A 274,375-nucleotide genomic window follows, 5' to 3' on the forward strand; every position below is an offset into this window, starting at 1 on the left:
ATATATCTAAATCAAAAGTATTTTTCATATCTAAATAAATTAGGTAGCCTGAAGTTGGTTCCGAGTTCCGAGTTCCGTTTAGATAAAACGGAAGAAAAACGGAACTAGGAAAGTTCCTAGTTCCGAGTTCCGTTTAAGTACTGATCTAGGTCTTAGTGCCAAGTTCCGTTTAAGAAAATAGTATATGTATGAACCAGTTCTGAGGTCGGTTTACGAAAACATTGGATGTAGTTCCCTGTTACGTTTAAGCTTTAAGGAATGAGGATCAAGTTCCAAAGTTGACAAGTCTTGAAATAACACGGGTGGTATACACACCAAATAATGAATCATATTACCAATATGTAACTAGATATCATCTTTATAGACACCTTCAGTAGCAGCGATTTTGTAAAATGATCGCCAAAACTCAGAGCTTGATATTCTGTCAGTAGAATTTACAAAATATACACAAAATGAACCATCAACGAAAACTGCGTTGCAATCTTCTCCCTCAGAGGTTACAACACAACAATTTCTCGTAGTTTTACAACACCAGGAAACCAGTCGCGTTGTCATCCTTTGCCCATGAACTAACAACGCATGCAATATTTTTTTCTGAAACGGAACTGGGAACTTATTCCTAGTTCCGTTTATCTTAAACGAAACAGGAAACTGGTTCCTCGTGTATGCATGCTAGTGCCGTTTTATTCGAAACCAGCTTCAGGCTCTTATACGATGTATACAATGATAATAAGACATATTTAAACAGCAGATAGTAAGTGCACATTAACACATGAAGAGCTATTTGTATGGTAAAGTTTTATTCAGTATGCAAACTATGTTGCATATATTAGCCGAACAATGGTAACCCTTTTTTACCATCTTCAAATGTCTAGCTGAGATATGGGTCAAATAAACGTCACAGAAACTCAATGCATTATACACAATATACAAGATCATCTGTAGTTTTGTATTTGGCACGTTCATGCATGACAGCTATTTGACTATAGAGAATGTTGTCGCTGACAATATAGATGAGCAAATATTTCATAAGTTTACAGTTACGATAGATATGTGAAAAATATATGAAAAGCAGACGTTCACCCTTAAACGGCCATATTATTAAAAACGTGTGCAAGATTCTAGAAATTCCATTGTCTTAAATTTCACACAGCATGTACCCCATTCTTGCAAAACTTTCATTTTTAGCATTTCTTTTTAAATTTCTTACGGTAATTGAATATGAAACGTAATCTACACTGGTAAATATTTATTAACAATTTTTTCGATATGCACCTGGTACAATATCATAAAACCAATTCAATTTTATATCATTTGGTGATTTATTGATAAGTCGCATTACAGCTGAGATCAAAGGTCATAATATTCATTAAATCAGTCATGTCACAAACCCAATCGGTAACCGTTTATGGCTAAGCCACATTTGAATTTAGCTCACTATTGCCACTCACGAGAGGTAAAGGTCGAACACTTATTAAATCGCAAAAACATAGGCGGACGGGCAAAACAGAAGGAGTGAAAAGTTCCGTCCGAGGTATGAGTGACTGGGACAAAGTAAACAGGTCATTACTGTTAAAAAAAACTACTGTGTGGTTGAATTGGAGCATATAATGTATGTTTTTGACACTTTACAAACCAATACAAGCTGCAACAAATGCATTGCTACTCGATCAGGTATTTAAATGTCAACCGACCTAGATCTTGCAAGAGGCTGAATTATGATGACGTGAACATTAATTTTAAAAACGAAATGAGTTTACTGCTTACTGATACCTATACGCCACAACAATAAAAACCCATTATGTGTTCTTATCTGTCTCTCCCATCATCCCAAATTATCATGTTTAGCAAAAATTCGTTCACAGTCAGTAAATATATCGTTATTGCATCATTTATGACGTCACGTTATTGTCAATCTTATCGCGTCACAAATAATTTCTGAATGGGGCAGCCAATGAAAAACGCTCCAGGGCATATTACACTAGTGGCCTATGCAGAAATATTACACGGACGAATTCACTAGATAAAGGGGCGACTTTTGATATAAAATGCATTACAACTGCATCAGTCCATCCGTAAATGTTTTTAAAAAGTCTGTTACTTACAATAAAGCCAGTGATAAGACTGACAATACCATACTGAATAAAACAAGCTTTTGTTACAGGTTTACAGGGAAATACCACATACACGTTTACAGGGAAATATCACTTACACGTTTACAAGGGAAATACCATATACTCGTTTACAGGGAAATACCACATACACGTTTACAGGGAAATACCACATACACGTTTACAGGGAAATATCACATACACGTTTACAGGGAAATACCACATACACGTTTACAGGGAAATACCATATACTCGTTTACAGGGAAATACCATATACTCGTTTACAGGGAAATACCACATACAAGTTTACAGGGAAATACCAGAGAAACGTTTACAGGGAAATACCACATACACGTTTACAGGGAAATACCAGAGAAACGTTTACAGGGAAATACCATATACACGTTTACAGGGAAATATCACATACACGTTTACAGGGAAATACCACATACACGTTTACAGGGAAATACCAGAGAAACGTTTACAGGGAAATAGCATATACAGGTTTACAGGTAAATACCACATACACGTTTACAGGGAAATACCACAGACACGTTTACAGGGAAATACCACATACACGTGTACAGGGAAATACCACAGACACGTTTACAGGGAAATACCACAGACACGTTTACAGGGAAATACCACATACAAGTTTACAGGGAAATACCACATACACGTTTACAGGGAAATACCACATACACGTTTACAGGGAAATAACACATATACGATTGCCTTTCTCCCTTATCGTATCAATAATGTCAGTAAGCTCAAACAAAAGAACAGCCGAGTTTTCCAGAAGAAAAAAAATAGTTCCCCTTGTCATCATAAATGACTCGCTCATAGAATGGTTTCAACACAAACTAGCTTTTTTGTGTAGTTCACATACGTGTGTAAATATCGCAAAATAAAGTGTTAACAATTGTATAATTTCCGATTGTTTGAAATTAAGCCTTTTTTCCAGAAATGGTGCGGCGTTGAGCGGGTATTGCACTGTACATGCTAGATTGTTTCCTCGGAAACGCTTATGTTTCGACTGAATTTATGATATTTTCAGAAAAATATTCGCTCTGAACTTTCATATTAGAGTCGCCCTGGAAGTAGGTGACGACGATTTCATGGATTTATCGTTTGAAACCGATTCCATGTCTCATCGGTCAGATCAATGTCTATAGGTAGATAATTTAGCAGGTTTATGATGTTCCAAGGGGCTCCATTTCCTATAAATGTGTACCCTCATAACTTATGCTTCATTTTTGTAGTGCGAAAGTAAATTGTTTACCCAGATCACTGGAGCTGTATTCCTACACTGACCGAATCACTGTAAACTGTGGTATACAGTCTCATAACTACAATTTGGTTTACTAGTGACATATAGGCACATTTAAGACTGAATTAATATATACACACAACGTGATATCACTTAAAATAATTTTATGGATGTGTCGACACCATCAGTAATCTACAGGTGATATTCTAAGTGATATCACTTAAAAGGATTTTCTGAGTAATGTCACTTAGTCGTTTAAATGATATCACAATCCCTGTGTTCTGGTTCTCATATGTAAATGGCAAATCAATGTGAATATCATCACACATATGCTGTGATATTAGATTTGAAATCAAAATATTTATTACATTTTTGCAAGTGAAATATAATATAAATTGATAAAACGTATGCCTGCACTGCAGCGATGAGCAGTGACAATATATGATTTTGTAGTGAAAGTATAAGTTTTTCGTTTTTGACCAATCAGAGTGAACCTTTGTGTTCACCTTATTGAATATTTTCTTAGATATACAGATTAGTTTCTGACAAAATAATTACATGTGTACATGGCGTTAGCTTTCTATGCACAGATTTCCCGATAACAATAGAAAACGCTTAATTTGCGCTGATCAGTCCTTTCAAAATGGCGTCGTCAAGTTAACGTGGAGTAACGTCACAAAGAGACGAAGTTATGAATTATGTTACAGAGCTAACCATCAGTCTTTTCGCTACGCTTCGCCTAGCGTTCACATTGACAGGATGAGGTAAGAATCATGTCGACCTATGTCCATTTTATTTCGTATACACCTTAGTTAACGGGTCATTCTTACAAAACGAAATTATTGCATCATAAAATTAACTTAATCAACTTCAGATTTCAACTATGGGCCTGCCATACGATAGACTTAAACCACTCTTTGTCAGTTTTCTAGTGGCGATAGTAGACCATAACATCGCGATATTATTTGATATACGTTAGTGTCGTGTCGCCACAATTATTTGATATACGTTAGTGTCGTGTCGTGTCGTGTCGTGTCACCACAATAATTTGCTTGAATCAGTGACGCTAAAATCAAATTCAGACACCAACATTTAAAACGAATATTTACAAGACATAATATCCATATCAGTTACTTATGCGACAATTCTCAAGAAGAATGAATCTTGCTATTAACAAATCAGAAGCATGGATGTTTATCAATTTTATCAGTTCTAGCAGACGGTAATTCAATTGGCAATTTTAAAGTCATCAAATTAAAAAAATAAGGAAATAAATTTAAAAAACAAAACAAAGATAAGGTTAATAGCAGACTCGGACAAAAAAGTTTTATGTTGGCACCTCAGAAATTATGCCTGTATATTTTACCACATTCAAGGAACATTAACAAATCTGTTTGTGGGTCCCTGTAAACGTAAAACAGAATACTAGTACATGTTTTTAATGTGAGGACAAAGAACAGCAAAAGGAAATTTCTCCAAACCTCGAAGGAGAGATGATACATGACTGTTTAATCATTGGTAAAGCCAAATTTTGGCATTCTTCCAGCTAGGGTAATACAGTATCATACCAATCGCATATTCCATTTTTGTTTCACTTTGACTAGAGAATCCAGATACAGAATCACAATCAGAGTGGGAAGGAGAACTGACAAGACTATGTTACAACTGAGGTAATCTGGTCTCGATTACCAATATCACGTATAAGTGCCGCTATACAAAATTAGCGCAATATTTTCATTTTTAGTCATTTTTGTGATCTCGATGCTGTCAGTTTATCTATTCTAAGTGGGGAAGTCAGGTCATGGTTGGATACCAACATGGCTTTGTGTCATTTTTTTGTCCTAATAATAGAGACACTGTCGTAACACAGTGTCGTAACCAGTCAATAATACAGACATACTGTCGTAACACAGTGTCGTAACCAGTCAATAATACAGACACATTGTCGTAACCAGTCAATAATACAGACATAGTGTCGTAACCAGTCAATAATACAGACACTGTGTCGTAACCAGTCAATAATACAGACACATTGTCGTAACCAGTCAATAATACAGACACAGTGTCGTAACCAGTCAATAATACAGACATAGTGTCGTAACCAGTCAATAATACAGACACAGTGTCGTAACCAGTCAATAATACAGACACAGTGTCGTAACCTGTCAATAATACAGACACAGTGTCGTAACCAGTCAATAATACAGACACAGTGTCGTAACCAGTCAATAATACAGACACAGTGTCGTAGCCAGTCAATAATACAGACACAGTGTCGTAACCAGTCAATAATACAGACACAGTGTCGTAACCAGTCAATAGTACAGACACAGTGTCGTAGCCAGTCAATAATACAGACACAGTGTCGTAACCAGTCAATAATACAGACACAGTGTCGTAGCCAGTCAATGATACAGACACAGTGTCGTAACCAGTCAATAATACAGACACAGTGTCGTAACCAGTTAATGATACAGACACAGTGTCGTAACCAGTCAATAATACAGACACAGTGTCGTAACACAATGTCGTAACCTGTCAATAATACAGACACAGTGTCGTAACCAGTCAATAATACAGACACTGTGTCGTAACCAGTCAATAATACAGACATAGTGTCGTAACCAGTCAATAATACAGACATAGTGTCGTAACCAGTCAATAATACAGACACTGTGTCGTAACCTGTCAATAATACAGACAAAATGTCGTAACCAGTCAATAATACAGACACAATGTCGTAACCAGTCAATAATACAGACACAGTGTCGTAACCAGTCAATAATACAGACACAGTGTCGTAACCAGTCAATAATACAGACACAGTGTCGTAACCAGTCAATGATACAGACAGTGTCGTAACCTGTCATTAATACAGACACAGTGTCGTAGCCAGTCAATAATACAGACACAGTGTCGTAACCAGTCAATAATACAGACACTGTGTCGTAACCAGTCAATAATACAGACACAGTGTCGTAACCAGTCAATAGTACAGACCAATTGTCGTAACCAGTCAATAATACAGACACAGTGTCGTAACCAGTCAATAATACAGACACAGTGTCGTAACCAGTCAATCATACAGACACTGTGTCGTAACCAGTCAATAATACAGACACTGTGTCGTAACCTGTCAATAATACAGACACAGTGTCGTAGCCAGTCAATATATTACAGACACAGTGTCGTAACCAGTCAATAATACAGACACAGTGTCGTAACCAGTCAATAAAACAGACACAGTGTCGTAACCAGTCAATAATACAGACACAGTGTCGTAACCTGTCAATAATACAGACACTGTGTCGTAACCAGTCAATAATACAGACACTGTGTCGTAACCAGTCAATAATACAGACACTGTGTCGTAACCAGTCAATAATACAGACACTGTGTCGTAACCAGTCAATAATACAGACACAGTGTCGTAACCAGTCAATAATACAGACACAGTGTCGTAACCTGTCAATAATACAGACACTGTGTCGTAACCAGTCAATAATACAGACACTGTGTCGTAACCAGTCAATAATACAGACACAGTGTCGTAACCAGTCAATAATACAGACACAGTGTCGTAACCAGTCAATAATACAGACACAGTGTCGTAACCTGTCAATGATACAGACACTGTGTCGTAACCAGTCAATCATACAGACACTGTGTCGTAACCAGTCAATAATACAGACATATTGTCGTAACCAGTCAATAATACAGACACAGTGTTGTAACCAGTCAATAATACAGACACAGTGTCGTAACCAGTCAATAATACAGACACAGTGTCGTAACCAGTCAATAATACAGACACAGTGTTGTAACCAGTCAATAATACAGACACAGTGTCGTAACCAGTCAATAATACAGACACATTGTCGTAACCAGTCAATCATACAGACACTGTGTCGTAACCAGTCAATAATACAGACACAGTGTCGTAACCAGTCAATAATACAGACACAGTGTCGTAACCAGTCAATAATACAGACACAGTGTCGTAACCAGTCAATAATACAGACACAGTGTCGTAACCAGTCAATAATACAGACACAGTGTCGTAACCTGTCATTAATACAGACACTGTGTCGTAACCAGTCAATAATACAGACACAGTGTCGTAACCAGTCAATAATACAGACACTGTGTCGTAACCAGTCATTAATACAGACACTGTGTCGTAACCAGTCAATAATACAGACACAGTGTCGTAACCTGTCAATAATACAGACACAGTGTCGTAGCCAGTCAATGATACAGACAGTGTCGTAACCGGTCAATAATACAGACACAGTGTCGTAACCTGTCAATCATACAGACACAATGTCGTAACCTGTCATTAATACAGACACTGTGTCGTAACCTGTCATTAATACAGACACTGTGTCGTAACCAGTCAATCATACAGACAGTGTCGTAACCAGTCAATAATACAGACACTGTGTCGTAACCAGTCAATAATACAGACAGTGTCGTAACCAGTCAATAATACAGACACTGTGTCGTAACCAGTCAATAATACAGACACTGTGTCGTAACCAGTCATTAATACAGACACTGTGTCGTAACCAGTCAATAATACAGACACAGTGTCGTAACCGGTCAATAATACAGACACAGTGTCGTAACCTGTCAATAATACAGACACAGTGTCGTAGCCAGTCAATAATACAGACACTGTGTCGTAACCAGTCAATAATACAGACACAGTGTCGTAACCAGTCAATAATACAGACACAGTGTCGTAACCTGTCAATAATACAGACACAGTGTCGTAACCTGTCAATAATACAGACAGTGTCGTAACCTGTCAATAATACAGACACTGTGTCGTAACCAGTCAATCATACAGACAGTGTCGTAACCAGTCAATAATACAGACACTGTGTCGTAACCAGTCAATCATACAGACACTATGTCGTAACCAGTCAATAATACAGACACAGTGTCGTAACCTGTCAATAATACAGACACAGTCTCGTAACCTGTCAATAATACAGACAGTGTCGTAACCTGTCAATAATACAGACACTGTGTCGTAACCAGTCAATCATACAGACAGTGTCGTAACCAGTCAATAATACAGACACAATGTCGTAACCAGTCAATAATACAGACACAGTGTCGTAACCAGTCAATAATACAGACACAGTGTCGTAACCTGTCAATAATACAGACACTGTGTCGTAACCAGTCAATCATACAGACAGTGTCGTAACCAGTCAATAATACAGACACTGTGTCGTAACCAGTCAATCATACAGACAGTGTCGTAACCAGTCAATAATACAGACACTGTGTCGTAACCAGTCAATAATACAGACACTGTGTCGTAACCAGTCATTAATACAGACACTGTGTCGTAACCAGTCAATAATACAGACACAGTGTCGTAACCGGTCAATAATACAGACACAGTGTCGTAACCTGTCAATAATACAGACACAGTGTCGTAGCCAGTCAATAATACAGACACTGTGTCGTAACCTGTCAATAATACAGACACAGTGTCGTAACCTGTCAATAATACAGACACAGTGTCGTAACCAGTCAATAATACAGACACAGTGTCGTAACCAGTCAATAATACAGACACAGTGTCGTAACCAGTCAATAATACAGACATAGTGTCGTAACCAGTCAATAATACAGACACAGTGTCGTAACCTGTCAATAATACAGACACAGTGTCGTAACCTGTCAATAATACAGACACAGTGTCGTAACCAGTCAATAAAACAGACACAGTGTCGTAACACAGTGTCGTAGCCAGTCAATAATACAGACACTGTGTCGTAACCAGTCAATAATACAGACACAGTGTCGTAACCAGTCAATAATACAGACACAGTGTCGTAACCAGTCAATAATACAGACACAGTGTCGTAACCAGTCAATAATACAGACACTGTGTCGTAACCAGTCAATAATACAGACACAGTGTCGTAACCAGTCAATAATACAGACACAGTGTAGTAACCTGTCAATAATACAGACACAGTGTCGTAACCTGTCAATAATACAGACACAGTGTCGTAACCTGTCATTAATACAGACACAGTGTCGTAACCAGTTAATAATACAGACACAGTGTCGTAACCAGTCAATAATACAGACACAGTGTCGTAACCTGTCAATAATACAGACACAGTGTTGTAACCAGTCAATAATACAGACACTGTGTCGTAACCAGTTAATAATACAGACACAGTGTCGTAACCAGTCAATAATACAGACACAGTGTCGTAACCAGTTAATAATACAGACACAGTGTCGTAACCTGTCATTAATACAGACACAGTGTCGTAACCAGTCAATAATACAGACACAGTGTCGTAACCAGTCAATAATACAGACACAGTGTCGTAACCAGTTAATAATACAGACACAGTGTCGTAACCAGTCAATAATACAGACACAGTGTCGTAACCTGTCAATAATACAGACACAGTGTCGTAACCAGTCAATAATACAGACACAGTGTCGTAACCAGTCAATAATACAGACAGTGTCGTAACCAGTCTCGATAGTCTAGCCTAAAGTTCACCAGATTAACGTCAGAAATAGTGTGAATTTCTCGATAGTCTAGCCTAAAATACACCACATTAACATCAGAAATAGTGTGAGGAGAGTTATCGCCCCTGAAACTAAGGTGAAGGGGTTTTTCTCTCGCCTCGAAGCTTTCGGTATTTTTGATGAAATACTGAGATATATGCAAGTTAGATATACGTGTCGATTGTATTATGCACATGATTGTGTAGGACTACAAATCTCCTTGACTTGAGTGGCGAGGATTATCAAAACTTAGAAGAAATGGCAATGTCGCAAGAGACATCAGAGAAAATGGAGGTCAAGATGGCGGGAAGAACTGAAGGCAAACCATCTTTTGCCAACATTATAAATGCTAGTAGCCAATACCATACAGAAATGGATCTAGCAGAAGGATATGGATCGGCCAAACCAATCTTTTTACTTGAAAAAGATATTTTTGGCCTGACTCAACCGCAAAGGAAAGACTGGCTCACCCACCAGGAACTTTACAAGGCTATTGCAGAAAAGATAGAGGCGAACCATGTATGTGGTCTGCAACGAACAGGGAAAATGTGGCGGATATATGTGGACAATATGAATGACCGGACCAAGCTGCTAACTACAGGTACTGTAATACGCAAAAAACTTGTTCATTTATTGTCCACAAATCCCAGGCGTCCAGATAATAATCCGGAATACACAACCAGAATCCGTGTTTCAAATGTACCCCTTTCGGCCGATGACGGGCAAATTAAAAGAGCGCTCACACAATACAAGTGCGTAATAAAGTCTATGTATCGTGAGAAGTTGAGGGTAGACAATAGACTAACAAATTGTGATACGGGAGACCGTATAGTGGTAACGGACAAACTAACCACCCCCCTCCCCAGAAGCATGAAAATTGGTAGATATAATGCAACCGTATTTCATTCGGAGCAACCAAGACCAGATATACAGATTGATACCAGTAATGCGATCTGTAAAAAGTGCTTACAGACAGGGCATGTGATCAAAGACTGAGGAAATGTATGGGTATGCAAACACTGCAACATGCCAGGGCATCGTATGATGGACTGTCCCACCATACTGCAGGACACAACAATTGCAACTATACATGGTCATGATGAACAAGAACTAAATTCAGGTCCCCCGGGGGAACGCAATGTGCAATGTGAACAGCTAACTGACATTGACAGGTCCGATGATGGCACAAGTACATGCACAGATGCAGATCGCGACAGTGACTCATCAGATGATGATGAGATACGAAAAGAGACTCTTTCGCGCGCGAGTTCGAGTAAGTCAACCCCTGTACATGAACAGCGCAGAAAGAAGAATGCGAAAAGATCTAAAGGTAGAAAGATCAATCGTTTTTCTCTCGAAGAGTTCATGAGCACTTCTAGTAACGTGAACGTCACCCCAAAAGACTCAAAAACATTGCTGAAACAATCGAGCAGAACTCCACCTTCTCCTCTAGAGGACTCCTCAAAGAAAAAATCCAAGTTGCAGGTACAAGTGCAGGTGCACAGAGACAGTACATAGCACCCACATCATGTTCAGTAACTGCAAACAAACACTTTAAGTGTTGAATTGGTTAATAAAATGAACAAAACTGAGATATTAAAACGAACATTTATTGCTATAAAAAAAGTAATAAGGATACATGCATGCAGCATAAGGTATGTGATTGTATCCAGATATAAAAAATAAATAAATAATAGAAATGATAAAAAATACATTAAATACATACATAAAAAACACAAAGATGTACATATACTTTTATGAGAAACTATTAATTATATATATATATATATAAATATGTGTATATTATACTGTTTACATAAATGTAGAAAACTGAGAAATGTACATAAATTTACAAAAAAATCCAAAGAAAAATTACATATGTAAAACATAATTTGTGCAAATATGTATGTACATATCCTTGCACATTTCTAATATGCATGTATAGGTGCATGTATGGAGGCATAAGTACAATTGTACATCAAACATGTATGCATATGCAAAATATATACAAATTATTATTATCCATGTATGAGAACATATACATGTATATAAGTTGTGTATACATATTATTATTCACGTATGAGAAAATGTACAGGTATATAAGTTGTTTATACATATTACTATCCATGTATGGGAGCATGTACATATTATTATCCATGTATGGGAGCATGTACATGTATATACGTTGTTTATACATATTATTATTCACGTATGAGAGAATGTACAGGTATGTAAGTTGTTTATACATATTATTATTATCCATGTATGGGAGCATGTACATGTATATAAGTTGTGTATACATATTATTATTCACGTATGAGAGAATGTACATGTATATAAGTTACTTATACATATTATTATTATTATCCATGTATGGGAGCATGTACATGTACATGTATATAAGATGTGTATACATATCATTATTTTCCATGTATGAGAGAATGTACAGGTATATAAGTTGTTTATACATATTATTATTATCATCCATGTATGAGAGAAGGTATATCTATAAAAGTGTTGTTATAAATACATTCAATTTTTTATTTAGTTACTGTTCAACAACATATGGAAATTTCATGAATGAAATGAATGAAGGAGTAAGTGTAAGTCTACACATAATATATGTGTATATATTATTGCTCTTCGTAATATTGTACAAGTACATGGATGTTTGCAAAAATGGCACACATGTACATAATTGTATAGTTGTATCCAACTGTTTTGAAATTGCATGGGAACATGTACAGGTATATAAGTTGTGTATACGTATTATTATTATCCACGTATGAGAGAATGTACATGTATACAAGTGTTAGTATAAATGCATTCAAATTTTTATTTAATTATTTTTTAACATATGCAAATTTCATGAATGAAGGAGTAAGTGTAAGTTTTCACATAATATACGTGTACGAAAATGGCACATATAATAGTATAGATGTATCAAACGGTTTTGAATTTGTTGCAAAATATTTGAAAACAGAAATACACTACGTAAAATGTAGGTGGATACGTGTGAATGCATTTGTATATGTATGTCACAAGCAATTACATATACGTATAGATGCAGGTGTAGTGCATATTAAGATAACATCATCTATATATTCAAAACATAAAAAAAAAGTGCACAAGTATACACAGAATGTATGCATCCGCATATGTATGCTTATGCATGTATGATATCAACCTAATATTCAAGTGTAAAGTACTTTATTACAAGTCATTGAAGTCAACTATGTATAATGTATTAGAAAGTAAAAGTGTAAAATGTTGGGGAAAAAAAAAAAAAGAAAAAAAGTTGATGTACAGTATATGTATGGATGTGTATACAATTATCATTACAAAGTATGCAACTTACATGTGCTACATTATGAATACCTGTATATTAGGTATACAGATACCTGACTACTTTATACCTAAAAGCAAGTATAGAATGGGTAGTATATGTTTAGTGTATAGCTGTAAATATTATATAAAGATGTGTACATGTTCGTTTAAAGTACATGCATGTGTAAGTATCAATCTTTAACATAATAAGTCAAACGCAAAAACAAAAAAAAAACAATTTACAAAAAAAAAAAAAAAAAAAATCATGAATAATAATACCAAGCACCTACATTTCATAACATTGAATACACAGGGATTAAGAGATACATCAAAGAGAAATCGCCTGCTACAATATATAAAGAAACAAAAAGGACACCTTATTTTCTTGCAAGAAACACATTATACACCAGAATTATTTCCACTCCTAGAAAAAGAATTTAGTGGGAATATCTATCACAGTATTGGAAAAAGTGATAGCAGAGGGGTAGCAATTTACATTAGTAAAACTGTACAGTACACATTAATTGATCAATACAAGTCAGAGGATGGAAGAATTTTAATCCTAGTTTTAAAAATAAATAACAATATATATACAATTACAAACATCTATGCACCAAATGACCCAACCAAACGTAATGCTTTCTTTAAAAAGATAAAAGAAAAGATCTCTGAAGTAAGTGTTGGTATTAATATTATTGGTGGTGATTTTAATGAAACTCTATGACAAATAGATAGGAAATCACGAAAAAAGCAAGCTAAAAATAGAAAGCCTGTTTTTGGTCTGACAGATTTAATTAAGTCCTTTAAATTTATTGATATTTGGCGTATTAAGCATCCAAATATTATGCAGTTTAGCTGGAGGAGAAAAAATGGAAAAGAGGCAAGCAGGTTAGACTACTGGTTGATAACAAAAGATTTCTTAAATAGGGTAAAGTCATGTGACATTAGACCTGCGCAGATTCGCTCAACTGATCATTTAGCCATATCACTGAAATTGATAAATGTAGGTGAAAACAGAGGAAAAGGGAGCTGGAAATTAAATAACAGTATATTAAAAGACAAAAAGTACACTGTAAAAATAGAAGATGTGTTTGGAAAAGCAATAAGAGAATGTCTAAAGGCAAATTTAAATAAAAGACAAACATGGGATTATACCAAAATTCTTATCAGGGAAGCTACAATAAATTTCTCTAGAATAAAAAGTAATGAAAGAAAAGAAAATATTTTGTATCTGGAAGAAAAGCTTGTGCGTCTTTATGCAAAAAATGATAGTGTAGAAGAAGCAATAACTGAAGAACAGATTAAGATATTAGAAAAGGAAATAGAAGAATATTATGATTATAAAGCACAGGGAGAAAAAATTAGAGCAAGATGTCAGTATGTAGCTAATGGGGAGAGAAGCAATAAATATTTTCTAGGATTAGAAAAGCAAAGACAGGCTAAGAAAGTTATACATGAAGTTCTAGATAGAGACAATTTTTTAGTAACTGATGAAAAAAATCTTCTTGATGTGATACGGTTGTTCTATAAAGATTTATATACAAGTGAAAAACTAGATATAGAATCCATGAAGATTTATATAGAAAATACACATATTCAAAAAACTTTAAATGAAACAGAAAAAGAAATATGCGATGGCGTTCTAACAAAAACAGAATGTACACATGCTATCAAAAAAATGAAAAAAATAAGAGCCCTGGCTTAGATGGACTAACTGTAGAATTTTATGAACATTTTTGGAATATGATTGGGGACACTGTTATAGATGCACTAAATGAAGGGTATAGTGAAGGTGAAATGTCAGAATCACAAAAAATAGGTTTATTGTCATTAATTTATAAAAAAGGTGATGAAACTTCCTTACAAAACTGGCGACCTATCACTCTGTTAAATGTAGACTATAAAATTGCAGCATATGTTTTAGCACAAAGATTGAAAAAAATAATGCCAAAAATCATACACACGGACCAAAATGGATACATAAAAAACAGATTTATTGGATTTAATATTAGGCAAATACAGGATATAATAGACTATTCAGAGAACTTTCATATAGATAGTGCAGTCTTATTTTTGGATTTTAAAAAGGCTTTTGATACTGTGGAATGGGATTTTATGCTAGAGGCTTTAAAACATTTTGGATTCGGGGAATCTTTTGTATCTTGGGTAAGAACAATGTATTATGATATATATGGGTGTATATCTAATAATAATTGTATTTCTGATACTTACCAAATGCACTAAGCTATGATCTTTTTAGAGCCAATCTCGTTGATTCACCTGCTTGTCAATGTGGACATCCCTGTGAAGATTCCCATCATTTTTTCCTTAACTGTCCCCTGTACAACAACTTAAGAGGAACTCTTATTGCTGATTTAACCTGGTACGGTCCTGTTAATGTAAATATACTTTGCAATGGTGACACGAATATCTCCTCAACTGACAATATAAAAATCGCCAAAGTTGTGCAAAACTTCTTGAGTAGGTCGGGAAGATTCGACTAATCATCACTTCCTATCCCCCCCCCCCCCCCCCTTCTTTTCATACTATTTTCCTATAATAAAAAAACTTTATCGAAAATGCTCCATTTATCCATATAATATAAAAATGTTTTTTCTTCTAATCGATTAAGTATATTTGAATTCATTCCAAACATTTATATGTCATGATCTTTCCCGATGCAGTCATTTAACTTTAAATGTACCTATCTCCTCCTCCTTCCTGCTCTCTCTCTCTCTCTCTCTCTCTCTCTCATTATATTTTCGTTTCTTTATCGAATTTCTGAATATTTGTATATGCCATCATGTGACTATGTTATTGTTAATTATTTTGTTATTATTATGGGAGAAGTCGTCTATAAGTTGGAAAAACTTGCTGACTAATCCCTTTGTCATTATTATATGTCAATAAAATATGTTTAAACTAAACTTACCAAATATCGCGCGGAATTAGGCAAGGCTGCCCGTTAAGCTGTCTTATCTTTGTAATAGCAGTTGAAATTATGGCAACTAGAATAAGGGAAAACAATAGGATTAAAGGAGTTACAATTAAGGATAAAACGATGAAAATCTCCCAACTGGCCGACGATACAACTTTGTTCTTAAAATCAGATGAAATAAAAGAAGCAATTAAAGAAGTAGATTGTTTTGGTAAACATTCAGGACTTAAATTAAATAAAGACAAATCTGAAGGAATCTGGTTGGGTAAAAATAAAAACAAAAAAGATGGGTTTGGGAGAAAGATGTCGAGAGAAAACATTAAGTCTCTTGGTGTGATATTTGGAGTTAAAAAAAAGGAAGTAGAGCAAATTAACTGGGAAAAAAACATAGACTCTATAAATTATCTAATCAAGAATTGGAAAAAAAGAAAACTCACTTTAATAGGAAAAAGTACAATAATAAACGCACTAATAATACCTAAAATAACATACCTATCATTAGTGCAGCATGTTAGTACTGAACAAATAAAAGTTTTGGAAAAAATAGTATTTAAATATCTATGGGATGATAAACCAGATAAAATTAAACGAAGTGTAATGATAAATGAATATGAAGAAGGGGGGCTAAAAATAAGAGATATTGAAACACATGTAGAAATGCTAAGAGTCACATGGGTAAAGAGACTGTTTGATACAACACAAAAATATTCTAACTGGACCATAATACCTAAACTTTATTTTGATAAATTTGGTAAGGACCTGATGCTTTTTAGGATGAGAATACAATCATTAAGGAAAATAGATAATATAGAAAAAATCCCTTCCTTTTACAGAAATATCCTGGAGTCGTGGATAAAATTTAATGCCCGGGAGAGAAAAAATAAACCCAAACACATTCAAAATGAAATAATATGGGGAAATACTCACATTACCTGTGGTGGTAAATCAATCATATTAGAAAATTGGATAGAAAGTGGTATAATAAAAATGGAAGACTTATGTGATGAAACAGGAAAAATAAATGATGCCTATATTTATGCGAAACTAGTAATTAAAGGAAATTGGATTGCTGAAATAATGAAATTAAAAAAATCAATACCCAAAACATGGATTGAAGAAATGAATAAAACTGAAAGGAAAGAAACAAGTAAGGACGAAATTGAAAGATTAAGTGAGCATACAAATAAATTCATTTATAAAACCTTACTTAAAAGTAAAAAAGAAAAATCCATATTTAGTAGAAAAGTGGAATAACAATATTCAATGCGAGAATAACAATATACAAGATTGTTTTGAATTTATATTCAAGAAATTGCCTGATAATGTCTTAAAAATTTTTAAATGGAAGCTGATACATAATATTATTCCAACTAGGAAAAATCTTAAAAGATGGCGGATTGAAAGTACAGATGTATGTCCATATTGTAATAAAGTTGATGACAACTTGCATTTTTTCATAGAATGCTCACATCTAGATGAGTTTTGGAATATTATAACAATGAATTTACATAAAATGGGAATATTTACAAAAATAAGAACACTAAAATGTATTGTCATTGGGTATCAACCAGGAAAAAAGAAGTTTCAACAGTTGAATTTTCTACTTGTACTAATAGGCTATAATATATATAAATAATTTTATGTCAGTGAAAAAAGAACAAAAACAGTAGATATTTACAATATGTTCATGGCAGACCTAAATTTCTACACGAAGTATTTTCATAAGGTCCTGGACCAATAGTTGTATGGTATGCCGACTTGGAACCTGGGCAGATCTTCGTCTTAATGCTCCAAATCCATTCTAAAAATAGATTAAATGAAAAAATTAACATGAACAAGATAAATTAGTTAAAATAATAACTCGACCTTCTTTTAATATAACGTTAAATCATTGTCATTTTTAAACGAACATTAATGTTCGGTTATTGCCATCAAGAACTGGACTGAGAAATATGACCATATTTGGTAGCCACATTCACCAATACGCCATCTACTGTCTGTTTCAATGAAATATGGCTGCCCCCATTGCCTTACGCTTCAAATAATTTACTTGCAAAAACATCTTCGTTTTATGTAGTAGTTTTACCGAAAATGTGGAAATGTATTCAGTAGATGTTTTCAAGATGCATACGATTTGAGAAATGCATAACGCTAGCGAAATGTGAAGACTAAATGAACCTGAACTTTACGAATAACTCCAGGTCAATATATTTATGTAAACAAATATTGCACAGGCGCATTCGTCTCCGGATGTTTAGAAAGTTTTGCTCTTCCGTGTTCATTCCAAAACGGCTGACATTATAGCATCGGTCTGCAAATATGTCCGCGATTTACTTAAATGTGTATTATATATATTCTAGAATGTTACATCATTATCAACTAGATGAATATTTCTATTATTTAGAGAAAGAAATATATCAATAGCGGCATACGAGACGATACATTGTATCATACTATATGTTACTGTACTGCGTACAGTACATGTTTGCGAGAAAGGTAGATACTAGGTGGCATTTGTGGTCAGGGTGACTGGTCATAGCGTTAACATTGTCATCGATTTCCATATTCCATTTTCCTTTGACGAAAACGACCAATAAATCAAATGCAAATGATAATATCTTGTTTGCCATGTGCACGGGATTGGTTGTTGTAGGCGATACTTGGAACGTATTTACTGTTGTAAGGGAGGTAACTGCAAGATTACGGAAATCAAACGTTAAACCAATTTGATTGGTCGATTCTTCCATGACTTTGGCAGGGGGTTTACAATCGAAGTGACAGATAACTACGGCAATATATTCAGATGATATCAACAATAACACTTTTAGATACGTGTGGTCGGCAGTTGTCATGTTTAAAATGAACAATTATATAGCTTGTTTTTATTTCGGCAAAGTCGAGAATATTTACTGAAACGGACCACAGGTGAAGCAGCTAGACTTGGAAATACCGAAACGAAGAAAAATGGGGCTCAATTATAATATAAATTGGCATTATTTTCAGAGAATTGACCCACATATATGTTTTTCAATGCCTAATTGTAGCATATGTAAAATATTAGAGGTTTACGAATTATAAATTAATTTTTCATTTGCGAACCGCGGCCCGATTGTCGTTAGAGTTGAATTACCGAAATGGCCGATAGTGGACCCAAATCGATATTTTTACGAGAGAATGGACCCAATATAGATATTCTAGGATCTATTAATCTTTGGTGTGTGTATAGAGACCATATGCATTTTTTTCCTTTACCTGGAAGTATTTTGAAAGAATTTGCAAAATACCGAATTCACGATCAAATTTTCGATTGTGACGAACTACTGAGACGGTGTTAAGTTCATGTTAAGTCAATCTGATTGAAATCAGCTGTTACATATGTACACATGGCTACGTTTACTATGCAATACGCCTACGTATTTTTTTTTCAAAGACGGAAAACGGAAATCCGGATTATCTAAAAACAAATGCAAAAAGACTTGTGATATTCACTTAATTTAACATTCAGCCATTAATTGTTATTTACAGTTTTATAACTTCTGAAATAGTGTGATCGATTCTCTATATAATATTGTTGTGGAACTTGTGTTATTTTTCAAACAAATTCATTTTGATAATTTTTTGATTTAGAACGTTCATCAAGTCATGTTCAAGACTTGAAATTCTCGCTACACCATACTTCAAACACAGTAATCAATGAATTGATAAATTGAAAATTGAAGTCAAGTAAATATTTACCTAAATAATTTTTCAATATACAACACATGTTCAGATGACTATTTGTGCCATGCTGTTACAAGATTTCAGTTACAATTCTAAAATTGAATTAGTATGTAAATATATGTTATCCTGTCAATATCCACAAAGCGAGTGTAGTTTACTGTACTCAAAGTCATGCCAGTAGATAGCGGTACATATACTTACTGCTTACATCTAGTGCTTACTTGTGTGAATAAATCAATAACAAAATGGTTCATATATTTCTATATATGACTTCACAAATTATGTGGTGTCTGAAGATCTGAATGAAGTGAATAAACGATGTATTACATTATTTTTATGAAATATTCAAGTCATAGATCATTCTCTTAAAAATATTGATTTCAAGTCCATTTTGGTAATTTTACTATGACGGCAATCAGGCCTAGAATGGCGAATAAGCCCCTAATATTTTACATATGATTAATTTTGACATTGGAGAACATAAAATTGTGTCCGTTCTCTAAGCACTGGTAGAATGTACAGAATAGCGCTTCATAAATATATTCTCAAAATTACTAATTACCCCGGTAAATATAACATTTTACATAAACCTCCCATGACTGATGGTGAACTTAAACTTGCAAATCTCCTGTGTCATTCCAATTTTGATATGTGTAAATATATACACGTACTGTATATATATATATATATATATATATATATATATATAGTTATAGATATGGAATGCTTCACAATTTGCATACAGTTATGGAATCGTATAACACCCCCAAAAATGTTCTCACCACATAAAGGTGTGATTTGTGCAATTACATTGCTGAATTGTGTGGTTCAGTATGATTGGATGATCAACATTGGAAAAGGACAATAAATAGGGAATGTGTCATCCCATCGAATGGACTGTAATCTTTGTGATCAGGTTTGAAGTTGAAAATGAATCTTGAAGTTTTCTTTTCCTGTTTGCTGAATTATTCGATGAAGATAGTCTTTATCTGGTTGTTATTCTTTATCACATTGTTTACCATCCTGTAATTATACCAGAAGTTTATCTTCTCATATACAGATTTATTAACATCAAATGATTCCTGAACAAAAGGAGTCAAGTTTTTTGTTTTGAAGTACCATAAATGCTTGAGTACAGTTTCAATAGGATACATTCCTAATTCGGGCCTTGATTAGCAGCTCTGGTTTTGGTTTTCAGTAATTCTTCATGTGTGTTTCATCATATTAAGTTGAAATACAACTATGTATGCCAAACTAACGATGGAACTAGCCTAAATTTAGTTCATATTAGAAGTTGGCATCAATAAGGTCACAGAGTCCTGGCTGTATTATAACTGATGATGCCTTCCCGAAAGAAAGAAGACATATTTTATTTTCATCGATCCAAGATAGATCAACAAACTTCCAATTTCAATTAGGACCTTACAGAAACATGCATGTGTACAATCAAATCAGAACAGCTGCAAACATTTCAAATTATTTGCAATTAATTCCTAAACCGATATCAGTAAATTTATCAACTTAAAACTAAGAAGATTACTGATTTTGCATTAAACAATAATGTTCGTTTACAGTACTTCCAGTACTTTGATTGCAGTTTGTTATAACTAATTAAAACACCTCATGGATGTTGTACGTTGTAATATTTGTTTCTCGATCTGGACCAAAACTGCGAGTCAGAATCACAGGTAGGCCTAGTAAGAATCAGAAATAACTTAGTCTAAGTCTTTGGTAAAGCAGTATATGATAGAAATTATTCTCAATAATGTAAATTTAAATTCTGAACTGTTTACATAACTACGAATAAGACTTACTCGGTAATACTGTAAAGCGCAGTCTCCAAAAAACCGCAGTCGATGACACGTGTTGTGGACAGACACACGTTATACACTCCTACACGTGGTAAACTCGGCAAGGAGCACTTGATTCGGAGTAAGCTCCCCTTACAAGGCTGCACAATACCATTTTAACATGTACGAATGAATGAATGAAGTATGGCGTATGCTAGCCCTCGTGTGTGAGGACATTTTTGTATTTTGTTGGTGTCTTTGAAAATAAAATTTTTGAAAAAAAAAAAAAAAAAAAAAAATGTTATATAACAGTTGTCACAATTAATAAAATGTTATATAACAGTTGTAACGATTAATAAAATGTTATATAACAGTTGTCACAATTAATAAAATGTTATATAACAGTTGTCACAATTGATAAAATGTTATATAACAGTTGTCACAATTAATGAAATGTTATATAACAGTTGTCATAATTAATGAAATGTTATATAACAGTTGTCACAATTAATGAAATGTTATATAACAGTTGTCACAATTAATAAAATGTTATATAACAGTTGTAACGATTAATAAAATGTTATATAACAGTTGTCACAATTAATAAAATGTTATATAACAGTTGTCACAATTGATAAAATGTTATATAACAGTTGTCACAATTAATGAAATGTTATATAACAGTTGTCATAATTAATGAAATGTTATATAACAGTTGTCACAATTAATGAAATGTTATATAACAGTTGTCACAAATAAAATGTTATATAACAGTTGTAAACGATTAATAAAATGTTATATAACAGTTGTCACAATTAATAAAATGTTATATAACAGTTGTCACGATTAATAAAATGCTATATAACAGTTGTCACAATTAATATTTATAATTATCATAACAGTTGTCACAATTAATAAAATGTTATATAACAGTTATCACAATGAACAAAATGTTATATAACAGTTGCCATATTTAATAAAATATTGTATAACAGTTGAAAAAAACAAACAAAAAAAACATCAGAAATAGTGTGAATTTCTCGATAGTCTAGCCTAAAGTTCACCAGATTAACGACATAAATAGTGTGAATTTCTCGATAGTCTAGCCGAAAGTTCACCAGATTAACGACATAAATAGTGTGAATTTCTCGATAGTCTAGCCTAAAGTACAGCACATTAACATCAGAAATAGTGTGAATTTCTCGATAGTCTAGCCTAAAGTTCACCAGATTAACGTCAGAAATAGTGTGAATTTCTCGATAGTCTAGCCGAAAGTTCACCAGATTAACGACATAAATAGTGTAAACGTCTGGATAGTCTAGCCTAAAATACACCATATTAAAGTCAGAAATAGTGTAAACGTCTCGATAGTCTAGCCTAAAGTGCACCAGATTAACGACAGAAATAGTGTAAACGTCTCGATAGTCTAGCCTAAAGTACACCACATTAACGTCAGAAATAGTGTAAACGTCTCGATAGTGTAGCCTTAATTACACCATATTAAAGTCTGAAATAGTGTGAATTTCTCGATAGTCTAGCCTAAAGTACACCAGATTAAAGTCTGAAATAGTGTAAACGTCTCGATAGTCTAGCCTAAAATAAACCATATTAAAGTCAGAAATAGTGTAAACGTCTCGATAGTCTAGCCTAAAGTACACCAGATTAACGACAGAAATAGTTTGAATTTCTCGATAGTCTAGCCTAAAATACACCATATTAATGTAAGAAATAATGTATTCCTCGCGATAGTCTAGCATAAAGTACACCAGATTAACGTCAGAAATAGTGTCTACCTCTCGATAGTCTAGTATTAAGTTCACCAGATTAACGACAGAAATAGTGTGAACTTCTCGATAGTCTAGCCTAAAGTATATTAAATTAACGACAGAAATAGTGTGAATGCCTCGATAGTCTAGCCTACAAGTTCACCAGATTAACGACAGAAATAGTGAGAACTTCTCGATAGTCTAGCCTAAAGTATATTAAATTAACGACAGAAATAGTGTGAATGCCTCGATAGTCTAGCCTAAAATACACCATATTAAAGTTAGAAATAGTGTGAATTTCTCGATAGTCTAGCCTACAAGTTCACCAGATTAACGTCAGAAATAATGTGAACTTCTCGATAGTCTAGCCTAAAGTATATTAAATTAACGACAGAAATAGTGTGAATGCCTCGATAGTCTAGCCTAAAATACACCATAATAAAGTCAGAAATAGTGTGAACTTCTCGATAGTCTAGCCTAAAGTATATTAAATTAACGACAGAAATAGTGTGAATGCCTCGATAGTCTAGCCTAAAATACACCATATTAAAGTCAGAAATAGTGTGAATTTCTCGATAGTCTAGCCTAAAGTTCACCAGAAATAGTGTGTACCCCTCGATAGTGTAGCCTTAATTACACCATATTAAAGTCATAAATAGTGTAAACGTCTCGATAGTCTAGCCTAATGTACACCAGATTAACGTCAAAAATAGTGTAAACGTCTCGTTAGTCTAGCCTAGAATATGGCGGATGCTGGGAAGCAAGCTGAACATTTGATGGAGGCTTTAGCAGCTATGAACCTTAAACCAGATCTAGAATCTAAGGATACTGCAGCTCAGTGGTTAACTGATCTTTTAGCGGGAGGAGCTAAAGCCAAGGTTGTGAAGCGTGAACCGATCCTCGATCTTTCCCAGGTGTTACAAGATCATCGAGATGATACAGTACCATCCAGCACACATAATACTTCATATTATGTGCCGAAGATTTCCATATTTTCAGGATCTCCACAAGTCCCTCATGGAGAGGTACCATTTGAGCAATGGATCTATGAGGTTGAGATGTTACAACGAGATGGAATTTACAAGGATCAGGCTATTTTCCAAGCCGTGAGAAGATCTTTAAGAGGTGAAGCAGCAAATACAGCTAGAAGAATGGGATCTTCAGTTGCATTACAACAGGTGTTGGATAAGATGACTGGAAACTATGGAAACATTGCTGCTGCAGAGGATTTGCTTGCCAAATTTTATTCTGCTAAACAAGAAGATTCAGAGAGTGTGACATCTTGGGCCAGTAGACTTGAAGATATTTTGGATAGAGCTAAAACCCGATGTGAGCTTACCCAATCTCAGGTCACAGAGATGTTACGGACTAAGTTTTGGCGTGGACTTAAGAAGTCGCTACGTGATGTTACTGGTCACAAGTTTGATACTATTCAGGACTATGACAAACTTCGCATTGCTGTTAGGCAGATAGAGCAGGCCGACGCCTCACCAGAGAAGCCTAAACCTGTTAAGGTTGCCATACCACACAACGAGGACATTAAAGAAATGAAGGCTTTGGTAAAGGACCTTACGACTGAGATGTCTAAGCTGAAACAGGATTTAGTATCCTTACAGAAGAATAGGGAGTCAGGCCATGGTTGTCCACCTGCACGTGGATCTTATAAGGTACCTCAGGACTATAGGAGGCAGGACAAACCTTATAGAGGAGATAGTGATAGACCAGTATGCTGGAGATGTGGACAGCCAGGACACATCAAACGAGATTGTCGAGTGAATTTAGATCACAGCAGAAAGTCTTTAAACGCTCGGACGCCTACAGGCCTGGGGCACCAGTAGGCAGGATTGGACAACAGAGCCCTATCATGCAAGATGATCATGATGATACCGGTACAGCACTGGTTGGAGATTGCAGTGAGGAACAGTTAAAGATTTCTGGGGTGAATACTACCGCATTGTTGGATACTGGTTCAGCGGTCAGCACTGTTAGTCGTAACTTCTACGACAGTCATTTGAGCCATTTACCACTTCATTCTTTAAACGATGTTTTAGATATTGAGTGTGCTGGGGGAGAGGCATTGCCATATGATGGTTTTATACAGGCCGAGATAGAGACTACAATTGAGGGCCACAATACACCTTTACCAGGACTTCTATTGGTTGTACCAGACACCAGATATAATTCTAAGGTACCAATTCTAGTGGGGACCAACATATTGATGGATATCATGGACTCCTGTAAGCAAGTTTGTGGTGATAAGTTGATGAAAGGATCCTCACTCTCGACGCCTTGGTATATTACATTCAGATGCATTGCATTGCGTCAACAGAATTTGATTCGGAAAAAATTCTGTCTTGGTGTAGTAAAGAGTGCTGAAGGTACTGCAATTCAAGTTAAGCCCAATAGTCAAGTTACTATTAATGGCTATGTTGATCATCAAGTCGAGCATACACCCACCAGTGCTTACCTTACAACATCGAAGGAGTCGACATTAGTCGATGATTTGGATATATCGCCCAGTCTTATTCAGTACCATTATAGAGGAAATGGCGTTGTTCCTGTGACCATATCTAACATCACTGCCAGGAATGTTACCATACAGCCTCGTGCGGTGCTTTGTGAGATTCAGCCAGTGAAGGTCGAAGGATGTTTGCAAGATGTGGACACATCTGATGATACTGATGATTCTGTAGGCACGGATATGGAAGCCTTGATGCGACAGATGAAGTTTGATGATAGATTGTCTGAAGAGGAGTTTACAATTAGTAAACAGATGATTTCCAGTTTCCCCGATATATTTTCTAAAGGGGATATGGATCTTGGACACTCTAATGCTGTTCATCACCGTATTGAGCTCACAGATGAAGTGCCATTTAAACAACGCCATCGTCGTATTCCTCCTGCTATGCTCAGTGAAGTGCGTGATCACCTACATCAACTTTTGGACATAGGAGTTATTCGTCGCTCTCATTCACCTTGGGCCTCTGCAGTTGTATTGGTACGGAAGAAGGACGGACGACTGCGGATGTGCATCGACTACCGTCAGTTGAATCTTAGGACTGTAAAGGATTCTTATGCTCTTCCTAGGGTGGAGGAGATTTTAGATTCTTTATCAGGATGTGATTATTTTTCTACACTGGATATGAAGAGTGGTTACCATCAGGTCGAACTTCACGAGGAACATAAGTCAAGGACTGCTTTCACCATCGGACCGTTAGGATTCTATGAATTCAATAGGATGCCATTCGGGTTAGTGAATGCACCAGCGACTTACCAAAGATTGATGGAAGAGTGCCTTGGAGAGCTCCATACCACCATTTGCTTTGTCTATATAGACGACGTCATAGTGTTTTCCAAGACATTCGGTGAGCATATAGAGAGGTTAGAGTTAGTATTTGAGAAGATAAGGCACCATGGATTAAAGCTAGCTCCACAGAAATGCTCTTATTTCAAGAAGAAAGTGAAGTTTCTTGGTTTCGTTGTTTCTAAGGATGGTATAGAAGCAGATCCTGATAAGGTACAGAAGATAGTTGACTGGCCTAAGCCCTCTGGTCCGGATGATTTGAGACGTTTCTTGGGATTCTGTGGCTACTATCGTAAGTTTGTGGAAGGTTTTTCTGCCATCGTGAAGCCACTGAACGAGCTATTACCACCTACAAGGAAGAAAGACCATTCTACTAGGAGCAAGACTGCGTCAACTGTATGGAAATGGGAGAAAGAGCAGGAAACAGCGTTCCAGACCATGAAGAGTGTTTTATCCTCACCGCCTGTTCTTGGATATCCATTATATGACATCCCATTTGAAGTACATACAGACGCAAGTGGACATGGTCTTGGGGCGATCCTTTACCAGCAGCAGGATGGAAAACCGCGGGTCATTGCTTATGCAAGCAGAGGATTGACGAAATCTGAGCGGAATTATCCTGCCCATAAATTGGAATTTTTAGCTTTAAAGTGGGCAGTGACTGACAAATTTACGGATTACCTGTACGGAAGTAAGTTTACAGTTACCACCGACAACAATCCACTGACATATGTTTTAACGTCTGCCAAGTTGGATGCGACGGGACATAGATGGTTGGCTGCATTATCCGCGTTTGACTTCAACATCATCTACAAGCCAGGAAAGAACAATACAGATGCTGACATTATGTCTAGACTGCCATCCCACATTGAGGAGTCTACATCTGTTAAGGATATCCCTTTGGATTCTGTCAAGGCTATTTGCGGTGCAGTACAACAGCCAGTAGCCTGGATTGAGACCGTTTCCATGTCTACTTCAGTCATTGATGAGCAATTCATGGACTCTGGTCAGGATATTCAGGAGATGACTTCTAGAGATTGGAGACGAGCTCAGGACAGAGATCCAGTACTCCGGCAGATGTTATTTTATGTTCGGAATAACCAGAGGCCAGATAGAAGACAGTTAGATCCTGATCAGCAAACTTTGTTACGTTCCTTTGACAGATTAAAGATCGATAAGGGGGTGATTTATCGAGAAGTCATAGAAGATGGTACATCCAGAAAACAGCTGATATTACCTCCTGCTTTTCGGAAACAAGCCTTATATGGACTTCACAATTCTGTCGGACACCCCGGACGTGATAGGACATTGTCACTTATTCAGGAACGTTTTTATTGGCCAGGAATGACTCAGGACGTGGAGAGATGGGTGAAAAGGTGTCGACGCTGTATATTTAGGAAGGCAGTTACTCAGAAAGCGCCATTAGTGAATATCCAGACAACCCAGCCACTGGAGCTAGTGTGTATGGATTTCCTTACCTTGGAGTCATCTAAAGGAGGATTTCAGCATATACTGGTTGTGATGGATCACTTCACCAAGTACGCACAGGCCATTCCTACGAAAAATCAAACCGCTAAAACTACAGCTGAGGCATTTTTCTACAACTTTGTTGTACATTACGGAATGCCTAGACGTATACACTCTGATCAAGGTGCCAATTTTGTTGGAAACTTAATTCACCAGTTATGCGCTATAGCCAACATCAAGAAGAGTAGGACTACGCCGTACCACCCAATGGGTAATGGAAGCTGTGAGAGGTTTAACCGGACGTTGCTAGGGATGTTGGGTACTTTGGACCCGAAGGATAAAGGAGACTGGAAAAGGCACGTCGGTCCTCTTGTTCATGCATACAACAGCATACGGCACGATAGCACAGGCTATTCTCCATTCTTTCTGATGTTTGGTAGACAACCTAGGTTACCCATCGACTTGGCATTCGGAATAGACATTGGAGGGAAGCATCAACCATTGTCCAAGTTTGTATCGTCTCTTCGCGAGAACCTGAAGAATGCCTATGACTCTGCAAGACGGTTTATGTCTACAGCTGCAGAACACCAGAAGAGGAATTACGACAGGAAGGCTAGAGCAGTTGCTTTACAGGATGGAGACAGAGTTCTAGTTCGGATTATGGCATTTGAAGGAAAACACAAAATCTCCGACAAATGGGAAGATGATGAATACGTCGTGATTCGTCAGCCTAATCCAGATGTGCCTGTCTATGTCGTCCGCAAGTGTAATGGAGAAGGAAAAGAAAAGACATTGCACCGCAATTTGCTCTTGCCCATCGATTTCCTGCATGACACAGATGAAGTGAGTTTTGATGAGAAACCGGAGTCAACAACAAGAAAGAGGACATTGACCAAGCCAGAGGAGGAGGATATTGTTACTTTGGAGACCGCAGACAGCGACTCCGATGAAGATGTCGACTCATCAGTCGTCATTGATGATCCTGTAGAGGGCCCGCTATCAGAATTGGAGAATGGGATACCTTCACATCCCAAGGAGGATACTCCGGCGTCTGATAGACAAGAGTCTGCCCAGTCTGTTGATGGTGACGACTGTCATCCGACTGTGGTAGTGGACGAAGCTCCGCCTGGTGACGACCAAGTCTCGGGGAATGATGAGACTGGGGGTGTTTCAGTCCAGGATGATCAAGATGTGGTAGCACCAATTGCACCACGGGTACCAACGCCAGCTCCTAGAAGATCTACTAGAGCTAGGCAGCCTCCTTTGTGGCAGCAGTCAGGAGAGTTCGTGATGAACCAATTATGTCAAGGGATTTCATCGGATTGGTTCACGAGAGCAGAGTATTTACAACGTCTGGGTGAGCGTGGAGTACTTGCTCCTGATCGAGTATCAGATGCTCTCGTTAGAATCGTATGTGGAGATGTGATTTGTTAGATATATTGTTTCCAGCTGGACTGTTTTATTCTACATGTTTTAAATAGATATGTGTTTTTCTTAAACTTTCATATTCGCGCTCTTTTCTTTTGATTTTTATTTGAATGTACGTATGATTTGTGACATTGTGATATTTAGTAATGTATTTGATGCATAATGTACATGACTAGATTTTGTATTTATGATAAGTAAGATATTTCCCAACTTGTTTTAAGACGAGGACGTCTTTTTCGAACCAGGGGGAGTATGTAATAGGGTTATTTTTAATAAAGTGTTTGATATTTGTGAAATGTATACATGTATATGTGTGATAATTATTAATAAAATATAATAAATATGTAAGGTATTTATTATTGAGGTATAAGGCCCTCGCGACCTTTTACCTGCGTCCGTGCATATATATATATTCGTTACCGGCGATCCCGTGCGCGTGTTTGTATATTGGTATGTGTATGTCTTTGTACCTGTGAGTATATTTCACTGACGAACGTGACATGTGACTGTAACAAAGTTGTTTGATTGGTTGAAAGTTCTTATCTGTGGTTTTAGTCTTTGTTTCTTTGTGTTTCGGGACATTTGAATTTCGACGTCATTGAAGCCGGAGCTACAAAATGTAGGTCTTCGAATTCATCTGTCACCATATAGAGTCGTATTCCTGTATTGGTAAGTTTGATATCTTTCTTTAGTTGTTTTGCCCTGTTCCTGTTTCTGTAAGAATGATATTTGAAAGTTATAAGTGATAAGATCATGTTTTCCATATTTTTAATACTTTGAATAAATATACGTATATGTACTGTACACGGTTATCGTACAGCAGAGATATTTTTTATAAATGTAATAGTGTTCATATTGAAACCTATTGTACAAGTGTGAAAACTATACTTTATTATTGTAGTTTACATCTGTTGTGCGGTATATGACGGTCATGGAAGTGAGCAGTGTTAAGCCTCACGTTGATGCACTATACGTGTTAACGTGGGTTTTTGAGTAATAATAAAACCTTTGAAATCAAACGAACCCAGCGGCATTGTCATCATTTTAAGACATATTACACCCCGCTACATAATAAATGAGTTTCATTTCAGATGTTATCAAACAAGTCTTAGATGTTTGTTCTTATTAATTTAATTTTGCGAGCAACCGCGAGCAAAAATGGAAAACTTCGTGGCGATTTTCATAAAAGTTCATACGGAATGGCAGTACATTTTAGGTGCAGGAGACAACCAATTTGTTCGAGTTATTGAGACCATGATGGAAAAGCAAACACTTTTTGTCTAGAAATATATGTACCGTGAAACAGGTGTTATATATGTATGAACTATTGCAGTAAAAAGTGTCTTATAACTAAATCATATCTAAATAAATTTTGGTTGTATGTGATATATACAATGATAATATGACATATTTATGCAGTAGATAGGAAGTGCACATTAACACATGAAGAGCTAGTTGTATGGTTAAGTTTTATTCAGTATGCAAACCATGTTGCATATATTAGCCGAACAATGGTAACTCTTTTTTACCATCTTCAAATGTCTAGCTGAGATATGGGTCAAGTAAACGTCACAAAAACTCAATGTATTATACACAATATACAAGATCATCTGTAGCTTTGTATTTGGCACGTTTATGCATGACAGGTCGTATGAATGTGAACAGGAACTCTGTCCGTTCTGGATGGTTGGTAACTTGGACTCTCTGACTATATGATTACCCTGGATTACCCCCTCCTGCTTATATAAAACTTGAAACACTTACCTTGGTAACCAGGGTTTCACAAATTATATATGCTTAACGTGCTTTCCTGTGTATGACCCGTTAAATCATACCGGATAGCATATATTAAAAAAAAACACAATTGGGAAATGTATAAAGGTTGTTATCATATATCGATTGTACAAAATAATCACACACAAGATATTGATACAGTAGTTCTAAAATGAATTAAACTGCAGCGTACAAATGTTAAGTCCTTCTAGGTCTCGTCAGTGATGTTAGGGACACTGTGCAGCTGTTCCATCCTTGTATGACTCGTCATTGATGTTAGGGACTTCATACAGCTGTTTGATCCTTCTAGGACTCGTCAATAATGTTCGGGACTTCATAAAGCTGTTTGGTTCTGCTAGGACTTGTCAGTGATGTTACGGGCATCACAACATCTGTTTTTTCCTTCTAGGACTCGTCATTGATGTTACGGGCATCACAACATCTGTTTGGCCCTTCAAGGACTTGTCAGTGATGTTACGGGCATCACTACATCTGTTTGGTCCTTCAAGGACTTGTTAGTGATGTTACGGGAATCACAACATCTGTTTTGTACCCCATTCTTGCAAAATTTTCAACTACTGTGTGGTTGAATTAGAGCATATCATGCATGTTTACAAACCAATAAAAGCTGCAACAAATGCATTGCTACTCGATCAGGGATTTAAATGTCAATTAACCTAAATTCTCCTTCAAATACCTGTACGTGTTCTTGCAAGAGGCTGAATTATGATGACGTGAACATTAATTTTAAAAACGAAATGAGTTTACTGCTTACTGATGCATGTACCTCACAACAATAAAAATGCATAATGTGTTCTTATCTGTCTCTCCCCTCGTCCCAAATTATCCTGTCTACAGGGGAATACAACATACACGTCTACAGGGAAATACAACAAACATGTTTAATGGGTAGTAACTTAAACACGTTTAAGATTAAGTTTAAACATATGTTATTACAATAAATAGCAAAAGGATTGGACACAAGTTTCACAAACATTACCAACGTCTTCTCATTTAGAGATGTACAATTGCATATATATACATCATAAGATGGCGTTAACAGTAATCTCTATATTATTATAAATATGATGGAAACACGTTTACAAGGAAATACCAAATACACGTTTACAGGAAAATACCACACACACGTTTATAGGGAAATACCACATATACGATAACCTTTCCCGCTTATCGAACATGTATCAATAATGTCAGTAAGCTTAAACCAAAGAATAGCTGAATTTTCCAGAAGAAATAAAATTCCTCTTGTCATCATAAATGACTCGCTCATAGAATGGTTTTAACACAAACTAGCTTTTTTATGTAGTTCACATACGGCTGTAAATATCGCAAAATAAATTGTTAACAATTGTATAATTTCCGATTGTTTGAAATTAAGCCTTGTTTTTCAAGACGTGTTGCGGCGTTGAACAGGTATTGCACTGTATATACGATATTGTTTCCTCGGAGACGCTTATGTTTCTTCCGACTGGATTTACGATATTTTCTGAAAAATATTCGCTCTAAACATTCCGATTAGAGTCGCCCTGAAAGTAGGTGATGACGATGTCAAGGATGTATCGTTTAAAACAAATTCCATATCTCATCACTCAGATCGATGTCAGATTTTGGAGTAAGGTCGGCATTTGACATCAGTGAATAACCACAACCAGTATGTATCCAAAAATATGTCGCCACCCCAACTGTACTTCAAGTGTTACAATTAATTGTTTTTTGTTTTGCATTTCTCAAAATGGGAAAAAGAACCCCAATGACGACGTTGAGAAGTTTGGTAATTTTGTATCTAGAATGGCGCTTATAATAATTTTGGGTCAACAACCGTTCCTAAAAATGTGTAGCCTCATAACTTATACTTCATTTTTGTAGTGCTTATGTGACTAAATGTATCGAAAGCAACATCTCTAAGTGATATCACTTAAAGGTTTTTCTGAGTAATGTCACGTTTAAATGATATCCCAATCCCCGTGTGCTGAATCTCACATGTACACGGCAAATCAATGTGAATATTATCACACATATGCTGTGATATAAGATTTGAAATAAAAATATTTATTGCATTTTTGCCAGTGAAATATAGAAATTGATCAAATTGATATAACTTATATCTGCACTGCAGCGATGAGTAGTGAAAATATAAGATTTTGTAGTGAAAGTATGTTTTTCGTTTTTGACCAATCAGAGTGAACCTTTGTATTACCTTCTTGAAACTTGCCAATTTTTCCAATCGAAGCGAAGAGAGATAGATGGGTTGTTTTGCCGTATTTCTGAAATATTCAGACTAGTTTTTGATACTTATATTGCGTTAGCTTTCAATGCACAGATTTTCCGATAACAGCAGAAATTTGCGCTGATTAGTCCTTTCGAAATGGCGCCGTCAAGTTAACGTGGAATAACATCACAAAGAGATGACGTCATGAATTATGTTACTGATTACCGCATTTTTTGACACTTAATTTTTCGATGTTTTTAATTTTGATTTGAGCATAAAAATGCAATAAAAAAAGTAATCGTTTCCCGTTGGATGTAACATATGTTTCACTCGTATAACAGAATATACCGATTTTTTTTCCCTCGTGCGATTCTGTCATAACTCGTGAAATATATGCTATAGTCAACTGTAAACCATTCAATATCCTCTATATCTACTTGTAGGTGATACGGTATCTTTGATACTTAATGCTCAATATAAACGTAATCTGTACGCTTCGCCTAGCGTTTACATTGACAGGATGAGGTAAGAAGCATGTCTACCTATGTCCATTTTATTTTGTAAACACCTTAGTTAACATGTCGTTCTTACAAAACCATCTTTTTGCATCATAAAATTAACTTAATCAACTTAAGATTTCAACTATGGACCTGTTATACGATAGACTTAAACCACTCTTTGTCAGTTTTCCAGTGGCGATAGTAAACCATAACATCACGAAAGGGTTTGATAAACGTCAATATCGTGTCGCTACAATAATTTGTTTGAATCGAAGACGCTAAAACCAAATTCTGACACCAACATTTAAAACAAATACTTACCAGTCATAATATCCATACAAGTTCCTTAAGAGATCGTATGCGACAATTCTCAAGAAGAAAAAATCTTTCTATTTGAGTAAACTAAGTTGCATATCTTTCTTTGTTCAGGCGCAATCATGTGTAATAAAGTGAGTTATTGGTGTATCATGTAAATTATGTTGACCAGAAGATGAAAACAATGCGATAATCCCAGCAATGTATTGCAGTTTGATAAGCAGTATACGTACTGTTTACCTAATATGGTATTAAACGAATTGTGGGTACATTTTCCCATCTGTATCTGGGCCCTAAGCAACGCTTATAAAAGAGATAGAAATATTGCTTACAATTTAAAAATTACCTTTATAGGTTTTTGCGTTGTAAAAGAGCGGAAACTAGTTGACAAACTTTTTGTTTGAAAAAAAAAAGAAAAGAAAAGAAAAGAAACTTAAAAACTAATGAGATAGTTGATTGAGAGATATTTTACCAGAAATATGGAGTGATATGCGAGGAGAAGACTCGTTCAGTATGTGTGTATGTAGGGTAGTGATTTTCCACCTTCGGCACCACCTCGAGTTTTATCACAATTTGTGGCCCTTCGGCAAACTCCCGTCTTTTCCACCAACACTCCCCTTTTACTCCATGATATACCCTTCTACTCACCTCTCTTCCACCAACTCTCCCCTTTTACTCCATACTATACCCTTACTACGATTTTCCTCTCTTTTCTCGTCAGCTGAAAGACCGCAAGGCCACAATAGCAGAGGTAAACCCCGTTAAATAAATAAATTGTTACTCAATAAATAGCAAATATCGATGCAACTTACCAAAATATTAACTGAGCCGTGCGCGATTTGATGTCTTGTTCAACTCCTGAACCACAACACACAACATATCAGTTTCATATACATATACATAATACAATTTATTGTTAACAGAACTAACAATCACTCATTTCGCTACGCTTCGCCTAGCGTTCACATTGACAGGATGAGGTAAGAAGCATGTCTACATATGTCCATTTTATTTTGTAAACACCTTAGTTAACATGTCGTTCTTACAAAACCAAGACGCTAAAACCAAATTCTGACACCAACATTTAAAACGAATACTTACCAGTCATAATATCCATACAAGTTCCTTAAGAGATCGTATGCGACAATTCTCAAGAAGAATAAATCTTTCTATTAACAAATCAGAAGCATAGATGTAAATGAATTATATCAGTTTTAGCAAACGGTTATTTAATTGACAATTTTCAAGTCATCAAATTAAAATAAAATAAGTAAATAAATAAAAAATGGACTGAAGAATACAAATACAGAATAACAATTAGAGTGGAAGGGAGAAATGACATGTCTATCTTGCAACTTAGGTAATCTGGTCTCGTGTCGTAACCAGTCATGTCATTCCCCCCTCCATACATTCGTTGTGATTCTGTATTCACTTTAAATTCAGAATTATCATTTTCTTTAATATGGTAATTTAGTCAAACATCAATTAACCTAAAATTAATTGAATTATTAACGTACATGTATTTTCATTTTCAAAAAGCATAAGTAATTGTGTATATCTACATATCTATATGTAACATGTTTACAGCATTTTCGCGAATATCATTATTGTATTTGTTTCCGCCGAAAATGCGCCATCTGGAAAAAGGAAGTAAATTTTTGACGATACCTAAATATAAAAATCTTTCATTAATTGCCAACTATGTAAATATGTAGCTTTTTACATTTATACGCTCCACTAGTGTGTACACAATGAATTGGGTTCATAGAAATAGGTTTTTGAAACCAGGATGCCACAGTAAGATTCAGCCCATCTTGCACAAAAGTGCTATGTGAATAATCATTCGATGACAATAAACATTGATAAATGGTGTTTTTAATGTAGAATCCGGATCGTAATGTTATCTAAGTCAGAAAAACATATACTATACTGAATATCAGCGACACTTTACTGAGTGTTGTACATCGAATCATCTCCTTTCCGCAGTTTTGTTTTGCAGTTTTTCAGACATAGTGTGAACCCCTCGATAGTCTAGCCTAATGTACACCAGATTAACGTCAGAAATAGTGTGAACCCCTCGATAGGCTAGCCTAAAGTACACTGGATTAACGTCAGAAATAGTGTGAACCACTCGATAGTCTAGCCTAAAGGACACCAGATTAACTTCAAAATAGCGTGATTTCCACGATAGTCTAGCCTAATGTACACCAGATTAACGTCAAATATAGTGTGAACCACTCGATAGCCTAGCCTAAAGTACACCAGATTAACATCAGAAATAGTGTGAACCACTCGATAGTCTAGCCTAAAGTACACCAGGTTAACATCATAAATAGTGTGAACCACTCGATAGTCTAGCCAAAAGTACACCAGATTAACGTTAGAAATAGTGTGAACCACTCGATAGTCTAGCCTAATGTACACCAGATCAACGTCATAAATAGTGTGAACCCCTCGATAGTCTAGCCTAGTGTACACCAGATTAACGTCAGAAATAGTTTGAACCCCTTGATAGTCTAGCCTAACGTACACCAGATTAACGTCAGAAATAGTGTGGATATGCAGATTGAACGCGCTAGGGAAATCCAAAAAAGGTTAAAAGTTTGGACATCCAGGACGTATTTAGATATTTCCTAGTCAGATCTACAGACCGTCAGTGTTATCGACGAGCATCAGCTGTGTGGAGTTTTATATATCAATACATCATCTATTTCAACTTAGTATGTATCGGTATGTAACATAAGGAGTTTGGATTGCGTTTGTTTGATGCAATTTAACACATGAGTAAGTTAATTTAGTTTGATATGATAAATATTATGAATATATCAGGTTCATGCAGTTTAACAGATAAATGTTTTCCAATGTAGGTCAACATAGCAATGGGATATTAAATGAGTTTCATTCCAGATGTTATGAAACTAGTCTTAGATGTTTGTTCTTATTAATTTTAACTTTGCGAGCACCCGGGACCAAAAATGGAAAACTTCGTTCTTTCATAAAAGTTCATACGGGATGACAGTAAATATAAGGTGCATGAGACAACCAATTTGATTTTTTTTTTTTGCGCGCGTAAACATGGAATATGCTTGTTTCGATATGTATAAAAATATTCTATGAAACTTACAGGATAATAAAGGTACTAGATTACGACGACGACGACGACGACGATGATGATGATGATGATCATATATAAATGAATTTCGGTTGTAAGTGATATATGCAGTGATAATATGACATATTTATGCAGTAGATAGGAAGTACACATTAACACATTAAGAGTTAGTTGTAGAGCAAAGTTTTACTGAGTATGCAAACTATGTTGCATATATAAGCCGAACAATGGTAACCTTTTTTTACCATCTTCAAATGTCTAGCTGAGATATGGGTCACATAAACGTCGCAGAAACTCAATGTATTATGCAAAGCACACAAGATCATCTGTAGCTTTGTATTTGGCACGTTTATGCATGACAGATAGTATGAATGTGAACAGGAACTCTGTCGGTTCTGGATGGTTGGTGACTTGGAAACGCATTTTTACGATGGCCGATGTGAGCCATGTACTTACAACAATAACAATGATAATGTTGTACATGCAAACTTGACAACGTGTCAAAGTGACATGTCGGCACACACGTCCAAGTAGTATATAGTTGTACATTTAAAACTTGACAAAGTGTCAAAGTGACATGTCGGCACACACGTCCAAGTAGTAAATAGTTGTACATTTAAAACTTGACAAAGTGCCAAAGTGACATGTCGGCACACACGTCCAAGTAGTATATAGTTGTACATTTAAAACTTGACAAAGTGTCAAAGTGACATGTCCGCTCATACGTCAAAGTAGTATATAGTTGTACATTTGAAATTTGACAAAGTGGCATGTCAAATTGACACATTTTCAAGGTCTCTGTACCCAACAAGAACTCTGCCTGATTTATTTAGGTACAGTCATACTTAATAACCTATGGACCTTTTTGTATTTGATTAATTCAACAGTCTCAATTACCGCCACTCGTTTTCCGAGTTCATTTTTGATAACAACAAAGATTTATGCCTCGCATGGGGTATGTGTTTGCTGTAGACAACCAGATTCCTATTACTTTCACAAAGGTTCGGAGAAGAATAGGTCCTGGTCTAAGATGTAAGTATTTTGGAATTAGCTTTGTCCAAAAATACTTGTCATACTTGTTAATGCAATTTTTGGGATAATGAAGGACGGGCCAACATTACAATTTAGTTCATGGTATATAATACAGAAAATAATTTATTCAATTAATTTATTTTCCACAGGTCGTCAATAAATTAATTGAATAAATATCTTTCTGTTGAATTATTTTGGTACAAAAAGGTCCATAGGTTATCAAGTATGACTGTACCTTAATAAATCAGACAGAGTTCTTGTTGGGTACTGAGACCTTAAAAAATGTGTCAATTGGACAGGACACTTTGTCAAGTTTTAAATGTACAACTATATACTACTTGGACGTGTGTGCCGACATGTCACTTTGATACTTTGTCAAGTTTGCATGTACAACAGTATCATTGTTGTTGTTGTAAGTACATGGCTCACATCGGCCATCCTACATTTTACCATGACGACTGAGGCTCGATTTCTATATATATACCGAACGTGAAAGTTATGGCCAGCTTCTTGACCACATGGAGGTCCCAACCATCTTCCCTCCGGGCAAAACAAAACAACTTTGGTTACCTATAAAATATTATACAACATGTATATGTGACGTGTCATACCTGTAAGTAAACTGTCCGGCTCTCTGACTATATAATTACCCTTGATTACCCCTCATGCCTATATGAAACTTGAAACACATACCTTATTAACCAGGGTCCACGAATTGAATATGTTTACCGTGCTTTCATGTGTATCACCCGTTAAATCATACCGGATAGCATATATATAAAAACTCAATTAGGAAGTGTATAAAGGTTGCTATCATATGAAAGAGACATCATGCAGCTGTTTTGTCCTTATATGACTCGTTAGTGATGTTAGGGACATCAAACAGCTGTTTCGTCCTTCTAGGACTCGTCAGTGATGTAAAGGACAATATGCAGTGGTTTGGTCATTCTAGGACTCGTCAGTAATGTTCGGGACTTCATAAAGCTGTTTGTTCCTAGAACTTGTCAGTGATGTTATGGGCATCAAACAGCTATTTGGTCCTTCTAGGACTCGTCAGTGATGTTACGGGCATCTTCAGTTGTTTGGTCCTTCTAAGACTCATCAAAGATGTCAGAGACACTATGCTTTCATGAGTATGCCAATAGTCTTTTAAAACATCCTTCATTCATCCAGGTTACTTTCAGTAGAAGTCTCACATCTACCTTTCTCTGTTTCAAGCATGACGTGTTTGTGTTAAAATTCCAGCGGGACTATAGAGAAAGATGTCACTGACAATATAGATGAGCAAGTATTTCATAATTTTACAGTTACGATAGTTATTTAAAAAATATATGAAAAGCAGACGTTTACCCCTAAACGGTTATAACATTAAAAACGTGTGCAAGATTCCAGAAATCCCAGTGTCTTAAATTCCACTTAACATGTACCCCATTCTTGTAAAACTTTCATTTTTAGCATTTCTTTTTAAATGTCTAACGGTGATTAAATATGAAACGTAATCTAAAATATTTATTAACAACTTATTCGATATGCACCTGGTACATTCTCATAAAACCGCATAAGTCGCATTATAGCTGAGATCAAAGTCACAATATTCATTAAATCAGTCATGCCACAATCCCAATCGGTAACCGTTTATGGCTAAGGCATATTTGAATTTAGCTCACTATTACTACACACGAGAGAGGTAAAGTCCGAACATTCATTAAATAGCAAAAACATAGGCGGACGGGAAAGAAGGAGTGAAAAGTTCCGTCCGCGGTATGAGTGACCGGGTACTAAGTAAACACGTCATTAATGTTAATAAACACTACTGTGTGGTTGAATTAGAGCATATCATGCATGTTTACAAACCAATACAAGCTGTAACAAATACATTGCTACTCGATCAGGGATTTAAATGTCAACCGACCTAAATTCTCCTTCAAATACCTGTAAGTGTTCTTGCAAGAGGCTGAGTTATGATGACGTGAACATTAATTTTAAAAACGAAATGAGTTTACTGCTTACTGATACATGTACCTCACAACAATAAAAACGCATACTGTGTTCTTATCTGTCACTCTCATCATCCCAAATTAGCATGCTTATTAAAAATTCGTTGATAGTCAGTAATTATATCGTTATTGCGACATTCATGACGTCAATGTCGTGTCGCTACAATAATTTGTTTGAATCAAAGACGCTAAAACCAAATTCTGACACCAACATTTAAAACGAATACTTACCAGTCAAAATATCCATATAAGTTACTTAAGAGATCGTATGCGACAATTCTCAAGAAGAATAAATCTTGCTATTAACAAATCAGAAGCATGGATATATATGAATTGTATCAGTTTTAGCAAACGGTTATTTAATCGAAAATTTTCAAGTCATCAAATTGGAAAAAATAACTAAATAAATACAAAATGAAAAAGATAAGGTTGCATAGAAGGCGCGGATAAATGATTTCATGTGGTCACCTCAGAAGTTATGCCTGGAAAATAGACCAAATACAAGGAATATTTGCAAATATGTTTGCCGACCCTGAAAATGTGAAACAGAATACTAGCACATGTTTTAATGTGCAAAGAACAGCAAAAGAAAATTCCATAGCACTGACGTTTGGCTGAGAAATCTCCAACCTCGAAGGAGATACGTGACTGTTTAGTCATTGGTAAAAGCCAATTTTTGACATTCTTCCAGCTAGGGTAGTAGAGTACCATACCAATCGCATATTCCGTGTTTGTTTCACTTTGACTGAAGAATCCAGATACAGAATCACAATCAGAGTGGGAAGGAAAAATGACATGACAATTTTGCAACTTAGGTAATTTGGTCTCGTGTCGTAACGAGTCATGTCATTGCCCATTCCTCACATTCGTTGTGATTCTGTATTCACTTTAAATTAAGAATGATCATTTTCTTTAATATGGTAATTTAGTCAAATATCAATTAACCTAAAATTAATTGAATTATCAACGTATTTTCATTTTCAAAAAGCATACGTATTTGTGTATATGTATATATATATATATATATATATGTAACATGTTTACAGCATTTTGGCGAGTATCATGATTGTATTTTTTTCCGCCGAAAATGCCGCCATCTGGAAAAAGGAAGTAAACTTTTGACGATACCTAAATATGAAAATCTTTCATTTATGGCCGACTGAACATACGTTGTAGGTGTCAAATTGTATGGTCTTATGCAAAAGTGCAGCTTTTTACATTTATACGCTCCACTTGTGTGTACACATTGAAATAGGTTTTTAAAACCCGGATGGCACAGTAAGATGGCCTAATCTTGCACAAAAATGCGACGTGCATAATCATTCGATGGCAATCAGAAAACGTAGATAACGGTTGGTTTTTGATAGAAGGTTTATTCTTTTTTTTTTTTTTTTTTTTTTTTAGTTCCAGACAAACATATACATCAATACTCTCTTAATTATGTACATGTAATCAATTTTTATGAATACTCCTACGTTTTTGGTGTATTTTAAATCTATTTTAATCTACTATTACATTCTTAATTATTGGGCAGTATAGTGTATGTAGAATTGAAAACAATCAACCAATGAATATATTGCCTGGAGCTAATTGAAAAATGGGATTGGGGGATAGTTTGGATAAAAAGTAGAAGCTGATTTTGAAAAGGAAATACAAAGATAAGAGAGAAAGGAAACATAAAAGGAAGAAGAGAAGAGGGAACGAGATTTCCGACGAAAGCAAAGGCAATTTCTGAAAGGGTGACAAAAAAATAACTGACTATTGCTAATAAAAACATTTAATGGAAAAGAAACGAGTCCAACAAAAACACAAGCAAATTGAAAAAATATAAAAATTAATTACGTTGGTAAATTGAAATCTATTTCATAATGAAAGACACTACCTTAATGTAATGGTTATATTTATTTTCTAAAAGCTGAATGGTAAGCACTGAAATCCTCAATAAAAGTAGCTTCCTTGTCACATTTTTTTGCTAAGTATCTCTCGATGTTATATGAAGTTTTAAGGTTACTAATTAGAGTGGGTAAGTACAGAGCTTTACCTAAACACTTTTGACAATAAATATAGTGCTTCATATTTAGTATTATAATATTTTCTGCTCTGTTATTTTGGTGTGGGTTTTGTGCTATTTTACCAAAAATGAAATCTTTTTTACTTACATTAAATGTCTCATTACAAGTAGCTTGCAACCAAATTTGGAAAGCCATAATTAAATTTTGGACTTTATTACATTCCCAAAGTACATGCTGTATTGTTTCTTTTTCTATGAAGCAGAAATTACACAAATCAGACTGAACAAAATGAATCTTTTTCAAATAAGTGTTTGTAGCTAAGACATGATGATTAATTCTAAATTGCATCCATTGTAGTTTTGAATTTTTATTTGTGTCAAAAGGCAATCTGTATATTTTTTCCCATTCCTCAATAGGTATATTTCCAAATATGGTGTCCCACTTTGCTTGGCCTGTAGGCAATACATTATTTTTATTCAATACATTATACATATCTCTTGTACCTTTTTTACTTTTAATAACAATATCAATATACAGTGGTATCAATGGTAATGTAAGTTTTTTTTCAAATTCCATCCTAATCGTTTGACTGCCAATATAATACCATTATAATCAAGGAAGTTAGTATTTAAATTAAAAGCTTCATTAAATTCATTCTGTTGAAGAAAGCTGCCATCTTCTTTAAGTAAATCATTTATAAAAATCACACCTTTATCAAACCATTGCTTATAATATACAGTATTATTACCTATTTTTATTAAATCATTATACCAAATTGGTAGAGATAATATTTGTTCTGGCATAAATATTTCAATTTTCCCTCTTAATATATTCCACGCATTAAAAACATCAATCCAAAATTTGTTATGAAGTACATTTTTGATATTATATTCAATATATCTATTTCCTAACGTTAAAAACTTATTTCTATTAATTTTTGTAAAAAGAAGTGTCTGCCAATTTGAACTTTTAAGACAAATATTTCTAATCCATGTTGATTTTAAGGCCATTTCAAAATGTTGGATATTAACCATTTTCAAGCCACCTTCTTCATAACATTTCACAATAATATCTCCTTTGACCTTTGCTATTGGACTTCCCCAAAGGTATTCATTGAACATATTTTGAATCTCTTTCATAGTAGATTGGTTAGGTGATGGTAATCCTATAAATAAGTGTGTAAGTATTGGTATAGTAGCAGTGTTTTTATTACGGTTACTCTACCTATCGGAGTTATATATCGTCTATTCCACTGTTTAATTAGTGCCTTTAATTTAGCAATTTTTTCTTTGAAGTTAGACTGAACTATTTTACTGAGGTCAACATTGAAGTTAATTCCTAAAAGATTAAAATGTGTTAAACCCCATGATAGAGCAAGATTATTGACTAATTTCTCTGAACTGTATTTTTTACTTCCTATCCATATAACTTGTGTTTTTGTGTAGTTTAATTTGAGTCCCGATATTTCCCAGAAGTAATTAAGTTCTTTTAAAGCATACCTAAGTGATGTTTCAGTACCATCTAGAATAAGAGAAGTGTCATCAGCGAATTGTGATATAAGATGTTCTGTTGTGTCAATTTTTATGCCTTTTATGTGTGTATTTGCTCTTAATTTAATTGCTAATATTTCTGCACAGAGAAGAAAAATATAGGGTGATAATGGATCTCCTTGTCTACAGCCTCTTTCTAGTTTAATGGGTTTAGATAAATTTCCACCTTGGTTTACAAAAGAAGAAATATTATTTGTAAAAGTTTTTATCCAATGTTTAATTGAGTCCCCAAAGTTAAAAAATTCTAAAACTTGATTTATAAATGTCCATGAAACAGAATCAAAAGCTTTTTCGAAGTCTATTAAAAGAAGCATGCCTGGTATATGTTGTTCTTCTGTATAATCCATTACATCATAAATTAATCTAGTATTATCAGCTATATATCTGCCCGGAATGAAACCTGTTTGATCACTATGTATAAGTTTATCTAGAACTGATTTAAGTCTTTTTGCGATGCATCCTGAAGCTATTTTATATATAACATTTAAAAGAGAAATGGGTCTCCAATTATTTAAAAACTGACGGGGTTTATCTCCCTTTGGTATACAAATAATGATTCCCTGTTTTTGAGTTACAGATAATTCACCTGTTTCATATCCCCGATTTACTGATCGAATAATAAATGAATTAAGATTTTTCCAAAACAATTTAAAAAAATTCAACAGTGAAACCATCTGACCCAGGACTTTTATCATTTTTCATACTTTTTAATACATCTGTTGCTTCCTTATAATTAATATTACCTTCTAAATTATTTTTTTCATCGACTGTTAATTTAGGGATATCAGTAAGTGAGAGATCATTAATCCATGAGTAATTAGAGGGTTTATCATTATTTCTATAGAGTCTATCATAGTACTTTCTGGTTTCTTCTAAAATTTCCTCCTGCTTTGTAATAATTCCCATCTCTGTTTCTATCCTTGGTATTATTTTTTCTGTGAAATTTCTTTTTTCCAAACTACAAAAATATTTTGATGGTTTTTCCCCTTCTTCTATCCATTTTACCTTTGATCTAAACATATTTCCCTTCAATTTTTTATCTCTAATCTCTTCTAACTCTTTTTTACATTGATAAATATCATCATTATTTGTAATTCCCTCCCTTTCTTCTAAGTTCTGAATTTTGGTAATCAACTCTGTTTCTATTTTCGAAGATTGTTTTTTTTTAAAAGAGGCATAAGAAATTGTTTTCCCCCTGATTTCCATCAATAAAGTTTCCAAAAATAACTGGTCATCAATAATAAATTGTATTTCATTTTCATTTATGTTATCCAAGTTATTTATATCATAGATTGGCACTGCATACTGTTTCTTTACATCTTTTATTACTTTCTTGACTGTTTGTACATACTCAATATCGTTTAATAAAGTATTGTTGAAATTCCATAGACTTTTACCCCTTTTGAATTCTTGAAATTTTATTTTTAATGTAATCATGGAGTGGTCGGACTTATAACTTGATTCAACAGTACAATTTGATATATTTGATAGGACATTCCTTGAGGTTAGAAAAAAATCTAGTCTAGCTTGTTTTGTAGGATTTTTTCGTCTCCATGTAAATCTTTTTGTATCTGGGTGAAATTCTCTATACGAATCAACTAAATCACATTCATTTATAATATCAAGTAATTTATCTCTTGCATTTGGATTATTAATATGTTTGTAATTATAAGTGTCTATTAATGGATTTAAAACCAAATTAAAGTCTCCACAAAGAATATTCTTTTCATTGTTATAATTTAATAATATTTCATCTATTTCTGAATAAAAACTTGGATTATCAGTATTTGGACCATAACAAGTTATTAAAGTAAGTCTGTTCTCTTGTATCGTTAAGTCCAAAACAATAAAATTACCATTTGGATCACATGTAGTATGATGAATAGTGTAAGAAAAATTATTATTAAATAATATTGCTACCCCTCTGGAGTTTGAGTTATTGTTACTAAATTTACATTCATATCCCCATTCAGTTCTAATCCTATTTTCTAGTTTTGATGTAAAGTGTGTATCCTGCAGACAATATATATTATATTTTTTCTCTCTAATATACATAAAAACATCCTTTCTTTTTTTAAAGTCTCCAAGGCCCTGGCAATTAACTGAAGCAATTGTTAAGTGTTCAAACATTTAAAGATTATTCTGTTATTCTTTATATATATTAAGATATCTACCTAAGTATTGTCAAATAATTTCAAGATTTTACCAGGGTAGCTTGTTAATTGTATTAATACCGATCGCGATACTATGTCTGAAGAGAAATCTCGAGAGAAATGACGAAGGAATAGAGTACAGATCAAGGAGAAAGGTAAAAAGAGATAGAAAGAAAAGCAGAGAGAGAAGGAAATGTTTTCCATACTGACTGAAAAAAAAGGGAAAAAAGTGAAAGGAAACTAAACAAAATATGAAATATGCCATTGTTCAGCATTCTATGGGATTTGGCTATTAAACAGTGAACACTGAAACAATTAAATTTATTATGCTTGAAAAAAAAAAAAAAAATTAAAAATTCCTGAATTCTGTTTATGTATAAACCAAAGAATATCTAACAGTATATACTAAGCCTTACAGTAAAGCTATACATGCTACAGTATTTATATTATTTAAGTATATGTGCAATCCTTATACTCTTGTGTTATGCACTGTATGTTAGGCTTAATTCAACTGTATACTCGGAAAAAAATTGATGTAAACAAATTAAAAAATCTGAACTAATAGTCATATCTATATATATACAGAAAAGACAAATGAAAAGTCATAAGGGACTTTTACAAAATAGTATATACAATCCAGTTTTTATAGGTATATCATGTTTGAAAACAAATATCCTTAGCTACGTTTGTTACTTTGAAGTGGAAGTGTCTTCTTTTAGTTTTTATTATCAAAACTGAATTTAAATGTAGAAAATAATAACATAGAGGAAGTACCCTTTTATACCACTATTCAAATTCACATCTTATAAGGTATGTTAAGAATTGGTGATAACAAAGTGTTTTTCCAGAGTTGTGGACCTACGACTGTTTTCTAAATAATGTATAAATTAAAGTAGCATCCACAAATTTATGAAAGGAAGGAAAAAAGGATGAAGAGAGTTAACTCAGTCTTATTTATTTGAACGATATTAATACATGCCATACAAAAAAGTATGGTAAAGAAAAAAAAAGCAATATACCTGCATATATACCAGTAGTTACATGGTATGCAGAGTTGAAGACATACAATAAGTTTAGAGGAGAATTTTTATGCTTTCAATGAAACTACCTTATGCAGTAAGGGATTTGTCTTTATAACAAGCTATACTAGAAGGTTTATTCTTGATAGCGATCGTCTATAAAGATAATTGACACGAGAGGTTTTCAACGTCTTTATACACAGGTGTTTCTTCAATTGCCTTTTTCTGATTGTGCTATATTTATTTGAAGTACCTTGATAAATGATGTTATTATTGTAGAATCACGATTGTAATGTTATATATACTATGCTTATTATCAGCGACACTTCTCTCAGTGTTGTGCGTCTCCTTTCCGCTGTTTTCCCGTTGTAGTATGCGACGTTTAAGGTCGTGTCAAAAGAAAATAATGTAATGCCCTCGATAGTCTAGCCTAATTTACATCACATTAAAGTCAGAATTAGTGTGAACCCCTCGATAGTCTAGCCTAATTTTCATCTCTTTAAGGTCAGAAATAGTTTGAACCCCTCGATAGTCTAGCCTAATTTACATCACATTAAGGTCAGCAATAGTGTGCACTTCTCGATAGTCTAGCCTAATTTACATCACATTAAGGTCAGCAATAGTGTGGACATGCAGAATGGACATCAGGAAAATCTGACAGGGGTCTAATTTGTAGATATCCGGAATGGACGCTAGGAAAATCAGGAAGGGGTCTAATGTTTGGATATCCAGAATGGACGTTAGGAAAATCCGAAAGGGATCAAAGGTGTGGATATCAAGAATGGACGGAAGGAAAATCTTAATTGACTGAAATAATTATTGACATGTAGTTATAATTATAAATGAAAAAAGTTATAATTAGGTACATTTGCATATTGAATCATTTTCAAATAAATACTGGCGTTAAACTTTGAACCGGTGGTCAGCAGAAATTAACAAGAGGCCCATGGGCCTTAACGGTTACCTGACATTTGAAATATTTCAGTTAATTTAAATTACCCCTTTTGGCCCCGCCCATCAGCCCCTAGGGGTCAGTCAGGACCAACATGTGCATACCATTAAGCTGTCATCCCATGCTGATTATGTTAACAAAGTTAGAATTAATTCCAATTGAAATCAAACAAGTTATAGTCAAAAATGTGATTTCCCTATATAAACTATAGTAAAGTTTACCCCCTCCCCAGGGGCAAACTTGTGACCCCAGGGTCATGAAATTCATAGTTTTAGTAAAGCACCACAAGACCCTTCCATCTATGAAAAGTATTCGATTCTACCTTATTTGGGTCTTGAGAATTTTTTTTTTTGAAATTTCAGTCAATTTGACCCTTTTTAGCCCCGCCAATCAGCCCCTGGGGGTCAGTCTGGGCCAACATGTGCATACCATTATTCTGTCAACCCATGCTGATAATGTTAACCAAATTAGATTAAATTCCATTACAAATCCAATAAATAAAAGTCAAAAATGTGATTTCCCAATATAAACTATAGTAAAATTTACCCCCTCCCCAGGGGCAAACTTAAGACCACTGGGTCATGAAATTCACAATTTTGGTTAAGCACCTTAAAACCCTTCCATCTATGACAAGTGTTTGATTCCATCATATCTGAGAGTAGAGAAGAAGATTTTTGAAATTTTAGTCAATTTGACCCTTTTTAGCCCCGCCCATCAGCCCCTGGGGGTCAGTCAGGGCCAACATGTGCATACCATCAAACTGCCATCACAAGCTGATAATGTTAACGAAGTTAGAACTAATTCCAATAGGAATCAATCAAATTATAGTCAAAAATGTGATTTCCATATATAAACTATAGTAAACTTTACCCCCTCCCCAGGGGCAAACGTGAGACCCCTGGGTCATGAAATTCACAATTTTGGTAAAGCACATTAAGACCCTTCCATCTATGAAGAGTGTTTGATTCCACCATATCTGAGAGTAGAGAAGACGATTTTTGAAGTTTTAGTCAATTTGACCCCTTTTAGCCCCGCCTCTCAGGCCTCTGGGGGGTGGGGACAATATAATTCACAATGTTGGTTGACCTTTAGCCATAGAAGCTTCCTGCCAAATTTCCTTGAATTTGGTTAAGGGGTTTTGGAGAAGAAGTCGAAAATGTAAATTGTTTACGGACGGACGACGCACGACGGACGACGGACGACGGACGACGACGGCGGACAAAAGGCGATTAGAATAGGTCACTTGAGACTTTGTCTCAGGTGACCTAAAAATGACTTATAAAGTTTAAGGGGCATCTAGACAGGAATTCAGCTATAGACACAGAACATGTCGAATAATGAATACAGCACCACACCACACACAACGAAAATAACGGTCTAAGTACCGATATGAACCAGTACATTCCATACGACACTCTCGGCTCGCCACCAGACACGTCATGGCTAAGTACATTATCAAAATATCACATGAACGTCAACGTCCTTAAGCTTCCTTTGCAAGAATCTAGGAGCAAATCACACAGGTACCATTACCAGAACAGTCTCCTCAATGTATGTGGTAAAACCAATATTGGAATATGCTACATCGTACTGGGACTTTCACAGCTTGCAATTAAGGGTCAAAAGGTTTATGGCTGAATTTGCTGTCGGCGACTATAAAATCATGTATTTTACCTACGTGTCAATACCTAACACGGGAATTTAAGATCTGCAGAAATCAAGCGTAATCATTCTCTACAACAAAATAGGTCTAACTGTGATGCTCACCTGTTCCACAGCTTATGAAGATTAGAAGAGTAAAAGGCTCAGTGTGACTTGAAATAGATCATTCATGCAGATCCTACACTAATACCGCTTCTTGCAGGAACTTTATTGTTCTTCAACCGAAGATTCTTGAATATTAAGAAGCTGTATTACATATTCAAACTCATTGGAACCCTGTAACCTACAAACATCAGAGCCCCGTGACCTTCAAACATTGGAACCCTGTATGTAACCTTCAAACATTGGAACCCTGTGACCTTCAAACATTGGAACCCTGTGACCTTCAAACATTGGAACCCTGTAACCTTCAAACATTGGAACCCTGTGACCTTCAAACATTGGAACCCTGTGACCTTCAAAACATTGGAACCCTGTAACCTTCAAACATTGGAACCCCGCTTTCTATTGGCTGATATCGTTACATTGGGCATCATAGTAGAATACATTTAGAAAGAAATTCACGCCAGGTGGACGAAGCAGGCTTGATAATTAATGCACTTTGATATATTATTGATGTCACCGAACAAAAAGCATTCACAAACCAGAAGATTACGCTATTTAACACTTTCAGCAAATCCTGACAAAACCTTTCTCCAAAGAGCTTCCGACGCACCGACTAGATTACCGAACAACATTAAAAGGTGTCATTAAGCATTCGAAAATGTCTCGATGTTGTAATCTTTATATATATATACATGTTTACTTGCAACCACTAAATATTTTTCTAATTTGATAATAAAACTATTATGGCATCTTTATTTCGGTCCATACACGGTTTCATTAACCTGAGAAAAGTACCGAGGACATGATGCTTTCTTAGATTAATACAACTTTGTATCGACAGAAACCAAAAGACTACATGTATATACTATACAATTGTTCAATTTGAAAGAGGTAAACAAAAGTATTTAAGAACCCTAGAAAGTTTATTTTAGCGCGGCTGACGGCCACGGTAATTATCAGATGTGTAGGGTTGATCAATCCTGTTGTTAACCGATATCCGATGATGTCAATAGTTTTATCATATGGCTAATAAAGAAATATCAGTGGATATATATGGTATGTGTTTTGTCTTGATTTCCTCTCTATGTGATATAAGAGTTCTAAAAATTGATGCTTTGTTTAATTTGTGGGTAAGGGGCAGCTGAATTAAAAAGTATTTTTTGCGATGAACGCTGCATTTTGTCAACTTCTGTAGAACAGTTCTCGGCCACCGAGAAAACGGCAAAAATCACATCCACATCACAAATGTAATAGCGTAACATATTTTAAAATCAACCATGTTCATGTCATCTTTTGTATGCTGTAGGAATGAAAGAAGTGGGACATTGCCTTAGCAAACAACATAGATTTCCTTCCAAACGCTCGATCAACGAAACTTGCAAAACATCGCCTTCTGATTTACTGATGAAAATTTTAGTTTAAAGAAAACGTTGATGGACTGCGGATGAATGCCAAAAAATGAACGCTGTATAGCAAATTGGATTGAATTATTGCAAAAGAACCACTGTGGAAAATAGGACATAGATCGCGTTTCAACGTGAACGAAACTTGAACGTGGAAAAGGTTCTTTGAAAATAGACTCTAAAAGAGGTTACCGTCCTACATTTGTGCACGTGTAACGCGTCGAGGGGCTGTTTTTGATACATTTATCAGAGCTAAATATTATCCATCTCGTAAAGGCACCGAAGCGTCACAAATAAAATCCAATACTGGTAGTTTTGAACGATTGTCTGTCCACGTACCCTCTAACGCTGACCCCTACCAGCTGTCTTGTTTGATGAGATTAGTATAAGTCTGGCGGGAAGTCAGGTGTCTGGTAAAACAAGCGAGAATAGTGTCAAGCGGAGGTGTACTGTATAGAGTATGAGCAGTTTTATGTTCGTCACTATTTATCATGAAACAGGTACACTGTATGAAATATCCTGAGTTATCAAGTTTACAATAACTGATTCTGAGATGGCTTCGATATAATAAATATGGCAACAGCCAAACCACTGCAACATTTACGTAACGAAAGCGAGACAACTCAAACACAGGACGACATGTCCATATTTCAAAACACAGCCACATACAATAATATATCTATCATACAACAGTTTACATGTCAATACAGCTCTTAAAACTGACAAATACAACAGTTCATCTGCCAAGACATCTCATTTAAATGACACATTAAACAGTTTACATGTCAATACAGCTCTTAAAACTGACAAATACAACAGTTCATCTGCCAAGACATCTCATTTAAATGACACATTAAACAGTTTACATGTCAATACAGCTCTTAAAACTGACACATACAACAGTTTATCTGTCAATACATCTCATTTAAATGACACATACAACAGTTTACATGTCAATACAGCTCTTAAAACTGACACATACAACAGTTTATCTGTCAATACATCTCATTTAAATGACACATACAACAGTTTACATGTCAATACAGCTCTTAAAACTGACAAATACAACAGTTCATCTGCCAAGACATCTCTTTTAAATGACACATACAACAGTTTACCTGTCAAGACATCTCTTTTAAATGACACATACAACAGTTTACCTGTAAAGACATCTCTTTTAAATGACACATACAACAGTTTATATGTAAAGACATCTCTTTATACATAGGAGGTTAAAAATAACAGACAGCTTGAAAGACATATATGAATACTATCAAGACCGAAGGATGTAACACTGGTACAAAGTCTAATGTGCTATTTCTAAATACGTCCATATCATTTTCTCTACAGATACCATCAAAATGTCAATTTAAATCCTACTTTTCTCTAATCCTGAGTTTGAATGTTCTGGATCGTTTTTTGTAAACTCAAGACATATCGTGATATGATCTTAGAATGTCAGAAAATGTATTCCCTATACTGCTATTTCTATTCCCACCACTTGCAGATTAATAAATTGTTTCTTACTGTCCAATATCCCAATTGATTATCAGGATGACCTTCAATAGCATAACGTTCAAGACAAAATGTTTTTCCTTGTAAGATATCCGGGATTTTTTTTTTTTTTTTTTAATCTTTTTTTAAAAAGCAATGCCGTTTTTATTCCTAATTTGTGAAACAAGACTTGATTGTTTTGCAAATGCATTATTTGGTGCCCGTCAAAGAAATATTTTTAGATAATCTATTCCTAAAATGAACATGCTGCGATAAAAATCGATTGCCGATATATGTGTTACGCATTTTGATAAAAAAATACTTCACATGTGTTACACAAGTTATGTGTTTTGTTTGGCTGAGTCAGTGTGAACTATATGCGTACGCGTGGGAACGACCTATTTTTTTTAATATGAAACGTAAACACCCTTGTCCAATAGGTAAATGACCAAAGCATTCCTCCGAACCAGATAATGTAAATCGTCGTTACTTGAGTGTCGACAAAGGCATGTAAACAACACACAGCACGAAAACTCAAACACGAATGTGACAGAACAATCAGCTGACACTTTCGTCGACATACAAGTTAACAAATCGGCTTCAACAAAATATTTGGTGGAAACACCTCTCAACTCTCCTAACTCAAACAACAAATCTAGAGCGGTCAAAAATCCTGCCCGGTGGTCCTGCATGGCAGCGTTAGAGGACGACTGTTGAAGAATGTCATTTCGCGTCAAGTTTAAACCTGTGACGGTCGCTTTTGTTCTGTAGAATTGGCATCCTTGATTTGTTTCTTGAACATAATGAAAATGCAATATTTATTAGGAAGTAATTCTAGAAGTTGTTTTTATCGCACTACATGAAATTCTTTTCTGGCATGTGTGCACTTGACCGACTTTTGGTTAACAGTGATTAGGTCCCAAACGGCACTGATTAACTGATCGATCAGCTGGCTGAACACCCTAAACGGACGAAACGAAAATGTCATATGATAAACATAATCTGTTATTCGTTTGATTTTATATTAGACTGCATTACACATTGTCAAAGCAATTCCATTTACCTATCCAATGATATCTTGGTCTAAAAAATATTGGAATTGATCCCATTATACCTCGTTCCTCTGGCCCAGGGAATAAGGAAAATCATGAAATGTGCTACAATGTCGCGCTGGTATTCATTTGATGATATTGTTTAAAATATACCCATGTACTTAACGTTCTCTCGGCGGATTTTAATATCTCTACATCGCCTCCATTGTATCGGAGCATTAGTCTCTTAACGACACCGGCGAGTTCTGTCATGACAAACATCTATATGATTCAGTTTACTTATATTTTTACTCTGTTGCATCTCATCTCATTTTGAATTCAAAGAGTTTCTACGACATCTTGCATGTCTCTTGCACACGGAATGAATTTCTGAACGTTTCAATCGCACCTTATGACCATTGTGACGGTGTCAAATCTGACAGTTATATATATATGGCCACGGAAGTTTCCCTCAAAATATCTCCTGTAGTCTATGGTCAGCGTTGAAGAACAATGTTAGGTCATATAAAACTTCCGTCTCATGTGGATTAAATAAATACTTTCTCCTAATTTCCTTGGCAGCGGAACTGTTTTTTCTTTGATGTAAACTCTTAGCACCGTCGTCAACGACTGTGAATCGTTTGAACAAGAAACATGTATATCCATCATCTGCTCAGAATGAAAAGTCAGCGGGGGCTCTCAAAGATAAACCTCTTATCAATGAAATAAACCCGTCGAGGGATTCATAAAGTATGCATACCAACTTTTATTGAAATTTGTTTGAAAGATGACACCAAAGTATATGAGGTTTTGACCTCGATGGTGTGAATATCAACTAAATTTGCCCAGAGGTTCAGCAGTAATCTTGCACACAAGCGTTTGGTTAAATTTACATTGATTAACCTTGATCGGTGACCACCGAACTCTAACCATGTGTATCCTTGATGGTGTGACACAGCGGTGAATTTGCCCAGCAATTAACGAGATATAGTGTACACACGGACGGTCGCACTCACAAAGTACTCCGATGATGGCAAAATATGATATTGTATTATGAACACGTGGTTCTTCAAAATATCAAGGCGAAATAGAAACAAATAACAGAACACAGAAAGCGTCTAAGAGCATATATTCTCATTAAAATAAAGTTAACTTAGGTTTATTGCACGTATAACATAATTCCTCCCAACAAATGTCTATCTACAAAATATCACGTAAAATAGTGGAACTTGTAGAACCATGATACCTTGTCATAAAAATACGTACTCAAAAGCATGTGCATATCCTAATGGCTAGTTCTACCTTTCTTAACACCTTAACCCATGTCTACCTAAGTTTTATCGGCAACCTATTCACACAACATGTGGAATTCGTTAGTCGGCAAAATTAATATCTTCCGATTAATTTCTTATTTATATATATTTAATAGAATTGTCATTTCACATTGGCATCTTCACATACATTGTCCCTTGTTAAGTTATCTTGATTTGTCTATGTGAAATCAAGTCCGCATTGTAACAAGAATTCAATCTCACTTGTTTTTATTTGATTGATTGGATAAGTTTTGATGGGAGAAGTACCTATTCGAGATAAAATCAGGCTTTATACGTGCAATTAGTTTCAATTGTACATTAGGTCGCGGTTAGAGTAGTTATCATAATGTGTTTTATTGGAGTGCTTTGCTTTTTAAGAACATGAGATCACTTTTGAACACAAATGATTTAATTGCAAATTTCCAGAAAAATCCACATCCATCTTTGTCTATATTGATTTGAAGGGACGTCACAAGAAACAAAATGCACAGATGATATGCACTGTATAATATATCCAGTATCCAGGCTTTAGACGACAACTCGTAATCATAAAACCATTGCCATACTCCGTGGAAATTCAATAATCAAACTAACTTTTATGAAAACAATACCAAAAGTTAGAGTCAAAGCACAAATACTCTCCAGACAAATATGACCTTATTCAAAAATAAAGGCGATGCACTATAAATTGCACCTCGAAGATATTCTATTGTACTCGGACTCTATATTTGTATGGAACTTACTATAAGTGATTGTTTTTAAGGACGCTACTAGTTTTCATTTGTTGGTGTTAATTAGATATATATTTCTATTCCGTGAGTGTAATTTGTTGGCGCTAATTATATTTCTATACTGTTCGACTGTGTCATCTGTTGGGTGTCAATCACATCTATTTTATATCGTGGGTGTCATCTGTTGGTGTCAATTAGATATATTTCCACATGATGGGAGTTAATTGTTGATTTAATTAGATAAATTTCTATAACATGTGTCATTTGTTTGCGCTAATTAGATGTATGTGCTGATATTAGATATAGTTCTACCATTTTCGTGACATGCATTTTATACTCAGTCGGCGATGTAACATCTTTGCTGAAAACTATATTTTATTTCCAACGTCCGAAATAATCCTGGCACCACAAGGGGACGATTTATAACAGCAAACGAATTGGATAAAAGCACGAAATATATGTATGATAATGGTTTCATTAAAACGATCATTATCGATGACAGCATTACAGTAGTTGGACAGGTAAAATAAAATCTCGTTATCTCGAATTTTAAGTAAATATTCTGTTCCGACGGCGAAACCTCTATATGAAATATACTGTTACCTCGATCGAACACTCTGGATATCTGGATTGTTTTCACAGTCCAATTGACTATTAGATAACGAGGTTCGACAGTGTTATTTAATATTTTAAAATGAAATTACACAGGAACACTCCTAATTATCGTTCCGTTTATCTGCTATTTAGGTTGATCAGCAGAAATAATACCAACTTTTCTTCGACACAGAAAATGTAGACATACAAATTGCATTAAGAGTAAAAAAAAATCAATATTAATGTAATATACACCAACTTTCTTGATGTAAAATTGTAGTACACTTCCTCAACATTTGCCATTCGATTTATATCATACTTCTTGACGCAAACTAAAACCTTTCTAGCTAAAATCACATGAAATCTACGCGTCCTTATCACAGTTTTAATTACAATATCAACATACTTTACGTCCAGGAATAGGGAACTCGGATAACATTTATTAGTTGGTAACAATACAACTTGTAGGTAGATTTCGTAGAGGGGAGATTCCAAAGCTATAATGGGTAACTTGATTTCATAGAGGGAATTCATATACTTGGATTTCATTTCATAAACTACAATGGGTCGCTGGATTTCAAACAGATAAAACATTAATTTAGACTACAAAAAGTTGGATCCCATACATTGTACCCTTTATTCACACTACAACACGTAGCTGGTTAGGGCCCTTCACGGAGAAACACTGAATACTGCTAATGGAACCCCCCCCCCCCCCCCCCGTAAACCTAGATTAATGTGATCAATGTATTCCTACTACATGTATCTAACAATCCACAACAGTTTCACATCTATACCTATGCGTTCTTGTTGAAAAGTAGGTAGAATTCAATTCTATTCATCAAAACCATTATCATGTCAGGCTTATTATGCAAGCATTTGTTTTAGATGTCTTTTATTTTATTGATATTATTGGCAATGTGTTTGGCGTTCTCTAAGCACTTTAAGTGATTCAAGTTAAACAAGTAAATGTTTAATATTTAAACGATATAATAATACAATCACCGTGGATGTAACCCAATTCAAGAATAGTCGGAGATAATATCGGCTGGGCTCCAACAATGTACCTATACGTAGTACTTTCATTGATAAAGGGCATACCGCTGCTAGGGGTCGTAATGATTACTTTTAATATGTCCTTAATCGGGCGTTACTTCATTATCCTTATAGGGGCGATATACGAATACCTTAAACTCATCTAATGTACAGTAATAAATTGATTAAAAAAATTGGATAAGTTTGAGTATATAGAACCATTAAATAATTTTATATATCATGATGTAAAATATTACAAGGTCATTACAAGATGGCGGTATAAGTTGGATTGAAGGCAAGTTAAAAACATCCGTCAATGGCCATTTGTTATTCATCAACCAATTGGAACAAACCTAAACAGATCACAAGGTATTATGTATATACCTGGATACTACAAAACATCAGAACAATTGTAACAACCTTCTATACAAAAATCGACAACGATATAGTTTCTAAACATCGTATTAGGTATTTACAATAATGTAACGGTAGCTAAACAAAGGTAAACAAAGATAAATAAAAATAACAGATCCCGCTTCTCTAAGGTGAGACGTGATTAATGTTCTATCAACAGCGTTGTAACAATGGATACCATAGTCTAGAGGTACAATGCAACAATGTTGGCACTCAAACCAGCTGCAAGTATGTCCAATAACTATTTGTAGCGTACAATCTAGACACGGCGCCCTAGATACACTTGTTTATACATAACCGCTTGAATAGGTACAAGCTAAAATTTATTTCAGCTAAATTTAAACAAAAAAAACCCCATAGAAATACATTTGCTAAACCAGATAACGATGTACTCCACAACAATTTCCTCGATCAGATGAGATTTTTGGTGTTTAGGCAGTTACATAAAGGGTCAAGTGTTTACACGAAAAGATCAGGCAATACCTAAATAGCCCTAGTGACATTTTCATTCATCAAAAAAAAAAACATCAATTCGGGTGAAATCTAAATATGCCATTATCATAGTCGAATGAGTTCAGTGTGAGTACATTATCTTTTAAGTCTTTACTTTCTACTTCGGTGTTTGCTGCACAAAAGACGGCCCTTCAGCTGTACCAGATTGTTGACGGGTGTTCATCAGACATAAGTACAGTGGGTTACAATGCCAACATGTTACAGCCTTATAAGAAAAGTGATAAAGACTAATGAATTCGTGAATATGCACATAGCTTATGCCATAGATATCACGTTATAAGCATGGATACATTACGTGATATAATATCACGTGATCTATTTCACGCATATCACATGACATAAGACATGGCGGCCACCACATGATCTATGATACGGGAATCACGTGACAACGCATGGTTAGGGCTATAACACTGTACAAAGGTGAGTGTACAAACAAATCCTAACGGGAATACATTCAACCTTATCACTTTTGCAACATAACAGCTGTTGAGAGAATGTTAATATAACACAACAGTCTGTTCAATCATCATATGTTTGTGCAGAATAACTAATAATACCATAGTTTTTGCATTGATGTTAAAATACATGATCTTTGTATTGTTGAAATGCCACTAGTAAGCATGTTACGTTGTTCAATTATTTTATATATTGTTTTTCATCTGTTGTCGCAATACAATATGAAATATCATATTTGGAATAGGCATGGCTTCCTTTATACAGCTGTGATCTTTCGATGAAGCAGTTTATGGTCTGTAACACAAGTGCGCCTTCACATGGTAACGTCTGCTTACAGATCCAAGTGTGCCATATCACATAGTATATGGAACAACACAACTATAAGTATGTATATCGCTATGAACTACAGTTCCCTCGTTGAGCATCACTAGTCTACGCACGAAACATTGGCTAGCTCAGCAGTGCTATGACAACCTCAACAACAGGCAAACATCCATCACAACCAATCAAACCAAACTAAAGAGTTGGCAACTTAATATATATATCAGCATTAGGAAAATAAATTTCATTTCGTAGAGATTTAGAAGCAAAATATTCACTTTCTTTGAAATATAAAAATATGTTTTATATATTATATATTTCTTTACAAATTAACTATTTTATTCATAGCACATCAATAAATCGAATATCATCATACAAAATATGAAGCTGCACCATACTGATGTATATTTTTTAACATTCTAAAAGTATGGTAGCTATTTTATACTATTTCTTGGTAAAGATATGACTTCATTCTTATAAAATTTCCATTTTTGGCCTTACAGCAGCAGTATTAATCGTAGTCATATAAAAATCGTGAAATGTAAATTGACCAATAGAATAATTAACGCACTGGATAAGAAAAATATTTCATATGAAGATTTAAACATGCAACGAAATATGAAGACTTTTCTTTGGTACATATTATGATATACATACATATCTAGTAGAATGTTACCCTTTTCACCACCTAAAATTCGTATGATGATATATTTTCGATAAGGACGGGGAAATACGTTCCTCTGTCAATGGAAGGAAATAATTTTCGTGTATGACAAATATCGTTTTCAAACAGTTCGACCACAAAATGGCCTAAATAACGTGAGCAATTGAAATACTGAGTATGGATTAAAGCTTGGGTTTGATTGGTCGATCAGGTCTGTTTTCTCTGTTGTGTAGGCATAGGGAACAACGAGGTTTGTGGTTGTTGTTGTTCCATTCCTGCAGCAACATAGGAAAACACACACAGGACTGCATAGCAGATTTGGTCAGCCTGAAATCGTAACAAAACCGATATTTCAAAACCACAATAAATGCGGTCAACACAAAAACAAACCGTATTTGAAATCATATGGTTAGCGATACATCATTTCAATAGAAATATCAAGCATTTCAAAAACAAATGAATTTGATTATAAAGACAAAACATTAAAATAAAACTATATTATATCAACAAATATATAATTTAATCCTTATTTCAATGACAAAATTAAAATTATATAATTAAACGAACGTAATATATTTATCCTTAATCGACTAATCCTTCATTACAGTGCTATATTGGTGATATATCATTGTTAACATGATTATGAGGCAATAGAAACGAACAAGTAAAAACACTTTCCTGAAATATATTTTATCAAAAATTAGATCATTTAAACATGCGAGACAATTAAGCCAAATTTTGTTATTTTAGTTAGCAAAACCAATCCATTAGTAGAACATTATAAATATTATTACAAGTAGTCATCAGGTCATTAATGGCAACATTACATACCTAAAGTTGGTTAAAACGTTAATAAAAAATGGCAGAAGGCAGAATTGTACAAAGACTCTTATTGTATTAACGACAATTATGTCTACTTAATAATTTAATATCAGATCAAATGAGTATACTATACTAATCAGATCAAATTGGGGACAAGAGACACTCATAAAATAACAAATGACAAACAAAAATATTGATGGCAGTGTATAATTTAAGTTTCCGACTTACAACAGACATTTTGAACAACTCTGCCTAGTGATAAAACGTTTCACCCAAAATAAACAGAATACGGGCTTTATTTTCTAGATCTTGATATCAAGTCTGTATTATATATTGAAAAGCACTAGCTACTAGGCGTTGAACTGGATAAACCCATATTATATACGAAAATTAAACCAAAGCTGAAGCATGCATTTTAAAACAACCTTCACACGGCAGCGAAACTCTGGTTATGATTTTATAATAGCACTTTATTGATAATGTATTAGTATATAAAGGGAAAAGATTTCATTGGAGAATAACGTTAAGCAAAACAGCACTAAAATGCTAAAGGAAATTGAGCAGCAAAATGCCTACTCTCTGCTGCCTCTTGCTCAGTGAGCGACTTCATCTTAGCATGCTGGACGGCAAAGATTCTGTGTATCATCAAAGCTATAGGATTGGCCTGGGAACAGGAAACAAAACAAAATCCATCAATGTCTAAAGCTTGTCCTACAGTCTCACAATCATGGTTAACGGATGATCGTACTTCCTCAAAGCCTCGCATAAGGCTTATAACAGCTGTACCGTCAATAACCACTTGTGCTTGAAACCTTAATTAAAGGCAGGAATTAATAGTGTTTACGATTTTTGCTCATAATGCCGCATCGTATTCCTCTAGAGCATTTTAAATATGGAAATGTCACATTTGGAATAATTATTAACGACGTGTTCTGCATAGTGCATTTGTCCAGCGAATGAAGCAACAGACCAATAAGATACGGAAATAGAAATTCGTTTAATTTGAAAACATGGAATTTCTGAGATAAGTGCTTCTCGTTTTATCGATTTAGAGTTTTAATTTATGTTTTGTTCAATATTTATAACACAATATTCACACCTTGTATCGTAAAAGAACAGAACAAAAATTTTGACGTTTTGACTTTTGGCTCGTAATTTAAAGGGGCACAGTACTTCACATGACTTCTTTCAATACATATGGCCTGATCCAATAGTAAGATCTTAACTTTTTAATTGCACATTTCATTAAGGTGTCCGTTCATAAGTGATAAATAGTCCCCTGATGATCTATACTTCATTCAGATGATTAACATAGACGTATTGGAAACAGATAAAGCACACAGACGACAATTTTAATTGATTCAATACAATGGTGCAAAATAACTAACAAGCCAACACATAATGGCAAACAAACTACTAGTCAAAATCATGGTAACATATATTTACAAGTAAGCAAACTTTATTATAGCACTGATTTATCTTTCCATCAGATTAAATCAATAAGAACACCCTTTTTGTTTAAAGGATTTTAGTTATTAGTATCTAAATCAGTAAATGTCTTTTATGATACAGATATTCTACAGTTTATACATTAACGCATACTTCAACCATACATGTATCAACTTATGTTGCGAAATGGTTATCCAGTGAAGTGTTAGGATACAAACCTTCACATCTTCAGTACCTTAGATTGTGAGACTTGACAACAGAAAATTGAAGCAGCTTCGCACACAGGTAAGAAACGGAGATGCATTTACTACACTACAATAACCTCAATGATAGAAACTGACGACAGATAGACCAGTGTTTGCATGCAAAATTATACAACTGCGAAACACAACATGAGTAACATTTATCAATTACATTATAAACAATATTTCATGCAAACAACAAATCAACAAAAGAAAAAAAAATCACAAAACTACCATTATGAAAACAAACTAATGCTATATACACAATACTCACCATTCTGGACTTGAACTTGTGCAACGTTACTTGCCGATTTTTGGTATCTGTAATTACGTAAATAATACATATGTCATCAACGGTTACATATTGCTTATCAAATCAATTACATGTAATTAACTACATTTAAATTAACAATGCATTTCTGTATAAAGGGTCAATTATCAAATTTGAATTAATGTGCCAAAGGAAATATAGCATAACTATGACAGTCATTACTAATACAATGTTAACCAAATTGAAACATGGAAAGCATAGTGTGTAAGGGGAAATTGTCGGTGGACAAAACTAAACAAGTATCCTGACAAATGGAATAAACGACATGCTTGGAAAACATGTTCCTAGTAACATAATGTAAAATCAGGCAATATTGTACAATTATGGTTTGGAAGTACTTAAGATATCTGGACAATCATTAAAATTTTAATTTTAATTGTAAAGGTGTAAAGTTTTTTAATGAATGTTAAAGAAAGCATGCAGAAGAAAAATTGGGGTGGATGGATCATGCTCAGGGACGCTTTCACATCACAAAATGCCATGAAATGGAGGAAATTTGTATATAAGGGATACAACTTATCTTTTGACCATTATTGATAATTGAAAAATAAACAAAAAAACATAAAAGCTCATATCCAAAACAGACAGAGAGTGTATTCAAAGAATAGCACGGACTTCGTGTAATGAAATATGAATTGTGTCAACAAAATGTATAAGGTATCAAAGGCGAAAATGAAATTTAGATATAAACAATCTCATTTTTTTTTTAAATGCTAAAATAAAAATAAATAAGAAACAATTAAAGCATAACACTTGAAAAAAAAATTATATATATATAAATAAATAAAATTAGAAAATCTTAAAATTCAAAATATTGAAACAAAACAACAAAAATAACAACTAAATTGACGAAGTTGCATTTGGGTCTCATGCAATAATAATTAGCACCGTTTGGTAAAAAGGAATATCATAATTAGCAACGTTTGGTAATGAGGAATATCATAATTAGCACCGTTTGGTAATGAGGAATATCATAATTAGCACCGTTTGGTAATGAGGAATATCATAATTAGCACCGTTTGGTAAAAAGGAATATCATAATTAGCAACGTTTGGTAATGAGGAATATCATAATTAGCACCGTTTGGTAATGAGGAATATCATAATTAGCAACGTTTGGTAATGAGGAATATCATAATTAGCAAAGTTTGGTAATGAAGAATATCATAATTAGCAACGTTTGGTAATGAGGAATATCGTGATTAGCACCGTTTGGTAATGAGGAATATCGTGATTAGCACCGTTTGGTAATGAGGAATATCAAATTAACTCCATCATAAATACTGATGATAGGTTTTCAGAAGCAATAGACTACTGTCTTAAAACTGCAAAACAATTCTTCAGTTTTTCAAAAATCTATATTAAAACATTTTGCCTTTTTTAACACATGTTCACAATTCAAATTTAAGGGCACGAAACCTAAACTATGGAACTATATGGTAAACTATATTTACATAAATCTATCGCATTATGACAGGAATATGGGTAATCTATTTATGAAATGCGATCAGGGTTAAATAAAATCAAATGAAATATATTATACTTTATAGAACCGCAAATGAAGATCTTTTTCCATGCCTGCTATAAACATAATATCCAGCATGAATTCACGAAAACATTAAATAATTTTCCAAATAACACAACTTCATATAATTCTGTTTTTGACTGAAAATTGACCTTTCCTCGAAATTAGAAAGTAGCATCATATATTTCTTTTGTTACAATATAACGTTAGAAAATTTCCTGTAAGAAACACCAGCATGCAAACACTACATGACATCAAGACATGACTGAAGACAGGAAGAACTCTTCAATGAGAGACATGCTACCGAGTCAGATACCGTACACCAATTTGAAAGTAGTGTGTTACAATGCCTTCAGGTTTTTCTTTTTTCAGTTTTTTTTTTTTTTTTAGAATACGCCATACAATTCATAAGAGGATAATTCTTTATTTTGAAATACCGTACTTAAAATACTAGAAAGTGTGAAAAGATCCAATTAATATGAATACTGTTTAACTTCTGCAATTTTAACGCATGGTTGTTAATTATAAAAAAGTAACTACATGGAGGATTGTGTTATTGGATTGGATTTAATTTGATTTAATTTTATTTTTAAAAATATTAGAAAATGAAATTATGATAATCGCTTTTGTCTAATGTGTGGGAGGTCAAAAATCATTAGTCCTCTTTATAAATAAGGAGGGATTGTAGTCATGTCAATATTACGATAATGAAGATCAAAACCTGATGTTGTATTTCATGGATTTAAAGTTACAAACTTATCAATAATCAACAAGACTTTTTTTTTCTAATATTGTTAGCTGATTTAGCTATTGAGAAAATGCAGAAACAAAACCAATAAATATCAATAAGTTAGTTTGACACTCAAAAATACAAATAAAATAAAACTTTTTAAAACTGATTGCTGTTTTATTTCTTGAATTGGTCTTCATTCTTTCGCACAAGTTATACTCTTTACTATGACCCAAATATTATATGTCCTCCGTATCATCTTCTGAAAATATTTGACAATCAATGTTTAGATGGCATGGTGAAATTCACGATGGTTTTTGGTGAAAATGGGGTAAATTGTTATTAAGGGTGAAGGCATTGTTATTGATAGGGTACGTTACAAGGCTACCACATCCAAGGCAAGCAGCATATACTTACTACTACATCAAGGATCAAATAGGATAAAAATCTAAAAGTAAAAAACTTGGTGTGCAACGAGCCATGACCTTACCAAATTCCTCTAGAACAAATATGCCGCCTTTCTGCGTGAAACATTTCTTGATTCGACCTAGCTCAATAAATGACTGAAATAAAAACGTTGAAAGCAACTTAACGATTAAGTGGGTGAACACGTATTTAAACTGACTTTTCTTTTCTGACCTGTACATAAAGTGATTAGGTCAGAAAAAAAATTTACCCAGAAACTCAACGGAAAACACAAACTTTACTGATCTAATCATCTCTGTTCCAGATTTGGTAAGGAGAAGAAAAAACATTTCTAATAAAACAAAATCAAAAACACATGGAAAATAAATGATACAAAATAAAAACAAACTTGGATGCTTATGAATAATAATTCTTAAATCTGAAAAAAAACTAATATGCTCACACATATGAAAGAAACAAAACAGTGCAAACATACTAAGTGCCACAAGACGCTTGTATAGTCAAACAAAATACAAGGCTGACAACAATATTACAGTAACTACGGGTCTACTGGCCACTACAATGGAGGGTCTGACTGCCAACTCGGCAGCCGGAGTGTAATACGATCGTGAGTACAGTTACCTCAAAGTCCTTTTATCACCCCGGGTTGATGAATGGAGCGAGCGCAAGGAAGGAAGAAAGATGAAAAAAAATTTAATGCCATTACCATAAAACATCCAATCACCATGACAACATCACCAATGCAGCAATATATAGATATATGTATACATGAAAAACATATCAAATTGGCAAACACTGCGTCTTTATTAGGGTAGTTATCTTTCTTCAACTGGAAGGTTGCATCTGTAAATGTAGGAACTGCTGAAAGGTCGCATGAAATTCTCTTTTCGTGCCATCAATTTCCAGGGAAGTTACCGCTGTATCAGATAGTAGTTATAATATATAAGCACTAATGTCGTCTATTATAATTACCAGACGTTGTTAAATACGTAATTGTGGTAGGTATAAGAGTGCAACAAACTTGTGCACTTTGATGACAACGTAAGTTAAGGTCAAAGTGCTGATTCTTTTCTTCTATGTAATACAAATATTTGTCAGTGATGAACCTGAAACAAAACTACCCTAATATCAGCCAAATCAAAGCTATACATGCAAACACCAGCCAACCTTGTATTGTACTTTTTTATGTTTAATCCTTTGTCATTATATGGCACTAGCTAACCTAATTCAGGATGCTGGAATCACTTTTGAAATGGCGACATGCAAAGTCAAAGCATATACATTTTTCAAGCAGAATATTTGATCTACCATAAAACCAAAATCCTATCATGTGAACTTATAAAGGAGTGCTCAGATCTTTATTTAGCAAAACACATTTCTCAGAAATAAGACATTTAAGTCCTTTTCATGCATCCCTAATCCAGATAAAGCATGGAATCGATTCTTTTATAAAGACTGGTATAATAGCACACAATGACCTCAAATATAAACTCCTATATATCTAGAGTGAATATACTGGAATCACGTATGCTGATTTTGGTGTCACTTTTGTATGACAGTTTTTCTAATCCAATAATACGACTGCTAATGTGTACTAGAATGTCGGCTCTATCTATGATTATGATTCCTATTTTTCATAATGATTGACAGGATAAAGTAGAATGCATGCAATCCTGTATTCCTTGGTACATTTTGTATATTCTTTTTCACTTCTTCACTCATAAACCAGTGGCAGAGAATTCAGTTAATAAAAAACCAATCTTTTGGATACTGAAAACCTATTCTTATTGGCGCAATCAAATTTCAGAGCATGACTAAATATAAACAGACGAGCTTAGCTTAGTGATGGATTGACACACCCAAAGTGATAACAGTAGAAACAATATATCAAAGAGACTGCAATTAGCGAAATCATGATTTAGTTGAAGGCTTTTAGCTCAAAAAGCTCCAACATAAGATTACCCCTAAAATATGCAAGTTTACAGTATAAACATTATAAATTTCTCATTTCATATATCCTCTTAAAATGACTAAAGTGAAAACTTATATTCCAGAGAAAATGTTTTACATTCAGACAATTCAATATTTTTATATTTCCATTTCGATTTTTTATCAGCCGAGATTTCCTCACCTGTATGATGGATCAGGAATACAGCTACACATATATTTTTATAGAAAGAACATGCAGAAAGATTAGAGGTAGGGAAAGCATTGCTAATGGGTTATGATACATGCTAATCATGCTTGGTTGATTCTAGAAACACAAAACTGGGTTTTAATATACTTCCTCATTACAAACTAACAAACTAACAACGTTATTCTATTTCTACAGCTTTCATACCAATGGACCATAGGAGGTTATTTAAATTGGATTATAAATATATATCAGAGGTGTTACTAACATCAAAAATTGACCCAGGTTTATGTTTAAATTATACAATGAAGGTCACATGCAAAGCAGGTACTTCCTTATAGGGAACCAAGGTACACCGGAACAGGAGTGTTTGTGTGGGGATGTCAGTGAGGACAATGGTCATTCATCAATAATGATGAGAAGTGACTATCTCACTAATATGATATGCTATTCCTATCAGTGGTCATTCTCTCAAGTGAATCAGTGGCTATATCGGCTCCTGAAGTCATTGTCATACTTAAGTGTATTTACTGATCATTGACTGTGTATTTGGTCCTTATTACAGGTTTAGAATAAATAATAATATTTCTGCAGTACTAGGATGTTTCAAAAGTGATGGTCTTCCATATACCCTAGCTGATCAAAGTGAAGCTGTGGCGATCTAAGCCTGTGTTGTTATTTGTCTATCTCTGCTATTGTGCCGAGAGGTTCTGTTGTCACCATACCATTGTTCTTACTTTGAGAACACAATATTACCTGAATTTGATCTAGATTTACACGATAGGTGTGGTCTATGAAGAAAAAGATGTTTATCCTTCAGGAACACCTGTCTTATTATAAATGGTCTTATTATAAATGGGTTCCGTCCGTCCTTCCGGATTCGCTTTCCGCACGTACATGTATATCTGATTGGTCAGATCTTGATTAAACTTGTTTGGTAGACTTATTACATGAACTTCTTGCTCAAGTTCGATTATCGTCATAGTCCATGCATATTTAATGAGGCTGCTGTGATCTGATTGGCCGATTGCTTTCCGCATGATATATCTTTTTAAGGAATGGTCGGATCTTGATGAAACTTGCTTGGTAGACTTATTACCTAAACCCCTCGTTCAACTTCAATTATCGTCATAGTCCATGCATATTTAATGAGGCTGATGTGATCTGATTGGCTGATTGGTTTCCACACGATATCTTTTTAAGGAATGATCAGATTTTGATTAAACTTGCTTAGTAGACTTATTACCTAAACCCCTCGCTCAAAGTCCATTATCGCCATATTCCGTGCATATTAAATGCGGCTGCTGTGATCTGATTGGCTGATTGCTTTGCACAGAATATTGTTTGAAGGAATGATCAGATTTTTATGAAACTTGCTTGCTAGACTTGTTATTAACTATGTTGATTACTTTTACAGGAACCTGATGACTGAACACAAATACATGTAATAATTCTAAATGCTATGTCACATATTTCATGTTTTTATGCATGTCGCCCACTTTAATTTCATGTAATACATGTACAATATTTGCATGGACAGGGGAACTTGACGACTAGGTCCTTGTTCTCTTTTGTTATTTAACAGTCTCCGTGTAAATCCATATTTTCATTTTCTCTTTGTTTTTTTTCAATTTTCAATTTTGATTTGTGTAAAATGCACACAGTAGTCATTAACTGATGCCTTGGGAGTTTTGGAATTAATTTTTTTGAAAAACACTTAATTATCATTACATTGTAATAATTTTTCTTAATAAACAATCAATAAATTTGTTCTAGATAAGTAAAAATTCAATATCTATATATCCCTTCATTTAATACTAGTAATCAATTTTTTGATACATTATTATTTAATTTCCATAATATCACAATCACTGATATAAACATCAGGAATCAAGGTCATTAAGCTTATACAAACTGACGCAACAGATCCTACAATTGCTTTCATTTTTAATAGAGACTTATACAAGTTCTTGTAGCGACCCTCTCTACACTAAAACAGGCTTCTACATGGTACGATACATGTTATAAACATACAATCCTTTCACTCGTTACCATTAGACGAGTGGGAAAGTTTAAAATCATAATACTTAGCTGACTGACTAATAAATCAAATGAGTGTAGTTGTTGAATTAGGAGTGGATAAGGGAGGGGGGAATCTGTATCTGCCAAACAATTACTCTTTTGTCAAAACCAATGTTCCCAACTGAGTTAATATCATAGTTGAAATATATCTTGTTTCTGAATAGATTCCTAGACTATTCAGGAATCAAGATAGACATTTGATTTGTGACAGGTGTTTGGAACCAGTCTTTCTCTGCATCATGTTTAAGTAGTAAAATTTTCCCCAAAATATTATTGTGCTACTTTTGGTAAGATCATATTTTTCATATCAGAAGATCCCACTTCATTTTGAATTCCGCTCCTGCAGCTATTTCAAACATACGAAACAAAATTAAAAGATGACACATGATTAAAAAAATAGATTTTATTCACTGAACTAAATAGTTAGTCAAACGTCCATCAACTCATCGGGATATAAAAACAGGAATAAGTTCATTAGAAAGTAACTTGGCAGTCCGCTCAAGGATAATATACAGTTCTGAACAAACTGACTCCATGATTCCACTGTGTCAATCCCCCTAACCATTCAGTCAGCATTATCACTTTAATAATTATGGATTACATATAAATGTCTTAACCTGAATAGTACAATTTTGATGAAAATTTGATATATCATAATTCAAAATGGTTATCAAACAAATCAGTTTCTGAGTGGTCCCTTGGGATTCGTTATGTCTTATGATAATTACAGAAGTTTGTTTCTTGAAAAATTTCAGGCAAGAGAGAAACATCTCTTTAGTTTACAGATGCAAACATATGATGAACAGTGACATTATATATCATTTGGCAGATACAGACTGTAGTTACATCAGACTGAGATGGGAAGCAGTGAGGAGTATGTTACCCTGTGGTGAGCATCTATCTGGGGCATATCAATCAACAGTCATGTGACTAAACATGTGACATGTGAGGGTAACATTAATCATATCCTCACCTTGCTATTGGCTAAAAGGAGACCAATCCCCTCCATGCACACTTGTAGTAGGCCACCCTGACCAGACTTCAAATCCTGCACAGGAAATTCTCCTCCTAGTTCTGGACCTACAAAAGTATTTATTTACCTAAGTTATAACCATGGGAAAAAAGTTATATACAATGTATATAAATTACCAAACAATAAAATGTTAATTTAGTAAGTCAATGACACTGATCAATCAGCAACCATAGAAATTATCTGACGCTTGTTGTTGATTAACACAATAAACATGACTTGCCTGCAATTTTTCCATTGTTTCTAGCAGCAGCCTTCTCCATCGCTTCTTTGACACAGAAATACAGCTCTCGACACTACAAATCAAACATAATTTTCTAGATATTAGTATTTCATGTATAGAGGTTACACAACAAGTGGTTGTTGTATAAAGCTCCTGTTTTTTGTAACTGTGAAAAAGAAACTAACTCGAGTGGAAGAAATACCATATACGAAAACCACGACATTGTGTGACCACTTCTACCACAATATAAAAGCTAGTATTCTGTGGATGGATGGACCTGTTTCATGTCAATGTGTGTACATATTTTTTTCACAATATCAGGTGGGGGTGTAAGGGATATGTCTATATATATTTTCAAAATTGTCAATTTTGCATATTAATTAGCAGCTTTTTACTTCAGGTCATATCCTTACACTCGATCTGATATTGTGAAAAGTACACATGTTGACTCAAAGTTCTTTCATCCTCACAATAGCTTTTCTGTTGTGACAGAAACAGGTCACACAAACTCATGTTTGTTGTATATGGTATTTCTTTCACTCTCGTTAGTTATTTTTCAAAAGTTACAAAAAACACACTAAAGCTCATGTTTTTTATGACTTTCAAAAAATAACTATGGTAACTCAAGTAAAATATATACCATATACAACCACTTTTCAAAGTGTAACCTCCATTTTCACAGCGATCAGTACGTTAATTGAAAGAAATCTTTAACTTCAAATTTTAAACATAATTAAAGTCTGTTGTTGCAGAATATCACGTGAAATTATAAAATTATCTTACTCTTTATGATATTTACCTAGTGGATGAAATCAAACAATATTAGCTGTACTGTATTTTCACCCTCCTTCATACCTTTTTAGTATAGAACTGGTTGAGCTGGACCTTTTCACCATGTTTGCGCCACAGACACAGGACCTTCGTTTTAGGACAGTATGTCATATTGACCAGTTTCTCGTACCACCACCTGTCACAGATGGCTCCCATCACACTCCGTAGTATGATACAATCATCACACACCTACAACAGGTAATACACAATCATCACACACCTACGACAGGTAATACACAACTATCATTATCACACACCTACGACAGGTAATACACAACTATCACACACCTACAACAGGTAATACACAACTATCATTATCACACACCTACGACAGGTAATACACAACTATCATTATCACACACCTACGACAGGTAATACACAACTATCATTATCACACACCTACGACAGGTAATACACAACTATCATCATCACACACCTACGACAGGTAATACACAACTATCATTATCACACACCTACGACAGGTAATACACAACTATCATTATCACACACCTACGACAGGTAATACACAACTATCATCATCACACACCTACGACAGGTAATACACAACTATCATTATAACACATCTACGACAGGTAATACACAACTATCATTATCACACACCTACGACAGGTAATAAACAACTATCATTATCACACACCTACGACAGGTAATACACAACTATCATTATCACACACCTACGACAGGTATTACACAACTATCATTATCACACACCTACGACAGGTAATACACAACTATCATTATCACACACCTACGACAGGTAATACACAACTATCACACACCTACGACAGGTAATACACAACTATCATTATCACACACCTACGACAGGTAATACACAACTATCATTATCACACACCTACGACAGGTAATACACAACTATCATTACCACACACCTCCCTTATGAATTTGCAGCATGATCACAGCATAGATGCAGTATGAATGCAGCATGGAATTGCAGCATGAATGAAGCATGACTGCAGCATGGTGCCTAATTTACCTCACTATATATTCTTACTAGTTAAAGCATGATTGCAGCATGTTTCAATTATGCAAATTATGCTGGGATCATGCTGCATTTATGCTTTAAGGAAGCATGGCCGCAGCATGATCCCAGCATGGTCTGTGAAGCATGATCCCAGCATGGTCTGCAGCATGATGCCAGCATGGTTTGCAGCATGATGCCAGCATGGTCTGCAGCATGATCCCAGCATGGTCTGCAGCATGATGCCAGCATGGTTTGCAGCATGATCCCAGCATGGTTTGCAGCATGATCCCAGCATGGTCTGCAGCATGATCCCAGCATGGTCTGCAGCATGATCCCAGCATGTTTCAATTATGCAAATTATGCTGGGATCATGCTTCAATCATGCTTCATGGCAGCATGGTTTACAAAATCAATGAAAATCATGCAATAAAAACTTGAAGAATACTTTTGTATTACATTTTATTTGGTAATTAACATGGTATAAAACTTTTCATACAGGCTGTTTTTTCTAGTTCAAACATTTAAAACTTATCAATGAAATGAGAATGTGACAAAACAAATTTTAATTCTAATTTACCCATGGTACTTATTTTATTAGCCTCTTATATTCTTTTTCTCAAAACTTCCATCACATACACAACACAGCTATCTTTTTCTAGTACAATTTTCAAATACAACTAATATCAATTCATCCTAGCTAGAAGTGGTTTGTTTCAACAAAAATAGTCAGCAAGATATACAAGTTCAATGTCAGTACATACTACAGTATGTATTTATAATTCTGTTTTTTTCTTCTAAAATAGTAGGAAAACAGTACAAAATAATATTTTCCAGCAGAGTTATAGTAGGATATGTATACATTTTGTCACCGACGCACAAGACTGATTTCAGACAGTATACGTAGTTTCCTCGAAGTAGCCCAGATGTACTGGAAACTGTTTACATGTGTGTCTGTGAACTTAAAATAAACAAAAACAAGCAACAGTCGAAGACTTCTTCTATCGAATTTAACATTATTTCTAATAAACTGTGAAAAGATTATCATAATTTTGGAATCAATTCTAAATACTGACTAAATGAAATGTTGATTGACAATTTGAACAATGGTGTGTTGTTTGATATGTAGCACATACTGTAGTGATATATCTCTGTCACTGTCCCCGGGGATTTCAATACAACCAAGCTTGAGACGACTATATTATATTTTTTGCTAGTACAACAAATAACTAACAAGGATTTTTAGATTATATACATGATTTTTTTTTTGTATATATATTAATGTTTACACTTTTATTATGAAAGGAAATGTTGTATACCTCGACAGATAACATATCTCAAATAATCTTAATTAATGTGAAACATAAACTTCTTAATTTCTCTTCATTCCTTTCTGCTTTGTGTTAAGTCAATGCCATCAATTTGGACCACAATGCATGCGGTGTTCCTAATTCCAGATGTACTGCATGAAGACTCAGTCTCTGTTGGAAGAAAGAAAGACTTTTAGAATATTCTTTTATTTCAAAATTAGAATAATTGTCAAGTTTTTGAAGATAATGTATGTATTTAACTTATGTACTTTTCATGATCACTTTGCTATCATTTTCATTAAGTTTGCTTTGGAAGCCTTTTTATCAAGAAAATTTAAGCCAGCCACACAAAGCTACAAAATAAAACTTGCCAGGATGACTTAATTACTAATTAAATCAAGCTACTCCCGAATTCTCCATCAGTTCATATCAATGTGAAACTGCAATATACTATACATAAAACAATGTTACTTACTTATAATTCATCTTAATTCACTTATTTCATTTAATCGTTTCAATTTGATGCAATAATCTGCAAACATCGATCCTCAAAAAATGTGGAGGTAAAGATCTTTCACGAAAGGTTTCATTATCCAAAACACACATTTTCCTCACCATTGTTTGTGAATACGTATGTACGTCATAATCATAACAAGGGTTGTGTGAGTGGGGAAAAAATGCAATTTAAGTCGGGCCGAAGATCGTTAATAATAAATAAATAAAATTGAAAACTTACGATTGTAACACATGGATCGGTACTGCGTTTCCTTCGGCCGTGTAATCTGTGATAAATTAATCATCAAAACCCTGAAAAATAAATAATTAGGTATTATTGATATGAATAGATCTATATCAAATTCATCGCCGTATAATGTGAAACGATGTCAGAACGTGAAGAAGATTATATAATTAAAACTTACCCTGTCTCGTAACGATGTTTGTCGGTAAAAATATGCATCGGTCGTCAAAAACAACGAGAAAGCTGATATTCATTCGTCTGTAACTTGAAGTAAGTCGATCTTCTTCAGTAAGACGGGAAACAAACTTCGTTTTTAGGCTATCGTCGTGTTTGTTTATACTTTTCTTCTGGAAATAAACATCCGGTGAATTCAAACATGGCTATCAGACTTCCCGCTAAACTCGTGTGTGTTGCATCATGGGATAAATATTTTACTGCCAGAGATTAACACGATTCATTTTTACTTGTGCGTGTTTTTTATTTTAAATCATAAACTTCTATTGTGTCATACTTTTAAGATAAATATTACAGTATTTAATACTTGTATCGTGCACATTTAGATCGCACGAGCTCGAGGAGCACTCTCGTCACATCTCGGGAGCAAGGTAAACAAACGAGGTCATAGGTGAACCGAACGATAAACATGTAATCTGACCAGAGGTTTTGGCCTCGTCTGTCATACGCCTATTGTTTAATATGGATGTATTTTCAGACGAGGAACCGACCAATGCACGTTTTCTTTTTATGTTCACGATTTCAAATAATTCAGATTAAAGTACGGGAATATCGTCTGTTGTTAGTAAACTCATGTCGACGTCGAGATCATCACAGCGCTTAACTTCAATATACGTTTTACAAGGAAGCGTCCGAGTGACAACATAAGTTCGACACATGTTTATTGGAGTTTATAGCGATGAATGTTGTGTCAAACACGACGTGATTTCATATGCTATTATCAGATGTAATCTTAACACCGCATATATCCAGAAAGTATGCGATACAAAGACAAAGAGCAGGTGATTTTAATCTTATTTGATTGAATTAAAAGCGATATTCCAAGCACATGTGTAACTGTTGGTAGAGTGACCCCGATTTTGTTTTGGCGAACATGTTACATGTATGGCTACCTGGCCATGGTAGTAAGCTGGTGCATGGTAAATGGCAACGTCTTGGTTTATGTCAGAGTTTGGATAAAGTGACTGATTCTATCTCCGATAAAAAGTGTATAATCGAAGCAAAAGTCAAGATACTGGTTCTTCAAAAAACGATCTAAACTCTGAAAATTTGAATGAAATTTTTATAGGGATGAGTTTTAAGTCGTCACACGAATGTACTAACTTGCAACATTCATCAATGTTTAAGTTAATTCCTTCTGAGATAGAACTACAAGTGAAAGCTGACAAAATATCACATTTAAAAGCTGTGAACCGTTATACTAACAAAGAACATACTTATAAACGAAATACTTAATTAAAATAATTGTTATTGAATTTTAAATAAATATGTGTGGTACTGATCAAGTATAAAAAGGAAATTCTGCAACACAAACATGTTTTTAAAAATTATTTTGTTATCACCATTGATACCTGGAAATTTTCTCTATTTTATTTAAAATTTAAAAAAAAAGATACTAAAATATCTAATACCAACTTTTGTTAATTTTCTGTATCTTATTTTATTAATTAATAATTGTTTAGGTTAATCTTGGTACCTGGGAAATTTGGTCCTAGATTTTGGATCCTCGCTTGGACCTACATTTCACCCACAGAAATTTTGTGATGTCCGAACAAAGGAATGCCCTTTTAAGCTAATACAGAATGGCCAAGCATATACACATTTCAACTTAAACAATTCATGTTAATACATGAAAGAATGGTGCAGTTCATTAAATTAACTAAGTTAATACAGCATAATTGCAGCATGGTACAGCTTGTATCTAAAATGGCAAAGTTAATACAGCATGGTTGCAGCATGGTACAGATCCTATCTAAAATGCCAAAGTTATTGCAGCATGGTTGCAGCATGATGCATTTCATATGATAAATTTACTAAGTCCACACAGCATGATTGCAGCATGATATAATTCGATATCCAAACTGGCAAAGTTATTGCAGCATGGTTGCAGCATGGTACATATCCTGTCTAAAATGACAAAGTTATTGCAGCATGGTTGCAGCATGATACAATTTATATGATAAATTTACCAAGTCCACACAGCATGATTGCAGCATGATATGATTTGATATCCAAACTGGCAAAGTTATTGCAGCATGGTTGCAGCATGATACAGTGCATATGATAAATTAACTAAGTCGACAAAGCATGATTGCAGCATGATAGAGTTCAGATATTCAATTACCTCAATTTTTAAAGCATGGTTGCAGTACATGCTGTACAGAAGCATGGTACCATGCTGCTATGCAGCACATGCTGCAATCATGCTGTGAAACTAGCAGCATGATGCCAGCATAAAAGCAGCATGATTGCAGCATATGCTGCATTGCAGTCCATGCTGCAAATTGATAAGGGCTATGACAGGTAATACACAACTATCATTATCACACACCTACGACAGGTATTACACAACTATCATTATCACACACCTACGACAGGTAATACACAACTATCATTATAACACATCTACGACAGGTAATACACAACTATCATTATCACACACCTACGACAGGTAATACACAACTATCATTATCACACACCTACGACAGGTAATACACAACTATCATTATCACACACCTACGACAGGTAATACACAACTATTATTATCACACACCTACGACAGGTAATACACAACTATCATTATCACACACCTACGACAGGTAATACACAACTATCATTATCACACACCTACGACAGGTAATACACAACTATCATTACCACACACCTACGACAGGTTATACACAACTATCATTATCACACGACTACGACAGGTAATACACAACTATCATTATCACACACCTATGACAGGTTATACACAACTATCATTATCACACACCTACGACAGGTAATAAACAACTATCATTATCACACACCTACGACAGGAAATACACAACTATCATTATCACACACCTACGACAGGTAATACAAAACTATCATTATCACACACCTACGACAGGTAATACACAACTATCATTATCACACACCTACGACAGGTAATACACAACTATCATTATCACACACTTACGACAGGTAATACACAACTATCATTATCACACACCTACGACAGGTAATACACAACTATCACACACCTACGACAGGAAATACACAACTATCACACACCTACGACAGGTAATACAAAACTATCACACACCTACGACAGGTAATACACAACTATCACACACCTACGACAGGTAATACAAAACTATCATTATCACACACCTAGGACAGGTAATACACAACTATCATTATCACACACCTACGACAGGTAATACACAACTATCATTATCACACACCTGCGACAGGTAATACACAACTATCATTATCACACACCTGCGACAGGTAATACACAACTATCATTATCACACACCTGCGACAGGTAATACACAACTATCATCATCACACACCTACGACAGGTAATACACAACTATCATTATCACACACCTACGACAGGTAATACACAACTATCATTATCACACACCTACGACAGGTAATACACAACTATCACACACCTACGACAGGTAATACACAACTATCATTATCACACACCTGCGACAGGTAATACACAACTATCATTATCACACACCTACGACAGGTAATACACAACTATCATTATAACACACCTACGACAGGTAATACACAACTATCATTAGTACCAAAGATTCATTTTCCTTAGTACTGGTACCAAGCAGCAGTTTGGAAACAAATCTAATTGATATTTCACATGGTTCACCATATCATTTGGTACAAAACTGACCGAGTTTGAAAACTAACAGTTATTGTTTTAGAAACTTCAAATAATTGAACTAGCCTTAAAATAGCTTCCGTGGCTGCAAACCCAAAGATTTGTTTCAACATATATCTACATCTTACATTTAATTCACAAAAGACTGACTTGTAGCAACGACTCCATGACCCCTAACTTATCCTGCCCCCAACACACACACACACAGTGAAGAGCAATTATAAGCCCAAAACTTACCTCCATGAAGAGCATGTCCCCAGAATTATCACTCCCCCAATGAACAGTGAAAGACTGTTTTTGCATGAAACGGCTTCCCATAGGCTTCAATGGTATTTCATTTCCATGCTGAAGGAAGAAAAATATTCAACACATTTTCAATCAATAATTAATATCACCACATAGAAAAAAAAGACGTCCATTTGACCTAAGATTTGGTTGGGAGAAGAATAGAGATGGACAAATCTATGGACCTGACCTTGTGTTTTCTGTCTATCATTAACTTTCAAGAGAACTGGTACTCTCAAGGCCGAGTACTTACAAACCTCCTCAGCTTGTACAGTACAGAGACCTTCTGGATGTTGGCCAGTCTGGTACTTACCATAGTCATCGCCTGGTCCAATATACTGTTGACATCTGTGCTATACGCTAGACCTATATGAGATTTGCCGAGCAGACGCCGCACCTTTTTCCTCATTTCCTGTTTGTTACAGCGCATCATGACCATAAAGCCAGCTAAGTTATATAACATGGTGGACAGAAGTCGGTCCTCATCTTGTTCCAATCTCTTTTTCTCACTGTCTCCAAGGGAGTTATACCTGCAACACATGATAGTCATTAGTTAATCATAAGTATCAAATTCCTATTTTCCTATTTTCTATTTTGACAAGATTCTTTAAATACTCCGCTTCAGCTTGATTTTGTTTCTCGTTCGTTGTGTTAACATCTCTGCTCCAATCAACATTCTTTAAAAAGATTAATCAGTTAATAACCTCCTCAGATCGAGTAATAATGATAATTTTGTACAGATGGATGGATACAAGCACAAGAGATGTATGTACAAATGGACATCATCCTTTTATGTCAAAAGTGATTTGATTTTGGTGTAGGGGAGACAACTCTTATTTAATCTACACTCCATAGCCCTATACCTCTCCATCATCTCCCCAGGTCCTTGATCCATGCCAATGATGTCACGCTCCTGGGCAACTGCATCTAGGTACACATCCTCCCAGAACTGCATCTGGTCCCACAGCCGTGACCTGTCTTTTGCTGGAGACAGAGGGAAAGAAGGTCAGAAAACTAGGACCATTTAAAGTCAAGGCCAAACACAATAACGTAGATATTTTAATGGATACGACTAATAGACATAGCTTTAGCCCTGTTGATAAAATTGTTTCTCGAAAAAAAGAAAGAAAAAAAACCATCCTTGATAGTTAGTTTTCTGTTAAATTGGTATATCATTCATAACTAGTGTGTGGATGGTCAACAGACAGGAAATAACCTACAGACATTTTTATAAAGTAGCTATAAGCTGTACTTACTGATAAGTCCCTCGTATAGGTACATACGGGAAGTCTCAGGACTCAGGGGCAGTGGAGACGTACTCAACATCTTGCCTTCAGGATAGCGGTGTCCAGTACTCAGACTGCTCTTGTTGCTAAAGGTACTCGGGGATCGGGTTCTCTTGGTGTAGTTCACCATCTGTAGGTACACATCACCACAATTACATCATTATAATAACACCATTTCACCATCACAATTACATCATTACAATAACACCATTTCACCATCATAATAACACCATTTCACCATCACAATAACACCATTTCACCATCACAATTACATCATAACACCATCACAATTACATCATGTGCAACAGATCTGGAGGTTTGTGGGTTTTGGGCCTATATAAGTCCTTGTTATGGGCACAATCTGGCAAGCCTACATATTTGGGATGAAGAATTAACCAAAAATGTCTCGGTCAATTATGAGACTATTAAGATGGATATCTTATATGAGATTTATAAAGCAGTATACAGTTGGCAAGCATTTTCTTGCAGGAGCTTGAAATGAAGTTGGAAAATTTCTAAACTAGTCAGCTTTAAAAGAAAAACCTGACAGCAGACATGGAGGTGGGAATGGTCAAATGTCACATGGGAGTAAGTAAGAACACTGTAATTTGCACATGCAGATAAATAATTTCTTCGACAACCATTCTAACACAGAAACCAGACATATTCATATGGAAACAAGTTTTTCATATGCAAAAAAAATTTCAGAATCATCTTTCAAAGTATTAAATAGTTTATCATTGATTTTGCTCGACAAGAACAATTTTTTTTTTTCTCACTACAAATAGTTCTCACACTACAAACAGTTCTCACACTACAAACAGTTCTCACACTACAAACAGTTCTCACACTACAAACAGTTCTCACACTACAAACAGTTCTCACATTCAAACTCTTGATAAATTACAAAGTTAACAAACATTTCTCACATGCAAAGATTACTACATGCCAAGAAATACTTTTTTCATATAAAAACAAACATTTTTCAGGACAAAGCTTTCTGATACAAAGGACTCTCACAAGTATGCGTAAATAAAAAACACCCCTCACACACAGTAAAGAAGTTTCTCACATGCAAATTAATGGTTTTCCCCATCCCAAATAGAAATTTAGAGGAAAATATCATGCAAATAGACGTAACTTCAAATCACATTCTACGCACCCCTGACATTTCCATCTCGCTATCTGACAAAGTGCTCCTGATGGAGTGATGGTTTATCCGTTTTTTCCTCTGCCCTTCATCCTCCCCCACTGTTTCTGAGCTGCTAGACATCAGGGTACTTGCCTCTGAATTTTCCGAGTCAACACTGAAACGCTTGCCATCTGCGAACAAGTCTTTATTTTTCACCATCTGGTGCATCACATCGGAGTTGGAGGACATGACCGCCTCGGAGCTCACCCCACTTCCTGTTGTGATGATGATGTCACACTTGTTTGGATTGTTGGACTTGGCAGTGTTCCGGTTCTGGTCCAATGGATGTCGCGCTGTTGTGATCACGGTAGCGTGGCCAGCATCAACACTTCCCTGGTGTAAAGACATCGACTGGATCTCGATGTTCTCAAACTCTTCACCATTTACCAGTACAGGAGACCCTGAGGAGGATAATGCCAATCGTCATATTTACTGAACAGTACTAATGGACATACTTACTGAACAGTAATGGACATATTTACTGAACGGTATTAATGGACATTTACTGAACAGTAATGCACAGAGGTGTACCGGGGTAATGTTTTGAATATTTAGTCAATTTTTCATTGATGAGAATCCCAATAACATCCAGGATTAAAAAAACAGTGGTCAACTCATGTTGTTATATGACAGTGATTGTTTGCTGTTTTCTGATTGGTTAAGAGGTCTTGACAAAAAAATTCATAAAAAAGGTATATATATATATATATACATAAATTCTTTTTTTCAAATTTTAGTTCTTTAAATGAAACTTAATTTTGACTCATGCAAACAAACAATATTTCTAAATTGAACAAAACAGCAATACTTATAAAATGAGACAAATGTGATTTTCTGTAAAGAAAAAAAAATGGCAAATGCATACATCTTTCAACAAAAATACAAACCTGACTAACTGCAGACACCAACCCTTGCTTGACTTTTATAATTGCATTGATATTCTTGTAACTACAATCGATGATGTGAGAGAAAAGTACGAAGCTGTACGATTTCTAATTTTGCATTATTTTATCATAATTAACCTATACAGGCAGAACAACGAAGTTGTCAAAGTGTGCTTAAAAACATACAACACACTTCTGAGGCTTCATCAAAATGTCATAAATTTTTTTTGTTAAAGTGATGACAAAGATTGTGATGGAGAATTTATATTCTTATATTCTTAGTTATAGTGACCTTGACATTTAACAGATTATATTCATAATCCAAGTTGTCAAAGGCATGACCAATCAATAATAGGATACCCACAAACTTTCATCAAATCAAGCACTTTATATGATCGAAGACCACTAGCATGATATGATGATAGTATGTTAGCAAAAATCTATTTTTAGTAACACTGACCGTGAACCGTGAAAACATACCTGTTTCATCAGAATTTGCCTATGAATATGACCAATAGAGTGAGGAGTCCAAGCTAGAGTAGGTAATGCTGAAATTCTATTTTTTAGAAGTAGTCACTGTCATATAATGTAATGCTATACTAGTCTTGAGTGTTAAGTATGCAAGAGTTATGTCCCTTGTACTGTACTGTGTTGTCTACGTCACATCATGAATAAAAGAGTTCCAATCCTAATGGCTGCCTGTCATCCTGTAACACCACAGTCACCTTGACCTTTGACTGCATGATCAGTCAGATTTGAAAATATAGCAAAGACTTGACCACAGCATACCAACACCAGTGATGTTTCCTTAAAACAGCTGAATAAAAACATGTCATTAAAATGTCTTTAAAATCTCATGAGCAATAAATCCATCTGATTCAGTCTAATCAAAATACACAAAAAAAATTAGAATGAATTGAAAATATAAACTAAAATGATGTCCTCTCTGATCAAAGAAAATATTTTGAATTGGATCTCCTCACATTAAATCTGTCTGTCACAGACTACTTCTTGTGCTCCCTCACTTTGGGACTTGCTTGACTATCTAAATTTAAAAGCATTCTACAGAGGTTCAGCTTCCGACTACAAGTCAGTAAAATACCTGGGTCACCAATTCAGATTTTATACTAGCATTCTACAGGCATTTCAACATCATATAATAAATACTTTCAGAAATATGAACAATAATAAACATGCAAACCTTAGTTTTATTTTACCAATGTAAATCATGTTGCATGCATTTCACTAAATATTAGAAATAAAATGGAAAAAATCAATTATGATTGATATTTTTACAAAACAAAAAGAAAAAAACCCCAATTATAATAAACATTTTGAATGCTATCCATTAAAATGTATGATCATACATTAAGAGTGTTTTGATGCAGCTGTAGCAATAGTAAGTCTTTTAATATAACCGAGACATTTCATTTAACCAGAACCTAACTAATACAATTACCCAAATTAAGATTATTGTTCTATAGACTGAAATTCGAGAAGAAATATCAAAAGGCTACAATTCAATTTTGTGTTAGTGAAAAACAATAATATGTACAAATAAGAAATCGATGAAAGAACACGCCACCAAAGACACTATTTCCGTAATTTCCTGCGTATTACCCGCATCAGGGTATGTAGATCGTGGGTTGTAAAATTGAGCATTTTAAGAATTTTGTAAAAAAAAAAAAAAAAAAAAAAAAGTTGAATATCCCAAACTGGCAGATTTTTGTATTTTTTAACAAAATTCCTGCAGCTGTCAAAAGTGAGCACAGTACTCAAAGACAAAGGAAGCGAAACAATTTTGAAAAGTTTTGTATTTCAACACCAAGAACAAATAACTTAGAACCCACATTTTTTCACATTCAATTCGACATATCAAAAAGATAGCCCACAAAAGACATATCTACGGTAATGTAAAATAGGGCTATTATAGGCAGGATATTACGGTTTTAAGCAAACAGAATGCAAAACAGTAAGATTATTGAAAGCATACATGCTTAATGCAAGACTGTTACATGAAACAAACACTCACACATAATTAATCTTAAACAATCGTCAGAATAACCAATGAAATCAAAATTTAATCAAATTAATAACTTCATGGAAAATTTAAAATGTAAAACAAATGAAGTTTTCTGCATCATAAAATTGGCTTATTCAAAATCAAGCTTACGCTGGCAAAATTAGAAAATAGAATATATGTTACAAGGTAATGAACATGTCTTTTGCAGGGATGTCTGTCACGTCTATAATGCCATTCGTTTTTAATTTATTTCTCTATCTACTTTTACAAAATGTGAACAGGACTGGTTTTTTTAACTCTGTTGTCTGGAACATCCAGAAATCATATATGTTGTTATGGGAGTAAACAAAATAATAATAATTGTTAAATGATTTAAAATTACAGTATGAGTTATATTACAACAGGAATATTATAACCAACCAACGAAGATATTGACATGGACGAAACCATCATGATACAGAGGTCCCTTTTTAGCTGTTTAACTCAATAATGGGATTTAGTGGTCAGACATCAGACATGAATATTATGTATAACAACATACAGTGGGGCATGCATAATTAGCCAAGCAAGCCTTTAACGGTGGGGAGTAAGCTCTGGGGGCGGGGACAGGCATTGGGAAAAGCAGTGGGTGTGTGCAACAGGAGGATACCAACCTGACTCTGTGCTATTGCTAGAGGTGGAGTGATCAGAATAGTGGGTAGGTACAGGCCGCTCCGCCCGGGTCCAGCCGGGACATGTGTGACCTACAGCGGGCAATAAACCGGCACGGTGAGAGCCTGCCAACCAATCAAATCACTCGGTCCAAATACGCTCAAAGTACAACACAGCAAATGATAAGCTAAGCCAATCAAATAAAAAATAACAAAACAGGATGAAGGGTTACCCAAATCCCCAAAACTGTAGCCACAAAAAAAAGTTAGTATTTAAAGAGTCATCTATTTTTTGAAATACAGGGTTTATACAAAAGTGATGGTATTTGTATTTTTCTATGTGCCATGTACATTATATGAATTGTGATATTAATTCTACAAAATAATTGCACAAGATTGAAGGAAAAAACATATTCCATACAATTCTGTACATAACTAATGATTAGTTTTGCAAATTTTTGAAAAATGAAAATATTTTGACTGCATAACTGGTTTTTTTTTTCAGAATGGCTCCATTATAATCAAGGAGGGAAGAATGGGCATTTTAGCAAATAATGGAGACAAATAAAATGAAATAAAACTGAATGCTCAAAATGAACATGCTGCAATGCAAAAGCTGTTAAATTCACATGACTAGAAGCTGATTACAGAATAAGCAGCATGTATTAAAAACACTGATAGCTATAGGTGTAGGATGGTCAGGTTTATCTTATTTAATATTATCTTTTTTTTGATAACATCAAACCCTTCATTCCTTTCCTTTATCGATAGATAGTGGTTAATGCCATAAACCAACAGTAGCCATTACAATTAACATTTCAACAGAATGTTTAATAAAAATCCAATTGTGATTTTTTTTCTGGTTCTGTTCATTTTCAGACAAACTCTTATATTCCAATTTAATTTTGTTTTCAAGAATTTTCATTTTGATTAATCTTGCTATGTATAACTACTGTTATATCCTGGCATACCTTTGAATTTAACCATTTAAATTTACAATCAAATATTTGGACAATTTATGCCACACATGCAGGAGGCAGAACACTTTTTTATGAGAGCGGACTTAATGTTACAGTAAAAGATAAAAAAATAATTTAAACTTTTAAAATTTCAGCATTACATAATAAGTTTATAAACAAGGTTTAATAAACTAAAAGATTTATTGATTTACATCAAGCTGAAAGAGAGTGAAGGCAGAGATAACAAAATGTGATTAGTTATACTCAGATTATATATGGCTACACATAGCTCCAAACCAAAAGATAAAAAGATATATAGGTAAATAAGGTGCAATTCAAAGAGAGTTCCTACCAAGGGCAGCAACCATATGTTCTTCGTGCAGACTGTGGGACTCAGACTTCTGGGGAGAATCTTCACTTCGTGATGACAAACTCTCGTGACTGCCATACGGAGAGTTGATCTACAATGATTAGTATTGGGTGCCAGGTGGTTAGGTAATTGCAAGATGCTTAAATAAATACAACATCTGTTAGAGTCAAAATCAGAGATATCACTCTTACATATATCAAGTATGTCAGTTTCTTCCTGACAACTACCATTAGGGACAAATTTTAAAAATAATTTCCCCCAAAAAATCTTTATTTCATAACGGGAAATCCACAGCCTAGTTAATCTCTTTCAGAACAATATCAAATGTATAAATGTCATCAGCGAATTACATTTCACTTCATTTTGCCCCTCCAGAAACAGACCCATGAACAACCTTTTATTTCGTCTCTCCCCAAGACCTATAATTAGACTGTTTTTTCTCCAATTTCATAACATCTGACCTTGTACTATCTTGATAATTTTGAATAAATATTATTAAATCAGCTTATTACAAAAACCATATTCACATTAAAATTGACCAACTATCATTAATAACTCTTGCTAACCTTGGTGTTTTAGCTTTGGAGGAACCCGAACTATCAGGAAACTGCGGTCAGACAGCTGAACCAGTTTCACATCGATCAATGGGATCGAGTACACTATCTACTGAGGCAGACAGGTGAACCAGTATCACGTGCGATCGGTGGGATCGAGTACACTCTCTATTGTAGCAATATGGTATTGTTAAGCGTCAACCTCGTCAGTTAAACCACTGTTGTTATTACACCTACATGCTGATCGTTAGTAGTCGTCATACAGAGCTGCATTCAGCTCCTATTCATTTTTATTTTATCTAGCAGGGACCTGATATAAGATGACACCATGCTCAAACACTAATTCATTTGAATCATGCTTCATGCATGTTTGTCTTTTTTTCTTCTTTATGATTACACACATCATGCATGTGTAAATGAACCGAGTTGACCTACCTCTGGAGTGACACTTGTGTCGCTACGGTTACTGCTGCCAGTGCCTGGGATGATCTCCTTGGCCCAATAGTGAGTGTGGGCAATCTCCAGCACCATATAGGCGCTAGCCATGCCCCCTAGACCATGGTTTTGGTAGGTATGTTCCAGGCCATGTACAATGGCCTTCACTAAGGTCATCATCCCCTTGAACACTTGCTTTGTCATTGACTGTAACAGATGTGGCATATCAGATTATACTAGAAACCAACAGATATACAGAATATTACATGAGTAGATATCTCATATGGAATTTATTAAACAATTAAATAATTTTAATCCCTGTGGGGACTAATATAATGTTGTCACTTCATAAAAACAAATGATGTTTGTGTTTCATTTTGAACAATAGAACTCTGATTTGACCCTTTGTGATGGTTAACATTTATTTCTTTACACATTTTTTGTAGGTTAAGAAGAGAACTAAACAACATATTATGCACTATCATGGCAGGCAAATATAAAGTCAGGGCATAAATTTATCGTTAGGATCTTTCCAAAACATAAAAAAAAGTAGTTACTGCATCCTCCAAATGCTGTGTGTCATCGTTCAGTTTCTTGTCCAAGTTTTTGTTCAGACGGCTGACAATGAAGTTTCGATAGTTTTCGTCCTCCATGAGTCTTCGTATGCGTCCAAGTTTGAGCCAGCTGACTCCCTGTCCATCGAGTACATTTGTGACGATGTCTTTCAGGAACTGTTGGTTCTCACTGGCACACAAAGCATAAGTTAATCAATAGTTATATTAGTTAAGATCAGAAATTAATCCAAGTAGTTTTAATCACAACATACCCAAGCGTCACCAGTATAAGTGGGTAGTGTATTTGTCTTGATGAAGACTCGCATACACAGGCAAAACTAGTCGGCCAATAAATTGCCAACTTACTGGTTTTGATTAAGTTAATTACTTAAACTACTTGGATTAATTCTTACATCTTATTACGTCGCCGTGCATGCCTTTCGGTATCCATACCAATGATTGACCAATACACTCAGAACTGACATCTTCTGTACCTCTTTAAGTAAAGATCTGAGGTGTATGTGGAATCTTATAAAGATTTTAAATAGATCACTTTGGATGTATGTAGATATAATAAAGAATTTAATTTAAAAGTCACAATCCTGCAGGCAAATAGCACATCAAATTATTTTTCAGTGTAACATATTCTTATTAATATTATAGGAAAATGAAAAGATCCTTTTAATGTTGTATAGTATTATAAACAAGAAAATAAGCATACACTTCCCAGGAAAGCTAAATATGACATCACAATAGTGTTATAATTATATGTATGACAGGCAAAGTAGAGAAGTTTTGTGATAGTATGAACATGGCGGCGGTTTTCAATAAGAGTTACCTCCCCTGAACCACTTACCTGTTGGATGCACCCCTGGAGTCAGAGCCAGGTTGTTTAGACGTATCCTTCTGTTTGCGGGGAGTGGCATGCTTTACAAGGCCAGATTTTTCAACTAAGGCCTTTCGGTTTCCTGGTTATGAAACATTCAGCTATTTAGCTATGTAAGCATCAAAGATATTTCTAAAATTATATTCTGATTCAAATACTAAAGATTACAACTTTCAAAGAAACCTTATTTTTGAATTGAATAAATAAATCAATATACAGCTGTCACCTGAAAAGGTTGTTTGAACCAATGAATAAAATCATATGCAAAATTTACTGGGTATACTTCATATAAATGTGGAACAGGCAAACTATTGGAAGCAACCCTGAAATATTCAAGGTAATCCAGTCTCCAACCTACCGCTGTATGCTAATCAAATACCTGGCCATGACCTTCAAAATTAATTATGAAAGGTTGTTTTAAAAGGTCACCAAGAGGCAACATAAATCATTTCATTGTATAGTTATATTAAATTTGTATTTTCGATCTATGCAATGTAAAATTTTCTACAATTGATATTTTAGCTTCCAAAAATTGATTTTGAAATTTAAAGAAGTCCATAGCCAATATCAGGATGACTTCATGAATTTTGCTGAGTTGACTGTCGACAGTTCCTTTAGCCTTGATATATATAAGATAGCAACAAAACCATTTGTCTTCCTGACCTGACTTAGTACTTGTACTAAGCCCTTTTCTTTGGCAACATGGACTGAATACTATACAGTGTACAGGTATCTATTTACCTAATGGGGCAAAAGGTTTGGTAGGCTTCTGAGACTGTGGACTTCTGGTGGAGCCTGAAAACACACAACAAAGGTGATATTTGTGTTAGAATTAGTCAAATTTACCAACTTTATAGATATCATAGAAAGTTTTCTGAAAATATTTACAAACATCTCTTTGAACTGATTAAAGCATATATTCATTATATATGCATATTATTTAAACTCCTTGAAGATTCGCTATGAACACACTCTGTTGATTATATAAATGCTCTGAATGCAGATAAATTGAATATTAAATAAACATCAAATGAATACATTAAATACAATAAGAAATTAAGCTGCCATTCCCACATGTACAAAGCTGTACCCATCACCGACAGTAACCCAAGAAAAAGTCACATGCTAATATGTGAACACATGCATAGCTAAAATATTGGACCATTTCAAAAAGTAACAAAACATTCAGTACATACAGAACTAATAGAAAGCAGCATTCAATATAGATTGACTGTATTTATCTAAATAGGATTAAATGAAAGCAAAGTGATTATAGAACAACTGGAACAGAATATGTTCTGTACAACATGTGAATAATAAACCAGGATTAATCATTATCTTTTTAGCGAAAAACCATTGAAATGATCCAAAAACTCAGTCCAGGACTATGGAACTGAATGTGCTTGTACCATATGGTATCAGCATTACTGAAAAGAGTAAATAATTACTCTGAAGTTTAATGCTAAACATAACATCAAGATTTTGTTATTAAATAAGTAAATTTTGCAATTTCATATAGAATTCAAAAGTTTTACAGTCTTACAACAAATTCTTATTTGACTTAATTGTACCCTTTAAAATGGTCACCACCTGATGAAAATCATGCATAACATTTGCAAACAATGATAACATATACCACCAAGTTATTGTTACAGTAGCTGGTCTTGCCCTAACATTACCAGGACATTCATTCAGAAACAAAGTGTGCAGGTTAGTCAACATATGCGGCTACAATTTAAGCATTTAAAATTCTGGGATTGACAAAATTACATACCTGGTAAGTAATGATTTTTAAAAAATAACTATAATTGATACGCTTAGCTCATACCCGAAGGTCACAGTGGTTGGATATGTTGGTAAGCTATTTTTATAGGACGTAGCATTCAAAGGATTGTATTAAAGATTAAAAATAATTATTTTTGTGCCATATATAAAAGTAAACAATATAAGCTAATCAGGTTTGGATGGAACCATTTGCATATAAAAAGCATGACTGTAAAAAGCACACCTAATATATAATAGCAGAAAAACCATTATGGGATGTTTGTGGAGGAATAAATAGTTTGGAAATAAGAAATAATATTCATAATATATAAAACATTTTCCCCAAATGGAAGCCTTGAACCCATGTTGTAACATAATTAAGTACCAGGGTCTGATCTCTGTTCAATCTCACGCTCATCATCAGAATCCCACGCTAGCAACAAGTAAAACATTCTGTTTATCACAGGCTGGTAACAAGTACAAGATTCTGTTTATCACAGGTTGGTAACAAGTACAAGATTCTGTTTATCACAGGTTGGTAACAAGTACAAGATTATGTTTATCACAGGTTGGTAACAAGTATAAGATTATGTTTATCACAGGTTGGTAACAAGTACAAGATTATGTTTATCACAGGTTGGTAACAAGTACAAGATTCTGTTTATCACAGGTTGGTAACAAGTACAAGATTCTGTTTATCACAGGTTGGTAACAAGTACAAGATTCTGTTTATCACAGGTTGGTAACAAGTACAAGATTCTGTTTATCACAGGTTGGTAACAACTACAATATTCTATTTATCACAGGCTGGTAACAAGTACAAGATTCTGTTTATCACAGGTTGGTAACAAGTTTAAGATTCTGTTTATCACAGGCTGCATGGTAGCAAGTACAAGCTTCTGTTTCATAAGCTAGTAACAAGTACAAGATTCTGTTTATCACAGGCTGGTAACAAGTGCACGATTCTGTTTATCACAGGCTGGTAACAAGTACAAGATTTTGTTTATCACAGACTGGTAACAAGAAAAACATTCTGTTTATCACAGGCTGGTAACAAGTGCACGATTCTGTTTGTCACACTTTGGGAACTATTAAAACATTCCATTTTTCAACATTTATAATTTGTTAACGGCAGTGTGACATTTTCCTGATATTATATACTACAAGGTTGTAGTATAGATTAAATGGAGTCTAGTACCTTTATTAGAACAGATCTTGTACAAATTTAAGTTCCCATGTAATTACAGTGTTAATATTTTCATGCTTATACATATAATACAACTAACAATGTAAGTTCCCATGTAATTACAGTGTTAATATTTTCATGCTTATACATATAATACAACTAACAATGTAATGAAAGTCAGACATGCATATCTAGTAACATTCTTAGCACCCTGCCCTAGTCAAGCATTTGTGTTGAATTAGCCTGACAAACTGGTTTTATGTACCAATCAATCATAAATTAATAAATTTATTTCATTATGATTTTAATTAGTCATCTCAGGCAAGTTCCCCATGCAGAACTGTCCAATAACTTAATATCCCAACTACAAATTCTATTCCTTCATGGTGGAAATTCCAAACATTGTGCAATTATACATTTTGATAATTATAACTATTTTGATTTTATCATCATTCTAGAAATGATAGTATTAGGATGGTCTATCAATTACCTTCTTGTTCTGATTCTGCAATCAACAGAAATTAACACAAAACTGGAGTAAAGTTTTATAAAGTAGGTCTGTATCATAAGTCTAAGGTATCTTGATCGGAACTAGAGCAAACTTTTGTAAACAAAGCAATATTAGGTGTTATACCAGGCATTGAGCAGTAACAAAGAAATGTAACAGGATACACATATGATGGCCAAGTATGGATAATAATGAGCTTGTAAGGATGATCTGCTAAAATTCCCAATTACGTAGTGTTAATTAACATCCAGAAAATGCAGACAAAGATGTGAGACAATATCTATAACATATAGCCATAATTGTACACATAACATATCACACAGCTATCAACAGTAAACAAAATAAAGTAAATAAATAAAAATAAACATAAAGCTTACATTATGATAGAAACAAGCCATAATTCAGCAATACAACTCATTTATAAAAAGTCAATCTAAAAGAACATCACATTATTGATATCTATAACATCTAATCACTATTATATAACAATGATTAATTAATTAATTACATCCATATAATTTTACCATGTAGACCCTCACTCATCCTGATGGTCTACACTGATGTCTACGTTAATTGATAGAAGACAACAATGGATAGGAGACAACAATGGATAGGAGACAACAATGTAATAGATATGTGACAACAATGTAATAGATAGGAGACAACAATGTAATAGATAGGAGACAACAATGTAATAGATAGGAGACAACAATGTAATAGATAGGAGACAACAATGTAATAGATATGTGACAACAATGTAATAGATAGGAGACAACAATGTAATAGATAGGAGACAACAATGTAATAGATATGTGACAACAATGCAATAGATAGGAGACAACAATGTAATAGATATGTGACAACAATGTAATAGATATGTGACAACAATGTAATAGATAGGAGACAACAATGTAATATATAGGAGACAACAATGTAATATATAGGAGATGTCAATGTAATAGATAGGAAACAACAATGTAATAGATAGGAGATACCAATTTAATAGATAGGACATAGCAATGTAATAGATAGGAGACAACAATGTAATAGATAGGAGACAACAATGTAATAGATAGGAGACAACACTGTAATAGATAGGAGACAACAATGTAATAGATAGGAGACAACAATGTAATAGATAGGAAACAACAATGTAATAGATAGGAAACAACAATGTAATAGATAGGAGACTGCAAGCAATGTAATAGATAGGAGACAACAATGTAATAGATAGAAGACAGCAATGTAATAGATAGGAGACAACAATGTAATAGATATGAGACAACAATTTAATAGATAGGGGACAACAATGTAATAGATAGGAGACAACAATGTAATAGATAGGAGACTGCAATGTAATAGATAGGAAACAACAATGTAATAGATAGAAGACAGCAATGTAATAGATAGGAGACAACAATGTAATAGATAGAAGACAGCAATGTAATAGATAGGAGACAACAATGTAATAGATAGGATATGGCTATATGCAATATATAGGAGACAACATGTAATAGATAGGATATGGCTATGTAATATATAGGAGATGTCAATGTAATAGATAGGAGATATGGCAATGTAATAGATAAGAGATGACAATGTAATGATAGATGTCAATGTAATAGATAGGATATGACTATGTAATATATAGGAGACAACAATGTAATAGATAAGAGATGACCATGTAATAGGTAAGAGACAACAATGTTATAGATAAGAGATGACCATGTAATAGGTAAGAGACCACAATGTTATAGGTAAGAGATGACCATATATAGATAGAAGACAACAATGTAATAGGTAAGAGATGACCATGTAATAGATAGGAGACAACAATGTAATAGGTAAGAGATGACCATATATATATAGAAGACAACAATGTAATAGGTAAGAGATGACCATGTAATAGGTAAGAGATGACCATGTAATAGGTAAGAGATGACCATGTAATAGATAGGAGACAACAATGTAATAGATAAGAGATGACAATGTAATAGATAGGACACAGCAATGTAATAGATAGGAGACAACAATGTAATAGGTAAGAGATGACCATGTAATAGATAGGAGACAACAATGTAATAGATAAGAGATGACCATGTAATAGGTAAGAGACAACAATGTTATAGGTAAGAGATGACCATATATAGATAGAAGACAACGATGTAATAGGTAAGAGATGACCAAATATAGATAGAAGACAACAATGTAATAGGTAAGAGATGACCATATATAGATAGAAGACAACGATGTAATAGGTAAGAGATGACCATATATAGATAGAAGACAACAATGTAATAGGTAAGAGATGACCATTTAATAGATAGAAGACAACAATGTAATAGGTAAGAGATGATCATATATAGATAGAAGACAACAATGTAATAGGTAAGAGATGACCATATATAGATAGAAGACAACAATGTAATAGGTAAGAGATGACCATATACAGATAGAAGACAACAATGTAATAGGTAAGAGATGACCATTTAATAGATAGGAGACAACAATGTAATAGATAGGAGACAACAATGTAATAGATAGGAGACAACAATGTAATAGATAGGAGACAACAATGAAATAGATAGAAGACAACAATGTAATAGATAGGAGACAACAATGTAATAGATAGGAGACAACAATGTAATAGATAGGAGATACCAATGTAACATTGCCTGCTACTCGGGTTAAACTTTTCACTTACCAAAGAGTTCGGACATAGTGTTGGAGGCAGACTGTGCCATATCGTTGAGCTCATTACTGATAGTTGAGATCAGAGAGGAAGGTGTGGAGGCGCGATCTGATTGGCTGTCCTTGTCTGTCGGTATTGTCTGTGGATGATAGGTTAATTCTATATTGCACTGGGAGAAAAAGTCCCAAACAGAAGATTTAAAATGCTTAATACAGTTGATAAATTAGGATCATCGAGACATGGATATCATTTTGTTGATAAAGGGTGTATACATGTATAAAGTTTTTATTTATGTGTCGATCTCTAAAACATAGTAAACTTGTGTAAGAAGTAGGATCACAAATAACCTAGGTGATACAGTAATTGCCAGTAAATTATATGATGGGCTAGCTAATATTCTTAATACATCAGTCTCATATATATGTCATAATGCATTCATTGTCACATTATGCCAAGTAACCAATTCATGCTGTCATCATTTTAATAGTTAAGTTGAGACTTAAACTTGATAAATAGTATTTACATCAATGATCAAGCAAAGAGTGAATGACTGACGAATGTAATACTCCAAACCCAATTCTATATATAGTGCTATACCTTAAACCCTGGGACACTAGGAAGGCGAGGCCTAGATCCTCCTCCATTAGGAGCACCTTTACTATCCACGCCAGGTAATGGATTGTTTTTGTCCATCGGTCGATAAGATGATGCTTTCTCATAAGCTTCAAATGCAGAATTGATGCTGCGAGAGAGAGGCTGAAGTGGTGGTCGCTTTGGCAACTCTGGTGTGCTGTTGGCTGATCCTGCGCTCTCAGAGCGACTATAAGTACATAGAGAAAAAAGACGGGTGTTAATGCCGAACTCAGGAAAGATGAAAACTCTACAAGGTCAATATGTCATACATTTGTACATGCACAGTGTATTTAACCTAGCCAGGGTCAGGAAAGACAAACTTAAGATAGTCAATAATAGAATCTAACATGCGTCTGTTCCGTGGACAGGGATATCTCAACCCAAGTGTAAGAGCTTGGCCAGTCAACACAAGACTTGTTGAGTGCTGGCCAGCCGAACTCTTCAAAAGGGTTGAGATATCCTTGTTCGTGGAACAGAGTCATTATTTTTCTCACATACATGCCAGCAAATGTAAGCTTTTATGAAAGTTTTTCATTGTGCCATCTACAATGCTCCATGGAATTTACTACATAGTTACTCAAGGTAAAATGATGACGTTACGTTATTGTAGGCAACGTCATATAGAGTTTACCCCCTTTGTACAAGATTGGTTTTTCTCTTACCATGAAGTCATGACAACAGTACAATGACTTCACGTCGACAATTCAATCACGTCACATCAACATTTTCTTGCATTGATGTAACATCAATATTAGATACATAAGAGGGTAAACAGGGTAAGAGAAAATAATCATTCATCCTGTGAAGCAAATGAGAAACATATGAAAAACATTTACATTGTTCTTCACATGCTTAAACAAATCTGGTTTCCTTTATTGCAGGCAACATACGGTCTATTTCTAGAAGTTATCATTAACATCATCACGACCCGGCACTCCATGGTTCTACAGAAGATCATCACGACCCGGCACTCCATGGTTCTACAGAGTAATTCAGGGAGAATATTGCTGAATGACAGAATATAATGTAACTTAGTGCCATGTGAACTAGATCTGATCATCAGGAGGACCTGTCATCCCTGATCACACACATTCCCAGTAATAATAAGGTACTCACCTGTTCAGGTACCTACTGGTAGGGGTGACATTCCCAGAGTCATACTTAAACAGATCTTGAGCAACCTGTAATTAATGCATTACACACAATAGCTTCAACATACATAATATAATCCTCCAGAATGTGTAAGATTAATGACAAATACACACATTCAACGATACATGGGATCAACAACGTTAAATGATAGTCCAAAGCTAGATTATCACATTTAATTTAGTGAACACCAATGTAGCTTGCCAGCACAATTTTTTTATGAAATAACAAAATTACTGTCAACATTTTTTTCCAAAAAAAAAAAAAACCAACAAAAAGGCAGGTACAGATAATTCCTTTGATCAACTAGCATTATTTTTGTCATCTTGACCTTGAATGGCCTTGACTGACCTTGTTATCAACCTGCGTGACCCGTTCTGACCCATGACTGACCCCATTATCGAGCACATGAGGGAACTCTCTCCGACCCTGGGATCTCCCTGCTGTATGTCGGACTGGAGGACTCGGAACTACTCAGATCACTTTCCTGCATTGAGAATGCTGAATCGCTTGTGGTTACCGGCGTATCCGGTAGATGGAGCTTGTTAGGTGGAGTGTAAACCTTAGACTCATCCACAGATAACACCTGATTTTCTGGTACAAAACCTGAAAACAGAGTCATCAAAACAATCATCATAATTTATATAATATATAATAATATATATATAATTTATTTGATAACAGTTCTATTTCAAAAAGTATCATACACGTGAAGTTATAATTTGAAACCATAAAGGCTGATCTATATTTATGAAGAAAGTTCTAACTTAAACAGTTTAAAGTTTTTATAAAAGTCAGGTAAAACAGAAACAATTTACATTTTTCAGTCCATGTGATATGTTTCAGGATGGACATATGATTAACAATGGATTGCAATTAAGGCAACTTAACAAAACTCCCTTTATTTAAAATCATCTGTTGATTTCGTTTGAAATTGGAAAATGGCTCCATACATTCTTTGGACTAGGATTATATTAATTTGATAACATTTTGTTCATAATTTTTGTTGCATAAGTTTTTAGGTGAAAAGTGAACAACAATCTTGAATCATATTATGAATTTAGATAACATTTGATTAAACATTACTGTTAAAGTAATCATTTGTCAAAACATCCTATTTTCGAAAATAGTGCTACATGTATGTTCATTTAAGTAGCTGTACTGGCATATAACACCTGCTGGCACTGCTACTTGAGAAACCTCAATTAGTGGACAACCTGCCGGAAAAAAATAGTCCAGAATTTGAACTGAAGTTTTTTAAGCTTATACAAATGGTTCCTAAACAACCTGAAAAACTGAATATTTATACACACTGAACAATTCATATGTTGTACTTGTTTACAGAGAACCTATACATACATGGAGGTTCTCCATCAATTTCACTGTTGACCATATCTGTGACAAAATCACTGAGTGAAGAATAGGATGAACTGGTACTCTCTGCTCCATCACTGTCACTGCCACTCTCATCTGTTTAAAGCATAAAAACATACTTTGTAAGCTTTTCAATGTCTCTTTAAACACCTATGAAATGTTTCTTAAACATAATACACATACCTGTGGGGCCATCATCATCCAAACATAAACAATACATTTCTTATACCTATAGGGCTATCAACTCTCGAATATACACAAAAGGCCCGGAGGGTCTGTATCCATCATCTGCATATGACAGTGAATAAGGGAAAAAATTCTGTATACATTTCTACAGAAGGAAGATTTTGTAGAATTTGCTTTATTTCCCATATTTAAAGTATATGATGCCTCGATCAGGCCAATGCGGAGTTGGGACCCACCGTTTATACAAAATTGGTATTCATACCTAAGGCCAAACCCACCATTTACATAAGATTGGTTCTACTTCAACCAAGAATGCTTCTGACCAAATATCAATGAAATCCTTTCATTCCTACATAAGAAAGATTTTAATAAAAGTAATTGCAATTTTCCCCCATTGGGCCCAACTCCTCAGGCCCTTAGGGTTTTAGACCCACTGTTTATACAAAATTGGTTCCCCTTTGTCCAAGGATGCTTCAGTCCAAATATGGACTGAACCCTTTTATTCATACAGATCTTGAAGAAGGATTTTGACCAATTTGGCACATATTTTTCCTGTTTGGCACCACCCCTCAGGGGCCAAGTCCAGTGTTTATACAAAACTCGCTCTTCTTCATCCAATGATGCTCCACATCAAATCCTTTGGTTGAAATCTACTTAGTGGTTCATGACTAGGATGACAGACACTGCGCCATGGCATAAGCCCACCAGTCCTTTGGACCAAGTGAGCTAGGAATACACATACCTGTACGGTTATCATCACTGACCCATACCTTGACAATTTGTATACATGTAGGGCTATCATACCTTTAGGGTTATCAATACTCAAACCTAAACAATACACATATCTGTGGATTATCATACCTGTAGGGTTATCATACCTGTAGGATTATCATCACTGACAAGATCCATAGAGGAAACAACGGCTGCTCCGAGTGAGGAGTTGTCATCATACACTTTAAATTCCAAGCTCTGAAGCTGGTGGGCATACCATTTTGGCTTGTCCCCTATCAAAAGTGGGTCAAATACAGAGGTTTGTACCCGAAGGAACACCACATTCTTTGGACACAGTGACCATTCTGCATAGTATTCAACAGCCTGGAAATAAAAAGATCAATATGATGAAAATTAAGATGAAGGATTCATTCAATGATCAATACAAACAGTTATACATTAACAGTCAATTGTGTGGAAATTAACGCAGTATGCATCTACCTTACTTGTACGACAGGTATAGCTATATTGTGAGATCCCAGATGTATGTTAGGGCATGTGGAGATCCCAGATATCTTAAATCAAAGATGAGGCGAGATTGTAATATCTCTCACTGATTAATAGTAAAGAAATTATAATCAAACCTGTTTTAAAATTTCACATTTATTGACACTCATGCAAGATCTAAAATTTAAAGTCCTTTCTTTCTGCCATTATGCAAAGAATACCATTTATACTCACATTACTTAAAATCCAAATTGAAATTGTGTTTGTTAATTGTAAACAATTAATGATTCAAGATTAAATTTTAGAAAAGATTAATTAAAATTAATTTTTTTCACATCCTCTGCTCAAAGTAAAGTACATATTTCTAATGAGTGTAAAAACATAATGCATCAAAATCTATTTCTAAAAGTTCACCAAATGAAAAGTAGTTTTCAAAGTTAGACTTTCCCCTTGCCCAAACAAGATATTCAACATTCTACTTCCGATCAAAAGCCCTTGCGCCCTTCCATTCCGGGCCAACAAGTGATTAATATACATGACATCAATTTTTTCGTGTTATTCAATGTCTACTTTGAGTATGTCTGGTGTTTGGGCGAGTTAATTAAAACAATCACTAATTAGGAATTATGTCCTGATAGGAAATAATATCAGAAAATGTCATTTTTGTATTCATGATCAGGCACAAAATCTTAATCTCTGAAGATTTTTAATTATCTTTTTGAAGTGGAGCGAATAAATGAATATAAAAATTAACACCAACCAATTTTGTGAGCAACCGAAGGTGTATAATTATAGTCACACATAATATGTAGATTTGTATGCGTTACAGCTCTTTAAAAGAAAGTAACCAAATGAAACACATTACAAAAATAAGAATTGTTTACTTGTGCGTCTTTATCTATCAGGCAATGATATTTATCTGTAAAATAAGACTGAACGCAGAATTTGATGTGAAGTTATTAACTTCAATGTGTACATGGATTATACATGTAAATCAGAATATTTTCTTATACAGAAACACAAAGGAACTTGTTGGATAATTTTAACAGTTTAAGTTAATTTGCATATAATTTGCCAGGCTTCTTTTTTTACTTTTTGACAACCGGTATGTGTAGCAGGCAAAACAGATAAGAAATGAAAAGGTTTTGAGTCAAACGGTAAAGAGATATATGCTATTGTCAATGTGCCCTTGTGTTTTTATCAGATGTCCACACGTGCAAATATTATGCTTCTGATTATTGAAACTTGAATATCCTCTGATTATAAAGAAGATTGTGTACTGTGTCTTTGTACTGATAATTACCTATACATAGGAAATCATAAGAAATCTATCAACATGCACCAGTAGCATCTAGAAAATGCATTTCCACTCCTAAAATGGATCAGACATCACCACAATAATTCACTGGAGTTTTTTTTGAAATAGGAAGATATTTCTAAATTTTCAAAAGGAATTGTGCATTCCTGGATGGTAACAGATGATGCTGATATGCTGTACGTTTCACAAACTTTGAAGAAGATTTTTATACATTTCTGGAGTTAGCCTTACAGTAAGTATTAAAGATTTATTTTTTAATTATGTTTTTTCATTAATATCTTTAAGAGCATTACCTAGAAAATTTATGAAATATCACTGCCTGACAGATTTGCAATTTTTCATACACTGGCATGATCAGTGTGCACTCATTCGAGATGGCCGTTCCAATAGTCCTTAACTGACCATGTCTAATGAAGCCACCTAGGCACAATTGTAATACACCGACACGCACCACCACGCTCGCTGGTGAACAACCTCTTTTTCACCAGTCCCCTGACCAGGATAGCTACTGTAGTTATAACAGCCTTGAGGGACTGAGAAAGTTCGATCAGGTTAAACAAGAATTATCTTTAAACAAGAGATCCCAGAGGGATCTTGGCGCCCACCATTGAATGATCTTTATAGGTTCCATGTCAGATTGATCTTTTCTCTACTTTTCCCTTCTTCTAAGTCTTATTAATCTGTGTAAATTCAGAAACAGCCCTCTAGTACTTTTCAAACAAGGGGAACCTATATATAAAATTTAAGATTTAGCGATAATGGCTGTCTGTCGGCCATGTTGTTTTCCGATTGAAATTTCAGAAAGATCCCCATATTAGTTTCTGAGAAATAGCGATAACAAACTTCAATTGTCAAAATCCAAGATGGCTGCCTGTCGGCCATGTTGTTTTCAGATTGGTCTCAAAATGCAATATGCATAACTAGGCACCAAGGGGAACCTACATATGAAATTTCAGAAAGATCTCCTCATTAGTTTCTGAGAAATAGCGATAACAAACTTCAATTGTCAAAATCCAAGATGGCTGCCTGTCGGCCATGTTGTTTTCAGATTGGTCTCAAAATGCAATATGCATAACTAGGCACCAAGGGGAACCTACATATGAAATTTCAGAAAGATCTCCTCATTAGTTTCTGAGAAATAGCGATAACAAACTTCAATTGTCAAAATCCAAGATGGCTGCCTGTCGGCCATGTTGTTTTCAGATTGGTCTCAAAATGCAATATGCATAACTAGGCACCAAGAGGAACCTTTATATGAAATTTGAGAAAGATCCCTTCAGTGCTTTCTCAGAAATAGCGATAACAAACTTCAATTGTCAAAATACAAGATGGCTGCCTGTCGGCCATGTTGTTTTCCGATTAGTCTCAAAATGCAATATGCATAACTAGGCACTGAGGGGGACCTACATATGAAATTTCAGAAAGATCCCCATATTAGTTTCTGAGAAATAGCGATAACAAACTTCAATTGTCAAAATCCAAGATGGCTGCCTGTCGGCCATGTTGTTTTCAGATTGGTCTCAAAATGCAATATGCATAACTAGGCACCAAGGGGAACCTACATATGAAATTTCAGAAAGATCTCCTCATTAGTTTCTGAGAAATAGCGATAACAAACTTCAATTGTCAAAATCCAAGATGGCTGCCTGTCGGCCATGTTGTTTTCAGATTGGTCTCAAAATGCAATATGCATAACTAGGCACCAAGAGGAACCTTTATATGAAATTTGAGAAAGATCCCTTCAGTGCTTTCTCAGAAATAGCGATAACAAACTTCAATTGTCAAAATACAAGATGGCTGCCTGTCGGCCATGTTGTTTTCCGATTAGTCTCAAAATGCAATATGCATAACTAGGCACTGAGGGGGACCTACATATGAAATTTCAGAAAGATCCCCATATTAGTTTCTGAGAAATAGCGATAACAAACTTCAATTGTCAAAATCCAAGATGGCTGCCTGTCGGCCATGTTGTTTTCAGATTGGTCTCAAAATGCAATATGCATAACTAGGCACCAAGGGGAACCTACATATGAAATTTCAGAAAGATCTCCTCTTTAGTTTCTGAGAAATAGCGATAACAAACTTCAATTGTCAAAATCCAAGATGGCTGCCTGTCGGCCATGTTGTTTTCAGATTGGTCTCAAAATGCAATATGCATAACTAGGCACCAAGGGGAACCTTAATATGAAATTTGAGAAAGATCCCTTCAGTACTTTCTGAGAAATAGCGATAACAAGAATTGTTTACGGACGGAGGGACGGAGGGACGGACGGACGGACGGACGACGACGGACCACGGACGCAGGGCGATTTGAATAGCCCACCATCTAATGCTGGTGGTTATAATGAAAAACTGCTGGTGAAATAAATCAACGAACTGATGCGTTTCAGCACAGATAACAAAATTAGATCAGTTTGAATCATTTTTGGTGATAATAAGACTGCATTTGAATCAGGAATATAATTCTATTAATGTTTCATTTGAAAAGATACATCCACTTATTCAGCTTGCATTCTTAACTTTGTTCGTTTTTAACTGCATATCTGCATTTTGCATTTACCGCTACATTGACCAATCACATACTTCATCTTGACCAGTAATGCCACCTGTCGCGTCATATCCGGGGCCAAAAGAATATTATACGGCTATGCTGAAAAATACTTTGTTCTTGATAACCATTTCTATACCTATGACAATTTTTGCCTGCTGTGAAATATACCAATCTACCATGAACTGTTCAAATCAGCGCTTACCTTTCTTGGCGCACCATTATTGTAACATGTTTCAGATCTTTTTTCCAATTATACTGTGTAGTCTTCAGATGGCGTTTCTTTCACACAGGCATCGTGCCTAGTGTGAAGCATATGTGCCTGCCTTACAACTCAAGCTAAATGTTCAAGTTGACCTCTACATTTTCAACTTTAAATGTTTATTCTCTATAGACTTATCATTCAGTTTTTGCTTGTCACCGGGTAGTTTTGGTACCAGCCGACTGTACATAAATTCCTATAAATCACATGCAATGTCTCTACGCTATAACCACTAATCCCTAGTACGGATAAGACTTGAAATGTGGGAATGTCCACACCCTCCGCAGAAGAACCATCTGCAGTTATTTGGTAAAGAGTTGTGATTGCGCTGGCCTAGAGGTTAGAATTAGGTAATAATTAGGTACTTTAATATCAAAAGAATATTTAGAGTGACTTTAATAAAACATAGACAGCCGTTATACATGACAACCAAGCTCAGCTCATTGCCCAGGGGTAGAGTGGTCATTTCGGCAGGAGTGCTCCTTTTAAAACATCTCCTGAATTAGGGTAAAATTCATTCTGGATTTGAGCAGTCGTCCTTCATAACACCTTGGAAAACTCCTACACTCTGATCCTGGCTTGATTATGTAAACAAAAGACCCCCCCCCCCCCCCCCCCCCCCCCCATCACCTCACTCAGGTACAGAGACCGTTGGATTACGTTCATAACACATTCTGTTATAGATTACTGTTTATATATGATGGTTTATCATTGACAATATGTGTCTGCCATGTAATATACCAATCTACCGTGAACTGTTCAAATCAGTGTTTACATTTTTTGGTGCACCGTTGATGATAAATACTACCAATCTTCCTCTCAATTATACCGTGTAGTTTTCAGATGGTGTTTCTTTTACAAATTAAGGCAGCTTGCCCGTGTGAAGGAACTGCATGCCATGTAACTCACAGCACAGTTTGGTACCACCGTGCAGTTTTGGTATAAAAGTTCAGTTTTAAGTATTGTTTGCCTCAGGCTACTCTATCAATCAACACCACCAGCACAGCCCTGCCGTACGCGCTGCCTCCTACTTTACCTGGACAGCAGGTGACGACCTGAGCTTAGCTCAGTGTCCAGGGTAGAGTGGTCATCTCTGAAGGTGTACTCATCTGTGGTGCTGCCTTACCCATAGGTAACATTTACCTGGATTAGGGTTTATAATGACTTACAATAGCTGAAAATCATTGCAGTTTGAAACTGCATTAACTTTATCTAAATCAAATGGATATACTTATATATCTATATATATTGTCATATTCCTTGGACATCAATATGTGAATTTATATATCATATTCATTACACATTGGCAAAATGTAAGTGATTACCTGATATAGAAACTATTGTTTTCAAGCCGGCATGGATTTTGCATTTATTCCCATTGATCTGAAAATGACAATTGTCACTGCATATACCGTAAATTAAAACACCTGTGATTTAAATAGAAAGTATGGAATTCCTTGAGTAACAAATCGGTTACTGGATTTCAACCTGTCTTTTATGAATCAGCTGCACATAAATGAGATTAACAAGAATAAAAAGCATAATATGATACTGCTATTTATGTCTCCGATATGGTATGGTTGCCATATATATATGTAACTGTACCTTTTACGCAGCAGGAGTGCTCCTTAATTCATTTGAAAAACATTGGAAGTATTGTCAACAGAAGTATCGTCAACAGATTTTAATAGTGAAACCCCAATTACTTTAATCTGTATTCTAGACCTCTTAACTTAATCAGAGAGTGACTTTTGTTTTCAACCGCTTCTGATTTCTGTTCTATAGGGCTTTGAGGGGCCGCGGTGGCCAAGTGGTTAAGGTGTCCCAAAAAAAACACTTAAACACTAGCCCTCCACCTCTGGGTTGTGAGTTCGAAACCTACGTGGGGCAGTTGCTAGGTACTGACCGTAGGCCGGTGGTTTTTCGCCGGGTACTCCGGCTTTCCTCCACCTCCAAAACCTGCCACGTCTTTAAATGACCCTGGCTGTTAATAGGACGTTAAACAAACAAGAGATCCCAGAGGGATCTTGGCGCCCACCATTGAATGATCTTTATAGGTTCCATGTCAGATTGATCTTTTCTCTCCTTTCCCTTCCTCTAAGTCTTACTAATCTGTGTAAATTCAGAAACAGCCCTCTAGTCCTTTTCAAACATGGGGAACCTATATATAAAATTTAAGATTTAGCGATAATGGCTGTCTGTTGTTTTCGGATTGGTCCCAAAATGCAACACCAGGGACCAAGGGGAACCTACATATGAAATTTGAGAAAGATCCCTTCAGTACCTTCTGTAAAATAGCGATAACAAACTTCAATTGTCAAAATACAAGATGGCTGCCTGTCGGGCAGGTTGTTTTCTGACTGGTCTCAAAATCTAATATGCATAACTAGGCACAGAGGGCAACCTACAAATGAAATTTCAGAAAGATCCCTTCAGCAATTTCTGATAAATAGCGATAACAAACTTCAATTGTCAAAATCTAAGATGGCTGCCTATCGGCCATGTTGTTTTCCGATAGGTCTCAAAATGCAATATGCATAACTAGGCACCAAGGGGAATTTACATATGAAATTTGACAAAGATCCCTTCAGTACTTTCTCAGAAATAGTGATAACAAACTTCAATTGTCAAAATCCAAGATGGCTGCCTATCGGCCATGTTGTTTTCCGATAGGTCTCAAAATGCAATATGCATAACGAGGCACCAAGGAGATCCTACATATGAAATTTGAGAAAGATCCCTTCAGTACTTTCTCAGAAATAGCGATAACAAACTTCAATTGTCAAAATCCAAGATGGCTGCCTGTCGGCCATGTTGTTTTCCGATAGGTCTCAAAATGCAATATGCATAACAAGGCACCAAGGGGAATTTACATATGAAATTTGAGAAAGATCCCTTCAGTACTTTCTCAGAAATAGCGATAACAAACTTCAATTGTCAAAATCCAAGATGGCTGCCTATCGGCCATGTTGTTTTCCGATAGGTCTCAAAATGCAATATGCATAACGAGGCACCAAGGAGATCCTACATATGAAATTTGAGAAAGATCCCTTCAGTACTTCTCAGAAATAGCGATAACAAACTTCAATCATCAAAATCCAAGATGGCTGCCTGTCGGCCATGTTGTTTTCCGATTGGTCTCAAAATACAATATGCATAACTAGGCACCAAGGGGAACCCACATATGAAATTTGAGAAAGATCCCTTCAGTACTTTCTGAGGATTAGCGATAACAAGAATTGTTTACGGACGGACGGAGGGATGGACGGACGGACGGCCGGACGGACGGACCACGGACCACGGACGCAGGGCGATTTGAATAGCCCACCATCTGATGATGGTGGGCTAAAAAACAAACTATAGGGCTTTCTGCTATATTGATATTGATGAAAATATTGTTTGAAAAAAAGGATCTAAAAAAATCTTGTATCTCACACCTAAAAAATCTTGTATCTCACACCTAAACAAATCTTGTATCTCACACCTAAACAAATCTTGTATCTCACACCTAAACAAATCTTGTATCTCACACCTAAACAAATCTTGTATCTCACACCTAAAAAATCTTGTATCTAACACCTGGTTCGTTTCACAGATTCCGAGCATGAAGTGAGTTACTAATTTTAAAAATAACATTATCAAACAGATCACAGAGTCAATGCCAGTTCAATTTCATTCAATTCATTATTTTCACAATACCATGTAGAGAGAAACATGTACAATGTAAGAAATAGCATACATGTGTTATTTAAGAAATAATTAACGATTATCCATGTATTGTTGCAGGATATACAACTTGGACTCGGATATTTTGCAATTAAATTTATCACGAAGGCCGCAGGCCTGAGTTATTAATTAAAATTGCAAAATATCAGAGTCCGAGTCATATATCATGCAACAATACACGAGTCAAAGTTGATTATTTCTATTCTACCATGTACTATTTAGTTCTGAGATCTACCTCTTCCTAATTGAAAAACGGCAATATATACATTTCTATCATCTGGCATTGATTTTGAAAATCAAAAAAAAAAAGGATGAAAAAAAAAAGAGTGGCATATGTAGGATTCGAACTCGCGTCGTGATAGTACGCCGAGGCGAGAACTAGTATCTAACACATTAGCCCACTCAGCTACAGTAACTGTGTTATCATCTAACCCATTAGCCCACTCAGCTACAGTAACTGTGTTATCATCTAACCCATTAGCCCACTCAGCTACAGTAATTGTGTTATCATCTAACCCATTAGCCCACTCAGCTACAGTAATTGTGTTATCAGTGGGGGAATACTAGATACATAAGTGAAGCTAGTACGACGTACTCACATGCGTGTATTATTGACACGAGAGTGGATTACTGGCAAATCATACACAGTTTTAAACCAATCAAAACTGGCGTTGCATAGCAAATGTGGTAGAATAGTCAGTATTACATTTGTACAGTACCTATGGATTTTCTCTTGTGATGTTTTAAAAACAACGTGTATAATCAGTGTCTGGGGAAAGAGTAAATGTTTGATGAACAAATTAAAATTAAATGACATGAACTTTAATCAGAAATTTGGGAATACAATAAAACAATGTGAACCTGTTTAGAATTACTAATTATGAAAGATATCATTTTCTTCTTCTTTTTTTCTTTTACGACATGCTGTACGTTACGTCGGTGTAATCTAAACATGAAGGTGCTGTCAAATGTTGTTGGTGGATCTTTACTTGAATGACTTTATCTATGGTAATGTGTTTGTAATTTAATTATCATAACACATGTAAGTAATGGGACACATCAACTTGCAATAGAAAATACAGTAAAATTGTTTTGAGATATTGTCCCGAAATTAAACCAGTTTTGTGGGTGTTTGTAACATATGATAACACAAGAAAGAAGAAGTCAGGGATACATTAGCTTGAATAGAAAAGATATTGAACCTGTTTTATTTGTCAGTAACCATGTGAAGACACTGTTTCACAGTAGGCTTGAAAAGGTACGGGAGCACCGGCAATCTGGCTATATATCTAAAAAAACATTTTCCCACCAAAATATAAAATAATTGTCAGGGGGTCAGCCTGGGCCAACTTGTGCATACTATCAAGCTGTCGATCATCCCATTCTGATGATGTTAACAAAGTTAAAAATAATTCCGATAGTAATCAAACAAATGATAGTAAAAATGGTGATTTCCCTAATAAACTAGAGTAAACTATACCCCCTCCCCAGGGTCATGAAATTCACAAATTTGGTTGACCTTTGGCCATGGAAGATTCCTGACAAATTTCCTTTCATATCTATGTTCAGTCACTAAACATTTCATTCCTCACATAATGATAGGTAATGTTTCAGTTGAAAATGATTACACAATAGGAGGTAATTTCACTTAAATATAAACTATATTAAATATAAATATTGCTTTGAATATTTCAAATAACTACCCAGGTGTATGGAAATTTCACCTGCTCAAAGCTTTTAATCTAATGTTTTGATTTATTTACAAATTGTATTGATGTACATTGTGTTTTCCCTGAAAATTAGTCAAGGGAGATAACTCTTTCTTGAAATAACTTGTCCATTTTTGTGTGGCCTATTTCTCGGAAATGACGAACCAATCAGAAGTATTCTTCTTTCATTTTAAGTATCAAATGTAAAAACAATCGCAGATTTCAATTATCTATTTTCAATTGGAAAATCTGAGACTAAAAACAGTATTCGACGGCCGAGGACCATTTTTATCAACCCAATTAAGAGCTTGATGCGACTTTCCAATGTCACATCAACTAGAGTGTATATGAGTTACCTCCCTTCACACAAACCAGGAAGCAAGCATAATAATTTGCACAGAAAAAAGTTTGGAATACTCAGCAATAAAACAGGTCATTGTGTACGATTGAAGCTGTTTTCTATAATTTATTTAAATTCAACAAATGTTTTGAAACATAAACAAGAGATCCCAGAGGGATCTTGGCGCCCACCATGGAATGATCTTCATAGGTTCCATGTCAGATTGATCTTTTCTCTTTTTTTCCCTTCCTCTTACTAATCTGTATAAATTGAGAAACATCCCTCCAGTGCTTTTTAAACAAGGGAAAATTATATATGAAATTTGAGATTTAGCGATAATGGTTGTCTGTCGACAATGTTTTCAGATTGGTCCAAAAATGCAATACAACGGACCAAGGAGAACCTACATATGAAAATTGAGAAAGATCCCTTCAGTTCTTTCTGAGAAATATCGATAACAAACTTCAATTGTCAAAATCCAAGATGGCTGCCTGTTGGCCATGTTGTTATCTGATTGGTCCGAAAATGCAATATACATAAGGGACCAAGGGGAATCTACATATGAAATGTGAGAAGGATCCCTTCAGTACTTTCTCAGAAATAGCGATAACAAACTTCAATTGTCAAAGTCAAAGATGGCTGGCTGTCGGCCATTTTGTTTTCCGATCCGTCCCAAAATGCAATATGCAGAACTACAGACCAAGGGGAACCTAAATATGAAATTTGAGAAAGATCTCTTTCTTACCTTCTCAGAAATAGCGATAACAAACTTCCAATGGTCAAAATCCAAGATGGCTGCCTGTCAGCCATGTTGTTTTCCGATCCGTCCCAAAATGCAATATGCAGAACTACAGACCAAGGGGAACCTAAATATGAAATTTGTGAAAGATCCCTTCAGTACTTTCTCAAAAATAGCGATAACAAACTTCAATGGTCAAAATCCAAGATGGCTGCCTGTCGGCCATGTTGTTTACGATCGGTCCCAAAATGCAATATACATAACAACAGACCAAGGGGAACCTACATATGAAATTTGTGAAAGATCCCTTCAGTACTTTCTCAAAAATAGCAATAACAAACTTCAATGGTCAAAATCCAAGATGGCTGCCTGTCAGCCAGGTTGTTATCCAATTGGTCCCAAAATGCAATATGCATAACTAGGGACCAAGGGCAACCTAAATATGAAATTTGACAAAGATCCCTTCAGTACTTTCTCAGAAATAGCGATAACAAACTTCAATTGTCAAAATCAAAGATGGCTGCCTGTCAGCCATATTGTTATCCAATTAGTCCCAAAATGCAATATGCATAACTAGGGACCAAGGGCAACCTAAATATGAAATTTGACAAAGATCCCTTCAGTACTTTCTCAGAAATAGCCATAACAAACTTCCAATGGTCAAAATCCAAGATGGCTGCCTGTCAGCCATGTTGTTTTCCGATCGGTCCCAAAATGCAATATGCATAACTACAGACCAAGGAGAACCTACATATGAAATTTGAGAAGGATCCCTTCAGTACTTTCTTAGAAATAGCGATAACAAACTTCAATTGTCAAAATCCAAGATGGCTGGCTGTCGGCCATGTTGTTTCCGATCGGTCCCAAAATGCAATATGCATAACTACAGACCAAGGAGAACCTACATATAAAATTTGAGAAGGATCCGTTCAGCACTTTCTCAGAAATAGCGATAACAAACTTCAATTGTCAAAATCCAAGATGGCTGCCTGTCGGCCATGTTGTTTTCCGATCGGTCCCAAAATACAATATGCATAACTAGGCACCAAGGGCAACCTAAGTATGAAATTTGAGAAGGATCCCTTCAGTACTTTCTTAGAAATAGCGATAACAAACTTCAATTGTCAAAATCCAAGATGGCTGGCTGTTGGCCATGTTGTTTTCCAATCGGTGCCAAAATGCGATATGCATAACTAGGCACCAAGGGGAACCTACATATGAAATTTGAGAAAGATCCCTTCAGTACTTTCTCAGAATTAGCGATAACAAGAATTGTTTACGGACGGACGGAGGGACGGACGGAAGGACGGAGGGAGGGAGGGACGGACCGCCCGACCACGGACCACGGACCACGGACGCAAGGCGATTTGAATAGCCCACCATCTGATGATGGTGGGCTAAAAACCGTGAATCATATTACTTTATCACAAACAAATACTTTGCGGAAGGAGACAAAGATTGTCTAGTGTGTTGTTAGCGTTTTTTGGGGAAAATTTTTTTTCCGGTCCCATCTTAAACTCGTCGGAATTTATCATTGAAACAAGCAATATTTTGATTCCCCCGAGAGTTCCGAATGAATTTCTTCTAGTGAAATTTGGCGATGACCGCTTAAGGTTGCTGTTTCACAGCTCCTAAAAATCAGAACAGAGGACATAAAATTATTTTTTTGTTTTCATTATTGTTACGGTAAACCTCCAAATTAATTCGAACACGCGGATAGTTCGAACACACATTTTTTTCTAGAAAAACAATAATTTTATGGCTAGTAATAGTTCGAACTCTGACTGTTTATAACTGACACCATTTCGGATAGTTCGAACTTGTCAAATGAAGAACGTAAAGTAAGATTTTTTTCGGCAAACTCCATTGAAAGCTCGCGACGACTCGGCCCCGATGACTGGCCCAGAAAAAATGCCAAGATTTAAATTTGATCAGCGAGCACGGTTAGGTTATTAGATTGTATGCCTGATCATTAGAATGCATCTGTGATTTAATATATGCCACATATTTTAGCGTTAATTCATTTTTTTTTACATTGCAAAACACACCACGCACGAGACAGCTGATTACAAATTTAGGCCCCGACAATGTTTAAATAACATGCGATATTTGTATTTGCGCTGTATGGCAAACTAAGAAATCGTCCGTGTATTTTCACATATAACTAGTGTTAACTTAGCATTATGATTATTTAATTGTGACTGGACATCTCTTAAGTATTGCCAATCAAGGTATTACCTGAAAACCTACGACCTCACGCTAGGTAAGCAGGCCACGCGAGGTGTCGCTTGCGGTAAAGTTGAAAGGATCGGCTGCCCGATCGTACTGAGTGACGTGAAAAGCATTCATATCCAGTCAAAACAATCCACAGGTGTCCCAATTAGTGATGGATAATTTTGCAGGTATCAACTATGTTTGGTAGATTATACGACTGGGCATATTTAAAAGCAGACATGTTGATGTTTTGACCTAATTTTACCAACATATAATATCGCCTATTTTTACAGTAGTGATTTCGTAAACGCAACAGGTTGTGTAGACTGCTTTTGATGTATTAAAGAGACCATTTATTACAATAATATTGCGATAGTTTCTGATTCAGATAAAAATATAACCATGCAAAGATTATACTGCACAAATGTTTAACTTTTGTGTCACAAATGAAACGTACGTGCTCTACTGTACTGTTTTGGGGCCTACTGTAGCTACGCATTAACCGAGCGGCTTCGCGCGATAACCATCATAATTATCGCGAAATGAAGAACGTTTAATGATCATTAACATTGAATTAAATAAAAATTAAAATAAAAACTATCATTTTACTTACTTATAATTGTGCCATTGTTCAGGCCGCCGTTGTTACGTATCAGATTTACTATGGATGTGTTTGTGTCTAATGATTTTAATCTGCCGAGATTTTCGCCAATATTGACTAGAATAGTTCGAACTCACGCTTATTTTCTGAAGCATAATTTCGAATAATTCGAACAGGTTCGTCAATATTTATTTAATTTTGTTCGAACTAACCGGAGGTTTACCGTATTACATATCCAGCTACATGTCTGGAATTGTGGTAATTTGTGTACAACTCTAATGTTTGCTTCTTTTTAATTTGTGATATTCTGAGTTGCATTAAATTTTGCAGGAAGATAAAGAATTGCAGTATCTAAGGATCAGTCTCAATAAAATGCACCTTTCATGGCACATTTAATGGAAGGTTATCTTCAAAGCGGGATTACTTTTTTCCAATATTTAGTGTTTAAATTTATATTGTATGTTTATAATTGCACAGCACCATTCATGCTGAGTACATGTTGTTATTTTTACTGATTTTATGACAAATAAATGCAAACTCTTATGTAAATGTGTTGCATTATTTTTCCGAAATGTTTTACCGTATCATGTGATCTTCGAATTGAAGGAAATAAAGATAATCAAAACAGTAGAAACACTTGGAGTGTATGATGTGATCGTAAATCATACAGAAGTTAATATCTAGACTCCAGAGCCTCATTTCACAAAAGATAACTTATAACAAATGTGTGACCGACTCTGTATCTATAATTATTCTTATATAATCTGCGTAATTTCCAACCAATCAACCCCTGGCAGTAAGGATGTCATCATCACAGGGAGAAATCAGGTACTGTAATTTACCTGTAAGATCACAGCAGTGTGGTGCCAATTCATATGGGGCAGTGCAGGTAAGATAATTTGTAAGTATACATTTGTAGGTGATCGAGGTGACATAGCAATCATAGATTAAAATGTCACTCTTAGTAACCATCTTTATTTTAACCATTTAGCCCCCACTTTAATTTATTTTATCTTAATTTGTAGAGGCATGAAAATGAACCAAAACCACATGAATGATATTGACATACATGAAGTAAGTGTTGTTATGCAATTTATTAGAATAACATGCAAAATTTTCACAAAATTTAAAATGTATACAATCTTGTCATCTTAAAATAGTATAGTGACTTGTAATCACAGTATAAAAACTTTCCATTTCTATATTTTTTCTACAGAATTAATTTAAGAAATTTTCAAAACCAGTAAATTTCTTTTTTAGCATGCCAAACATGTCCACTTCTGATCAATTTCCTCCAGTTAAAAAATTAAAAGTGAAGGACTAATGACATCGTCTTGATGCACACTTTAAGACATCCATTTAGACTTTCATTGGGTGTCAGACTAGGCTATCATTTCTTGCTATACTTAAAAGTGTTGAGTTAGTTATATATATAAAATATCTACTTATGTAATATATCTTCATGTTTTGTCGGAACAATGGGAAAAGACAAAATGATTATCACATATTTATTAGTTTTATTATAATTTTTTATGTATACATGCATATGAACACCATCTCAACTTTCAGTAGTTCATGAGAGGATAAATTACTGTAAAAGTGGATATTTTCGCGCGTGGAAATTTTCGCTTAGTCAGCCTCCAAACTGTTCGCGGTGTGGATATTTTCGCGCTGTCAGTCATGATGAAACTATATTTTTCGCGCTGCGATGTCATTGGCCATGTACATAAAGTAAGATTGAAAGTTCGCGACGATCTGTCCAGTAAAAATACATTTCTTATACCAAACTTTGATCAATAGTCACGCTTAGGTTAATTGGTTGTAAGTGTTATCATTGCATTACGTCTGTGTGACAGAAAAAAACATTAATATATATCAGATATTTAAGCGTTGATTCAGTCTTTTACATTGAAAATACACCACGTACGAGACACCTGATTGCAACTTTAGGCCCCGAAAAATGTATAAATAACATGCATTATCTGTACTCGTACACACGTACTGTATGGTAAATTAAGAAATCAGCCGTGTATTGTTGAATGCAGTGTTAACTAAGTATGTTCATTATTTAATTGCGACTGAACACCTCTTAAATATTTCCAATCAAACGATTATCTGTAAACCTGCTCCCTCAAGCTAGGTAGACAGGCCACGCGAGGCGTCACTGACGCGGTCAAGTTGAAAGGATCGGACGTCCGGTTATTCCGAGTGACGTGATAAGCATTCATGTCTTGTCAAAACAACCTTAGGTGTCCCAATTAGCGATAGTTGCTTTTGCAGGTATCCAATAAGTTTGATAGTAATTAAATATGACCTGGCAATTTAAAAGAAGACATATCTATGTTCTGACCTAATTTTACCAACATATATAGACCTATTTCTACAGTAGCCCTTTCGTATTTTCAATATATTAAACAGACCATTCATTACAGTTAACTATCGATAGTTTCTGATTCAAATAAAACATATTACCATGCAGAGACTCAACACTAACATTTCTAATACAAGAAAATTGATATATTTTGTCACAAGTAAAACGTGTGCTGTTTCGGGGCCTATATTTTCGCGGAGATTTAATGATTGCGAAATAAGCGAAAATTTCCACGCCGCGAACATTTCCACTTTTACAGTATTCTGCAGAAAGCATACTTGTGAGTTATTACTGCTGAATATAACTAAACATCATGTATACGATAAGGCAGTTGTTTTGTAAAAAAAAGTATATAGATATTTGAAAAAACAAATCAATAATAATCAAATCTTCATTATTATTGGAAATTGTGCTTTGGACATGTTTGACATGCTAACAAGTAATTTACCGGTTTTAAAAATTTCCTCGAATTGATTCTGTAGAAAGTATGTATTTATATGGAAAGTTTTTAAAGGAGTATAAAATGTAGACTATGCATGATTACAGCCATACTACTTCAAGTTGACAATGTTAGATACTTTTAAAATTTGTGAAAATTTTGCATGCTATTCTTATTAAATTTATCACAACACTTAATTACCTCATGTATGTTGATATGACATGCTTGGTATCAAAATAACAGTAAATTCATACACCATTATAATTCACTGATTTTTTAAATCTACATTAGCCTGTGAAAATTATTCATTATTCGGTGTGGGTACACCCTTCACTCAACATGGTGTTATGCAAGAAGGTCCATTCTGACTATCGGTTGATATAATGATTAATCATTTATGTGATTATCATTTATTTTATATGGTGAAAAAATATAAGAAATTGGAATGGTGGCCGGTGCTAATGTTAAATCTCCATAGACGTTTACCTTTGTAAATGGTGCACAAACGTGTGTTTTATGTCCGAACGCAATATATGAAGTAGATATAGGAACACAAAGCTTAAACATGTTAGCTACATAATGCATGTTCAAATTTTAATTTTGTTTTGGGGTTTTGGAACTGTTTAAAATTCTTGAAATATATGTTGTTCACTATTATATATAAGCAATGTAAATATCTAACTCCCATTGCAATAGTTTGACCTCTATATATTTGGAAAATTCAGTTTTGGTGATATTATATAGATTTGTGGGAAATTGAACTCAACCCCCAGATAAATGGAAAACTTCAACATGGCTCATTCTGAATCTGTTTGAGGTGCCATTATGATAGCTTCAGGTATTAGAGAGAAACCCATTTATTAATGCTGCCTAATTAATTAAGTAGGTCAAATTTATAGTAAATTTTTGTTAAAGTTCTGAATTTAAGATGTGTGTTGGGATTGACTTAATTCCCTTCACTCCAGGATGCTTCACACTAAATCCTTTCATTAATACAGAAGAAGAAGGATTTAAAGGAATTGCTATATTTTCCATATTTGACCCCATCTTTAAGGCCCCTAAGGAGCCAGACCCACTTTTTTCACAAAATTGGTTCCACTTCACATAAGGATGCTTCAGACAAAATATGGAGCAATCTGTCATTCATAGAAAAGTAGAAAGATTTTAATCAATTTGGTGTATGTTTTCCCTGTTTGGCCCTGCCCCTAAAGCCCCTGGGTTCTTCTTCATCCAAGGATGCTACAAAATTTTTTGTTGAAATCTGCTCAGTGGTTCATGACTAGCAGTGGAAAGTTGATGGCGACGCTGCACCATCGCATAAGCTCATCAGTCCTTCTAAACAAATATGTTGTCTGTGCCGCATAATGTACGTAAACATGGCAGCCATGATTGGCGTTTGTTGCTCGATATCCAATCAATTTGTTTTCCAAATAGCGAGTCACGATTCATATCTAGTGCCTAACTAATGTCCCGATGTTGCAAATAACTATTATTTTAAAACAGTTTGAACAAGTGATAGCCTATATAAAATGTGGACTTTATCTGTATTATCCATAAAGGGAGTGTAGTCTACCGTTGTCCAAGTTGTGCCAATAGACGAGGTACTATGTATTCTATGAAATATTTCTAAGTTCTTAGAGCCTATATCGAATTGTTTGAAAATATGATGACGAGAAAATGATTATAAAAATATTATCTATTTGTCTTAACAAATTATAACAAAACACTTGTTCTAAACTCTGCAACTTAAAACTGTACCTGTCATCTGCAATTCCTTGACAAGATACGAATGGAATTAACGGTGTATTGATTATTTAAAAAAAAATTAAGTCATAGATCATTGATGTAGACTGGGCTATCCCCTTCCATATTAAAATCAAAGATGGCGGCCAAAAAATTTCCCTCTTGCATAGGGTCTTATTCAGGGATAAGCCCACCCCCCTCTTTTGCCCATTTTCACTAACCCCCTGGACATATACCCAGTAAAATATAGTATGTTTTCCGAATGAAGGAGCGCTTCTGTCGCATGAAATTTACCATTATATTATGGCAACCAAACCATATCAGAGACATAAACAAGAGATCCCAGAGGGATCTTGGCGCCCACCATTGAATGATCTTTATAGGTTCTATGTCAGATTGATCTTCTCTCTATTTTTCCCTTCCTTTTACTAATCTGTGCAAATTGAGATATCCCTCCAGTACTTTTCAAACAAGGGAATAGCTATATAAGAAATTTGAGATTTAACGATAATGGCTGTTTGTTTGCCAGGTTGTTTTCAGGACAGACTGGTCCAAAAATGCAATACAAGGGACCAAGGGGAACCTACATATGAAATTTGAGAAAGATCCCTTCAGTACTTTGAGAAATAGAGATAACAAACTTAAATTGTCAAAATCCAAGATGGCGGTCTGTCTGCCATATTGTTTTCTAATTGATCTCAAAATGCAATAAGCATAATGAGGCACCAAGGGGAACCTCCATATGAAATTTGAGAAAGATCCCTTCAGTACTTTCTCAGAAATAGCGATAACAAACTTCAGTTGTCAAAATCCAAGATGGCTGCCTGTCGGCCATGTTGTTTTCAGATTGGTCTCAAAACGCAATATGCATAACTAGGCACCAAGGGAAACTTACATATGAAATTTGAGAAAGATCCCTTAAATACTTTCTCAGAAATAGTGATAACAAACTTCAATTGTCAAATCCAAGATGGCTGCCTGTCGGCCATGTTGTTTTCCGATTGGTCTCAAAACGCAATATGCATAAAGAGGCACCAAGGGGAACCTACATATGAAATTTGAGAAAGATCCCTTCAGTACTTTCTGAGAAATAGCGATAACAAACTTCAATTGTCAAAATCCAAGATGGCTGCCTGTCGGCCATGTTATTTTCAGATTGGTCTCAAAATGCAATATGCATAACCAGGCACCGAGGGGAACCTACATATGAAATTTGAGAAAGATCCCTTCAGTACTTTCTGAGAAATAGCGATAACAAACTTAAATTGTCAAAATCCAAGATGGCTGCCTGTCGGCCATTTTTTTCCCTGATTGGTCTCAAAACGCAATATGCATAACTAGGCACCAAGGGGCCCCTTCATATGAAATTTGAGAAAGATTCCTTCAGTACTTTCTCAGAAATAGCGATAACAAACTTCAATTGTCAAAATCCAAGATGGCTGCCTGTCGGCCATGTTATTTTCAGATTGGTCTCAAAATGCAATATGCATAACTAGGCACCAAGGGGAACCTTCATATGAAATTTGAGAAAGATCCCTTCAGTACTTTCTCAGAAATAGCGATAACAAACTTCAATTGTCAAAATCCAAGATGGCTGCCTGTCGGCCATGTTGTTATCCAATTGGTCTCAAAATGCAATATGCATAACTAGGCACCAAGGGGAACCTTCATATGAAATTTGAGAAAGATCCCTTCAGTACTTTCTCAGAAATAGCGATAACAAACTTCAATTGTCAAAATCCAAGATGGCTGCCTGTCGGCGATGTTGTTTTCCGATTGGTCTCAAAACGCAATATGCATAACTAAGCACCAAGGGGAACCTACATATGAAATTTGAGAGAGATCCCTTCAGTACTTTCTCAGAAATAGCGATAACAAACTTCAATTGTCAAAATCCAAGATGGCTGCCTGTCGGCCATGTTGTTTTCCGATTGGTCTCAAAACGCAATATGCATAACTAGGCACCAAGGGGAACCTTCATATGAAATTTGAGAAAGATCCCTTCAGTACTTTCTGAGAAATAGCGATAACAAGAATTGTTTACGGACGGAGGGACGGACGGAGGGACGGGACGGACGGAGGGACGGGACGGACGGAGGGACGGACGGACGGACGACGGACCACGGACGCAGGGCGATTTGACACTGAGGGCCCTAGACCGTTCAATTACGTTAAAAAAACGTTCTGTTATATACAATCGTTGATTTATGACAATCTAGTGTTGATTCTTCAAATCAGTGTTCACCCCTCCCGCTACACTGTTCATTTAATATTCTAGCGATCATTCTTCAAGTGTCACCGTTCAGTAATCAGAAAGTATCTATTTTTCACGGACAGCGTTCTCGCGTGAAGGAACCGTGTATACCTCGCGGATGCTGTTCTGTTTGCAGGTCTACCGCTGAATTTTGAATTCGAGTGTTCAGTCTTACGAAATCATTCAGTTCTCGCGACCCACCGTTCAGTTTTGGGCATACTGTTCAGTTTTGGCAACACCATAGAGTTTTCATGACCCACCATTCAGTTTTTAAGTCACTGAGCAATTTATAGTTTTGTTAGCCTCGGGCTAATCTATCGACCAGCAACGCCAGCACAGCCAGCCATACGCATTGCCTCCTACTTTACCTGGACAGCAGTCATGCGTGACGACCTATCTCAGATCAGCGGCCAGGGGAAAGGGGTCATCTCGGCATGCGAACCTTTCAGTGACACCTACCTTACCACAGGTAACAAATTATAACTGGATTATGATTAAATTGCTCAAAATCATTGTTGTATACTCTTCACTATACTAATCAAACGACTAAACCTATGCTGTCATATATACATCATATTGATTGCACATTGGCAATGCAAAGTGGTAATAAAAATGAGTCGTTTTTTTCATATTGGTCTTATCAATGCAAACAACAATGCACCCGTGATTGAAATAGAATGCATGGAATTCTATGCGTAACAATTGTTCCGTCTCGCAGTATTCGCGCATGAAATGACTAATACCCGGTAATGAAATAACAATGAAACAGATCACTATGCATCGCAATACTACATACCGTAATACATATCTTTCTATTCCAAAATGTTTCTCCTCTTTGCATTACATTACGTATAAAGAAACATGTGTAATATAAGCAAAGCATGAATTATTAGTTTGACTGATGGGGTTAAACGTCTCTGTTCCGGTTATAACGAGATCATGCGTTTGAGACCCTGTCGGGGCACGACTCATAAAAACTATGTTACATGATCACCCCGCTATTCTGAATATCGACCACTTTGGACAGTCCCAAAGACAACTAATTAACGTTAATTTACCTCATCATTACGACCATTCACAAATGGTCAAATTTATCTGGTGTGCAACGAGCCGTGAGTAGCTTTCCGCGGCATATCAAGCGTTTTATCTAAACATAAGTTCATTTTATTTGGTTATACGATCATGTATCAGAGCGACATAATATAGATACAGTGAAACCTCACCTTACGACCACCTCAAAATTACGACCACCCCGCTATTACGGGCACTTTTTTTTCAGTCCCGATATTTTCTCTATATATCTTTGTATTGGTCGCTTCACTATTACAACTACCCCGCTATTCCGTATTACGACCACCTTGGGAAGTCCCAACGACCACTAATTAACGTTAAGTACCCCCACAATTACGACCAGTTGGTCGTGTCTAAAAATTTACCTGGTGTGTAGCGAGCCGTGAAAAGCTTACGGTAATGCGTGTCAAACTGGCCATTGGCGTGTATATACGTAATTATCGATCTTTTGTTTAACTACTGACCAATGTAGCGACAGGTAAGTAGAATAGCTGTTAATCTCTTCGCACTGAACGGAAGATAAAATAAACATCCAGTCTTTCGTAACAAGCCAGCATGTGCCGGGTTTTCGTTTGTAGTCCTTTGTTTACATGTTGTATACGGCTCGTTATAATAGAAAATTAGTAAGATGCTACATGTATATACAGCTTTTCAGTGACGCTGCCTCACCACAAGTAACAATTATAACTGGGCTATGATTATAGAACTTCTGGAAATTACTCAAAATCATTGTTGTATACTCTTCACTATCTAATCGTATGACTTCACCTATACCGTCATATTTCATGTACATCGATATACAATTATATATATACACATTATTTTGATTGCACATTGGCAATGCGGAAGTGGTAATATAATAAAATGTGTCGTTTTCAAGATAGTACAAACTTTGTAATTATTCATATTGGTCTTCAAATGACAATGTAAATTGCAAACAATGAACGCGTGATAGAAATAGAAAGCATAAAAATTGTTCCGTCTCGCAGTATACGCGCATGAAATGACTGATACCGGGCCTAATGAAATAACAATAAAATCGCTTTATCACAATACTATATAATACATATCTTTCTATTCCTCATTGTTTCTTTTCTTTTACTACAATCAGATAACCAGATTTCTTGGAAAGGACCAGTAAATGTTAAGCAATTTAACTATATCTTTATGTAAGTGTATATACATGTATTACTTGATAATATTTTGTTTTAAATGAAATAAACAGATGACAAAGTCGATGCTCGTTCGATTTTATTCAGTTCATTTTTACAATACATTACGTAAAAAAAAAACATGTGCAATGCATAGCATGTGTTATTAGTTTGATTAACGGACTAAACGTCCTTGTTCCGGTTATAACGAGATCACAAGTTTGAGACCCCGTCGGGGCACGACTCATAAAAATTGCCTGTCCTCGTCATTGGTCTTACTATATAGTACATGATCATCCCGCTGTTTTGTATATCGACCACTTTGGACAGTTGCAAAGACCACTAATTAACGTTAATTTATCCCATCATTACGACCAATCACATGTGGTTTGGCTTTATCCTTATATGATTAGAACGCGCAAAGTAAGAATTTAAGATTGTTATTTCATATGACTTAACCTATACCGTCATTACTATGTACATCAATATGCAAATATATATATACAATGTATCATATTGATTGTACATTGGCAATAATCAGTCAATCACCAATAAATGTATATTAGTTATGTGTTTACCATTTCTTACTCATTACTATTAAAAGGAACTCGACATCATCACTTTATTTATAAAAGAACGTGGCATTTTATTCACATATTAATATTCAAAATAAATATACCAACAGTTCGGAATAATCTGGTTTATGAGACAAGACGATACATACGTACATTAAGCATTACTTATAACACGTACAACACTTTATTTATAAAGAAATGTGCCATTTTATTAACATATTAATATTCAAATAAGCATACCAACAGTTCTGGATAATCTGGTTTATGAGACGAGACGATACACACGTACATTAAACTTATGCATTATATTCTATACGAAACCAGCTTTTAGTCATGAAGGCCACTTAATTTATTAAAAAAAATAATATATAGTTTCATCATAATCGAAAATAGACTAAATCTCTCCCGTATGAAAACCAGTGTTGGAACCTTTCCCTTGTATTTTAACAAGTCATGGTCACATGGATTACAAACGATTAAATGCTTGAGAAAGATATATACAGTGGAACCTCTATAACCGAACATGCACGGGACATGGATATTTGTTCAGTTTACAGAGGGTTCTTTTTGGAGAAGTTTTATCGAAAATGGCCGGTCGAATTGCGGACATAATTGGTTAGGATGGTGTTTTGTTAGAATGTACCCGATTACAAACCGGCACGTACTAAGTAGCCAATTTGGTTTGTCTGAATAATATGAATATTATGAACGTTAATCAATGTATATGTTGCAGATTATACAAGAAAAAGAAATGATTATAACTGCAGTTATAAACAGTATTTTTACATGTACTGCTGCACTTTACGATCGACATGCATTTTGTTACATCCGGTGAATCTTCGTTGTGAGGATTTGAAGAGTTCTTTCATTAACCAAGTGTTACAAGAAAAAAAAACATATAAAAACACCCCTTTTTGGACCTCATTTAAAGTAGATGCGAAACTCGCGATCGGGCTTCTAGCTCTACTTGTTTTGAGAAGATGCAAAAATCGACGCGCTTCAATGAAGCGTGGCATTGTTTCTTAATTGTCGTGTTGATTATATAATTGACCTACCGTCATAATGCCCCCTTGGGGCATTATTGGATACCTGTACAAATCACCTGCATGTGTATACGGAGGTCCCGAGACAATAATGCTTCACACAATACCAGGTGTTGTTTCAAGGTTTACTGGCCTGACCTCGTGTCATAATCGCTCAGGTAAGGCCGGTTTTTCACAAGTAATTTTTGGTATTTTATCAGGTCCCGGACTCAAAATCGGCCCGGTGTTCGGAATTCAGAGGGAAGCACTGCATCAAATATCGGATCTCATGGAGATACGGGCTGGTCATCTTGTTTATCAAAACAGCGTAAGGAAATTTTCAGGATGTATTCCTGACTTCAAAACTTAGAAACACACATGATTTTATATAAAGTACATTCATGATCATCTAGAAGAGGCAATGCGTGGGTAACGCGTGTGAAGAAACTCGCGTGTAACTTTTATATGTTACAATGCTTAACAGTAGCACTACAATTAGAGTAAAAATGCATAACATATATATATACATGTCTCTGACATTAGCAATGCGCTCATCGTGTCTAATGAATATACGTGGTTCAAAAATATATGGAGAAACCGACGAAACCAGGGAAACAAACTTCGGACATACAGATGTTAACGGAGGACCAGCGATTATGTTCATTTTGTATGAACGCTGTTGAAATTGAAATACATTTCCTATGTGAATCAACAATCTAGTACACTATGTAACGATTTTTATTCTTTAAATGCCAGAGACAGGTTTGTATATATTCTGCAAAATATAATCCTCAATATCTTTAATCTAAATCGATATATTTTATGAAGCATAGACGTTCGAATTTTTTACGTATGAAACAAAATTCAACACTTGAAACTTACCCCAGACTGAACAGGGAGTGTTTTTTAATATGTGTACCTGATATTGCTACAGTAAATCACAGTAAATTGGAGTTTTATATCTTGCGATAAATCAGAACGTCGACATACATTGTAGGCTATGGTGTATATAGATAAAAGTCATCTTGTACATTTTTAACAAGCTTTTATCATTATCTTCATTGTACATTTTTAAATGATGTGTGACAATCAAATAAAATATTAATGTATTGGTATTTGGCAGGTTTTTATTACTATAATAAAGAAGGACCAATTCTGTACAATGACAATTCGCTAGGTATTCAGAGGTGTTCAACCTAATTAAAATTGAGATGGTCATTCTCACTACTGAGAATGGCCATCTAAATTTTAATTAGATTGAGAGGTGTTCGGTTTTCGGAAGTTGCACTGTACGATCATTGTCAGTGAAGCTATCCTGTATTTACGATCTTTGTCAGTGAAGCTATGTAGAGGTGCTTCGCAAAAATTATAACATTAGGCCATACCAATTTGATTTGTTCGTGTTTTAAAAAATTGAAATTAAAATAAAATTAAAAATTTACCGCTCCTATTTTCGCGTCGACAAAAAATGACGAATCCGGAAATTTATTCCGCGAAGTTAAAATTTAGAGAGTCCCTTTCCGGATCAATTGAGCGTTTGAAACGAAAGCTTTAAACGTGTTAAGACAGATATTTCAAGCGTTTGTTTGAGATAGACATTTCTGTCAGATCACGAAGAAACCACGAGGTATTTACATCAATTTCAATGTGTCAAAATGGGTATTTTGTCGTATCTGTCATTACAGAGTCATGTCGTCATAATGTATTGGACACTACGGCAATGGAGCTTGAAGGCGATTTATCGTTCCTTGATTTGTATAATAGGGTGAACGAAACAGTACTTGTTATCAGAAATTCGGATCTCGGGGGCAATCGCCACCCTGCGAATAAAATCGTCATTTCGTCCGCAGAAATGTCCATATCGGTATGTCAAGGTTTAGGGATGAGATTTGCTGAATTCTTAGTGAAACCCCAACACGAGAAAGAGACACAATCTACCAGTGACACGGTTAAAATGTCAGCAATTTTCTGTGCTAATGGAATCCCAAAAAAACGCTTTCTCTTCCATCCTAACCTCCGCCAAACTTGCGATCCTCAAAAACTGTATTGGGTTTTCAATGGTAAACTTTAGTTTTCATTTCCTAATGGTTGGGACCATGCTTTTATTCTCATTAATAAATATTGTTAGATTTAATAGTCCATGCTACCATTTTTTTGAGTTTATTAGTTTGAGATAAGGGAGGGGACCATGTTTTTGTTCTCTTTCCAAAATATTGTAGTTTATTGGTTTCAGATTCTAGTCATTTTGAGACCTGTTGTTTGATACTTTTACATGCCAATCAAAGATGCCTTTGTTAATTTTATCTAAGTTCAAATACTATCAATGTTTAAACTTAATATTTAATAAAACACTGTTGATTTTGTTTGAGCAATGTGTTTGTTTTGTAATGGTCATCCCTTGATATTTGGATTTTATTTTTTATAGATGCACTGACTAGCCAAAATATTTCTTTGGGATATTTTTTTTATTGGTATCCATAAAAGAACATGCATTGCATAGTTTTTGAATTCAAGCTTAAGCATTTCATCATTCATGGAGTGACCAATCATTGACTTTGGGTATTTTTGACAACTTTTCTACTACATGTACATTACATTGTTTGTAACTTCTGTTGTTGATGTTCTTCTATTCACCTTTTTCTCCTGAGCAGATCCATATATGTAGTTATTATTCAACAACATCAAATAACTAGTTTGAATGATTTAAACATTTGTTGTTGCTGTATTTAAAGAGGAAAAGACATTGTTCTAATATTGCGTCTGTGAAAATTACGTGCTCGCTCCAAAATGTTAGGATTTCAATTTTTTGTTTAAATAAAAAAAAATTTGCTCGCTCACTCCAATTTTAAAATGTAAAAATCCGAAGAACAATTTATCAAATTGGTATGGCCTTATCGATAGTTTATTGACATAGCATAGGTACTTATTAAAACCATAATTTTAGCTGTTATTTTAATAATGAAAAAAAACAAGTTATGTAGTTCACTGACTAATTTTAATTAATACAAAAACTTATTAAACTTGCAATGATGAAAGTTTTTTTTTTTTTTTGTAATTGTGTTATTTAATTATCTTGCAATGATTGAGATCCTTGTGAATTTTCTGTTCTGCCGTGTACTACGTTGCAAGTCATGTCTTCTCTTGAAGCAAAACTTTAAATAATATAGTAAACTCAACTCTTAGTGGGTTAGTATACGGATAAACAATTACCAGTCCACAGACTCGTCATACATGTCACTGCACCACAGATGTCTGTGATTTCTGGGGTTCTAATCGACACGCGCCAATAAATTGCTTGTGAGTCGACGCGGTTTGTTCACATCCAAAAATGTTCTGAAGATATGCTTTTACAGGTTGTACGTAAATTGAACTTGCATTTTGTAAACAATATGGGGGCGAATGTTTGCGTCTCGATGTCGACACTGCATTAGGTGAAATAAAAGGGTCTGGAACCTGAAATAAAGACATCAATCATATCGAATTTACCATAGGAAGGTTTGAGCTGGACTTTGAGGATAATAATGAAATAAAAATTGCAGGTAATACAGCCTGCGCTCTTGAAAATCGAGGTGGTGGCTATGCTGATGACATCCATGCTGATCGTCGCAGGAGAGGTATCAGAAGTCGATAAATATTGAGACATTGGTTGATGTATTGACGTAATTGGTTCTACTACATCCCTTCACACGGACAACAAAATAAAGACATTTTTTTCTGATGTCTCGGGTCGTACGACATATGATAGCCGAATATAGAACATCATTTAGGCCAAATGTTATACCATTCCTGCCAAGGCTGGTAGCTCGTGTCTGGACTGTGCGCTTGGAGAGATGAAGACGTTTATATAGGCCTAATTAGCATAGGACAGATAATTATTTTGTCTTTGCCGAGATATTGGTTGTCTGGCAGCCTGTTCCAGATAGCTGCCAAAAGTGATGACCTCACAGTGTTAAATTAATTGAGCTATTGAACTTTTTTTGGAATAGTTTCATTTTTGTAAAATTAATATCTACATGCAGGTTTGACTTGTACTCTGGTGTTGACAAACAATTTCCATATTTCTTCATGAACAATGTAGACAAATTGTGTTTTTGTATTTCAGTTATACCAAATGTGTATTTTAACTGTAACAGAGTTTCTTATATTAAATTTATTTCAGTGCATCTTCTTTCTATTTGAAACCTGGGACCTCCCAGGTAAAAATCATAGTTTTGCAGAGGAACAACACATGTAGGCTAAACGCCGGTGGCTAGGTAGCTCAAACAGTTGGAGAGTCCGTCCAGAGTTTGAAGGTCCAGGGTTCGAGCCCGAGTATGGTCCATGTATTTTTCCTCTCCTGCTATTTTAATGCAAAATTGATGGAGCTAAAGCACTTCTCATGGTTACCCAGACACATTGTTTATCAATGTACTGCACTAGACTTTTAATTATTTATTGTAGAAATAATTCTAGGTGAATTTGTGTTTAACAGATACATATCCAGTGTGTACATGTATACTCTCTACAGCTAGTTGGTTAGTTACTGGTCTACCTCCTAACTGACTCCGCCTCTTGCTTGGATTTGTCTCACTGGCTAAAGTAATTGTGTTCTGTCAGGCTGGACCGACAATAATTTCTAATGTGATCAAATAGTGAAAAAAGTCATTTTGCTCTCGAAAAGACAAACAACAATTAACTCTTACCATGTTTAACATACCACACTGCTTGGTACCATCAAGCATATATCATACACTATATCTGCTTCAATGTAAAACTTAGATAACAATATATATTTTATAATCGATTTCAATAATTCATTCAAATCAAAACAAGAGGTCCAGAGGGCCTGTATCACTCACCTGGTTTCATGAGATATGAAACAAGATCTATGCTAAGTATATTAATTGTCACTGGTATTGCTATGTCAATATATCATCAGCATTTATATGGACGTACATGAACATTGGTTTTATTGTAATTCTTAAAATGTCAATTTAGTCAAATTGATCCCTTTTGGCTCAATCATTTGTAAAATTTTGAATCCCCACCACATAGTGATGCTCCCAGGCAAATATGAGCGATATCAATTACTTGGTTTCAGAGAAGAAGTCGTTAATATCAATATAGCCCGATTGACCTCATTTGGCCCCACCGCAGAGGTCCCCAGGGGCCGGCCCCATCATTTGTACAATTTTGAATCCCCACCCCATAGTGATGCTACCTGGCAAATATGAGCCCCATCATTTATACATAGGGATGCTTCTGACCAAATTTGGTGAAATTCTGATCAGCGGTTATCAAGAAGAAGTCAAATAAGTCAATTGTTGACGAACGGACGACGGGCGTACAACGGACCCCACAGGCCCACGGTATCGCATAAGCCCAGCTATGTCCTTCGGACCAGGTGAGCTAAAAATATATATATTTGTATCAACATGCGTATGTTCTGGAGAACAATAAATGTTACCTGAACATTACTTGAAAAACAGTAGAGGGATAAAAATGTGGGTGTTTATTTGTAGTGCAATGTTAAACCCTTTGGTAAGTGCATATCTAAATTACAAGCATGTGACATTACAGTTACTGTTTATAGATTCTGACTTAACTTTATGACAAGTAGCGATTTAAAGGAATTACATTTATTTCCCCTATTGGGCCCCACCCCTTTGGCCCCTTTAGGGCGAGAGTCACCATTTATGCAAAATCTGTTCCTCTTCCCCCTCAGGTATCTCTGACCAAATTGGGTTCAAATCCATTCATAACTTTATGACTAGTAGCGATTTAAAGGAAATACCTCTATTTCCCTTATTGAGCCCCGCCCCTTTGGCCCCTCAGGGGTCAGAGTCACCATTTATGCAAAATCTGTTCCCATTTTGCCAAGGATGTTTCTGGCCAAATTTGGTCAAAATCCAATAAGAACTTTTTAACTAGTAGCGATTTGAAGCAAATGTTGACAGACAGACGACGGACGGACGCCGTGGCATAAGCTCACCGGACCTTCGGTCCAGGTGTGCTAACAAAGATACCAGCAGTAGACAGATGGTACATATGGTTCCTTGATTTTGAAGATGTGTTTTGTGAAAAACTGAATGTTGTTCGAGTAGACTAATCAAGGATGTTGTAGACCTGCATTCGAAATACATGTAAATGGCAGTTATATGCATGTTATTTCCACTTGCACTTCAATTCTTTATTCCGCACGAGTGAGTCTCAACTTTTCTGTACTTTCATGAAAGTTTGTCTTGCAAGTCATATACAGTACTGTACATCAATGTAGGTGTGATTAATATATTTTGAACCTCACCACAAGGATTTAATCCCTATAATATAAGTGAAATAGCCCATAAAGAAAACTAAAAAAAGTCAACAAACTGTAAATATTGGATATTATTGAAAGTCAAGTTATTAAAGTTTACCTTTTTGTATTTGTCATCACACAATCAATACCATAGATTAAATTCTAAAGAAAATGTAAATTTTTTTTCAAACCCTCTGTTAATAAATAATACATTTTTATTACTCAGTATTAAAGTAAATTAAGACTTTAAATGAGTGTAAAAACTATAGACATCAAAAGATATTTCAAGTCCATCAAATGAAAAGTAAAAATATACCCCCCTCCCCCAAGTCCTAGCACCAGATTTTCAGCATTTTAAGTGTCTGATATGAGACCCCTGACATTTGTTCCCTAAAATGTCTTATAGTATGTGTTGCGGTAAGCTGAAACCTTTCCTAATTTTATTTTTTTCTGTTACCCAGGTAGTTACATTGATAAACTTGTTGGATGGTTGGACAACACTGTGGTAATTCCACTGGTAACTCTTTTGACTTTTATGTAGGCGATAAGGTACATTGTATGGGTCACCTGCTCAACTACATGTGTTTTCCCCAGGTAGTCTTGTTTCCCCTTCATTGTAGAAGTCCTCACGCCCTTCTATCTTGGGCCAACAAGTGATTGATAATATACACATAACTTAATTATTCCTTAATTGTTGAAAAAAAAAGTTTACAATTCTCAAAAAAGGAACTCGTCAGGGTGTCATGATCAGCTCAATCAAAAACTGTACTTTCACTTTCTAGTTTGTCAACACAAGATATACATCATTCAATATATAATCTGAATATGTCTGTGTTAAGGCTAGTAAAAACCAGAACTTAAGGAATTATACGATAGGAAATAATATTAGAAAATTTCATTATGGTTATATGTTCAGCCTTAAAATCTTAACATCTGGAGTTTATAATTGTTATCTTTTCCAGGTCGAGTTATGAATAAATGTATAATTTTAAATAAATGCCAAACAATTCTGTAAGCAACCATGGGTGTATCATAAGTCAAATTCACACAGAAGAAACTTAATGACCAATTCACAAAAATCAAAAATAATTTACTTGTGCATCTTTGTCTGCACTTGTCATATACTTCCGATTATCTGTTATGATAACGGGAAATTTGATAAAAAAAAATCAAACTTTAAGAATGATTTAAAACATCACATAATCAGAAGCATCATTATAAACGCATTTTCCGGTCCTAAATTAAAGTCGCTTATTATCGAAGCTGTGGTTTGCAATACTAGTTGTTTAAATATTAAACACAGAACAGGAAATGTATTATATAAATATATATATATATATATAATATATGTATATAAATTACAAACCCCTCTTGTAACCAAAATAATCCCCTATCGGGGCCCGGCACAATAACTGTTACCTGTGTTTTCAAGACAATGTACCGCATCATTTGTTTTGACGAAAATGGGCGAGCCGTCGGTCATAGACAGCTGTCTATCAGTCGCCATGAAGCAAACATGTAGATGGATATGTTCTCTTACTATGATACAAATGATAAATGCATTGGTCTAAGATTACCTGCATTATTTCAGCAGATTTTACACGTCCCTGAAATTCAAATCCGCCATTTTGTTTACATGTGTGGAGATGAGCCTAGTAACGACATCCGGCACGGAGCCCGGACCGGAATTACGGAAACTTGTTATACGACCCGTTATAATAGAAAATTAATAAGATAATACTTGTTTCATTTGACACGTTATAAAAGAATATTAAGTAGATGATGCATGCATACGGCCCGTTATAATTGAAAATCTGTAAGATGGAACCGCCCGTTATATGTTGAAAATTATATGTTCCTGGTTAAACATTTGTACAGTATAATTTTTGCATGGTTATATTTTTTATCTGAATCAGAAACTATAACTATGTTATTGTAATAAATGGTCTATTTAATGCATCAAAAGTAGTCTACATAACCTGTTGCGTTTACGAAAGCACTACTGTAACAATAGGCGATATATGTTGGTAACATTAATATGTCTGCTTTTAAATATGCCCAGTCGTATTATCTACCAAATATAGTTGATACCTGCAAATTTATCCATCACTGATTGAGACACCTGTGGATTGTTTTGACTGGATATTCAAATTCAAATTGGTTTATTTCTCTTTTCAAACATAATGCATAGAGAAAACATATTTACAATATTATATACAATCATTATTCGTGTAGTTTTCGTTTGTAGATATACAGCACTTTCATAATATACATAACTTGTTTTAAGGAGGACAAATAATATTATTGATTATTCTTATAAATGTACACAATTTTTTAAGTGTTTTTATATTTGTAGCATTCATAAGTTCATTAAATTTAATTACATTCGGTCGTAACCAAAAATACTTGTCTATATACAAATTTCTTTCTGTAGCTAACTTTGTACATTCAAGTAAGTAATGAAATTCATCACCAATCTGTTGACTAATGCAATGTGGACATTTTCTATCAGTATATTCAATCTGTTGCCATCTACATGTTTCAACAATAAATTTATGATTAGTTGTTCGAAATTTACAAAGAGTGATCCTGTCTTTATCATCTAAAATATCTAAATAATCTTCAAAATTAAAATTATTTTTAAAAATTCCTTAACATATAGATTTTGATGAGTTATTAATATCACTCTCCCAGTTCTGTAAGTACTGGTCATTTACTCTTAGCTTAATAACATGTCTAATCCATTATTCCATAAATAGCTCATTCCACATTCGTTAAGTATAGATTTAACAAAACTGACATATGTAACAGGTCTATTTTCAATATGATGACAGTAACAAAGGAGTTTGTATAAAGTTATATTATATTTACTATCTTTAGAATGTGTCAACTGTGACCAATATGATATTAATCTTGTTTTAACTGATATTGCAAGTGGGGTAATACCTAACTCCCCATATATCATGTAATTTGGAGTACTGTTTTTTAATCCAAGTAATAATTTACAAAATTTTAAATGTACACGTTCAATTGCTTGGATATGAATGCTCTTCACGTCACTCGGCACGGTCGGGCAGCCGATCCTTTCAACTTTACGGCAAGCGACACCTCGCGTGGCCTGCTTACCTAGCGTGAAGTCGCAGGTTTTCAGGTAATACCTTGATTGGCAATACTTAAGGGATGTCCAAGTCACAATTAAATAATCATCATGAACACTAGTTATATGTGAAAATACATGTACGATTTCTTCGGTGGCCATACCGCACGAATACAAATATTGCATGTTATTTATACATTGCCGGGGTCTAAATTTGCAATCGGCTGTCTCGTGAGTGGTGTATTTTGGAATGTAAAAATAACCTTAATTAACGCTAAAAGATGTGGCATATATTAAATCACGGACGCATTCTAATGATCACGCATACAATCTAATAACCTAAACGTGCTTGTTGATCAAATTTAAATCTTGGCATTTTTTCTGGGCCGGTCATCGTGGTCGAGTCGTCGCGAGCTTTCAATGGAGTTTACTGGAAAAAAAAACTTACTTAACGTTCTTCCAGAGACGTATATACCTGATATACAAATCTCTGGTTCTTCATATGACAAGTTCGAACTATCCGAAATGGTGTCAGTAATAAACAGCCAGAGTTCGAACTATTACTTGCTTAAAAAAAAAAAAAAATTCTTTCTTGTCTTGTACAATGTAGATTATTTTTTCCTCTTAAACTTAACATTTTGTATATGTTTTTGATATCCTTATTGTACATGCACATGGCATTATTTTGTTTTTGCTGTAATACTGTGGGCCGCAAGGCTTAAAGTGAATAAAAAATAAAATACAATCTCTCAAAAGGGGTGACATCGGCAGCTGCTAGAAAGTGATCAATGGGTATCATTCTGACCTGTCAATGCCCTAATTAGTAAACAAAAGATTACTTTTAACAACCTCCTAGTCCAGGCAGTTAATCCCATAATCTGTTTATTTGTCACTGTGTGGCAAGGGTGAAGCCGTTCACGGCTCGCTACACACCAGGTATTTTGAACATATGCGACCGGTTTGATTAGTTATCTGATTGTTGTAAAAAAGAAGAAACAATAATGAATAGAACGATATGTCTTATGTAGTATGGCGATACACAGTGATCTGTTTGATTGTTATTTCATTAGGCCTGGTATCAGTCATTTCATGCGCGAATACTGTAAGACGGACGATTGTTACGCATATAATTCAATTTCATGCATTCTATTTCTATCACGGGTTCATTGTTTGCATTTAACATTATCATTTGAAGACCAATATGAATAATTGCAAAGTTTTTACTATCTTGAAAACGACACATGCATTGCCAATGTGCAATCAAAATAATGTGTGTATATATAATTGTATATCGATGTACATGAAATATGACGGTATAGGTGAAGTCATACGATTAGATAGTGAAGAGTATACAACAATGATTTTGAGTAATTTTCAGTAGTTGTAGAATCATAGCCCAGTTATAATTTTTACCTGTGGTATGGCAGCGTCACTGAAAAGCGGGCGTGCCGAGATGACCCCTTTTCCCTCGGCGCTGATCTGAGATAGGTCGTCACGCATGACTGCTGTCCAGGTAAAGTAGGAGGCAGCGCGTATGGCTGGCTGTGCTGGCGTTGCTGGTCGATAGATTAGCCCGAGGCTAACAAAACTTTAAACTGCTCAGTGACGGAAAAACTGAATGGTGGGTCATGAAAACTTTATGGTGTTGCCAAAACTGAACAGTATGCCGAAAACTGAACGGTGGTTCGCGAGAACTGAATGATTTCGTAAGACTGAACACTCGAATTCAATATTCAGCGGTAGACCTGCAAACAGAACAGCATCCGCGAGGTATACACGGTTCCTTCACGCGAGAACGCTGTCCGTGAAAAATAGATACTTTCTGATTACTGAACGGTGACACTTGAAGAATGATCGCTAGAATATCAAATGAACAGTGTACCGGGAGGGGTGAACACTGATTTGAAGAATCAACACTAGATTGTCATAAATCAACGATTGTATAAAACAGAACGTTTTTTTAACGTAATTGAACGGTCTAGGGCCCTCAGTGTGAATAGCCCACCATCTGATGATGGTGGGCTAAAAACAGTATAATATCATGCTTTTCATTCTTGTTAATCTCATTTATGTACAGGCGATTCATAAAAGACAGGTTGAAGTCTAGTAACTGATTTGTTACTGAAGGAATTCCATACATTCTAGTTAAATCACAGGTGTATCATATGCAGTGACAATTGTCATTCTAAGACCAATAGGTCTAAAAGCAAAGTCCATGCCATCTTGAATACAATACTTTCTATGTATTCATCACTTCCGTATTGCTGACACTTAATCAAAATAAAATATGACAATATAGATATAGATAAATTTATCCATATGATTTAGATAAAGTTAATTTAGAGTTTATAGCAATGATTTTCAGCTATTGTAAGTCATTATAAACCCTAATCCAGGTAAATGTTACCTATGGGTAAGGCAGCTGCACTAATGCTTGCTCCTTCAGAGGTGACCACTTTACCCCTGGACGCTGAGCTGAGCTTATGAAGGGGAATAAAGGTTGTCACTTGCTGTCTGCTGCTGTAAAGTAGGAGGCAGCGCGTACGGCGGGCGTAGCCTGAGGCAAACAATACTTAAAACTGAACTTTTATACCAAAACTGCACGGTGGTACCAAACTGTGCTGTGAGTAACATGGCATGCAGTTCCTTCACACGGCAAGCTGCCTTTCTAAAAGAAACACCATCTGAAAACTACACGATATAACTGAAAGAAAGATCGGTAGTATGTTACATGAACACTATTTGAACAGTTCACGGTAGATTGGTATATTACATGGCAGACACATACTGTCAATGATAAACCATCATATAAAAACAGTAATCTATAATAGAATGAGTTATGAACGTAATCCAACGGTCTCTGTTCCTTAGTGAGGTGATGGGGGTCTTTTGTTTACATAATCAGGCCAGGATCAAAGTGAGTTTTCAAAAGTGTTATGAGGGACGACTGTTCAAATCCAGGATAAATTGAATCCCGATTCAGGAGGTTGTACCAAATCAGGATTTAGGAGAAATTTTAGTGATTTTCCTGGGCTATCCTGCATTATCTGGTGTGATGACAATTATACAGATGTAAACAAAAACTAGACTAAGTATACAAACCGAATCTCTGATATTTGAGATCTTAGATGTGTGTATTTATCAATATTACCTGTGTGCGTGCTAGCCTTGCGGTAAAGTGGGTACGAGATGGTCGAGACTTTAAGAAGCTATACATCTGAAAGGCCACCACTGGTCGAGGATAAAGTCGCAGCGTTCTTGTGTGTTCTGTGAAATTTCCCAGTGTATTTGAAGAGTTGAAAAATCTAATCTAAAAAGATAAAAGTAGAAAATTTGATTAGAGCCTTTATTAAGCATTAATTAAAGTACTGAAAAGCTAAATGTTTTGACCAAAAAGTACACACTATGAAAATGTTAATTTGTTTCAACCTTTAGATAATCAACAAAATGAAGAATGCCATCTCATCACATTATTGGCTCCAAGCTTTAATACTACAGGCTTTATCAGATATGAAAGTATGGTAATTTTCTTTTTTTTAGGTTGAAAATAAAGTACATGTACAGTATGATAATATTGATCAGTGTTCAATCAAGGTTGCGCCATTGCGTCAATGACCCTTTTGTAATTCAAACGGCGCAATTTCAAAACACAGCCGGGTCAAGCCAGCACATTGAAATGACATTTTTTGAGATGGTTTATACTTATTTCTGCACTCTAATATGCTGAACGTGAAAAGATTTATTAGTCTCCGAGTCTTTTTATGATCAACGTCTCTCCGTAGTGTTTACACAGGAAGTGAGGAAGCATGTTCAAAACAAGGCTTATAATCAGTATCATTATTGCGTCCAAAACAAACGTTCAGGTGATTCAGATTCCGAAGCGAAAGTTGTAGCCAATGAAGCAGGATTCATGGCAGCAATATCAAACAAATATCCGATTACTTCCAATAGGAAAACAAAAAAGTGGGAGACTTTCTGAGAGAGAAGGGGTGAAATTCCTTCAGTTAGTTCATGCAGCCACTGCAAGTAGGCCAGACAAAAGGCTGGGCAAAATTCCGGAAAATGAAATGGAACAGAAAAAAGTGTAAGTTACTTCTCACATTAAACAGTAAAAAGTTTTTTCATCTTTGTTGTGTGTTTTAGATATGACACTATTATGTGGACCCATTTCCTATGAATAGGCCCCCTTTTTAACACTGTGAGCCGAACTGGCCCTCTTTGTGCAAATCCTGGATTGAACACTGATTGATCGAGGAGGTAAATCCTGAGAAATGTTTAATTTGTGTTTATACACATGTCCAGTACAGTTAGTCTTGTGCACTGAGACTGTTTATGACACGAAATTCTTTGTCAACGTTGCCGTGTCAAACAATCCCGAAGAACAAAATCATACTTATCATTTAACGACTACATAGAACAGGGTCAATGTCGTGTTTGATCGAGATTTAACATAAATAATACATTCTTTCTGCTGCCACCAAACAACTATGACATACTTATTCAGGACCATTGACCAAAAAACAGAATATATGAACCAAACCGTGATATTTAGATCCGCAGTTGATTGTTATCTCCGTAAACTGTGACATTCCTTATTGACACGTATACAGTGTCACTTGGAGTGATTGTTGTTGGCACAAGTTTGGGTAACTTTTATAAATTAGTATTTGAGCGTTTATTTTGGTTATATACTATTGCTAAACTTTCTGAAAAATAGCGATTACATTGTCTTCAACTGGAGTGAAAAATTCTGCAGATGGGAAATGTTGAAGTTCATTTAACAATGAATATATCTGAAAGAGCTTTTCAATAAGGGTATTTGGGGTGATAAGTTTTTTTTTATATATATATATAAAATCATTTTTTTGTGCACTCATTTTTGTCAAATGAAAACACACCTGATAAAGAATACTTAAAATACATTGATATTAGTTTTCCTAATTTAATTTTTTCTCATTATTTCACCTATTGTTATTCCGTTTAAGCTTGGCTGATTTGTAATGAATGATCTCCAAGAATAGCAGTAAATTTGCCTCAGTAACTTGCTAAAGATAAATGTCTTCATAACAAATGAAATCAACTAAGATTGAACAGGGAATTGATACAGGGTTATAATCCACTTACAATTACTCCGATTATAGACATATCATTTTAGTCTGCTGTGCAGAATGATGGACAGGCCTTCTTAATAGTCCCTGTCATAAGAGGTTATTAATTATCATAGTAGTAAAATACTAATTGTCAATGATTACAGCTAGTACATAAACTAATGTCTTGATATCTACACTGCTGCAATATGATGTGCAGTAATGGTAATTTGCAGTGCTTCATCTTCTATCAATTTCAGCAAAGTAACTATTCTCCTACTACACACACAGTCACCCAATTTGTCCTGTAAATTGAGAGTAGTCGAAACCAGTTGTGAATAGCTTTGGACAACATTAAAAGGTTACAAGATAATAAAGGGAGAAAGGCTTTAAACTGTGTCCAGTATACCCAGTACATCCTGACCTTCAGGGAAAGGAAGGGTGGCTCATGACCATAAATAGTAACTATCAATACCAAAACAGATTTCTAAGCCACTCACCTAACGCATAGATAGTAAATCAAATTACATAATGTCTTCAGCGAAATGTCAGAAAGCAAAAGAAGCAATCAAATGCCTGTAAACACCAATAAACTTCCTGCCAATTCTGAGATGGTGCACTTTGAGTACAGTAGAGTATGAGAGAGTGATGTGTTTAAACCATATAGATCAGCTTTGTGTGGGCCTTAATGAGAGTGTGACAGTATTACGTACTACATGATATTTAAACAACTATGTTTTCAGGTCTAATTGCTCCCAATAGAAATGGCATAGCCCTTTTAAATCTTGACCTGTATATCCTATGCTTGTGATATTTTAAATGTGATTAAAAGAAATGAATTAAAACCATTATGTAACAGAAACACTTTGTGATTAGACATGCATGTGCATGAATATGAGTCTTAGATGTTTTAAATTGTATTTTTTATGCATCAGAACTTTTTTTTGATTGGTCCTTATGTGTTTGTATGTATCAGAAAAGGTTTTTCATTGGTCCAGTATATTGCTTGTATATATCAGAAAAGGTTTTTCATTGCTCCAGTATGTTACTTGTATATATCAGAAAAGGTTTTTTTATTGGTCCAGTACGTATTCTAAGGTCACAAAAGACTTTTCATTGGTCATGCATGTGTGCTTGTGTGTATCATAAAAAAACATTTGCATTGGTCAATTTGTATGTATTCTTTGAACAGAAATGGATTTTCATTGGCCTTACCTTGAGATAGTAAGCACTAGAAAAGGTTTATACTTATCTAATCAATACTTAGATATAGTGAATACCAATTAACCGATATTGACCTCTGTTTTACTGTGTATTGAACAATACCTTGAGCTAACTTTGGTAATATAACAAATTAAACAAAATTCACCAGCAAGTAATTGATTGTATAATAAAACTCAATAACTCAGATATTTGATTATTTCGTTCAGCAAAATACGCTTACTAAAATTGTTCTTTAAACTAAGCATTAAAATTAAACCTTGAACACTTGATATTTAAGGAGCAACCTACCATTGCCACGCGTGTTGCCACATCAACAGAATCAACATCGTTTCCATAAATCAGTGGATTGAACCCTGTTTGTGATGAGAAACTTTCTCGTCTTTTCATGGTGTCTGGGTTCTGAGCGAGGGCATCCAGGTTTTTGATTGGCTGTGGTGTCATACTCATACTAGCCAGAGCCTGAAAAATAAATCTATGATATCAATATTTAATATTTTATTTTATGATGGAACGCAACGCAGTGCGACGCCACGGACATGTGTAACACTAACAAGTTAAATGCAAAACTTTTAACAATAATTCACTCTTGGGAGGTGGTAATAGCATAAAATTCAATAATTCAGTAACATATTAAGTGGTATTTATGTCAATAAAATTAGGAATATCACTTATTCCAGAAGGCAATAATAGAAGTTCTGAATGTCTCAAGTCAGAAGTTTCAGTGACACGTATTGTAGGAGTTGGACCCCATGATCCTACAATTTAAGTTTTTCTTTAATTGAGGGTGAAAATATAGATCAGTGTGAAATAACTACTTTCAATAATGACACAATGCCTGACCTAGGTGAACATATGCTTCAAGTATGACGTTCTAGTTACAAGAGATTTAGGAGATAGAGCCCAGACAAATATTTCTTTTTATATAGGCCACAGGTCAAAATATAGGTCAGACAGCAAAAGACCTTCTTCTGGTTCATGACACACCACCTCATCTAGGTGAACCCATGCCTCAAGTATGAAATTCCAATGAGAAGAGGGGTAGGAGATACTCTGAGCCCAGATAAAACTTTTTTCTCTGATGTAGGCCAAAGTCCGAAATGCTGACCTACATTGGTACATGACATGTCACCTTAACAGGTGAACATACACTATACCCCAAGTTTGAAGTTTTAGTGACAAGTAGTGTAGGAGATAAGAGTGTGGAGAAACATTTTCTTTGATGTAGATCAAAGGTCAAAATGTAGGTCAGAGTGACATACTTTTGGCACGTACTGACAATGCTTCACCTAGGTGCAAGACAGGGTTATAGGGCTGGGACGATACAGTGATGCCCCGATCCGAAATGTATCACGATACTTAAGAGCTACAATCCGATACATATCGCGATACATAAAGAAACCATAGATTTTGATCTGAGAGGCGATTTCAAAGCTACCCAGTTGTTCGCCATGATGTTTGGTTTGTTGTGAACGAGTATTTGTCAAACGCTTTCTGATTGGCCTACTGCAGCCGGCCTCAACCAATCGGTTTCCCGGAAATCGATAACACTTGTTTTTGACAATTGTCGTTTAATTTGAATTTAAGTCTTTTCCGAAGAAAATGCATTTATGTATTAAACAAATAAACAACAAGAGCAAGACACAGGATCGATATAGGTATCGTAAAAAATTACATTTGGATTGATATTGGTATCGTATACATAGAGATCGTGATCCACCGGTGCAGCAGTGTATCGTCCCGGCCCTAGTTATGATTGTGATCTAAATACTGAATAATTGATTTAAGTCTGGTTAACTCTGGAACATGTATCAGTGTATGTAGTTGTATAGACAGGTACCAGCATGCTAGGGAATATATATATGGACCACTAGCTATATAGGACCGACACATCATTGGTTAACCTTCCAAAGTCTGATCCTTACCGATCTTTTTACATGTAACATTTCAAAAGACCATTATGTGTAGGGTATCTCATGTTTAAAATCTCTTTAGAGACCTAACAATAATGTTCTGACAAGGAAAATCAATGATAACTGTAGGAAATGCTTTTGAATCTAAGGTAGGTCACACATTTTAAACTTGCTGTTTCAGGCGAAGTGTTACAGAAAACATTATTGCTGTGCATCATACATATCAACAGCATCTTAGACACAAAATTTATAGGGAAATGAATCATATCTACAGAAATGGGGTTACATAGGAAGGAATCAAATTTTATGTTAATAAAGATCAAATATTCAAAATCCCTTAAATATATAGCATTGAACTGCCTTGCTTAAATTTGTAGAAAACTTATAACACAACAGGCAAAATATTACATTGTATGCTGATTTATAATGACTATAAAACTACCTATAGCAAGGCAGTTCATTAATAAGTGCAATCAATGATTGCGAAAGCTCACTGGCGGCAGTAATCACACTATGCATTCATTTTTTATGTATGTATAAGCATGTCATTTTGAAATTGTATGTCACATAATATCGCTCCTAGACCTCTAATGGATGAATAAACCAAATTAGAAGGGTGTGGATTTACAAGCTTTCCAAAAACTGACCCCAAAATCTTTAAGCGGGTTTTGGTGCCATCAAAATTAAGTCTACAAAATGGTAAAATGCGAAACTTTTTTCTGCACAATTTTGACATAACATCACTCCTAGACCTCTAATGAATGTATAAACAAAATTAGAAATGGGGGTGAGGTGTATACTTTTGGACTTACAAGCTTTCCAAAAACTGATTCCAAAACTTTAAAGTGGGGTGGGACGCCGACGCCGACACCGGAGGTACAGCATTAGCTCACGGTTACTAGTAACCAGTGAGCTAATAATTGTGAGATTCTGGACATGTAGGTATATATCTTTTTGATAGTTTTAGAAAATGTCTTAAAACTGAGATTATAAAGGCTTAACATTGTAACCACTATAATTCACATGTACATGGCTCAGTTCTATGCTTGTAGAAGCCAGCTCCCATACAGTAACTTGGCTGTACATTACCATCCTTGATGAAGTGTGCCCCCATGATGGCCAAATGGTACAGGGCCATCTGCCACTGACACTTCACCAAATATCACACATACACTCAGGCTGTTAAGACACACTGATCTGTCATTCTATGTATATTTCATTAATGATATACTATGGTGATTTTATTGATCAAACAGATGTCATAGCTAGGCATATATTGTTATTTTGGATAAGATACTTTCTCTAGTTTGGTTTGCATGTCTTCACACGTGGTTTGGAACACATTAAAACTTATTTGTTCCTTTAATATGTTCTCCATCACCATAAGGTTAGACTTGACTAGATTTGTGTTCGTTGTATAAATCAAGACAAGATTCTGTGTTCTCTGTATTAAACTCTAAACTACTTCTGTGTTCTCTGTATTAAAGTCTAGACTAGATTCTGTGTTCTCTGTATTAAAGTCTAAACTAGATTCTGTGTTCTCTACGTATTAAAGTCTAAACTAGATTCTGTATTCTCTGTAAAAGTCTAGACTAGATTCTGTGTTCTCTGTACAAGTCTAGACTAGATTCTGTGTTCTCTACGTATTAAAGTCTAAACTAGATTCTGTGTTCTCTGTATTAAAGTCTAGACTAGATTCTGTGTTCTCTGTATTAAAATCTAAACTAGATTCTGTATTATCTGTACAAGTCTAAACTAGATTCTGTGTTCTCTGTATTAAAGTCTAGACTAGATTCTGTGTTCTCTACGTATTAAAGTCTAAACTAGATTCTGTATTCTCTGTAAAAGTCTAGACTAGATTCTGTGTTCTCTGTACAAGTCTAGACTAGATTCTGTGTTCTCTACGTATTAAAGTCTAAACTAGATTCTGTGTTCTCTGTATTAAAGTCTAGACTAGATTCTGTGTTCTCTGTATTAAAATCTAAACTAGATTCTGTATTATCTGTACAAGTCTAAACTAGATTCTGTGTTCTCTGTATTAAAGTCTAAACTAGATTCTGTGTTCTCTGTACAAGTCTAAACTAGATTCTGTGTTCTCTGTATTAAAGTCTAGACTAGATTCTGTGTTCTCTGTACAAGTCTAGACTAGATTCTGTATTCTCTGTACAAGTCTAGACTAGATTCTGTGTTCTCTGTACAAGTCTAAACTAGATTCTGTGTTCTCTGTATTAAAGTCTAGACTAGATTCTGTGTTCTCTGTATTAAAGTCTAGACTAGATTCTGTGTTCTCCGTACAAGTCTAGACTAGATTCTGTGTTCTCTGTATTAAAGTCTAGACTAGATTCTGTGTTCTCTGTACAAGTCTAGACTAGATTCTGTGTTCTCTGTACAAGTCTAGACTAGATTCTGTGTTCTCTGTATTAAAGTCTAGACAAGATTATGTGTTCTCTGTAAAAGTCTAGACTAGATTCTGTGTTCTCTGTAAAAGTCTAGACTAGATTCTGTGTTCTCTGTAAAAGTCTAGACTAGATTCTGTGTTCTCTGTAAAAGTCTAGACTAGATTCTGTGTTCTCTGTATCAAAGTCTAGACTTTATTTTGTGTTCTCTGTACAAGTCTAGACTAGATTCTGTGTTCTCTGTACAAGTCTAGACTAGATTCTGTGTTCTCTGTACAAGTCTAGACTATAGATTCTGTGTTCTCTGTATTAAAGTCTAGACTAGATTATGTGTTCTCTGTACAAGTCTAGACTAGATTCTGTGTTCTCTGTACAAGTCTAGACTAGATTCTGTGTTCTCTGTACAAGTTTAGACTAGATTATGTGTTCTCTGTATAAGTCTAGACTAGATTCTGTGTTCTCTGTATTAAAGTCTAGATTAGATTATGTACGTGTTCTCTGTATAAGTCTAGACTAGATTCTGTGTTCTCTGTAAAAGTCTAGACTAGATTCTGTGTTCTCTGTAAAAGTCTAGACTAGATTCTGTGTTCTCTGTATCAAAGTCTAGACTTTATTTTGTGTTCTCTGTACAAGTCTAGACTAGATTCTGTTCTCTGAACAATCATTGACTAGATTTTATGCTTTCTGTATTTAAGTCTAGACTGGTTCGATTCTCTGTTCTCTGTATAGGTATTGAAGTATAGACTAGATCGATTCGCTCTTCTCTGTACATGCAGGGCCATGTTGTAAACTAGACATTGTCTAAATATGTAACCCTGGATAAATAAAAGATATTATTATTATTATTATTATTATGTATTTAAGTATAGACTAGATTCTGTGTTCAAATTCTCTGTATTAAAGACCAGACTAGATTCTGTGTTCTCTGTATCAAAGCCAAGATCAGATTATTTGTTATCTGTATAGGTATAGACAAATCTCTGTAATGTACAGGGAGAGATGTTTAGACATTTAGCCAAGCATTATAATCTGTATATATTTTATGGATTTACACTGTAACACTGTTTGAGATTTACAGGCAAGTGGATCGGCTTCCTACATCTGAAATTCCTACATCTGAAATAACTATCAGTATAATTATATATTAAAACTTTTCAAGTGCTACTCACATTTTGCTTGCTTTGAATTCTTAATTAGGCTATAAATTATAGATAACAGATATCAGAAAAACTGTCATGTATAATTTCTTCTTTAGCTGTGATAAATCATGAATGTACCACACACAATGTTCTGAACATCAGCAGTGCTAAACAATATATTATGAGTGATAAGATTTAAAATAAACATGTTAATGTGCAATTCTGTCATGTTTATTGCATAATGATGATGCTGTTTATCCAGTTACAATTGATGATGCGAGGCTGTTTACCAGACGTGTAAATAAAGAAAGTTGGTTATCACTCCAACATTAAAGTTTTCTTCATCAATCTTAATGTTTTTAACATCTGTAGTCTCAATAACACATAAATCAACATTTTTAGGAGAACATTATAAACCTGAAATATTTGCTGATTAAAACTTCCCAAAAACCACTTAGTAGTCACACAGGAAACAGAAATAGAAAATTATCCCTATCATACACCATCTATAATGAAGCCAAGAGTTCTGCTCTGCATATTAATTATGCTCTGCACTTTTGTGAAATATATCTTGATAAGATTTAATGATCCTGTTTATAGCTACTTTATAGTTTCAAAACATCAATGACTAGATAATTACAATGTAGAAAGACTTTGAAAACCTGTTTCATTGATTACCAGAGAGGTAAAAGGATATTTCATCTATTTTAAGCTGCATGCAGTGTTAAATCGTGTATCTCTCATTATTATACCCTTTATGTCACATCACCTGATCTCCAGATTCCCGGTCAACAACCTGAGTAACTATCTTAATAAAGGCATTGCTCACCTGTCTGAGATGGTTTTTCAACATGGTGCCTTCAGGTTCAGGGAATGGTGGGATGTCCTCAAGCCTGCCCATTGTCATCTGTAACAATTAAATATGAAATCTTAATTACTGTTTAAAGGATGACAAACAATATTAAATTATTATTGATTAATTATTATATAGTTAGATATCATTTCATCATAGAATTGTCTATAAAAGCAAAACCATTAAACATAATAAAAAGAATCATCAAAAAATAGAATTGAAAATCACACAGATGTAACTTTCTTGTTCTAATCATGCAAGTGCGTTGGTAAATGCAATTAGGAAAGATCAATTCATTCTGCTGCATTTATAGCAAAACAATCTTGTTAAAAGTGGAGTAAACTGACCATACAGACAGCTGATTCCTCACTCTATATAATCAAACACACATTGATTTGAGGGAAAGCATTAACAATCAAACACATTGATTTGAGGAAATCATTAAGAACTGATTTTGTTCATTAACAAAAACAACAACTAAATCAATTTGTGGGGGATATTAACCCTGTGACAAACAATGTATAAATCTACATAATGAGTTTTCCACTGAATTTTGGTTTGTTCCGCTGAGATATATTGGGTATGAACTAATATTCTTTCATACTGACTGTTTAAATTAGAAAGTTCATTTAAAACTATACAAAAGTACAATAGAACCGAGCAAAAACAACCGCATTTTTGTTGCAATATATATATAGCTACCCACCCACCCCCCCCCCCCCCCCCCCCCCCCCCCATCTCCTAGAGCGACAGCAATATACACAGCTACCATCACCCTTAGAGTGACAGCAATATATTTTTTGAACTTACCACCCCACTAGAATGAAAGCAACCCCAAGAATGGCAGCTACATTACAGTATAGCTAACCCCCGCCCCCATTGTCTACACTTTTAATTCCTTGATGTAAACTGTTGTTAATACTTTAGGAACACTCCTTGGTCAGAGACGTCATCTAAGTCTAAAATAAGCAATTTCAGCTTCCCACAATTTTCCATTTGTATACTATCATGACCTACGTATACCTTCAAATTCCATGGCATAGAATGACAATTAAATCAAAAGTACCAGTAAGAAGTCAGCTTCCTACTGATGTTTTCTATTTGTATATTTATGACATACACCTTTAAATTCCATGGCAAAGGATGACAATTAAATCTTACATACCCGGTAGGTTATATTTATTAATGACAGGCTCAGCTTCCTACTGACATTTTCGATTTGTATGTTTATGACAACTTTCCAGAAGTGACAACTCCAAGGCATTAGGATGACAATTAGATATAAAGGCAGTAGTTTGTTTCCTACTGAAGTTTTCTGTATATTTATAAAACATGCCTTCAAATTATATGGCACAGGATGAAACTTAAATCTTAAGTACCTGGTACCATTTGTATATATATATAAGTAACACATACCTACAATCCCTGGCATTTTAATTATAAGATGAGAATCAATTCATCAATAGATATAAAACTGCAGTTAGTGCAGTACTAGCAGTACTGAACGGATTCAATTTAATGCAATATATTGACACATTAAAAAAATGATACCTCCCAGGAAAAAGATTTCCAATCTAATGTCAGAACTATGTTTGATTGGACCCATGTTTGAATACAGTTCGTAAGAGTTATCCCCCTGTGAGCACTGATATGCAGGCCTCAGACCACAATCAATTTCCCAAATCAAAATTAAAATATTCCAAAACTTTGCAAAAATATCCGGTTTTCATATTATGTTGTAGAACTATTCAAGCTGAACCTACAGTGAGCTAGAAAGTACCTCATGACCAGCATTTCAGAAAGATATATCCATTTAAGTGCCACCACCGCACTATATAAAGGGAAAACGGGAAAATTACAAAATATTAGTACTCAAGCCTTAATTATTAACTCTATGTGTCCTACCACACAAACAAACCTGGAATGGTATCAAAAAAAATTCTTTCACTAAAATTAATATTGCACTTTAAAGCTATGCTAAAATTATGCACATATCTGCAACAGCCAAGTCAGGAAAAAATATTTAGAAATGGTTCTGAAATTTCCAAATATACCACATTCGTGTACAACGACCCCAAAGTATAATTGTGCTCTAAGGCCTGTATATATATGTGAACTATTGAAAAATCAAATTTCATTATGCATGCAGTATTCTATATAAATGTTTAAGTTGAAAACAAAAATTGAAGTTATTCTGTTCAAAAATAAAAGATTTAGGGTAATTTTACTACCCCTACCCCTGGCAAGGAGCTAATTTTCACTAACTGTACAGGGTCACGTACCATAATGCTGTTTCATATGAACACATTGATGATGGAATACTTGTAATGAATTAATGACAATAACACACATTCAGCAGACTACTTTGTCTCATAATTTTATTATGCTAATGAAAAATTAAAGATGTTATATAGCTGGTTAATTAATGAAAACCAGAAATTTCAGGAGTTAAAACAGATTTCTGTATAGATTAGTGAAAAACATTTTTATTTGATGTCTTTACCTGTTAAACTTTTTATATTCTAAGAGACCAGTTTTTAAATATTATATTTACATAGATACACTAGGGGTCACTAAGTACTTATTAGTAAGTAATCAGGTATTAGTGGTCAAGTGAGGAAAAAATATTTAGTAACAGTCATGAAATTTCCATATGTACTACATATGTACTAGATATAGTTTATCAACTTAAATATCCCTATAAACAGAATACCGAGGCATTTTTTCATTCTAATAATTTCAAATCATCACTTTTTTGAAAATCAAATTGCATGTTTTCTCCAAAAAGTCTCAAGATATTGAGAAAATTACCAATTTTAAGCCACTTAGTAATTTTTATTACAAAGTTCAGTCAGGTCAATTTTCATGAAGATTAGTTAATCATTTCCTGATATCATGTCATATCTCCTTTACAAAGGGCATTTGTTTCCTGTCTGGTATGTGTTGATATTAATTAAAATCCATATATCCGCGAGAGTTTTGTCTGTATCAGCTATTATATATAGTATAAAGGGTCCTTTGGACAACAAAACATCCACATATGTTTTTAGGGGACAGATACGTTCAGTAAATCTCTATCAGCAGCTGTGTCTAAAAGTGTGATAACAATCAAGTCCTATATATATATAGAATCCATAAAAAACATTTGATATTTATTCTAAAGCACAAATTAAATTGCATATTGACTGCAAATTTGATCCAAAATTAAAATTTATTAACGGTGTTTTATAGCCTTATATAGCTGACATTGTCCCAGGCAGAGTCGCTATGACTACCAATCAAACCAAGTTCTACAGTAACAGTAAATGCATTTTCACTCAACAGATAATTTTCAGTGGAAAAGATAAATTTATACAGGGTTGTCCTGTCCCATGTCCAAATGTATCACCATTACAGTCACACCATATGACCCTAATGTACCAGCAATAATACCGACTTGGCCTGGAACTTTTCCTCTAAATATGGTCACGAACATTCCAAATGGTGTCTAATGCCATTAAAACTCTGCAGATCAAACCCCTTTTAATCAGAAAAGGACCAATCTATAAAATACCCAGTACAAACCCTGGCTAACTACATAACAGTGCTTCCATCATCTGTTGTCTAGGACAAGCTAATTCTAAAACTTTTATCTAATACATACTATATTCACCCAGAATTGCTGAGAACAGCACCTCAAACTCTCTGCTATGTACCACGTCGTACAGGCAGATAAAATCAATGGAGATCTGGTCATATCTAGGTACTGTTCTTTTGGTGAACCAAACTTTTATACCAGCAAACATTTCTTCATTGATTTTATTTCAAAAGCATGTTTTCAATTTGTTACAGATTTCTGAGATTCATCTATGCACATAATTATTTTGGCACATTTAAGTGGGATATCTAATTTCAGCAGATAATGACTCAATGAGTGCATACCCAAAATTTTTCACCAATATAAAGAGATATAATGAAGAAAATGTCAAAAGTGCAATCAGGGCAATGTCTTAAGCGTAGAAATTGCTAAAATGAGATTCCTGCTGAAATGACGATAAATTTTGGAGGGCAAAACATATTTCAAATTGGAGGTCTGGGTGTGATAAAACTGAATTCCCTGAGCTTTGTCCTGGACTACACCTGACTGTTGTGCTAATTAAACATATTATATTTAATTTAACTACTAGTTAAAAAAAGCTGATGTGTACAATCTATTCAAACTTGGAAAGCGAGTATAAAAACTGAGGTGTGACCTTTGATGAGGAGTGTCGTTAGTTGGTAGACACACCTTGCTGATTAAACAGTCTACAGTGTGATAACATGATGTGCTAAAACACCCACTGTTTTACACAAAGCTCCAAATTAAAAGGACCAAGATAGATCCAATATGGCAATTTCAGGCTGTGGTTTCCTTCCTTAAAGTACCATATATATGTATAGCCTAAAACGTGTTCTGAAAACACCAGCTTTACTTTCATGAACTCAATATTTTACTACCAATAAAAAGATTGTATGACACCTCTGAAAATGATTTCGACTCTAGCTATCAAGCTCTAGCAGACCTGTGCTTTCTCCATAAAACTGTTATGATTATAAAGATCAAATAATATGAACAAAGCAGCTTAAACTACATGTTTGAGTCATTCAGAATGTCAGAAAAAGAATTTGGTAACATTAAATGAAAAAAGATTTGTATACTTCTATTGAATAAAAATACAAGAGCTGTTGGAGAACAGCATAGCTCATCTCGCAAATGTTTGTCAATAAATAATTAAAATATATTAATTGGAATGGTTTCGCAAATTGCATTAATAATATTTATATTGTTTACTTGATCAGATCATGTTTTGTGAATTCATGCAATTTTCAAAACCATACCAATTTATATATATATAAATTATTTATTGACAAACATTCGGGAGACAAGCTATGCTGTTGTAGATTAAATGAATATATTAAAAACAAATGTAATTGCTTTTGGACATATTTCTTCAATTTTTTGACAAAATATTATCCTAATGAGAGTTGTCTCCCTTGAAAAATGTGGACCAGTATAAATTGTCATTTGTGAGCATTTTTACAGTTTTACCCCAAGAAGGGATAATGTAACTCCATAGGGACTCTTTTACCAAATATCAGCACCCTAGTACAATTATAAAGTGATGTATTAACCCTTTGAGCGCTTGTCACCGCAAATGTCGTTCCGCTAGTATCGGTCTCGTAAGGTCACCGCAAATGTCGATCTGTTGACAACCTTTTTCGCACGGCTCGTAGTATTTTCCCATCCACATGTTTATAAATATAAACGATTCTGATTGGTTGTGTAGGCCCCAAACTAGCATAATATGGTGTGTATACTTATACACAATGCAGGAGTACTACGATATGCTCTGTTGAACAGGCCCCGACAAAGATTGTAAACAAATCGTAAAATTCAATCATGGCGGCCGCTTTTGACTCCGACTGGGACAGTGACAACGACGATTATATTGAAAATATCTTCAATGAAAATAGTGACAGTGAACCTGATTTTGAAGGTTTTGGACCCGAGGACATTGTTAGGCAGGGAGCGGTCCAAAAATTTTCAAAAATCTTTTTTTATTCGAAAAAATCTTTTAGTTTAACTCCGGCAGGGGATAGTTTGACCCCCACAGGGACCATATTACCATAAATTACTATGCCTTTCAACACTTGCACCACAAATTTAACATTTGAAAAACCAACGCCGACGCCGACGCCGGAGTGACGACATAAGCTCTCACTCTTCTTCGAAGAGACGAGCTAAAAATGACTTGCTGTAATCAACAAACATCTCGACATATCTCGACTAGTAATCTATGCTTTCCCCTGACTGCTGCATTCAAACATGTACAAATATCAATAACATTCATTTTTGTCAATTAGACCAGCAATAGATTCATATGATGAGTAAACATGTTTGCATGACTGCATCCCATATGTGTCGACGACCACACAGGAGCAATACTATATCTCTTGCCATTTGATTCAGTCGATTCACAGACTTTAAATACCAGTACATAGAATAACCCATTCAAAGATTTGATTTTATATACAGTACACGTACCCTACCTGTCAGTTTAATAATGATGGAATATAAAATACCTCTGAGTCAATATTTGAATCTGACAGCAGTCACATAATTTTTTTTTTTGTCCAGCTGATAGTCACCTACTTTAATATATAAGATGCATGTATAAGCAACTCTCACAGTGAAAATGATTTCAGTAGATGTTGGGACACCAAGTGAAAATGACCAAAACCATTTAGATCTAGACCCTAGAAAACAGTGTAAACAAGTCCACAACAAGTTGTATGATATGCATGTATCCACAGTTTAAATGGCTTCTGTGTGCAGGTGGCTGATTAACACAGCAGAAACATCATCACGCTTCTACATTTAAATTCCAAAGTTAATTAAACACTTGTGCATGTTCAATGTTGTAATTATATATCTTATGAGCATCTGGCAATCAATCAAATATTGTGTATCAAGCAGTTTAAGTATAATGTTGAAACCCATATTTTATTGGAGCATATCATTAACAGGTGTTAGTGTCCACTATTGCAGCTTGATGGCCTTTCAGTGGACAAGTCAAATGCATGACAATTATTTATATTACAAAAAAACTGGTAATAACTTGTTCAAATCAATATTTCTAGATAGAAAGGGGATATATAAATGTATATAGAAAGGGGATATATAAATGTATATAGAAAGGGGATATATAAATGTATATAGAAAGGGGATATATAAATGTATATAGAAAGGGGATATATAAATGTATATAGAAAGGGGATATATAAATGTATATAGAAAGGGGATATATAAATGTATATAGAAAGAGGATATATAAATGTATATAGAAAGGCGATATATAAATGTATATAGAAAGGCGATATATAAATGTATATAGAAAGGCGATATATAAATGTATATAGAAAGGCAATATATAAATGTATATAGAAAGGCAATATATAAATGTATATAGAAAGGGGATATATAAATGTATATAGAAAGGCGATATATAAATGTATATAGAAAGGGGATATATAAATGTATATAGAAAGGGGATATATAAATGTATATAGAAAGGCGATATATAAATGTATATAGAAAGGGGATATATAAATGTATATAGAAAGGCGATATATAAATGTATATAGAAAGGGGATATATAAATGTATATAGAAAGGGGATATATAAATGTATATAGAAAGGCGATATATAAATGTATATAGAAAGGGGATATATAAATGTATATAGAAAGGGGATACATAAATGTAAGTCGTTCTGTCAGTTCCCAGTCTGTGATCTAATCTGTGAATAAATGTTATCCAATTGCTTATCACGAATTCACTGCAGGCCCCCATCATATTCAAGATCTGCATCACATTGGGGTACGAGAGAGGACATCGTTTTATTGCATTTTTGCCAGTGAAATATAGAAAATCAAACTAATAGAACTTTTATTTTCATTGCAAGATTTTGCAGTGAAAACATAAGATTTTGCTGTGAAAATATAAGTTTTGTCTTCTATGACCAATCAGATTGAACCTTTGTTTTCACCTCATTAAAACTTGCTGATTTTTCCAACAGAAGTGAAGATAGATAAATTGGTTATTTTGCTGTATTTCTAAAATATTCAGACTAATTTTTGATGAAAATACTAACTTGACGTGAGCTATTCATGCATAGATTCTCTGATAACAGCAAAATAATTAAACAGGAACCAATCAATATCCTCTATATATACAATGTACAGGCTTAGAAAGTCCTTAGAATTAGATCTGCATACATAACTTCTTCAAAGTTTCACGAAAATTAATCAAAAGATTAATAAAGGAAACACATTTTTGAAATCTTACACAGATGGTAATGATCATTAGGCAGTTACTGGAACAAGCACAACAAGATGTTCGCAATCAATTTCTGCATATCATTTATGCATAAGGTGTACGTGATGTTCCAATCAGCAGAAAATTTCAACAATCACAATACCAAGACTTTAGCACTGTGCATGTCCTCTAGATAACCTTGTAGCTAACACTATGGATCTTATTAGACAAGCAGCAAAATTAGGCCTTTATATGTGTATTATAACTCATTTGAACAACCACAAAAGTATACACATAGATTTTCCATGTGAGAAAACACACACTCTTATTTACATTCAAAATAACTCTCAACCGAAGCCAAAATACACAAAGGAAATGGCATGTATTCATAATTATGTAAGCCCTTGCAATTTGTGTGTAATAAGATCAGTCTGTTATCCATCTATATATCTATAAAGTCTCGCCCTGTGGGATAATTGTCATGGGGGTTTTCAATCATTATCATCACACAATGTGAATGAATCTGTCAGGGGATGTAACTCTTTGATGAACAAAAACGATGTAGATATTAATACCTTTGTTGATTTGGAAATTGAAACTTTTTTTTTACATGTTTTGATTAAAAAGGATAAAAATTGCATTAATTAACAAAAAATTGATGTAAGAAAATGTCAGTGAATTAAACAATACTGAGTATTGGTTATTGAGAAGTAGTCATTTAAAGCTTTTCACACATTTGACACATTAGACACCTGTGACCTTGAAAGTAGGTCAAGGTCAATGGTTTGCATAAACTTCGATTCATAGCTCTTCATCCAAGCCAAAATTGGACGGGCATGAAAATGGATTTCATGAGTTTTTCCTGGTCATATTTATGTTACCTTTTTCATGGTGTTTCTTAATATGGGTTTTTAAAGGAATTTTTCATGCTTTTTTCGTGGCATTGTTCATTAGATTTTCAATGACTAAATTTCAGTATTGACATACCTTGTTTGAGTCAAGATCGACCAGCCAAACATCGTCGGGTACCTTGAAACCATTTTTGTAGGGTAAGAAACTAGCAGGCACTCCAATGATGTAAGGAGTAGGTGCAAGCAACAGCTGTAAAGAAAATAAAATTGTAGTTTTCTTTGAATTTGGTCAATACTGAAAAGGCTTAAAAATGGGATCCTAGAAAATATATCAAAATCATTATGGAATTGATTTGTACCATTTCTTGCATACCTAAGACAAATAATTATACAACAAATTATTACACATAAAATGTGGGCTTGGGAGTTTTAAAAGTTTAATATTGACTGTGCATGCGCAGCTGATAAAGTATAACATAATCTCATTTGGATAGTCTCTTGTGTTATCCTTTATATCTATGGAAAGCTACAAGAACAAAGGTGCACATGAAAAGCAAACTTGTGTTCCAATGACTTAATTTCCTGAAGAAAATTGAACACATTAAATAGCCAAACATTTCAAATGAATTATTACATTTGAACACCATTTTGACACTCAGTCAAAGATTTTTTTCTTGGAAAAAAGGTAGGGGCGCCCTTATTAGGGGAGGCGCCTTTATTAGGTCAAATACGGTATACAGCCTCATCTCCCATTGTTGATCTCGTTAGAGACCTATATTTTTTTTATAAGTCTTTACATTCAAGATATTGGCAATATCTTATCATATTAACGAAAGCTAGTTTGTTCACAACAAAGGTTCAATGGTAATAAAATTCTGAAGGGCCATAACTCTGCAAGGTAAAATGAAATTAGCCCAATTGTCTAACTCATCTGAGATCTTATTGAAATAAGGCTGCATACCAAGTTCCATGTCCATATTTAGTCAAGTAATCATGTTCACAAGGTCAAATCGTAATTTTACTATAAAGGGCCATAACTCTGAAAATTACTATTGAATCTGCCCGAAACTCCAACTTGTCCAAGATCTTATTGATATAAGGTTGGATACATAGTTGTTGGCCATCATGTCTGTAGTGTCAAAGCTTTCACCAGGCCAAAATATAACAACACCTTGATGACTGACCTCCCCTTCCTTTAATAATCCTACTAATTTTCAGTTCAATGGCACCAGTGTAACTAAAGAAGAAGTTTGAAATGTGTTTTTCAAGAAGAAGTTCATTTCAGGCAAGTAGGAGCTGAATTCCACAGGTAGAACTTGAGGAAAACTTTGAAATGTGAAAAGTTTACAGACGGTGCATAATGACAGATGAAGCACCATGGCTATAGGTTATCCTGACCGTTTGGGTCAGATGATCTAAAAAGGGCTATACATTGCCAAGTAACACAATAGAGATCTGCACTATGTAAGGTAGTGGCTTAAACATTGACAGCTAAATATCAACAAGCATACTCAGTATTGCTAAAGCAATACATGTCCCCTATATAAGCGCCCACTAAAAATAGTAAGTGAACTAGACCTTGACCAAACAACCCTAAAACTCCAACTTGTCCGAGATATAATGGCCCTTCATCATTGTGTGAAGCTTGATCAAAATCCCTCTAGGAACGAGGTGGATAGAACGCTGTCAAACGTAGGCATTACCTACATAAGTATTAGGTACATACGTACTACATACATACAAGGCGTATAGAACAGAAACCTTTAGTTTCCCTGGTTTCCACCACTGGAGAAGAGGTTTCATTGGTAGGGGACTAATATTATGTATTAATAATCCAATAAATATATAGTAGAGGACAAACTGATAAGGATAGGCAGCACATTGCTTCTCCATATTTCTAGAAGATGGTGGCCCCTCTAGTCCTTGCCCGCTATAACATATTGATCAATCTGTCACAGAGACGGGCCTAAATTATGTTTACATTCAACAGCATGCAGCCACACAACAATAGAGAGAAGGGAGAATTTAAGGATTGTAACTGTGTGGGCTTTATAATGATTGCCTTGGAATCAATCCTTTAAAAGCTGCTAATAAACAATTTCTTTATCCAAGTTACGCAAACACTGTATAAAGGAATAATCCAAATTGACTACCATTGATATATTGATCATTATATGTGGAATATTTTAACAGTAATACAGTGCTTCGTCATGACGTGTCCTTCACAAATGAATTAGATTTACATGTACCTATAAAATTTAGTTATGAGTAAAGGACATTAAGAAATAAAGTTATCCTATTCATTAGGTATAAATGCTTCAGTTCTTCTTCAGAACATACGTATACCAAGTCTAGTTTTACTCGATAATTAACAAAAAATATCCTAGCTGTTAGCAGAAAGAAATGCAAGCCAAATTTTTCCCACACAGCATACTGTATATATCTGGTAAACGTTCACACCCGTTTAAATTTTGCCATTTTCGCCCTTTGAAGATAGGGCAAATTTAAGATGAAGGCGAAAATTTCTAGCGGAATGAAAGATTTATAAACCATAGTACATTGGTCAAGTGTATATATATAGTCAGATCAAAAACAAACCCTCTTACGTACTTTTCAACTGTGCTTTTTTTCTATACAATCACAAGCAACACAATGCTAGATATTTTTCCACTGAATTTATAAAATAAAACATTGTTTTATTCAAATATATGCATGTGAAATAAAATCTATATCTAAATCTAGGCCTAGTACATTTGAAATATCACATTGATTTAAATAAAGAATATGGGTCAAAATCGCGTAAGAGTCTTAGTATTTTCAATTAAAAGAATGATACATAATAAGTTATTTTGAAAATCCAGTCATTTTTGACAATTATGTAGTCTGGTCATGATCAGAATGAAACGCAGAGTGACATCAAATTCCTGCCATGGAAAAGGCTAATTTTATGAGTTCACCATCGCTTGTAGCTTCCATTCATGAACATGTACAAAGTGAACAAGCAAGAGAAAACACTGGTCTGTCATAGTCACAGCATGTTGAACTTACAATTGATTGTGTTTGCTTAAAATCACCCATGCATACCCGATCTTACTTAAATCAATAGGAGCTAAAAGAAAATCTGAGCACGGGTAAACATTCCTTATTTCACACCTGATTACATTTCATAGCCCAGCTGATAAGACAACTGGGGGAACTCAATAAGTCCGATGTGTTCCTAGAGCAATTACATTCAGAATTCCGAACAGAGTTTTCCGATTTTACAAACGAGGAAAAGGACATTTCTTGAAAACAATTTAGGGCAAATTTAAAACAGGGCAAATATATTTTGTGCTACAAAGACCGAAAATAACATGGGGCAAAAATTACCAGGTATACAGTATACCATATATATATATATATATATATATATAGCAAAGGAATCCCCTTCACTCACCTCGCCCAATATCCATCATTTCTTTGAGATACTCAGATAGTTATAGATGCTATAATTGCTTGGACAGCCCCCCCCCCCCCCCCCAAAATAGAAAAAAAATAAGGCAAAAATATTCTTTTTTAATGGTCCAGGAATTCAATATGGGTTCGTTAATGATGACTTACCTGCTCAGCAGACGACATACAGGTAGGTAAAAGTGGGATTACTGGAAACATGTATTCCATGGGGTAGAGCATGGTCACAAAGGCCATCACACTCATAGAGAGTGCGTTGTAGTCCCGAGACTGCATCACCACCTACAAAAAGTATATCATGACATCATCACCAAATAAAAAGGGGCTGGGGTGATTACACACTACAAGGGGGAGGGACAACACACATTTCAAGGGGAGGGACATCACACATTACAGTGGGGGGGGGGAGGGGTCACCAAACAAGAGATCCCAGAGGGATCTTGGTGCCCACCATTGAATGATCTTTATAGGTTCCATGTCAGATGGAACTTTTCTCTACTTTTCCCTTCCTCTAAGTCTTACTAATCTGTGTAAATTCAGAAACAGCCCTCTAGTACTTTTCAAACAAGGGGAACCTATATATAAAATTTAAGATTTAGCGATAATGGCTGTCTGTCGGCCATGTTGTTTTCGGATTGGTCCCAAAATGCAACACCAGGGACCAAGGGGAATCTACATATGAAATTTGAGAAAGATCCCTTCAGTACTTTCTGTAAAATAGCGATAACAAACTTCAATTGTCAAAATACAAGATGGCTGCCTGTCGGCCAGGTTGTTTTCTGACTGGTCTCAAAATGCAATATGCATAACTAGGCACCGAGGGAAACCTACATATGAAATTTGAGAAAGATCCCTTCATTACTTTCTGAGAAATAGCGATAACAAACTTCAATTGTCAAAATCCAAGATGGCTGCCTGTCGGCCATGTTGTTTTCCAATAGGTCTCAAAATGCTTTATGCATAACTAGGCACCAAGGGAAACATACATATGAAATTTGAGAAAGATCTCTTCAGTACATTCTGAGAAATAGCAATAACAAACTTCAATTGTCAAAATCCAAGATGGCTGCCTGTCGGCCATGTTGTTTTGCGATTGGTCTCAAAATGCTTTATGCATAACTAGGCACCAAGGGGAACCGACATATGAAATTTGAGAAAGATCCCTTGAGTACTTTCTGAGAAATAGCGATAACAATCTTCAATTGTCAAAATCCAAGATGGCTGCCTGTCGGCCATGTTGTTTTGCGATTGGTCTCAAAATGCTTTATGCATAACTAGGCACCAAGGGGAACCGACATATGAAATTTGAGAAAGATCCCTTCAGTACTTTCTGAGAAATAGCGATAACAAACTTCAATTGTCAAAATCCAAGATGGCTGCCTGTCGGCCATGTTGTTTTCCGATTGGTCTCAAAATGCAATATGCATAACTAGGCACCAAGGGGAACCTACATATGAAATTTGAGAAAGATCCCTTCAGCACTTTCTGAGAAATAGCGATAACAAACTTCAATTGTCAAAATCCAAGATGGCTGCCTGTCGGCCATGTTGTTTTCCGATAGGTCTCAAAATGTGATATGCATAACTAGGCACCAAGGGGAACCTACATATAAAATTTGAGAAAGATCCCTTCAGCACTTTCTGAGAAATAGCGATAACAATCTTCAATTGTCAAAATCCAAGATGGCTGCCTGTCGGCCATGTTGTTTTCCAATAGGTCTCAAAATGCGATATGCATAACTAGGCACCAAGGGGAACCTACATATGAAATTTGAGAAAGATCCCTTCAGTACTTTCTGAGAAATAGCAATAACAAACTTCAATTGTCAAAATCCAAGATGGCAGCCTGTCGGCCATGTTGTTTTGCGATTAGTCTCAAAATGCGATATGCATAACAAGGCACCAAGGGGAACCTACAGATGAAATTTGAGAAAGATCCCTTCAGTACTTTCTGAGAAATAGCAATAACAAACTTCAATTGTCAAAATCCAAGATGGCTGCCTGTCGGCCATGTTGTTTTCCGATAGGTCTCAAAATGCGATATGCATAACAAGGCACCAAGGAGAACCTACATATGAAATTTGAGAAAGATCCTTTCAGTACTTTTTGAGAAATAGCGATAACAAACTTCAATTGTCAAAATCCAAGATGGCTGCCTGTCGGCCATGTTGTTTTCCGATAGGTCTCAAAATGCGATATGCATAACTAGGCACCAAGGGGAACCTACATATGAAATTTGAGAAAGATCCCTTCAGCACTTTCTGAGAAATAGCGATAACAAGAATTGTTTACGGACGGACGGAGGGACGGACGGACGGAGGGACGGACGGAGGGACGGACGGACGGACGGACGGGCAACGGACCACGGACGCAGGGCGATTTGAATAGCCCACCATCTGATGATGGTGGGCTAATAAAAAGGGGCTGTGGAGGTGACATCACACATTACAGTGGGGGGGGGGGGGGGGGGGGGGGGGGTCACCAAATAAAAAGGGGCTTGGGAGGTGATTACACACTACAAGGAGGGACATCACACATTACAAGGGAGGGGTTCCCCAATTAAAAAGGGGCTGGGGAGGTGAATACACACTACAAGGGGAGGGACATCACACATTACAAGGGGGAGGGACATTACACATTACAAGGGGAGGGACATCACACATTACAAGGGGAGGGACATCACACATAACAAGGGGGAGGGACATCACACATGACAAGGGAGGGGGTCACCAATTAAAAAGGGGCTGGGGAGGTGAATACACACTACAGGGGGAGGGACATCACACATTACAAGGGGGAGGGACATTACACATTACAAGGGGAGGGACATCACACATTACAAGGGGAGGGACATCACACATTACAAGGGGAGGGACATCACACATTACAAGGGAGGGGGTCACCAATTAAAAAGGGGCTGGGGAGGTGAATACACACTACAAGGGGAGGGACATCACAGGGGATGGGGTCATCCATTACAAGGTGACAGGAATCACACATTACAAGGAGGAGTCTAGGCATCACACATTTAGAGGGGGCATCACACCATACATGTAGAGCCAGGGAGGGGCATTCTCATATACACCTACAATAAGCTTGGAGTGGACGTCAAGAACCGAGTGGTTTAGGGACATCAGATCAACAACTGAACAACAAACTTTACAAATAGGGTGATAACCAATTCAAGAAATATTAATATAAATGGCACAAATACTAATTGTTAATTTTATTGGTTTGCCTTAGATAACAAGATGGATTGAGTTATATTCTCCAAGTGTAGGATCTCATTCTTTATTCAGTACACAGTAGACTTCAAAACAAAATTATAAGGTTATTAATGGCAAGATGAAATCATGAAACTAATAATGGAACCTGGAGTGAATTGGAGAAATATATCAGATGTATTCTATTGACCAGCACTGAGGCATGAAGTCCTTGTTAATATGAGGTAAAGGAAAAAACCCCAATAATTTTAATCACCATATAGTCTAGCAATTTCATTCTCTGAAAATTTAACAATATATTTCATATGTGCAATGGAACTTCTCTAAACCAATCATGCACGGTAAATTAATATTTGGCTGGTTTAGTGAGGGTTCAGTTTGGAGAAGTGATCCATTTTGACAGGTCGGGATACAACAGGATTCTGGGATAATTATTGATTTGATGACGTTTTGTATCTTTGAATCATTGATAATTTTACGGAAGTTCAATGATCTCAATGAATGGCTTTTCAAAAAAACATAACAACATAATACATTTACCAGTCCCTACCGACCTTCTTCAGGATATCGATATGGCATTCAAAATGAAGCCTGATCTACTTTAAGCTTCTTTGTGTTGTGCAAATTTGTCAGCTGCAAAAATAATATGTTCAGGGCCTCATGCAAATTACATCTGAAAATCTGGCTTTCTAGCTCTACTTGTTTCCTTACGGTAAATAGACTGTACCGCTTCGATGATGCATGGTAATTTGCATGGTTTCATCTCGACTGTTTTGACTAATACACAATTAAATCACAATGCTCCTCGAGTTGTGGGTGTTATGTAACAATTTACTGACTACATACGTATATCCAAAGACAAAGCTTACGACAACAATTGCCAGAGGTGTTGATTTCATGGTCGGTTGGCCAGGCACCTATCATATTCACTCAGGTAAGACTGGTTGCAGAAGTAGTTTTGGGTATATTTTAACTTTTCAGGACACAAAATTGGTTCGGCTTTCGGAATTCAGATGGATCGGTATATTGGGAAGTTTTTTATTACTATAATAAAGAAGGATCCAACCCGTACATCACCATTTTGATCGGTATCAAGAGGTGATCAGTTTTGAGAAGGATTGGTTTTGGAAAGTTACACTGTACTATACTTAAAGCAAATTCATTTTGAAAATTGAATTCATTATAATCAGTATGAATTTCTGCAAATCTATATATGAAGTGATATGGTCAATATTCAGGACAGCTAGTAAAGATGATCTTTATTAGTATTTAGTTGACAATGACCTTGACCTTTATTATAACATCATATAGCATTTCTTTTTATGTATTCAAGCTGTACTACCTGACAATTGTATAGAGTTTGGTGAAAATTTGTTGAAGCAAAGAAATATCAGAGTGCAGGCAGATAAATATTTTAACATGAATAGCAATGGAAATATTGGCCCTTGACATTATGAAACTTAAACTGTTTTGAATACCTCACAGCACTTGTGAAATTTCCTTAATTAAGCTGTGATAAAAATAAAATGTTAATATGTTACTATGACACAAAGGTCAACAACTTGCTTTCATGTCTTTCAATATCTGTGACAGAATCTGTCTTACCTTGTATTCGAGCATGATAGCAGATAAGACTTTAAGGCAGGTATCTACACCAAGGAGCTCAAGGGGTAGGTGGAGGGGAAAGTCGATGAGGGAGAACCGGGTGTGGTCTGGCAGGGCAAATAACAATGGGGGCTGTAAATCCTTTGGCAGCACCTGTACCTAAAATGAAAATAAAACAGTATGAAAAACTAGTCTATTGATTTATAAACAGACTATAAAGTATATTTTCCAATGAACATACTCAAATATCAGAACTTTAACACTGAATTTCCTTTTCCAATGCAATAGTTATTAATGCTATTTCTTTACAATGAAATTGACAGTAATAATGCTCATGTATATTTAATGCTTAATCACCCTGTCGCTACGATAGCTCAGTTGATTAAAGCATCGGCCACGTAACCTCAGGTGAAAATCCGAGGTACATGGTTCGACTCTCCCTATCCGTGTCTGTGTTTACCAGGAAGCTGAGAAGCGGCCGTTCTGTGCTGTTGTGGTTTTGTCCTTGGGCAAAGACACTTACCCTAATTGCTCTAGATGGCATGTGTCTTGCCTTCCGTATTTGTCCACAAGAAGGAGCAACATTAAATATGTAGATTTGGGGTATTTATATAGTTTGCCAAAAGGTAATCGATAAACATACTTTTCTTACAGCTTGAAAACTTGCATAATCTCCCCAAGGAAATTCCGAGGAGTTATCAAGTGTTAGGATAGAATCATGACAGCAGAGGATGGTAGGTTCCACAAGTGATTTATACACACTTATAAACACCCTTGGGTAAGGGTTGAACCACACACATCAGTTCTCCATCAGAGTCTGATGCTCTGTGGCCTCGTTAATTGATGAGGTAAAGGAATTGCTAATGAATCATTATAGACATCAGCAAGAAAGAAGTAATTAATTTCCCATTTCATAAGTCTCTTTATTATCATTATGATTTGCATAAAACTTGAGGAACAAATCGACAATTTAACTCTAAAAATAGGTCAACATTCAATGTAATACATCAATTGTATCAATTTATCAACATATCCCCATGACCCAAAACATTTTCTGATTTGGCCACAGACACTTGAATGCTTTATTGTTTTAGACTAATTGAGATCATTTCACAGTATGATTATATCTTACTGAAGTTAAATAATGGTTGGAATATCTCCTCTCCAATGTTTACTTTATTATAAGTGTTATAACGTCTGGGTCATACACGTTTATAACTTTTACAAACACTCTCAAACAGCCTTCATGTATTTACTCAATCGCCTTTGGAGAGTTTTTAAATAACCATCTTGCACTTAATGTTTAGATGGTTATAAGTGGCGCCTTCTCACAAGAAAATCCCATTCAGTCAGGTGTTTAAAAACAGCAAAAGAAAATAATAGTGTTTTGTTCATCGTAACTTCATTTAAGCATTGATGTCATTATTTTTTAGTTTCATCGGAGTATGAAACAAATTTTGTTTGCAAACTGTAAGAATCCGCGTAGCGGATTCTTACAGAAGTTTGCAAACAAAATTTGTTTCATACCCCGCTGAAACTAAAAAATAATTGACATCAATGCTTATAATTAATTTTTGAAAATGATTTTCTAATTTAAAACATGTTTTATGTACAATTTTACTGGTTTTAAATGAGATAATTTTTCTCAAATCAATACGCAACGTCAATTGTCGTATTGTGACGTCACATTTTTCGCGCCATTCTCGGAATTTCTTTCATAGAAGAATGAAAAGAATTTTTCGACCAATCACATTTGAGTATTTACCATGAAAACAAAGAAAAATTAATTATTTAGATGTACATGTTAAAGCAGAAAACATCCATCCGTTTCCCGTAGTAAACCGGCCAATTTCTAACTGTGTTTCTTTTCCCATTCAGTATATAACTTTGACAAGCAAGAGAAAAATATTGGTCAATAACACACAAAACCTTGGGAAGATTAGCCCCAACATTTGTACAAATTTGACTCCCAATCCCATAGTGATGCTACCAGTCAAATATGTGCGATATTCATTGTTTGGTTTCAGAGAAGAAGTCGCTTATATCAATATAGCTAAATTTACCCCTTGTGGCAGTTATGAAGAAGAAGTCAATTGTTGACGGACGTACAACAGATGCCATGGTATGGTATAAGCTCACCTTTGTACCAGCTAGGTGAGCTAATTATTATAATGACAACTATGTCCTTGGAGATTGTACCCACTAAATTATGTTATAATACCTATAAATGTGTTATGTACGTAGGCTAAAGGAAATGGTAAAATGTGATGCTGTAAACTGAGATTTTACATACCGTACTGCCCAGAAAAACATACAACACCTTCTCTAAATTGACATCCAACAGGACCACAATATTTCCTTACTTGACACCAATAAAAAGGATTAACACAGGTATGAACCTAAGAAACTTATTCAACAACTGAAAGCTTTCTTTTTATTCATATCATGATGATAAATTCAACAAACATAAAGCATTATAAGGATCATGATCAGTCCCTTTCCTAATTGGATATCAGTTATAGTAATGATTATAGGCATCAGGCTAAAGTAATTTAATCACAAAGCACCTGTACCCATCACTCCCATAACAAAGACACTAATTAATTACACTCCATATTTAATATGTATTGGTGTATTAGGAACAGTGAGAGTGTAATTTGTTAACCAAACATGTTTAGCTGCTTCTATCTCATATCAATATCATCCTCAGCATCCAAGTTATTGACCCTGCACAGTGTGTAAAATCTGATTCACAAAGAGAATGACAACTTGGAACAGATCCAGGTGTTCGACTTTTTATTATAACAAATAAAAGCCAGGAAACTATGAAACCATAGATAAATATATCCTACTGTCTAGTCACCAGCCCAAATTGATTACTTTTTGTGCGAAGCTCAACAAAAATTGATGTAAATTTTGTATCATTTTACGTCAATATGTCATAACATGAGCAGTATCTGGCTCGTACATTAAAATTCAAGTCACCTCACAGACAATTTGTGAAAGAGTTCCTTTTTTTTGTCAGTATTGTTAGTTAACTATATAAACTACAAAGACCAAAGCAGTACTATTGGTTTATTTTGTTTAACGTCCTATTAACATCCAGGGTCATTTAAGGACGTGCCAGGCTTTGGAGGTGGAGGAAAGCCGGAGTACCCGGAGAAAAACCACCAGCCTACGATCAGTACCTGGCAACTGCCCCACATAGGTTTCGAACTCGCAACCCAGAGGTGGAGGGCTAGTGATAAAGTGTCGGGACACCTTAACCACTCTGCCACCATGGCCCTTATCCAAAGCAGTACAAGGAAGCTCCCAATATTCTCATTTAATCCAGGTCATTGTGGTGTTTTGTTTTAAGGACGAAAATAAAAACACTTCTTAACTTTGAACTTAAAATACCCGATATTATACTCCTAACACCATGTCAAGGTTTGTTTTGTGCCATGGCTGGGTTTTCCTATAAATGACTGATATTTCTACACACCTAATATCACACACACACTTGAGGATTTCAACACATTTTCAGTAACAGCTGGCTCACTGTGTACATTGTACACTTATCTAGGCTTAGGTCATAAACATTTAAGTATTTTGTCCACATGTGTAAACAAATAAAAAATAGCTATTTTCATCAATAAATGGTGAAGTTAATTTGACATCAACACAACTGATAGCCATAAAATTCTTTTTCTATTTTCAGCGACTAATTAACTAATCTAAATATGGAGACCATTAAGGTTGTTTCACAACTAATCAGCTGGGAGAACTGTCAGATTCAGGTTTCTAGTTCTTCATAAAATTTACAATGCCAAGAGTCTAATAATAACAAATCTTACAGTAAATAAATATTCAGTAGATTTTCATGGTAGTCAACATTCATTAAATGAGGACTGGTTTATAGGCAAGGTTCAGCCAGTTTCATTAACTTGTCAGTGAGTTATCTCATTAATTTGTGAGTTATCTCATTAATTTGTGAGTTATCTCCTCCTTCATCAATTATCCTCCTTCATCAGTTGGTTAACTCCTCCATTCACCAGCAAGTTCTTTCCTCCATCATCAGTGAGTCATCTTCTCCTTCCTCCTTCATCGACATGTCATCTCCTCCTTCATCGACATGTCATCTCCTCCTTCATCGACATGTCATCTCCTCCTTCATCAACAAGTGATCTCCTCCTTCAACGAGCCAAAAAACATTTCATCAGTTTCTTATCTCCTTCCTCAGTCAGTTATCTCCTCCTTCATCTGAGTTATCTTTTCCTTCATTGGTGAGTTATCTAATCCTTCACCAGTGAGTTTTCTACTTCATCAGTTAGTTATCTCCTTCAGTAATGAGTTATCTCCTCCTTCATCAGTAAGTGATCTCATCCTTCATCAGTAAGTTCTGCAAGTTAGCTTGTCCTTCATAGGTGAGTTATCTCCTTCTTCATCTGTGAACTATCTTCTCATTCATCAATGAATGATCTTCAAATTCATTCATCAGTGAGTTATCTTCTTCATCAGAGCCTTACCTCCTCCTTCATCAATGAGCTATCTCATTCATCAGTAAGTTAGCTCCTCCTTCATTGGTGAGTTATCTCCTCCTTCATCAGTGCCTTGTCTCCTCCTTCATCAGGAGTTTTCTACTTCATCAAAGAGTAATCTCTTTCATCAGTGAGTTATCTCCTCCTTCATCTGTAAGTTATTTCCTCCTTTATCAACAAGTTATCTCCTCCTTCATCATTGAGTTATCTCCTCCTTCATCAGTGCCTTGTCTCCTCCTTCATCAGGAGTTTTCTACTTCATCAAAGAGTAATCTCTTTCATCAGTGAGTTATCTCCTCCTTCATTAGGAGCTATCTCCTCCTTCATCAGTGAGTTATCTCCTCCTTCATTAGGAGTTATCTCCTCCTTCATCATTGAGTTATCTCCTCCTTCATCAGTGAGTTATCTCCTCCTTCATTAGGAGTTATCTCCTCCTTTATCAATAAGTTATCTCTTCCTTCATTAGGAGTTATCTCCTCCTTCATCAGGAGCTATCTCCTCCTTCATTAGTGAGTTATCTCCTCCTTTATCAACAAGTTATCTCCTCCTTCATTAGGAGTTATCTCTTCCTTCATTAGGAGTTATCTCCTCCTTCATCTGTAAGTTATCTCCTCCTTCATCATTGAGTCATCTCCTCCTTCATCATTGAGTTATCTACTCATTCATCAATGAGTTATCTCCTTTATAAACTGATCAATGATTCAGTGAACTAAGTTATCTCTTTTCTCCGAGTCTTCATCAGAAGTAAATACTACAGATGTATACCATAAACCCAACTTATTGATATCATAGTTATTGATAGCATAGTTTTGTAAGTTGACTTTCTAGTAATAACTAACATGACTAAAGACAGCCAAGATGGTTATAGTTTTGTTGTATTTTTTATTGAATATAACAAACAAGAGATAGGCAATTGAGTAGAACATCAACTAGCTAGTTGGCCATTCCACTTTGCTGGTAGTACCAGAAGGCTTTTTTAGAACACTGTAGAAAAATCTGCTTACCTCAACACGTGTCTTGCCCGGGACTGGTACAGGTGCACTCAGCAGGCGTAGGATCCAAGTCTCAATCTCCTTGACCTCGTGCATCACTAGCCCTGTAATGTTGTCTGTACCTTGTCCAGTCAGCACTCCCCATACTGTGTCTCTGTAACACCAATATCACAATGAGTTTTACTGATCATATAATATATCAATATATTCAGATCACCAATGTATATTCAATGTCATCAAAGTTGCCAACATCTGTAATTTAATTCTGATGGAAGATCAAACTTGCACTCAAGTATAACAGAAATTCATATACTTACTGGGTTGGTAATTGATATCAGTTACATACTGACATAATCTGAGTTACAATAAAGTAAATAGACAACAAATACTAATATTTGTTTTGCCATATGAACATTATAGATATTGATGGATCTGCAGCTTCAACAATTCTATCTGATACTTCACTTTAACTGTTTTAATTTCCATAATCAACAATTAACACTAGGACCTACACCCATCTTAACCTTTCATCAATATTAATACTGACCTTGACACATCGTAACCTTTCATCACAATCAGTGACATTGACTCATCTTAACATTTTATCACCATTAATACTGACCTTGACCTATCCTAACCTTTCATCACCATTAATATTGACCTTGACCTATCCTAACCTTTCATCACCATTAATACTGACCTTGACCTATCCTAACCTTTCATCACCATTAATACTGACCTTGACCTATCCTAACCTTTCATCACCATTAATACTGACCTTGACCTATCCTAACTTTTTATCACCATTAATACTGACCTTGACCCATCTTAACCTTTCATCAACATTAATACTGACCTTGTCTAATTTTAACCTTTTATCATTAATACTGACCTTGTCCCTTCCAAAGCTTTTATCATGAACACTGACCTTGACTCATCCTCACCTTTTATCACCATTAATATTGTATGACCCTGACCAATCTTAACCTTTTTTGTCAATATTATCACTGCATGACCTAGCTTGTTGCCATCTTAACCTTTTATCATGAATACTAACCTTGACCCATATCCTAACATTTTCTCATCAATACTTTATGACCTTGACCAAGCTTAAGTTTTTATCATGAATACCGACCTTGACCTATCCTAACCTTTAATCACCATTAATACTGACCTTGACCTATCCTAACCTCTTATCACCATTAAAATGACATGACATATGCATGGCCCCATCTTAACCTTCATCATTATCACTGGCTTTGAACCATCTTTACATTTATGTTGGAAATTCTGTTTCAATAACTTCGACAGTTCTCTTAATTTGCAATGATTTTATTGATAATTCCTTCTGGTTTGTTCCAATAGAAAACTTCCTTTTATTTTGAATAAATTTTCATGTAGCTATATATAGTGTCAGTATTAATGTACAGTGCAGTATGAATTAGTAATTAATAGTAATACATATTGTATGTACGTGAATGCCATACACAGACAAAGTAGGGACCAAAAATTGTAGATTATACCTATAGGCTATTTATAGATCCCCACAGCCTAAGATCAATAAGAAGAAACCAGGAGAAAATTACTTGTAAACTCAGTGGCTGAGGACTGTCTTAATATAAGTAGAAAGAAGGAACTGCTAGGTAATCACATTTTCTTATAAACAGTGTGCCAATAACCAACCATTTTCTCACAAGGAGCTCTGAAAATATCTATAGTCAGTGGCACTAAAGGTTTGCCTTCCACCAGAGGTCCAGTTTAAACATCCCATTCATTAGACTGATGGGAGCTCTCCCAAGATTATTGATCCAGTCCTGGCAGCTTGCCAAGTGTGACTGCGTCCCGATCAACTCTCTGTGGAGGCTGTTGATCAAGGCAGATCAATACATATACCGTATGTGGGTGGTTCTGATTTCTAGCTTCCTACTTTCTCTCTCAAAATGGCCATGCCATTACAAGGTAGAAATGTTTTGGAAACTAATGATGGTCATATGATTCCGTTTCCACCTACTCATATATATCTGTACTTACTTACTCAAAAAGTTGTTTTATTTTCAGCTTTTCTTTTTTCAAAATCATACTTACAAATTAATTAATGCCACAGGGCTTACATCTCATGTACCGGTGGTATGTTCTAATTAAGTTGACACTAAGTTGACACAAAATGCAAGTACAAAAATATTTTACTCTCATTCTACATCATTTTTTCAGTAGATGCCAAAAAATCAATGATGACCCAAAAAATGACATATTTCCAAAATAAAATCAATTCTGCTTATTAATTACATTACTTTTAGCCTTCATGATAATGCTAATATATCAATTAATTGATTGCTTTGTATATTTACAGTTCAGAAAGAGAAACTTTCTACCAATTCCAACAATGTCATGTGATATATTATATTATGTGATTTCTGAGTATGGAATGGTATAATATCAATATGTCAAAATATTACAGCTACATTTTGAACAATTTAATAAAGTCAAAAGCAACACACTTTGAAAGAATATAATAATGAAGTTTTAGTTCAAAGTGCACAAAACCATATCTTTAAATGTTCAAAATATACTGCTCTTTTTTACCTTAAATGAAAGAAAATTCCCATTCGAACCTCGAGCTCATCCTGTTAGGGATACAATGCTGGTAGCTAGCTATGCTAACAATCAATCTATAGGTCTTTGAGCAAAACTTAATCCATATATACATCTGTATACCAATATCGAATGTACACTTGGCTAGACTTAATTGTTACAGTCTTCAGCATGATGGTAGCATGTAGCTAAAAATAGGTACTCATCATGATGACTGATGCTTATGTCTCCAGTTAGGTACGCTTGACAAACTGGATGATGACAATATTTGACAGAACAATGACAGCAGGCCATCCAGTAGGATTAAAATCTCAAGAGTCAGTGACCCTCAGCTCTGAAATCCTGAGAGTCAAATCAAAATCCTGAGAGTCAAAATATGAAATTCTCAAACTTGACGGTTAATCGTTTCCAAATGTAAACTGATAAAAGTGTCTTCTTTTTTAAATTATAATTAATTGAATAATATTCAAAAGAATTTAGTTCATCTTAATTAGTTATCCAATATTTGTTTTTTAAGAAATAAATAAAAGTATTTTAAAAATTTAAACTTTTCTTTTAATTATATATTTTTGCTTGAATAAGATACAATTAAAAATTACATATTTTTGTTTGAATAAAGTATAATTAAAACAATTAATTTTCTATTTGATTTAAATAACTGAAATAAATTTCTTGTAAACCTTTTAACAAAAACACTTGTATCACAGTTTTCTTGCTGAAATTATGTTTAAATTTGTTACATTGGTTAAGCATAATTTGTAAAACCATCATTTTATTTCTTTTTTTTTAATCTGCTCAGCCTTTAGAGGTTATTTTTGTATGCTAATCAGGTTTTCATATTTGCCGCCAAAATGTAACATGAATGATTTACGCTTCCCACTCTGTCACAAGCACTGCAGAGGTCATGTACATGTAAGGTTATTCAGGTTAACAACAAAATGGCTGCCGCCTGTGTTGGCATGCTGCAAACGATCTCATTCTTGTTATGTACATGATTGAAAGTTATCACAAACATGTGTTACATTTATTTGTTTGGATGGGAATCTACTATAGCTTACTTATTTCATTTATTAAAATGTGATTGCTTAGAACAAAGTGCAGATCGGCCACTACAGGTAGGTACAGTGGATACTTCACCTGTGCCCCAATTTGGCAATCGGCAGCCACAGTTGGATTAGTCACAGTTGAGTGGCTCTTTTAATTGACTCCTAGGGGTATTCTACTAATTAGTGTCACTGACCACAGCAAATATACCCTTTGTTGGGCCTGGGTATTGGACAACACACAGACTAATTACAGTGGTGGTCAAAATGTGAAGCGTCAGATTGACGCACGGTATGCAAAAGTCGTGCGTCAAATTAAATTTTGCTGCGTCATTGACCCGAGGTCTCGGGTTAGTGGATGCCCTGATTATTGACATATAACCTGATCCAGTGTACATGTCCTAATCATCAATTAGCCAGCTGACTTGGTGTCACATGATCAGGATTCAAGGGACCAGGGTACATTACAAGACCAATCATGTATAAATACTAATACCAAGTTGTCTCTTATATCATATGCTACTTCACCATTTAGGTTTCATACTAACTTACTGACATTTAAAATCAATCTGATATAGAACATATATCACCAAAGATTCTTTAATGTAACATGAAGCTCAGCAGGAAAACATAAATTTAGTACTGGTAAAACTATTATTACATTAAACTAATTATGTCACCTTGCCTGCTAGTACAGAGCTTGATAAAGCTTTACAGTTAAATTGTTGCCATCATTTTTTACATCAGGGCCATTATATAGTAACATATATATCCAATGGGAGGAATCCAGTAAAAATGAAATTCAATGCATGAAAGGACAGGTACTTGAGAAAATGCTATCATATGGTATTGTATACTGCTTTGAATCACTTTTATGGATGGTCCCTGTTTGACATACTTGAAGTCCTCCTGTTGTGTAGATATTGTGCTGAAATAATGTTAACCCTCACTTTCTGATAAGATCTTATTTTTTTTGTTGTAGATTGAAAAAAAAAATTAGAACACTGCATATAATTTTCTCGAAGATCTTCAATTTATTTCCTTTAATTATATGAACTTCTATAAATGATAAAGCAACAATATTTGCTTTGATTTTTTTCAGGTTAGTCCAGCTAGCACACCTTTTACCACATTTTGATGAGTCTGCACTACGGAATATAGAGGGAATTTGAGTGAGTCTATAGAAAAAACAGTGGAGTCCAAATATCAAGTCCCAAAAATCACTGAATAAACAAGGCATCGCAAACGATACAAATCCCCTCGCGTGAACTCTGACGCAAAATGGGGGGTGGGGTTATTGCAGGACATTGAAATAACATCAGTTGTCATTTGCACTGAACTGCAATAGACATGGATGGGCTTATTATCAGGCATGGGCTCATTGCCAGATAAATATGGTATATATTGTTATGCATTCAACAGTATCTGGTTACACATGCTGGACCAATATATGAAGATTGGTCAGGATCCATTCAAAAATGAAGTCGCAACAACGCTGACAAAGATTTTCTATAAATAGTAATGGTGACCTTGACCTTAACCTTGGCGCCCTGAAACACGAACTTGTTTGAGGTATTGCCATGCTTGACCCATATATGAAGTTTGGTCAGGATCCCTTCAGAAATGAAGTCGCAAGAGTGCTGACAAAGATTTTCTATAAATAGTAACGGTGACCTTAACCTTGACCTTGGCACCCTTAAACACGAACTCGTTTGAGGTATTCCCATGCTGGACCCATATATGAAGTTTGGTCAGGATCTGTTCAAAAATGAAGTCGCATTACAGCGCTGACAAAGATTTTCTATAAATAGTAACGCTGACCTTGACCTTGGCACCCTGAAACACGACCTCGTTCGAGGTATTCCCATGCTGGACCCATATATGAAGTTTGGTCAGGATCTGTTCAGAAATGAAGTTGCAAGAGTGCTGACAATGATTTTCTATAAATAGTAACGGTGACCTTGACCTTGACCTTGGCACCCTGAAACACGAACTCGTTCGAGGTATTCCCATGCTGGACCCATATATGAAGTTTGGTCAGAATCCGTTCAAAAATGAAGTCGCAAGAGCGCTGACAAAAAGTGAACATACGTACTTACGTACGAACGGAACGCTATATCCCCTCCCCGACTTTCGTCGCGAGGGGATAATAAATACTGGGTAATACCATAATGTTTTAATAAACATTTATAATTCTTCACATGTAGACACCTTCATCCCTCCAAAATGACAGCTATTGTTAATAGAGGCCTTAAGCATTCAATTCTTGTGGCTGTCTTGATTTAAGGCCAATATTGATTTTCTATACATTTACCAAGTCATCGCCCTAACTACATCTGTATGTATCCCTTCAAAACTACTTTTATGACACTGTATACCAATTTTATCTATAGTAGAAAAAGCTTTGATTTCTTGTACAACATATAGATCTTTAGGCTACCATGTCACATACATATATACGGTATAATCTGACTTCTGCAGACCACAGACGTCACCAGAATTATGTCTATCGCCGTACAAAATCACCCATAATTACATATAACCACTACACTGTCATGGTAATCTCAGAGCCAGATTTACAAAAACATTAAAAACAACCCTTTTACTTCGGTCATCATCTATATATTGAAATACAGATAGAATTTAGCCCTTCAGTGATGATGACAGCGTTCAGACATGTAATGAAGTTCACTGTCAAATATTCAAAGCTTTCAGATCCTTCAAAAGAAGACATATGCACAAGAAACAGATCACGAATCATTGCACATAAATTAGCATACAATATTCAACCTAATAAATGCACATACAAGAACTCAATTCAAGTGGAGTATGCATTTACATACTTGAGTGTATATAAAATAAAATTTACTATAAGGTTCAATGTTAGTGGCGTAGCTAGACCTGCATGTTTTGATGTGTACGCAAAACGGGAGAAAATTAGATTTTTTTTAGGCCTTTTGAGCACTTGAACATAAAAACTTTAAAATAAAGAACAATTACTAATTGTAATGGGAAACATTTACATAAGTCCCCCCCCCCCCCCCCAAATGACCCCGCAGTCATATCGCTGTTTTTTGCCATCCCTCAAAACCACTAAACACCAATTTTCAACAAAAGGGAATAATATTTAATTTCGACAAATCCGAGCCTTGTAAATGAAGACCATTTCGTTAAAATGTGAAAGTGAGGTTACGAGAGTGACCGGTGTCCCATGATGTATCTAGATACCAAATTGCAGCAAAATCTGACAATATCTGAGGAAAAAGAAGAATATTTTAGCATTGTGGCATTGTTAACTTATTCTCCATGTGTTTGTCATCAGGGACAACTTAATGGTGTCATTATTAGTTATTAGCAGTTATTCTTTCCCCAATCGCACTATATGTCTGGGTATTCTGTTATTTTTGGATTAGGCTTGAAGCTACTTCTCGCTGGCGCTGGGGCTATGTCCATAACCACAGGGGCTTAGCATCATTTTATAAATGATAGTCCATATATACATATATATACCGTATTTATTCTAATAAACGCCCCGGGGGCGTGAAATTTTTCCAAGGGGGGGCGTTTAATGGAGATCAAAATTTCAGAGTCGGTAAGTTGTGAGATATGTTGTATGTACCCATTTCACGCCATGAAACATGTGTATATGTATCCAAAACATTGTAAAACTAAGTGACAAACATTTTGTGTATGAAATTGCAAGAAACATAAACTTTGTTATTTATACTTACGGTAGTTGTACATTACGTACAACATATACATTGTTTGAAACACGGGGTCGAGTGTGTTAAATTGCGTCATAAACCGGTCACGATCCAGTTTACTCTCATCACTTGTAGTTTATTATATCTGCTATCAATCATGTCGGGTTTGAAGTGAAGTTATATGAAGTAAGTTTCAAACTGAAAGTTGTAAACTACGCCGAGCAAAAGGGAAAACATGCGGCAGCTACTGTGTTTAAGGTTGACCGGAAACGAGTGCGGGACTGGTGCCAAAACAAACAAAAACTAAAAAACATTTCTAAAACATCAAAACGCTGTAAGGGAGGAGGAAGGTCAGTAAAATTCCAAAATATTGACGTCCAGGAAGCTGAGGATGTACTGGAAAATTTAATGGGAGGTGCAGTTGAACTCGGTGAAAGTGAAAGTGAATCCACCGGAAGTGATGATGACAGCGAGGTCAGTGGCGCGTATGACAGCCCGGGACATTAACGTTTGTTGATACGATATAGTGGTACTGTGTATATAGTTACTGAAACTTTGTTTTGTGGTTTGTGTTAGTTTTATGTTGGATATCCTTTAAATAATTACCTCTGGACACACGTGGATGTGCCACGGTAAGTTCTTTTTCTCGAATTGAGGAATTTTCTTTCCAAAAAAAGGGTGGGGGGGCGTTTATTAGGGTGGGGGCGTTTATTAGAATAAATACGGTATATGGACTATCATTTATAAAATCATGATGTATATATATGGACTATCATTTATAAAATCTTGCAAAGCCCCAGTGTCCATAACAGGATAAAAAAAAATGGTACCTTTACCACTGTGCCAGAAACACAAAGAAAATCTCTTTGACTAGCTTTAAAAAGCTTTCTATCTTTTGGCAAGTACCTGCCGCTTTCTTCATTTTCAAATTATGTCTACGTGTTTACTTTCTCAATACTCGGTATTATAAAAAAAAAAAAAAATAAAATACTAAAAGAAAAATAAATAAATAAAGAATATGCTTTACCTTGAAGAGCCTCTGGATCCACCAATTCTTTTCGTACAACTTCGGTCATGACATGAATCAACAAGTTTTCTTAGTATAAACATGCATTCTCGGAATGTCGAAAAGAAGGGATGATGACTGACGATGCATAATGAAGTGAGAGTATTGTTCCTTACACGCCCAGCTGTTTTAAGTCTACGACTAGTTCTTGGCGACCTCTGCCGGCCATCAGAGTCAATATTAACACCTAATGTATTTCCATCTGCATTTCCTCCATAAAAACGTTCAGACTTTCGATTTTTCCGAATATTTCTTTTCTATTGGCCGGAAAAAGTTAACACAGATGCCATATCTAACTAACCCAGAGTCTTTTTCTGTAAGTGTAAATACAAATGAAGTTGTCTCTCTCAGACTCATACGCTTCGGCCCTACACTGATGCATCCTTCTGGTTGACAGAAAAAAATGATGTCAGGCGGTAGAGGAAAATCTTGGTGATCCTCCAGTGGATAGCGTCGAAGAAGTTCTGGTGTTTGTGCAACATTATTGTTGTGGTTAGGATGCCTGCTGCCCACGATTATGATGTAATCCACCAAACGTGGGCACAGGTATTTTGTGTTATGTTCCAACATGTCTGGTAATACAGGACTGAGAAGATAGGGCAGTTCCTCTCCCTACCATCTTGAGTTTTCCTTGGCTTCTCTCCCTCTCATCTAAACAGCAAAAGTATAAACAAAATGCATACTGATTAAGCCACATAGTTTTTAAAAATCAAAACACTTGAAATATTGCTACTTGTATTACAATTATAATTACTAAACTGAAAATGATAATTCTTGGCCTTTACCTAACTGTCCTTCCAATTTGTCTAAACAATCTTACTTGTTCCACTTTGATATTACTGGCCAAATCAAGTATAGAGGAATGTACATGTGTTTTCAACGTGTTAAAGTACCTGCAGGACATATGACATTGAATTCAGAATTTGAATGCTTTGCAGATGCAACAATCAATATTTAGCATTCAGAATTTGAATGTTGTGCTGGCAACATTTGTAATACATTCAACATTCAGAATTTGAATGTTCTAACGTAACAAAGAACATATAACATTGAATGTTCAGAGTTTTACTGTTGTGCAAATGCAATTCACATTCAACATATGGCATTCAACATTCAGAATCCGAATGTTGTGCCAGTGTGCAACGTTCAATATATGACATTCAACATTCAGCTCAATGTTGTACGGGCATGACATATGTTGAATATTATAAAAATACATGCAATAATATTGAGCTGGCACAATTAACATTCAAATTCTTCATGTTGAATGTCACATGTCATATGTCGAGCTGTGACAACATTCTGAATGTTGAATATTTTATATCAATATCCCTGCTGGTTCAACATTTATAGTCTGAATGATGAATGCTGTATGTTGTATGTCACGTCAGCACATATTAACATTCAAATTCTGAATGTTGAACATGTATGATGAATGCTGAGCTGGCATGCCCACCAAGTTCTGAATATTGAATGTTGTATGTTGAATGCTGAGTTGCCACAACATTCAAATTCTGAATGTTGAATGTTGTATGATGAATGTTGCAATTGCACATTGTGTCGGCACAAAATTCAAATTCTTAATGTTGTTTGTTGAATGTTGCCTTTCCAGAACATTCAAATTCTGAATGTTGAATGTTGTATGTACACTTTGAGAGCTGTCTGAACATGGAGAAACTAGTAAACACTATTGCAGTTTTTGTTATTACCACATCAGAAACATATCGTGTGTATCCGGCAATTCATCACCACATATATGTATATATGCAAGACATTGGTACATTTACTTGTTACTTCTCAATTAGACTATGATAATGCTTTGCTCTTTTGGGTATCTGATGCACTGATTGGCCACCTGCAGAGGGTCCAGAACACTACAGCATGTCTGGTTTCCTGTACTTGAAAGAGGGAGCACATCACACCAATGCTTTATTTATTGTATCAGCTACCTGTGGCTGTGCGTTTCAGGTCACAGTATTGTTGGGTATCATATAACTTATAAATAAGCTCTAATGCATAAATAATCAAATCTAGATGCTGTTATCATCTATAAATTCATGATCGATCATCACTTAATTAAATTTAAATGACTGATCATGAACTTTTGATCGACTAATTGTGTTTGGCCCGTCAGGTTTTCTAATTTTGAAGTATGGATTTAATTTCGCTTGTGTTGTCTTCTTTTTCAGACATGTGTTAATGCTCTGAAGCAAATTCAACATTGTACATAATATTTGATTATCTCCTTTTAAAAGTTGGTTTATTCATGTGCATCTTTAGTCTTTAAATGATTTGTTTCAATTATTAAAATTTTAAATTTTTTTAAAAAGTGTAGACGAGTTCTTGTCTCCGCGACACACGATCATTTCAACACAAATTACCAAAATAACAGCATCTAGATTTGATTATTTATGCATTAGAGCTTATTTATAAGTTATTTCAGGAAAATTAATTCTTCCAGATCGAGTTGACATGAGTTTGTCTTATTTTTATTTTATTTTTTCGTGGACTGAAACCGGGTCACTATCAAATATATATCTACTTCCGTTAAATTCACCTGCATCCTAGTGCTATACTAAATATTATGTTATACAATACAGACTCTATGTCTGGCACTTTTTTGAAGCCAAAAAAGTTCCACAAATAGGAAGTTTGGCTCCTGGGTGATCGTAGATTTACTTGATCTCTGCCATTCTGTTACCGTATGCAAACACACTACTGAAATAATGTGTGCGATGATTGGGTGAGTCTGTGTGACTAGTGACTAATCAGAAACTGTATTATATTCCGCTATACAACTTGTTTACAGAATCGCCGACGACGCATGTAACATGCATTGCCGAAATCTCAAACAACATAAGGATACTGAATCTATAAATTTCTACTTTTACTAGTTTTAGTCATTTCAAAATCGACTAAAGAAATCATTGATTGACTAATCAATTTTCCTGGGAAAACGAGGTGATGTTGATTAGATTGATTGATTGGAACAGCACCAGGTCACACTACAGTACAATATTTTTATGAACACATAAAAGGCAATAAATGGAACAGCTTTAAATTTGGAGCAATTACAGGAACTTGTCAATCTCTACCAGCCGTCAAATTCACTACGATTGGAGACAGAATCTGTTTATGTCTAATACTGTGACTTGTGGTAACCATGCTTTGGAATGTAGTGGCCAATTTGTGGAACAGCTAGCATACCATCTGCTACCAGGAAGCTGAAAACATTGGCCAAATTCAAGAAAGAGGTTAAAAATCACTTGTTTATGTGTGCTTTTCAGAGAAGCTTGCAGAGGTCATGTACATATTATCATCTAACTGCTCAAGTAAACATAGGTTATATGTGTTCTGTGCAATGTGTAAAACTTGAAATACATAGAGGATATTGAATGGTTTCCCAATGAATATAACATATTTCATGAGTATGACAAAATATCAATATTTTCACAAGTGCAAAGCACAGGCCTCAAAGTTGAGAGAAATTTACTCGCATATGCGAGTAAATATTCCAAAAGGCGAGTTTAAATTAATGGTATATATATATCGCCATCTGGCGAGTAAAAAATTCTGGAACATTTCCGGATATTTTCTTAGAATCGACCAGAAATCAATATTTTAGAATAAACCTATTTGCATCAGAGTCAGAAAAGCGCTTAGAACAGTATAATTCGCCATCTTCATTCAAGCGTCTAAATGACCAAGCTACCGTGTGAGCAAAATGGCGTTAAAAAGGTCAGGGCAGATGCCGCCGACATCTTTCGGTTTTAAGAAGTCCAAAACGACAGATTCACCAGCAGATCCAGATGTAGGAAAAGAAGCAGAACCCAAAGCATCTACCGTTACCTATATATATATATAGCAGCACTGGTAGTTAACAACATCATTTGTTTCATCATAGCTCAACAACTAAGGTTTGACGAATGCAAAATTTTGTAAAATATGTGAAGGAGTACATCAATGGCAGGTAAAACTGACTTTGTATCAGGTAGCACATCTTTCAAAAGAGAATTCTGTGTCTGGCATGGAAACTGCAAACGACACAAAGACGTACATGATGCTGTTATCGCTTCTAAGGCAAGTGGCAGAGTCGAACAAAATTTTGAAAGACAACGTAAACAGCATGAATAAAAATGACAAAATACAGAAATATGATTTTTTGTTTTTAATACTTGTACCTCTGTTTATACATCACACCATGATTGGTGAAATGTTATTTTTGATTTAAAAAAAGTCACTTAAATGAAACATATCTAGTACATACTAGTAATATCTCAAATTAAATTGTTGCTAGGAAGAGCATGTGGCGAGTAAAATTCAGAGGTCACTCGCCACATGGCTAGTAATTCCTAAATGCCACTTTGAGGCCTGAAAGCACAAGTGAAAAATATTGATGTATTCTGTCATACGAGTGAAATGTATGTAATTTATAATCAATGGAAAAAAAATTCAATTTTTTTTTTGAATTTTTATGCTAAAAATTGTTTTTTCATATAACATGTATATCGTTGATCAGTGATAGCAAGATGAAATCCGATATTTTCTTTTAGAAAACTATCAAAATTAGCACATATATGTATCTGTTGGTCGTAGTGGTCAATCATGATGTTTACAATGACTGTACCGTCCATGACAGAGACAATATACAAAATCTAGAATGATCGTGTTAAGATTTACTGCAGTCTCCTAACATGAACCACTTCAGTTCTCATGACTTCATGTATACACTTGCACATTTGGAATATTTTTATAACATTCGGGATGCCACAGAACATTTCATAGTGATTTTTACAACTGATGTGTTCCCTCAGAGTGGATCAAGCTTTCTCATTTTAAGAAAATCAAAATTGATAAATGATTAACTTGCTTGTCTTAATCTTTAGCTACAACATGTAATTATAATATACCCTTTTCAAATGCTGTTATGTTATATGCATAAAACTGTGAAACTTTTTGTGTTACATAAAAAAATTTAAAAAAAAATTATTTTCATATCATCATAATCTGAATGTATACTTATTGCATTTTTTACCTTATACAACTTTTTGTTGTTTGTATATACAATATGATTAATATCCAAAATAAATATAAATATTCTTTATCACTTTCAAAATTAGTTTAATGCTTTAAAATTGAGTAAAAATGTTGATATTCATGTCGCGCACAAATCTCCCTTATTTTAGGCAAAACTCCCTTAAAATAATCATCAATCTCCCTTATTGGTCTCCTGAAAGTATGGCATGTATGTACGTGTGCACATCAGGTTACACACAAGTATGTTTCAAAGCATTTGTAAGGTACTATTTCTCAATTTGAAACCTATTGTAAGACAGTGTACATACCCCCACTTAATGGTTTGAAAATTATGCTAAAAAAACTATATCAAATGTATAAAATTATCAAAATGTATTCCAAAGTGTTTTTTTTTTCAATAACGAAAACAGAGACATATATACAGAGCGATTAGTAACATCGCTATTTCCCCGTACACGTAGTGGCTCCCTTTATTCGTGACCACTCAAGCATATCCCTTATCGAGAGCGTCCGGTCTCCTATCAAACACACGCGAGCGCAGGTAAATCGGGCTATGCGCATGTGTGTATCGTAGTATTGGAACTTATTCGACATGTTCTGGTTAATCCGCCATTACGTCAGACCAAAACATCGTCATTTTAGATATACACAGAAAGCACATCGTTTTATTTTGGCCACTACAAAAGTTACCACATTAACCAAAAACTATCAAACTTATGGGATATAGTCTTATTGATCATGCATATTGTTGTCATTTATCCGTATTTTCGAAAATCCAGTGGGTCCTATTCGACATGTCCAAGTTTGTAATTAAGCCGCCATTACGTCAGACCAAAACATCGTCAAATTTAAACGCACACAAAAAGCACATCGTTTTATTTAGGCCACTACAAAAGTTACCACATTAACCAAAAACTATCATACTTATGGGATATAGTCTTATTGATCATGCACATTGTTGCCATTTATCCGTATTTTCTAAAATCCATTGGGTCCTATTCGACATGTCCAAGTTTGTAAATAGCCGCCATTACGTCAGACCAAAACATCGTCAATTTTAAACGCACACAAAAAGCACATCGTTTTATTTTGGCCACTACAAAAGTTACCACATTAACCAAAAACTATCAAACTTATGGGATATAGTATTATTGATCATGCATATTGTTGTCATTTATCCGTATTTTCGAAAATCCATTGGGTCCTATTCGACATGTCCAAGTTTGTAATTAAGCCGCCATTACGTCAGACCAAAACATCGTCAATTTTAAACGCACACAAAAAGCACATAGTTTTATTTTGGCCACTACAAAAGTTACCACATTAACCAAAAACTATCATACTTATGGGATATAGTCTTATTGATCATGCACATTGTTGCCATTTATCCGTATTTTCTAAAATCCATTGGGTCCTATTCGACATGTCCAAGTTTTGTAATTAAGCAGCCATTACGTCCGACCAAAACATCGTCAATTTTAAACGCACACAAAAAGCACATTGTTTTATCTAGGCCACTACAAAAGTTACCACATTAACCAAAAACTATCATACTTATGGAATGTGGTCTTGATTATCATGCACATTGTTGTCATTTATCCGTATTCTCAAAAACCCCATGGGGACTTTTCGAAAATTGGAGATTCCCGCCGATCTTTCCTGCGTTGTGCTTGACTTTCATACTCAAAATACAAACACTTGGACAGCAAATTGTGATATATTTCATATTGATGACACTTCTGCACTTTGATATTAATAAAATTAAAGCACATAATTGGATCCTGGTGATGATTTCAAATAGAAATTATCGATAATTATGTGTCTGGTTTTCAAGTTTTCTCCAATATGGCGTCTAGTGAAGACTGAACCGAGCGACCGCAAAGGATTGTGGGAATTAAGGTCAGGGGCCACTATGTAAACACAAGGGCAAATAGAGAGCTGCCAATCTCTCTGTATATATGTCTCTGACGAAAATAACAGTAGCTAAAACACAATTGTTTTTGTATGATACAATACTTTTCCTGATTGACATGCAGTTTTTGCCTATGGTAATGATTTTTTTTATTATTTTTCAATTAATCTTAAAGAATTAGTAATGAAACTAGATCTAGTTTCTAATTAACAGATTTATTAGATATAGGTATCAATAAAATGTATGTGTGCTATAAATAGTTAATGACTTCTCAACAATAAAGTTGTCTCGCTAAAACCATACCATTTCTTATTTCTGAAGAAAAAATGGTATTTTAGCAACTTTTGCTAAAGGGATTTTTTTCGCCTGAGTTAGCAGAGAAGTTATATACACATCTTGATAAATTGCTAGAATGTAAACAGCTAATAGATTTAATACTAGTACATCCATTGACCAAGGTCGGACGGACAGATACAGGTGATCAACTAGCCAAATCAATTTACATTATGTCCGAATTGATTACTGGCAATGGAGGTATGCTCTCGAGGCCCTGCTCTCGTTACGCATGGCTGCATATGTTTACAAGCTCAGAAATGAAAACTGACCGGGTATCAAAACAAACCGGTGAATTGTAAAATGTGCCACAGCAATCTATAGGAATAGTGAACCTTGGAAACAAAATCGGCCAATTTATCACCCACACATATTTCGTTCATATTTACAAGCATGACAGCAAACGTACGAAATATTGATTTTGTAAACAACTTGCGTTTACGCAGTAAAAAGAACGTTTAGGCCTATCTATCAACCAAATGTGACTATTATCGGCTTCAGTTAAAATATATTGACACATGTTCCTTCATACAGATACTCACTCTCTTTGGTAACTTGGCAGACTCTATGTATAACCTCTGTTTATCATGCCGACATCTGTTCTTTCCCGGCTGAAAGCAGCTACTGTAATGCATGTGTATGATAAACAGCAACTGACGTAAGGAAGAGCAAGTGGCGTCATCTGCTGGAAACTGAAAGTATGCTATTCGGGGAGATAACCCTAGTATGTAAATATTGAACGCAAACGCTCATAATGATCTACCGTGAACAGAGACTTCTAGTCTATACTATTATATGTCTCTGCCTGTCATACTTGAAGGTTAAAGAAAAAATATATTTAATGGCCCTTAGCAAAATTATTGGGCACATTTATTGCATGATTTATTTCGTTTTGAATACAGATGATAACCAAGATAGTAACCGGTGGGTTGATATCACGAGACAAATCTAGACCACTTTTTTATTTTTACTATGCCAGAGCACAATACCTATATGTTGTATCCATTTCTCCCCTCATTATTCAAAGCCATAGTATTCTATTATTCTAGAATAGAAAGTTCTATTTGCAATATAGATGACTAATATAAATCTACATGTAGCATTAAATAATCAAATATGATTGATCGGTTTTGTTATGAATTTGCAGTTGAAACCTTAAAACCTTTAATTATTATCTGGTTGATCGGTTTTTATGAATTTGCAGTTGAAACCTTAATTATTTTCTCGAGCGATCGACATAGTGATAAATGGGTGTAATTGGTACTCAGATATAATATTGAAACTTTGGTATATTAGATATGATCCGACTTTCATCAATTCCCATTAATTATAATTCTTTATTGCATTTTTGCCAGTGAATTAAATATATAGAGGATATTGAATGGTTTCCCGTTTAATATCATATATTTCACGAGTATGACAGAATATTGATATTTTCACGAGTGCGAAGCACGAGTGAAAAATATCGAAATATTCTGTCATACGAGTGAAATATATGTTATATTTAACGGGAAACCATTCAATTTTCTTTTTATTGCATTTAATAAACTTAAAACAAAATTAAAATCATCGAAAAATTAATAGTAAAAAAGTGCGGGAATCAGTAATGACGTCATCTCTTTGTGACGTTACTCCACGTCAACATGACGGCGCCATTTTGAAAGGACTGATCAACGCAATGTAAGCGTTTTCTGCTGTTATCGGAGAATCTGTGCATGAATAGTCTAGCTAACGTCAAGTGAGTATTATGTCAAAAAACTGGTCAGAATATTTCAAAGATACAGCAAAATAACCAATTTATCTATCTCCGCTTCGATTGGACAAATCGGCAAGTTTCAACGAGGTGAATACAAAGGTCCGCTCTGACTGGTCAAAAACGGAAAACTTATATTTTCACTGCAAAACTTATATTTTTCCAACCGAAGCGGAGATAGATAGATTGGTTATTTTGCTGTATTTCTGAAATTTTCAGACCAGTTTTTAACAAAATACTCACTTGACGTTAGCTCTTCATGCACATATTCTCCTATATTCGTTGATCAGTCCTTTCAAAATGGCGCCGTCAAGTTGACGTGGAGTAACGTCACAAAGAAATGACGTCATTACTGATTCCGGCACTTTTTGACGCTATTAATTTTTCGATGTTTTTAACTTTGTTTTTAAGTTTATTAAATGCAATAAAAAGAAAATTGAATGGTTTCCCGTTAAATATAACATATATTTCACTCGTATGACAGAATCGCACTCGTGAAAATATCGATATTCTGTCATACCCGTGAAATATATGTTATATTAAACGGGAAACCATTCAATATCCTCTATATAATCACCTCGTTAATATTGCGTTTATGACGTCATAGTCATTGTGTCGTCACAGTGCTCCAATGTATAATGAAAATCCACCTTTGCCAATACGTTTCAAATATAGTATTAAAGTAACATTAATGACATCAGTTATAGTTGATTCTACCAGGTCAGTTTAACGCCATATTAACCACACCAAAAGTCCATAATTGATACATATTGCTGTATGGGTATAATGACACCTGGTAGTAGGGTATAGTAATACACAGATATATTATGTTACAGTATAGTAATACACAAATATATAATATGTTACTAGGGTATAGTAATACACAGATATACAATATGTTACTAGGGTATAGTAATACACAGATATATAATATGTTACTAGGGTATAGTAATACACAGACATATAATATGTTACTAGGGTATAGTAATACACAGATATATAATATGTTACTAGTGTATAGTAATACACGGATATATTATATTACAGTATATAAATACACAGATATATAATATGTTACTAGGGTATAGTAATACACGGATATATTATGTTACAGTATAGTAATACACAGACAAATAATATGTTACTAATGTATAGTAATACACATATATATTATGTTACAGTATAGTAATACACAGATATATTATGTTACAGTATAGTAATACACAGATATATTATGTTACAGTATAGTAATACACGGATATATAATATGTTACTAGGGTATAGTAATACACGGATATATTATGTTACAGTATAGTAATACACATATATATAATATGTTACTAGTGTATAATAATACACAGATATATAATATGTTACTAGGGTATAGTAATACACAGATATATAATATGTTACAAGGGTATAGTAATACACGGATATATAACATGTTACTAGTGTATAGTAATACACAGATATAATGTAACTAGGGTATAGTAATACACAGATATAATGTAACTAGGGTATAGTAATACACAGATATAATGTAACTAGGGTATAGTAATACACAGATATAATGTTACTAGGGTATAGTAATACACAGATTTATAATATGTTACTAGGGTATAGTAATACACAGATATAATGTTACTAGTGTATAGTAATACACATATATAATGTTACTAGGGTATAGTAATACACAGATATGTTATATGTTACTAGGGTATAGTAATACACAGATATAATGTAACTAAGGTATAGTAATACACAGATATAATGTAACTAGTGTATAGTAATACACAAATATAATGTTACTAGTGTATAGTAATACACAGATATAATGTAACTAGTGTATAGTAATACACAAATATAATGTTACTAGTGTATAGTAATACACAGATATTATGTTACAGTATAGTAATACACAGATATGTTATATGTTACTAGGGTATAGTAATACACAGATATAATGTTACTAGGGTATAGTAATACACAGATATGTTATATGTTACTAGTGTATAGTAATACACAGATATAATGTTACTAGTGTATAGTAATACACAGATATAATGTTACTAGTGTATAGTAATACACAGATATAATGTTACTAGGGTATAGTAATACACAGATATAATGTAACTAGGGTATAGTAATACACATATATAATGTTACTAGTGTATAGTAATACACAGATATAATGTTACTAGTGTATAGTAATACACAGATATAATGTTACTAGGGTATAGTAATACACAGATATAATGTTACTAGGGTATAGTAATACACATATATAATGTTACTAGGGTATAGTAATACACAGATATAATGTTACTAGTGTATAGTAATACACAGATATAATGTTACTAGTGTATAGTAATACACAGATATAATGTTACTAGGGTATAGTAATACTTGGGTATAGTAATACTTGGGTATAGTGGTACTTGGGTATAGTAATACCTGGGTATAGTGGTACTTGGGTATAGTAATACCTGGGTATAGTGGTACTTGTGTATAGTGGTACTTAGGTATAGTAATACTTGGGTATAGTAATACTTGGGTATAGTAATACTTGGGTATAGTAATACTTGGGTATAGTAATACTTAGGTATAGTAATACTTTGGTATAGTGGTACATGTACTTGGGTATAGTAATACTTGGGTATAGTAATACTTGGGTATAGGTGTACTTGGGTATAGGTGTACTTAGGTATAAGTGGTATTGACATAGACAAGTAAGAGTATTTTTTTCTTTTGCATGTGGTAAGATGTTCTTGCTTGGGAAAATACCCATTTAATTTAAAGTCAAGCATGGTCTGGTAAGGCAACACATAATACATGTCAATTTAGTAATACAAAATTATGCATAAACAGTCATAGTACAATCTATATTATATGTTTCATAGTATAACTTGACGAAAAGCTTGTGTTAATTTGTATTCAAGTGCGATTCTTTCCTGTGTTTGTTTGTTGAGTTTGTGGCTCGTAAACAGACATGGCCATTTTGAGGCGGGGTCTCTTTAAAGTAGATGGTAACTAACTCACTGAATAACAAACGAGAGGCCCTTCGCATGTCATCCAGAGCAAACTACAATGTACATGCATTATGAAACAACATATATCACTAATATATAGTTACATGTTAAAATATGTACATGTTTCTGTTACATATTGATGTTGCTAATTGATATTGTATTACATGACATAATATCATTCCACAATATTGATATCATTATACACCAATATACATTGATACAAATTGTAATAGTGTACAATGTACGTGAATTCCATTGTCATATAATTACATGTATGTCACAGTCATATTGTATTACATTGTAATTGTTATTATAGTATTGTACTATTATCTTATATGCATGTACCAGTTCAATGTCAACTCTCCTATGTGTATTGTGACATAAGGGAAAAATAATCAGATCTTGAATTAGGGTTAGGTGTCTTGTCCAGGGACACATCTATGACAGGAAAGACCGACCAAATCGAAATATGTAAGAAAGAGTTGACATAATTGTGATAAAGAAATTATAATACATTATTGCTCAATGTCACATCGCCTCTTTTCTATCTGATGTACAGTATTTGTATATACAAGTTAGATCTAGTACATTTACTGTAAACGACAGAACATGCTACAAGTTACCATTAATATATATGCCCTATTCTGATATTCCTTATAACCTACATACGAATAGAAAGTTGTCGCTGCTTGTATATCGTTCTGCGAATTAATACCGTCACGGAGCGTGTTGCGATTCAAAATAGGACGTACATTTGTAAATTGGTATGATGCATTAAAACCGTTCTTCTATGTTCTATATCTATTAATGAAAGAATTTTATCCATAATTAATAATAATATATCTGATGATGATGGAATTAATTTACATTGTATAATATGATGCATTAATGGAGTATAGCGTTACGATACGGCCCGAGCTGAATGGATGTGACAGGCGTGTGTGTATTAGGTCTGTGTGAGGATGTCATTGAGAGAGAGAGAGAGAGAGAGAGAGAGAGAGAGAGAGAGAGAGAGAGAGAGAGAGAGAGAGAGAGAGAGAGAGAGAGAGAGGGAGAGAGAGAGAGAGAGAGAGAGAGATGTGTACAACTTTTAGAAAACGGAAATGTCATATAAGGATCTTTCAAATTTAGGAAAAGTGATTATTCTCGGCAACAAAAGACGATAAGATTTTATAATAAAATAAAATCACTCTCTACACTAGTGCTGCGGTCGCGTATGTGTGGTCTCTGTGTGTCCGAACTTTATTGTTTTGTTTGTATGTATTTATTATGTTTTCACTGTATTTATTCACTGTATTTGTACTAATAAATTGAATTGAAAAACCTGTATCAAGGTGTTAATTTAGGTACAGATAAACAGATAAAGAAATCTTACCACAGATAAATTGTCTTAGTTGACCAGGCTATGAATAGACCCCCTATAGGGCTAATTGTAAAAAGGAGAAACTGACCAGGTGTGGTGATGACTTACACACCTGAGACCCATGACAACAAGTTTGGTACATGTACATGTCTGGCAAGATCACTGGTACATATTACTGTTGTGTAAGCATTGAAGATTTGTTAAAAAGTGTGATGTCGGGATCAGAGGAATCTCTGGCTGGGGAGGGGTAAAGTCTTATATATACAAAACAATGTATATATAGTGTTATCTGATGTTTTGAACTAAAATTTAACTGTTTTGGGTTTTTAGATTTTTAGGTTTATGTTTTAAAACCTGAAAACCAAAAAACTCAAAACTGTTTTGGAAAGTTGAAATTTTACAATTTTTGTCAAAAATTAAAAAAAGCTCCAAAATATTTTTTGAATTTGAAATTTTAGGTTTTAGGTCAAACATCTAAAACGGGTTTTTTTTTTTGGGGGGGGGGGGGGGGGGGGGGGGAGGGGGGGGGGGCGTTCCCCTCAGTTGAGTGTCGATCAGTTAACCTTTGCATCCAAGAAGAAGTGAGGAGTGCATTGGATTTAAAGTACTGAAGTAAACTTATAATAAGTGCACAACTACTTTTTTTAACTTATGATCACAAAAGACATAACCCCGGTAATATAATGCACAATGTTTCAATATATATATATATATATATATAAAGACTTCAACAGTGTATAATGAAGAATTTGCTTTAGAGATTAATTTTGATGCTGTTCACGATCATTTTAATCATTTACATGCTTCTATTAACACATCAGTTTGTTTCAGAGGCCTAATAATGGCTGACTCAGGTAAACATGTACTTCATTTCAAATTTTTATTGAATGTTAACTCGAAAATTTCACAGTAAGTGTCATCTATATGATATTACATTGTATGTTCTGTCGACAGATCTTGAGACATGTACATGTCCAGACTACTTGTACCAGAGACATATATACAGATATGTCTCTGCTTGTACATTACATAATACTATAGTGAAGCCAAACATCTAGGAACAGGCCTATAACCCTGTTGCCAATGGCCACCTGGGCCCAATATGCAACCCTCCATAGCCTTGAGAGGACATGCATCACATCACACCTTACCTGTAAGATGATGATCAGTCTAGCTCTTTAGTGGCCAGGTGACCTGTCCCCAATTAACCCCCCGGGGACCAATTACTGGTTCATTCTCACTTAGTAAACATTCTGAGTTTTCAAGTATAAATTGGCTGAAGAGTACAATATTTTATAAACTTAAGGCAATTTTTTTAGCAAACTGGAGAAATGAAATTTTTACTTCCACGAAAGGTATCAATTATAGAATTTACAAGACCGAACTTTGTTTAGAGAATTATTTATTAGAACTCCCTCCCAAATTAGCCAAAGCGTACGTACTGTAAATTTAGAGTAGGTAATACAAAAATTCCAATTGAAAGTGGTATATGGACTAATATACCACGGGAACATAGAATATGTACTTTATGTAATTTAAGAGAAATAGGCGACCAATTCCATTATTTATTTAACTGTGATCAGCAATTTATAATCAATAGCAGACGGAAATATATGTCTAGATATTATTACGAAAGACCAAATACATTTAAATTTCATACATTATTCAATTACGTAACTAAAAATGAACTTATTTCATTGGCTAAATTTATTATTGATATAATTATAATTAATTCACAATCCTGATGTCCATCCTGTTTTACCATGTTTTATTATTATCCATTTGTCTGTATTATTATTCTCTACACTGTACTGTTTACGAGAATAAACAAATTGTCATTGTACTCTGAAATTTACCTGTATTACTTGGCCAACAGGTCAAATTTTACACCTGAGTGAGTTTAAACTTTAGTCTGTTCTTACTTTTCATGAAAGAAAATATGAAAATGTCAAATTGGATATGACTTATAAAATAATGATTCAAATGAATTTATGTAGGCTACTTATCATAACAAATCTTAGATATTCACGGTAAAAACCGAGATTTATTAAGTCTACATATCTATATTAATCTTCATCTCAAGAGTTTAAATTAATGATAAATTTTTAATGATAGAAGTATTAACAAGTGTCTTTAATGACTGCTATTTAAATCTGTGTGTATAATTATCAAATTCTATCAAACTAGCAGCGGATGTGTTTCTTAATGAAGTAAAGCAACGTTGCCGTGAAGAAGTTTGTGCTATTCCAACTATCTTTGACGAGGTATCATAGGGCGAACTCCGCGATAGAGACTTTGATGATGATGTTAGTGTGATGATACAAAAAAATCTATATCATATCAGTCCTGAAACTACACGATTTAAATTAATTACCCTCTGTTTTACATTTTTCCAAAGTTTTTTTTTTTTTTTGCCGATGATGGCAAATTTTGTAAAGTATCACGCAGTATTCAAGAGTGTGGTTCCTATCCGATATTGGTGTAAAACTTGAAAATGTACGTTAATATAAAACAATATTGTTGTATAACGTTTAGCAACAAAAGATGTGCAACTGAGTATCCCAATACAGGTCGAGTCGATCGCTATATAAGGACATACACATAGATTTACGTCACCGGCCTGTTATCCATAATGCATTGCGAGGTTCAGCCAATCGACTAAATGAGATGTGATCACATGATCTGTTTTACTACACAGTTACTACAGTACTACGCATCAGTCACATGTTCCATTCTAAGATAATGATTTGTCAATAATGTTGCAAAAAGTGCAATGGGTAAAAGAATATGGCTTATCAACCGGTAAAAATTGTCGAAATGTTAACTATACACATACATTCAATATTCTACCTTTGGAATTTGTTACTTAGATGTTAATAAAGACACAAAAATTGGTATCCAAATTCAGTCAATTTACAATGTATTCAGGAAAAATCGGGAATTGTTTGTTCATTTACTAGTTCCCGAACACTGGTCAAAAATTGCAGATAAATAGTAATATACGGCTGTGTGAAGTTAGCTCAACATACGACATACGACATTCAAAACTTCATATCTTGTGTTTTTACCAGCCAACGAGATAACTTTTGAATGTTCAGCGGCTCAACATACGACATACGACATTCAGATTTTGAATGTTCAGCCGCTGAACATACGACATACGACATTCAGATTTTGGTTTTGAATGTTCAGCGGCTCGACATACGACATACGACATTCAAATTTTGAATGTTCAGCCGCTGAACATACGACATACGACATTCAGATTTTGAATGTTCAGCCGCTGAACATACGACATACGACATACGACATTCAAAACTTCATATCTTGTGTTTTTACCAGCCAACGAGGTAACTTTTGAATGTTCAGCGGCTCAACATACGACATACGACATTCAGATTTTGAATGTTCAGCCGCTGAACATACGACATACGACATTCAAAACTTCATATCTTGTGATTTTACCAGCCAACGAGGTCACTTTTGAATGTTCAGCGGCTCAACATACGACATACGACATTCAGATTTTGAATGTTCAGCCGCTGAACATACGACATACGACATTCAAAACTTCATATCTTGTGATTTTACCAGCCAACGAGGTATATTTTGAATGTTCAGCCGCTGAACATACGACATACGACATTCAGATTTTGAATGTTCAGCCGCTGAACATACGACATACGACATTCAAAACTTCATATCTTGTGTTTTTACCAACCAACGAGGTAACTTTTGAATGTTCAGCGGCTCAACATACGACAAACGACATTCAGATTTTGAATGTTCAGCCGCTGAACATACGACATACGACATTCAGATTTTGGTTTTGAATGTTCAGCGGCTCGACATACGACATACGACATTCAAATTTTGAATGTTCAGCCGCTGAACATACGACATACGACATTCAGATTTTGAATGTTCAGCCGCTGAACATACGACATACGACATTCAAAACTTCATATCTTGTGATTTTACCAGCCAACGAGGTAACTTTTGAATGTTCAGCGGCTGAACATACGACATACGACATTCAGATTTTGATTGTTCAGCCGCTGAACATACGACATACGACATTCAAAACTTCATATCTTGTGTTTTTACCAGCCATCGAGGTAACTTTTGAATGTTCAGCCGCTGAACATACGACATACGACATTCAGATTTTGAATGTTCAGCCGCTGAACATACGACATACGACATTCAAAACTTCATATCTTGTGATTTTACCAGCCAACGAGGTAACTTTTGAATGTTCAGCCGCTGAACATACGACATACGACATTCAGATTTTGAATGTTCAGCCGCTGAACATACGACATACGACATTCAGATTTTGGTTTTGAATGTTCAGCGGCTCGACATACGACATACGACATTCAAATTTTGAATGTTCAGCCGCTGAACATACGACATACGACATTCAGATTTTGAATGTTCAGCCGCTGAACATACGACATACGACATTCAGATTTTGAATGTTCAGCCGCTGAACATACGACATACGACATTCAGATTTTGGTTTTGAATGTTCAGCGGCTCGACATACGACATACGACATTCAAATTTTGAATGTTCAGCCGCTGAACATACGACATACGACATTCAGATTTTGAATGTTCAGCCGCTGAACATACGACATACGACATTCAAAACTTCATATCTTGTGTTTTTACCAACCATCGAGGTAACTTTTGAATGTTCAGCCGCTGAACATACGACATACGACATTCAAATTTTGAATGTTCAGCCGCTGAAAATACGACATACGACATTCAAATTTTGAATGTTCAGCCGCTGAACATACGACATACGACATTCAAAACTTCATATCTTGTGTTTTTACCAGCCAGCGAGATAACTTTTGAATGTTCAGCGGCTCAACATACGACATACGACATTCAGATTTTGAATGTTCAGCCGCTGAACATACGACATACGACATTCAGATTTTGGTTTTGAATGTTCAGCGGCTCGACATACGACATACGACATTCAAATTTTGAATGTTCAGCCGCTGAACATACGACATACGACATTCAGATTTTGAATGTTCAGCCGCTGAACATACGACATACGACATTCAAAACTTCATATCTTGTGTTTTTACCAACCATCGAGGTAACTTTTGAATGTTCAGCCGCTGAACATACGACATACGACATTCAAATTTTGAATGTTCAGCCGCTGAACATACGACATACGACATTCAAAACTTCATATCTTGTGTTTTTACCAGCCAACGAGGTAACTTTTGAATGTTCAGCGGCTCAACATACGACATACAACATTCAGATTTTGAATGTTATGAAGGTGTTATGTTCAATCCAAGTTTCATACCAATGGTAAAAATGAGGCATTAAAAAAGTTTTTAGGACATCTGACCCGAAGGGTCAGAATGACCTATAGTCATCATGCTTCGTCCGTCGTCGTGCGCCGTGCGCCCTGCGCCGTGCGTTGTCCGCCGTCCGCCGTGCGCCGTCCGCCGTGCGTAAACTTTTCACATTTCAATCTTCTTCTCAAGTTCCTCCAGTTGGATTAAGCTGAAACTTGCCTGAAATGATCCTGAGATGGTTCTGACCAAGTGTTGTTATTTTTCGGGTCGGTCCGAAATCCAAGATGGCCGCCATAGCCGCCATCTTGAAAAACACATTTTAAGCTTCTTCTCAAGTTCCACCAGTGCTGTTGGGCTGAGACTTGCCAGAAATGATTCTGATATGATCCCGACCAAGTGTTGTTATTTTTCGGGTCGGTCCGAAATCCAAGATGGCCGCCATCTTGAAAAACACATTTTAAACTTCTTCTCCAGTTCCACTGGTGCCATTGAGCTCGAAATTGGTGAGGATGTTAAGGAAGGAGGGCCAACAAAGTGTTGTTATTTTTTCGGCCTCGTAAAAACTTTGGCATGGCAGCAATGGCGGCCATTTTGTAACATGATTGCGCAATCATGGTTTTCCTGAACAACACCTATTTCAAACTTCTTCTAAAACTCCACCGGTGGGATTCAGCTCTAACATACCAGAAATTATCCTTAGATTGTCCAGACCAAGTGTTATTATTTATTGGGTCGGTCAGAAATCCAAGATGGCCACCATGGCCAACAGTGCCACTAAACCTGCTATAGAGAATGCATACTACAATAATATAAGGGTTTTAATTTAGAGTCAGATGACCGTTAAGGCCCCTGGGCCTCTTGTTAAAGTTTAACGTTTACGAACCGTGCAGCTTTAACATTTATTATTATTTCCGTGGGCCTTTAGGAAATGTGATAAATGTTTGATTTAGATATGCATTGATCAGACTATTTTACATACGTTTAAATCATGTCAACAAATATATATACATTGTATATACCGTGGAAAATCAAGAAAGGAATTCACAAAATGAACCCAAAAGAGTCAATAATTGATTTCTTCTTCATAACCAATGATCAGAATTTAACCAAATTCGGTCAGAAGCATCCCTGTGGGGTGGGGACTCAAAATTGTACAAATGGTTTGGGCTGACCCCCCAGGGGTCTGATAGGCGGGGCCAAAAGGGGTCAATTTGGCTCTATTAATATTAACGACTTCTTCTCTAAAACCGAGCAATGAGTATCGCTCATATTTGCCTGGTAGCATCCCTATTAGGTGGGGATTCAAAATTGTACAAATAAAGAGGCTGACCCCCCAGGGGCCTGAGGGGCGAGGCCAAGAAGAGTATATTTGGCTAAATTGATATGAACAACTTCTCCTCTGAAACCAAGCAATAGATATTGCTCATATTTGACTGTAAGCTTCCCTTTTGTGTCGGGATTCAAAATTGAACAAATAGTGGGGCCGACCTCCCTTGGGGCTGAGAGTTTGGGCCAAAAGGGGTCATTTTGGCAGAATTGATGTAAACAACTTTTTGAGACTAAGCAAGGTATATCTCTAATATTTGACTGGTAGCATTCCCTTGGGTTGAGGACTCAAAATAGAACAAATGACGGGGCCAACCCTGGGGCCTGAGGGGCGGGGCCAAAAAGGTTTGGTTAAATTGATATAAACAAATTCTTATATGAAACTAAGCAATGGATATCACTCACATTTGTATGGTAGCATGGTAATGGGGTGGGGATTCAAAAGTGTACACATTTTAGAGTTGACCCCACCAGGGAGCTGAGGGGTGGGGCCAAAAGGTGTCAATTTGGCTAAATTGATATGAACAACTTCTTCTCTGAAACAGCTCATATTTGACTGGTAGCATCCTTTTAGGTAAGGATTCAAAATTTTATAAAGGAAGGAACTAGCCCCCGGGGTGTAGAGGGCGGGGTCAAAAGGGATCAATTGGTTTAAACAACTTCTTTTCTGCACCTAAGCAATGGATATCACTCACATTTGTGTTGTAGCATCCCTATGGGGTTGCGCCAAAAGTCTATTTCATTTCATTGATTAATGCATTTTTTGGCATAAAAACCTCACGTACCCATATAAAATGCCTATGATATATTGACATAGCATTACCAGTGACAAATACATGTATACTTAATCATCATTCTTGTTTCATATCTCATGAAATCCAGGTGAGCGATACAGGTCCTCTGGGCCTCTTGTTAACTGTTGTTGCCATTGCTTAAAACAAATTGACCACTTCCACATTCCAATGACAGTACGGTCAGACGTGAAGCTATTTTGACTCTCTCAGTTTATTTTAAAATGAAAATATTTTACACATGGTCCTAATAATAAACTTTTGGCATTTATAGTATGACTTAAATGCTCAGTTTAACGGTAACGGTAATTATGTAAACTTCACCAAATGGAAACAACATGCTCTTGTATTCTTGTATTTGCCGATTAATACAAGTATGAAATAAATCCAAAGTCATTTCAAAAGAGCAAAAACATGGATACCCAGGCATAGAGAGTAGCTTAAACAAATCACTTTAGTTAATGACATGCATCCGCATCATCACCCCCGATTCATGAAAATGAAAAGAGTGGTTCTTAATATTGTTTCACAAGGAAGACATGCGTCGGAAACCAAGTGTCCACATCTCGTGGAAGAGGTTAAAGCTGTTCAATTAATCCATGTTTTTAGAATTCCCATGCACTTTTGAAGATAGGTTTTGATATTCAAACGGTTGAAAGTGAAGAGGCATGCTTACATGAAGGCTAAACTGAGTTTATTTTGTTTTTGTTTTTGTTTTTTGTTTTTTGTTTTTTTTTTGTAAGCTTTAAGACTTTACCTGCAACGTTTAATGACCCCTTGGCATCAAAATAAACATAAAGGTCATCTTCATCAGAGAGTGTTTTGGCATATAGGTATTACTATGTCGGCGTCGGCGGTGTCGGCGGGGTCGTCATTACAATGGTTTCTGTGCAATAACTTGAGTTCCCCTTGGCTAATCAACCTCAAACTTCAAACAGTGCTTGCTTGGGATGCTTTTCATGTTCAAAGGTCAAAGGTCAAGGTCACTGTTACTATTAATAGAAAGTTGGTTTCTATGCAATAACTCAAGTTTCCTTGGGCCAATCAAACTCAAACTTTTTAAAGTTTTCCTTAGCCAATTAGGCTCAAACTTCATACAGTGCTTCCTTACCAAAAGTGCTTGCTTAGCTTGCTTTTCAGGTTCAAAGATCCAAGGTCACTGTTACTATAAATAGATGATATGTTTGCTTAAGATAATTTGAGATCCCTTGGGCCAAGCAAACGCAAGGTCACTGTTACTATTGAATAGCTTTCATTTGGTTATGGAGATTGGAATGCACTAGATTTAGTGGGAAAATATGTTCCTCTTTATGTCACATACCTGTTAATATCATGTTTCTGTCTAACAATTGCAACATGATATAAAGAGTAAAGAGGAATGCACTGTTTCATTTGTGAGTTCGTTCATTGCATGAAAATCCATCTCGCAAATCATACATATTCGGTTGGAATAGATAAAATGAATATCCAAGCTGAAGCTCTACCGGAATATTTGAATGAGGCTTCTCCTTTTTCCAGGATTTCGGAAATTATTTTCTCGATACCGTTAGATTGGGTGCATACGAGGGATGATTGATATGTTGTGAGCCTCGTATTGAAGGAGGTTCTCAAGGATGGTCTTTTTAAGTCCTACTCTTCTCTGGCTATATAGGGCCGTGTACCAAAGGACTGGGTGTCATTTGGTAAGTTTATATTGACAATGTAGCACTATAAAGTAAACAAGACAATCGGCTTTTGCAAAATGAACAACATCAGTAAAAGAGCAGTGATCCTTTATTTTTCATCAACAAGGGGCCATGGGCCTTAACGGTCATCTGACTCTTAAAACCCTTATACAATTTTAGTACACATACTCTATAGCAAGTATAGTGGCACTGTTGACCATGGCGGACATCCTGGATTTTGGATTGACCCAAAAAATAGCAACACTTGATCAGAATCATCTCAGGATCATTTCAATTAAGTTAGAGCTGACTCCAACAAGTGGAACTTGAGAAGAAGTTTGAAATGGGTTTTGTTCAGGAAACCCATGATTGCGTAATCATGTTACAAAATGGCCGTCGTGACTGCCATGTCAAAGTTTTTATAAGGCTGAAAAAAATAACACTTTGTTTGCTCTCGTTCTTTAACACTCTCACCAATATCCAGCTCAATGGCACCCGTGGAACTGGAGAAGAAGTTTAAAATGTGTTTTTCAAGTTGGCTGCCATGATGGCCATCTTCGATTTCTGACATACCCAAAAATAACAAAACTAGCTCAGGATTATCTCAAGATCTTTTCAGGCGAGTTTCAGCTAAATCTAAATGTTGGAATTTGAGAAGAAGTTTGAAATGAGAAAAAAATACGCACACCGAACGGCGCACGGCGGACGACGACGGACGAAGCACAATGAGTATAGGTCATCCTGGCCTTCGGGTTAGATGACCTAAAAAGTGTAACACCTAAGGACATCCATAATGATATGGTAGCAACACTAGGGAAAGATGCCCCCTACAGTGAAAAGGTACATTCGATTCTGACCGTGGATCTCGCAACGAGAAAGTGTTCAGCCCGATGGGTATCAAGACGTTTGACAGTTAATCAGAAGCACACCAGGCGAACATTATCTTGTTCTAATCTTAAAGGTGCTACAACTCCGACAGATAGTATTTTTATCAATTAAAAAAACGAATAAACTCGTATGTATTGTTCTTCAGGAATAAAAGTTACGCACTTGACATTATTACCACCCTCGGAAAGTTTCATCATCTTATTTATCTTTGAAACTAAAAAAGAAATAAAATAATTAATTGCGTCCTGAAGAAATTCCATTTCGCTCCGCCTCCATATTGAATGAAATACTGATGGCGCATGCGCTGAAAACAGAAAGTAGGAACCACATGGCGAAGCGAAAAAGGCAACATGTGTTAGCCTAACATGTCTAGAAAGAAGGAAGCATAAATTAGATTATGAAAAGAGAACGAAGAAAGGGAAGGGTTTCAATCGGAGACTGCACAGACCTATGGAATTATAAACAATGGAATCAGAACTCATGCGGAAATGACACAGTTGAGTTTTTGTTGGAGAGGCAAGTATGTAACGTACATACATACGTAGTGTAGTGTTCGGTCTGTTGTCATCTTTATTAAACCGTATTAAAGCATATGATGCGATTGAATCAACGGCTAGGATTTCTTTTGTGATATGTAGTGATTGCAGATTCACTACTTATAGTTCGCCATCTTTTAAAAACTTTTAATAAATCACACCTGTATCAACCCAGCGAATTTGGACCGAGGGGGTAAAGCTAAAAAGGCGTTTCGGTTCGTCGGCGACGACAAGGCAAAGGATCGTGATTTTTCCCAACGGATAATATTGAAATGTTTATTTTGTTTTTATTTGCTATTTGCATTAAAACCTCGCAATTAAAAGTTGTTATTAAGTTAGGCAACAGGCAATATATACAGTTGTCTTCTGTATGTAAATCTCTTCCCAAAATGCACTGCGATCAAGGTCAAGCGTAGGCAAGGTAGATTATAATGTTCAAAAGTTCGAATCTTATTGGCTTCATTACGACAATAGTTGACATTATTTGTAGGTCTTAAATAGGCATACATATATGGATTAATGTCATTTATTGTCAAAATAATAACAATTTATTAAACTCTGTTGGAGGTGTGGCATCTTTAACCTTTTTGAGGAAGATCCTGCCAACTTTCTTAACAAAGGAAACGGACGGAGAAAGAAACGGACGACAGACGCCGCGCCATGACATAAGCTCACTGGACCTTCGGTCCAAGTGAGCTAAAAATTGATTGCAGTGTTTGAATACTAATATAATGTATGAGAATGACAATGCAAAAGTCGTTTGTATAATGCATGACAGTTCAGCAATCGTAATAACAGGGTATGAGGGTAAAATTCGTTATTATTATACCTTTCCTTATTTTACACTATATAAAAGGTAGACAATAGAAATGCTATTTGAACCACATCCTCCAAAAATGCTATTAACAAGGTTAATAGTCAAAAGTGCCATTTACCCGGAATGAACGCACTAAGATTTTCGTGGTTTTTTTTTTCTTCGTTCATTCTGATTGGACAATGCATACGCGTTTTCGACACCAAGACGAAGCAGACAGTAATCGTTTAAGGGAATGATACAGGAACATTTCGGAAAAGAAAATAATGAAAAAGTGTTATTTACCTCACACACATACAATAACTGTATATTATAGAGTATGACAATGTAACAGTCTTTATTACACCTTTTTACACTAACCCGGGCTGATAACTTGATATCAGCCCAGGTTGATATCACGTCATCCGGTTTCGTCACTCCGGACTGTTACATGTACCAAGTTAATTCACAGCAAAAGAAGCAAATGTCTGATATATTATCTAGCAACAGTGAGTCGGTACCACCCCAAGCTGAAGTGGGTGAAAAATATGACCCTGAAGACCAAGATCTTATTCTGGCTTCACAGGACATTGAAGATGCTTTGCAAATTATTACAGCTCATGAGACAGCAAACACTAACAATGTTTTGGTTCCCATTACCGAAGCTGTTTCAAATTTAAACCAAAATTCTATGCAACAAACTATTTCTGGACAAAATGGTTATAGCTTCGGTTCTACAGCCGTCTTGGTTCTAGCAGGAACCACCATTTCATGGCAAAAAAACTCAAGAGAGAGAGAGTTCAAGACATAGATTCAGATAGTCACTAATTCTTATGTATCTTAAGAGAGACTTTATTCTTATATTGACACAGGACTCGTCACCTAGCACCACTTTTGTTAAAATGCTAATTTATTTTTGAGCCAACGACCATTGTTTTACTTTTACTTAAGTTGTTGAATTGTTCGAGTAATTTCTTTTTGTTTTTTCTGTTTTATTTTCCAAAGGTGTGATAAAAAGGTTGTGATATGACAATTTTGATAGCACACCCTTTATCAGCCCGATACCCAGATATCAGCCCTTGCTCTAATTATCATCGTGTATGAGAGTGTGGTGGTCGTTATTATAGTTTATGACGGTGTAAAATTATGTGTCGTTAAAATAAATAACGTCGTTTATTAATGACGTCGTACTGCTGAGGCTTGTCTGCTGATCTAAAAAATAATAATGTGCAGTCGCAACGGGGCAAAATATAAAGTTGTGATCGCATAACATTACACGATGTGCGCGCGATGTCTGCACGATGCGTGAAATGTGCGACTCGGATCGTCACGGCAGATGTGCGCACGCCGGGAAATTGGAAATGGTTATGTGTGCAATATAATGTAGATTCAGGAATTGATTATCTGATAGTGTACATGTACAATTTTCGGAAAGATTGTTACAGATACAGATATGAAAAGGCAATTATTTTACTATGACAGCTTATTACTTTTATTTTTGGAACAATAATTATTTACATCCATTTAAAGAGCAATTTTTATACTTTGCCAGAACGTTGTCAAAGGCACCAACGATACAGTTAGCCTGTTGTCGATCGCGAACTTGAATACAAATATTTAAGTGTAAAACGCCATGAATCCTAAGAAATCAGCAACTAGAACTGTCCCCAGGATGGCTGACTAATACCCCCGCAATCTGCACGAGTCAATGGTGAATTGGAACTGTTAATTAGAGGCTAACTAAGATAACCCAGTAATATAGTGACCAGTTGCCATAGCAACCATAATTTTGAAAAAAAAGAAAGTGGCATGCACATCTACACATGGTCCTCTATATTTGTGTGAAGTTTCATTGAAATCGGCCCTTCGGTTTAGGAGGAGTTGTCCGGACAAACATAAAGTTATGGTTCTTATCGGAAAACCTGTTTGTAGAGACCAGTTGCCATAGCAACCATAATTTCGAAAGAAAAGAAAGTGGCATGCACATCTACACATGGTCCTCTATATTTGTGTGAAGTTTCATTGAAATTGGCCATTTAGTTTAGGAGGAGTTGTCCGGACAATCTTAAAGTTATGGTTCTTATCGGAAAACCTGTTTATAGTGACCAGTTGCCATAGCAACCATAATTTTGAGAAAAATAAAGTGGCATGCACATCTACACATGATCATTAATATTTGTGTGAAGTTTAATCGGAATTGGCCCATCGGTTTAGGAGGAGTTGTCCGGACAAAATGCGTCTACAGATAGACGGACGGACGGACGGACAACCTGATTCCAGTATACCCCCCCCCCCCCCCCCTAACTTCGTTGCGGGGGTATAATAAATGTATGAAACATAGATAAAAATGATAGACTATGTGATTTGGTTATAACAATTACATCCATTTAAATTTTTTCATTAAAATGAAATAATCATTTATACCAGGTGGGTCTCAGTTACATAGCATTATAAAAAAGCCATGGCCCAAAATATCATAATAAAACCATTATCCAACAAACACATCAAATTTAAACATATTAACAATTTGAATGAAACCTGACAAATGAACATAATTACTTACTAGAGTCCAAGTTCAAAAGTATTGCTAAAGTTATGCAAGTTTCAAATACATCATGATAATACTGTGGTAAGAATCTCTCAATCAAGTACATCATGTACACCGAAAGTATACGTAAGATTTAATCAATATTGAAATGATATATGCTTATAATTATGTAAAAGGAAATTCGCGGGAACTTTTTCATAAAAATCTTACCAAATCGTTTAAATTGTTTTAAAAATTATAAAAAAAAATTGAAAAAAATTGAATTTAAAAATGTTTTAAAATTTTAAAATGTATTAAAAGATTAAAATTCGTATAAGTGCTTCTATGTGAGCCCGGGAAAAATTAAATTTTTTAAATTTTAGTCATTTGGGCCGGTTTAATAAAAAAAGATGTGGTTAAAAAAAAAAGTTGGGTTTTTTGTCGGTTTTCTTGGGTGAATTCAAAAATGAATGTCGATTTCGTATGTTCAAACGGCTGAATTCAAAAAAACCTGTGGGTGGGAAAATCACAAGATAAGTTTTTTAAGTCGTATGTCGTAGTTTGGGGGGCCCGAACATTCAAAATCTAAATTGATGTCGTATGTTTAGCCATAAAATTCAAAATGGAACCCCCGTTGGTGGTTAAACAAAGTTGAAGTTTGAATGTCGTAGGTTTTTGGTGAACATTCAAAATTGAAGTCGTTTTGTCGTAGTTAGCCGTGAACATTCAAAAGTTTTCCGTTGGCTTTTAAAAACCAAATTGAAATTTTTAAGTTTTATGTCGTATTTCAGCGGTGAAAAAATTTAAAACTGAAGTCGTATGTCTATTTTTCCCGGGTGAAAAATTCAAAAGTTCCCCGTTTGGTTTTAAATCACAAGATATGAATTTTTAAGGTCGAGGGTTTTTGTTCACGGCTGAAATTTAAAATTGAAAGTGATGTCGTAGTTTAGCGGGGCGGGAAAATTTAAAAGTTACGCGATGGCTGGTTTAAAAACCAAAATATGAAGTTTTTAAGTCTATGTCGAGTTCGGGTTTTCCCTTTTTTTTCTTTTTAAAATCAAAATTTTTGTTGGTGTAAATCACCCCAAAAGAATTTTTAAAAATTTTCTTGTTGGGCAAAATTTAAAAAGAATGGGCGTAGTCGTTTTAGCGGCGAACATTCAAAATTCCTGAGGGGGGGGAAAAACCGATTTAAGGTTTTTAATTCGTTGTGTTGTTTTAAAAAAATTAAAATTTTGAATGTCGGAGTCGTATGTTCAGGGCTGGGAAAATTCAAAATTTTTTTTCGAGTCGTAGTCGAGGTTAACCCTTAAAACCCAAAAATTTAATGTCGTATGTGATTTCACGGCTGAACTCAAAACAAAATCTAAAGTCGTATTTTTTAGCCGCTGAAAATTCAAAATTTAAATCTTGTGGGAAAAACCGTTTAATTTTTTAAGTTACGTTTTTCAAACCCCGTCTGAAATTAATCAAAAGTCGTAGCTTGTTTAGGGCCCTTTCCTTTTTCGATTCTTTTCGAGCGCTGTTCAAACCAAAATTAACTTGCTATGTTTAGCGGTGAACTTTTAAAAATTAAAAAACAGCGATGTCGCTGAAAAAAAGTTTCCGGGTTGGTTTTAAAAACCGAATGAATTTGAATGCGTTTCAAAATTTGCCTTCGGGTTTAAACAAAATTGAAGGTTTTTGCGTTTGTTTTCCCCCTTGAACATTTAAAAATAATGTTGGTGGGAAATCACTTGAAAATTTTAATTTTATGTATGTTAACCAAATTAAATTAATGTGATGTTTTGTATGTTACGGGAAAATTTAAAATGATTTTTTGGTAAAAACAAAATTTTAAGTTTTGAAATTTTAGTCTTGTTGCGGTGAAAATCAAAACGAATGTCGATGTGTATTGGCCCCCCATTCAAAGGGCCCCCCGGGCATAAAAACCAAACTATGGTTTTTTAATTAAATTGTTTTTCCGGTGAAATTAAAAACAATTTTTTATTTAAGTCAGGGGGAAATTCAAAATTTTGTTCGGAAAAAACCCAAATTGAATTTTTAAAAGGATGGAGCCGGTGAACATTCAAAAACTATGTGTTGTTTATTTGGGGCTTGAATTAAAGTTACCTCGTTTGGGGGAAAAAAAAATTGAATTTTTAAAATTTGTATTGTATGTTCAACGGCTGAATTAAAAAAAGAAGTGTATTCGGAGGTTTCGCGGGAACCCCAAAGTTAAATCGTTGGTGGTAAAAAATTTAAAAAAAAATTTTTTTTTTTTATCTTGCGGGGCCAAAATTAAAATTTTGAATGTCGTATGTCGTAGGGCGCCTGAACATTTAAAAATTTTCCTTTTATGGCGGTTTCACGTTTTTTTTCTATTTTCCCCCCCCTGAAAATCAAAATTAATGTGGGTTTGGGCAGTTAGGGTTTTAATTTAAAAGTTACCCGTTTTCTGAAAATCACAAATGGAATTGAATGGTCTATGCTAGCACGGCTGAAATTCAAAATTTGTTGTATTCTAGTTCCCGGGGGGGGAAATTTAAAAATTTATATGGGGTAAAAAAAAACCAAAGGGTATGAGTTTTGTTCAGTCATTCCGGGGGGAAACAAAATGAATTGATGTGTATGTTTGGGTTAAAAAAATTAAAAATTTAATTTATGTCGTATGCGAGCGCGCCCCAACCAAAATTAAGTCGTATGTTTTTATGTTTAAACGGGGTGAAATTCAAAAAAAAATCGGATGTCGATGTTTTCCGCGAACATCAAAATTAAATGTTGGTGGGAAAACCAGGTGAATTTAAGCTATTTTTTAAACCCCGAAATTTAATTTTTAAGTCGTAGTGTAGTTCAGGGCTGAACATTTAAAATTTATTGATTCGATGTTGGCCGGGGTACATTCAAAATTTTAAATGTTGGTTGGTAAAAAAAACCCTTTTAATTTTAAGGTTTTTGTTTTGGGGAAAATTAAAATTTTGAGTCGTATGTCGTAGTTCAGCGGTGAACATTTAAAAATCCCCGTTCGGAAAAAACCGTTTGAAGTTTTAAGCGTTGCCCCAAATTTTACCTACTTAAAATTCTGAATTTTGTCTATGTTGACCCTTTAACATTCAAAAGGCCCCCTTTCTGGGGGAAAACAAAATTGAAGTTTTAATTTTCGTATGTTTTTTGCGGGTGAAAATTAAATCTAACATTTTTTTTACCCTAAACTTCAAAGGACCTCTTTGGGGGGAAAAAACCGAATTTAATTTTAATGCCCCTTGTGTATTTTAGGGGGAATTAAAAAATTTAATGTTTGTTTGTTCAGGGCCCCTGAACATTTAAAAAATTTTCGATTTGGCCCGGGGGAAAAAAAAAATTTTAATTTTTGCTTTGGGATTTTGGGTGAAAATTTTAAAAAAAGATGTCGTAGTCCCTTTTTTCCCTTTTAACATTCAAATTCCCCCGTTGGGGGGGAAAATCCCCGAAAAATTTTTAATTTGAGTGTACACCGGTTTAAAAATTTAATGTCGTATGTCGTATGTTTAGCCCTTTAAAAATTCAAAATTATGTGTTGGTAAAAACACGTTTAATTTTAAGGGCTAGTTGGGGGCCCCAAAACTGAAATTAAAAAGGAAAGTCGAGTCTTTTTCCCTAAATTCAAAAATTTTAAAGCGAAGTTTTTTTCATGAAAATTTAAAACCTCGAAAGTGTACCGGGGAAATTAAAAACTGAATGTTTTATGCGTTTTGGGGGAAAACTGAACATTCAAAAAAACCCGTTGGGGGTAAAAAAACAAATTAAAATTTTTAAAGTCGTATTCGTATTTTAGCGGGTTAAAACAAACCAAATCGAATGTCGTATGTTGTTTTTCATTAAATTCAAAAATTTTTTTTTATGTCGTATGTTGAGCCCCTGAACATTCAAAATTACCTTGGTGGGAAAAAAAAAAAAAATTTTTGAAAATTTTTTAATTCTTTTTGTCTATTTTCCGGGCTGAAATTTAATTTAATTTTTATGTGTATGTCAGGGCTGAACATTTAAAAATTAACCCCCGTTGGTGGGAAACCAAAATTAAGTTTTTAAATTTAAAGTCGTATGTTTTTGCGGTGAAATTTAAAAACTGAAAGGGGTAGCGTTGTTAGCCCCTTTCTTCTGATCTGGGTTTTTCCTATTTAATTTTAATTTTATTTCGTTGTGGGTAAATTTAAAAAGAATTGTTGTCGTATGTTGGCGCCGGTCTTCCTTTTTTTTCCTTCCCCCTTTTTTTTTTTTTTTTTTTCCCTTTCTTTCTTTTCTTTCTTTTCCCCCCTTTTTTCCCTTTTTTCCCTTTTTTTTTTTTCTTTCTTTTCCCTTTAACATTTAAAAACTAATGTGATTTTGTAGTTGAGCCCTAACTTCAAAATGACCCGTTGGGTGGAAATCACCCGATATGAATTTTTAATGTCGTAGTCTATTCAACGGTGAAATTCAAAATTGAATTTCGTATGTCGAGTGGGCCCTTTTAACATTAAAAGGACCGTTGGCTGGTTAAATACAAAAGAAGTTTTGAAGTCGTTTCGTTTTCAAAACCGAACATTAAAATTGATGTCGGTTGTCCATGTTGCCGCCCAAAAATTCCTTTCCTTTTTTGGGGAAAACAAAATAGGTTTTTAATTTGTTGGTTGTCCCTTTTGGGTAATTTTTAAAACCTCCTTTCCTTTTCTTTAATTTATTTGTTTTTTTTGTAAAATTTTTTTTCGGACTCAAAATACCTTGTGTTTTTAAATCCGATTTTATTTTGATCATTCGTAAGGCCTTTTATTTAAAAATTTAATTAAAGAAAAAATTTAAACAAAAGAATTTTTCCCCTTTTGGTTTTATAACAGCATAGTTTTTTAACTGAAGCTTATTGTACCCCTTTACACCAAAAGTATAATTTTTTTTTCCTTTAAAAATTTTCCTTTGTTTGGTAAAAAACTTTTTTGAAAAGAAGTTTTGTTCCTTGGTATTGTTTGGACCTAAACTTTACACAGTTTAATAAAAGTTTTTTTCAGATTTATTTAATTTATCGGAATCTTACCCATGGATCCCCCATTTTTACCCAAAAAATCGGGAAGGCTTGGAAAAATTTTTTTTTTAAATGATTTTTTGATAAAATAAGACAATATAACCTTTTATTTAAGTTAATTTTTATGAAAATTTCTTGGAATTTTTTTTGACTTTCAAAATTTTTAAATTTAATTTTTTTTTCATAAAAAAACCCCCCGAAAATGTTAAACCCCGGGGAAAAGGGAACCAACTAGGGGAATGTGGTTTTGGGCCAAAAGGGGCAAATTTAGGAATAAGGGGGAAAGCACGAAAACCAACCTACCCTTAAAACGAAAACGACCTAAGGTTCCCCGATTGACCCGGGGGTTAAAAAGGGTTTAATTTTTTCAACTGTTAAATTTTTATTTCGGAAAGTCAATATTATTTGTTTCCCCATAGATAACCAAAGAATTTCTTGGCCCTTTTTTTTTGACGGGTAAATTTAATTAAAAACCCCAAAAAATTAATTCATCAAATTTAAAAAAAATTCTGATTTTAAAAGTTTTTTTAAAAAAAACGTTTTTACGGGAAACGATTTAAGGAGTTTTCACGTTAAATTTTACCGAAATTTTTTAGTTTTGTTTTAATTGGGGGGTAAAATTTTTTTTTGTTTTATAATTCCGTAAATGATTTAAATTTTATAAATTAAAAATTTTTTCCCCCAGAATTGCAAAGCCCTCTGGCATTTAAAAATTTAAAAGAAAACCCGGGGGGGGGCCCCACCCCCACAAAAAGGGGTTGCACCCCCTCCTTTTCCCCATTTGCTTCTACGTAGAAGGTACACCTTTCACCCCTCGGGAAAACGGGTTTTTGAATCTTTGGGGTTTTAGGCCCCGGACCCCATTTTCAATATTAAAGGTATTTTTAATTCTTTCCGAATTTTTTTTCAAAAAATTCAATTATATCTCCAGATTTTAAAAGGGGGGGTTTTTTCCAAATATCAAAAAATAAAGGGAACCTTCCCCTTTTTAAAAAAGGGCCCCGGTTTAAAAAAACCCAAAAAAACTTTGGGTGTTGTTGATAGCCTGAAGTACCACCGAAGGGGAGGAAAAGGGGATTTTTTTGGGTGGACGATGAGGTGGGGGTCGAAAAATGTGTGTGCGAATGTTAGTCCTATTTAATTTTTATTTATATGTATTTTATAAAGGATTTTTTTTGCAGGGGGAACCCTTGTTTTTTTTCCTTTATTTAAACCGGGAACTGTTCTAAAAGGGGAACTTTTTTGTATGGGGGAAAAAACCACCTAGAGGGAAAAGCCATTTTCCCATTTGGTTTTTTCATGCCTTGTGGAGATTTTGGTATCCCCCCTTTTTAAGATGTTCCCCCAGTTTTGCTTCCCATTGAAATGGGGTATGACGGGGGGATAAAATTGTTTTGTTAAAAAAACCCCCCCCCAAGACCTCAAAGGCCCTTTAAAGGGGGGGGCATTTTAAAAAGTCCCCAAACGGGAAAAATTTTCTCCCCGGTTTTTTGCTTCTAAAGGGTGCTTTTGTTTTTTATAAAGAATCCTGGGAGGAAAAAAGGGCTACTGTCTTGGGTAAGGGGGTTGGGGTGTTTTAGGCAATAAAGGGGGCTTGTAACGGGGTACCGTGGGACGGGGTTTTGGGGTTTTTTTTAATTTTGGGTTTTTTTTGGCAATTTGGGTTTTTTTGTTTTCCGGGGGGTTCGGGCCCAAAGGGGGGGACCGGGGGTCTTTGAAAAAAAGGGGAAAGTTTTGCTGGGAAAACCTTTTAGGAGAGGAAAATTTGGGTGGACCCTTAGTTTCAAAAGAGAGCCCCGTACCGTGTGCCTGTGGTTGATGTACTGTTACCAAATTGGGGGTTTTTTGTTTTTTTCCCTTTTATTAGCTTTTTTGGTAAAGCACATGTTAGAATATGAACGAATTGGACTTGAGAACCTGGGTTAGAAACCCTTTAAGGCCAACAAGCCTTTTCCCCTACCCCCGCCCGCCCCCCCCAACGGGGTCTGGACCAGTGGCTGGAATTTCAGGAAAACTTACCGAGGGGGGTTTGTTCTGGGGTTTGTAAAGGGGGTTTGGGGGAAAAAAGGGCCCTTTTTTACTGGCCCCCCAAAAAGAGCCCAAAGGGTTTGGGGAAATCTTAGGCCCCCCGGCATTGTTGGGGGAAGAGGGTTTTCTGCAGAACAGGGGTTTAGAAGGCAGAAACCCTCAAAAAGGTTTTGGGCTTTTGGGGGGGAATAAAGAAAAAGAAAAAACCCTTTTTAAAAAGGGGTTTTTTAACTTTAGGAAGGGAGAGGATGAAGGCTCCTCCAAGGGAGCCAAAGGTTTTGCGGGAGGGGACGACCTCAGACGAAGCGCTGAAACGGGAAAAGGGGGGAGAAATTAAGACCCCCAAAAAAAACGGTTCCATTTTAAAGGGGGAGGGTCCCTTTAAAAACGGGGAAGGGGAGATGGTGGGGGGTGGAACCCTTTTTCAAGAAAACGCGGAGTGGGGGGGGAAGTGGCCCTTTTCCCCCTCTCCGCTTTTTAAACTTAAGGGGGGGGTGAAGGGGAAAACCTTTTGGGGGCCCCCGGAAAGGGCCCGGGGTTCTGGAGGGGGGGGAGAAAGAACCGTCCTCCCCTGGAGGATTTTAAAAAAATGGAAAAAAGGGCGGGAAACCCCCCGGTTTTCAAAGGGGGCTCAGGGGAAGTGAATGGGAGGGAAAACATTTCAAAAAAAAAGGTTTGTTTTTTGAGCTGTTATTTAAAAGAACGTTTGGGGCCAATGGGGAGGTTGTAAGTCCAAAAGGTTTTTGGTTTGGAAACGGTTTTGAAAACTTTTGTTGGTTTTGTGGGCAATTTTTGTGGGGATTTCTAAATAAAAATCGTTTTTAATGTGAGGGGAAGGGGAAATAACCATCTTGGGAGAAAGGGGAAAAAAGTTTTAGTCGGAAATTTCAATTTCCCATCTTTCATTTTTTTCCCAATACCCCCAGGGTAAAAAAATTTTAATTTAAAAATAATGAGCCCAGAGGACACCAGGGTTTAACCGGGGGGATGTTATGGGGGGAACTCCTAACAAAGCATAGTGGTTTTAAAAAATGATTTTCTTGGGTTTTTAACCCCACATGGGGGCGGGGGTTTTCCCCAATAAAAAAGAATATTTACCCCCGTTGTTTAAAAGGGGTTTTTAGACCTATGAAGCTTTTTGTTTAAGTTTAAACCACCCAGGGACGCCCCCGAACCTTATAATACCAATATGAAGGGGTTTCCCAAAAAAACTGGGGTTTTTGGGATTCTTTTTGAAAAACCTAAACAGTTTTTCGGGAAACCACCTTTGGAAGTCTAACTTTCCTACATTTGAATGGCGGAACGTTTTAAAAAAAAGGGGTTTGGAAAATTTTCATTAAAGCAGTTGGGGCCCTTAACCCCGGCTTCCAACGTCTATCTTAAAAAAAACGGTATTTGGGGGGGGTTTTTTGGGGGGGGGGGGTAGGGGTTTGGGGGGGGTGGGGGGGGGGGTTGGTTTTTTTCCCCGAGGGGACTTCTAACGGCAGTGTTTGGGGGTTTGGCCCGTGGGGTTTGGGGGGTTTTTTACTTTTTAAACCATTTAAATTAAGGGGAATTCCTTTTGAAACCCGGGCTGCTGGGAAAAAAAAAAAAACAGGGCACCCGTCTAAAGTTGGGGTTAAAAAATCGTAATTTTTAAAATTTCAATATTGGGGCCTTTTGCAATATGTTTAACCAGCCCCAAAAACAGTACCCCGAAAAAATTTTAAAAAAATTTAAAACCCTTTTGTACAAACCCGTGTTTACATCGGGGGATTTTTGCAGATTATATTTTTTCCGAACTTTTTTCCCGCAATATTTACCTCCCCCGAATTTGTTAAAAGTGTTTCCTTGGGGGTTTTAAAAAACCCCCCGAAATTTTTGTAGTTTTAAAAGGGGTTTTTAACAGAAAAATTTTTTTGTTCAAAATTTCGGGAAAGGAAAAGTTTGTGTTTGGATTTTACCCCAAATTTTTGAGTGGAAGGGTCGTTTTTACAAATTGCAAACTTATCCGTCCGTCATCCAGAGATACGTTAACGCGACATGGGAATGCAGATGGTCTGTCTCGATTATTATTCTGTGTTAAGCCAATGACAGACATTTGTAAAGAATGCGAGATGCATTGGGATTACATGTACAACGATCGTGTCAAATCCGAGATGAAGAGATTGTCGGCTGGAATGGTTGACGAAGTTGATTTATGTACAACCCCGGATACATAGTGCAAGATGTATGGAAGCTCTGAGCCGCCCGATAATGCTAGCGGTCAGGTGGACTTACCGATTGGAGGCGGTGCATCGTTAGCCATAACGCGTAAAAAACAAGTTAATCCAAACACTGCGGCGAAAAATAGGAATATTTCGGGAGAAATGTCTAAAAGAAAAGAGGAAGGAGGTTAAATAAGCCTCTATCGGCATGCCCGATACCGAATCAAGACATTTTTTTTTCTGGAGTGAGTTAGAAATAATCAGAAAGTTGACAGTGTATATGGGAAATTTGGACATGAAAGAAAAAGATACTCCGAAACCAAAATCTGACGAAATAATCAGGCGGAGTAAAACTTGAGAAATCTAGGTGGGAGTTGTTACATGGCAAAAATAGTGTCCTCTGTTCATAGTGGGAACAGCCTGTAAACAAAGCTAGATATAACATTCAAGATTCAAGATTCTATGATGCCAGGTATTTTTGGTAACTTCATGATGTCCACACTACTGGCCAAATGGGTATCCGGAAAACAGGGGAAAGGCTTAACTGTGTTCAAAGTACTGGAATGGTATGCAGGCGAGCGTGAACATTGCATATAGAGTTGCAAGATTTGTGGAGAGAGAAATAATCCTCAGTGTAAGAAAAGGTTTTTATATGAAATTTTACTTCTTAGAGAATAGGTTTGAGCGTATTGCCACCGATATTACTGGTCCATTTCAAGACATGCTCTCCAGATGGTATGATTGAATTTGCCAATCGAACTTTTCAGGATATGCTCCTAAGACGGTAGGATTGAACTTGGCAATCAAACTATTCAGGATTTGCTCTTCAAACAGTAGGATTGTGCGTCCCGATCGAACTATTTGGGATATGCTCTCCAGACGGTAGGATTGAACTTGCCAATCAAACTATCCAGGACATGCTCTCCAACCGGTATGATTGAAGTGCTAATCGAACTGTCCAGGATGTGCTCTCGAAGTATAGCCTGTCATATCAAATAGATATAGTATTATCGCATGGATTATCTTACCATGGCATACAACAATACACCCCGTGGGAGTACGAGTTTGACACCACACCGAATGGTGAACGGTTGTAAAATAAACTATCCATTAGATTGATAACTGATAGATGTATGGAGAGCGGCGAGGAAAAAACCATATTCGGAACTGACTGTGTTGTAGATCTCGAGCGTTAGTTCAGCTCATGCTTTCGTCCGGGAACAACTCGGACGGAGACGGAAAGACAGAAGCGGCATAACGATGTTGGAATCAGAGACATCCATTGGGATGATTTAAAGGTTTACCAGGGTATCGAGTTATTCAAATGGTTTAGCAGGACGCAACCGCTGCAATCTGAAGCGGCATTCCTAGATCAGTGACCTGGATTTGCCGGGCCCTCGGTTAACTACCAAGGTGATGACAGAACCACACCTCAAACGACAACCGCTCCTTTATTCGGAAGGTGTTCGTCCGGTGGAGCAGGCTGGGGCTGCGAGTGTTTGATTAAGGAACTGGTAATCTTATCTTTTCGCTAATTGTAAACATGGGTAACTTTCATGTTAAGATATTTTTATCTTGTTAGAGCTATTATTGAGTAGTGCCTTGTATAATTTTGAAGATCTTGATTGGTTAATTGCCAAAGTTAAGCGTGCCAGTAGTAATTGTTTTTATGAAAATAATGTTTATCTAGAGGTCGGGGCTATTCAGATTCAGTGGAATACTCTTAGAGAAATATTGGGTTAGTGTCATGAATTTGTTATAGAGGAATGGTTCAACTCAACGATATCTTACTGAAATTATTAATGAGTTACATAGATTGGGATTAGGTTATGTATGGGAGTTATGCCACGTAAAAAAAATACATTTCCAATTTCTAAAAAGAGAATAATTGACGTTTTTCGTCAAGGCACTATCCAAAAAAGAAGTTTTTCGTCAAAAGGTAGCTTGCTTTGATTTCTCTGTAACAAATTTTGCAAGCAAGAATGCTATCTCAAAGCGTCTTTATTTTAAAGAAATTCAGTAAATCTTGTCGTTTTAGAAATTGGTAAAATGATTTAACAGAAAAATATAGGAAGGATCTCTCAAAACTTGCAACATATCAAAAGCTTGAAAGAAAGGGAGGATAAGATGGGTCAATCATTGAAAACTGTGTACAGTGAAAGAGCGTTTCATAACATATTTTGTATTACTATTATAAGTATTTGAATGGTCTCTTTCGGTGTTTCTAGTACAAGCATTCGGTAGTGTATATAAGTGTGTATAGGTACATTTGTACATATGTTTATATGTGAATGTATATGTGCATAGACGTACATATAAATGTGTGTGTATTTGGTGGAGATATATTTCTACATTACGTTTGCTTGAAATAGACAAAGTGAGAATTATATTTCTACATGGCGTATGCTCGATATAGACAACTCTGAGAATTATTCTACAATATGCCAGTAATTGTCAATATATAAGTAGTTTATTTTAATCATGAAATGTTATGGTCACTCTCTACACTTAGCATTCGATATAACGTTATTTGTCTGTGCGGGTGTGGTTCGAAAGTAATTAATGAAGCTGATGTATTGTAAATATTCACATGTTTACTGATGAACTGAAAGGTGCAAAGTAATAAAGAACTGAACTGAACTGTGTACTGTTGGGTTGATGTGATGTGACGTCAGTAACCAATGTTACGACGGACCGGGGGCTGAGCTCCCAGGGATCACGACATCGTCCTAACGTGGTTATGTAAATCCTAGTTATACGGGGGCCCGTGACCGAAACGATAGTTCCTCCGAGCTGGACTGCCCTTTTCGACCCTGACAGCTGGAACAGAACTGGACTGATAGGAATTACACATATCTTTTGTCACAGTATTCCTAAAGGTGCATTGTCGAGTTGTTTATAGGGAAGCTAAAATTCAACTTAAACAGGTACTTCCATTCCTATAGGACGTTTACGTCAACTGACGTATGGCCCGATATAACTCGAGGTTATAACGGAAGAGTGCATTACACACTGTACGAATTATCGACTAAAGAAGTAAGGACAATCCTTACGAGGTCCTACGCAGAAAAAGTCAGCATAGAAAAAGAAGGAAAGGACTATTAAATTCAAAAAGGGCGATCAAATGAGACAAATTTATAAACGACGTCAGTTTCGACGCAAATGGCAACAGAAATGGACGGAAGAAATATTTGTCGTGTCTCTCAGACATTATCGAGAGATATTCCCGTGAATATTTCGCTGTCGTGCAGATTCAGGGATCTTTTCACAAACACGAACTGCAGAAAGTATACAGAGATTGAGACTCCAGTTGGAAAATCGAAGATATATTGAAACAGAAGAAGGTAAAAGGTCAAATGTAAGTCCTCGTGAGATGATTGAGTTGGTTTACTAAGTTATTAGAGTCTTATATTACCAAGGGCAATTAAATACAATATGTAGTATATTTAGGTTATTCGTTTAAAATGAACAAAAACCAACCTGTCGACATACCTCACGTGTACACGACATGTTCTTATCGTACGCATTGAACAATTCAATGAGAAAACACATTCCAAGAATACACACGTAGTATCAGCCAATAATAAATACGCTTCTCATGCGTATAGTTTACATATCGAAATCGCGACAATAATCACGTTAACAGTATTTGTTCGTCGACTTCAACAAAGACACACAAGAGAAAATTAGATTATACCTTCGATTATCGTTTAAACTTTCGGCCAGTTTTGAAGTCTTACGTTTGACGTCAAACAAAGAAACACGCCAGAAAATTGGATTTTTTTTTATGTTTCGCTAAACCTCGCGCCAGGAAAGAAGTCATACAAAAAGCGGACTGAAATTTGATTAATTACATTCTTGAATGCTCAAAAACATCTTGCAAGGAAACGTACACTGTACGAAGAAATAAAACACGGCTCTCAATCGGCACAAATCGGGAGTAAGACAGATCTTAAGAAAAAATCTACCTTAAAATGAAAATTAAAAAAATATCAGAAATATCAACTTTTCTCGGCTCTTTTAATCCCATTGTAATTAGTGGCTAGGATTTTACCAGCACTCATTTCTAAGTTGGCTTCGATATTCAATGAGAAACCGTCACACAGTCATGTCTTGACGCGACATGTACTCTAGACCCAAACCGCCCGTCCGGACGTCTCTGGACAGGGAAATGAAAGGACATTAGATCGAGGCGACCTGTCAGATGTCGAAAAAGCCACGATTTATGATCAACACATAAGAAAATATATCGATCGACGTGCGCAACTCTTGGGTAGAGACAATGCTTCAAAGGCACCGACTACTATCGCAGCCACCGAGTCTCAGGTAAAATCGCTTAACGAAGAATGCCGGTGACACGTAACATTCCGGAAAAGTGAAGTGAAGACGACGATGATAGCGATTTTGTCTCGACTTAAATCATGTTAACTAGAAAGTGCGAAAAGAACAACGCAATGTTACTGTTGTACTTCTATAATAAATCTGAGAAAATAAAACCATGGCAATAAACATGCCATTTACTAAATCACCAAATACAGGTATTATGTACATGTTGTCAAGGTTACCAGTGGTTGTGGACCAGTCTACAATGCATAACGCGACCTTAGATATGTGCCTCATTTATTAATTGAAAATGTTCACGGCGCAACCTTTTCCCGTATATTACACGGTCAGATTTGAACTGGTTCTTGTAAACTAACAAAACGATAATGCACGGCGACATACATGGTAGTAGTTTCAACTTGCAGTAGGTTAGGGATTGGTAACAGCGAATGTGTAAGGCTGCAGCTCCATTGTTGACAAGAGGTGAGAAATCATTGGGAACCCTAGCTTTGAAGACAGATATGGAAATAGCAGGTGACGTCATAGACAGTTACATATCAAATCTGCAGCGATATCCGGAGCCTTGGAAGTTCGCTTTCAGGCAAATGTCAATTTCGAGTTCGTGCGAGCGTATCAAATACAAATAACATCTGTTTGTGTACAAGACGAGTGGCGAAGACGGCTACTGGAAACAAATCGGCACGGTGATGATGGTCAACGACGGCGTCCGTGCGGCCCGTACACATTTAATTAAGACATCGGGATCCGGGAAGATAGCCTACACCCGGGGAACAAAAACCCATTCATGAAAGTGAAGTTAATAAAGAAAGTCGTCGGCGGCGACCTGAAGGGAGATTCAGAGTGGCTTCAACGAATTTATTTTTACATTATCTGTTCAATAACCTAATCGTCAGTCTAAACGAAACGGCTACTGGGCGCCAGGTGGTATAAAGACACCGCCGGTGAAATGAATACCAAAGGCGATGCAAACCTAGGAAAGCAATGACGGCAAAGAGTCGCACCGTCGATTTGATGGGGGAAATCAATTCGGATCTGTTCGGACAATAACGGTATTAACTTAACAACGTCGACGTAAAAATAAACATGTGACGCAGCAAAGACACGTTCTGTCTCAATGTCGAAGGCGCCACGTTTAAAGCGATAGTGCAAGAAATATTTCTGTACTCAAGGAAAGTGCATTTGAATCTGACCGACCGTCTTGCTCACGGCAGAGCGATATAAAAAAACAACTGCCGCCAGGTATCCAATACGCAGAATAGAAATGAAAGTAATGAAAGTAATGAAGTAATGAAATTTAATTTAAAGGATAGTAGCTACAGAGGATCGTCCTGGGTTGGTCGACACGGACGCGTTTAACGGTGCCGCCACCTATAATCTTTTTCAATTTCAATTTCAAACATCCAAAGATCATATTCTTGTCTCTGAATATAGACGGGAAACAGATTCCCGCCAAGCCGTTACAGCCGGACCTCAGGGGGAAATGTGAGCATATTCGCAGCTACATGAATCTCTATATGAGCACGGGTAAAGTTTACCATGACAAGGTAGCATGTCTCGAGAGCAATTGTAAAAAGGATATTCTCTGTTTGGATTCGACCTCAAACCTGATCTGTCGGAGCTGGGCTCCTTTCATCTCATAAAAAAACGGAAATGTGAGTTAACATATTCGTTTCTACAAGATTTTAAGGTTAATGGTTAAATCACTATTTTAGTGAAATGGAACAGAAGTAACCTGATCAATTGTTAAAATGTATCATGGCTTTCCATTGGTCTTGCTTTTGCCATTTAATTTGTTAAGCTGTCTGTTCATTTCGGTAAAACATGTGTAGAATGCTAGTTTCGGGAAAACCTAGAAAGCTCATGTGCATCAGTTATATTGCACAAAATGACCATGCCGTTATGCTCACAAGTGTCTATAGCAGGTAGTACGAGTATTTGTTTGATAGAATTTGACTTAATGAAAATATTACAGTGTACCATCGATTCACGCTTGACTTTGAAATGCCAACAGCGGCTGTGAGTTGAATTGCACAATTATTGCAACTATGATCTATGACTTTGCAGTCAGAAACATGTCATTGTCAACAAGATATTTCTTTGTATGTGAATAATGCTTTTCAAATCATCAATCAGAGACAATATAATGATTAAGAAGTAGCATTGTTATGGCATCAAAAGTAATTATCTTATCTGACTGTCCCGAATTTGTCTTCAGGTGACAACTTAAGCATTTATTACCATTTTTTCTAGTTGTCAAGAAGTGTTCTCAAAATACAGATTCAGTTCAATTAAGTTCAACCATCAAACTCAATGGTTTCAAAAGTCAAACTCTTTGTTTTAATCATTTTTGGTTAAAACACGTACGATGAATCTAATTTATAAAGCAAAATTTGGATTGAACAAAACGTCTACTGACCAGAGATTAATATTATTATTATTATTTTTTTTTTTTACTAGTACACATTTTACTAGGGCTGTATGAAGCAATGTTGGCTTGTCAATAGTTTGGTTTTCATTAAAGACTACTAAACTTTTCTTCGCCGGCCTAGAAGACACCTCACTTTTTCATTTTTTTTCTTAGCACGGCCATTCCCTGATGTATGATATCTCAAAATAAAACTATCATGTACTAGTGGTTTCAAATTAAAACTATCAAGTCCCTTTAGTCCAAATGTTAAACAAATAGGAACATAAGATACATTCTTTTCTGGAGACCTAGAAGAAAATTTTGAGAATGGAATAATGATTACCAGGGGTGGGGGTATATCTTTAGCTTTTCTGTAATAAATAATCATGAAAGGATATGACATACATGTTAAATCATTGAATTTGAGGATCAAGTCATAATTTATAGGTGTTGATAAAAAGATCAATCTGACAAGAAAGGATTTAAAACTGCTAGTTGGTTTCCTTGCTTTGCGGATGAGTTGACAAAGGAAATAATATATATCAACAGATGTTCATATGATTAACCATGGGTAATTTAACAAGATTTATAACTGGATAAAAGGAAGAAAAAGTGATGTCAGAAGAGGATATATACACGATTGATGTATGCGTAAACTTTATCCCCGACCATGATAATAATAATAAAAAGGAGCATACCTAATTGATATGCGTCAGGGTTAAAGAACCGATTTTATGCCTTATATATAGATATTATCAAGTAATTCTTAAAAGGGTTTGGTATTACTTAATATCTTTTTCTGATATGAATTTTATTTGCTTCTTAGAAAACTTTTACTCCAAAATATCCACATGCCTATATCATTTGTCTTTGTGGATGTCATATTTTCTGTAGAATGCCGATGAAAAAGATAAAATAGTAAGCTTTGTTAAAGTATTGCAAGCTCCTCACCCTATATGAATGCATAATACAACTGTGGGAAAACACATATAAACCCCGGTAATATATACCTGTATATGAATCAGACTATAGTTGTCACTTCTTTTTATAATTTTCAAGTTAGAGAAAGGAGAACACACCTTTCACGAAAAGTTATCTCAGCCCTGATTACATGTTTACTTGGTTTGATTTATGTCCATAATTCATATTGTAATTCATATTCATTTGCATCAACATATGTGCAGATACATAATGCAGATATTTTAGAGGTAGTTTTTATGCTGTCATGCAATTTGGATGCATGCCAATAACTTTTGATAAACATCATCATAAAACTACCATAATATTCAGGCACGATCCTCCACATGAAGTGATTTACTTTAATTTCAGGTTTTGTTTCAGTTTTGTTTGTTGACTATGTCTAAAAATATTGGGAGATGATAAAGGTGTTCTGTTAATATTGTAATCTATAAAAATGTGATTGATCGTTATGAGATGACAATGGCACGAATTATGATGTTAATAGAAATTTTACTGTTTATGCAGATGTCGTTTCGACTTTAAGATGATGATGATGATTGTATAGAAATATATATTATGGACATAATAACCTTTGGCATATATTATTATACATGTAATTATACATATTTTCTCAAAAAGTAAATAATCTGAGATTTGCCGCAAGCAATTAAAGAAACTTTATTTAGTACCAGAAAAATAACTCACTTGGCACTCATAGCAACTTTGACAAAAAAAACCATTTTGGAATGTAAGAAAAAAACATTTACAGTGACTTCCTTATGATAGAAAATATGACAAATATAAAGAAATACTGCAACCGTGTTGGACGGAAACACGAGTCACTTTACATGAAGGTATTATGTATATTTTGCTTCCTTATGGTTGCTTTTAAAGTCCATTTTATATCAAATGTCTACCTCAGCGAAATAGGCAAATGGCGACTTACTGACCTGTCAGTGCCCTAGTTACAAGTTGATTTAAAATATTAGATTACAGGAATGAGCTTATTGAGAATCTTAAACTTTTCGATGTAATCGTATAAAGCATGTAACTTTGGTATTGTTAATACTAAAATACAACAACCTATTCCTGTATTTAATCGATCGTAATTATTTTTGTCGACGATGATGCATCTTTAATTCTTATATTTTAAAGTGATGAGAATAAAACAGTATACAGTCCTGATGTAGTTGTTTCCTATTACTAGATGTCAGTAGAACGTAGTATTTTCGCCATCAAAAACCAAGCTCAGAGTACAAGCTAGTAGAGGTTTCAGACTTGATGTCAGTACTCTTGAGTTAAGAATCATATCTGCTTTCATTATCTTCTTGACTGTTAAGAGTCTGTTTTTAGGTCATCATCGCTACCTACGAAATTTGAATACGAAATCATAAAGTTAAGTTGACAATTTAGCTGTTGATTCGGTGCTCTATCACAGGTACTAGACACAATGATAAGCCATAGTATGATATATAAAATTATAAAGATACGTATCTCTTGTTTATATCTACAATACACATGCTGTCGTCGTCGTCGTCCTTCTCCTCCTCCTCGTCCTCCTCCTCAACAACCACATGAATTCTACAGATACTATTAACATTTCTACATAAAAAAAAACAAATATATTCGTGGGTCTAAATATTCACACATAAAGTATCCCAGACTGTAATTCTTTTCCTTTTTTCTTTACATGAGAAGGGGTATTTATCAACCTGACTTCTTTTATGTTTTATTTTATGTTAGAGATATATACATGTATATCTAAGACTTCCATGGATTGATCCCTAACAGAAGTATTGGAATAAAATAAGATTTACCATGCGCTTTGTTACAGTATTTTTATCTATTTGATAATTAACATACACTGTTGCTACTTTTCCTTTCGTTTTGACGATCCATGGCTGTCTTTCATTGATTGTTAATTCACATTGTTTTAAACATTGCATTGTTCTGATGTTATAGTCGTCTCCATTTTCATTGTTCCGATGTTATATAACGATCATTTCCCCCATACGCAACTCAAAAGGTTATAGCTTGATTTGTTGTGGGTAACAAGCCTACTGATCACAGTATCATAGATTTGCTGCATGTGATTAGTTACATGTATAAGTTCGGTCTTATATGGAATTCCCGTAACACCCAGATAGATATAACAGCCGATCTGTGTCCACAATAATTATATAACCATGTAGCTATCATAAAGATCTAATACAAACAAGTTTGACCTCCAGGCAGGAAAGTTTAGTCTTGAAATGAATATCTTCACTTGGAGAAGAAGTGGAGCAAAACACGGACTGTCTGTACATTTTGGGTAAAAGATTTTGGGATTCATTGAAGGAAATAGAAAATTTGAATGTTAAAGCAATCCCTCTGGACAATGATGTTAAAGATGGAAGAGTTATGTCCCTTCGGCTCTGTCGGTTATCGAGGCCAATTATCGAGGCAATGTAATTTTGCGGAAATACTTCTACAAATTGAAGAAATTATGTATTTGTTATCACAGACGCAAACTTGATATAAATATCCGGTAAATATCTATTTTACTGATCAGGGATATCTTCACAAGCTATGATAATGGTAGGGCTTTCCACTTAAATGGAAAACGTTTCATGAAGAGACAGGGTTAATGAAATGTTGTGCCTCCGTTTTTGTTTACAATATTAAGGAATGCACGTGGTTGAAAACAATACTGCGGCGTTCTAACTTGATATGTTCCTCTGCCGATCACATTAATTACACCTTCTAATCTACATCGACATCAAACATTAATTAGACCGCGTAATAGCTTTTCTTCTTCTACACTAGTAAATGCTACATTAATAATTTACTGAAGATGGGATGGGTGGGATGGGGTGGGGTGGGGTTGAGTTTGGGCCCAAGGTGGCGGTGGGAGTTGTGGTGGGGGTGGGGGTTTGTTGTTTCCATCGAGTTCAAGTTCTTAATTACTTTGCACCTTTCGGCTCAACAGTAAACATGTGAATATTCATATTACATGTACAACAAAATCATTGATCACTTTCGCACCACACCCACACCGACAAATGAACATGATATCTAACGTTTAGTGTAGATAATGACCATAACATTATTAAAGTAAATTAAAATACATATACATTGACAATTGCTGGCATATTGTAAAATTCTCAGATTGTAAATACCAAGTAGACATCATGTAGACAAAGTATATATCTTCACCCAATACACACATATATGTATAAATATGTGTGCCTGTTCACTCATATATACATTTATATCATTACACATAATCATATGTATTTATATACATGTATATAACAATTAATTTACTATCGACATCATTAAACAACATCCTACCATAGATTTGTACTGGAATCGCCCATAGAGACAATTCAAATAATAATAAAAGTAATACAACATATGTTTGGGAAACATTATATCACTATACACAATTATTAGTTATTAAGCCCTTCTAATCTTCTCTTCCTTGCAAGCATAAGATATTTAGCAAGATTTGAGATATCCTTTCTGTTGTTTGTTGTTAACAGCTCTACTAATTGGAACATTCTATGATTTCTTATATAATGAGGTTTAATGTATTTCTTTCGTAATGAATCAAAATAAGGACACTTTAAGATGAAATGGAATCCATCTTCAATAGCTTGCAACATACAAAGTGAGCACAACCTGCGGTTTCGTTCTACATTATAATATTTCCCAGTTTCAATACGTAGCTCATGAGAAGACAAACGTATTCTACTAATTTCTTTTAAGCTCAACGTATCGCGTGGCTTCGTTAAATATTCTTGCATGCAAAAATTATTACAAAGAAATCTATACAAGGTAACTTTTGGCGAAGAATTTATTTTTTCGAAACACTCTTGACGAAAGACGTCAATTATCCTTTCTTTATAAACAGGATATATATTTTTGTCCACATGGTATAACTCCCATATGTACCCTCACCCCAATCTATATAGCTCATTCTTAATACCAATTATCCAGATACATGTATCGTTATTTTTTTTTTACCATTTCTCTGTAAAATACAATTTTCTGTGTGTGTGTATTTTTAAATTTTAGACAGTACTTTATCGTTCTACATAGTAACTTCAAAATATACCATACAATGAATTTTTTCTACTTCGGGTGCTTTATGCAGCCCCGATATTTCAGATCCGTAAGTAAAAATACTATTGTATATAATATATCGAAAACCATGTTAACAGATAGGGTAAAAACTGACTAAATAGCTTGCTTCGTTTATGTTCGGATGTGTCAGTACAGTAAACACATTCAGGGAGCAGGCGTCCGTAATTGCTCAAAGTAAAGAAAAGTATTGCTACCCCATCATCTTCATATTACATTGTATACAATCATAAAACGTGAAGAATACAGGTGATCATGGCTTATACAAGGTCCAAAAAGCCTCTTCTTTATTCAACAAGTTTCTCTACCACTATAGTCTCAAAGGTGCGTGGTAAACACATGGTTCTCACACAATGATTCAGAACTTTTATTTTCTGCCGAGGCGAAACAATTATTGCAAAATGGATTATAAAACCAAAATATTTCATTAAATATTGATATTTAAAGATAATACAGTCAAATAGAATGGGTATAACTGGTTCAACATTTTCTTAATGGTTGGGAAAATTATGGTAACGGAATAACTTATTAAAATACAAGGTTTTAAATTTACTTACATTGAAATACATTTCCAACCCAGTCAACAAGGGAGATAACTTTTACAGTATTAACACGGAAAGGACCCACTCGTCACATCTCGGCCGATACCGGAATCGGCCGAGGTTAGCCGAATGCCGAGGTTAGATGAAGGATACCGGAATCGGCCGAGGTTAGCCGAATGGGAAAGGATCATCAATAATGTACACATAATAAAGAACTGCTTGTCATTCCACGTCTACCATACTTATCATTGTAACTATGAGGTATAACCTAACACAATAGCCATATATCACGTCATTTAAATGAATAACGACACAGTCATAAGAGAGTTGAGAGAACACCCCAAAGTTCAAGATTATTAATCCTATAGAAATAGTGATATGACGTACTGATCACCATGGTATCCATGTCCTGATCACCATAGTATCCATGTCCTGATCACCACGGTATCCATGTCCTGATCACCATGGTATCCATGTCCCGATCACAACAGTATCCATGTCCTGATCACCACGGTATCCATGTCCTGATCACCATGGTATCCATGTCCTGATCACCATGGTAACCATACATGGATCACTATGATATCAGTATACCTATGGTAACCGTACACGGATCACCATGATATCAGTATACCTATGGTAACCGTACACGGATCACTATGATATCAGTATACCTATGGTGACCGTACACGGATCACTATGATATCAGTGTACCTATGGTAACCGTACATGGATCACTATGATATCAATATACCTATGGTAACCGTACACGGATCACTATGTCAGTGGGATCCTTTCCTTAATGGTACACGGAGGCTGACCACAACGTCACGGTGCTTTCGTGTCACTGAGGCGACACTAATGACTTTGACGCAACTTTCTCATCAAGTGTCGTTGTCTGCAAATCACTAGGGTGAATTATTCATAAGAAACACGACCTGCTTTGTGCCTTAATTTCTCATAGGGTGTTGATAATGAGCTGTTTTACCAATGGTGCGTAAACTGCTTTTGTTCTACGCAGCCACTAATGTCAGAAATATATTCATTGTGTATGCATGCTTTGAATAGAGTAGAAGGGTTTTCTTTTAAATGTTTCTCTTACTTTACCAATTACGTCTGCACAACAAATGGATTGTGATGAATTGTGGTTCTGCGAATACAGACTAGATATTTTGTTGAAATGAAGCCGAGAAGACGATTTGTTGTGGCCGCCTTGTTTGTGGTGCTGGCAGCCCTCTCTGTCCATATCGTAGCTGTAACGCTGCCGTTTTGGCAGGTATCCACTATCCCTACAGGTGACGTCACACAGGGACTCTGGACAACTTGTCTAACGGACAGTGGCTCGTCAGAATGTTGGAGTTACTCATCGGTAGAAGGTAAGATTCACTAAACCGATGCTCTGATATCAATAAACTCGTTAGATTATCAAACCAGTAAACTCATCTATTACGGATAGACAATACTCAACAACAAAACATTGATTTCTAGTTTACATACAAAGACAGTGTTACTTTAGTTTTGACAATATTCTTAGTCATAGTTTGTGTTATCTTTACTATCATAAGTCCAAATCCCACTTCGCTGTTGTAAGTCCTGGTCGAAATAACCACCGTAAGCCCTAGTCAAAGTTAACTATTGTAAGTACTGGTCAAAGTTAACTATTGTAAGTACTAGTCAAAGTTAACTATTGTAAGTACTAGTCAAAGTTAACTATTGTAAGTACTAGTCAAAGTTAACTATTGTAAGTACTAGTCAAAGTTAACTATTGTAAGTACTAGTCAAAGTTAAGTGTTGTAAGTACTAGTCAAAGTTAACTATTGTAAGTACTAGTCAAAGTTAACTATTGTAAGTCCTAGTCAAAGTTAACTATTGTAAGTCCTAGTCAAAGTTAACTATTGTAAGTACTAGTCAAAGCTAACTATTGTAAGTACTAGGCCAAGTTAAGTATTGTAAGTACTAGTCAAAGTTAAGTATTGTAAGTACTAGTCAAAGTTAAGTATTGTAAGTACTAGTCAAAGTAAAGTATTGTAAGTACTAGTCAAAGTTAACTATTGTAAGTACTAGTCAAAGTTAACAATTGTAAGTCTTAGTCAAAGTTAACTATTGTAAGTACTAGTCAAAGTTAACAATTGTAAGTACTAGTCAAAGTTAACTATTGTAAGTACTAGTTAAACTTAACTATTGTAAGTACTAGTCAAAGTTAACTATTGTAAGTCCTAGTCAAAGTTAAGTATTGTAAGTACTAGTCAAAGTTAACTATTGTAAGTACTAGTCAAAGTTAACTATTGTAAGTACTAGTCAAAGTTAACAATTGTAAGTACTATTCATAGTTAACAATTGTAAGTACTAGTCAAAGTTAAGTATTGTAAGTACTAGTCAAAGTAAAGTATTGTAAGTACTAGTCAAAGTAAAGTATTGTAAGTACTAGTAAGTACTAGTCAAAGTTAACTATTGTAAGTACTAGTCAAAGTTAACTATTGTAAGTACTAGTCAAAGTGAACTATTGTAAGTACTAGTCAAAGTTAACTATTGTAAGTACTAGTCAAAGTTAAGTATGGTCAGTACTAGTCCAAGTTAAGTATTGTAAGTCCTAGTCCAAGTAAACTATTGTAAGTACTAGTCAAAGTTAAGTATTGTAAGTACTAGTCAAAGTAAGCTATTGTAAGTACTAGTCAATGTGAACTATTGTAAGTACTAGTCAATGTGAACTATTGTAAGTACTAGTCAAAGTTAAGTATGGTCAGTACTAGTCCAAGTTAAGTATTGTAAGTCCTAGTCCAAGTAAACTATTGTAAGTACTGGTCAAAGTTAACTATTGTAAGTACTAGTCAAAGTTAACTATTGTAAGTACTAGTAAGTACTAGTCAAAGTAAGCTATTGTAAGTCCTAGTCAAAGTTAAATATTGTAAGTACTAGTCAAAGTTAAGTATGGTCAGTACTAGTCAAAGTTAACAATTGTAAGTACTGGTCAAAGTTAAGTATTGTAAGTACTAGTCAAAGTTAACTATTGTAAGTACTAGTCAAAGTTAACTATTGTAAGTACTGGTCAAAGTTAAGTATTGTAAGTACTAGTCAAAGTTAACTATTGTAAGTACTAGTCAAAGTTAACTATTGTAAGTACTAGTCAAAGTGAACTATTGTAAGTACTAGTCAAAGTTAACAATTGTAAGTACTAGTCAAAGTTAACAATTGTAGGTACTAGTCAAAGTTAACTATTGTAAGTACTAGTCAAAGTTAACAATTGTAAGTACTAGTCAAAGTTAACTATTGTAAGTACTAGTTAAACTTAACTATTGTAAGTACTAGTCAAAGTTAACTATTGTAAGTCCTAGTCAAAGTTAAGTATTGTAAGTACTAGTCAAAGTTAACTATTGTAAGTACTAGTCAAAGTTAACTATTGTAAGTACTAGTCAAAGTTAACAATTGTAAGTACTATTCATAGTTAACAATTGTAAGTACTAGTCAAAGTTAAGTATTGTAAGTACTAGTCAAAGTAAAGTATTGTAAGTACTAGTCAAAGTAAAGTATTGTAAGTACTAGTAAGTACTAGTCAAAGTTAACTATTGTAAGTACTAGTCAAAGTTAACTATTGTAAGTACTAGTCAAAGTGAACTATTGTAAGTACTAGTCAAAGTTAACTATTGTAAGTACTAGTCAAAGTTAAGTATGGTCAGTACTAGTCCAAGTTAAGTATTGTAAGTCCTAGTCCAAGTAAACTATTGTAAGTACTAGTCAAAGTTAACTATTGTAAGTACTAGTCAAAGTGAACTATTGTAAGTACTAGTCAAAGTTAACAATTGTAAGTACTAGTCAAAGTTAACAATTGTAGGTACTAGTCAAAGTTAACTATTGTAAGTACTAGTCAAAGTTAAGTAATGTAAGTCCTAGTCCAAGTTAAGTATTATAAGTCCTAGTCCAGGTTAACTGTTGTAAGTACTAGTCAAAGTTAACTATTGTGTTAACTATTATTTGTAATAAATACCAGTGAACTAGTATAAGCAATATTTCCAGTTAACTGCTATTAGTAATAAGTATCAGTTAATTATTGTTAGTAATGATCCAAGTTAATTAGCAATAGTACTAATCCCAATTAACTATTATTAGTAATAAATACTCGTTAACTATAATTAGCAATAAATAGCAGTTAACTATTATTAGTACTAGTCCAAGTAAACTATTATTACATGTAGAATTAAATACCAGTTAATTATTATTAGTACTTATCCCAATTAACTGTTGTTAGTACTAGTCTCAGTTAGATATTATAAGTAATAGTGGTCGGGTGGCACAGTGGTAACACACCTGCCTTTCACCTAGGCTTTCGGTTTCCTCCCACAGTAAAACCAATCGCGCGCTTCCATTCGGGCCAACAAGCGTGATTAATATCAGTTACTATAACTTGTTTCGCAATTGTTGTAAAATAAATGAAGTTAACATATATTTATTATTAGTAATAATCCCAGTTAACTATTGATGGTGATAATCCCAGTTAACTATTGATGGTGATAATCCCAGTTAACTATTGATGGTGATAATCCCAGTTAACTATTGATGGTGATAATCCCAGTTAACTATTGATGGTGATAATCCCAGTTAACTATTGATGGTAATAATCCCAGTTAACTATTGATGGTAATAATCCCAGTTAACTATTGATGGTAATAATCCCAGTTAACTATTGATAGTAATAATCCCAGTTAACTATTGATAGTAATAATCCCAGTTAACTATTTGCATGACGAAGATGTCAGCAATAACAGAAGTTTGAAACAAAATACAGTATAATGTGGGTTGCATACTTATGTTCTTGCTTTATTGGAAAAAGCTGTATTATATATGCTACATTTTCTTATTACTTTGTAATTATCACCACAATTACTCATGTGGATTTGAATGAAAGATTGTCCAAATAAAACACACAGCATAGCTAAACAACCTGATAAATGAATGGGTTTTATTTTATGAAAACAATTATACGTTCACCTGTTTGAAGCACACTAAATTGACATACAAACATCTACGTTATTGATACAGATATTTGATTTGCTTATTTGATACACTTAATTCTTATACGTACTTAATGTACTTATTTTATACACTTAATGTTACACGTTTTTGATACATTTGATTGAAACTCTTATTTGATACACCTATTGGATGAATTTTATTGATACGCTTATTTGATACACATATTTGATACGCTTTTTTGATACACTTATTTGATATACTTATTTGATATACTTATTTGATATACTTATTTGATACACTTATTTGATATACTTATTTGATACACTTATTTGATAAATTTTACTGATACACCTATTTGATACACTTATTTGATACACTTATTTGATACACTTATTTGATATACTTATTTCAGTATGGCTGTTCATCGTCAGAACGTTGGAGATGATGGCATTAATCCTCTTGTTACTGGCAGTTATAGCAATATTTGTGTATCTTCTGGACATATCATGGAAGGAAATTCTTCACGGTATGACGGTCGTAACCCTCTTAATGATCGGTAAGTTAATCATATAGATACTTACAACGTCACTTATAGTGTAGTGTAGTTGTGTAAACCAAGACATTCATATATATCATTTATAGCAATACTCATGTTTTATATAGAGTCATATATGTAATATAACTCAGTATAGACAATCAACAGTGTACGTACCATTAGTATGTATTGTATATACTATATTAATATGTTTGTTTAACTACTGAGGACCGATTTAATATTTACGGTGTTCCGGTTCATGTAACAAGTGTTCTGACATATTAATGAATTATCAATAACAATAATACATTTTCCGAGATTGCCTAGCGTCAGGGGAAACACTTTTCTAGACCTTATCAAATCCTTTAAGGACCCTACTTTAGACACACTAGTGAACAGTAACCTTAAACATATACCTACCAATAACTAGTTTACTAATAATACGAGGGTTGATTGATAAGTTGTGGGCCTAGTATGGAAAGGAGGTACTCAAGGATGTTTCTTTTAAAGTCCTACTATTCTCTGAATATATTGGGCCCTGTACCCAAGGACTGGTCTCATTTAGTTAGTTTATGCCGACGGGGTAGCACTCTAAAGTAAACAAGACAAGTGGCTTTTGCAAAATGGACAAACTTGGTTAGGGTTAGGGTAAAAGAGTCTGTCATCGCCATGGCTGCTATTCACGATGTTGGCTTAAAATTGTTTGAGCATCCGCCTTATTCACCTGATATCGCTCCATCAGACTTTGATCTATTTTAAAAACCGAAAGCAGCTATTTCAGGCACCCTAACCCTAACATGCAGTGGATGACTTTATGAACAGCCGAGAAAAGGAGTTTTATAAAAGTGGCATTGAGGCCCTTAAACACTGCTGGCATGAAGTGTATAGATACTGAAGGGGATTATTTTGAAAAATAAAACATGTCCGACAAAATTCATAACCTTCAATATGAGACTCACAGCTTATCAATCAGTCCTCGTAATTAAAAAAATAACAAAAATCAAAATCTACTTATAGAAATTAGAAACAAGATTTATATTTGCTAGCAAAAATTTACTTATGGAATTTGAATTTACTCATACCATTTATATATATAAAACAGAATCAAACAGCTACATTCCTCAGCTGAAAGGCTGTAATGCCATGATAGCGGACATGTTTTAAAGGCTGTAATGTCATAATAGCGGAAGTTAAACATGTCAAATGAATAAATTCATAAATAGCTACCTCGTCCTTCAAAGAATCTAGGGAGTCAAACTGTGGAAATTCAAATGGACCTCAGCAAACAATCAAACATGACGTCATGATTCAATAGCTTTCGCATCTTTTAAATATTGGTCCGATATACATCCTCTAAGTTACCGTTTTTATTTGATGAAAATGTTGTCACTATGGTAACCATTAAGTCTTTTATTTATTATTCATTGCAGTTGTGTTAATCCTTATTGGCCTTATCATTTATGGAGCAAATACTCATACGGGGCTCCTCCACGTATCCTTCAGTCTGGCAGTAATCGCCGCCATACTTGCGCTGATTGCCGCCATTTTACTTGTTGTTGGATGTTCCTGCTGCAAATGTTGCCAGAGATGGAGCACACATGATAATGACCCTCACAGAAAGGTGATGCACAGAGAGTCAACGAGAACAACTTCTCTTGTGATCGAACGAGAACCGACTAAGGCATGGTCTGACGACGAAACCATAGTTACAAGAAGATCTTCACAACTCTCATGGAAAAGCTCGTGTAAAGTACGACCAGAGAGTGAAATACGTACGGAATACACCAGATCTCCAACCAAAATCTCGCATCAAACTCCAGTCAAACCGTTCCATGATGAGGAAAGGGAGCCGTGTTGTAAATGCTGTGGCTTCTGCTGTTTCTTTACGTGCTGTAAATGTTGTCGTTCCGACAAGAAGAAAAGGCAACAAAGGGAGATGAAAAGGACACTCGAGAATACAGTATGTGACTCATGTGGACGGGATTCATACCAACGACTTATATATATTGACAAATCAACGTCAATCACCTCACTGCGACAAGACGAAATAGCGACATTGAGTACTCGGACAAAGCAAGAGCGAACACAAGCGTCAGAACATACTAATATAACACATGTACATGGTACTAAGACTGGACAGGTTGTGATGATTGGAGCAACCCACGACAGATACCAACCAGATTTGAACAATAGGTCTACGTGTATGACACCGGAACATGACGACGGAGAACGGAACCGGAAATGGAATTACCATAAATCTACACCAGTTTATTGCGGCCGGGTACTTGTAGCCAACGTCTTCAGTGTAAGTCAGGGTCCTCACTCACCCTGTCCAGAGTCTGTGTATTGTTGTAGCTGTAAACATACCACACAAACCAAGTCAAAGGAGAAAAATCCAACAGAGCAAAACAACGGGCGGAGCGAAGACTACTTGTGTGATTGTAAACTTGGTGACACTAAGTTGTGTGATAAATGCGTTGCGAAACGGAAAATAAAAACAGGTGTTGCTCAAAGCAAGAACCAAAGACCAAAACCAAGGACGGTTCAGCAAACTGACCGTGTAAATCCTTCTAATGCAGTTATCCGTTCACAGCAATTTCCTGACGACGGGAAAGACACCATAACAAACCGTGAAGACGACGTACAGCAACGAAAACACGATGTGTTAGAGGCGCGTCCGGCCACCAATGACGACTCGTCCAAAGTTCAACCTTCAGATAACTACTTCGGTTTAACAACGAACAATAAAGGTGACAGAATGTCTGAAAACGATGAGGATGCCATTGATAATGACGTCGACAATGATTTGGTCTACAACGATGAACAACGTCAGGATCAAATAGACAATACACCGGAATCGCCATGGTCAAATAATGTTGAACTGTTATCAACATCGCCGACAAATGAAACACCGTTACCGTCAAGAGCAAATGGCGGTAAGAAACCATTAGCTTCACGGACAAATGGAGGCAAAAAACCCATATCGTCACGTGCAAATGGAGACGAGTCCCCAATACCGTCACGGGACAAATAGGGATGAAACCCCAATACCATCACTGACAAATGGAGGCGAAACTCCAATACGGCCCGGAAGAGTTGAAGATGAACCCATAGCACCGCGGAGACACAGAGCCGAAATACCAGAGGCAGATGACAAACAGGCTAGGAACCCAGTAAAAAGTCCAAGCAAGAACAATGTTTTTACTGGTAGGAATCCGTCACCAAAACCTGATAGAAATGACAATGATCTGCCAGACGGCAGCAATAAACAACAAAGGAAACCAAGGATACTCAGTTATAATGATAACCAAACCAACAACAGAAAGGACGATGGTAAACGACCAAAGTCAGAATCGGACGCCAATACAAATAACACTGGAACAACAGGTGATGATTCAAGTACTAAACCCAGAAAGAAAAAGAAACATAAATGGGTACCACCTCAGTGGAAAAGCCATTTCTAGGCGTTCTGGTTAGATAACACCACTATACTAATGTACTATATTAATTTTTCATTTCAACTGTTTTCGTTGTTATACGTTTTTTTTTCTCTTTTCGATTATATACTAATAAAATCCCAAAGTTAAGTGTTGATTCTGTATTTAGAATATTTAAGTTTTTTTAATCGATTCCTGTCGTCATATATTGAATGTTATAATGTTTGGATACAAAGCCTTTGTGCCATTCCGTTACCTTTCTATGGTGAAATACGCCTTCATTAAGTTCATACTTGTTTTTATTACATTTTACCAGTGAAATATTGAAAATTATTCATTGTATAAAAGTAATATTTATCACAAGTGAAAAATATCACTTTTTCTGATATTTTGTCACCAGTGAAAAATTGCTTTTTTTCTGATTTGATCAATCAGAACACCGCTTACGAACGACAATGGGGAACATAAAGATTTGCATATAGCTCTCCGTCATGTTATATAACGTCACATTGCAAGATAGAATACAGAACGTCACGATTTGGCGTACATTTGTGATTCGTTGACAGGAGGCCGCAATGAATTCTGGGAGAGATTGAGCTGCATCGGCATATTTCGCTATACAATATAATAAACAGAATATCTAACAGTATCTTCAGTAATACCAAATATGTTTCACTCGTGTGGCTGTTATACACTGTTAGATATCCTCTATATCTCTGATCCTGGTATATTTATTACACTGTGTGGTATGTTGCGTTCATACATGCTTTTTATCTGTGATGCTGATAGAATTATTATATTGTTGAGTATATTGGGTTAAGTTCATATTTGTTTATGTGTGATCCTGGTAGATTTATTATGCTAGATGTTAAGTTAAAGATTAACTTGAATATGTTTTTGTGTTAAGGATACATATAATATATTTTCCTTCGCTGTCCCTGCGAAAATCAACTTTTATTGACGAATTATTTTTCAGCCAGTCAAAAAACGACGTCGTTTGTTTCGTTATGCGCTAATAAATTCTTAAGCGAACAAAAATGCTTGTTACAAGCAAGATTACATCAGCAATTGCTACCTGTGATGCTGGTAGATTTTTTTTGTATGTGGTGTATAGTAGATGAAGTTCATACTTTTGTACGAGAGATTCTGTGAAATATATAACGTGTAGTCAATATAGAAATATAGATACCTTGATTAGTCTTCAAATTACATTTTACTCTTTTTTGCAAGTCTATTAGAAATATATGATTAAGATATGAAATGAAGACAAAGTTGACCATAACAACGCGTTTAGGATAAGGCACTCATCAACAAAGCCGAATGTTGTGTTGGAGGCAACTGATGCGAGACTCCGGCTAGATCATTTAATGCATTAAAATGTCTATACTAGATAACAACCCATTGGGGATATAAAACATCTATCTAGGCCATATTTAGATGTTTTGTGTCGTTCAGGGATTAGGTTGCTATAGGGATTCATATCAACAATAACAAATTAATGTCATCTACTTTAATGATATTCATCGATCTGTTGGGTTACATGTTTTATAAGCATGTTAATGTACATGTTTTCTTCCAAAACCAAGGTCATCATTAGCGTAACTTAGTGTATATATCTCCCTCCAAAACCAAGGTCATCACCAGCGTTCCGTAGTGTACATGTCTTCTTCATCCGAAACCAAGGTCATCATCAGCGTTCCGTAGTGTACATATCTCCCTCCAAAACCAAGACCATCATCAGCGTTCTTTAGTGTACATATCTCCCTCCTAAACCAAGGCCATCATCAGCGTTCCTTAGTGAACATATCTCCCTCCAAAACCAAGGTCATCATCAGCGTTCTTTAGTGTCCATATCTCCCTCCAAAACCAAGGTCATCATCAGCGTTCTTTAGTGTACATATCTCCCTCCAAATCCAAGTCCGTCATCAGCGTTCTTTAGTATACATATCTCCCTCCAAATCCAAGGTCATCATCAGCGTTCCTTAGTGAACATATCTCCCTCCAAAACCAAGGTCATCATCAGCGTTCTTTAGTGTCCATATCTCCCTCCAAATCCAAGGTCATCATCAGCGTTCTTTAGTGTCCATATCTCCCTCCAAATCCAAGGTCATCACCAGCGTTCTTTAGTGTACATATCTCCCTCCAAATCCAAGGTCATCATCAGCGTTCCTTAGTGAACATATCTCCCTCCAAAACCAAGGTCATCATCAGCGTTCTTTAGTGTCCATATCTCCCTCCAAAACCAAGGCCATCATCAGCGTTCTTTAGTGTCCATATCTCCCTCCAAAACCAAGGTCATCATCAGCGTTCTTTAGTGTACATGTCTCCCTCCAAATCCAAGGTCATCATCAGCGTTCTTTAGTGTACATGTCTCCCTCCAAATCCAAGGTCATCATCAGCGTTCTTTAGTGTACATATCTCCCTCCAAAACCAAGGTCATCATCAGCGTTCTTTAGTGAGCATGTCTCCCTCCAAAACCAAGGCCACCATCAGCGTTCTTTAGTGTACATGTCTCCCTCCAAATCCAAGGTCATCATCAGCGTTCTTTAGTGTACATATCTCCCTCCAAAACCAAGGTCATCATCAGCGTTCTTTAGTGAGCATGTCTCCCTCCAAAACCAAGGCCACCATCAGCGTTCTTTAGTGTACATGTCTCCCTCCAAATCCAAGGTCATCATCAGCGTTCTTTAGTGTACATATCTCCCTCCAAAACCAAGGCCACCATCAGCGTTCTTTAGTGTACATGTCTCCCTCCAAAACCAAGGCCACCATCAGCGTTCCTTAGTTTACACGTCTCCCTCCAAATCCAAGGCCACCATCAGCGTTCTTTAGTGTACATGTCTCCCTCCAAATCCAAGGTCATCATCAGCGTTCTTTAGTGTACATATCTCCCTCCAAAACCAAGGCCACCATCAGCGTTCTTTAGTGTACATGTCTCCCTCCAAAACCAAGGCTACCATCAGCGTTCTTTAGTGTACATGTCTCCCTAGCGTTATTGGATCATTGGACCTCAGTATAAGGACCTTTTCGTAATGATTTCTGAGGAAATTTTAAGGTAAAAAATATCCTTAAGTTTAGGGATATTGATGAAACTGGAATCCGAGGAATTTTAATAAAATTAACGACGCAGAATTCCTGTTTACAGAAACAGAACAGTTTGAATGTTCAGTGCTAGAGGGTTGTTTTGGTATTGTTTTCTTTCAAACGTCTGACCTTATTCTAATGCGTCCCCAAACGAGTATTAGTGCGAAACCGGTAATGAGTAGTGAGCGCTATAAAGTCTTCGGGCTTGGTTGTGATGTTCATACACGCATATGTGTTAATCCAGTCTGAAACAGCATAATATATACTTAATACTGAAATCTCACTTCATTGCTTTATACAATGAGGTTTAACCATTATAATCACGTGTGATTTGACCTCGCGCCACAACGCCACAACGAGATTGTGTCATGCCCATTTGGATCATGTTTGCTTAGATCTCTCTTTTAAACAAGATCAAGAGACAATACTTGTACTTTATACGGTGATCTCGCTTTATTAAGTTATCGACAAGGTTGTGATATGCCTTTGGAGATGCTGTCTACTAATATCTCGCTATATAAAGTTGTTATCGTGATTTTGATATGCCTATTGCGATACTATATACAAAAATCTTGCTATGCAACGTTATCGCCAATACTTTAATATGCATACATATTTATCCCATAACCACGCTTGTTTCACAACTGATATGGCACGTGATAAAATTCGTAGCAGTGTGTTATTGTTTTTGTTTACACACCGCAGTGTGTAACCACTTTCTAAGCCTCCGATTGGTCATTTGTGACCTCCAACGAATCTGATTGGCTAACCTCTGGCCTTTGACCACGGACTATTTTTACTACTCTCACTTATCTTCTCTTTTTTTTTGCCGTCTGTCTTCAAAAGATCAGCATGGACACGTTTTGTGGATTTTTTGGTGCTCAACATTAGCATATTAAACTGGATGAGAGGGGTCCCCGGGTGTCCTCATGGAAATGTCGATTAATCTGGGGTTTGAGTCGTACGAAATATAATTTGATGATGGTAAAATAGACGACGGAGGCGAGATATTGCATCGGTTATAGGCCTACAAGTAGCGAATTAAAACTGACCCCCCCCCCCCCCCCCCCCCCCCCCCTTGATTCTAGATATGCAGCGGATCCTGATAGCAATGAATGCAATTATCAAAACAATGAACAAATGTAATACAAAATGGTTATATCGCTGTCTCTAAATCGTAGTCATTTGAATGAAACGGTCGCACCATCTAACGTAACTGTTTGGCAGCTTCCCTTTTAGTTGGGTGTCATTCGGTACGGAACAGAAAAAAAATCAACGAAAAAACACAAGTTTTCTTATCATTCCACTTACCTTTATTACGAATATATTTATCCCAAACACAGAAATTTAAAAATCATCTTCAAACATTTGTCTCATGTCAGTAAACTGACGAGAATCAGATTTCGTGTAAACACACTGACAAACGTAAACTACATAACTGTTAGGCTTGCTCAACACTCAAGCTCGGTTTCCGAAATATTTGTTGAAATGCACGATGTCTTGAATGAATAAATCTCAGAATGAACATTTAACATCACAATAACCAGTAATAGCATACCTACGAAATCCAGGAAAGGACCGATAATTGAATCTGACATGATTAGTCTAATATTCAGCGGTGACGTTCGACTTCGCGATATCGATGACGGTGTCGTCTTCGAATATTTCGAGCGGAGTTATTTAAACAAGTTACCTATTAATAAATTACACAGATACAAGGACTTTCAAACTTATATTTCGTTTTGTAAAATAATATCATTTACAAATATAGTACAGAAGATATGAGTCGTGCATCTAAAATAGATGATAAGCTTTCGTTCATAACGAACTATATTTTGTCCCGTAGTGATTTGGTTCACGGAATTTAGTTGCTACGTTGGGAGAATTTGAACTTGACATGCTTACATTTGTAAGTAAAGAAGTTATGGGATAAACAAGTTCCCCTACTCGTGACGATTGTTTATCATTTTTATCCAACTCTCGTTAGTTAATTTTCTAATTTTGAAAAGACACTCGCTAAATGCTCGTGTCTTTTCAAAATTAGAAAATTAACTAACGAGAGTTGGATAAAAATGATAAACAATCTCCACTCGTTGGGGAACCTCTATTTATCTTATACTGTGATATTCACCAAAATCTCGCTCTGTAACGTCATCAGCGAGATGGTGATTGTTTGCCTAGATTGAGACGGTGCTAGTTCGACATACTACACACCTGAATGATAGTACCATACACTTGTAGCGTCCCGAGACAATTAAGCAGCAATCGAAGAGTCTTTGAATAAACCATTACCTGGATTCTCTAATATTGATCCACGTTTTAACTCATATTCAGTCAACATATTTCAATGTTTCCCGTTTAATGTTTAATTAATTGAAATACATACATTCAACAGTGTATGTACACATTTCACCAGGGAGCCTATCAACACATAGTTACTGATAGATATAATGATCAATTAGCAAAGTTAGTGGATATGGATGAAAACTGAACACAATATCAACCAAGTAATTAATTTTCTCCGGGACCGGATATGTTCTAAGTCAAAATGTTTAAAATATTTAAATCGAAAGCTTAACATTTAATAAACTTCTTTAGGGGGATATTTAATTGTGTTTAATGATTTAGAGGCATATTTCGACGAAAACTTTAAAATACCATGTACTCCATTTTATTTCTGATAGTAAATGAAATCCGTAACGTTATCATGCCGCTTAAAGTGTTTGGTGTCAGCAATGTAACACCTTAGATTGAGGTGACGACAAGCTATAGGTGAGATGATCTATGTGATCGGCGTGTATCTATACAGTGTTGGAAGCCATGACGAGGCCCAGGACATATAATCGATCCCGTCTCCAACTCTCCAGTAGATCAATATTGATTTAATGTCCGTTTTTTTTTCATTTCCGTTGTTTCAGTTTGAACGTGTTTGGAATTGATATATACATATTCAAATTTCACCGTATAGCAGTGCCGTTAACCATGCCAGCAAGCACGAAAAAGGCATTTAATGTAATTGCGTAAGTTTTTTGATCTTGAAACGGTACCATTATCTCGTTCCGAAAACAAAGCTATTTCATTTTTATTGTCCCAGTGGAAATTTATTTGCAAATTTATGTTGCATAAATATTCACCGTTTTGTGCAGGAATCTAGAATTAAGTGTTCTCTATCGTAATTGTAAAGCAGAAAGACAAATATATCACTTGACACGAACACTACACGAGTGACACCGTATCGATTCTGTGTTTTGATATTTATTGATAACTGCAATATTTTCCCGTCAAACACCCCTGATTGTCGAGGAATTTACTCCTGTCAAAAGTACTGTAAATACTTTCTACAGGAATAACGTTCCCTAATGCCTAACTTAACAAACGTTTGGCCTAAGTGATGACGCTTGACCTTTCGGAACTCCTCGTCTTGTTCTGAACCCTCTTGTCCCATTGAATTTCGTTTGCATTTTGCACTCGTTTTTTAATTTTGAGTTAGAATTACGGTTTTGTTGATATGTCGGTATCCCCTGTTGTTCCTGTAAACGGTACTAACGGTACTAACGGTACTGACGTTTGGTTTGAAATGTGGGATTAGTTTGACTTGCTCCTTAACAGTATAATGTGACCAAGTGGAATATAACGCCAATATATACAGATATACATTTGTAGGTGGTTTAGTTTGTAAGACTTAAATGTATGGTATTCACAATGACTTTGCTGTGTCGGGGACGTAATGGTCTAAACACTCAAAAATCTAGGTCATCCAAGGGAGACATTGGAAATAAAACATAACATGTCTCCGAGTCAAAGAAGACAACAGCAGGAACAGAAGAAACATTTGAACGAGAGAGAAGAAAAATAATATATAGGAAACAGGTGAGCGACAATAACACTAATACGACGTCACAAACATAAAATCACTTTTTGTAGGTACAGTTTTGAGTCTTTAGATGTGATGATTTTGTAATACATGTGCATGTATGTATACACCTTTATCTAAATTGTATTAATGGAAAGAAGCTGCAATTTTTAACATATACCCCTTTTCCCGCCCCACACCTCAACAAAAAGGGGAAGTATTCCTGTGTGTATATGTACCTACTAGATTATCGTCATTCTCCTTCACGATAAACATATGTGAAAGCTGGTCTAGTTTTATCGTATCTGGAATCACAATGCACGCCATGTTTGGATAATCGATAGAAACTCGCTTAATAATTATTTGCAGTTATCTTTCTTGGCTCGTGGTTGTAGTAGACTGAGTAGTAGTCGTGTACATCATACAGACTAGTTGTAAGTGATTTCTGATGTTTTGACGGCATTTCAAAAATCTGACTCTCGGGACGGTACTTCATCGTATGTTTTAAACTATTTAATACCGTCGTGTGGTAGAATCACACATACGACGAAACACCGATATTTTACCTGGCCGTACAGACATACCTGAACATACCTGGCCGTACAGACATACCTGACCGTACAGACATACCTTACCATACAGACATACCTGACCATACAGACATACCTCACCATACAGACATACCCGACCATACAGACATACCTGACCGTACAGACATACCTGACCGTACAGACATACCTGACCGTACAGACATACCCGACCATACAGACTTACCTGACTATACAGACAAACATGATCATACAGACTCACCTGACCATACAGACATACCTCACCATACAGACATAACTGACCATACAGACATACCGGACCATACAGACATACCCGACCATACAGACATACCCGACCATACAGACATACCCGACTATACAGACAAACCTGACCATACAGACATACCTGACCATACTGACATACCTGACCATACAGACATACCTGACCATACAGACATACCTGACCATACAGACATACCTGACCATACAGACATACCCGACCATACAGACATACCTGACCGTACAGACATACCCGACCATACAGACATACCCGACCATACAGACATACCCGACCATACAGACATACCTGACCATACATACATACCTGACCGCACAGACATACCTGACCGTACAGACATACCCGACCATACACACATACCTGACTATACAGACATACCTGACCGTACAGACATACCTGAACGTACAGACATACCTGACCGTACAGACATACCCGACCATACAGACATACCCGACCATACAGACATACCTGACCATACAGACATACCTCACCATACAGACATACCCGACCATACAGACATACCTGACCGTACAGACATACCTGACCATACAGACATACCTGACCATACAGACATACCTGACCGTACAGACATACCTGACCATACAGACATACCTGACCATACAGACATACCTGGCCATACTGACATACCTGACTATACAGACATACCCGACCATACAGACATACCTGACTATACAGACATACCTGACTATACAGACATACCTGACCATACAGACATACCTGACCGTACAGACATACCTGACCATACAGACATACCTGACTATACAGACATACCCGACCATACAGACATACCTGACCGTACAGAACTACCTGACCATACAGACATACCTGATCATACAGACATACCTGACCATACATACATACCTGACCATACAGACATACCTGACCGTTTAATAAAGTGTCTATTGGTAAAGGTACATCTAGTGTCTATTGGTAAAGGTACATTAAGTGTATATTGGTAAAGGTACATCTAGTGTCTATTGGTAAAGGAACATCTAGTGTCTATTGGTAAAGGTACATCTAGTGTCTATTGGTAAAGGTACATCTAGTGTCTATTGGTAAAGGTATATCTAGTGTCTATTGGTAAAGGTACATCTAGTGTCTATTGGTAAAGGTATATCTAGTGTCTATTGGTAAAGGTACATCTAGTGTATTTTGGTAAAGGTACATCTCGTGTATTTTGGTAAAGGTACATCTACCGTCTATTGGTAAAGGTACATCTAGTGTCTATTGGTAAAGATACATCTAGTGTCTATTGGTAAAGGTACATCTAGTGTCTTTTGGTAAAGGTACATCTAGTGTCTATTGGTAAAGGTACATCTAGTGTCTTTTGGTAAAGGTACATCTAGTGTCTATTGGTAAATGTACATCTAGTGTCTATTGGTAAAGGTACATCTAATGTCTATTGGTAAAGGTACATCTAGTGTCTATTGGTAAAGGTACATCTAGTGTCTTTTGGTAAAGGTACATCTAGTGTCTTTTGGTAAAGGTACATCTAGTGTCTATTGGTAAAGGTACATCTAGTGTCTTTTGGTAAAGGTACATCTAGTGTCTTTTGGTAAAGGTACATCTAGTGTCTTTTGGTAAAGGTACATCTAGTGTCGTTTGACGAAATAATTCCCAGTTTATTCCACAACCACTGTATGTACTTGTATCACAGTTTTCTTCATGAAAAAGAATCAATTTCTTCTGTAATAATGACTTATCGTAGTTTTTGCAGTGGATGAAAAGCGTGTTCTTAATAACAATGATTTTGAGTTAAAGAAGAAGTAACTCCTTGAAGTCTAATGAATGCCCCAGTCTTTGTTGGTTCAAAGCATTTGAATAAATATCTACTGTGTAAAGTACTAGTGAGACATTTGAAAAAAAGCTTCTTTGAGTTACTAGCTAATGTAGCTATGAATCTCTAGCCTATAGCCATCGTGCTTCGTCCGTCGTCATTTGCCGTGCGCCTTCACATTTCAAAGGTCATCTCAAGTTCCACCGGTGCATTTTCAACCAGTGGGATTCAGCTTTGAGTGGAATGATACCAAGACAGTCCTGATGAAGAGAGTTGCTGTTTTTCTGATCGGTCATCAATCAAAGATGGTCGCCATGGTCTCCATCTTTGAAAACACATTTTTGTTTTGTTTGGATTTGTTTTATGTCCTGTAAACACAAAAAGGTCATTGAAGGGCAGTACATACTTTCAAAAGTACTATCTCAATGAAATGTCGCCCAACAGGCACATTTCTTGTCACTGTCACATTTCTTGTCACTGTCACATTTCTTGTCACTGTCACATTTCTTGTCACTGTCACATTTATTGCCACTGTCACATTTCTTGTCACTGTCACATTTATTGTCACTGTCACATTTCTTGTCACTGTCACATTTCTTGTCACTGTCACATTTATTGTCACTGTCACATTTCTTGTCACTGTCACATTTCTGGTCACTGTCACATTTCTGGTCACTGTCACATTTCTTGTCACTGTCACATTTCTGGTCACTGTCACATTTCTTGTCACTGTCACATTTCTTGTCACTGTCACATTTCTGGTCACTGTCACATTTCTGGTCACTGTCACATTTCTTGTCACTGTCACATTTCTTGTCACTGTCACATTTCTTGTCACTGTCACATTTCTTGTCACTGTCACATTTCTTGTCACTGTAACATTTAGTGTCAGTCACATTTCTGGTCACTGTCACATTTCTTGTCACTGTCACATTTCTTGTCACTGTCACATTTCTTGTCACTGTAAAATTTATTGTCAGTCACATTTCTTGTCACTGTCACATTATTGTCAATGTTACATTTCTTGTCACTGTCACATTTCTTGTCACTGTCACATTTCTTGTCACTGTCACATTTCTTGTCACTGTCACATTTCTGGTCACTGTCACATTTCTGGTCACTGTCACATTTATTGTCACTGTCACATTTCTTGTCACTGTCACATTTCTTGTCAATGTCACATTTCTGGTCACTGTCACATTTCTTGTCACCGTCACATTTCTTGTCACAGTCGCATTTATTGTCACTGTCACATTTCTTGTCACCGTCACATTTCTTGTCACTGTCACATTTCTTGTCACCGTCACATTTCTTGTCACTGTCACATTTATTGTCACTGTCACATTTATTGTCACTGTCACATTTCTTGTCACCGTCACATTTCTTGTCACTGTCACATTTATTGTCACTGTCACATTTATTGTCACTGTCACATTTCTTATCACTGTCACATTATTGTCAATGTCACATTTATTGTCACTGTCACATTTATTGCCACTGTCACATTTATTGTCACAGTCACATTTCTTGTCACTGTCACATTTCTTGTCACTGTCACATTTATTGCCACTGTCACATTTCTTGTCACTGTCACATTTATTGCCACTGTCACATTTATTGTCACAGTCACATTTATTGTCACTGTCACATTTAATGTCACAGTAAATGTGCCTTTACAGCATTTGCCTACAGGGCTATTGAACCCGTCTGCGATATACGTCGATGTTTTTTTGTTTTTTTTTCATCTGTAAAATCCATCCCATTGGGTGCTTAGTTCAAGCCGGAAGTAAATAACTGCCATTATATGACTATATCCGGTCTCACAGTGACGAACACTCGGAGAACAAAAAGGAGGTACATGTACTTTCTAGGAACAATTTAGGAGGAAATAAGTAAAAATAAGTATAAAGAAATGCCCAAAACACTTTTTAGGAATCACTAACGCTTCACTTACAAATCTGAAAGAACAGTATCGGATGTAACTGTACATCATTCACGCCCTACCTACAAACCTGAGGGAACAGTATCGGATGTAACTGTACATCATTAACGCCTTACCTACAAATCTGAGAGAACAGTATCGAATGGTACTGTACATCATTAACGCCCTACCTACAAACCTGAGGGAACAGTATCGGATGTAACTGTACATCATTAACGCCCTACCTAAAAACCTGAGGGAACAGTATAAGATATAGCTGTACATCATTAACGCCCTACCTACAAATCTGAGAGAACAGTATCGGATGTAACTGTACATCATTAACGCCCTACCTACAAACCTGAGGGAACAGTATCGGATGTAACTGTACATCATTCACGCCCTACCTACAAATCTGAGGGAACAGTATCGGATGTAACTGTACATCATTCATGCATTCACGCCCTACCTACAAATCTGAAAGAACAGTATAGGATGTAACTGTACATCATTAACGCCCTACCTACAAATCTGAGAGAACAGTATCGGATGTAACTGTACATCATTAACGCCCTACCTACACATCTGAGAGAACAGTATCGGATGTAACTGTACATCATTAACGCCTTACCTACAAATCTGAGAGAACAGTATAGGATGTAACTGTACATCATTAACGCCCTACCTACAAATCTGAGGGAACAGTATCGGATGTAACTGTACATCATTCACGCCCTACCTACAAATCTGAGGGAACAGTATCGGATGTAACTGTACATCATTCACGCCCTACCTACAAATCTGAGGGAACAGTATCGGATGTAACTGTACATCATTAACGCCCTACGTACACATCTGAGAGAACAGTATCCGATGTAACTGTACATCATTAACGCCCTACCTACAAATCTGAAGGAACAGTATCGGATGTAACTGTACACCATCAACGCCCTACCTACAAATATGAGAGAATTAACGCCCTACCTACAAATCTGAGAGAACAGTATCGGATATAACTGTATATCATTAACGCCCTACCTACAAATCTGAGAGAACAGTATCGGATGTAACTGTACATCATTAACGCCCTACGTACACATCTGAGAGAACAGTATCGGATGTAACTGTACATCATTCACGCCCTACCTACAAATCTGAGGGAATTAGCGCCCTACCTACAAATCTGAGAGAACAGTATCGGATGTAACTGTACATCATTAACGCCCTACCTACAAATCTGAGAGAACAGTTTAGGATGTAACTGTAGATCATTAACGCCTTACCTACAAATCTGAGAGAACAGTATCGGATGTAACTGTACATCATTCACGCCCTACGTACACATCTGAGAGAACAGTATCGGATGTAACTGTACATCATTCACGCCCTACCTACAAATCTGAGGGATTTAGCGCCCTACCTACAAATCTGAGAGAACAGTATCGGATGTAACTGTACATCATTAACGCCCTACCTACAAATCTGAGAGAACAGTTTAGGATGTAACTGTAGATCATTAACGCCTTACCTACAAATCTGAGAGAACAGTATCGGATGTAACTGTACATCATTCACGCCCTACCTACAAATCTGAGAGAACAGTATCGGATGTAACTGTACATCATTAACGCCTTACCTACAAATCTGAGGGAACAGTTTCGGATGTAACTGTACATCATTAACGCCCTACCTACAAATCCGAGAGAACAGTATCGGATGTAACTGTACACCATTCACGCCCTACCTACAAATCTGAGAGAACAGTATTGGATGTAACTGTACACCATTAACGCCCTACCTACAAATCTGAGTGAACAGTATCGAATGGTACTGTACATCATTAACGCCTTACGTACAAATCTGAGAGAACAGTATCGGATGTAACTGTACATCATTAACGCCCTACCTACAAATCTGAGAGAATTAACGCCCTACGTACAAATCTGAGGGAACAGTATCGGATGTAACTGTACATCATTAACGCCTTACCTACAAATCTGAGGGAACAGTATCGGATGTAACTGTACATCATTAACGCCCTACATACAAATCTGAGAGAAGTAACGCCCTACCTACAAATCTGAGAGAACAGTATCGGATGTAACTGTACATTATTAACGCCCTACCTACAAATCTGAGAGAACAGTATATGATGTAACTGTACATCATTAACGCCCTACCTACAAATCTGAGGGAACAGTATCGGATGTAACTGTACATCATTAACGCCCTACATACAAATCTGAGAGAAGTAACGCCCTACCTACAAATCTGAGAGAACAGTATCGGATGTAACTGTACATCATTAACGCCCTACCTACAAATCTAAGAGAATTAACTCCCTACCTACAAATCTGAGAGAACAGTATCGGATGTAACTGTACATCATTAACGCCCTACCTACAAATCTGAGGGAACAGTATCGGATGTAACTGTACATCATTAACGCCCTACATACACATCTGAGAGAACAGTATCCGATGTAACTGTACATCATTAACGCCCTACCTACAAATCTGAAGGAACAGTATCGGATGTAACTGTACACCATCAACGCCCTACCTACAAATATGAGAGAATTAACGCCCTACCTACAAATCTGAGAGAACAGTATCGGATATAACTGTATATCATTAACGCCCTACCTACAAATCTGAGAGAACAGTATCGGATGTAACTGTACATCATTAACGCCCTACGTACACATCTGAGAGAACAGTATCGGATGTAACTGTACATCATTCACGCCCTACCTACAAATCTGAGGGAATTAGCGCCCTACCTACAAATCTGAGAGAACAGTATCGGATGTAACTGTACATCATTAACGCCCTACCTACAAATCTGAGAGAACAGTTTAGGATGTAACTGTAGATCATTAACGCCTTACCTACAAATCTGAGAGAACAGTATCGGATGTAACTGTACATCATTCACGCCCTACGTACACATCTGAGAGAACAGTATCGGATGTAACTGTACATCATTCACGCCCTACCTACAAATCTGAGGGATTTAGCGCCCTACCTACAAATCTGAGAGAACAGTATCGGATGTAACTGTACATCATTAACGCCCTACCTACAAATCTGAGAGAACAGTTTAGGATGTAACTGTAGATCATTAACGCCTTACCTACAAATCTGAGAGAACAGTATCGGATGTAACTGTACATCATTCACGCCCTACCTACAAATCTGAGAGAACAGTATCGGATGTAACTGTACATCATTAACGCCTTACCTACAAATCTGAGGGGACAGTTTCGGATGTAACTGTACATCATTAACGCCCTACCTACAAATCCGAGAGAACAGTATCGGATGTAACTGTACACCATTCACGCCCTACCTACAAATCTGAGAGAACAGTATTGGATGTAACTGTACACCATTAACGCCCTACCTACAAATCTGAGTGAACAGTATCGAATGGTACTGTACATCATTAACGCCTTACGTACAAATCTGAGAGAACAGTATCGGATGTAACTGTACATCATTAACGCCCTACCTACAAATCTGAGAGAATTAACGCCCTACGTACAAATCTGAGGGAACAGTATCGGATGTAACTGTACATCATTAACGCCCTACCTAAAAACCTGAGGGAACAGTATAAGATATAGCTGTACATCATTAACGCCCTACCTACAAATCTGAGGGAACAGTATCGGATGTAACTGTACATCATTAACGCCCTACATACAAATCTGAGAGAAGTAACGCCCTACCTACAAATCTGAGAGAACAGTATCGGATGTAACTGTACATTATTAACGCCCTACCTACAAATCTGAGGGAACAGTATCGGATGTAACTGTACATCATTAACGCCCTACATACAAATCTGAGAGAAGTAACGCCCTACCTACAAATCTGAGAGAACAGTATCGGATGTAACTGTACATTATTAACGCCCTACCTACAAATCTGAGAGAACAGTATATGATGTAACTGTACATCATTAACGCCCTACCTACAAATCTGAGGGAACAGTATCGGATGTAACTGTACATCATTAACGCCCTACATACAAATCTGAGAGAAGTAACGCCCTACCTACAAATCTGAGAGAACAGTATCGGATGTAACTGTACATCATTAACGCCCTACCTACAAATCTAAGAGAATTAACTCCCTACCTACAAATCTGAGAGAACAGTATCGGATGTAACTGTACATCATTAACGCCCTACCTACAAATCTGAGGGAACAGTATCGGATGTAACTGTAATTCATTCACGCCCTACCTACAAATCTGAGAGAACAGTATCGGATGTAACTGTACATCATTAACGCCCTACCTACAAATCTGAGAGAACAGTATAGGATGTAACTGTACATCATTAACGCCCTACCTACAAATCTGAGAGAACAGTATCGGATGTAACTGTACATCATTAACGCCCTACCTACAAATCTAAGGGAACAGTATCGGATGTAAATGTACATCATTAACGCCCTACCTACAAATCTGAGAGAACAGTATCGGATGTAACTGTACATCATTAACGCCCTACCTTCAAATCTGAGGGAACAGTATCGGATGTAACTGTACATCATTAACGCCCTACCTACAAATCTGAGAGAACAGTATCGGATGTAACTGTACATCATTAACGCCCTACCTTCAAATCTGAGGGAACAGTATCGGATGTAAATGTACATCATTAACGCCCTACCTACAAATCTGAGAGAACAGTATCGGATGTAACTGTACATCATTAACGCCCTACCTACAAATCTGAGAGAACAGTATCGGATGTAACTGTACATCATTAACGCCCTACCTACAAACCTGAGGGAACAGTATCGGATGTAACTGTACATCATTCACGCCCTACCTACAAATCTGAGGGAACAGTATCGGATGTAACTGTACATCATTCATGCATTCACGCCCTACCTACAAATCTGAAAGAACAGTATAGGATGTAACTGTACATCATTAACGCCCTACCTACAAATCTGAGAGAACAGTATCGGATGTAACTGTACATCATTAACGCCCTACCTACACATCTGAGAGAACAGTATCGGATGTAACTGTACATCATTAACGCCCTACCTACAAATCTGAGAGAACAGTATCGGATGTAACTGTACATCATTCACGCCCTACCTACAAATCTGAGGGAACAGTATCGGATGTAACTGTACATCATTAACGCCCTACCTACAAATCTGAGAGAACAGTATAGGATGTAACTGTACATCATTAACGCCCTACCTACAAATCTGAGGGAACAGTATCGGATGTAACTGTACATCATTCACGCCCTACCTACAAATCTGAGGGAACAGTATCGGATGTAACTGTACATCATTCACGCCCTACCTACAAATCTGAGGGAACAGTATCGGATGTAACTGTACATCATTAACGCCCTACGTACACATCTGAGAGAACAGTATCGGATGTAACTGTACATCATTAACGCCCTACCTACAAATCTGAAGGAACAGTATCGGATGTAACTGTACACCATTAACGCCCTACCTACAAATATGAGAGAATTAACGCCCTACCTACAAATCTGAGAGAACAGTATCGGATATAACTGTATATCATTAACGCCCTACCTACACATCTGAGAGAACAGTATCGGATGTAACTGTGCATCATTAACGCCCTACGTACACATCTGAGAGAACAGTATCGGATGTAACTGTACATCATTCACGCCCTACCTACAAATCTGAGGGAATTAGCGCCCTACCTACAAATCTGAGAGAACAGTATCGGATGTAACTGTACATCATTAACGCCTTACCTACAAATCTGAGAGAACAGTATCGGATGTAACTGTACATCATTCACGCCCTACCTACAAATCTGAGAGAACAGTATCGGATGTAACTGTACATCATTAACGCCTTACCTACAAATCTGAGGGAACAGTTTCGGATGTAACTGTACATCATTAACGCCCTACCTACAAATCCGAGAGAACAGTATCGGATGTAACTGTACACCATTCACGCCCTACCTACAAATCTGAGAGAACAGTATTGGATGTAACTGTACACCATTAACGCCCTACCTACAAATCTGAGTGAACAGTATCGAATGGTACTGTACATCATTAACGCCTTACGTACAAATCTGAGAGAACAGTATCGGATGTAACTGTACATCATTAACGCCCTACCTACAAATCTGAGAGAATTAACGCCCTACGTACAAATCTGAGGGAACAGTATCGGATGTAACTGTACATCATTAACGCCTTACCTACAAATCTGAGAGAACAGTATCGGATGTAACTGTACATCATTAACGCCCTACATACAAATCTGAGAGAAGTAACGCCCTACCTACAAATCTGAGAGAACAGTATCGGATGTAACTGTACATTATTAACGCCCTACCTACAAATCTGAGAGAACAGTATAGGATGTAACTGTACATCATTAACACCCTACCTACAAATCTGAGGGAACAGTATCGGATGTAACTGTACATCATTAACGCCCTACATACAAATCTGAGAGAAGTAACGCCCTACCTACAAATCTGAGAGAACAGTATCGGATGTAACTGTACATCATTAATGCCCTACCTACAAATCTGAGAGAATTAACTCCCTACCTACAAATCTGAGAGAACAGTATCGGATGTAACTGTACATCATTAACGCCCTACCTACAAATCTGAGAGAACAGTATCGGATGTAACTGTAATTCATTCACGCCCTACCTACAAATCTGAGGGAACAGTATCGGATGTAACTGTACATCATTAACGCCCTACCTACAAATCTGAGAGAACAGTATCGGATGTAACTGTACATCATTAACGCCCTACCTACAAATCTGAGAGAACAGTATAGGATGTAACTGTACATCATTAACGCCCTACCTACAAATCTGAGAGAACAGTATCGGATGTAACTGTACATCATTAACGCCCTACCTACAAATCTGAGGGAACAGTATCGGATGTAACTGTACATCATTAACGCCCTACCTACAAATCTGAGAGAACAGTATCGGATGTAACTGTACATCATTCACGCCTTACCTACAAATCTGAGAGAACAATATCGGATGTAACTGTAATTCATTCACGCCCTACCTACAAATCTGAGGGAACAGTATCGGATGTAACTGTGCATCATTCACGCCCTACCTACAAATCTGAGAGAATTAACGCCCTGCCTGCAAATCTGAGAGAACAGTATCGGATGTAACTGTACATCATTTACACCCTACCTACAAATCTGAGGGAACAGTATCGGATGTAACTGTACATCATTAACGCCCTACCTACAAACCTTAGAGAATTAACGCCATACCTACAAATCTGAGAGAACAGTATAGGATGTAACTGTACATCATTAACGCCCTACCTACAAATCTGAGAGAACTAACGCCCTACCTACAAATCTGAGAGAACAGTATCGGATGTAACTGTACATCATTAACGCCCTACCTACAAATCTAAGGGAACAGTATCGGATGTAAATGTACATCATTAACGCCCTACCTACAAATCTGAGAGAACAGTATCGGATGTAACTGTACATCATTAACGCCCTACCTACAAATCTGAGAGAACAGTATAGGATGTAACTGTACATCATTAACGCCCTACCTACAAATCTGAGAGAACAGTATCGGATGTTACTGTACAGGGTGTACCGCAGCGGGATACAACATCTGGCGTGTCAAAGTTAGATATTGAGACACTATATCGATAAAAGAGCCTTTGTGTGTTGTTTACAAGACGTAGATGATATAAAAACTCTTCAGACGAGACTTATTCGGTGTAGATTACTTGTTTGTTACGCGTACACTAATTTCATGTTAATGTATTTATCAGTTATTGTGTTATAGGTGGTGTTAATGTGAATCGATAAACTAAGATAAAATAACTGATATAAATAATTCATTTTTCAAGGTCATGTCGTAACACAGTGTTTTGTTTTTAACACACTGGCAAGGTAACCGTAATAACCATACGTGTACACACCCTTCCTCTATATTTTATATGTACTATAACCACTGCCATAACCGTACATATATCGTCAATACTGGGGTCGATAGGATATACTACGGTGACTGATTCAGGATGCACTCCTCTGCGATTGCAATCACGTTCAGGTCACTTCTTGATCTCGTTTAAGGTTTTTCTTGTACTATTTATCAAAAGTATGGTCAATCCTATTAGCAAACACGAATCTGAAAAAAAATTGTGTCAAAAACCTAGACCTTTATTGTGTATACAGGTGTTTTCACAAGAATTTAAATGAATAACCAATTTGGCAGAAATTTTGAAAATGTGTATTTCTTGCTCTTCGAGAAAAGCCTGGGGCGTTGTGTCTCCACCCAGGTACATGTGTATTGATTTCTGGTGTAAGTTAATAACTTTGGATTTTTGATCCCCGCAAAATTTTAATAGAAGAACGCTTTTATATAAAGCGTTCAATCTGCAAATAAATAATGAAGAATAAGTATTTTGCCATTAAATTTAAGGAGTAACTTAAATTGCTATTCTGAGTATAACTCGTCATACATTTGCTACTATGCCCCTTTTTAAACCCCCCTTTCTAAAAATGTGAAGAACCCTAATTTAGTAACCTAGGGCCTTAGCATAGCTATCTTAGCGCCCTAACATAGTTACCTAGGGCCCTAACATGTTAGGACCCTAACTTAACCAAGGGCCAAACATATCTATCTTGGGACCCTAACATAGTAACCTAGGGCCCTAACATAGCTATCTTTGGACCCTAACTTAGCAACCAAGGGCCCTAACATTGCTATCTTAGGACCCTAACTTGGTAACCAAGGGCCTTAACATAGCTATCTTAGGACCCTTCTTAACTTGGTAACCAAGGGCCCTAACATAGTTATCTTAGGACCCGAACTTAGTAACCAAAGGCCCTGACATAGCTATCTTAGGACCCTTCTTAACTTGGTAACTAAGGGCCCTAACATAGCTATGTAAAGACCCTAACTTAGTAACCAAGGTTCCTAACATTGCTATCTTAGAACCCTAACTTAGTAATCAAGGGCCCTAGCATAGCTAACTTAGGACCCTAACTTAGTAACCAAGGGCCCTAGCATAGCTATCTTAGGACCCTAACTTAGTAACCAAGGGCCCTGACATACATGTACCATCTTAGGATCCTCCCTAACTTATTAACCTATGGCCCTTACACAGCTATTTTAGAGCCTTAGGTTACTAAGTTAACTTTGTATGTCCTTAATCAGGCACCGTATACATATTCTCTACTGAATAACAACAGCATTAAATTCCAAGTTTAGTAACTGGAAACGTCATTGTATTACAAGATTGTAAAACACGAATTTGACACCAGTACCTGCAATAGTTGACATGTCTCGTGGTTTAATTGGAATGAAATCCATGACATCTAAAACTATGCACTCTGTGACAAGTCTTGCGGAACGAAAACGTCAAAGCTGTCGTGCATTATTTATTGGTACTGACGCTATTATTTTAGCGACAACTCAAATCGCTAACAACAAACGGATTTCTATTAGTAACACAAACACGACAGCACGTGACAGGGCACCTCACAGGTAGATAGTGGTATATTGGCTAACTCTTAGGTTCGTCCATCACAGAATTTTGGAAATTTCGCAGGCATGCAGAGACAACGAGGATTTGTCTGGGCAGCAATCATACTATGCATAATCGCTTTGCTGTTCCAGTTTCTGGCAGTATGTCTCCCCCATTGGGAACGATACAAGATGCCAATGACGAAAGGAAGCATTCTACGGGGACTGTTTTCAACGTGTGAAATTATGGAAGACGACGATGATGATGGCGGCGCAATTTGTCTGATGCACAAGACAATCCCAGGTAAGGCTGGGTAGTGATATGCAGGTACTTAACGTTATCGGTGTCAGTGTAACTGACCAGGAGAGATGTCATGCGTGGTGTCAGTGTGACTGACCGGGAGAGATGTCATACGTGGTGTCAGTGTTACTGACCATGAGAGATGTCATGCGTGGTGTCAGTGTTACTGACCATGAGAGATGTCATGCGTGGTGTCAGTGTAACTGACCAGGAGAGATGTCATGCGTGGTGTCAGTGTGACTGACCGGGAGAGATGTCATACGTGGTGTCAGTGTTACTGACCATGAGAGATGTCATGCGTGGTATCAGTGTGACTGACCGGGAGAGATGTCATTTCTGATGTCAGGAGATCTGACCATGAGAGATGTCATGCGTGGTGTCAGTGTGACTGACCGGGAGAGATGTCATTTATGATGTCAGGAGATCTGACCATGAGAGATGTCATGCGTGGTGTCGGTGTTACTGACCGGGAGAGATGTCATACGTGGTGTCAGTGTAACTGACCATGAAAGATGTCATGCGTGGTGTCAGTGTTACTGACCGGGAGAGATGTCATGCGTGGTATCAGTGTGACTGACCGGGAGAGATGTCATTTCTGATGTCAGGAGATCTGACCATGAGAAATGTCATACGTGGTGTCAGTGTTACTGACCATGAAAGATGTCATGCGTGGTGTCAGTGTTACTGACCGGGAGAGATGTCATGCGTGGTGTCAGTGTTACTGACCGGGAGAGATGTCATGCGTGGTGTCAGTGTTACTGACCATGAGAGATGTCATGCGTGGTGTCGGTGTAACTGACCAGGAGAGATGTCATGAGTGGTGTCAGTGTTACTGACCATGAGAGATGTCATGCGTGGTGTCGGTGTTACTGACCGGGAGAGATGTCATTTCTGATGTCAGGAGATCTGACCATGAGTGATGTCATGCGTGGTGTCGGTGTTACTGACCGGGAGAGATGTCTTGCCTGGTGTTAGTGTAACTTACCGTTAGGGATGTCATGGTGTCAGTCTAAGAATAAATCATGCTGTGTATTAACCATATACTCTAGAAATAGATATTCACCTATCATGGAATAAGACGCATACAAAATGTGTTATGTAATAAAGTGTGAAGCACAATGTTTGATGAGTAGCTATTGTGCATTTAAAACCAAATTCTAATAATGTTCTGTATATCTTTCCTTTAGCATGGCTGGACGTAGTGAGGACATTCGAGATGTTCGGGTTGGTCTTGCTGTTTATTGTGGCTATCCTGCTCACGCTATATCTTCTCCTTCTACAATGGAAAGTCGTACTTCATATGATCTTCATCGTCACCCTCTTCGTCATCGGTAGGTCAAACTATAATTATATATCTCCTCGATAATATCTATCCAAGGTATGCGCCTTAGCTTCAGGCGACAGGCGATGTAGGTCCAATGAGAAAGAACTTTTTTTTTTTTACATGTAGCTGTATAAAAAGACCAGTTATGTCCATTCATCGTTACTCGATTTTATGTCAATTATCTGGGTTGTTTGGTTTTTCATTACTCAATCAGATTAATATATCTTTTATTAGCAGGCTTCCACACAGTGATGCCATATTGTATATACTATGTAGACGTTATTCATTTTACAACAATTGTGACACGTTACCTCGTATTAATATCTCTTGTTGGCCCGGATGAAAGCGCGCGATGGGTCTTACTGTTCTGTTGGAATAAACCGGAGTACGCGGGAATAACCCACGTGGTCGGGCAGGTGACCCATACCTTTTCACGTCCGATCGGGGAATCAAACCCCGGACGGCTAGGTGAAAGACAAGTGTGTTACCACTGTGCCACCCGACCACTCATTGTATCTTCTATAAAAAGAAGATAAACTTTTGTATTAATGATGCGCTTTTGTTTGCAGTGTTCTTCCTGCTGATTGGCATATCCGTATACGGCCACAACGCGCACGGAAAACATCTTCACGTCGCCTATGCCTTTGCCGTGATCGCCACTATTTTAACCATAGTCCCGCCAATTCTGCTGATAGTGGTATGTTGTTTTAGAAGAAAGGGAAATGTATGGATAGATCAGGAACCTGAGACATATGATCAGGAGTTTCTTGCTACAGAAATGCCCTCTAGCTCTTCCAGGAGATCGTCCAAAGTCGGGCCTATCACTGACACACAGGAGCAAAGGACAGCGTCCAGGGCATCACAAGCAATCTACGACCAGACAAAGGAACCACTGCCATAAAGGGGTACCACAAGGAAATAAGGAAACCATGGGGTGTAACGATGACTTGTAATCAGGAGGTGTAACCATGACTAGTGTAACCATGACTTGTAATCAGGAGGTGTAAACATGACGTACGTGTTACAATGAGGTGTAGTCATGAGGTGTAACTATGACGTGTAATAATGAGATGTAACTATGGCGTGTAACCATGACGTGTAACCACGAGGTGTAACCATGACGTGTAGCCATGACGTGTAACCATGATGTGTAACCATGACGTGTAACCATGACGTGTAACCATGATGTGTAACGACGAGGTATAACAATGACGTGTAACCATGATGTGTAACCATGACGTGTAACAATGACGTGTAACCATGATGTGTAACGACGAGGTATAACAATGACGTGTAACCATGATGTGTAACCATGACGTATAACCACGAGGTGTAACCATGACGTGTTACCATGACGTGTAACAATGACGTGTAACAATGACGTGTAACAATGACGTGAACCACGAGGTATAACAATGACGTGTAACCATGACGTATATCCATGACGTATAACCACGAGATGTAACCATGACGTGTAACCATGACGTGTAACAATGACGTGTAACAATGACGTGTAACCACGACGTGTAACCACGAGATGTAACCATGACGTGTAACCATGACGTGTAACCATGACGTGTAACAATGCCTTGTAACAATGACGTGTAACCATGACGTGTAGCAATGACGTGTAACCATGACCTGTAACCATGACGTGTAACCATGACGTGTAACAATGACGTGTAACAATGACGTGTAACCATGACGTGTAACAATGACGTGTAACCATGACGTGTAACCACGAGATGTAACCATGACCTGTAACCATGACGTGTAACCATGACGTGTAACCATGACGTATAACAATGACGTGTAAACATGACGTGTAACAATGACGTGTAACCACGACGTGTAACCACGAGATGTAACCATGACGTGTAACCATGACGTGTAACCATGACGTGTAACAATGACGTGTAGCCATGACGTGTAGCAATGACGTGTAACCATGACCTGTAACCATGACGTGTAACCATGACGTGTAACCATGACGTGTAACAATGACGTGTAACAATGACGTGTAACCATGACGTGTAACAATGACGTGTAACCATGACGTGTAACCACGAGATGTAACCATGACCTGTAACAATGACGTGTAGCTATGACGTGTAACCATGACGTGTAACCATGACGTGTAACCATGACGTGTAACCTTGACGTGTAACAATGACGTGTAAACATGACGTGTAATGACGTGTAACCACGAGGTGTAACCATGACGCCACTAGATATGATGAGGACGTCAATTTTGCGGTTATGTCAAGCACTACTTACAAGGGCGTGGTATTGTTGCAAACATGTTTTCAACTAAGAGGTAACCAAAGAGTAAAAAAAGAATAAAAACCCCAAAAAAAACCCCAAAAAACCCCGGAAAATGGAGGACCACTTTGTATCTAGTAAAGACAAACTTTGTAAATAAGGTATAACAAGTAGACTTGATGTTTTGTATAGATTGTCGTTCTATAGTTGTTTTACATCTGTGATATTGATTATGCTATATATTTTTTCATTAAATAAATCTTTTCACTTAAAAGCGCATTTTTTATTTTACTTGTAAGGCCACTCTTAAATGACTATAGCTGTTGATAGGACGTTAAAAAATACAATCTAAAATATATTATCGTACATATTCCTGATGTCTGATAACCTATGCCTGATTACATCCAATTCTAATACACCAAACATCAATGGTGGTTTGGTTAGAGTAAAATGATCTCTCGATAGACATGGTCAATACAGGTGTGTGTTAACTTGACACCAACAGACATGGTCATTACAGGTGGGTGTTAATGTGACACCAACAGACAAGGTCATTACAGGTGGGTGTTAATGTGACACCAACAGACATGGTCATTACAGGTGTGTGTTAATGTGACACCAACAGACAAGGTCATTACAGGTGTGTGTTAATGTGACACCAACAGACAAGGTCATTACAGGTGTGTGTTAATGTGACACCAACAGACAAGGTCATTACAGGTGTGTGTTAATGTGACACCAACAGACATTGCCATTACAGGTGGGTGTTAATGTGACACCAACAGACATGGCCATTACAGGTGTGTGTTAATGTGATACCAACAGACAAGGTCATTACAGGTGTGTGTTAATGTGACACCAACAGACAAGGTCATTACAGGTGTGTGTTAATGTGACACCGACAGACATGGTCATTACAGGTGGGTGTTAATGTGACACCAACAGACATTGCCATTACAGGTGGGTGTTAATGTGACACCAACAGACAAGGCCATTACAGGTGTGTGTTAATGTGATACCAACATACAAGGTCATTACAGGTGTGTGTTAATGTGACACCAACAGACAAGGTCATTACAGGTGTGTGTTAATGTGACACCGACAGACATGGTCATTACAGGTGGGTGTTAATGTGACACCAACAGACAAGGTCATTATAGGTGGGTGTTAATGTGACACCGACAGACAAGGTTATTACAGGTGTGTGTTAATGTGACACCAACAGACAAGGTCATTACAGGTGGGTGTTAATGTGACACCAACAGAAATGACCATTACAGGTGGGTGTTAATGTGACACCAACAGACAAGGTCATTACAGGTGTGTGTTAATGTGACACAAACAGACATGGTCATTACAGGTGGGTGTTAATGTGACACCAACATACAAGGTCATTACAGGTGGGTGTTAATGTGACACCAACAGACATGACCATTACAGGTGGGTGTTAATGTGACACCAACAGACAAGGTCAATACAGGTGTGTGTTAATGTGACACCAACAGACATGGTCAATACAGGTGTGTCTTAACGTGACACCAACAGACAAGGTCATTACAGGTGTGTGTTAATGTGACACCAACAGACAAGGTCATTACAGGTGGGTGTTAATGTGACACCAACAGACATGACCATTACAGGTGGGTGTTAATGTGACACCAACAGACAAGGTCATTACAGGTGTGTGTTAATGTGACACCAGCAGACAAGGTCATTACAGGTGTGTGTTAACGTGACACCAACCAACATGGTCATTACAGGTTGGTGTTAATGTGACACCAACAGACAAGGTCATTACAGGTGTGTGTTAATGTGACACCAACCAGACATGGTCATTACAGGTGTGTGTTAATGTGACAGAAAAAAAACATGACACTGAAATAAAGAGAATATAGGAAAAGAAGGGAAACCCATATAACCTAAGTGTCATAGTATGACTGTAGACGTCCTACATATTACTTCAATACCTTCTATATAAGGCATCCTACCAAAAACCCCTGGTCGTACAGGTTGTCTAAAACTAGTCACATATATGGCGATCTATAACCGGCATTTCCTTTACCAACTTCTGCACTAGTTGAACGAATCGTTGGCCTAAAAAGCATATATAGCAAAATTTATGATATACCAAAAGACGAGAGTTGCTATGGGTGTTGTAAAATAATACACAAGGTTTTGTGTACGCGTGCCCGTTACCAAGCTACCCACTCGATGTTGGAATATAGGTGTTAGTACACATAACTAGCTCATCCGTCACGGTGTGCTGGGAAACTGCCATCGATCACATAATGTTTATTTTATGTTGGTAATTAGAAGTGTGTTAATTATTTTCATTCAAAGAGAATGTAAAAACGATAGAAAATAAGCAATATTCCGTAATTACTTTGTACACATGGTCTTAAACTTACAAGATATGGACTGGAAAACTACAAGTTCATGAAAACAACTTGGAGTTATGATATGAAAAGGAAACCGCAATTCTAGATTAAAACAAATAAAACGAGAAAAATACATGAACAGCATTGAGGAGGTACATTGACAATAAGCATCTTCTGCGAATCGACGAGCCCCGCCATACAAATCTAGGTCAAATATCAAAATTAGAACTAAGAAAGGCGAATCATTAGTCATATCATAAAGGGATATAGATAATGTCCCGATGGGATCATGCTATCAACCTAATCTCAATACACAGTCAATTAAATCCTTAAGAAAAGAAAATGAAATACTCCAAACAGCGTTGTTATGTATTACAATACAAACACACACGAAAACATGGACTACAGTGTCTAACACAAGTAATGTTTGTGACGTATAATTTACATACAAGGGAATGGTGTACTACAATATCTATACACAAGTAATGTATACACCACGGTGTCTACACACAAGTAATGTATACACCACGATGTCTACACACCAGTAATGTATACACCACGATGTCTACACACAAGTAATGTATACACCACGATGTCTACACACCAGTAATGTATACACCACGATGTCTACACACAAGTTAGTAATGTATACACCACGGTGTCTACACACAAGTAATGTATACACCACGGTGTCTACACACAATGAATGTATACACCACGGTGTCTACACACAAGTAATGTATACACCACGATGTCTACACACAATGAATGTATACACCACGGTGTCTACACACAAGGTTTGTATACACCACGATGTCTACACACAAGTAATGTATACACCACGATGTCTACACACAAGGAATTTATACACCACGGTGTCTACACACAAGTAATGTATACACCACGATGTCTACACACAATTAATGTATACACCACGATGTCTACACACAAGGAATGTATACACCACGGTGTCTACACACAAGTAATGTATACACCACGGTGTCTACACACAAGTAATGTATACACCACGATGTCTACACACACGGAATGAATACATCACGATGTCTACACACAAGAAAAGTATACACCACGGTGTCTACACACAAGTAATGTATACATCACGATGTCTACACACAAGTAATGTATACACCACGATGTCTACACACAAGTAATGTATACACCACGGTGTCTAAACACAAGTAATGTATACACCACGGTGTCTACACACACGGAATGAATACATCACGATGTCTACACACAAGTAATGTATACACCACGGTGTCTACACACAAGTAATGTATATACCACGATGTCTACACACACGGAATGTATACACCACGATGTCTACACACAAGTAATGTATACACCTCGATGACTACACACAAGTAATGTATACACCACGATATCTACACACAAGTAATGTATACACCTCGATGACTACACACAAGTAATGTATACACCACGATATCTACACACAAGTAATGTATACACCACGATATCTACACACAAGGTTTGTATACATCACGATGTCTACACACAAGGTTTGTATACATCAGGATGTCTTCACACAAATAATGTTTACCCCACGATGTCTACACACAAGGTTTGTATACACCTAGATGTCTACACACAAGTAATGTATACACCACGATGTCTACACACAAGTAATGTATACACCACGATGTCTACACACAAGTAATGTATACACCACGATATCTACCCACAAGTAATGTATACACCACGATGTCTACACACAAGGAATGTATACACCACGATGTCTACACACAAGTAATGTATACACCACGATGTTTACACACAAGTAATGTATACACCACGATGTCTACACACAAGGAATGTATACACCACGATGTCTACACACAAGGAATGTATACACCACGATGTCTACACACAAGGTTTGTATACACCACGATGTCTACACACAAGGAATGTATACACCACGGTGTCTACACACAAGTAATGTATACACCACGATGTCTACACACAAGGAATGTATACACCACGATGTCTACACACAAGGAATGTATACACCACCATGTCTACACACAAGGAATGTATACACCACGATGTCTACACACAAGTAATGTATACATAGAGAATACATGGTCAGTGTCTTAAAATATAAGCTGTATTTTGGCGAGGGTAAAGAAAGACAAAAGTGGCGAGCCTTGGCGAGCCACTTTTGTCTTTCTGTCCCGAGCCAAAACTACAGCATATATTTTAAGACACTGACCATGTATTCTATTTATCCTGCAACAGTCATGAAAATAATCATCAAAAGTAATCATGTTGAAGTAAAACGGTGTCAAAAATGATAGAAATATGTTCGCCTTTTAAACGTAGTTTCACTTTGAAGTAGGTCAGTCGAACTGACGCACGTGCTAAGATTCCAAAATACAGCTGTTTTCTGGCACTGCCGTATACAGCAAAAATATATATGGTGGGTGTATTCCGACAATGCGGTGGCAGTTGCAGGATAAACCACGATATATACACACAAGGAATGTATACACCACGATGTTTACACACAAGTAATGTATACTTCACGATGTTTACACACAAGTAATGTATACACCACGATGTCTACACACAAGTAATGTATACACCACGATGTCTACACACAAATAATGTATACACCACGATGTCTACATACAAGGAATGTATACACCACGATGTCTACACACAAAGAATGTATACACCACGATGTCTACACACAAGTAATGTATACACCACGGTGTCTACACACAAGTAATGTATACATCACGATGTCTACACACAAGTAATGTATGCATCACGATGTCTACATACAAGTAATGTATACACCACGATGTCTACACACAAGAAATGTATACACCACGATGTCTACACATAAGGAATGTATACACCACGGTATCTACACACAAGTAATGTATACACTACGATGTCTACACACAAGTAATGTATACACCACCATGTCTACACACAAGTAATGTATATACCACGATGTCTACACACACGGAATGTATACACCACGATGTCTACACACAAGTAATTTATACACCACGATGTCTACACACAAGTAATGTATACACCACGATGTCTACACACAAGTAATGTATACACCACGATGTCTACACACAAGTAATGTATACACCACGATGTCTACACACAAGTAATGTATGCATCACGATGTTTACACACAAGTAATGTATACACCACGGTGTCTACACACAAGGAATGTATACACCACGATGTCTACACACAAATAATGTATACACCACGATGTCTACACACAAGTAATGTATACACCACGATGTCTACACACAAGTAATGTATACATCACGATGTCTACACACAAAGAATGTATACATCACGATGTCTACACACAAGAAATGTATACACCACGATGTCTACACACAAGGAATGTATACACCACGGTGTCTACACACAAGTAATGTATACACCACCATGTCTACACACAAGAAATGTATACACCACGATGTCTACACACAAGTAATGTATACACCACGATGTCTACACACAAGGAATGTATACACCACGATGTCTACACACAAGAAATGTATACACCACGATGTCTACACACCAGGTTTGTATACACCACGATGTCTATACATAAGGAATGTATACATCACGATGTCTATACACCAGGTTTGTATACACCACGATGTCTATACATAAGGAATGTATACATCACGATGTCTATACACAAGGTTTGTATACACCACGATGTCTATACATAAAGAATGTATACACCACGATGTCTATACATAAGGAATGTATACATCACGATGTCTACACATAAGGAATGTATACACCACGATGTCTACACACAAATAATGTATACACCACGATGTCTACACACAAGTAATGTATACACCACGATGTCTACATACACGTAATGTATACACCACGATGTATACATACAAGTAATGTATACACCACGATGTCTACACACAAATAATGTATACATCACGATGTCTATACACAAGTAATGTATACACCACGATGTATATACACAAGGAATGTATACACCACGATGTCTACACACAAATAATGTATACACCACGATGTCTACACACCAGGTTTGTATACACCTTGATGTCTACACACAAAGAATGTATACACCACGATGTCTACACACAAGTAATGTATACACCACGGTGTCTACACACAAGGAATGTATACACCACGATGTCTACACACAAGTAATGTATACACCACCATGTCTACACACAAGAAATGTATACACCACGATGTGTACACACAAGTAATGTATACACCACGATGTCTACACACAAGTAATGTATACACCACGATGTCTACACACAAGAAATGTATACACCACGATGTCTACACACACGTAATGTATACACCACGATGTCTACACACAATGAATGTATACACCACGATGTCTACACACAAGGAATGTATACACCACGATGTCTATACATAAGGAATGTATACATCACGATGTCTATACACAAGGTTTGTATACACCACGATGTCTATACATAAGGAATGTATACACCACGATGTCTATACATAAGGAATGTATACATCACGATGTCTATACATAAGGAATGTATACATCACGATGTCTACACACAAGGAATGTATACATCACGATGTCTATACACAAGGTTTGTATACACCACGATGTCTATACATAAGGAATGTATACACCACGATGTCTATACACAAGGTTTGTATACACCACGATGTCTATACATAAGGAATGTATACACCACGATGTCTATACATAAGGAATGTATACATCACGATGTCTATACACAAGGTTTGTATACATCACGATGTCTATACATAAGGAATGTATACACCACGATGTCTATACACAAGGTTTGTATACATCACGATGTCTATACACAAGGTTTGTATACATCACGATGTCTACACATAAGGAATGTATACACCACGGTGTCTACACACAAATAATGTATACATCACGATGTCTATACATAAGGAATGTATACACCACGATGTCTATACATAAGGAATGTATACATCACGATGTATATACACAAGGTTTGTATACATCACGATGTCTACACATAAGGAATGTATACACCACGGTGTCTACACACAAATAATGTATACATCACGATGTCTATACATAAGGAATGTATACATCACGATGTCTACACACAAGGAATGTATACACCACGATGTCTACAAACAAATAATGTATACACCACGATGTCTACACACCAGGTTTGTATACACCTTGATGTCTACACACAAAGAATGTATACACCACGATGTCTACACACAAGTAATGTATACACCACGATGTCTACATACAAGTAATGTATACATCACGATGTCTACACACAAGTAATGTATACATCACGATGTCTACATACAAGTAATGTATACACCACGATGTCTACACACAAGTAATGTATACACCACGATGTCTACACACAAGTAATGTATACACCACGGTGTCTACACACAAGGAAGGTATACACCACGATGTCTACACACAAGTAATGTATACACCACCATGTCTACACACAAGAAATGTATACACCACGATGTGTACACACAAGTAATGTATACACCACGATGTCTACACACAAGGAATGTATACACCACGATGTCTACACACAAGAAATGTATACACCACGATGTCTATACACACGTAATGTATACACCACGATGTCTACACACAATGAATGTATACACCACGATGTCTACACACAAGGAATGTATACACCACGATGTCTATACATAAGGAATGTATACATCACGATGTCTATACACAAGGTTTGTATACACCACGATGTCTATACATAAGGAATGTATACACCACGATGTCTATACATAAGGAATGTATACATCACGATGTCTATACATAAGGAATGTATACATCACGATGTCTACACACAAGGAATGTATACATCACGATGTCTATACACAAGGTTTGTATACACCACGATGTCTATACATAAGGAATGTATACACCACGATGTCTATACACAAGGTTTGTATACACCACGATGTCTATACATAAGGAATGTATACACCACGATGTCTATACATAAGGAATGTATACATCACGATGTCTATACACAAGGTTTGTATACATCACGATGTCTATACATAAGGAATGTATACACCACGATGTCTATACACAAGGTTTGTATACATCACGATGTCTATACACAAGGTTTGTATACATCACGATGTCTACACATAAGGAATGTATACACCACGGTGTCTATACATAAGGAATGTATACATCACGATGTCTATACACAAGGTTTGTATACATCACGATGTCTATACATAAGGAATGTATACACCACGATGTCTATACATAAGGAATGTATACATCACGATGTCTATACACAAGGTTTGTATACATCACGATGTCTACACATAAGGAATGTATACACCACGGTGTCTACACACAAATAATGTATACATCACGATGTCTATACATAAGGAATGTATACATCACGATGTCTACACACAAGGAATGTATACATCACGATGTCTATACACAAGGTTTGTATACACCACGATGTCTATACATAAGGAATGTATACACCACGATGTCTATACACAAGGTTTGTATACACCACGATGTCTATACATAAGGAATGTATACACCACGATGTCTATACATAAGGAATGTATACATCACGATGTCTATACACAAGGTTTGTATACATCACGATGTCTACACATAAGGAATGTATACACCACGGTGTCTACACACAAATAATGTATACATCACGATGTCTATACACAAGTAATGTATAGACCACGATGTCTATACACAAGGAATGTATACACCACGATGTCTACACACAAATAATGTATACACCACGATGTCTACACACCAGGTTGGTATACACCTTGATGTCTACACACAAGTAATGTATACACCACGATGTCTACACACAAGGAATGTATACACCACGATGTCTATACACAAGTAATGTATACACCACGATATCTACACACCAGGTTTGTATACACCACGATGTCTATACACAAGGAATGTATACACCACGATGTCTACACACAAATAATGTATACACCACGATGTCTACACACCAGGTTTGTATACACCTTGATGTCTACACACAAGTAATGTATACACCACGATGTCTATACACAAGTAATGTATACACCACGATGTCTACACACAAGGAATGTATACACCACGATGTTTACTTAATTTCGTGTATAGAGGACGATTGTGATGATGTAAGACAAGTGTATGCTGTATTCCTACATACTTATTTTTGTGAATTGAAGTTTGCCACATGAACAAATTAACACTAATGAGGGTAGTTAAACTATGATAGACTTCAAAATGATAACGCGCTAAAATAATACTACCGCTGAAATGTGTACCTTTACAGTAATTCTACCGTAACTCATATTGTTTTGGAGTCTGCACGGGACTTATAAAGACATGCTGATCTTAAAAAAAAAAATGAAAAAAAAAAAAAAAAAAAAAATGTACGAAATAGATGCTTGGTATTGAGTTTATCATATAAAAAAAAGAACTTTTGATTTTGATGGGAAGCATCGAATTGAAATCAATCAATATTTAAACTGTGTTCTGAGTAGTATTCTAAATAAAGTCTTCGATTTTACCATTAACGTGCCTGTTGAATAAAAGCACCTGTTCAAATATACAAACCTAGTTGATGTCATTTTGAAATTATATAACATAAAAAATATGAAACTGATGATATAATCGGTTAAATGCACTGCCTTATATATAATTTTAGAATTGTTCAGGCTGATTTTTTAATCCTTCTCTTTTTACTCATTTTGGTTCCAAGAAGGCCAGAACTATTTATGGTACCCTTAGCATCACTGGCGAATCAAAGAAGTACGATACAAATGTACGTGTGTATGATGCCCAGAGCATCACTTGTGATTCAAAGGAGGACGAAAATAGTGTAGGATGCGATTAGCATTACTGGCGATTCCAGGGGGAACGGACTTGGTGTAACGTATAGTTTTATATCAAATGTTCTACATTGACTTCTTATTTCAGGATACGTATCAACACAACATTATTTATGATATCTACCTGAAAAATATGTCAAGTTTTCAGGGAACCAGCTCCCATGGCGGATAAATGAATTTAAAATAAACCTTACATTTTGCCTTGTCACAATCATAACCATGACCATGGTGGTGTTGAAGATCGTTATCTGCCAAATAATTTTTATCGTACTAAAATAAAAGTTAATATACCTATTTCTAACATACAAAATCACATTCCTCGCAAAATATTCAAGATTCAAAACGTTTCATACATAAACCTGGCGATGCTTGTTTAGTGAGAACTATCGTAAATCCTATTCATTAACAGAGGAAGTGACTGATTGCGTGTCAAGTTATAACAGTGTCCAGAGTACAATATGATTAAAGATACAGAGAACATGACTGGAGTTGGGTTTGGTTTACCCCCTATCAACAGCTATAACTGTTCAGGAGTGGCCCTATCTTGAGTATCAAAAGCGATAAAATAGCAGTTTAGAGCACGGTTATAATAGGTTGAAAAGCCATTTTCGTTATGCCAACTCATCAATTATTTAGCAGTAAAGTTATATCAAGGGACTGTTAATTTCCATTGTCAATTTGCATGGACAAATAACAATGACATTAACATACATCATGGTGCAATGAGAATATTCCTAGTAGCACTCCTCCGCGAACATGCAACAAAGCAGGTCGATGTTGGAAAGGGTAGCCCAAAATATAGCGAATAATTTTAAACCAATACAGGTATAAGAAATCGGCGAACCGAACAATGGAACGACACAGACGTTCTGTCTTGTCAGCATTTATTCTGACCATGGCAGCACTAATCATACAGATACTCGTCGTGTCGTTGCCATTTTGGCAATGGACAGATGTTTATGAGTATGTCAACGCAAATACGACCCGATTTACTCATAGCCAGGTACAAGGACTTTGGACTGTCTGTGATTTAAAAGATGGTTTCTCAACTTGCTGGCAACTATCACAATTAACAGGTAAAGTGACCATATCGTCTTCAAAGTTGTTTATTTTTTTAGGTATTTGTAAGTCGATCTTCCATGCATCATTCACATTTATGTTAAAGATACAGATTTTTTGGCTGACCTAAATGTTTTATAGCCTTACAATATTACCTTTAAGTTAATGCGCACTAGTTCACACTGTTATATCGTTCATCTAATTATTGCCATATTCTTCTTCAATATTTTCAAATAATTTCTCGACTTCAAAGTAGGTCTGGAATTCATATTGTAGTAGGAATTGATTTGATTTTTTTTATTGTTTCCCGGCTTCTCCAAAATGTAGTATAATTTGATTAGATTTTAGAACGCTCCGTTCATATTTTAGTATGCTTTGATGAGAGGTTTCTATAGTTTTATGTCGAGTCGACCTTATCTAATGATTTGAGTTGATTTTTATATTGTGTTACGACCCGTCAAGGATGCAGCATAAAATATATAACTGTTCTTATGACGTAATATCAAGGACAAATATCTCTTTAGTATGGAAAATCGTTCTAGAATTTCACATAGACATCGCAATAATATTGAACATTCAAACCGGCAGATTTCTTGTCTGGGACGGTTTTCCATCGCTGTAAATGATGGTCATATTTTTACATAATGCATTGTGAGAAGTAATCTAGACATGTCCTTTTTACTAGGATATATAAAAAAAAAAAAAAAAAAATCTTTGCTTTTTATCAATAAAGATATCTTTATGCAAATATCAACATTCAAAGTTACCCGTCTGCATAGAGTATTTCCGCAGTAAATAGCTGTCGCTGTAGTACTAGGAAACATACGGTTTTGTTTTATGTGTTTCACAGCTATTGTCACTGTAGTACTAGGAAACATACGGTTTTGTTTTATGTGTTTCACAGCTATTGTCACTGTAGTACTAGGAAACATACGGTTTTGTTTTATGTGTTTCACAGCTATTGTCGCTGTAGTACTAGGAAACATACGTTTTTGTTTTATGTGTTTCACAGCTATTGTCACTGTAGTACTAGGAAACATACGTTTTTGTTTTATGTGTTTCACAGCTATTGTCGCTGTAGTACTAGGAAACATACGTTTTTGTTTTATGTGTTTCACAGCTATTGTCACTGTAGTACTAGGAAACATACGTTTTTGTTTTATGTGTTTCACAGCTATTGTCGCTGTAGTACTAGGAAACATACGTTTTTGTTTTATGTGTTTCACAGCTATTGTTTTATTTTATTTTGAGTGAGAATTATATCGGTATACTTTGTTGTTATTATTTTCATTCGTTATTTATTTTCATTCCATCACAAGAAGACCAGAGTTATTTAGTCGATGACTTTACAGAAACAATTTGGTGTCGAGCCGTACAAGATTTTTAATGCATTGAATCAATCAAATATTTGATATAATTTATATAATATAATCATATTAATGATAATACTGATAAATATATAATCTTATATATTTTATTTCATATTTTATATTTATAAGTGAAAATAACATGTCAGGTAGTGACTATATCAATACACTATAATTTTAAAACACCGGTTAAATGTGTATTATACATCAGTAGTTTTTATATATAATAATACCTCTTTACACCTGTAATACATATCAATAAGACAAGTTCGTTCTGTGTGGGGACCTACAGTAATATATCGTTAGATGAATTGTTGGTTCTGTACAGGAAATTTGTGGTTTTTCAATGCGATAGTTACCATACATGATTACCAAATACCCATAACGAGATGACCTAAGATAACCTATTGATTAAATACTTTTGATAAAGCTTAAAGTCAGGTGAATTGTAGCTTGTAATTAGTGAATGAATAAATAAAAAGATATACTTATAAAACAGTATATATAAACAAAAATGAATAATATCGGGGAGAAGTTAAAGGACATACAAATTAAAAAGGCTTTTTGATAGTATATGTTATAGTTATTGACTGTATGAGATAACACTAGGATATTCTGTGTTTGTTTTAATTACAGCCTGGCTTGAAGGAGTTAGGGCTTTGGAGACTATAGCGATGATACTACTATTCCTTGTAGTGTTGTTAATGACTGTATATCTGGCAAGCTGTTCATGGAAACTGTTTCTTCGCGTGATTTTCATCGTAGCCTTGTGTATTTGTGGTAAGTTGGTAATTCATTTATAGTATATATACGTCATATAAAAATAGTTGTTTTTTTCGTGTGGATAAATCAAAGCTGGTTGCTCATCTGTGAGGAGTACTAATGGTCTTGATCAATGATAGAATGGTTCTGCCGGATGAGTTTGGAATGTGTTGTTATTGCAGATATCTTACATTACATATCAGATAGATATGGTTAAAGGTTAATTATACCTAGATTGATTTGAATACATAATTTTCTCCTTAAATCAGCAATCAATTAACTGTTATGGCGCGTGATATGCTGAGAAGGTATTCATTTTATTAATTTGATTCAATTTCAGCCATCCTAACACTCGCAGGTGTTATCCTATATGGAGTTAACATTGAAGATTCTACACTTCACCTTTCATTTGCCTTTGCTCTGCTCGTTGCCATTTTATCATTTGTAGCAGCAGTGCTGCTTATGATAATGCATTGCTGTGAGAACCGGCATATCAATAAAATTTCCGTGACTGAAAGCCGTCGAACTGTAGATGGCAATAGGGAGGAAAGCACAATGTCGGAGAAAAGATCAATGTCAAAATCAAGGGAAGTAACTCAGTTTAAACAACTTTGTTGGGAATGCAGAAGATCACAGGTAACAATGGTAGACAGGTCTACATCTATGACATGGAACGGAAAAGGTTCTCACAGTGCCATGCAGTCCAGTCCAGATACAATAACAAGGTCCACATGTATGACCCCCAGATACGTTATCACCAACCAATACAGGCATCGGACAATTCCTGTTTACTGCAAAAAGACCACGCCCGAAAGCAAATTCGTAGATGATCATGGATTACATGGACCCTGTCGGAATTCTTCATTCTGTTGTAGATGTCAACATAAATTTTCAAAAAGGAAATCAAGTTTTGAATGTGATTGTCTTATTGGAGAACATAGTCTTTGCGATACATGCAAAGAAAAACAAAAGAGGCAACATAAAGAAGAATATGGACAAGATAAATGTGTTTCGGAACCACGTCCGTTTGTCTATGGGGAAAATGCCATAACTAAAGTCAAGTATGGAAAGAAACACCACGAGGCTGATGCTCGTAACTCGACGAAAGCGTCACCTTCACAAGAAAATCTTTCTCCTCCTGTGAGTGAGTTGGATGTTGTAGCCGAAAAACAGAATGGATTCTCAAGTGATAATAACGATGAACTCAGCCACACAAAGCAACCGATGGCCCCAGAAAAGTTGTCTCAAACGTCAATACAGAAAAACAACATAGAACTGGAATTAAAAGATACCACACCACGAAACATCACTCAACAGAGAAGAAATGTTTTTACAAAAGGCAAACAGAACGAAAATGACATGACGCTTCGAGATATCGATCAGATTGATACTAATAACACTCCAACGGAAACATTCAAAGAGTCATCAGCTGATCATCCGAAACAAGACATCAGTAATCCCGCTAAAAAGAAGACGAAAACAAGGAAGCCTGTCCGAAGTCGAT

At 35.7% G+C, this 274,375-nt stretch overlaps 3 protein-coding genes and 1 long non-coding RNA gene across 5 annotated transcripts; 2 read left to right on the forward strand and 2 right to left on the reverse strand.

Moving 5' to 3' along the window:
• Positions 1–60,270: 60,270 nt before the first annotated feature.
• On the reverse strand, positions 60,271–184,892 carry LOC117336066 (MAP kinase-activating death domain protein-like). The gene is given in 35 exon segments (XM_033896428.1): positions 60,271–60,384; positions 61,456–61,543; positions 62,845–62,891; positions 65,646–65,718; positions 70,771–70,877; positions 71,051–71,123; positions 71,906–72,070; positions 79,084–79,191; positions 79,445–79,661; positions 79,995–80,115; positions 80,388–80,547; positions 81,580–82,010; positions 85,170–85,292; positions 86,478–86,586; positions 87,485–87,691; positions 88,042–88,228; positions 88,895–89,006; positions 89,666–89,719; positions 91,074–91,121; positions 95,087–95,200; positions 95,689–95,894; positions 96,824–96,878; positions 97,229–97,462; positions 98,216–98,326; positions 99,295–99,511; positions 136,243–136,401; positions 139,691–139,861; positions 145,677–145,754; positions 154,524–154,637; positions 157,988–158,119; positions 162,666–162,824; positions 168,190–168,331; positions 176,544–176,788; positions 176,790–177,233; positions 184,407–184,892. Coding segments are annotated over 34 exon segments (4,935 nt in total). The 5' UTR covers positions 177,153–177,233; positions 184,407–184,892; the 3' UTR covers positions 60,271–60,379.
• On the reverse strand, positions 73,472–75,809 carry LOC117336067. The gene is made up of 3 exons (XR_004534529.1): positions 75,112–75,809; positions 74,928–74,998; positions 73,472–74,362 (listed from the first exon to the last, which is right to left on the reverse strand). It is a non-coding gene; the product is annotated as an uncharacterized LOC117336067 (long non-coding RNA).
• Positions 184,893–226,563: 41,671 nt separating the features above from the next.
• LOC117335365 lies at positions 226,564–234,570 on the forward strand. The gene is made up of 3 exons (XM_033895316.1): positions 226,564–226,851; positions 230,856–230,999; positions 232,409–234,570. Exons 1-3 carry the CDS (start codon positions 226,656–226,658, stop codon positions 234,010–234,012), a joined length of 1,944 nt encoding a protein of 647 aa, XP_033751207.1. The 5' UTR covers positions 226,564–226,655; the 3' UTR covers positions 234,013–234,570.
• A 20,874-nt stretch (positions 234,571–255,444) lies between these two features.
• LOC117336799 lies at positions 255,445–259,605 on the forward strand. Of its 2 annotated transcripts, none has more exons than XR_004534655.1 (4): positions 255,445–255,748; positions 256,933–257,076; positions 257,639–258,029; positions 258,071–259,605. XR_004534655.1 is itself a non-coding variant. In XM_033897450.1 (4 exons), the coding sequence occupies exons 1-3, from the start codon at positions 255,532–255,534 to the stop codon at positions 257,968–257,970; spliced, it is 693 nt and encodes a 230-aa protein (XP_033753341.1). In that variant the 5' UTR covers positions 255,445–255,531; the 3' UTR covers positions 257,971–258,003; positions 258,045–259,605. The 2 variants fall into 2 exon arrangements, 1 of the variants encoding a protein (XP_033753341.1); XM_033897450.1 differs by having other exon boundaries at positions 257,639–258,003; positions 258,045–259,605.
• Positions 259,606–274,375: the final 14,770 nt, after the last annotated feature.

This window comes from Pecten maximus, chromosome 10 (genome assembly GCF_902652985.1).
Source record: "Pecten maximus chromosome 10, xPecMax1.1, whole genome shotgun sequence".
Lineage (NCBI taxonomy): Eukaryota > Metazoa > Mollusca > Bivalvia > Pectinida > Pectinidae > Pecten > Pecten maximus.

Excerpts from the sequence above, each read along its gene's own strand:
- LOC117335365 (XM_033895316.1), top strand. The coding sequence starts at position 226,656 with ATGAAGCCGAGAAGACGATTTGTTGTGGCCGCCTTGTTTGTGGTGCTG. Across the intron at positions 226,852-230,855 it reads GAGTTACTCATCGGTAGAAG|TATGGCTGTTCATCGTCAGA; the intron begins GTAAGATTCACT and ends TACTTATTTCAG. Across the intron at positions 231,000-232,408 it reads CGTAACCCTCTTAATGATCG|TTGTGTTAATCCTTATTGGC; the intron begins GTAAGTTAATCA and ends TATTCATTGCAG.
- LOC117336799 (XM_033897450.1), top strand. The coding sequence starts at position 255,532 with ATGCAGAGACAACGAGGATTTGTCTGGGCAGCAATCATACTATGCATA. Across the intron at positions 255,749-256,932 it reads GATGCACAAGACAATCCCAG|CATGGCTGGACGTAGTGAGG; the intron begins GTAAGGCTGGGT and ends TCTTTCCTTTAG. Across the intron at positions 257,077-257,638 it reads CGTCACCCTCTTCGTCATCG|TGTTCTTCCTGCTGATTGGC; the intron begins GTAGGTCAAACT and ends TTTTGTTTGCAG.